Source organism: Rhinolophus sinicus, chromosome 1, assembly GCF_057876585.1.
Source record: "Rhinolophus sinicus isolate RSI-liver-muscle chromosome 1, RSI-T2T, whole genome shotgun sequence".
NCBI classification, from domain to species: Eukaryota; Metazoa; Chordata; class Mammalia; order Chiroptera; family Rhinolophidae; genus Rhinolophus; species Rhinolophus sinicus.
This window is the reverse complement of record NC_142501.1, coordinates 139,202,630-139,490,987: the sequence shown is the minus strand read 5'-3', so window position 1 is coordinate 139,490,987 and position 288,358 is coordinate 139,202,630. Positions and strand designations below refer to the sequence as shown.

The 288,358-nt window shown below is 37.0% G+C and overlaps 1 protein-coding gene across 1 annotated transcript; it reads left to right on the top strand.

The window, feature by feature from the left end:
- Positions 1–73,959: 73,959 nt before the first annotated feature.
- GRXCR1 (glutaredoxin and cysteine rich domain containing 1) lies at positions 73,960–189,451 on the top strand. Its single transcript, XM_019741005.3, has 4 exons — positions 73,960–74,474; positions 134,397–134,639; positions 178,034–178,099; positions 189,190–189,451. The coding sequence occupies exons 1-4, from the start codon at positions 74,073–74,075 to the stop codon at positions 189,367–189,369; spliced, it is 891 nt and encodes a 296-aa protein (XP_019596564.1). The 5' UTR covers positions 73,960–74,072; the 3' UTR covers positions 189,370–189,451.
- The last annotated feature ends 98,907 nt before the right edge of the window (positions 189,452–288,358 follow it).

The following is a 288,358-nucleotide window of genomic DNA, read 5'->3' as shown; positions in this document are numbered from 1 at the left end:
TGTGCCTGTAAAGAATCCCCTCTGAGTGTGTCACTTGTAGGTCAAACCCGGTAGTACTCTGGCTTGGTCTGGAGTTGGCCGCTGGGTATGTTGAATCTTGTGCCTCTTAAGCTGGGCACTGGTAGGGCAATTACAGAACAAAGCAAATCACCAAGCACAACAATAACAACAAGGAAAAAGTCAAATACATTCACATGTAAAAAAACAATCGACAACCCCCACTCGACACAGGCAAAGATGTCAGAAATATAAAGACAAATCAAAACAGAACAACAACAACAAAAAAATAGCGCCAGTTGTAGCTTAAGCCCACCAAGTAATCTCCAGGTTGTTCTCTGCTATAGCACAGAGTCCCCACTCGACACAGGCAAAGATGTCAAAAATATAAAGACAAATCAAAACAGAACAAAAACAAAACAAAAACAAACAAACAAAAAAACAAACAAAACAAAACAAAACAAAACAAAACAGCGCCAGTTGTGGCTTAAGCCCACCAAGTAATCTCCAGGTTGTTCTCTGCTGCAGCACAGAGTCCTCACTCGACACAGGCAAAGATGTCAAAAATATAAAGACAAATCAACACAGAACAAAAAAAAACAGCGCCACTTGTGGCTTAAGCCCACCAAGTAATCTCCAGGTTGTTCTCTGCTGTAGCACAGAGTCCCCTGCGTATTGTGCAGGTAGAGCCGGTCACCTGGTGCCCAGAGTGACTCTGAGGCTGCAGCTTTAGATGCGTGGGGCTGAGGGGTCTGGACAGTAGGTTTTACAAAGTCAGTGCAGTTTCTGCCCTTGCCGGCACATATGCACACTGAGAATAGCACCACCAGCCCTGTGTCCAGCTCTCCTGAGTCTTAGGGCACCTCTTCCCTGTGTGTGTGTGTGTGTGGCCGGCAGGGAATTCCTCAGCTGCTGAAAGCTGAGTGCTGTATCTGCCACTTACTGCTGATCCCTGGGAGTGCCTCCGCCGATGTAATTGCCCCGCCCTAGGCAGGCCAGAAAGGGTGGGGGCTGGGGATGGAAAGAGGGGTCTTCTCTTTCCCAGCCCAGCTGTGTCACACCCCACCCACAGGCCAGAAACGGTGGTATCTGGGGGTGGATGAGTCTCCTGTCTCCTAGTCCAGGGCAAACCACACTCTTCTCAGCCTCTTCCCTGGGCCAGAGCCAGCGGCCAGTCTTCCCATAGCCCAAACCCCAAGGCTCCTCTGTAATCTGACACTGCTTTTCAGATCAGGAGCCAGTTCAAGTCTCTGGAAGGGTGGGGGTAGGATTGGAAGAGCGGGGGGGGGGGGAGGGGCCCAGGTATGGAGTTTAATAGCCTCAAATGCTAGATATCCTCCCTCTGCGGGGGGGAGAGGTCTGCTGTGGGAAGCAAAGTAGAGTCCGCCACCTGGCTTTTGTGTTTTCTCTTTTGTCCTGGGAACCCCTGCGTCTCTGCAGCTGGGGATGTGGTTGCCCCGCACTAGGCTGGCTAGAAAGGGTGGGGGCTGGGGATGGAAGGAGGGGTCTTCTCTTTCCCAGCCCCGCTGTCTTAACACTCTTCCCACAGGCCAGAAAAGGTGGTGGCTGGGGGTGGAAGATTCCCAGCTCCTAGCCTCCTCCCTGGGCCCGCCTGTCTTCCCGGAGCCCGGGCTCCAAGGCGCCTCTGTAATCTGCCGCTGCTCCTTAGTGCAGGGGCTAGATCAAGTCTCTAGAAAGGCGGGGGTAGAGTCGGAAGAGCGGGGGAAGGTGCCCAGGCACGGAGTCTGTGTTCCTTGTCCGGCCCAAGGACCAACTGAGGTTATTAGCTGAAGTTAATGCTGGATATGCTGCCCCTGCAGCGGGAGAGGTCCACTGTGGGACGCAGGGCAAATCGCCCACCTTGTTTTCCAATTTTAATTTGCCTTTTTACATATATATATATGTAAATGCTTTTCTTATTTGAATTAATAAAATGAACTACCAAAGATATTCACTTTTTGTCTCTGTGCATTATATTTCTTAGCATTTGTCAAGTAGTTGACTTTAAAATTTTTCTTTCATAATTAAAAGAAAAGTAATCATAAAACTTACTAAAGACAATGGCAGCTCTTAGAAATATAGAAAAATATAAAAATGAGAAAAATTATGAAACTTTCTGGAAATATTTAGAAATATTGGACTGAAATGGGAAATGTGTGATGAAATAAGTGTGCATAAATTCATGACAGAATAAAAATATTACAAATCACTCTAATTTCTAGCACTGTCTTTTAGACTTCATTTTTATTGATAAATATTTAAAAATCAAGTGGTTATGTAAATTTTAATAAAAATAGTAAGAAATTATTCCATCAAATTATAATTTTTATTGACAGATTTTATTTTATTTTTTAAATTACACTTGACATTTCATATTGTATTAGTTTTAGGTATACAGCATAGTGGTTATGCATTAATATAACTTACAAAGTGATTCTCCGATAGGTCTAGTACCCATCTGGCACCATACATATTTATTACAATATTATTGACTATATTCCCTATGCTGTAATTTACATTTCCATAACTGTTTCGTAACCACCAATTTGTACTTAGTCCCTTTACCTTTTTCACCAAGATCCTCAGCCCCCATCCTATCTGGCAATCATCAGTTTGTTCTCTGTATTTTTTAGTCTGTTTCTGTTTTGTTTGTTTGTTTATTTTGTTCTTTAGATTCTACATATAAGTGAGGTCATATGGTATTTGTCTTTTTCTGTCTGACTTATTTCACTTAGCGTATCTAGGTCACAAATGGTAATATTTCATTCTTTTTTATGGCCAAGTGATATTCCATTTTACATAGGTACCACATCTTCTTTATCCAATCATCCATTGATAGGCACTTAGGTTATTTTTATATTTTGGTTATTGTAAATAATGCTGCAATGAACACAGAGATGCATATATCTTTTTGAATTAGTGTTTTGGATTTCTTTAGATAAATACCCAGAAGTGGAATTTTCTGCATTGTAAGAAGTGGAATTTTCTGGGTCGTAAGGTAGTTTTATTTTTAATTTGTTGAGGAACCTCCATACTGTTTTCCGTAATGGCTCACCAATTGACAATCCCACCAAAAGGGCATGAGAGTTCCCTTTCCTCCACATCCTTGCCAATACTTGTTTTTTGTTGATTTATTGATGATGGGGTGTGAGGTGATATCTCGTGGTATTAATTGGCATTTCTCTATGATTAGTGACATTAAGCATGTTTCATGTATCTGTTGGCCATCTGTGTTTCCTCTTTGGAGAAATGTCTATTCAGGTCTTCCGCCCATGTTTCAAATTGTACTGTTTGTTTTTTTGGTGTTAAGTTGTATGAGTTCTTTATCAATTTTGAATATTAACCCCTTATCTGCTTTATCATTGGTACATAGCTTCTCCCATTCAGTAGGATGTCTTTTCGTTTTGTTGATGGTTTCCTTTGCTGTGCAAAAACTTTTTAGTTTGATGTAGTCCCATTTGTTTATTTTTTCTTTTGTTTCCCTTACCTGAGGACATATATGCAAAAAAATATTTCACCTTAAATCTATGGTGCTTAGACAATTTCTAAGTTATCGCTTGAGAAGTATTTTTCACATTTATTTTTAGAAGGCAGAATTACCATATGAACTAATAGGTGGATCATGGATTAATACATCTGTAGGTTGGAGAAGAGAAACATTGTACATTTTAATACTTAAAGTGACCTTTTAAGAAAGTGTAATTTATTGGTTTAGAGCATGGGCTTTGAATTTGGGGCTGTTATCAGTTAACTTTGTTTGATTTCAAAGATACAAATATTGGCTAAGTTAAGAAAAAAGAAAATGTACGGGTAAACTATCAAGAAGTAACACATTTGAAGATAGGAGAACCATATCTTTAAAAAGGCAGAAACCAATAGTTTTGGGTGGGGCAAGGAAACAAACACTAAAGAAAATTATTCAAAATAGAAACAATCAGATCAGGGTACTGCTTCTGAATGAATAGGACCTCATCGTGTTTCAAATCCTTGCACCACTTCCTCAAGGGTCAAAGTCCCAGAAAAGAGTGTTAGCTAAATTTTTCTCCCTTCCAGTACTAATCTAGTGAAAAGAAGAATCTGAGCCTTCAACTTTTACAATAGAAGTCAACGACTTTGCTACGTATTAAGACTATTTTTGATGAATGATATATGATTCCCCAAGAGGAAATTGGAGGGTTGAAGAGAAAGGACAGTGGATGCTGGAGGCCAAAAATTAACGAATGTGCATCCTGCCTGTTACTTAATCTCTCTAAGCCTCAGTTTTCTTATCTGTAAAATGATAATAACAATTCCTACCTTATTGGATTACTGTGAGTATTAAATGAAATAATATATAGAAAATTCCAGGTACATGGTATTCACTCAATAAATATTGGTTATCACAATTATTATAGTATAGTTTCTATAGTTCTTTCACATACATTTGCTTCTTTAAATCCTCATAATATCCTGTTAGGTAATTGTAATAGATTTTATTATCTTTGTTTTATGGGTGAGAAACCTAGTCTTAGGAGAGATTGCCCAAAGCCTAAAATCTGGTGTACTTCTAAATCCTGTATGTTTCCTTCTATACAGTTGTAAAAGAGACAAAACTACAGGCCCAAAATGGCACCACTTGTGCGAAAGCCCACGATATAAAACCTAGATTTAATTCTTGACCTAATTGCTGTTTCAACTACTCCCAGACACATAATCTTAAATCAACCAGTCTAGAATTTTCTCTTCAAGCACCAGTAAGATAATGAGTAACCTCTCCACCCCCTACCCCGGACTTATAGAAAGAAAAGAAAATCTGCATGATAAAAACCCTTGCCATTCCCTTCCCCCGCAAAGGGATCCTAGTCTAAAAATAATCCTTTCTTTTATTTTGTTAATAGCTTCCTTGCCCCACCCTTCTTCCTATAAAAACCTTCCATTTTCTTCTCTTTTGCTACATGACATGCTGTCCAGATTCATGAGCTGCTTAATAAAGCCAGTTAGATCTTAAAATTCACTCAATTAAATTTTTTTTTTTTTTTTTTTTTTTTAACAGAGTGCAGCCTGTCACTGCAGTATCATCAGTTTGGGAAAAAAGACAAGGAGCAACACGGAGACAGAATTTTCTTTCTGAGAAATAGTCAGATCTCCATGAAACTCAGAGCACACTCCTTCAGCAAGAGGATTGTTCACTGTTTGGCTGCAGGTTGGTCAAGCTATTCTGTATGTGTCTTAGAGGCAGATGTTCTGAGAGTGAAATCCTGAAGCACACTTAGGATGGCATGCAGTTCCATCCTGTGATTTTGTGGTTTCACTGCAAAGAAATCGCGTTTGTAAAACTGTGTTTTGAAAGTACAGGTTTGATACTGCTCATCTGTTAACAAAATGTGAGTTCAGAAAAACAACCTGTCACACACCATGGAATTTTCCAAAGCAGTTCAGTTGTGTGTGTGGGCAGTTTTGCATTTGTCTTACACTTAACATTTCAACTACACACCGGGGAGTAGGAGTGGGCCAGGCTGTTTGATAACAAGCACAGTTTTTTGGCCTGATAGTTTTATTGTCTCTGCAAGGTGACATCTCTGTGGGGTGAATATTGACCCAGTCTAGGAGGCTTTTTTCAGAACCATGAGGAAGCACCATTTTCTAGTTTCCTGTCTCTGGGATCCATATTGCTTTATTGATCTCTCTGTGACAAGAAAGCAGAAATGTGCTGGTAATAAATTCTCCTGCTATGCTAAGAAAAGGAACAGGAAAGGGATGGGAAATCTGGGATAGTGTATTTAATTTCTTTGGGGACCCACTGACTGATTTCTGGTGGGACTCCTGATTTTTGTTGTTGTTGTTACTTTCTTAAAGCACTTGATGTGAGATTTTGAAAACTGCCTATGTTGCATATTTTCTGCTAGGACCTCAAGGGTGCTTAGCATTCAGCATTCTCTTCAGTGCTGATCCTTTGCTGCCTTGTATGTGAGCGATTATGGTTTAGGTTTGTACCTCCTATGAGACTGTAAACTCTGAGAGTTAGAGACTATCTCGTCCATTTTTTGCATCCTTCAGTGCTTCTCAAAGTATAATCTGTGGTGCAGGAACACCAGCACCACCTGGGAGCTTGTTAAGAAACATAGAATCTCTGACCTTGCTCCTGAGTTACAGAGTCAGAACCTTCATTTTAACATGATCCCAGGTGCTTCGCATGCACAGTAAAAACTGATCAACACTGACCTTCAGCACTTTCAGACAATACATGTTAAATAATAATAAAGATAATAAAGCAAGTCAGGCAGGTAATTATATATCATTTCTAGAACAACCTCCACTGCCATTTGTTTTTCTCCACCTCTTCAACACTCTCTAGCCACTTCAGAAACTTAAAAGCCGTGAAACATGATACTTCTGAATACAGATGAAGTTTGGCAGTTGTAGAATCTACTTGCCCACCCCACCCCCGCCCCCCAAGAAAGAAAGAATTGAAATAAGTGACTGTGATGATGGAAGAGGGTAGAGAGTTCCTCCACATCAAGTTCAGACTCCTTGTGCTCCACCTAAGGACCCTGCTTGCCACCTATAGATGGTTATCACGGTGAGCTTTAGGGAGCAGTGGGGTCCTAAGGCACGGTTTCCCTCACCACTCCATCCAACCTCAACTCACTCACTTTTATCTGTTTCATTGATTGATTTTTCTGCTCATGCTTTGTTGAGGAAAAAAAAAAAAATCATTCCTCAACATACGTACCCAAACCCAAACCAAAACAAAAAACCCAACCCGCAAAATGACCCCCACCCTAAACCCAAAAAGCAAGGTTTAAAAACCACTTTGCTAAGTCGTGCATTATAATATTATCAAGAAATGGTTTAATAATTATTAATGTGCCCCAGGCACAATATACTGATTGGCACTTAAAATTTTTTTAATTAAAGGATGATAAAGATGGATGTTAGCCAAAGTTTGCCAATGGTCCTTTTTCTGCATCTTAAATTTCCTGCATTGGAAACTGGCTATTTTGTTTACCCGCAGGGTTCATTCTGGGGGTGATTATGATTGTATAAACTCAGAGTTCTGTTCCAAAACAAATTTTAGTTGAGTTGAATTCTGTTCAATATTTATTGATTACATGCTCTGTGGCAAGGGCTGTGGTAGGAGCTGGGTATCGAAAGATGAGTATGACATAGTCTGAGCTCTCGAGGAACTGTTAGGCTGTTGAGCTGGACAGGCATGAAAATAGATCATTTCAAAACATTAATTTAAGTGTTGTGGTAGTTGTGATATAGGCATACTCATGGTGCTGTGGATCTTAGGAGAGGGGCCTTGTGGGATTAGAGAAGAATCACTTCAACTGTGTTTTGAATGAGGAGTGGGAAGTAAGTGGAGAAATGAATGCCAGAAACATATTCTATGTAGAAGTTAGAGTAGAAATAAAAATGCTGATGTATGAAACAGCATGGTCTGTTCTGGGAACTTTGCCAAGATGCAAATTATACACATGCGGGAGAGGCAGATGATGAAACTCGAGAGATAAGCTAGGGACCAAATATGGAAATCTCTGGAAGGCATCTGCCAAACTTGACCTGCTTAAACTTAGGGACATCATGAATTCTACATTAGGGGAAAAAAACCACAAAAATAATCATTGACTCAAGAGAAAAATGTACTAATGTTTAACTTTGTCACGAAAGTATTTGTTCTTTTTCATTAGGATATGTTTATCCTTCTCAGTAGGAGAATGGCTTATGAATTGATGTCTCTTTACAGTGTAGTGAGGGAAAGACCAACAGAATACAAGGAAGTGACACAAGAAATATGACTTCTGAGATAGGTTATAAGAGACAATAGGACCTCCCCCTTAGGCACTCGAATGCTTTCTCTTAGAGACTTCAGTCACCTGTAAACAGTTTGACTGCTGTGAGACCACCAAGCTGTGAGGAAGCACAAACTATCCCATGCATAGAGACTACATGGAAAGCCTCTGAGACTACATGAAGGGGGGAGAGATGTCTGGGCAGCCCCTAGATGCTCCATTCTCTTGCTGTTCCATCTTCAGACATCATCTGATTTCAATCACCTGAGAATTCTTGAACTAGAACTGGCCCATTAAGTCTTTCTCTAATTCCTGACCCAAATAAACCATGAGAGGTTAGAAAATAATTGTTTAAGCCACTAAGTTTTGGGGTGTGTTGTTATGGAGTAGTAGATAACAAGAACAGATTTTGGTGTTTGAAAATGGGGTGATGCCATGAAAATAAATGAAATGTTGGGTAGACTTGAAGAGATGTTAATAAAATCTGAAGGGGCTGTGAGGATGATGTTAGCAGTTGCTAAAAGGGCCTTGTGCAGCCTAGTGGTGAAGGATTGAAGGAGAGTGAGAAACGTTATTGGAAGCTGGAAGGAAAGAGACCCTTGTTATGTAATAGAACAAAGTCTATAAATAATGTTTCCTGTAATGACATGGATCACTGAGGAACCCAGTGACCTAGCTAAGAAGATTTCCAGGCAGAAAATTGATGGTGCCACCTTACTTCATCTCACTGTCTATTGTAAAATACAAACATAGAGAGATAAGTTGAAAAAGAAACAGTTCAGTTTTCAAGCACATTTTAAAGGAAATATAGAGGATTAAGGAATTGCTGGATTTGAAATTAAACTTTTTCATTCCTGGCCTCTCCTCATGGTAGAAGAGTCTGAAAGCAAGAAAGGTCATCAGGCCACAGATTAAATCCAGAGAACTGTCAGAAAATCATGGTCTAAAGATGAAGCCAATTGTGAGTGTTTTAAGATTGTTTCTTAAGATAAATGTTTATTTATTTTCAAAAACTTGGATTCTATTGTAGATTCTAGTGGAGCAGACAGACAAGTAAGCAAATGCAAACAATTCAGAGCCCGGATAAAAGAAACATGGGGTGCTAGGAGAGCCTGTAATAGGGACCTTTACTCTGATTTAGGAAGGAGGAAGTCATTAGGATAAAGCTTTCCAAAAAGGGGCGTGATTCAACTCAGCTTTGAAGAATGAATAGTACTTAGGAAAGATGGGGCATGGGAGAGGAGATGATTTTTCAAGCAGAGTACAGAGGGGTGTTATAGAAAGACTTCAGGAAAATCTCCCAAAGGAGGCCCGAAACCCTTGTGGTGGTTTCCTCTTTTGTAGGAACTACTGGGATCAATAGGTTAAATCTATTATTTGTTTTTAAAAAGAGTTTTTATGATTTTAAAAACTTATACAGAAGAAGAGAAAATTGTATAATTAAGTCTCATGTACTAATCACTCAGCTTAAAAATAAACTCATAGCCAATCGTGTTATATTTGTGATTACCCCCCCCACCCCACTATTACATTATTTTAAAGCAAATTTCAGACATATATAATTTCATCTGTAAACACGTTAGTGGTATCTCTGTGTGTAAAGACTCTTTTGGATTCATAAATGTAACACACAAATTAACATTAATTCCTTGATATTGATGCTTCTTTTTGAACAAGTTGGGCCAGTGTTGCTGGGCTCTTTCTGGGAAATAGATTGCTTAAATCGTACTAGTACAGAAATAAAATTATTTAGTATCTGAAGTCTTTAGTTAAAAATTTCTTTTTTGGGGGTGGTCGTCTGTGGAAATGATGTTAGCATCTTCTTTTGTGTGTATTTATTAATAGGTTAGGGAAAGTTCTCTCAATACCCCGAGGGGTTGCAAAAATGTAAGAAATGAAAGACAGTATGGGCTCTTTATTTTGTTTCTGAATAAATAATAAAAAGCACTGGGCTTTATCATCAGGGCAGTTGTCCAGTTATTTCTAAACAGTCCTAGCTGCTGGTTTCAGGCAATCCCTCTATGATCTGCCTTTGGTGCTAAGTGATCTCATAGTACATTAGCTTGCGATCTGCACTGGTCAGGGTGGATGAAACCCTCTTAACCTTTATGCAGAGGGATCACATTCCGTGCTGTTAATAACAATGTTTGAAATGAGGAGACTGGGTAAACGGAGCAAGATCTGGCACTATGGTATCTTGGGATTGTTTTAAAATATGAATTTACAACCAAATGCCATTGACCTTGGAGTAATAGCTACAGGGGTGAAAGCCCCAATTTGACTGAACTCAGAATATATGTGTGTAGACTTGAGAGCATGACAAATTCTGATATCTGCAAGGATTGTAGTCTGCTATAGGGTTGGTAAGGCAGATGCTGGCAAAGTTTATAGGTACCAAATGGAAGCAAACACATGAGGTATTATTGAAGAAACTCACTGCTTCAATAACTCACTGCTATGATCATATTTGTGTTGGAGTGGGGCATGTAGGAGGGCACAAAAGCCAAGAGGGGACTATTTCATCACTACAATAAGAGGTGATTAGTGCATGAGCAAAAGCAATGTCAATGAGGACTCTGATTGTGTGGAAAGATGTTTGCGGAGGGAGGCCAGTGAGGTAGGAAATCGAGAAGAAAAAGTTAGGGATGGCTCCTATGTTTGTGGCCTGACTGTCTTGGAGAATGGTGGTGTGGAGATTTCCAATTGCAGTGTTTCTTGGCTGATGTACAAAGTCTACCGGATTACTAATCAGCGATCATTGCTACTCTAAAATCCAGTGAGTATTTCAACAGTAGCATTTCAGAAGTCAGGGGTATAGTCAGGAAGTTAATTGAGGGGTCAGTCAGGCAATTCGTATTGAAGCAAAATGGTTATTTATTCAATGTGTCCTCCGCTCTGCACAGAGTACAAGTTCCAAGTTTCCATGCTCAGTTGAATTTTTTCATATTCCCTAATGCTTGATTTTTAGTTATTGTCACAAATTGGGTTCTGTTTGGTCTTTCCAAATTCTGGAGTCTACTTGGCCATCTATAATCATATACTCATAGACGACAAGAAAAAAAAAGAAACATACTTGGATATAAAGGCTATTGTGTTTTAAACTTCAAATTAATACTTTTATATGTTAGAGTTTCAGGTACTAGGTTTCCCTTATATCTTAATAGTTATCATTTGTGAAAATCTTTACATTGATTCTTCTGTCTTCTGGAAGATAAACATGCTCTGAGGCTGTTTCCCTTCTGGCTAAACCAGAAGAAGCAGCAGAATATTTAATAATAGATTGTTTTGAGGCCCGGGATCCCAACAGGCCTTACAAGCTGATTCTGTACTTTTCCTGTGAAGATTGGCATTCATTTTACAGAGTGTTACACAGGATCTTTTGTTCTTTCAATGAATCATTACACCAGCATAATGGACTGGAGCAGTTGGTTTTATCTACCTGTTTTCTCCATGAGCTGTTTCTTCCCTATATGATACATATTCCTGCACCTAATTTCAAAGATCAGTCACCTGGCATAGCCAGAGAAAAGCAACACAATGGCAACATTTATTATGTAGAAGAGAGGCACGTTTTCCTCTCATATCTTTGACGTCTAATCCTTTTTTCTATTTTTCAAGTTATGCAGCAGCTGTGAAGTGTGTCATATACCTGGACAAATCTGTCAGAAATGCAAAGTCCAAGAAAAAAGTTTTGGTGATTTTTCTATTAATGGAACAAATATTTAATAACATTTTAATTTATTATCTTGAACCCAGAAGTTAGTTTTACTGGTGATTTCCTACAGTCCATAACTCACTGGCTTTAGCACTGATGGTTGATTTACTGTTCTATCAGTTACTTAATTAGAATGAATTATTCATAGTTTTCTCTGATGAATGACCTAATTATTATGCTAATCATAATAATCCAAGTCTTCAATGTTTTCTAAAGTATCCTGCCTAATGGGGTTATTAAAAATGTGTATAATTATAGTCTTATAAAAATTCAGAAACATGCTTTGACAGACATTTTAATTTATATTTAGACTTTGAAAAACATCAAATGTAAAATATCTTTTGCCCTGAACTCAATTAATTTCTTAAATGTCATTTTCTTTTCCTAATATAAACCTGTGAATGAATGTAATAAATAAAATAACAACCCCTTCATCAGTAATACTAAGAGGTTGAACAGAATTTTATACCCAGTCCTGCTTTTGAGGACTTTGGTGTTAAAACGAAAACTTTCCTTCATGTTGTGGGTATTCTATTGAAGGCAAAAACAGGTATTTTTTTTACCTGATATTTACTGTTATATTGTCAAATCTTAATTGTTTGCAGGAGAAGCATCTGTACCATGAGTTAATTAACTATTAACTATTCATATCCAGGACATCTTTCCCTTACTTCTCTGTCTATTTGTTCAATGCCTCAGGCCCAAATCATAACATTTGCATGTGCTTGTGTACTTTAGGGTAAAACTTAATATTTAAAGATATTAGGGATAGTCTATTGCTTTCAATAGCAATAACTACCTTAGTAACCAATGCACAAGGGCATCTAAAACCTGAACATTTGACACAGAGTCAAGGAAATAGGAAGTGATATTTTGATATGAGGTCTCAAACCAAGAAGTTGGACAGCCCATGGAAGGTTCTATATAAGCCAAAACAAATTAGGGTTAAAACACACATTATGCTCAATTTTGTCTAGTTGTTACAACGATTTTTTAAAAACCTTGAAAACAATAACTCATGGCTTTGGTGAAACATTAAGGCTAATTCTAAAGAAATAATACTGACCCCTTTTTGGTCACAACTCATTTTGTCTTTGAGCAAATAGATATAGATGATGAATATGAACATTTTTCATTATTTGTTTGCACTCTGTGTTTTTCCTTATTATTATTATTATTATTATTATTATTATTATTTACTCCCTTATTTTCTCTATCAATTTTAAACCATCAATGTCCAATTCAAGCTTTAGGGATCAATAATTGTGTCCTCCAGGCCCTTAGCAACTCAGAATTTCACCTTTAAATTAACGAAGAGACATCATGCTAAGAGAGATAGGTCAGACAAATACTGTATGATATCATTATTTGTGAAATTTAAAAAAGCCAAACTCATAAAACAGAGTAAAATAGTGGTTACTGGGGTGGGTGGGAAATGGGGATATAGGACAGATGTTGCAACTAGTAGATAAATTAGCCCTGAAGATCTAATGAGCAGTATAGTGAATATAGACAACAATATTGTATTATAATCATCAAATGTGCTGAGAAACTAGATCTTAATTATTCCAACCCCTAAAAAGAAATAATTATGTGACATGGTAGAGGTGCTAACTATCTCTACAATGACAATCATATTATAACATATAAATGTGTCAAATAAACATGTATATCTTAAATGTACAGAATGTTATATGTCAAACATATGTCAATAAAAAACATATATTAGATCTAAAATATTTTTAAAATTAATAAAGAGGAGGATGCAGTATCTTTAGGTTGGAAGCTAGCAGTTTAACAGCTTGAGGGAAAAAGCGTTGGAAAAGTTGGTTTTCAGTTTTGTCCAGGAGCTCATATATTGTCATCTACTCTGCACCCTAGCAGAGATGTTGCAGTGCCTTCATCAGGGAAACTTGAACTCATGTGCCAGTTTCTATAGTCAAAGGCCAGGCTATGATCATACCAGACTAATGTGGGGAGAGGCAAGAACTGACCTAGAAGGTTTTTTCCCTTCTTGCTGGTTTGGCTCTTGTTGGTTCCAGGCTGCAGTCAGTCATCTATCTCCCACATCTCCTCCAGTTAGAAACAGCTTTTGCTCTCCCAGAGTTTTCACACCTGTATGTGTTTTCTGTGTGTATTATTTCCTGTAACCTTTACTCCCCTCTTTCTTCTGTGCTCTTCTAGGGTTGGGTTAAGTAACCCAGGAATCTGTATTATTTTGCCATCAGTCCTGGAAGTAGGAGACTGTGACTGTATTTCCATTTTGGCAATGTGCTTATTTGACTTCCTAGTATTGACATGCCCTAAAATCATTTACAGTCAGAAAGGAACTTGCCATATTTGGCACATTCTCAGTGCTGTGACAAAGGACATTTACAGCTGACTGCTTTGTTGGGCTTTGACTGGGGGCCTTGTTATTAACTAGCCTCAAATGAAATTTTAAAAGAAAAGGACATTTTTTTACATTGGCATTTGCGAAATTGTGCTACAGGAAGCTGTATTTACTTGTCCTTTCACATTACAAAGAACATGAAGTACTTTGGATTGTTCGTGGCTCCCTCAATGCATTTCAGCAAAAGAAAAGCTTGACATTTTAAATTTATTGCCAATCCTAGAGAAGAGCCTATTAAATTCTTCACATAACTCAAATGTATCTTTTAAACTACCATTAATTATAATATTAATTATATAAGTAGACTCTAAAGTAATCAATCTCTGAATTAAATTAAAACGTCCTTTTACATTTCTTTCATTCTGTTATACTTGGTTTAGACCTGAGGGGTATGTATAAAATATTGGTCATCATAGCCCCTGACTACGTTATCAAATGAAACCAACACATTATTTCACAAAGAATATTAGACCTTGAGTTAGGATATGTCTGGAAATGTAAAGCAGTAGGTAAAAAGTGGTTACATTTCACCTTGGCCTAGTCTCTCCAAAGTACACATATTAGAATTTTTTCTTTTATGTTATCACCATTATTTTTTATGTCAAGGACTCCATTTCCTATTTTGGGTGTTATATGATTCTCTTGGGTCATTGAGAAGGGGAGTGTGTCCACCTGAGGCAGTTGAGATTAGGTTTAGCAAGGTCTCAGCTACAGATAGACATCACTTCAGCTAGGTATTCTGTGGGTGACATGCCTGCAGTTGTTAAATGACTATCCTCACCAGTGAATACCCTCACCAGATGATAAGAAGAATAGCTAACATGGCCCTTTAACACAGATGACATCAAAATATTCTCTTAAACTTACTAATTTAATAGTGCAGTAAATATTTAGTGAGTATATACTGTGTGCCAGGCACGTTTCTAGAATTAAGGGAGATACTACAGTGAACACTATCAATCAAATTCTACTCTCATGATTAACAAGGAGACAAAAATGAACAAAGTATGAAGTAGTAATCACTTCTATAAACATACTAACAGTGTGAGATAATAGAGTGTGACTGGGGAATTACTTTAGCTTGGGTAGTTACAGAAAGTCTTGTTGTGCAGTGACATCTGAGCTGACACCAGAATGATATATAAAAATTTGGGGGCAGAACATCCCAGTTGGAAGGAAGAACAAGTATAAAGGCCCAGAGGCCTGTGTTTTCATGAGAGAACTAGGATCAGTGTGGATTGAACTAGATGATGGAGGAAAAGAGTGGTATGAAATAAGGTTGAAGAGGTATGTAGGAAAGAGTCACTTCGGGACTTGTGGACCCTGACCAAGAGCTTGGATATTATTCTAAGGGTAATGAGAAGCAAACCCAATCTAAAAGAAATCCTGTCATTTATACCTTTAAAATATGACCATTTCTCACCATCACACCAACACTTTCACTTTTTTTAAATCATGAGAATGACAGGATCAAATTGTATTTAAAAGAAAACAGAACACTTCTGTGTGCAGAATGGACTGTGAAAAGGCGAGTACAGAGTTAGGGACACCAGTTCAGAGGTTATTTTATGGTCCAGGTGGGAAATAATATTAGTTTGGACTAAGGTATCAGTAATGGAGGTGGTTAAAAGTGGACACATTGGTGTATAATTTGAAGGAGTAGTTGACAGGACCACTGTTGGATTAGAAATAGGAAATGAGTGTAAGAAAGGAAAGAAAGGCGGCTTCTACGTTTTGGAATGAGCAGCTAGGTGAATGGTAGAAAAATTTATTGTGGTGAAAAAGACTGGAGGAAGAACAAGTTTGGGATAGAGAAAGCAACAGTTTGTTCTGAGATGCATTTTAAATATTCTAATGATGTTGTCAAGAAGCAGCTGGATACATAAGTCTGGACTCCATTGAGTTGGGAGCATATGTATGGTATTTACAGCCATCTGAATGAATGGTGTAAGTAGGAAGAGAAGGTAGGTAGGTTGGAGAAGACGCCCTGAGGACCAAACCTGGGGAACGCCAGCGTTTAGAAGTCAAGCAGGAGAAACTGAGAAGGAGCATCCAGTGAGGTAAGAGAAAACCAGAAGAATGTGATGATACAGACTCTAAGCGAGGAAAGTGCTTTAAGAATGAGAGAATGGAAGTCAACTGTGCCAAATGCTACTGAGAATTCAAACAAGGGAAGACCCAGGAGTGACTATTGGATTTGATAAGATGGAGAATATTATTGACTTTGGCACCTGAAACTGAAAGAAAAAAAAAGAAAAAAGAACAGTGAGTGGAAGAGAGAATGGAAGGTGAGAAAGAGGTAATCACAACTGTAGAGAAAGCTCATGAGGAACTTGGTATAAAGGACACATAAGTTTAGGTGAGGATGTTTTTTGTCTGTGTGTTTGTTTTGTTTTTGTTTTTTTCTCCTTAAAGGAAGGGGAATACCTTTAAGTATGTTTGGAAATGATCCAGCAGAAAAAAGTAGTAATTATAGGAGCAGGGTCTTTGAGAAGGCAAGCAGGGGTGAGATTCAGAAAAGCTGGCCTTGGCCTTGGCAGGAAGAGTTTGTTTACTGTAACAAAAGAGATGCAAGGGTAATAGATTTATAGGTAGCAGGTAGGTTTGTTGGAAACTTAATGAAATTTCCCTTAGGCGGTCTGTATGTTCTCCATGAAATATGAGGTAAGCTGAAAATGAGGAGGGGGAGAATGTGTTAGAGGTTGAAGAGAGGAGAGGCGTTAGATAACCATTTTGGAAAGTGAGGGTGTGAATGTAGGAAGGGAATGTAGTAGGATTATCAGGAAGTTTTAAGTACCTGTTTGAGATCTGTGGTGTTGACTTATGAGTGAGATGATCCAACAAGTCTACAACTATGGTTAGACTGAGAGAAGAGGGGTACCTACCTTGGGTCTCACCCCTTAGAAGGCCCTGTTCTGTTCCTTTCTGGTTGTGATTCTTTGTGAAATTAAAAGTGTGTAAGCTTGAGGGGACATGGCCATCAGGAGTACGATCCTGCCCTTTCCTGTGCAGGTTATGTTCTGTGTACTTGAGACCCTGGAATCTAAATGGCCCTGATCCTGTTTCCAGGGCCCTAATGGTCGCCATTTTGTTCCCAAGCAGCTTTCTGATGCTGGAGACCAATTGGACTCAGTTCTCTCTCAATAATGACTCTGTTTCTCTATACATGGTTCACCAGGTCTGGTCAGATTTAAGATCACACCTTGTTCTATTCAATCCTGCAGTCCTTTCTTAGCCTAGAAGAACTCATTCATTTTCCTCAGAGGCTGGGTGATTTGAAGTCCTGTTCTATAATAGCAAATTGTTATGACATCAACTATACACCACTTCCCCCAGAAACTTCCCTTTTGAAGCTCAAAAGCCTGTATTTTATTTTATTTTTTTTTGTCTCAACAAAACAAATCTCTTACAAATCAACAGCCTTGATTTTCAAAACTACTGCTTCTGATGAGGATTTCAGGTCTATTTTTTGAGCTTCAAAATAAAAAAACTCCCCTGAAACACTGAACGTTGATTGTTTCTTTCTCTTTGCTTTCCTGTTATACAATTTTAACTCTTCTCAAGGTTGTAAAAATTCCTTTCACTAGCTTCACAAAGATTCACATACAATATACTTTCTGAAAAGCATAAAAATGAATACTTCATGATAAATTATTGCAAAGAGAAAGCAATAGAACTGTTTTTGTGTGCTTGGAAAAGCCACTATGCTATTGCTCTAAAGATGCCCCTCAGTGTGATAGGAGAATGAAACCAAGGCTACTCAAAATAGAGATGGAAAGATATGGAAATGCAATCACATGAGGGGGAGAATATTTGAGTGCATGTGTGTAAATATCAGGGGTTCATTTTAGATATGGTAAATCTAGAATCCCAGAAAACATCAAGGGGAGAAGTCAAGGAGATAGTTGCTTCTATGTACCAAGAGATTTTAGCTGGAGATATGAGGAATTATGGGATTAAACATGATCACTGATGGTGAGAATACAAATGAGAACCAAAGAGATCTAGGGACTGAACAGAGAGGGAATCTAATATTCACAGAAAAAGAGTAGAATATGTTACATAAAGGGAAAAAAATACCCCTGCATGTTTTAATAAATGGGTAGTAAACTATATTGAGTGTGGCTAAAAGTTCTAGTTATATGAAGATTAAAAAGTATCCATTGGAGTTGAGAAAAATGGAAGTAACTTTAGGGGTCAAAGCCATAATGGGGTGGGTTGAGATGAGAATGGAAGTAGGAAATTGAATCACATGTGAAGGCAACTATTTTAAGACTTTTTTAGGCAAGGAGGGAAAAAGCATTTATTAGAAGATGAAATCGGGTGTGGGGGGGGCGGCTTTGTAAAAGAAGGCATGTAAAATATGATTAAATGCTGCTGGAAAAATCCAGTAAATAAGGAGAGAGTTTGAAGTTAAAGGAAAGAAAAAGGAAAGAAAGGTACTAACAGATTCACTAAAGTTCTCCGATGTGTAGGGCACCATTGGCTTTTACCAGGGAGAAAGTTACTTTGTTCACTGTAACAGAGAGAATGATATTATTATTATTATTACTATTATTATTATTATTCATTGTAACAGAGAGAATATTATTATTATTATCATTGATGATGATCATGATACATGACATTTATTGAGGGTTTATTGTGAGCCAGGCCTTTCACAAGGTTTATCTTATTTAATTCTACCAGTAAACTTGTGAAGTAAATCCTGTTACTATAATATGTCCATCTGAGAGATGAGAAAACAGGGTTATACAGTAGTTAAGTAACATGTTCAAGTGACAGAGCTTAGAATGTAATGGAATTTACTCTTGAGCTCATGTTAAACCACCTAACTCTAAAGCCTAAGCTCTTAACAGAAGCAGAAAAAAGAGCCATACCAATTAACCTCCCCAAAAGTTGTTAACATCTCTGAGCTCTTGGCTATTACCGTAAAGTTTGAGGACCTGGTTGACTTCCATGAAGGTTATCTCTCACGATGAAATAGTCCATGGGTCCCTATATTTACCCCTATTCTGAAGTGGTGAGTGGTTTTGGCTCATCTTGTAGTTTTGTGTAGTATTAATTAATTAATTAAATTTGTTTATATATTTTAAAGGAAATCTTATAGACTAACAAGGGAGCTGGGCTGGGCTCAGACAGCACATACTGATCTTCGAGTGGAAAGAACTACCAGGTTCTTGAACTGGCTTTTCTCCTCAAGCATTCTTTTCTGGACCAGACACAGATGTGTTTCCTGCTCGGGCTAGGCCCTGCTTTCCAGACGAGCTATGAACACTTGTTACAGCTTCCCAGAGGCTGTCCACAGAGCCCTGAAACAAGTTGGTGATGAACCTAAAAGAAAATGCGGTTGACTTGCCTGACCGTGGGCCTTTTGTTTATAATGCTAGCCTTGTTCCTAAATTCTGGTGATGATTCTCTTCTTGCAAGCACACGATCCCTGATATGGATCATGGTCTCAACCAGGGCCTGAGCTGTCTTGAGTTTTGGTGTTCTTCTTAAGCTTTCCATGAATGGTGTGTGTGTGTGTGTGTGTAAATGTGTATGGTTGTGTTCATGGTTTAAGAGTGCCTTTCTGAGACTTGTCACAACATCTAAAACTTGTGACAAAGTATAACCTTCGGCCATTTTCTGAAGACAAGAGAAAAAAAGCACTTCAAAGTTCCATCTGAACAGGGAAATTTATAGCAGTACCTTTTTATCTTATAACACTGCTTAGATAATTGGGTTCCTTTTTTAATTTTCAGAGTGATGACACAAATAAATTAGCATTCCATTTTAAGTGCCTTTTTTGATAAGAAGAAAGGTTCTCATCAAGGTGAATAAAGAGGGAGGCGGGGACCCAAAGACAGTAGAGAAGTGGGGGCTGGACTATGTAATGTATCTAGATGTGCTTGACACTTCCATTTTCATGTTAGCAAAACAACAACAACAAAAAGCAAAGAAAGAAAAAAAAAAGAACAACATGGCTTCAAAGTGAGTGTGAAAAAACAACATTGTGTGGTTCAAATATTTAGTGTGCAGAAGTACCTGAGTCACTAGTATTCTTCCCAACTGTTCTCCTGAAAGATTCTAGCTTTTGAGCTATCCCTGACTTCATAAATGTGTGAAATGTAGCCATGCTCTTCCAGAGGTGAGACCCACCCTTTGTTTGGAGCTGCCTGGAATGAACTCTAGCGTGTAGATCAGAAGAAAAAACAAGCAAAATCAGAGAAATATTTGACACCTACAGGCAGGGAACTTGGGGAGTTTCTCAAGCCTTGTTAGCTGGAAGGCTTCAGTGTATAAATATACATGTATATGTATGTACACACACGGCCCTTCGACTTTGCAGTTACATTTCTAGATTTGTTTTTTAATATTGAAGGGAAATGATCTGATCAGACGGCTCTGCTTTCAGAGGCCGTCGCAGGGCCTAGGTCACAGCGGCTTGTCCCCCACGTGGCAGTTTATGAGAACTGCAGCTGCAAAGCTACAATCCTGCAAACGACACGTTGGCTGTTCTTAGCGCGATAGCTTCCTGTCCCAGGAAGGAAGCATTTTTCTTTTGGGTATTGAATAACTTTTGATGACGCACAAAAAGAGGTGCAGGGCGTTTAGAAATCTCAGCTCTGTCACGTCAAATGTTTGGAGATGCCCACGGTGCAATGAGTAAAGCATAGTAGCTTTTCAAATGCTACCTTCCTTTCCTTTTGAACTAGAGTGTCACACCATCCTAAACCTTTTGCTGTCTATGAAACCTACATTTGAAGTCAATTCCATCATGTGGCTCTCTGAGGCCCAGCTGAGTGACTGACAGTTTTATATATATATATAAATAAATGATTTAAGGAAACCCAGAGGACTGTTAATTAGCAGGACATGCTGACATTATTAGCTTCCTCCTGATATGTCAGGGCCGCTGGTGAATTCTAGTTTCCCCAAAGGTTCTTTCTGATCTTGGAGGCAGCAATGGATGAGCTTCTAGACTTTCAGATCTGAACTGAGTGCAACTGGCATTTCTTTTTATGACTTGAAAAGATCATAAATTGCAACAGGCTTCGTGGTCCCCAAGCAGTCTCAGCCCTCAGCTGAGGTAAATGTGCTTAGTAAATGTGTGTTTTGATGGATTAGACTTTTGTAACTAGCCCTCTAGGTTTGGAAGGAATTAAAGGGAAGCCTTATAGACATAAGGAGATAAAGAATATGCTTTATAAAATCAGCATATGATTCATAAGAAAGAAAAACATTTCACTAATTTGGGTTCAAGCTGGAACTTCTGGTTAAAACGCCTTAAACTTCATTGTGCTTTTATAAAGTTTCACATATCTGATCTTTAACATATAATACTATCCCATTTAATCTCTATTTACTCAGTGATGACATTTGATAGAAGTCATAGGTCCTGGAATTCTTATCTCAGCAGCTTCATTAACTTCAATATTCTAGTTCTTAACTCTAATGGGCAGATATCATTAACTGTTGCTACCAATTTAGCAATATTCAAACTTTGATCACATTAAAAAGTGATAGAGTAGTTAGAAAATAATATTAAAATTGGTTCTAAACAAGTTATTTAAATTCTTAGTGCTGCAGAGCACTGGCTCAATTTGACACTCATAGTGTTAAAATGTGAATTTGCTTGCTATAAGCCGGATGACCTTGGACAAAATTAAAAAAAAATCTCTTTGATTCTCTATGTCAACATCTGTACATTGAGAACAAAAATATGTACCGTTGAGAGTACCATTTATTCACTCCATAAGTACTAATTGAGTAGCTACTATGTGCCAGGCACTATTCTAAATGTTGGAAGTAAGATACACTTACTTCATTGTTGAGTAAGATACACAAAGTCTCTATCCTCATGAAGCTTACATTCTAGCTGGGAAGACAGATAGTAAATAATTAAATAAAGCAGTTCTGAGAGTCTTAAGTGTTATTTAGGATAACGTGGGAAGAACGCCTTGCGTGATAGGGACAACCCTCTATTAGACAGGGTGATCAAGGAAGGCTCGTCTGAGGACCAGAAACTGAGGGTGGCCTGAGTGATACAGTGGCTCTGGTCTTGTGAGGGATCAGGGTAAGAGGTTTCATTGTACTTGTTGCTACTGAGTGGTAAATATGAGGGTAGAGAAATGACTCAAAATGAGCATTCCCATGGGAGTGATGGGGCCGAAAGCTACGCTGGAGTGGATTGTTATGAAAATTGTAATGCACACCAAGCAAGTGTCTGGTATACAGTAAGTATGTGCTTAAACTATGGTAGATGTGACCGACTAATAATTTGGTGCCAGATTTTGTGGGTTGCTTATTGTAGCTACTCTCCTTGCCACCTTATCCCATCCCCTACTTCTTTTTCTTGAAAGACTCCCCCTCCCCAAATCATTCAAGCTTTCCACTCTCCCATATGCCTGAGGATGAGCCATTATTAGTTACGGTCACTCTGGATGGTGTCATTCCTGTGAGGGGCGAGTTTAGGTACAAGATGCAAACGAGTCCTCGCCAATGGGAACTGAGGGGCAGTCTGAGGAGGGCTCCTGGCGAAGGTTGTCTTTGCAATAAAAAGCAATTCATTGGAAGAAATACTCCTTTCCTTCACTGAATATTATTATATATGTTGGGAATATCTGGAATTGTCAAAGCTATTTGCATGGTGATTGAGAGAGGAGCTGTTTTAGACAGACTGTGGGTGGCACAGCCATCTTTGGGGGCCTAGGTCTCAGTCTTCTAGGGGTACTAAGACAGACTTTAGATCAGTACTTCTATGAATATGAATTTCACAGAGCTCTGTATGATGCTTTACAAATTACCTTGTGTTGGCCGTTGTTCTAAGCTTTATTTATTATTTACAAACTAGTAAACTGGGACCAAATGAAGGTAAGTGATTGGCTTAGGGACATATAGCTAGTAGGATGTAGACTGGGGATTCAAACTCAGGTGATCTAGTCACCATATAAATGCTGCACCTCTGTAGGTCATACTACATGGGGCACCTGCAAATAAAGATGTGTTTGCTACCCATCTGTATTTAAAATGATGGGGTGTTTTTAGATTACTTTCCAACAGTGGCAACTGATTTGGGACTGAGTTTCTCCATTTGTCAACTAATCAGCCTAGAAATGTGGAGGAAGTGTGTGTCAGCAATCCTTGGTCAGGATATACACACTGGAAATATCAGAATCCAGGTTACCAAACATTAACTTGACACAAATGAACACTCAAGCTGTATACATTACTAATTTTGAAACACATCTTAACTAAAAGGAACTATTAATTTATGAATTAAAAGTTAATTCTTGATTTAAAAATTATTGAATTAAAATTAATGCATTAATAATAAATTAATTAATTTATGAATTAAAATAGCTATTAATTTAGAGCTTAATAGGAGGTCTGACAATTAAGTTTGAAAACTCATCCTAGAAAAAGTGCTACATACCTCATTGCTGAATATCACTATGGTCACCTTCCAAGTCCTCCCCTTGGGAAGCTATGCACCGATGCCAGCACCTAGTCCACTCTTCAAAGCGATTTTGGAACTCTTTTTTCTGGAATGGCCATCAGAGCTGTCGTCATATTACCCTTGATGTCATGAATGTCATCAAAATGTCTTCCTTTTAATATTTCCTTTATCTTCGGGTAAAGAAAGAAGTCACTGGGGGCCAGATCCAGTGAGTAGGGAGGGTGTTCCAATACAGTTATTTGTTTACTGGCTAAAAACTCCCTCACAGACAGTGCCTTGTGAGCTGGTGCATTGTCATGATGCAAGAGCCATGAATTGTGGGTGAAAAGTTCAGGTCATCTAACTTTTTCACGCAGCCTCTTCAGCAGTTCCAAATAGTAAACTTGATTAACTGTTTGCCCAGTTGGTACAAATTCATAATTAATAATCCCTCTGATATCAAAAAAGATTAGCAACATCATTGCAACAAGTTCATGAACTTAGTTGTCAGACCTGGTATATGATCTATATGTAGTGCTTTAAGTACATTGTTGCACCAAATCTTCACTGAATCTTGAGGCTTGACAAGATATTATTTTCTGCATTTTATGATTGAAGGAAGTACAGAGAAAAGTAAACTATGGAGAGTTTAAGTATTTTGGTCCAAACTGCTGGATTTAAGTCCAGCCTTGTCTCATTCCAAAGGCCATATTCTTATTTATCAAATAACTACATTGAAGTTTAACAACAATTATGGCAGAAACCTGGAGAGTACCTAGTACATTGAGGTAGCATATTGTCTGTAAAAGAGTTTGTGCGTAGGAAAAGCTTTGGAAGAATTATGTCAGATCAACAATAGTTTCTCTGTGTTAGATTTACAGTTAATTTTTATTCCCATTAATATATCACTATTATTCAGAGAAAAACTTGTAAGTGATGTTTTTTAGAAAAAAATATCAATTTTAGTCCACAGATCTGGTGACCAGATGCTGAGAAGAGAGGGATTTCTCAAGTTATTATAGGACCAATTGGGCAGTTGACCCTTTGGTCTTCCATTCCAGCTTCAATTGTAGCTCTAGGTGAGGAGACATTCATTCCTCTTCTCTTTTTGTTCACTAAACCCATGCCGGGCTTCTTTTTATAAATCAGGAATGTCTTTCCATCTCTATCAGCAAGACTGAGTAACCAGAGTTTTCCTGTCTTTGCCTCTCTGCTCTTAAAAAAGTTCTGAAGACAAACAGAAACCAATTTCCCAAATATTTATTTTGTGTTGGATTGATTGGTTTGTTAAATCAGTGAAAGCAGTATTTTCTTTATTCATGATCTGTAGATAAAAAGGGGCATGTGTATTGAGTTGTTGGAGTTCCTTTTCTATGAAGTCTAACTAATACCCATACTTAACCACAGAACATCGGATGATTACTGAGTAAACAACCCCATTCACCTCTTAGATTTCTGCTTCATCTGTATTTGCATAGCAAACAAAACCTTTGCTGTGCAAATAGGTGAGACCCAGGGTGATTGCAAAATGGATTTCCTGTAAAAATTGTCAACAGCTTAGTTACATTTTGCCAGTTTATTTGCCTTTATTTTTAAAATTTTCATTTTGGAATGTAAAATTCTTTTTAATTGAAGTATAGTTGACTTACGATATCATCTTAGTTTCAGGCATACAATATAGTGATTTGACATTTGTATAACTTATGAAGTGATCACCATGAGAAGTCTAGTAACCATCTGTCACTGTACAAAGTTACTGTGATATTATTAACTGTATTCTTCATGCTGTGTATTACATCCCTGTGACTTATTTAATAACTATAAGTTTGTACCCCTTAATCCCTTTCACCTTTTTTTGCCCATTCCCCTCCCACCCAACCTTTTGGCAACTACTCTCTATCTATGAGTTTGTTCATTTGTTTAGTTTTTTAGATTTCACATATCTTTTCGTTTGTCACAAGGTATTTTTTGATTTCCTCACTGATCCATTGGTTTCTTAGTAGCATGTTGTTCAGCCTCCATATGTGTTGTTTCCAGTTTTCCTCTTATATTTGATTTCTCGTGGCATATTACTGTACTTAGAAAAGATATTTCATATGATTTCAATCTTCTTAAATTTATTGAGACTTGTTTTGTGGCCTAACATATGATCTATCCTGGAGAATGCTGAAGTGCACTTGAAAATAATGTATATTCTACTGTTTTTAGATGGAATTTTCTGAACCTATCTATTAAGTCCATCTAGTCTAATATGTCACTTAAAGCCAATTGTTTCCTTGTTGATTTTGTCTGGATGATCTATCCATTGATGTAAGTGGATGTTTAAATCTCCTACTATTATTATATTGCTGTCGATCTCTCCCTTTATGTCTGTTACTATTTCAGTATTTAGATGCTCCTATGTTGGCTGCATAGATGTTTACAAATTTTATATCCTGTAGTTGGATTGATCCCTTTATCATTATGTCATACCCTTCTCTCTTGTTAACAGTCTTTGTTTTAAAGTCTATTTTGTCTAAGTATTGCTACCATAGTTTTCTTTTTATTTCCATTTGCATGGAATATCTTTTTCCATCCTTTCACTTTTAGTCTTTAGATATGAAGTGAGTCTCTTGTAGGTAACATATGTGTGGGTCTTGTTTTTTTATCCATTCAGCCACCCTATGTCTTTTGAACGTAGCACTTAGTTAATTTACATTTAGAGTAATTATTCACAGGTATATACTTACTGCCATTTTGCCTACTACCTTTACTATGTTTGCCTTTACTAGTGAGATTTTTTTTTTCTTTCATATGTATTCTTATTTCTAGTTTTGGCCTTTTCTTTTACACTTAAAGAATTCCCTTTAACATTTCTTATAATGCTAGTTACAAGGTGATGAACTCCTTTAGCTTTTGCTTGTCTGGGAAAATAACTATCTCTCCTTTAATTCTGAATGATAACTTACCATGTAGATTATTCTTGGTTGTAGGTTTTCCATTTTATCACATTGAATATATTGTGTGCTCCCTTCTGATATGCAAAGTTTCTGCTAAAAAATCAGCTGATAGTCTTATGGGGGTTCCCATGTACATAACTAGTTCTTTTTGTCTTGCTGGCTTTAAGATTCTCTCTTTATCTTTAACGTTTGACATTTTAATTATGTTGTGTCTTGGTCTCTTTGGGTTCATCTTGTTTGGGACTCTCTGTGCTTCCTGGACTTGGATGTCTGTTTCCTTCACCAGGTGAAGGAAGTTTTCAGCATTATTTCTTCAAATAGGTTTTCTGTCCCTTTCTCTCTCTCTCTTCTTCTTCTGGGACCCCTATGATGCAAATGTTAGTATGCTTGATGTTGTCCCAGAGGTCCCTTCTCTCCTCATTCTTTTTAATTCTTTTTTCATTCTGCTCTTCCAACTGGGTGATTTCCACTATCCTGTCTTCTTGATAGCTTATCTATTCTTCTGTGTCACCGGACACAGATTCCCTCGTGTGTGTGTGTGTGTGTGTGTGTGTGTGTATTATATTTTCATCCCATTTGTTATAGTCTTCAGTTATGATAGTTTTTTTTTTTTGGTATTTTTTTGTCTCTTTGTTTAAGCTCTCACTGAGTTGATGCACTTTTATGCAGTTTGATGAGCATCTTTATGATTATTACTTTGAGCTCTTTGTCTAGTAGACAGCTTACCTCCATTTTGTTTGGTTCTTTTTCTGAGGTTTTTGTCTTATTTTTGTTTTTTGTTTGTAACATATTCTTTAGTCTCCACATATTGCCCATTTGTTTCTATATATTAGGCAGAACGGCTACATCTCCTGGTCTTGAAAAAGTTACCTTATGTAGAGAGTGTCCGTTAGGGCCCAATGGTGCAATCCCCCCTGGTCATCAGAGCCAGGTGCTCCAGGGGTGTGGACTCGTCCGGCCTCCTATTGTGGTTGGTACACAACTGCTATGGATGCACTGGCAGGCAAGACTGGTCCCTGGCCCGGTTGGCTGTGAGGCCTGGCTCCAACTGTGGTGGGTACAGGGGTGTGCAAGGCAGCTCCTCGGTGCAGCTGGCTGGTGGGTTTGACTGCAACTGCTACTGGTGAGCTAGTGTGCAGGACAGGTCCCCTGGTGTGTTTGGGGCAAAGGCCCCACCTCAACTGTTGCACTGTTGTGCACTGGTGCCAACTGAGGCTGCCCACCAGGTGTGATGAGGCAAGGGCTGCTTTTGGGGGACACCAGTGCTGGTTGAAGCCACCCACTGGGTGTGGCAGGGCAGGAGCCGGCTGGGGCATTTCCTCAGGAAATGCCAGGGTGGGGTGAATAGTGTTAACAAGGTTAATGGAGAGTGTCAGAAATGGCACCTGCCTATGTCACACCAGCTAGGTGGAAGGAGAGTAAAGAAAGATGGAAAAATGGTGCCTGCTAGCACTACTGTACCTGGAGACATTTCCAACAGATTCCTGCCCCTCCAGTGCATGCCTTAAAATTAGTCAGTGTATCATCTTCATGTATGACCCAGGTACTTTTCAAACTGCTGCCTCTGTGCTGGGACTGGTTTTGAAAACTGCTGGTTTTCAAAGCTAGATGTTATGGGGGCTCTTTTTCCCAGTGCAGGTCTCCGAGACAAGGGCTTGGAACCCTCATTCTTTGGGGGGGAGGTGGGGAGAAACTTTGCAATTGTGATATCCCTCCTGCTTGTGGGTCACCACATGGGAGTGGGGGGTAAGGAGAATCCTGACTAGATTGAGCCTCTGCCCCTCTTACCCATCTTAGTGTGGTTTTCTTTATATCCTTAGTTGTAGAAAACCTGTTCTGCTCATCTTCAGGTTGTTCTCAGGGAGAGCTGTTCCATATGTACTTGTCGTTTTGATGTCAGTGAGAGGAGGTGAGTTCAGGATCTTCCTACTCTGCCATCGTGAACCTGAAGCCAGGAGCCTGGCTCTTAAATGCCAATTTAGCTTGTCTGTGAAATGTTGTACCTTGTGATTGGTGCACTGTCCTCACAACAAACGTGTTTCCAGATCGCCATGACAATGACCCCGCTCCTGTGCGTGAGTCTCCAGTGTATACGCCTTTCAAATTTTGCATTCTGCCACCTTCATATAAAACTTTGAAAGATATTTACAGAATGCTGTTTGTAATATTGTAAAACTCAGGTGACCAGGTTGGAATTGAAATATCTCTGCAAAAGACTGAAGAGAAATTTTATAACTTAGTAAGTGGTTCAGTCAGGAAATGACCACCCTTCTCATGGTAAGAGCTGAGATACTGTCAAATCCAAGTGATTGTATTATAAGAAGACATTAATTCCATGATATATCCTGAAATCTGAGTTGTAAAGTGGTTTTTTTAGGAATGACACTGTCCTTCACTGCCATCTGTCTTTTAAATTTACTTTGTTTTATTAAATCCTCAAGCATATACATTTTTTTAAGTTAAACTCAAGATCCGCTAAGGCATTGCCTATTTCTCCCTAACAATATATTGCCAATTTTGGTCATTACACTGCTTTCTTCCCCCTTTTTAGTTTGTAGTGCAAACCAAAATTGCTTTGCGAACCACATGAGAAAAAGTGCTCTCCTTTCTCTTTGTTTCCCAGATTTTATGCCTAATTCATTCTCAACGTAAAATGGTTAACAGAGGAATCTAAAAGTTGGCTCTGTCTAAAATGCTTGATTGTCCTGTCTCACTCAAAGGTAATGAGCGGATTCTTTATCCTTTCAGGGAAGAAGAGAAATGTCTGTGCACTGTCTTACAAAGATGGCAGTATGATGATGTGTATGGTGGAAAGTCTCAGGAGTTTAGCTCACAGGTTTATGTAAATTCATTTTGTAACTTGTAGGTAGAGAAATGAGCTCTTGATTATACACATTAGTTTTGCAGTATCAAGAATATTGTTACACCTATAGAAGAAAAAATAGGCATATATCTATGTTATACCACAACGCATTTCCAATATGCAAACATTTTGATGTATTTGTTTTCAAAAATTTTGGTGCATATAAACACACAAACATCTATGTACGTAATTGAAAATTTATTCTATAACATTATTTTTGCATGTAATAATATTTTATAAACATTTTGTTATTTTATCAATAAATATTTAGAAATATCTTAAAATGGCCATTGTATAGAATATAACATTTAAAAATGAGCCAATATATTTAACTATTTATAAATTTTAGGGCATTTAGGTGCTCACAATTTTTTTCTGTTATAAATAATTCTGCAGCTTATACCTTGGTTCATAATAGCTAACATTTACATAGCACTGATTATGTGCTGGGTACTTTCCTAACCACTTTATATGTGTTAAGCACATGAAACCTTTCAGCAGACTTAGAGATGGGTACTATTATGAACTTCACTTTGTAGTTGAAGAAACTACGGCACAGAGAAGCTAGCTGACTTCCCAGGACCACACACAGAATTCAATCTAACTAGTCTAACTCCAAGGTTTACAGAATCACCACAGAATTTTCAACTCATCTCTTCAAATTTTTTTTAAGGATAGCTTTCTAGAAGCATAATGCATGGATTAAAGGGTAATAAACTTATTGAGGCTCTTAATTCGTTTATAGAACTGATGTACCAATCCGTATTTTCGCATCACTTTATGGGGACACTTGTTTTACTACATTTTTATCAAACTTCAGTAATGTCATAAGCAAAAATCTTTGGTCAAACTGATAGATAAAATTTAATATTTCATGTTGCTTTATTTGCATTTCTTCTGAAGATAGTGTTTTTAGACTATAGCATGGTCTCTAGTTTAGCTGTGTTTGAATCCCAGTGGTATCTATATATAGGATGGTTGTGAGAATTAAATGAGTCAATATATGCAAGTCTCCTAGAACAGAACTTGTATACAGCAAGCACTAGATAGGTGCTGGTTATATTATTATTTATTTGGTAGTGACAGGGTTCAGAACACTATCCCAAAATACAGTATACTGAATATTTTAAACTGAAGGAATTTGAGACAACAGCTGATTCTGGAAGGACTCTTCTGACTTCCCCCTTCTCCCCTGAGCAAGTCATAATACCCTCTTGTAAGAAGTACCCTCCCAATACCAGAGGGAAAGAACATCCTGGTCTCTAAAGGTGGGGACACTGATAAGAATCTGGAAAAATAGTCTTGCTAAGTTTCTCCCAGGTTATTACTCTTAGTTCATACCCCTTTGTCCTATCACAATATTCCCACAATTTTCTTCATCAAACCTAGTATAGAAACACTCAGGTTAACCATTTCTTTTGTCTCTATTTTTTTATGAAGTCTCTCTTGCCACATAAAATTTATGCTAAATAAATTTATGTGCTCTTCTCCAACTAATCTGTCTTTGTCAGTGCAATTATAGATCCCCAGCTAGAGAACCTAAGAGAGTACGAGGAAAAGGAATCTTTCCTTCCCTACCATAGTAAAAGTGAACATTTTTTTCTTCTGTTTTTTTCTTGCATTTTCTTTTGTAAATTTCCTATTCATGGACTTACTTTCAGAAAATTCATTGACAAAAGATTTTCTATAATATTCCCTTAAGATAGTGCTGCAATATTTTCTCTTTATTGTGGAAGGAAAAGAGACTGGGTATTGATGAAATCAGACCTAACATTTGAATGAAACTCTTAAAATCTATAGAGTGTGTTTAAGAAGTACAGCACTAGGAGAGAATGACTCCCTACGCTTCAACAATCAATGTGTAGACCAGAGCATATACTGTTTCTATAATTTAAAAAGAAAGATAATGGAAAAGTCAAGTTTTGGTGTAATAAGAAATCCAACAAACACATTTCATTACACAATTCAGAGGCCTAAGGAACCTCTGAATTACAACCTCTGTAATTCAAAGCAACCTCTTTGAATTACAGAATCAGTTGTGACTTTGACATTTTGTGATGAAAACACTGAAATGCTGCTTACTAGCTGGTTACTAGTTTGGGGGCAAAATGTGCTTAGTGTATATATAATAAAGACAAACCATTATAGAGAACAAAAAAAGATTAAATTAAATAAGCATACATATCAACTGGGGGGAAGTGGAACTAAGTGTGAATCATTTTATTTGGGATTAAAATAGCGTGCTCTGAAAATTATAGCGTGAAGCTTTATATCTGTTCTGCTGTGGTGCAAATCATCCTCACTAAGTTAAAGAAACATTAGCTGTGACATTAAAGCAATCAATAGAATTAACATGAATCTAGAGCCAAAACATTTTTAAGCAATAGAAAAAAAAAGCCTGATTTGTAGATCTGCACAATGTGCATGAAAACTAACAGGCTCAGAAAATTCTTATGCTATTTGGGTGTGTGCACAAATGAGCTGAACTCATAGTCAGTGAGGAAGAAACCCAAGGAACCGGAAAGAGTCCACCGTAACCTAGACGATTAACAACACTAACCAGTCAGTGCTGGTGTGTTTTCTCTGCACAGGTACTGTGCAGGGCACTTTACCTACAGTATGTCATTTCATCACAGCAACAATCCGTGAGGGGTCTTATGGTCTTCACAGGAGTCCACAGCTATCGAGAGACACAGCTGATATTCAAAGGCATGTTTCTTTACAAAGCCCATGCTCTTATCCACTTGGAGATGCTGCCACAACCTTTGCTAACCCCATTATTATTTTTTGCTATTATCTACCTCTGTCCCAATTATTCACTCATGCATGTATGCATTATATATCCAAACACTTATGGAATTCTTAATATGTGCTATGCCTTGTGCTAGGTGCTCTTAATATAGCAGGGAATTAATGCATGTGTTTCTATCACTCATGGAACTTACAGTTGATCAGAGGAGATTGAGAATTACAATCTCCTAATAAAAATCATCAAATAGAATTTATTAAGTACCTAGAAAGTACCAGGCCCATTTCTTGGCACTTTCTGTGCTGTCTCTAATGTTTGCAGCAATGCCTTATTGTAGTGTTAGATCCTCCATTTTGCATATGAGAAACTGGGACTTAGCTACATTTGGCAATTGGTTCAAATTCCAATCAGCTGTGAGTGTCTGATCTGGGATTCCAGCCTCAGACTGCAGGGTGTTCTACTGCCTCGTTACCACATCACACTGCCTCATTACTATGCCTCTCAATTCTTCAGTTGATTTCGCGTCATCTATATAAGTCCCAGTGCCATCACTTTTTGCATTTTTTTTTTGCCACTGCTACTTTCCATCTAAGTCACTTCTGTTGCTACAATTTCCCACAGATAGGATCATTTTTGAATAAAGTAATGTGTTCAAAGCAATGTGCTAATACCGGCTCTAACAGCCCCTACCTTCACCTCTCACTAGCAACACACACACACACACACACACACACACACACACACACATACAAACGCGCGCACGCACACAAACACACACATTGGCCATAGGGGCATGCATCAGATGAACTAATATTCATCATGTAAAATTAAACAGTTTCCAGAAAAGTCAGACTATAGTTGCTTTTTGCTTTTCAAGGCACATATATGCAAATTCAAACCAATTTTCAACTGCAACTGCATTAGCCATATTGCCTCTAAATCAGTCGTCTTTTAGGATGACTCATAATCTTTGGTGATGTGACACAGCTTAGACACATCTTTCCAAATCATTTCAATCATTCCTATAAATGTGTCATAACCATATGCTGGCTCCAGCGAAGTGATAAATCTCCCCTCTACTGTAAACTGTATGCTCTGACTTGTGGGAGTATCTGTCTCAGGAATACATGACTACAGGTAAAAGCTCTTTCTTTATATACCATGAGTTCTTTGAAGAATATTAAAATATTTCAACATATAGTATCTTAATTAAACAAACCATGAAGATACCTTAGGGTTTCTTCCTTGGAATGCAATTGGTGGACAACCTGTCCAGGCATTAATACAGTTGCCCTGATGCATGACATAAGGCAAGTTACTCAATCCTTCTGTAAGTCCAAGTTCACTTCTATTTGGAGTGGGGATAATATCTTTAGTGGGCTTAAAACCTGGCCAAAAATTCTATGACATACTTCCCATCAACAGGTGGGGTCTTGTCCTCTCACCTTAAGATGGGAGGGCTTGTGATTTCTTGACCAATAGAATACAGTGAGGTGATACTATGTGACTTCTGAGGGTTGGTCATAAAGGTCATGCATCTGCCATCTCTCTCATAGGAACACTTGCTCTTGGAGTTCTGTGCGTCCATGGAAAAAGGCTTCTTATCCTGAGGCTGTGCTTGACAGTCTTAGATTAGCAGCCCTCTAGCCATCTCCAGCAAGGTACTAGACAGGAAAGTGAGGCCATCTTGGGCCCTCCAGACCAGTCCTTCCACCTGCCAAACACCACTGAGTGACCATCCTCAACATCATGTAGAAATTTCACGCAGCCAATTCTTGCCTGACCTTCTACTCACAAAATCATGAAATATAATAAAAACTGTGGTTGCTTTAAGCCATCATGTTTGGATAAGTAAAATACGATCTTGTACATTGTGAAGGTGATTGTAAGACTTTTAGCTCAGGGCCTGACCCCTAGTAAGCACTCAATAAACGTTAGCTATTATTTTTATTTATCAAGTGTCTACTATGGTCACAAATCTGTGTACTGTGTTTCGAGGCAAAGAAAAGAGGTATAAGATATATTCTTTGCATTCTTATAATTTGGGGAGTGGCAGTAAAGACGGATACATAAGAAAAGATCATGTATGTGTTGGTAGAGTAGTAAACATTATAATTGCTGTAAGAGTTCAAAGGAAGAAGAGGTAAGGCATTTTGAAGAAGGTGGTTCTTGAGTTGCATCTGAGACCCCCATCTTTAGGGAGTAGAAGGGAATAATTGTTGACCAGAAACTGTGCAAGATATTTTATCTGATTTGGGGAAGGGGTTGTATTTTAATTCCCATTTTATAGATTAAGAGACAAGAGAAATGGTGTTTATATTTTGATCACCTTCTATTGACCCTACTGCTGAAGAAGAGATTCCTGTTCTAGGGTTATGGCAATGGCTGAACACAAGACACCTGACAGTGCATAAATGAGATCAACAGCAGTTCATTTGCCACATACATTCACAGCAGGGGGGGCGGGGGGGCGGGGGAGGAGGACACTGCACGCTCTGCAGGGCCACTCGGGTTTGCGCTCGGAACAGAGTGACCAGCCAGGGGCTACAGGCCGGCAGGCTTTATAGAATCAGGAGGGTGGGGTGACCTCTAATTTCCTTGGGAAGATGTGGTTTGGCTGGTTTGAATAATTCTGTGGGCCTTCAGGGAACTTAAACCAGCTACTTAGAGATCAGGAATTGTGCCTGATTCCTTTGATAAAGAGGGTTGTTTGGCTAGGAACTCTTATTCACAGGAGCAGAGTGGAGAGGAGAACTTGCTGTTAGGCCATTTGAAATCTTCCCGATTTTACTAGATACATAAATAAAACAAGCAGCACATGATACTGAGCCTTAATTTCGGCCTTATAGCACAGCATAACCTGCTCAAGGTGTCAAAGCCAATGAAAGTGGGGCGTAAGGTTCTAAATTGTGGACCTGGCTTTGGAGATCGTCACTGTAGAGCAACAGAACCATGGTTGATCTTGTCATCTATACTAATACTTCTCACTATTTCTCACCACCTCATGTCCTCACATCCTTCCATATCAAGCCTAATTCTAAGGTAATTAATAAAATCCCTTTCTTGTACACACTTCCAGTTCCTTGTCTGTCTCCAGTTTTTTGTTTTTTTTCCCTTTGGGGGCAATACTCATTTGCTAAACCACAACCCTGGTTAAAAACCCAACTCTGTCTCTGCTGTGTCTTTACCTGCAGACCTAGGTCTTGCTGGAGAAAAGCAAGCTCCTGCTGCAAACAAAGTTGAGATTTTTATGGTGTAATTTGAAAAAGCTAGATAACCTTACATCTGAATTAGGTTGTATTAAAATCGTTTGTATTTATGATTCAATTTGAAAATTAGGACCTGTAATTTGGACCTGACTCATTTGAGATGTATTTATTTACACCTTCATAATATCTAGGGTATATCGTTTAGTTCCTCATTTTAGAACATCTCAACAGCATCACCATTGATTAGGACGTCCTGAATTCAGCTCGTTTCACCAATCCAGACCTACTGTGCAACGTTCAAAATAACTTTATTTTATATAGACTACATGTAGCGAATAAAAAGCAAACATGATTTAATACTTTTGGTTTGGGGTAGAGAATATTTCAGAACATAAATAGGTTTTCCTAATGCTTGATTATAATGATATCATAAGATAAAGGCAGGTGTTCTAACAAATGCTAATTTTTGTTGGAGGAGGTAGCTTGTAAAGCAACATCATCAAAATACCTTATATACGTATGTGTATCCCATAATGCCACAGAGAATGTTAACTTCAGAATTGCTACATAAAAATAGTAATAGTATTATTTTGGACTCAGGTCTCACCCACTAAGTAGCAGGAAGCTCTTTCCCCGATCTTTTCAATCCGAACTGGAGGTTATGTGAGTTTTCCACATGTGCTCTGAGCACTCTCTTTCTAGACAGAGAATAGTACACGAATATCCCATTGAGGGGAAAGGGAAAGGGAGGGATATGGTCCTAGAAATGGGAGCACTTCCCGATCACAGTTGACATTCCTGTTCACTAGTAAACATGCAGTGTCTTAGGACTTCTGTTACTATTACCAACACATATATTACTTCTCTGCCTCCCCGTCACCCACAGTTCACTTTCCAATTTTCTTTTAAGAGGACATCATCTAACCTATGTTTGAGGTTAGGCAGTGGTGGGGGCAGCTGTTGAAAGGTTGAATTAGGCAGGAACTAGGAACAAGCAGCAGAGGGAGCCAGGTTGCAAGAAGCCAGGTATAAACTGGTGGAGAACAGTCAAGGTAAGTCAAGGTCATAAAGCCCAAAAGGTCCCAACCAGTAACAGGTTGTCCTGAATACACAGAGGCTGGGCCTGCCCAAGGCGACACTTGGGAGGTAGGCGGAGATTGTGATGGCCACATTCGTCCGCCCTCTCTGGGACTGTCCTCCTGCAGCTTCTCTTTCCCTATTGAACGTCTGTGACCTTTCCAGGACTGCTGAGTTCACATTGCCTCACCGAGGCTTGGGTTGTTCTGGTCCCTTCTTGCCCTACAGAACTTTTCTGCTTAGGGTTCTAAATTTGAGGGATTTGTTCTAGGTGCTCTGGGGACCAATATATACGAAGGGTTCGGTAGGTGTTATGGAGTAATATCACCCTTTTGAAATTAAGTCCATGAAACTTACATTGACTCATCTAAAAGAAGACATAGGAATTTCCGGCAGATGAGAAAGAAGACAATTTGGGGGAGTAACTTAATCTTTGATGCCTCCAAAATTCTATCTCAATAGAGGGCCTTCTGAAATATCTGGCATTCAGAGCAGAAACTTCGGATTCATAGGATTTTATAGCTAAAGAGAGATTATCTCTTATTATTTGCTAATCTCATCATGGCTTCCAGTACTTGTTCTCCACAGGGGTGCTCACATAGTGCTTGTTAATAAAGAACATTAACAGAGAAATAAAAATTTCTGTCCTATAATGACATCTGCTGTCACTATTTGTGACACGCACAAAATACCGTTGATGAAACCTGTAATTGAAATATGAATGTGCTGTTTTACAGATGTTGTGGGACTGAGTTGTTATCAGATATTGGCACTTCAATTGGTCTGTTTAATTCTATTTTTGGTTGCTGTAGGTGAAGCATTTTTAGAGCAACGTCTATCTATGAACGGCAGATGTAAGTCAACTACTAAAGGGATTTAAAAGGCTGTTGGAAAAGCTCTCTGCCATCTGGTCTCTAAAATAACTCCCTTTCTTTCTGTAGCCTAAAATTCCACAAATAGAGGTCCAGATTTTTCCTTTTGTTTCCTTTCCCCAATAAAATAAAATAACAAACTTTTTTTCACCTGGGGAGAATAGAAAAATCCCCATGTTGGGACCGAACTCCCAGAACATTTGCTTTTATTAGCCGAGGTCATTGGCCCAGGTTGGTATTCTTAAAATAGTCCCGAGATAATTTTAACGTGCAGCCAATGTTGATAAACACTGTGTTAGTGGGACAGTGAAGTGTATTTATTTGTACCTGAGATATCTGAATGTGGGCATTTTGCTTTTATTTTCTTTTAAATATCTTTCTGAAAAATAGATTTTTAGAAGGGGGAAGGATGATAAAGAAAGAGAACTCTGGACTTTAAGGGAAATCGAATGGTCAAACCAAAGAGACTCAGAGTGGAAAACATGGGGATTCCCAAACCAAGCACTGTTCATTCACATTGGACAGTCCACAGTGAAGCTAATGAATGAGTGCTCGAGGGCTAGGCTTGTGGGTATTAATGACAAACAGTGAGGAAATAACAAGCAGTAGCATCCCTTGCCTCCCTTTCCTTTCCTTGGGCATGTAAGGAGCTGTCCACCTGTAGGACAAGGGTTCAGGGAAATGGCATGCTGACTGATCTATGGGCAACACAAGGAGTCTAAAGATGCTGTCGCCACAGTTGCTGCTGCTCTGCAAACCCATTAGGGAGGTGCACTGTCTCTTCTTCGATTTGAAGTTCCAGATTAATGGGCCTGAAAATTGAATTAGCTCAGTGACTACTGCAAGATCCATGGTGAAATGAAAACAAGTCAAAATAGAAACAAACCTGTAACTGGTGGCTACAGAAACATGTTAGCTTAGATTTTTTCAGGCTTAACGTGCATGTGAAATGGTCATACAACATGGGCAAATCGACAATGGAGTTATAGCTAAAATGTTAAAAAATACGCTTCAGGGTCACAACATCATAGAATAAATAACAAATACATAGACACTTCATCTTCCCAGTTATACATTCTTTGCTCTTCTGTGCCTAGACACTCCTTAAGTTGTGATGCTTTATTATCCACTAGAAATCAGTGTCCCAGGCAAACTCATTAATCTAGCTCGAGATAAAAGTTACTTATTTTATTTTTTTCCTTGTCAAGATAGCCTCTTCTAAATTATGTTTGCTCTATCCTCGTTTTTTAATCTCTGTTTACATTCTGCTCTTTTATTGCATGTGCTCTGCTGTAAGTCATATTAAATCTTTTGTGGAAAATGATAAGGCATAAAATAAATAATATTGGCTGTTTTAATCTATATTAACTGTCTCCTTTGTTTTTGTCTTTTCCATCTGCCTCAAAGTTACCAGAATTCTGATGAGATGGTGGCCTGACATATCTCTATTGCCCTGACATTCACTCCCACTTTTCATCCAACTAGCAACTGTTTTCCCACAGGCTCACTCAGACTGCCAGGGACTGGAAGTTTAGGATGAGTCTCAATTCTGGGCCTGGCAGGTGATCTGGGCTGAAACTCTGAAATTTTGTTGAACATCTGAAGAGAGATTGTGCCTCTGGGATCTATGCATCCCCACAATGAAAAACCTGGCCAGCCCACACGTGTTGTTTTAGAAGAACCTGCTGATGGTCAAGTTTTCTGAGGGGCACCATGATCCCCAAGAGCATCAATCTAGCTGCTTCCTGATGTTTGCTGGGGGAACTGAAGAGCTTACAGTTTTCACAGTTATACAGTACTTCCTACCACCTGTGGGTTTCCATCATTCCCAGGTACCTTATTAGTTTGGTAGGAGAATAAAGTCATGAGTATGCAAAGGAAATAACCACAATCTAAAGGGACCCAGCAGTCATCATGAGATAAAACAATGAGAGAGAGACAGAGAGAGAGAGACACTATAAATAATCAGAATAGAAAAGCTTCTAGTGTAATAATAAAAATTAGAGGAGATAGATGACTATTAGAATAACTACAACAAAATGTTTTTAAAGAAGAATCAAGGAGATTCTATTATAGATTTACAAAGACTTCCTGAAACTTAAAATAAAAATCTTATGCTTTTTAAATTTAAAAACTGAGGGGATGAATTAAGGAGAGATTAGTCACTACAGAGATAAAAATTAGTAGCTTGAAGGGTCAAGTGGAAGACACATTTCAAAACAGCAAAAATATAAAGAGAATGAGATCATGAGGAAAAAGATAAGAAACATGGAGGGCAGCATCAGGCATTCTAAGATGTGAAGAATAAGGATTCCAAAAAGGAAAAAAAGGAAGAGACAGAAGGAAACATAATAATGAAAGGAATAATTGAGAAAAATAACATTGGAGTAAAAAAAGAAAGACTTGCATATTCTGATCAAAAATTCCCAAGCAGAATTGATTTCCATAGTTGAAGAATGGAGGTGAGAGGGAGAGGGAGATAAAATAGGCTGGTGGACACTGATTTTTCATTCTGCTCTTGGTCGTACCTCTTTTGGAAGTACATAGTACTTTTTGTTGTGTGATGGAGGCACCTTGATATTTCCTGATGATGCCATTATCGTCACACCTTAAACTTTTCATGTGACATGTCAGCCCTTGTTTCATTGGCTTCAGGCCATAAATCTTATTTCTTATTTATAGACTGTATCAGGAGGCAGTGGGTAAATATGTATGAGTACAGTTAGAAAATAGCAAGCAAATAACAAAAGATACTAGGAAAGGGAGCCTGGGCATAAACTGTCTATGTTTCAGTAGTGAGGCAATCTAGTACAACACGGAGAGTGGTCTATAAGAATTAACAGAGCCATTAGCCCCACTGAAGTAACTTTCACACTTCTGTCTATTACATTGTTCCATATTGTTGATGGTCTTAAGAAACTTGTTTTCGTCTTATGAAGAAAGCAAATGTAAGTGTACTGATGACGTGCTAAAAACTTTCCTATGTAGCATCATGTATGCTATGGCTTGAATTGTTTTTCCCCAAAATGTATACAAGTATGTTCTAACCCTTAGTAGCTGAGAACAAGACCACATTTAGGAAGGGGGTTATTGTAGATTTAATTAAGACAAGGTCATTAGGGTGGGCCTTAATTCTAATATGACTGGTGTCTTCAAAGAAAGGAAATATGAACACAGATACAAACACAGGGAGAATATAATGTGATGATGAAGATAGAGATTGGGTGATGCCTATACAAGTCCAAGAACACCAAAGACTACTGGGGAGCCACCAGAAGCTAAGGGAGAGGCATGGAACAGATACTCCTTCACGTCTCCAGAAAGAACTAATTCTGCTGACGCCTTGATTTTGGACTTCTAGCCTCCAGAACTATGAGGCAATACATTTCTGTTGTTTATGCCACCCAGTTTGTGGTACTCTGTTATGGCAGGCTTAGCAAACAAATACAAAGTATAAGAATTTTAAAAAGCATATAAAACCAGAGGGTAAGGGGGGAGGAGGTTGGTAGATGAGGGTAAAGGGGATCAAATATGTGGTGATGGAAATAGAACTGACTCTGGGTGGTGAACACACAATGTGATAAATAGATGATGCATTACAGAATTGTTCACCTAAAACCTATGTAACTTTACTAACCATTGTCACCCCAGTAAACTTGAATAAAAAAAGCATATCAAGAATATTGAATTGATAAACTAAAAATTAAGAAAAAGGAACATAATGACATTATATATACCATGGATGCACTCAGGGGCCAATCAGCTATCACCTTTCCAGATGGTGGAAACTTTAGCCATGAATTTCAATACGACTGAACCAGCTGTAAGAAAATTCAACGCTGTTATAAATCAATAGAAAATTTAAAAAAGTTATTCAGCCTCTTAGGAGTGATCTGAAAAGCTTTGATTAGAAATGGAACATTTGGAAGCAATCTTTACCAAAAGAACATGAGGCAGTAAAGAAAGATGAATAAGAAGTAGAAGGTTAGTGTCATTTCAAAAACTATATGTGGACATATTGTTTCATTTCTGACCTAAAATGTCCCCTGTGGTATCATCATAAAAAAGAGAATCAACTTTAGAGGAGTGTTTAGAATGAAAATTGCCTGGACTTTTGACATTTAGATTTTCATGTAAAATTGAGCCTGCTTCCAAGTAGATATCAAAAGTAGGCTGACAGATAGATCCGCTGGTACATGTGGTCCAGTGGTGTCCACCCAGAGAAGATATAAAGTGGTGTCTGCCCAGAGAAGATATAAAGAGGCCACACCACTAACTCATCCTCCAGAGGAACACATGTTCAGCCTTCTCTCTTTCCATCTATGACCAAACCTTCTACACAACACTTATAGTAGGTTGTAGCAAATCTGGGGTGTTTCATTCTCAATATATGGGAAAGCATTTTCATTAATTTATAAACCTCTAACAATATCACTGAAAAGTTTTTTGTTTAACTTTTCTTTTCCTTCTGGAGTTCCCATATTTCCAGCTCTTTCTGTGTATGCATTTTCTAGTTGTGTGCATACTTTGGAAGAAACAAGCAATTTCAGAAGTGAGAAAGAATTTTAACTTTCTTTATTGAATAGGGAATTCATGACTGTATTGCTCCCCCCATCCTTGAGAGAGTTTGTATGCTGCCCCAAATTACCATTTCAGTGTAGTCAATATAGTCTTAGATCATGGCAGGATAATTTTATTACACACAGGAAATTATGAGGATTATTTTGCTATAAGTCCAGTAAATTTTTGTTAATTTAAACTAGGATTCAAAAAATCTTTTGAATAAGGTGTTTAAGTATTTGTATGAATATAGCTAGTAATATCTATCATTTATGGAACGTTTACTATGTGCCAACCACTGTATTAATGCTTTATTCACTTATCATACATGCAAGATTTCTGCAAGGGCCAAAATCTTATATGTGAAAAACTTTGGAAACTTGAAAGTTGCTGAGCTGGATGGAGCCCAAACCCAGGGCTAGAGTCCCCTGTCCATCAAAACACAAGCCACAGGCTGTGTTCACATATTTAATGCCCTAACTCACTAATGAATGCTATTATTAAGAAACCCCAAAAGGTTTCTTAAAATAAATTAATGACGGCAAACAATGAGAATTGGAATATTCTTCTGCTTTGGAATGTCAGAGAATTTAGTATAGTTATTAGTGACATGGAGGCACATGAGGTCAACAATCATCTTACAGGTATATTTATTGAGATGTGTTGGTTCAAAACCTCAGGAACTTCCTAGGTGAAATCTGAAACTGGCGCCCATACACAGAGGGCAAGGAGAGACCAAAGAAAGAAGCAAGAAGCAGACCGCTTCAGATTGGCAGGTTGCACTTTTAATACACAAGTGAACTTACATACGAGCTTTGTCTTGGGTAACTGCAAGATGATTAGATCATTGCACCCACACATCAGAATCTTAAAAGTCTATATAGAGGCCTTAACGAGTTTCAGTCATGTTTACCATCCAGATGGTCTCAACAATATAACTTAACGTAATTATTTTGAGGTTCCTCCAAGTTGCTTATGTGAGGTAGTTCATGCCTTTGCTTTGCTGAGGAGTATTCCATTGTATGGGTGAACCACAATCTTTCTATCCATGGACCTGTTGATGGACATGTGGCTTGTTTCCAGTTTTTGGCTATTACAAATAATGCTTCTGTAAACATCCATGTACAAGTATTTTTATGTACATGTGCTTTTATTTCTTTTGGATAAATACCTAGGATTAGAATGGCTGGGTTATATACAATAGGTGTATGTTTAATTTAAGAAACTGTCAAACATAAAGTACAGATTGGTAGTCACAAAATAGTCACATGGATGTGAAATACAGTGTGGGGAATATAATCAGTAATGTATAAAGACTATGTAGAGTGTCAGAGGGGTACTGGACTTATCGGGGGTATCACTTCGTATATGAAGGCCTAACCACTGTGCTATACACCTGAAACTAATATAAAATAATGTTGAATGTCAACTATAAAAAAAGAAGAAACTGTCAGACAGTTTTTCAAAACAGTTGTGCCAGTTTAAATTCCCATCAGCAGTGTGTAAGAGTTCCAGTTACTCCCTATCCCCCCAAATACTTGGAATGGCCAGTCTTTTTAGTTTTAGACATTTTAATAGGTGAGTAGCAGTATCACATTATGGTTTTAATTTGCATTTCCCTAATGGTGGATAATGTTGAGCATCATTCGTGTGCTTACCTGCCATCAGTAAATCTTCTTTGGCGAAGTGTTTAAATTATTTAACCTTTATTATTATTTTTTCTTCTCAGGTTCTAATCGTTCTTTATGTATTTGGTTAAAAGCCTTTTATCAGATAGGAGATTTTCAAATATATTTCCTAGCCTGTGGTTTGGTCTTTTTCATTCTTTTAATAGTATTTTATGGAGAGCAGAAGTTTTTCATTTTGATGAAGTCCAATTTACTTTTTATTTTGTGGATCGTGCTCCTATCTAAGAAATTTTGGCCTAACACAAGGCACAGAGGTTTTCTCTTATGTTTTGTTTTAAAAGTTTATAGTTTTAGATTTTACACTTACATGTATGATTCATTTCTGAGTTAATGTTTGTATATGGTGCAAGGTATGGATTGAAGTTCATTATTTATATGCATATATGAATATGTGTTTGTTAAAAAGACTGTTCATTAAGTTGTGTTTGAAGCTGTGTGGTAAATCAATACAAACATGTATTGGTCTATTTCTGGACTCTATTCTATCCTATTCAATTATTTTTTTTTAAATCTTAGAGTCTATACTTGTCATGATTGCTGTCTTTTTATGATAAATTTTGAAGTAAGGTATAAGACCTTTGTTCTTTTTGATGTTATTTTTGCTATTTTAGTTCCTTTGTATTTCCAAATGAAGTTTAGAATCACTTGTCAAGTTCTCCAAAAAAGCTGATGGAATTTTGATTGCAATTGTATTGAATCTATACATCCATTTTGGAATTATGCCACCTTAACTAAATTGAGTCTAGTGATTCACAGTCATGACAATGACATATTTTTCCATTTAGTTAGATCTTTCTAAATTTTTCTTTTCAATATTTTGTAGTTTTTATTAGATCTTGCACATATTTTGACAGATTTATCCCTAAGTAGTTCATTTTTTATGGTACTATACCTTATATTTTTAATTGCAATGTCCAGTGGTTGCTAGTATATAGAAATACAGTTGATTTTCAAACATTAGTCTTTTATCCTGAAACCTTGAAAACTCACTTGTTAGTGTTGGTAGCTATATAGATTTTCTTCTTAGGTAATCAGGGCATCTGCGAATGACTAGGTATGTATATAGGTGGTGGGATTATGAGGAAAATTTGGGATGACCATCATCTTTCTGAATTGGAGTGCTAGGTTGATAGTGATATCATTGATAAGGATTAGAAATATAAAATTAATAATACTTTTGCAAGAAGAAATATGATTAAATTTATTGCTGGATATGTTGAATTCTAGGTTCCCATGAAAATTCAAATGGAATTGTTTAGCAGGCAATCATATCCATGCTTAAGGGAGTTACCAGAAATGAAACTATAAAGAATGAAATACATTTGGGAGTCATCATTATTGGTGATGGTCTGCTTTGTAAGAATAAATAATGTAAAAAGAAAAAGAATGTCAATGATAGAATTATGGGGAGCATCATATTTAATTTAGAATGGAGAGACTTGAGAATTTTCAAGGGCTGAGATAAGAGAGAAGAAATTAGAGGAAGATTCTTCAATTTTCTTTTCTTTAGTGCTTTGTTCAGAATTACTAATATCTATTTGGATCTAAGAGAGTATATTGATCCCCACAGGAGGTCATACCTCTCTATCTGGTTTCTGTATGGATTCAGGGTTCATGAAAATGAATTTGTTTCTCAGCCTGACATTGCATTTCTGAAATTGCAAGTCTGATGGACAGGTTCTATATGATTTTGGGTCCACTTATGTGTCATAATTATTTTAGAAGTTTTAATTAAGATAACTTTTTTTTTTGTTACAGAAATAATACACATGCATTATAGAAAATTAGAACACAACAAAGAAAAACAAACATCGCATTCCCACTCTCTCAGGGATCACCACTACTAATACTTTAGTACATATTAATATTGTACATCCTGTTTTGTAAGCTTCTTTTCTTAGTCAGTGATCCTCATCTTTCCTATTCAGTAAATTTTTATCTCATCTAATACCCAGATCATATTCAAATTTTCACAATTGGCTGAAAAATGTCCTTTATAGTTGGTTTGTCTGAGCCAAGACCATACATTGCATTTGATTAGTATGTCTCTTAGGTTATTTTAATTTGGCACAATTGCTTTTTCTTATGATCCTGACTTATCGAAGCGACTGTTATACATCAAAATCTTAAAGACTTAAATTCTAAAAAGCAGCCAGTATTGTTCATTGAAAAATACTATTGTAACAAAAATCAGTAATTAATCTACTTGTCTGTTTACTAGTGTCACAGTCAGTACTTTGTCAAATCAGGCATATTTATATAAGATGCAGACAGCAAGAACAATATGTATGATGGAATGATTAGTACTGCTTTTGTGGGATCACTGGGCTTGGAATGGCAAGATCTAGAATCTCATTTCATCTGTCTCAGTGATTCCAGCACCGCCTCTTTTATTCTTCCAATACTGGCCTTTGTGGCTCCAACTCTATAGTTCTTGATTCTTGTATTATAGCATCAATTCTTTCTTTCATCCTAGGCATTTGGATGGTAGCTGCTTCCTGTGTCTGGTGGTTTTTAAACATGTCTAAAAATTCTCTGACATTTCTGCTGCTAAGAGATGTAGCCTATTTCCCCTCCCTTTGTATCTAGACCAAACTTAGTAATCGACCAACAGAATATGGCAGAGGGTAGGTCATAAAAGAGATTTTTCTCTTGGATGACTTGCTTTTGAAGCCTGATTCGTCAGGTATGAAGTCTGAAACTGTTATGTTGTAAGAAAGGCCAGGCTGCATGGAGAAGCTCTGTGTGAATGTCCTTGCCAGTAGCCCCCATTAAGGTCCCAGCCAACAGCCAGCACCAACTACCACTCATAGGAGGAAGTAAGCTTTCAAGATGGCTCCAACCTCCACCACCATCTGACTTAACTGCTTAAGTGAGAGCTACCTAAACAATCCCACCCAAATCCCAGAACTGTGAAAGATAATGATTAAAAAAAAAAAAAAAAGAGAGAGAGCTTTTTGTTGTTTTGAGCCACAAAAGATTGAGGTACTTTGTTATGCAAAAATAGAGAAATGAAACACTCAGTTACTCATTTCTGAGTCACCTCATCCCCTCTGGTTTTCTCGCTTAGCTCATTTATCAGCTGTGTAATCAATTCCCTTAATTAAATTTCCTCTCTTTGAAAAACTTAGCATTGTTTCTGATTTCCTGGCTAGAGCCTTATGGATGAAAGGACATACACAAAACAGATTGAAAACAAAGAACAAAAACCAACAAAAACCCAGATCACATGTTGGTCTTTTTTAATTATATGGCTTATGATGTTTATTATCAACTTGTTTGTAAAACCAGCATGGTAAAATCTCACAGAAGCTATAAGTGTCACCTTTTAAGAATGTGTGGAAAACGGTGCTACATTTGAATAAACACAAGACACAAGAATTTCAGCATTTATTATTTAAAGTTCTTATTCCATAAACATGATTCCTTAGTGATATCCTTGTTTCTTCTCTATAGCAAACTGCCTTTTGTTTTGGTGCCTCCCGACTTACAGGGGGAAAGGTTTAAAAACGCAGCCATAATTTTATATTTCCTTTAATGTCTTTTCCTTAGGAAAGTGAAAATCTGTGCAATAGGAGGAAATATAGGGCTGTTATAATCTGTGTAATATGAGGAAATACAGTGAAGATGATTCTGGCACAAAGTGGTTCTGGCTACTTAAAAGTTGGCTTTGCCTGTGATCTGCAGCACATGTGGTAAGATGCCTGCTGCTCCCCAAAGCAGCCAGCCATTTTAGGGTACTTGAGACTAGGGGCTTAGATTTACATAGACGGAGGTAGTAATTCCAAACGGAGCTGTATGGGAATAGTTCTCTCAGGGCATCAGGTTCTGTTGGGTACTTAGGCTGGTGACATTTTATAGCCTTGTAGTGTCTGGGTCCTGAGCTAGTCAGAATCCAAGAAATTAGACTTTGGTACCTATTCCATGGAGAAGGGAAACTTCCCAGAGCACGCTTTGCCTTGGTTCAAAGCCCTGATTTTTTTATGGCCAGCAAGTCTGCTTCCATCGTTAGTACTTTGATATTCAGCTCTCATGTTTCCCTTTACCATCAATTTCTTTGCCTCCTCTGATTTCATCTGCAGGTTACACATGACCTGGGGTAGCCTCAGCCTTTTCTAGCTCAGCTTTGGGCACCGAGGTCCCACTCACTTCCTGACACAGCAGAGACAAAAGTAGGAGGCTCTAGTCCATCAGACACTAGAATACAAGTTTTTCTGCCAAAAGCCATAAAACTACTGCTAGTTCCCACAAGGCACTGAACTGGAACCTACCTAAATTTCTGTGTTGTCCGCCTCCTCCATGCAACTGGGTTTCTACCTGTCTCTAGTTCATTGCATCAGGTTCTGTTGGTATTGGAGCTTAGTCCCTCACCCTTACATATTCTGATGGGCCTCCGACAAGCCATCTAGTTCTGGCCTAGCTCCTTCTTTACCATCCATGGCTGAAAACTGTCTCCCATTTACTTGGGCATGTGATGGAGTCTGTTCCCAGAGAATAATGACTCAGAACCCTGACCCACTCTCCTCCTCTATCTCACCTTAGCCTTGCATTGAAAATGACCCCCTTTTTTAAAAAAAGAAAAGAAAAGAAAAGAAATGACCCCTACCTGGACTCTTCTGCTGCCATGCCCCACCTCCCACATCTCCTCAATGAATACTGGCACTCACCTGAATGAAAGATGGGCTTGTCACGCTCTTGTGGATACTAGTTACTCCTCTTGGTTTTGTTTTCTCCAACCCTAGTGCTGTCCATTCCTGGTTTCTTCTCTTTTCACTCCTCGCTCTCTTCTCTCCTCAATTGGTCTCACCAATTGTTTGAGCCTCCCTGAATTAAGACACTCTTCTTTGGTCTTAACCTTTACCTTGGCCTCTATAAGGCTTCACTTTCATTCTTGTTGTTCCAAATAAAAACACATAAAAAGCTTTGCATTGACATTTGAGAGGGGAGGAAGAAAAATGCTGAGGTAAATTTGTAAAGCCAGATGCTGTGGAGCCCAACAGGTGTGGAATAGAAGGGAAATAATGGAGAAGCAGGTGAGCAGGATTTATCAGGAGAAACTAATAGGGAAGAGGATCCATAACAATGCTTATAGCCTCAGGTATCTGGCTATACATTCAACAATGTACAGAGCTCAGCAATGAACAAAGGGAACTTAAAATTTAACCCAAGATGGTGAATATGATCTCTTAGGCACTATTGAGACTTGGTAGCATGGAACAGTGGTAATAGAACAGTGTCGCCACAGGATAATGTCCTTAACTATCCATGCGACCACCCTGATTCTCTCCTCTGAAATTTAATGAAACTGCGTTTCATTTCTCAGTTTCTTTCTAGTTCTGATATTCCATGAGCATTGCCCGTGGGTCAGTCTCACAACTGGACCTGTACATTATGGGTTTAGTCAACTGCTGTTTTCAGGTACTTAAAGAGGTACCCATGTCCCAGAAATGGAAGAAAAATTATAGTTGTTGGGATATGATGGTATATGAAACCAGCTACATCAATTGGGAAATATTAGTCATTATGCAGTATTCAGTTTCTGGGTTCATAAAAATAACAACATTTTGACATCAAGCTCATGAAAGATCTACCATTATCAAGTGAGTTTGTATTGCCAGCTCTCCGCTGGGGACTTTTGTTTATTTTTTCCCCACATGATACGTTCAAAAGGTGTTTAAGGGATATTTGAGTTAAACCTTTCTACTACACAGAGGTTGTGGGGAGCACAGCTTATAGAATAAGGAAGCATTAAGTACAAAGAGTCTTTTGCATTTTCTGGAGATGGCACTTACATGAGTGAGTTGGTCTTTCAGTTCTGATACCATGATGTCTATAATCTAGAATGCAAGAGACAACCAGATTTGCATTTGAATCCCAGCTCTGCCTTGATTGTGAGTGAGGTAAGGCAGTTAGTGTCTCTGAACCTCAGTTTTCTTATATGTAAAATGGGGACAATATTACATATTTCATAGGCTTATTTTAAGAACTAAAAGAGGTAACATATGGAGCATTTGTTGTCACATAGGAAATAATAAATATTACTTTTATTGTTATTATAGGCATATCTCAGAGATATTGCAGGTTTGGTTTCAGACCACCACAATAAAGTGAGTATCGCAATAAAGTGAGTCATAATCTTATTGGTAGAGGATCGTACCTTCAATTTGTAAAAAAAAAATGCAACATCTGTGACATGCAGTAAAATGAAGTGCAATAAAACACGTTATGTCTGTATTTACTATTTATGAAGCATCCAAAATGGAGACTACCCAGTAGAGAGTATACCAATAAAGGCTAAAGTGAGTTACTCACTTCAAATTTTACTTTCTAAGTATCTAAGTTCTTATCTTCAATTAGACTTCACAATTTAAAATTATAAAATTTGATTTCTGAGAAGTTAAGAAAAATGTAGTTTACAAATAAAATGAACAAACAAGAATATCTTGGCATTCAAAGAAGCAAACAGTCTAAACTATGTAAATAGGCCATGAAAATGGAATATGCTTTTATATCTTCCCAATATGAGAAGCAACTTTTCAGTTGCATGTTCTTGTTATGATAATAGTTATAAAATAGCAAAGAAAAATTTTATTTGTGGGAACATTTCTATTTAAAGAACTAATCCTTTTTATTGGGCTGAAAGTCACCACCATTGAGCTTTTTATTTGCCCTCCAATTTGTTTTTATTTGTAAACTAAATAGAAAGTCAGTAAAGTGGTAAATACATGTCTTTGGACAAATAGTGCTTTTGGATACACATGCTCTGAACTTTAGCTATAAAAGTATATATCCTTTTTATAAAGAAAGTGAGGGGAAACCAGGTAGCACCTGTTGACTATTTAGAATTCTTGAGAGTGAATACTAGGGTAGATTTTCTAATCTACAGCCTAGCTTGGGAAAAACTGACAATAGTGACTTGGAATTACATAATACTTTACAGGTACTTACAGGTGTTCAATAAACCTATATTTATAGGTGTTCTACAACCATGTTTTTGAATGAATGGACTACACTATCCAGTTTTCTTTCCACTGAGGATGAGACTCAGAAAAGGAGTAAGTTGTTTTTCTTTAAATTTGCAAGCAATATTTTGATTTCTATTTGCCTTTATCAGATAAAATCTTTTCTTCAACATTCTTGGGAATCATAACAGCAGCAATATTATTAATTCTTTCACAAAAGCTCTCTCAGACCTTCTATGTCTGAGCCTATGCATCACTTCTACCTGCTTCAGTATTCATCTGTACTTCATTTATCTCTATTATATAGCTTGTCAAACTATACTGGGAGTTATTTGCGGGCAGAAGCTGAATGAGTTTTGAATCCCTGATGTTTAACATGACATGTGCTCAATCAAATGGGTTAAATGAACAGTTGAAAAATGAATGGAATAAGTGTCTTGGGGAAGGAATAAAGATGATATGCATGCCTACATATGGAATGTGGGTTACAGCCACAAGATCAGGATTTCTATTTAGATGGGACCTACCGGGAAGGGGTGTCTGAGAATTCTAGAGTATCAGAATGGCCTGGGTTAAGATTCAGTCCCTACTGAATCTATTTTCCAAATCCTTCTAAGGCTGGTGTGGTCTGGGAGAAACAGAAGATAAATTAGTTCAGTGGTTCTTAGGAAGGAAAATATGCCCCGATGGGGCGTTCTGGACATTGCGGAAGAATGTTTTTCAGTTGTTAAATATTTGGGGAGGGTCTCCACTGTTATTTAATAAAGTTATATTTAATATAAAGTTATTTAATGAAGATCTAGGGATTCTAGATGTCTTGCAACGTGTGAGAGAGCTCTGTGCAAAAAAAGATAGATGTATATCCTCAGCAAATTAATTATTATATCAGCCTTGAAATGAACTCCATCTGACACATGAACACACGGTACTTTTTAATACAGTTTTAATGTAGTTTACTTTCCAGGAAATGTAACTGATGTTTAAATTGAGAGGAATATAGTATTTTTTGTTTGGAAATTTGTCAAAAGTTATCATTTCAGAAAATTATGTCACTCACTGTAAAAGTTATTTACCTTTGCAGAAAATTCCATCACTGTGTTGGTCATGCGATTGAGTAGTTGGCATGACACACCCTTGTCAGTTTGCATGCGTGCCTGTCAGAACCAGTGATGGGTGGTTCTATATCCTTGTGCAGGTATCAGACCACTTCAGTCATCTTCTACCATGTCAGGTTCAAGGGCTTACAAAATGAAATGTATGGTTTTTTATAAATGACTATTCTTTATTTCTTCCTCATGCTAGAGTTAGGCTGTTATATTGAGTTTTTGTGTGAAGGTAGGTTAATATAGTTCCAGAAGCCCTTTTCTGAATCTCTTCACCTGAAGCATTTTCAGTCTTTTTCAGATTTTACAAAGCTAATGAAGTATATACACCTGAGAAAATGTAACAGTCTCGGTGGAATATGGGAGCACCCCCATAGTTAAACACATTGACTTTGCTACAGCAAATATTCATAGTAAGTAGGATAAACAGAGTAAATTACTTTCATCAGTTTAGGTCAGGGGTTGTAGCCATATGAGGTTTGGAGTCAAACTTTGCTAAAAGTTTTCAGATTTTGGTTTATTGGGCTTTAGAATTGTGGAGAAAAAACCTGGAATGAATGTATTATTTCTGTATAAATGGACAATAGTGTCTTTATGCCTTTCATTTCAGGATAGAGGGGTATTAAAATATTTGGTATAAAAGAAAATTTGGAGTATGTTATAGTTAGAAACCACTGATATAGTTAAAGAAACTCAGACTTTTAAGTAACCATATGCAGTGAAATAACTGACTGAGTTATGACCTAGACTTGAAGTCTGAAATAGTTCCCAGAGGCTAGAGTCCATAAAATATAGAAATGTACGTGTCTGGTTATTTATCTCTATCTGCTTTACAATAAGGGATTGTACTTAGGGTCACTTGGGCTTTGTTGATATGAGAATGTTATTTAGTTCTCTAAAAAAATGAAACATAAAGAAAAAGTCAAAAAATCCAGATGAACTCTCCAGGTTGTTAAAAAGAGGTTTTGTCCTTTTCCATTTTCCATAAAAGCGCAGCTGTATCACCTTCTAAAATTGGAACTTATTCCTGTGCTCACCAGGCACCAGGGCATAAAAAGTGGAGAAAGCTGAAACAAGGTACTATGTTTCCCCAAAAATAAGACCTAGCCGGACCATCAGCTCTAATGCATCTTTTGGAGCAAAAATTAATATAAGACCTGGTATTATATTATATTATATTATATTATATTATAGACCGGGTCTTATATTAAAATAAGACCGGGTCTTATATTAATTTTTGCTCCAAAAGATACATTAGAGCTGATGGTCCGGCTAGGTCTTATTTTCAGGGAAACATGGTATTTCAAAAATAGGAAATAGGAATAGGGATAGAGGTAAATGAAAAGAAAGAATGGTGATGGAAAGAGAACTGACTTTGAGTGGTGAACACACAATGTGATATATAGATGATGTATTACAGAATTGTACACCTGAAATCTATGTAACTTTACTAACAATTGTCACCCCAATAAACTTTAATTAAAAAAAAGAAAAGACAGAACGGAAAGAAAAATAAATAGCCATATGGAAACACTTTGAGGGGGTAAAGTGCCCGTAGAATTTTATTAAACAGAGTGAATTTATTGGATAAGGAATGATCATTAATCTACCTAATTGTTTTAGCTGGGTTGGCTGCTCATGGTTCATCCATTCAAATTCTCTAGCTTATATTTTTACATTTAAAAACATAGGAACCAAAGCCAGTTCATAGGCAAGTTTGGAAAAAAACCCAGACCTACTAAATTCTGAGTGCAGTTTTCTTTTCACACAGAAGACTTGGGCTTAACTGGAGACTGAGAATGAGGAGAAAGGATATGCCTAAAATACGTTTAGAAGGGTGTACAAAACAGTGCTTGTGGATTTGGTAACCATGTAGAGAGGCAAAGAAAGTGGGGAGGGTTGGGGAACAGAAATTTTAAATCTGTTAAAAAGAAGAGAGATACTGGCAGAAGTGGAGATAATTAAAAAGAGCTCTGTGAGGAGTAAGGAAGCTCTATTTTAGATGTATGCTTAGGTAACAGAATCACACCTGTTGAAACAACAGGTGTGGAAACAAATGAAAGTCATGGAGTAGCTTTGAACTGTCAATACATTTTCATTCAAATGCTCCTGTTTCCTAAAGCCAATCTACGTACATGTCGGCTCCAGGGAGTTAAAAATTTTCTCTGGAATTTTGAGTCCCAGAGAGTTTATGCCTGGATGGTGGTTAGTAATAATAAGAAGGAGCAACAACTTGGCAGGGGTTGTTGGTGGTAAGCAACATAAAGCTATTCAAACCAGGTTAAGTAAACAGGTGGGCAACATGGCAGGGCATTATGCCAGGTCTTGAAGACCCAACAGCTAGGAATCCCCAGGAATCAAGGCAGCTACTTTCTCCACCTTGCTCTCATTTTGAAGCTCCTAGAATTGCTGTCCTCCGATTTCAACTAAAATGATTGGGCCTGCCAAGGGCAGGGCCATATGACCCACTGCTGAGCTTGACAGAGCTGCTGGGATACTCTGTGAAGAGGCATGGGCATGGCAAGCAGTTTGAAAATATGCCTGCTGAATGCCATTGGTGAAACACTCTCCTCAGTCTGTGGCAGGTGATGGTCCAGAGCAGGTTGGTGGAAATGGATCAGGACGCCAATTTTGTGAAAACATATTGCTTTGTGAGGATGTGGAAACGTTTTAAGAAAAGCTTGGGTATGGACTTAGTTGATTATCTATTATTATTTCACTGGATAACTAAAGTAAATATTAATATTCGGAAGGGAAATTTGTCTCTTTTCTTCATTTTAAAATTCATTCAACAAATAGTTTTGGAACACCTTATGAATGCTTTCCAGGCATTGTTCTAGAGGCTGGGATATAATATTTTTGAAAATTATTTAAATCTTTGCTCTTGAGCTGCTTCTGTGGGGGAAAACAGGCCACAAGAGACAAATAAATGTCAAATATGAAGAATAATAGAGCAGGCTGAGGGATACAGTGATAGACTTTATCTATACTTCCTGGGAATGCAGGGTGAGTATATAATTTATTGTCTAATGGGAATATTTGGGATATGAAAACAAGCATACTTAGTAATTTTGGGAAAACATACATCAATTGGGACAGTCCCAGGCAACCTGGACAGCAACCTGGTGACCCTCCTGACAGTGTGACATTTGAGCAGAGACTGGGAGAAATTGGGGAACGGGTGATATATTTAAGGGAATCTGGTCCTGGAAGAAGTAATGCTTGAACCGTTCTACACAGAGTTAGAGCACTGGACATTTATAACTTTAGAATGCTTAAAACAAGGAGAGGACCCTACTGTGGCATCACCTCTCCTAGGAATGGCACCTCGTATGGGGACTGGCTGCCCTGCCCTGTCGGACCCAGATCCCTGATATAGGGCATTGCCAGTGTAGGAGTAGAAGCGTTGCTGGTCCGCTGGCAGCCTCTTCCACACTGTGGTCACTGAAGGATGGTTGCTTTGTGAAAGGCTCAACTCAGTTTGTGGCTGTACTTTGCGAAGCCCTTTCTGTCTGGAGGCTTGGCTCAACCAAAGCCTGATGGCTGCTATAGGATTAACTGCTGCCTCTCTTGCATGGCTGTGCTCTTTACCTCACACCTGAGGTTCTGCTTTTAGGTGCCCTCTGAGAGCTTGGGCTGCTCACCCTGATGCTGTTGATTGCCACACTTCCGTTCATTGAGCACCCTGCCTCTGCTTTCCTGGTGCCACCCATTCTCCACATGTCTTGCTCATCTCCGCTCATGTTCGGTGAAGAAACTGTGCTCTGGGATGAGTAAGTGAGGAGCCTAGCAGCGTGGGGAGGTTGGACCACTCATGCTGTACTAGCTTCTCGTCTTTCTTCTCATCGTCATCAAGTACCAAGGGTGCTAAGATAATGTGCTGGATAAGAACAGCGGCAACACATTAAGGTTATAGCTAAGTCCTCACTGGGTGTACTTTTGCCAGGTACTTAAAAATATTAAGTATTCAAACACTCGAATCCTCATTCACTTGTGAGACAGGTAAAATACTAAGTTCAGGTATAATACTAAGTTCAGTCATGTGAAGTTATTTACACTCTACCATTTTTTAACCTACAGAAATGACATTTATTTCATATGGTTAGACCTAATATTTTACAGGCAACGAAAGGGAAGTTTTTTGTTTTGTTTTGTTTTGTTTAAAAAAAACTTACCCAAATCACACATGTTGACTCAGAGCTAGTATTTTAACGACTGACAGTTGGCTTCTGGGTCCATGGTCCTTCCACTGTGCCTCAATGACCGCTGGATCCTTTATCAAGTAGATTAATTTGTTCTGTCTTTGGAGAGCTTTTAAACTAGAAAACACAGGTGCAGAGTGGTTTGTAGAGCCTATTCGATCCCCTAATTCTGTAAAGCACTGAGCCAGGGCTGGGAATTTGTACCACAGGGTGAGACCCTAATACCCAAATAGGCTGGGAAACTGTGTTCTCCTGCATTCAGACCAAACCCAGTAATAGGAATGAGACCAGGAAACAAAGAATATCTCTGTCTCTCTGTCCTGCTGCTGCCCCTCCCACCCAAACCCTGCTTCTGTTTTCCTCTGGATATCCATATTTCCTCTTTCCCTCTCTTACAAACAGCTTTCTCAGTTTCTCCATGAAGGTGGGGAAAAATGATCACTCTAAGAATGCCCCTGAATCCTAGTGCCCACAAAGAATGATGAATATCATTATGTCCCATTAGAAATTCCCCAGACATGCCAATTAATCACACTTAGGTCAGAAGTCCCGAGACTAGGGGAGGGTTCCACGCACACTCTCTAAAGAGGAGACATGGTACAATAGGTAAATAGACACGTATGCTGTAGTTGGCATCACGCCACATTGAGACTCTAGAGAAGTTTGTTTTCATGCTTTTTCCTCTTCTGGCGTGTCTGTGCTCACTCAGGAATTCTCACAGCCCTTCCCAATAGTGGGGTCTGCCTTCCCTCTTCTCAAGGCAACCCTGGCTCATGCTACTGGAGGCTGTGATATCCTGTTTCCTCGTTTCCTTGGGCTTCTCTGAAAATTTCCAGCAGGAAGTAAGTCCCATAAATGGGGGTATTAGTTCTAGAACAAGGCTTGTTCTGATTTTAGGTAATGTGAGAAGGAGTAGTTAGAGCCTGTAAAATTAAAAAAAAAAAGATTATGGGCATATAAGAGTCATCCCTTAAGATTTATAAGGAAGTAAATATTTAGAAAGAGAACATAAAGTCAGCCATCCTTTTCTGTCCAGGACTGTCCCTATTTGAGCACTGAAAGTCCCTGGTCCCAGGAAACGCCCTCCCCACTGGCCTCACCCTCAGGTAAACTGGGACTATTGGTCACACTAAAAGTAAAAAACAAACAAACAAACAAAAAAGCCAACAAAGCCTTGTTTATCTCTCTGGAGTATTTATGGAGGGTAAAGGAACCCATTTTTTTTTCTTCTGTTCATAAAATGATTGGGCTAATCTACATTGTTTATCCCTGCAAATCTATACTCGCTTTAAAAAATGTGTATTTCTTTGAACTGAGGTTCAAAAAGCATTCAAGTTTAGCAGGTATGGCTTTATTCCATCGTGTGGAGGAATATGACATACAAATATTTTTAAAATTCTGTGTTACTTGTTCTAAACTAGCAAGTCTCTAACTTTGATGGGCATAGGAATCCCCTGGGAATTAAAAAAAAAACAAAAAACCGTCAGATTCTGATTTATGAACTCTGGTTGGGGTTCAAGGGTCTGCATTTCTCATACACTGTCAAGCCATGTGATGGTAATGGTCTGAACACAACACGTTCATTAGAAAGATTGTAAATCCAATCGGAATATTATTAATATTTTGGGGTATGCCTCTCTATGATCATATAAGAATTATGAGGGCTTATTTGGTGATTGGAAAATGGAAGGGTGAACTTTGCTTACAGTTTCATAAAACAGGGAGAACAAAAGAGAAATTGATATCTTCATACATTTTCCTGCAACACAAATATATCTTTCGGGTATTGATTTTTAAACTTGTTCACTTGTTTTCATTTATAAAGCTCGAATGTGCTTTGCTGTTCAGGACTCGCTGTGTTTCAGGTAATAGATGTCTGAGCTTACAAATAATTACTGATGGACTATTCGACCTATTTGGCTGCCAACATCACCATCTGATTTAAAATTAAAATTTTTCTCACTAAGAAGCTATTTGGGAGGTTATTTTGCAAAATCAGCTTCTTCAGATCCTGTTTTTACAGCTTGATGCGTAAGACACAGCATGTAACAGCCATTAGAAACTAAAGCATTAGCAAATGCAAAAACTTATTGTTATAACTTTATGAGCTGTGTCACCTGGACAATTTGGGAGAAAATGTTTCTCAAGATTTTAGACTCAACTTTCCTTGGTCATCTTCTAGATTGCAAAACATCCCTTGATGATTTTTGCATATATATATATATATATATATATTTTCCATATATATATATATTGCATATATATATATATTTGCATATATATATATATATATATATATATATATATATGGAATAAGAACCTGGTGAAGGAATACTCTTAAAGGTGCGAGTGCATTTCCCATGCCCCCTAATTGATACTCCTTTGGCACGTGTATACTATGCTGGCTGAACCCAGGCAGACTTTGATCTTTTGAACAGACGCCCATAACAAAAAGTTAGCTGGGCTTTAGGGACGGCTAATGTCTCCACAGGCTGCAGAATGTTATTAAGGCTTGATTGCAATCTCCTGACATGATAAAACTAAATGAAAGAACAGGAACTGCCTGCTTGGCAGCTCAGAGGGCAGTTGGAAAGATCAGAGAAGGCACAAGCATTACAGAAGAGAGAATGCTGACAGAAGCTGGGCAGGCAGACAGGGCTATTTAATTCAGAGGGGTGGGTGTTAATTAATTTATTTTGGGTGAAGGAGATCTGATTTCTAAGCTAGACTACAAGCTGTTGCCAGTCTATATGAGGACAATGCCCTAACAGCTGTAGGAATATCATCCGTCGCCTGGGTGGCTGACCTCATATCATATCCATCTTCCTGGGTCCAGACTCACCATGTTGTGTCACTTGGACACAGGGAGCTCATTTTTCATACCCTTCAACGTTACTCTTATTGTACATGCCTGGCTAGCTGCATCTCGCTGCTCCTAAATTCTCCTCTAACTTTTCTGGAGCATGGAAACGATTGTGGCAGGTGGAAAGAAGCAAACTGGGAGTGAGTTGGAAGTCTTTGCTTCATAGAATGGCATAATTTTAAATGTATGAAATCTTGCTTTCCTACACTTTTAAGATGGGTCTATGCTCTCCCCCCAAAAAGGCTAGTCATTAAAATTTACTAAAGCAAATGTCAAGCTCATGGTGTCCTGATCCCCTCTCTGGTGTCTGCTTTTGCACTGCCCAAAGTCATTTTCTCTCAATTCCATTATTTCACATAACAAAGGGTGTGCCTACTGATGTCCTCCCACATGCAGTTAGTTCTATGGAGGTGTTTATTATAGTAATTAATTTTTCAAGGCAAAAAAAAAAAAAAAATGGTAGGAGGTATTATGAAACACAAGAAATGAATAAAAGTTTTGGGGTAGTTTTTTAAAGTACTTTTATATAGTGGAAAGATCTCTAGGTTTTGATATAGAAGATCTAGTTTAAGCAAGTTACTTAAAAATCTAAGGAGTCCTGTGCATATTTATCAAAACTTATCAATCTGTAGCATTAAAAGGGTGAATTCTTGTATTTAAACTAAACTCATATAAATAACTCAAAAATCTGAGTAATACTATGCTTTATTTATTAAATATGAAGATCACACATACTTATCTGAAAATACAGAAAAGCACCCTCCGTTAAAAATAGAAAAAACAAACAAACAGCCATAACATTTCAATCATGAGATAATCACATGTATTTTCTGGTTGCTGTGGGGTGAATTAATCATACACTGTTCACCATGGTGCTCTGTCATCATTGGTCCACATGCAAAGAGTCTCTTTCCCCCATCACCCCCTATTCCCACGCCCATGTCCCTCCTCTATTTTGTGTCACTTATGGAGTATACTTCGATTTATATCACCCTCGTAAAATGTGTAATGCTGCATTGTGCATGCATTTGTTTTTATTCTACTTAAATGATATGTTGTCTGTAGTACCCATCCTATTTCTAAATTATGTTTACTCAGTATTAATACTATATATTAAAGATACGTCGGGGTTATGTATATATTTAGCTCATTGATCCCAATTTCTACATAGGATTTACCAGGGCTATTGTTTCCAGTTTCTCATAACACCATGCAATATTGAAATAAAGCTCCTGATACACATCCCCTCGTAGACTTGGGAGGTACCATTTCTAGGTTGCATACCCATGAGTGTGTTTGCTGGGTCATAAAATCCAGAATACTTGCATTCGTGTATACCCACCTGTAGTTTTAGGAGGCTCTCAATTTTTCACACTTCCTCCAACATTTATGTATTTAATTAGCTTTCTGTCTATATTTTTTAAAAATAGAAATTATTTTGTTACATTATTTATTTTTTAATTTTTAATTATTATTTTTTTTTATTGGGGAAGGGGAACAGGATTTTACTGGGGAACAGTGTGTACTTCCAGGACTTTTTTCCAAGTCAAGTTGTTGTCCTTTCAATCTTAGTTATGGAGAGTGCAGCTGAGCTCCAGGTCCAGTTGCCGTTGCTAGTTGCAGGACCATCCCTTCTCTTGGAGGAAGTGAACCGGCAACCTTGTGGTTGAGAGGATGCACTCCAACCAACTGAGCCATCTGGGAGCTCAGTGGAAGCTCAGCTCAAGGAGCCCTGTTCAATATTAGTTGCAGGGGGCGCTGCCCACCATCCCTTGTGGGACTCCAGGTGTTGAACCGGCAACCTTGTGGTTGAGAGCCCACTGGCCCATGTGGGAATCAAACCATCAGTCTTTGGAGTTAGGAGCACGGAGCCATTGGGCTGGCCCCACATAATTTATTTTTAAAACTGTTTTACCATGGAAATTTTTTCATGATTTGAAATAGCATTGTAATGTTTATACTTAAAGCTAGATCTTCATTATTGGACTGTCATCACTTGTTTAACTGATGTCAGGTTTTGTGATATTCAGGTAAATTATGCTTCTAAGATAGGACATAAACAAGTCTGCAGTTAAGGCAGCATAATTTTGAAATTAATAAATTGAATCACTGATATTTGGACATGGGTAGGGATCTGCTTCTTTCCAATCTTGGAGCGTTCCTAAATGTAACCATTTGGTTAAAGGAAACTAATGAAACTTTGACTGTATTAAGAGAAATGATTTAATAAGTAAAAAGATCAACTGAAAAGAAATGGAAACCTGACTTCCAGAGCAATTCTAAACGTCATTAGCACTGGTAATAGTGTTGTCAATGGAAGTGAAAACCATTATGAGGCATATCCTGATTCTTCTGTAGAAGAAATCTCATTGGCTAGATTTACCTTAGGATAGAATATAATTTAAAACAGTAAAATCTTCCAGTTCTAGTAATGTATTTACTTTTTTAAATGATAAACTTCCTGGAATATTCCTTGTGAATTTGAGAAAAATTAAACCAACATTTATATTACATTCTATAGTGATTCAATATCTTCAGATGTTGGATGTACATACTAGTTTTCCACTTCCCCATACTATCTCGGATATAAATCTGTGCATTTATATTGAGTGTTAGGATGATACTTTCAAATCATTAATGACTTGCTATAAATTGGCATTGAAGAATTCAATATTGACATATTTAGCAAGTTACCTGATATTAAAAGGATTTATTTCAGCATATAAAAGTTAAATAGGTCCATAGACTTTGAATAAGGATTCTTTTTTTAAGTCTTCAACTTTTTAAACTGAAGATTTTTCTATGTATATAGTGTAAAAGTGATATATGTAAAAGGAATTCCATAAACCCAAGTGTAAGAAAAAGAATGGCAAATATATTTCCTAATAAGGGAGCTCAAATCAGACTATACACCACGGAATGTCTCTCTTTTTTCTCATGTACTTACTGGGAACAAAGAAAATTATTTTCCATGAGGAACATTATTTTTAGAGTACTACCAAGGTAGCGTGGGTACTTTTGGCAGTTAAAATATTCATGTTCAAATTGTTCTGTGTTGGTATTTGAGCTGGATAATGACTTGAAAAGAAAAATATTCTGTTTGCAAACAGAGCAGATCAAAGCCAAATCTGTCAGATTACCTTAGATTTCTAAGTTTACATATGCAAAACCTTTGGAAGCTGCATTAACTCATTTTGCAAAAGAGGCTGCTGCAAAAGTATATCTGCAAAAGCCCTCTCTTCAATGTGTAATTGACACTTTGGGAGAGTTGACTGAGCTTTATGCCTTCTGGGGTGATGTGCTTTTTCAGCCACCGAGCTCATAATTCATATTCCATCATGCCTTCACTTCAGGAGAACTTTGGCCTCTTCTAAGCACCACTCATGTGCTCTTAAAAATCTTGTGAGTTTATTTGTTAACTCAAAACTGCAATCCCACCAGAGAAGCAAAAACATCCCTAGATCTCTAAATGAACACAGGTTTTTAATTTTTTTTTTTCTTGGCTTCCTGGCTCCCTGTTTTCCTTCTTGCCAGCTTTAACCTTTATCTCAGACAGTAGAATCAACAGTCCCCTGTTACCTTGGCAACAATGATAGGATAATAGAATTAGAATTGCCCAGGGCTCCATTCTGTCATCATGCTCTTGGAAGAAAAAAGACAGCACACTTATGAATTATAATTTGTGATACTTCAAACTGGCAGTGTCCATTCATTTTACATTTATAGCATTTATTGATAAAAGATAATGTATATTAAACTTTCAGTGATTTTAAAAAAAGTTTAACCACAAGAATAAGACAGGAAGTCTGTATCAGAATATGGATTTCTTTAACATATATTTTTCAGTCAGCTTTGTACATTTCTCTGGGCTTTCTACTTTTTCATTAATTTAAAATGACTAAGAAGATATTTATCAGCAGAGTAGTCTCCGAGAGCATTGCTATTTTATCTCAATGGATTTGAAATTCTTAAGGATCTTTTTTTACACTTTTTACATGGATATTCTCACTGTGGAAAAATAAATTGACATGCTAAGGATTTACATTTCCAAGCTACCACATTTAGTACTAACATTCTGTTGAAATCCGCTGCTGATTTGGAAAACTGCATTTAGTTTCCTAGGCTGATATTTCTAATACTGTGACTCTGTTCCCTGTTCTCTTATTTTCACCCTGATTCTGGAAAAATCTCAAGGCTAAACTATGGTCTTTTTGATATTTAGTAGGATATTTTGAGTATCTCTGGGTGTGATTGAGTATTTTTGGTGGTTTATTCATTAATCTTCATTCTTGAGTGCCATGTCCAATCATCCTGTCTGACCTTTTCTCCTTCTCACAGTAGTTGTATTTGCTTTTGGTCTGGTTCCAAACAGAATTTTGAGGAGTAAACTTCCCATGTGTAACATAAAAATATACATCATTTCATTTACTGATTATATCTTTGTTAGAAGTTAAAAGATATCAAATGCATACATCAATATCCTCAAGTAGTAATGCAGTTTACAATTCTTTTTTTTACCGTAAGACATATTTATAACTATTTGACACATAGTGACAATCTGGTTGAAGAAGTATATAAAAAAAGTTTTTCCTTTCTTTCAGTTTGAAGAACCTTAACCACACAATACATAAGAAACTCCTTATTTAAGAGGAAATAGCAAAATATTTGCTTCATGCTTGAGAAGGAAGCTTGAGCTTATAGCTATTGGTGCTAAGTAGGGTGGATGTTTGAGTCACTTGGCTTTTATAAATTGAAGGCAGCCAAGTCAAGTTTTCAACACCTAAATCGGTAAACTTGATTCGTTCCTCTCTGATTTCTTCTGGGACTTGGATTCTATAGGTAGAGTATACTATTTGCTGCCTAGCATTCAACAATTTCTAATGTAGTGTACATCGTCCCTTTCATGACACCAACAGCATTATATGACTCAGATATTTTGCCTGAAAAGTTAATAACATTATTCTTTTTACTTTGCATATGGACTGGAAGCAGGACAGAAAGAGGTGAAAGTAATTATGTTAGTGTTATTTACTTCTGTCCGAAATGTGAGGTAAGTTTGTGCCAACACTAACATTTCTCTGAGCACTGTTTATATGCAAAACGTTCTACAAGATACAGTGGAGGAATCAAAGACGATAATTGAACTGTAAAAGTCTATGTCGGGAAGCTGTCGTCTGGGGACTCTTTATCGATTCTCCTTCATCTGTGGTTTTGTTAATTTTAGAGAGTTTAGGTAACCATAAAATGGCAATGCTAGGTGTGAGCTGATTCCACAGCTGAGCAGCCCCGGGTGTCTAAGATAGCTGTGCCCACTCACTATCTGTGACAAGATGTCAGCCATCAGTGAAACCCCCTCGCCCCAGTACAGCACGTAATATATAGTAAACTCTCAGTCCTGATAGGGACAGAGTGAACAAGGCTGCTGGAAACTGGAGCCCTTCTCTCTGGAGGATCTAAGTGATAGCAATGCTGGTTCAGCCTTGGAGCCCTAGAATCAGACCAGAAACTGAATGGGTTGCCTTGATTCCCTGTCAGTTAAGTACGATTATCTAGTTCCATTCTTCTCACTGTCCTCCAAACAGTATGTATATGTAGCTAGTTTAAGTAACTGATAAAAATTTATAGCTGCCATTTGTTGAGCAGCAGGCTATGCCCTTCATATACTTCATTCTAGTTAATCTTTCCCCCCTATGAAATAGGAACTACTATTTGACAGATGAGGAAACTGAGTCTCAAGGTCACTTAGAGAATGTCTGATCCAAGATTCAAACACAGCGTTGTGTGTACCTACAACCCCCATTCTTAACCACTAATCTGCAAACTAAGAAATCATCCATCTTTCTTGTTATATAGTAAGACAGTGCTGTGTTTCCCTGAAAATAAGACCTAGCCAGACAATCAGCTCTAATACGTGTTTTGGAGCAAAAATTAACATAAGACCCAGTATTATATTATATTATATTATATTATATTAATTATATTATATTATACTATATTATATATTATATTAAAGACTGGGCCTTGTATTATAGTAAAATAACACTGGGTCTTATATTAATTTTTGCTCCAAAACATGCATTAGAGCTGATTGTCCGTATATGTCTTATTTTCGGGGAAAAAGAGTAGTCCTGTTTTCAAATAATATTATACTTTTCTTGATGCACTCAGTTTCTTTTCTGATTATAAGTTGTCTGCACTTCAAGTTAATAATTGAGCTGTGAATTTTGATTTGTGAATTCATGTTGGTTAAGAAAGGTTTAGTATTACACAAGACAAGAAATCTCAGGGATAGCTTGTTTCCCTATTTTACTAATGGTTACTAAATCTATTTTCCCCTCTAATCATTAATGTAGTCAGAAAGTAAAAATTGATAGATTCTCTCCATCCAAACAGAAGTTCTAAGAACAGTACTTGTGGAGTGAGGCATGGTTTATTGCTTTTCCAGTGACAAGTGTTGCTGGAGAGAAGACAATTACTTTGACAGAATTTCTGCTTCACTTTCAATAATCAACTTTTAGTGTTTCCAAGATAAAAAACAAAATAGTGTGTAGCGGGCCAGCCGCCACGAGTCGAACGGTTCCTGACAAGGGGAGTGGGAATGAAAGAAGGCACTCACACTTTGATGATGGCGATCGCGGACCCCAGTGTTCCTGGAGACGCTGAGTTTATTTTGTCCCCAGAATTTATACCTTCTGTGGACGTGCAGTTTAACAAGTACAAAAATGCATTACCTAGTTAACAGTAAAACTTTAACTTTAACACAGGAGACACAAAATTTACTGAAACTCCCAAATGTAATTATCTTATCAATAGCCCTGATAGGCATCAGCCTTCTGTTCTGGGAACTGGCCACTCCCACCACATTCCTGAGCAGCATGCAAGCTCTCTCCAGATGCAGGCAGAGACAATTGCTTCAGGGGGAGGAAACAGGTTAAGTATAAACTGAGCCATTCTGTTAAGGCTTTAAAGTTAACTGCAACCATGGCTCCCCACATCTCCCCCTTTTTTATTTTATATTTTTGAGATCGTGTCTGGCTTAGGTGGTCAGTACAGACATTTTCACTTACCCGTCATTGGATATCAATCATCAAAGCGATCGACTCCTGTCTTAGGTTGTAAAAACGCTTACTGATCATTACCCGTCATTGGCTACCGATCTCCTTTGAGGAAAGCCAGAGACAGCAGAGGCTTTTCCCAGGCAGGGGGAAGGGGAGGCAAGGCCTCTTCCCATATTTTTTTAAGGCAGCTCATTGGGGGTCCCCACTCGGTTTTGCCTGGCTTAGGTTGTATCTCCCTTGAGATATCTTACCCGTCTTTGGCTGCAAACCATCTTTTGGGGACCAGACAGAGAGACATGAGGTGTAAAACATAAAGATAAGCAAAGTTTCTAAAAAGGCACAGTCTTACAGGCTCTTCTTTCCTTAAGGAAAGACATGGGGGGGACAGTCGGCTAAGCTGTTGTGTGACTACATCTCCCCCTTTTTTGTTTTTTGAAGCATGAGAAACACAGAACATGTAGTTATTTCATTTACAGCCTGTCGGAGGGCTATTTGTCCACATCTGAGGACTATGTAAAACAAACAGAACAATAAACAGAATAGCAATATCCCCAGCAAACCCTCTACCCAAAGTCTTTATCCATTTAACAGGGTCTGAAGTGGAAAGTTCTTCTGCAGCTGTGGAAAGTGAGAGCTTTTTCACACCCTAGGGGCGTGAATGGGTATCTATAGATGTCTTCTCTTCTGTGGGCTGTCGCTCATGGTATGGTTTAACACCGACCAGGAATTTACAAAGGTTTTTTCTTCCAGACCTGGAGAAATACAAGCAAAGCCTCTTCCCCGTGTTATCTTGCGGAGAGAAGTAGGATCAGCTTCTTCATGTAATAATTTAAACAAAGGTTGTAATTCACCAGTTGTTAACTGCAACTGAGGTTTAATCCAGTTAATGTCTCCCAGTAGCTTTTGGAAATTATTTAATGTTTTTAAACAATCTCGCCGGATTTGTATTTTTTGAGGCACAATGGCCTGAGGCATTAAACAATATCCCAGATAAGAGTAAGGAGGCACTTGTTGAATTTTTTTTTGGGGCTAGAACTAGCCCATAATTGTGGAGCCTTTTTTTGTAAATGAGCAAAAGCAGCAAGCAACTTTGGTTTACAAGAGTGGGCAAGAAGTATGTCATCCATGTAGTGGATGATGTAAATATCTGAAAATGCCCTTCGGGTAGGTTTTATTTCAGCTGATACAAATTTTTTACATAATGTAGGGCTACTAGCCATTTTTTGAGGTAGCACTAGCCAATGATATCTCTTAAAAGGTTTTTGTAAATTAACAGAAGGAACACTGAAAGCAAATCTAGGGCAGTCATCAGGATTTAAAGGTATAGTATAAAAACAATCTTTTAAGTTCAAAACAATTTTATATGTGTTTTTTGGTATAGCTGTAGGACAGGGCAAGCCTGGCTGTAAGGCTCCCATTAATTTTATGGTTTTATTAACTTTTTGTAAATCTTGTCATAATCTCTACTTACCAGATTTTTTCTTAATAACAAAAATGGGAGAATTTCAGTGGAATTAGAGGAAGCAATGTGTCCCTTTTAAAGTTGCTCCTGTACTAGCAGTTTGTAAAATCTTTTGTAGGGGGGACCTTTGATCTTTTACGCCTGATAATTGTCTGATTGTCACAGGTGCTAAAACAGGAGCCTCAGGCTGTGGATCCAGCCCTGTAACTACACTTGGAGGAGAATTTAGTTGTAATCTAGGCTTTTATTTTGATTGAGATTTTAATAAAGGTCCAGTCTGTTGAGCCTTTCAAAGATAGGATATATTCCAAAATGCTCTGTGGACTCCCCTTGCTTGTGAGCCTCTTCACAAGCCATTTGAAGAGGGGATCGTACAACAGAGTCCGATCCTGGCTTAACATAACCTGGCGAAGGCTCAGCAGGCATTTCCCAAACCAAAGACTGCAGCGGAGGTCCCCACCTACGGGGCTCCTCAGGAGGTGGTGCAGAGGGATTAACTGTGGGGGGATCTTTACCCCGAGGATTCCATTGATCTCTAAAAGGAATCTGGGGACTCCGAGGACAATTTCCTCCGTCCACAGCAACTTTAAGCTCAATCAGCTGTCCCTGAATCTTTTTTAGCTGATCTGCAAAAGAGAGTGCAGTGCCTGCAGGCTGCTCGTCTCCTTGAGCCATAGCCACTAAAGGATGGTTTTTGTCCCTATCATATTTAGCTGCTTCATCTTTTAATTTTTCCTGATCCTGAGGGTTTAAATCTTTCCGGTGCTCGACCGGAGCTTCCTGACAAACAGGCTCTTTGTTAACTTTAAGAACTCCCTCTAACAACTTTGCGCCCCCTCCCTCCTTCTCTCTCTCTGCCGGAGAAGCGGCAGAAGCGGCAGATGGGAGAATTTCCTCGTTTTCAGCTTGTTTCACTTTCTCTAGCTTGCAGCCCTTTTGTTTAAGTCCATGGGCAGCATAATAATCTTGTAACTGTTTTTCCACCTTTCTTTTGCAATTTTTATAAAACTTGTCTAACTGTTCTCTGCTCACCCGACTGCCACGGGCGGTAAGCAACTTCTTAAGTCCTCTAACATACAGGTCCTTGCTGCTGGCGTGACCCATCCTTTTTCCCTAACTCGGCCCTTCTTTCAAACAAAGAAAAACACTCAGGTGTCCGTCTGGCCGTGTCCCTTGCGGGGCCAAATCCGTCTTAGCTAGAGGCGCGCCGGTATAATTCCCCGGCCAGGTGGGTTGTAAAGCCCAGTCGCCGTTATGCCGTATGACAGAACCGGAACCGCAGGTTAGGACCCAATCAAGCTCCGTAACACAAAGTCGTGGAGCTATCACTCACTCACACACTCATTCGACCGAGGGGACAGTGCCTTGCTCACCGTGCATCCACTGATTAGCTCCAATGAGCTGGGCCCTTGCCACACGGTGTTCCTCACTATTACCCCTATATTCAAGTCCCTGTTCGGGCGCCACTTGTAGCGGGCCAGCCACCACGAGTCCAACGGTTCCTGACAAGGGGAGTGGGAATGAAAAAAGGCACTCACACTTTGATGATGGCGATCGCGGACCCCAGTGTTCCTGGAGACGCTGAGTTTATTTTGTCCCCAGAATTTATACCTTCTGTGGACGTGCAGTTTAACAAGTACAAAAATGCATTACCTAGTTAACAGTAAAACTTTAACTTTAACACAGGAGACACAAAATTTACTGAAACTCCCAAATGTAATTATCTTATCAATAGCCCTGATAGGCATCAGCCTTCTGTTCTGGGAACTGGCCACTCCCACCACATTCCTGAGCAGCATGCAAGCTCTCTCCAGATGCAGGCAGAGACAATTGCTTCAGGGGGAGGAAACAGGTTAAGTATAAACTGAGCCATTCTGTTAAGGCTTTAAAGTTAACTGCAACCATGGCTCCACACAATAGTGACAGTGATAGCTATGAAATAACAGCAAGTGGAGACATGTTGCATATATTTACTATGACTCAAGGGATTAAAAAGAATATGCTCCAAAGCCAGGATTATGGTTAAAATTACTTCTCACCATACAGTGAAAACTACATACAGGAAGTATGTGGGGCAATATTTAGAGACAGGATGAGTAAAATAATAATTACATTTTGGTATCATGCTTTCTCTGCAAATAAACAAATAATTAAATATGTCTGATTAAAAACTGACAGAAACAAGAAATATCCAGGCCTAGGTCTAGCTGCTAGGTTACCATTTTTACTGGGAATTGAACAAAGGGTATTTTTTTTTCTTTGAATACACCAGTAATAGTATTTTTTCAAAGTAGTTCTAGTTTGGTTACCACACCATTCTACACTCTATATAGATTCTGGAATTTATAACTCACTATTTTCAATAAATGGTTGCCCTTTGGTATCAACGTAGACTATTTGAAGTATTTCTATATTGATAATATAGAAATGGTTTACAGGTTTTTTGGTTTCATGTTTTGAGGAGGATACATAAATTAAGGATTAGATTAGAAAGGAAAGCTCTTGCTACTGTGTTTCCACGAAAATAAGACTGAATCTTATATTAATTCTTGCTCCAAAAGATGCATTAGGACTTATGTTCAGAGGATGTCATCCTGAAAAATCATGCTAGGCCTTATTTTCCAGTTAGGTCTTATTTTTGGGGAAACATGGTAATCTTGCCCTTTCTAGAGAAGAGCTCTGTAGAAAGGGAGTCTTACTTGCCTTCAGCCACTCTGCCTTTTTTTAAATGCTTCTGGCTCCACTTCTGTTTTTTTTTTTTTTTTTTTTTTTTTAAGATTTTATTGGGGAAGGGGTACAGGATTTTATAGGGGAACAGTGTGTACTTCCAGGACTTTTTTCCAAGTGAAGTTGTTGTCCTTTCAATCTTAGTTGTGGAGGACACAGCTCAGCTCCAGGTCCAGTTGCCGTTGCTAGTTGCAGGGAGCATAGCCCACCATCCCTTGTGGGAGTTGAACCAGCAACCTTGTGGTTGAGAGGACTCTCTCCAACCAACTGAGCCATCTGGGAGCTCAGTGGCAGCTCAGCTCAAGGTGCAGTGTTCAATCTTAGTTGCAGGGGGCGGAGCCCACCATCCCTTGTGGGACTCGGGAAATTGAACTGGCAACCTTGTGGTTGAGAGCCCACTGGCCCATGTGGGACTCGAACCGGCAGCCTTTGGAGTTAGGAGCATGGAGCTCTAACCACTTGAGCCACCGGGCTGGCCCCAACTCTGCCTTTTTTTAGTTCTTTGAACAAACCCACTGGTTTTCTGCCTCAGGATCTTTACACATGCCACTGCAACTGAGGCGCTATCTTCGACTACTCCTGCCCACCTCAAATCTTTGCATGGTCAATGTTTTCTAATTTTCGTAGACTTCAGTTTATTCAATGTTTCAATTTCAGAGACACTTATTTCACTGTGATTATTTGGTCTAAAGTAGGCTCCCTTCATCAATTCTCATTATATCTACTTCTTTTTCTTAGTAATGCTTGTTACTATTTTTACTATATCTTTATTTGTTTATTGTATGTTATCTATCTATCTCTAAAGACAGGGACAATGCCTGTTATGTTTACCTGTACAGATCTAGCAACTCTCTGACATTTAGTAGGTGCTCAATAAATATTGTTAAGTGAATGAAGGGTTGTAAGAGTACATCTAAACGAAGAGAAGGAAATTCTTGCTGAAGGGAGGATGCTAACCTGGAAAATTGACTAGCATGTAGGGAATAATAAACTAACACTGGGAAAAGGTGACAAATGGAATAGTTAGAAGTTACTATATTGACATCAAGCAGCTGGGAGCAAATTGCAAACAGAATGAGGGTGGAGAGTGTTGAGAATAATGTTGATGTCTAATGTTGGAGATAACTAGTAAGTTGGTTATTTCAAGGAAGAGGGATTCTATGAGCTTAAAGTACAGTGCATTCAACTGTAGCTATTTTATTTGTTACCAATGCATGTGTTACCAATGCAAGGCATGGGCATAATTTTATGTATCTTTATATTTACCATAGTGTCTTGCAATGTCTTTTCCTTGGGGGGTACTCAATAGATACTTGTGGAATACTCATTGTCTGAATGAAAGAAGAATTGCATATATTTACCCACTGGAAAGAACAGCTTAATTTTTATTTTAGCTTAAGGTAAGGTTATGACTTACAATTATCAAAGGCATATAGCTTCTCAAATTAGCAGATACTTCCTTATACTTGTGACAAATTGGTTTCTAGTCTACTGAACTTTCTGTTAATCTTTGAAAGAGAGATTACTTTTAACTAGTCTCTTTATTTTAAAATATTATATAAAATATTATATATGCATATATATGCACACATATATATTTACTATATACTTTTTTAACATACAGATTTAAAATATCACAAACTTTCAAGTCATTTTTAGGGAATTCTTTCTATCCTTCAAATATATTTATTGTCTGTAAGCTTGTATAGCCCTTGTCTTGCCTTATTCAGGCTAGAATTAGTTACTTTCATCCAGAGGACACATAGTATATGTGCAACCATCACAGGCACATTGAGTGATATGTTCTAGATACTTTGCAAGCACAGCTTTGTGAGTAAGATACTATTGTCTCCATCCTACTGGAGGGAAAACTGAAGATTTGGGTGGGAAAAAGAACATTCCCACTAAGGTATGCTGGAATTTGAATCTAGGTTCCTTTGCCTCCAAAAATCTTGTTCATGCTGCACTACAGTGTCCAACTCAAAAGCCTGGAAAGGTAGAGCTGGGGTAGACTAAATGGGGAGCTCAGAACAACAACAACAACAACAAAAACAGTTGTAACAATCATAGAACTTTGATTTCTTCTTTTCTTGATTAGGCTGATACCCATGCCCTCTCCACTCACTACTTTGTATCCTAAAAGGTCTGCACATTTGGATGTAAAGCTGCATTAGTATTTTTCTTCTGCCCAAATAAGTATTTCTTCACTTAAATTCTCGTGTTATATATTTTGACTATATAGTCTTTTCCTTTGCTGAGTTAAAGCCACTTTATATTGTCACATATATAGTTGATACAGCTCTCTCTCTCTCTCCCCGCCACCTTCTTTTTTGGTATTACATAGAATTCTCTAATGTTTGATTCTCAATTTGATTATCCATGAGGTAGAGAAGCCCCAAACAAGATGAACACAAAGAGGCCCACACCAAGACACATCATAATTAAAATATCAAAGGTGAAAGACAAAAAGACAATCTTAAACAAGAGAAAACAGTTAGTTACCTGCAAGGGAGCACCCATAAGACCGTTAGTTGATTTCTCAACAGAAACTTTGTAGGTCAGACGGGATTGGCATGAAATATTCAAAGTGATGAAAAGCAAGGACCTACAACTAAGATTACTCTACCCAGTAAGGCTATCATTTAGAATCAAAGGACAGGTAAAGACCTTTTCAAACAAGAAAAAGCTAAAGGAATTCATCACCACCAAGCCAGTATTACAGGAAATGTTAAAGGGATTTCTATAAGAAGAAGAAAACGGAATATAAAAAATATGAATAATAAAATGGCAGTAACTGCATATTTATCAACAATTACTTTCAATGTAAATGGATTAAATGCTCCAATTGAAAGACACAGGGTGGCTGAATGGATAAGGAAACAGAACCCTTACATATGCTGCCTACAAGAGACTTGCTTCAGATCAAAATAAACACAGACTGAAAGTAAAGTGATGGGAAAAGGTATTTCATGAAAATGGAAACCAACAAACATAAATGAAAAGCTGGGGTGGAAATACATATACCAAACAGAATAGACTTTAAGAGAGAGTCTATAACAAAGGACAAAAAGGACCCAATAGTTCTACTTTTGGGTATTTATCCGAAGAAACTCAAAACATTACTTCAAAGACACATGTATATCCATATGTTATTGCAGCATTGTTTACAATAGCCAAGATATGGAGGCAACTTGCGTGTCCACAGCGTGGGAAATATAGCCTGTAGTGTTGTAATGACTGTATGATGTCACATGGATACTGGGTTTATTGGGGTGATCACATTGTAAGTTATATAAATGCCTAGTCACTGTGTTATATACCTGAAACTAATATAATATTGTATCTCAACTGTAATTGAAAAAAAAATTAAAAGAACCAAATAAACTCAAAATGCAGTGTAAAAGTCATCTGTATATCCTCTCTCTGAGGTGCAGACAGGTTGGGGCACTCAATATAGTGTAAGTTTCAATATGGCTCTGTATCTGAGGAGATTCTTCAGGCGCCTGCCAACATGACAGCAAATCCACTGAGCACAGCATAAGGAAGACCCTTCTCTATGCATGGGTGATTTGGATATAATATTTATCAGTGCTGATCACCTGGATTGCTTTGGCTGATCTGGCTGGCTTGGGGGAATTTTCCATTCTTCCCTCATTGTTCCATATGTTTTCTTTCCAAAACCTTTCCCTCTGTCCAAGAGAACAACACTTTCTATTAGCATAAGTGGGAAAATAACAAAGCAAAAATTCTCTCTCTTCACAGTCTGTTAAAAAGTTATTCTTCAGAAAAACAACTTGTGTATGAAGAGGTAGGTTGAAAATTCATCTTATACAATACAAATGAAGTCTCATTGATAATTTAATAAAAACTAATAATGATAGCTCTATACAGAAATATAGCATGTTCATTGCCCCTTTTAAAGATTGCTCACTCAGAGTGAAAGACAAGAAATAGGCATTGTGAGAAGACTGTGACATCTCCCATCCTATACATTTGATTCCATATTTCATCTCCGGCATCCACTCTGGACAATGCACTGTAGAGATATTTCTAACCCTAAGATTCTTTTCAACACTCACTATTTGCTTCAGAGTTCAGGTCTTTCATTTCCTTGTCCATACTTATTTTTATTTTATTTTATTATTTTTTTTATTTCATTGCATGCCACTTTCTTGCACTTGTCCTGTTAAAGAGTCCACCATGACTCTTTAATATTTAAGGGCTGGGATCATTTTTCAGGTTTTAGTTTAAAGGTAACCATAGCACACACACACATTCATTATTAATAGCAGAGATGCACTGTAGGTTCTTGGGAATCTCCTTTCAATGTTAGTTTCATAGGAGTGCTGCTGTCACGAGAACTAAGCTCTGATATCACTATGTGGCAGGTGGGACTAGTGCAATAACAAGGGATCCTGAATTATGTGAACTGTTTATGTGGCTGGATGTGACCATGCTAAAAAGGGAGACGAAACCAGAAAATGACAGGCCACGGAAAGTCCGGTTTCGGATCGCGTCATCTTACAGTGGGCGAGTTCTGAAGGAAGTGTATGAAGATGGGCAGCCGTCAGGCTCTCTGGATTCTGAATGTGCCAGCATCTGTGGCATAGATGGACTAAGTGAGTCTGACGAACAGCAAAATGGCCATATAGGATCAGAAAGCGACGAGCATGAGAACGACCAAGATAGCTTGCTGGTGTTAGCAAGAGCTGCCAGTGAGAAGGGTTTCGGTACAAGAAGAGTCAACATTTTAAGCAAAAACGGCACAGTCAGGGGCGTCAAATATAAAGTGAGTGCTGGCCAAGCTCTCTTTAACAATTTGACCAACGTATTACAGGTAAGTCGCTGAGCTTTGGTCCTAACTTACCATCTCAACACCTGTCTGTTCTCCAGGTTAAAGCAAGCCGCTCTTACTCATGGCTCCTGCATACGTCATGGGTCACTTTCTCATCTAAGATATTGTCTCAACAGCTATTGATTAAAAACAGGGTCATTACACTTTGCAAACTAGATTGGCTTCTCAAAGCCAAATTTCTAACATTTAAGGAGTCTTTTCTTCCAGTGCGTAATGACTAAAACAGTGTCTATTTCTTAGCTAAGAAGAAAGACAGATTACAGTCTTCAAAGCATCTGAGCCCAACTTAGACATTCATTTCTGGCTTATGATCTTTAAGACACAAGGTTAGCATTTATCATGACTTGTATAGACATTTAAACCAGAAAAGACTGAGTGTTGCATTCACTGGGGTTGGATTCAGTTGGAATGTTACGAAGATATAAAGGCTATCTTTGACTTTTTCCCATTCCTGAGAAGTTTGCAGGTTTCATTGAGGTGTATTTTTCCATCAATTTGTGGCACTTGAAAAAGTTACTCCTCTGTAAAAGTGAGGACTGAGATCCAGATTTTATAGTAAAAAATTGCCCTCAAAATGAAGTAGATCTGCACAGTAATTTAGGAATGTTTTATTCAGGTCCTGGGCCTTTGGCAATGATCTAATGTTAAGACAAGTTTTTGAAATTGCCTGGAAGCATTGGTAAAATTACTTTCTGTTAAAAACAGGCATCATATTTCACGAATAGAATTCATAATCACTATCATTAAGGTAGCAAACCAATATTTTTCATTGTAGTGCCATTTTATATTATTCCCAATATTTAAATAAAATGGTATCTTGTGATGAATTATTCAGTGCCTTGACATTATATAAAGTTGCTGGAGTGATAGGGAGAAAGGATTTTTAAAAAGGTACTTGACTATTTTTCATTGCAAAGGAAGTATTTGGAAAGATGACACCCTGAGGATTATGAAAAAAGCAATTAAAGGGTAAAAGCAGTTAAGATCAAAGGTTTGTTCTTTTTATTTATAAAACTTACTGGTGAAGGATTTCACAGATTAGGATGGGGGTAGGGAACCAAAAATCAGAAACTGATGACTATGTTTTATTAGGTTGAAAACAATCTTGCATAGATTTCTAGAGATTTCTAGAGATCTAGGTTGAGATTATTTTAGTGGCAATTAAGTTTTAAAATGATTGCATTCATTGTGGTTAATTTAGCTTGTTATGATTTGAGTTGCTTTGTGATTTGGAGGATTATTTACAAAACTACTGTACTAATTTTAGTACTTTGATTTGATTTGTTTGTTCAAATCTCCCCAAAAACTATCGTTTATGAGTAAATACCTTAACTTTTCAAAACCTACAAGAGAAAAACTTTTCCTCCCTGTGGCTTTATTCTGATAGTGCTATAAATTTGCAAATAGGAAATAGAGGAAATTCCAAGTTAAAATTATAGTACTAGATTAGGTTACAATATTTATGTGTATAATTCTATGTATAATTCAATTGCCCCCTTTTCTGGAGAAAAAGCGTCCAGTAAAACTGTCATGTTTTAATAATTTAACCCCATTCCATTTCTTCCGTGCTTTAAAAGGACAACAGTGGTTACTAGCAGAGGTCCCTCAAAGTCTTTGATATTTAATCAGTTTTTTTTTTCCCCAAGCTGGTTCTTCTTTCTTTAGAATGTGGGTAAAGTAATCAGCATATTGTAGGTATTCACAAATTTTGGCCCTCATCATTAATTTCATCATCATCTTTATGGAATGTTCTCTGACCTCTCCAGGACAAAGCATAAGTTAAAGGAGCTCCTGCCTTGGATCAGGGCTGCCAGTCACACTATTTCAAGGGTCTCTATTTGTGTCATTGTCTCTGTGAACAGCACCCCCTGGAGTTGTGCAATACAACCACACAGCAGTAGGTAGAGAGCTGACTTGGATGCTTGCTGCTTCCTAAGGGATGTGTATGCCACAAGCGGTGATAAATGTCTCAGGCCTATGTCTTAGGATGATTGAGTAGGTTCCCATAGGCACCCCACAATGCAGTATCAGAGAAGCCCCAAGCATGAAGAGCAAAAGTTACTATTGAATTACTCCCATACATGAGTGTGGGACAAGATGTGACTGTCCTAGATCTCTTTTCATTCCCCATATCCTTCAGAAACTAAGCAGCAAATTTAACTAGCTGTAACTGTAAGACAGTAATTTCTTTCAGGGACAAAAAAGTAAGGAATCATATCTTGGATATTTGATTAAGGTTCCAACGCACAAGCAATCTCATTGAAGCAAGGAACTGTAATTGAAGAAAGTCAGGTCTTTCTTTCTGTTTTATGTTATAAAATCTTAAAGCACTCAACTTTGAAACTTGGGAGGAAACTAAATATAAATAAAATCTTTCAAAGACCCTGTAAAAAAAGTTCCTTTCTGTTAGTTCCCCATTCCGTTATTCCTGTCTCATAAAACATTGTCATGTACCATGTAAAAATTTCAGCTGTGCAGAGCATGCTCACGGAAATTATTTGCTTAAAACATTTTTGCTTCTTAACAGCACTTATTTAGAAATTTGTCTATGAAAGGGATATTAGAACATATTTCCATTTCATTTGTTAATTAACTTACCCTATAGAATTCTGGGTAGTTGAGGTGTGCACTATTAAAGAAGGTTGTTAAGGTGAGTGATGAACCAGAAAGCAAAGAAAGAAAGGTGACCTGGATTCTCAGGGTGGGGGTGGGAGGGCTTGTAAACGATGGTATATTGCTTCCTTGGTGAATCATGGAAGGACTTCTAATTAGTCTAGATTATAGCTCCTCAGTTCCAGATGTTTGCCTTTTTTAGCTCTCACAGAGATGACAAAAATGTAATGCTCAAGAGAGGCCGATTTGTAAATCTGAAAACCTAGAACAGTGTAGTCACCTGGAAATATGCATTTATTAGAAGGTCTTTAGGCTTTATATACATTAAACTTTGACAGTCATTGACCTAGAGTGTAAAAGGGAAATTTATCCTGTTTCCTAGAGTTAATAAACACATTCCTTAATGTTCTTATGTCTTCAATATTTAATGAGGAAAACAAAGAAGATACGTATTGATCTATGATTTGTTAGATTGCCAGGAGAGTCTTTCCTGAGCCAAAGATATATAAAGATATTCTACTTTATCAGTTAGTTGGTTTAGGAACAGGCCCAGAAATATTACCAGTACACTCTAATGTAAGTGTAATATTTTAGTTGTTTTAAATAAATTCTTTTGTAAGGATATTTCTATCTAGATAAATGATTTTATTCTTTGTTATGGAAAATTTTAGAAAGAAATTGTTATTTTTTAGTTTTTAAAACAGTCACTGTTACCCCATGTAAGACAAATTACAAAACCACTGTTTAGCTCATACCTCTCATCACCCAGTTTTCATGATTGGATTTGAGACACACCTACCTTGCTCTTAGCAATAGTGTATTTCCAAAATTTCTTAGGTTGGGTCAATGATGCAGATAATTAAGGTTATTTATTGTTTCTAACTTATTCTTATGGGATTAAATTTCAGACAGTAATTAATCTTTTCTGACCTTATCCTTAAACTTGTATACTTTGTTGTATATTCTGTATAATCTTCTACTGTAATTTCCATAATTTTAATTTCCTTTTTTCTCTAAAATTTAAAATTATTGTGCACAGAAAAACAGATTAAAAGAAGGCAAATAATTACATCACACTATAATTTGGTGACTCCTTTCTAAGAACTCAAATTAAAAAACATATTCTCCATCTATGTATGGACATACACACCTTGGGTTAGTATGCTTATGCGTATTCTAACATTTCAAGACAAATAAAATAAAAATACTATTGCATTTGCAGAGTGATTTGCATTCTGCAAAAGGTTTTCACATACATTATTTTACTTCAGTGTACCCAAAAGTTTGTGAATTAAGGAGACAAATTATTACAATGACTGTTTTTAGATAAATGAGTGTCAGAGAAATCAAGTATCTGTCCCAAAGCTAGTAACATAAGAATTCTGCCTTTCTTTGTTTTAGCTCTGTTAGGTTTTAAAAATATAATGCTACATCAAAAACTCCCATCTTTACATTTTGAAGTGCTATAATTATAAATATGAAGATTTATAGCACTAAATATATCATGTTATACTATAATTTGGTCTTTTGAAAGGTCAACATTTGGTTAGCAGATTTTTTAATTCATTATTTATTGAAAGTTCAGTCTTCACCTAGGGAATGTTTTTGGCAAACTAAAATAGCTTCTATTCAGTTTTAAATTGTATTTTTAAAATTTATCCAAAGTTGTCATCTCTATAACATCATTTGATTAAATTGTCATGAGATTACAAGGGTGGCCAATGAAGAGAGGCTGACTTGATTATCTCAAGGAAGACTGCCGCTCAGCATTGTTTTCTAACTTTAAGGTAAATAATATTAACAGAAGTTTCTGGCCATACTTATTATCTGTCTCTAGTTCACTGAATCTAGCTTTAGTAATAGAATAATATTTCAGTGAAAAGAAGGCGATACTTTTGATGACTCCGTGGTCTTGGTGGATTATTTGGACCATTCTGGAAAAGCAACAGCAAAGCAGTAAACATTGATTAAGTATTTACTGAATGTCAGGAACTTTTATTATTTATGTGCATTGACGTATTTATTTCTCACAGTAAGTTATGAGACACTATCATTAATCAATGAATAATAACTAGAGCTTCTTTTCTGTGTATGAAACATTAAGTTGTAGGATTTAAAACCTCATTTATCTAGAGCGATTTTTACGTAATGTTCTATCAAAATAAGCATCTACTAATGGAAATATTGCCTTTTCAGCTATCAGAAAGTAGGCAAGAAGCTCTAGGATTTTTGATACAATTCCAAATGATACAAGAAACTACATTAAGAAATTAGATGACTTGTCAGCCAAGAAGCAGAGGTGGGAGGTGGGGGAGGAATGGGGGAAAGCACCAAAAATGAATTGGTATTACTGATACATATATATTTTTTTACTGATATATTTTTATGTACAGTTAAAGAATTGCAAAAAGGTGGATTCCTGTTACCACCTTCCACATACCATCCCTTTGCTACTCTTGGTCACAGCATTTGCCATACTAATTAGGACCTCAATAAATTACTTGTGTTAATGAATTAAGTGAAATTCTCTTAGATAGTGGTTATTTTCCTCTTTTTCATCTCTTTTGGGATTGGAGATTTCCTATACTAGACAGGAATAGAGTTTGCATGGTGAAGCCATGTTAGTAGCTTGCTCCATTCAATCTTTTCTGTTGTGGGTTATCTTCAATATTCTTTCAGTCATTCATTTAATAACCATTTGCTGCCTATCTATTATGGAACAGGCATTGTGCTAGATAATTTGAGGAGTAAACCCCAAGTCCTGCCTTCATGGAATATTTAGTAGTGTATTGTGAATAGTGTGTCAAGCAATTCCTGGAAGAATTCAGATATAAAATTTGACTTTGTTTTATATCCCCCTGCCATAGGATTCTCCTTGTTTTCTTGTTGGCCTAACAGCCTCTGCATTTTTCCAATGCTTATGTTTTTCTCCTTTTTGTCTTTCTCTTATTAGGCCTTAATTTTATGGCATCCCTTCCTTTGGCTTCTTTTGCTTTCTTTCTAATTTACTTCTGTCTCCGGGCCCAATAACTGAAGGATAATCTGTATAATTTATGACTCATTTTGATCCTACAAGTCTCAAGATTTCAGTAATGGTGACCTAGACCATGAGCATTGACTTACCCAAGTTCTATAAGTCTTATTAAAATTTTCTCTCTTTAGTTCAGTGAATATCTAGGTGGAATATCACTCATTCTCCCCTATCCATCAGAACCCTTGTATTGTCATGACATTTCAGTTTGTGGGAACTTGGTTTTAATTGCTTGAAGCGTCATCCTATGAATCTATCTGAATTCTGATATTAGAACAACATGCTGAGCAAAACCAGGTTCCACAAAATGACTTGGACATGCTTAATGAACTCTTACTGGTAGCCCATTTTTACCACATAATTAGAGAATTAGCACCTGATGTTTCCAAACTTTGTAAAAGCAGTACAACTACAGGACTAGACAAACATCGGTTGGGTGGCCTGGTCATGCTTGCAGAGTTTCTGACATTTTCTCTGAAACTCACTATTTTGAATTTGGTATAAAAGCAGTATAAATATTTAATAGTCTATAAATTGACACACTATATAAATATTTCAATGCCTCAATCATCACTGCCCGTAAGGAATTAAAAAAATTGTAAACCGAATAAAATGTCAAACAAAATTTTGGTTAAGGGAATTTTATTGACGTATACAAATCTATTCAACTAAGATTTGTGATCATTTTCTCAATTTAATTTTTCTAATAATTCATTATTTCACTTAATTGCTGACAAATTATGTCTTAGGAAGGAAGAAATAGATGTACATTTTGTTCATATAACTCCCACACAGTTAACAGAACAAATTATGAGAGTATTTATTTTATTAATTCCTAAACAACAAAACTAGGTCATAATAGAATTAAGCTGCTTTGTTGCTTTTATTTTTCTGGATCTTTTATGTAACTAATGGTATGGAATTAAAGATCTCTGTTATATGAAAACTCTGAAAGCTTGACTAGTTCACAAAGTAGTTAGAGTAGTGAAAGTCGAGGTATTGATAGACAAGAGAGTTTTTGTTAGAAGACAAGACACTGGGGAAGTCTGTTCTAACAGGTCAGTGGAAAGAGAATAGGGAGAAAGTCAGAGTACCAAACCCATGGAGACTAAATGAAGTTCATCTTAGGAAAGGGACAAGAATTGGTTGGGCTGTGATTTCAGGGGAATTTGGTGGGTCTAGGGATTGGGGGAAGGGGCTTCATGGATTAGAGCAGGGTCAGCATAGAGAAGCTGTACCTGCCCCACTCATGTGTGCCCTGGAACCACGCCCTGGTGTCAGAGCAGTTGTCCTTACCTGTACATTGCCTTTGGTGTACAGCCAGGTTTATATCCTCTCATGGCTCTCAGGAGCACCTTCCTTTCACAGCTACCAGTACATTCCTTGTGGCACGTCTGGCAGAAGTCATGCCCTTTCATGTCTCAAGATTCTGCTGAACTCCTTCCAAACTGTCCCAAGTAAATGCTCCTTTTTCAATGGCACAGGATTCATGATTTTCTGCAGAAATAAAAAGCAGGGCCTTTGGCATCCAGATAAATTATTCTGGTTATGTGAAAAATAAAGCCTACTGCATCCATATTTAGGAAGGACTGCACAGTGAAAAATACTCACCTAGTGTATTAATTTCCTATTGTTGTTGAAACAAATTGCCACAAATTTAGTGGCCTTACACAAACCAAATTAATTATTTTACAGTTTTAGAAGGTAGAAGTCTGAATAGAGTCTTATGGGGTTAAAATTAATGTTTCAGCAGGGCGATGTACCTTCTGGCAGCTTTACGGGAAAATCTATTCCCTGCTTTGTCCAGCTTTTAGAGGATACCCTCATTCCTTGGCTCATGGTCCTGCATCACTCTAACCTCTGTTTCTACTGTTATATCTCCTTTTCTAACCCTCTTGCCTCCATCTCTCTCTTTCAAAGACCTTTGTGATTTCATTGGGTCCCCTGAATAATCCAGGATAATCTTTGTATCTCAAGATCCTTAATAATCTTGAGATAGAGTGTATTATGCTAAGTGAAATAAGTCAGACAAAGACAAATACCTTATGATTTCACTTATGTGGAATCTAAAAAATAAACGGACAAGCAAAACAGAAACAAACTCATAGATAGAACATTTTGATGATTGCCAGATGGGAGGGGGTTGAGGGATGGGTGAAAAAGGGAAAGAATTCAGAAGTACAAATTGGTAGTGACAAAAGAGTCATGGGATGTAAACGATAGCATAAGGAATATATAGTAAGGTTGTAATAACTATGTACAAGGTGTGATTAAAAAGTACATTGAATGTTTAAATTAAAAAAAATTACAGTAAAAGACACATTACCATTAATGCCCCTCAGAAGACTCTCCCTCGCTTCGAACACACTTATCCCATTGTTCTTGCTGCATTTTGAAGCAGTTCTGGAAGTCCTCTTTCATGTGTCTTTTATTGTGCTGTCATGGCTGCCTCAGTGTCCTGAATTGATTCAAAAGGTAAACTTTTCATGGTCATGCTGACTTTGGGGAAGAGCCACAAGTTGCACAGTGCCAGATCTAGTGAATGAGGTGGATGAGGACACACCATAACGTTTTTATTTGACAGAAATTGCGGTACCAGAGCGATGTGTGACATGGAGAGTTGTCATGTAGGAGGATGATTTATACCACACTTTAAAACACACCTCTCAGCCATAGATCCTGCCCACCTGACTGCAATGAGCAAGTTGAAACTTGGCACACCCTGTTACTAAGGTTTGACATGCCATTTCCTGTATTGAAGATCCCTGCCTTTTCACTAGATGACACTCGGTAGCAGCATTCACTGTAGTTTTTGGTCATACCTCATGTGGTGTCAGATGGGTACTAGACTTATCAGGGTGATCACTTAGTAAGTTGTATAAATGTTTAACCACTAAGTGGTACACCTGAAATGAATATAATATTGTATGTTAACTAATTGAAAAATAAAACAGATCCTTAATGGAATTATGTCTGCAAAGTCCCTTTTGCCACGTAAGGTAGCATATTCACAGGTGTAGGGATTTGGACACGGCCATTTTTAGGCAGCCATTAATCTGCCTACCACACCGGGTAGGTATGGTGAGCTTATTTTGTCTATGAGAAAACTAGGGCTTTGAGATAAATAAATTATCAACTTCACTATTTTCACCCCCCTGTAGTAGTATCACACGTTGATACCCTTTTGCTGTGGCCATCTGAGGATAGGGGTGCACTTCTGCAGCCCTTGATTTAGTCTTGGCCACATGACTTCCTTTGAATAATGGGATGGTAATAGATGTGGCACATGCAGAGTTTTGAAATATGTTTGCATGGTTGGGTTTGCCCTCTTGTATTTCTTCTATCACCAAGAGAAGGACACACTACAGAAGGCTACCTCGTCCCAGAAGAGACACAAAGAATGAACTGGACCCAACTGACAGTTTGAAGCCAAGCTCTGCAGAGCTTAGCCTAGATTAACTGGTAGCCAGCTAACCGTCAGAGTCATGAGTAAGCAATAAATGCTTAATGTGGTGTTTCACTCCATTTGGGGTGGTTTGTTAAGCAGCAGAAGGAAACTGATGCAAGCTCACAGCTATTTATTACATTGCTCAAAGTCACATAATGGTAAGTGATATAACTACCAGAATGTTTGACTCCAAAGTTTGGGTTCATAATTACTAAGTAGTGCTCAACCACTCATATGCTGCCTGAGTTTTCTCTACAATGTCTCTGCTAAGGCCTATTCTAGCCTTTAATGGGGATTTCTCAGGACAAGAGATTCAGGGTCTTTGGCAGGACAAGGTTTCAAGTCTTCTCACCATCCTATGACTATTGAACCTACTGAAGCTGATCATACTAGCATAGATGGAAGGCCATCTCTCACTGACTTCTAAGACTGTAGCTTAAGATTGAATTAAATTTTTTGGTGACCACATCACAATGTTGTGATGTTGGTTCAATGACTCATTTAAACATCTTTTCTCAGTGAAAATTTTCATGAGTTTAAAAGTTTCAGTCCTTTAAAACATCTTTTATTTCATTTAATGTAATACTGTTAATTTCCTTTCTGCATTTATGTACGGGACTCTACATTCAATAAAATTTAATTTTATTGTGATAATCCAGGCTGTCAAAATAGTTTGGGATCCTGATTTTGTATCTAGCTACATGTGAGTACCTTGTCGAGTCAGTGGAACACAATTGGGATCATGGCAAATTATCAGTTTGGAATAATATTGAGTAAAAAGAAATGAATTGAAGGAAATTATAAATCCCTAATGAAGAGCCAAATGTATTTCATTAAGCATTAGAAACCAGTAAAGTTTAAAATAATCGTCTTATTCTAACAGAGGAGAGAGACAAATGATGTGGTTGTGACACAGAATGTCAGCCTCCAAGAACTCTAGTACCCATCTGACACCATACATAGTTATTACAGCATTGTTGACTATATTCCCTATGCTGTAGTTTATATCCCCATGACTATTTTATAACTACTGTTTGTATTTCTTAATCCCTTTTCCTTTTTCACTCATTCCTCAAATCCCCCCTTCATCTGGCAACTGTCAAAATGTTTTCTGTATCTATGTGTTTGTTTCTGTTTTTCTTGTTTGTTTATTTTGTTTTGTTTTGCTTTTAGATTCCACATACAAGTGAAAAATATATAGTATCTATCTTTCTCTGACTTATTTCGCTTAGCATAATACCTTCTAGGTCCATCCATGTTGTTGTAGACAGCAAGATTTCATTCTTTTTATGGCTGAGTAATATTCCATTATATAAAATAAATAAATGTAAATGTAAATACACACACACACACACACACACACACACACACACACACACACACTGTGTTTCCCCGAAAATAAGACCTAGTCGGACAATCAGCTCTGATGTGTCTTTTGGAACAAAAATTAATATAATACCCGGTCTTATATTGTGTAAGATCGGGTATTATATTATAGTAAAATAAGACCTGGTCTTATATTATAAAGATAGAATATATATATCGCACCTTCTTTACCCATTCATCTATTGATGCACACTTAGGTTACTGCCATTACCTGGTTGTTGAAAATGATGCTACAAGGAACATACAGATGCATATGTCTTTTTGAGTTAATGTTTTGAGTTTCTTCAGATAAATACCCAGAAGTGGAAATGCTGGGTCCTTTTTTGTCTTTTGTTATATCCTTTATTTTCAAGTTTATTTTGTCTGGTATAGGTATTTCTACCAAAGCTATTTTTTTTTCTTCTTTTTCATGAAATGTCTTTTTACATGCCTTTACCTTCTGTCTGTATTAGGCAGTTATATATAAGGGTATTGTTTTTTTATCTATTCAGCCAGCCTATGTCTTTTGATTGGAACATTTAATCCATTTACATTTGAAGTAATTGTTGATAGATATGTAGTTACTGCCATTTTATTATTCACATTTTTGATCTCCTTCTTCTTCTTCTTCTTCTTCTTCTTCTTCTTCTTCTTCTCCTTCTCCTTCTCCTTCTCCTTCTCCTTCTCCTTCGCCTTCGCCTTCGCCTTCGCCTTCGCCTTCGCCTTCGCCTTCGCCTTCGCCTTCGCCTTCGCCTTCGCCTTCGCCTTCGCCTTCGCCTTCGCCTTCTCCTTCTCCTTCTCCTTCTCCTTCTCCTTCTCCTTCTCCTTCTCCTTCTCCTTCTCCTTCTCCTTCTCCTTCTCCTTCTCCTTCTCCTTCTCCTTCTCCTTCTCCTTCTCCTTCTCCTCCATTTAACATTTCCTGTAATACTAGTTTGGTAGTGATGAACTCCTTTAGCTTTTTCTTGTACGGGAAGCTCTTTATCTGTCCTATGATTCTAAATGAAAGATTTGTTGGGTAGAGTAATCTTGGTTGTATGTCCTTGCTTTTCATTACTTTGAATATTTCATGCCAACCCCGTCTGGTCTACAAAGTATTTGTTGAGAAATCAGTTGACAGTCTTATGGGAGTTCCCTTGTAGGCAACAAACTGCTTTTCTCTTGCTGCTTCGAAGATTCTTTCTTTGTCTTTTACTTTTGGCATTTTGATTATGATGTGTCTTGGTGTAGGTCTCTTTGGGTTGATCTTGTTTGGGACTCTCTGCACTTCCTGGGCTTATAGGTCTATTTCCTTCACCAGGTTAGGGAAGTAATTATTTGTTGTCATTATTTCTTCAAATAGGTTTTCAATTCCTTGATTCCTTGCTCTCTCTCTTCTCCTTCTGGTTCCCCTGTGATGTGAATGTTCACACACTTGATGTTGTTCCAGAGACCCTTTAAACTATCCTAATTATTTTTCATTCTTTTTTCTTTTTGCTGTTTTGATTGGATTGGATGTTTTCTTCTACCTTATCTGCCAAATCACTGATTAGATCCTCTGCTTCATCTAATCTATTCCCTCTAATATATTTTTCATTTCTGATTTTTCTTTTTTATGCTTTTTTATCTCCATTTTTATGCTTCCTATCTCTTTGTTGAAGTTTTTCCTGAAATCATTGAACATCCTTATAACCAGTGTTTTGAACTCTGCATCTGTTAGATTGTTTGTTTCTATTTTGTTTATTTATTTATTTTTTTTCTGGAGATTTTGTTCTGTTCTTTTATTTGGGATATGTTTCTTTGTCTCCTCATTTTGGCTGCCTCCTTGCGTTTGTTTTTATACATTATGTAGAGCTTCTATGTCACCTGGTCTTAGTAGAGTGGCTTTATGTAGTAGGTGTCCTCTGGGGTTCAGTAGCACAGTCTCCCTGGTCACCTTAGCTGGGTGCTTCATGTGTTGTCCCTTGTATGTGCCCTCCTGTTGTAGTTGAGCTGGTGGCATGTCAGTGGGAGGGATTCACCCTCCAACTGATTGGTTGTGAGGATTGGCCATGACTACAATAGAGGAAATGTTGTTCAGTGGCTGAAACTCCAGAGCTGGATTCATTTTAGTGGGGCTCTGGTGTCTTCCCTGTCTGCCCTTTGGGTGTGTCATGTGTGGAGGTTGTTGGGTGATGCTCTGGTGTGTTCTGAAGCAGGCCACCAGGTAAGTTGCTTCTGGGGCTTATTGGAAATTTCTCTGTTTCAGGACATGTTCAGCTGCTGCCTGTTCCCTGCCCAGGGTCACATGGTATGAGTTACACAGTGACCTGCAGATGATTGTCACTTGTGTTGGTCTTGGAGGTGCTTGGGAGGGGGTAACCTGTGCACTGAGGTTGACTTCTGCTACTGCTGGGCGTGGGGCTACTCAGTCAGAGGTATGTGAAATGCTGAGGCCAATGATGCTTGTTTGTGGTTTGTGATCCTTTGATAGATTTTAGGTATATCCATGAGCCAAGGCACAACATGAGCCAAGACAGGCTACTTGTTCCTGGAAAAGCTGCTGGAAGTTGGTTGGGTGGCGTCACAAGTTGGGTGGGGTAGGGTCTTGGGGAATCACCAGGGCAGGGCAAACAGTGTTAGCCAGGTTGATGGAGGCTCAGATATGGTGCCTGCCTTGGTAGGTACAGAGGGAGGACTCAACAAAAGAACAATGACTTCTGCCAGCACTTCTGTCTGGGAGTAAGCTGCCCCTGCAACCCTTGCCCTAAGGCCAGACACATCAGTTCCTCCCCATTGTCCTTGGTGCCTTTTGAGCTGCTACCCCAGTGCTGGAACTCAGAGTGAGTTATTCCATCAGTTAACAAGTCCTTGCTCAGGCTCTTTAAAAGGAATGCTTGGGACTTGTCATGCAGGGTGGCCTGCGGGGTCTCTGCTCCCGCTCCCCACATAAGAATGCAGGATGTGACTAGGCCAAAAAGGAACACCCACGGAGTCATATGTAGGGGAGTCATACCACTATTGTCTCAGTGGAGGCTGGATTCACACGACATGCGACCTGCTGTCCGCTTTTCTGCCAAACGACCGACTCTCCTAGACTCCCCTCGACTCCCCAAGGTAGCTGCGGCAGTTATATTAGTGGCCAATGGCTCACTGGTTACAGCTGACGGCCAACTAGCCACAACTGATGGCCATCCAATCACAGTTGATGGCCATTAACTACCTGAGCCAGCACCTTTCCACGTGAGACCGAGAACCTGGAAACTGCTTTCTGGGGCTCTGTCCCCACAGGACTCCAGACGCTCTCCCTGTTTCACTCATCTATTCATAATCTTCACTGGTTTTCACAGCCAGAAGTTGTGGGGACTTCTCTTCCCTGCATTGGAACTCTGGACTGGAAAGCCTGGTATGGGACAGGGACCCCTTGCTCCTCAGTGAGGGCCTCCATAGCTTAGATATCCCTCCCGATTTCTAACTGCCACATACAGATGTGGGGCCAGCCCTTTCAAGCATCTCCCCACCTCCTACCAGTCTCAAGATTGCTTCTTCTGTGTATCCTTAGTTGTAGGACTTCTGTTCAGCTAGACTTCAGGTAATTCTCAATGATGGTAGTTCTATTGTTCAGTTATAATTTTGATGTGGTTGTGGGAGGAGGCAGGCATAGCATTTACCTACTCTGCCATCTTGACTGGAAACTATACATTACTCTTATCCTGCCAGAAAGATTTTTCAGGAAGGGAGTCATTTGTTCCCAGGGTCATAAATTCTAATTCCTACAGTGTGAGGGCAATAACTATCATCTCTGGGAAGCAGATAGCTTTTAGTCATAGCAAAAACTTTGTACGTTGATTCAAATGAATCAATACTCAGCATTGTTTGGCTTTTAGGGTCATGAAGCTTCATTCACAATTCAAAGGCAGGAGCTTGATGGCTGAAGATTTGCCTCTCTGAGTGCCTGATATTTTTAACTGTAGGTCTAGTACATAGAGCTACGTGCATTTTTGTTTTTATTTTTTTATTTTTTGTAAAGGAAAGACTGAGGAAATCTATTATAAGGATAACACAAATAAACAAAACATTCTTTACTGAGGATACTACCTCTCTTTCTAACCACACAGGAAACTAAATAATAGAATTTTGGGAAATAGCTTCACTATTCTCTTAATTAATCAGAGCTGCCCGGGCTCCTCCTTTAATTGTGGAATTTCTCTGTTCATATATATATATATATATATATATATATATATACATATATATGTATATATACACACACGCATAGATAGATAGATAGATAGATAGATAGATAGATATAATATATTTTTCTAGTTTAAGGCCAGTGTTGCCTGTCTCAGTTGTTCAGTTACAGGTTGGCTTTGTTTCAGGAACAGTTCTTATAATCCTATGAAGGATTTCTGGAAATGAAACTCTCCCCCCCATAGAAGTGACTTGGTGGTGGGAGCTCGTGAGAACTTAAATAAACCCAAAGCCTGTGTTGGAAATGAGGTAGCCATCTACTCGACTTGCACAGAGTCCCTTTCTCTCTCCTTCCCTCCCTTCCTTCTGTTGAATGTGTAAATGTGAGGTACTGACCGCTGCAGGAAAAAACATTTTACTTGGTTTTTCCATATCAGATTAAAAGTGACTCATGGCTTCTATTTGTAAGGGTGGATGGGAAGTTCTATATTAGTCACCATTGGGGCTCTTTGCTCATTCATTGTGGTCTGAAGTATATACAGGCTTGCAAGGGACCAGAAAACCTAAGAATAGTCCTGGTCCATGGATCCTAGGGGATTCATCTTTATTGCAGCACCTTTTGCCCCACGACGCTGTATTGATGCTATAGGCCATCCATGAGGTCTTCACATAAGTCCTTCCCCAGGAGGCCCAACTTTTACTTCTTCCAACTCTTCGGACTACTCAACATCATCATCTTTATGTCCAGGCTCTTGAAAACACAGCTCTATCAATTATTCCCAGGGGCAAAAGAAGACCTAAGTTTATAGTAATCAAAGCCCCACTTTTCTGAGAGGATGAAGAAACATATATCGTAATTCTCTAGAAGTATCTTAAATGATGTTTGTGCTCACTTCCTCCCCATTAATGGATAAGAGTACTGTTCTCTGGAGGGAGATGGCCTGGTTTCAGATACAGAGTATGCCATTTCCTTGTTGGGTATTCTGCGGAAAAATACTTAACTTTCTGTAAACCTCCGTTTTTTCATTCGTAGGGTAAAGATAATGATAGTAACTATTTCCTATGAAATAAATGAACTATTGTCTATAAAGCATTTTGCACAATGCCTGGCACATTGTAAAGGCTCAACAAATACTATTAATATTTTTTGTTATCTACCCCCCAATTGTAAATTAATTTTTGCTAAGAACTCTGATCGGCAATGAGTGTGCAAAGATGAAAAAAAAACATGATTTCTGTCCTCAGAAACTAAATTCCTTCTTATGAGGGAGACAAGCTCATAGTTACTATAAAATATAAGTACTCAGGAGCTTACTGGGGGACAGAGGCAAAACATCTTATAGAGATTCTGTTCCTCCTTATATAACACCTTTTAAAGCCAGGGCCTCATGGAGAGACCTGAGCCACTCCTTAAAAGGCCTCATGGTACTTACTGTAAGCTTATTGATGCAATTCACTTCCCTTCGGGAATACTCAGCTGCTGCTTCTAAATTTGGCTTAGCCCTGGCCACACAAACCTGTTTTTCCAAGGCTAATTCCTCTGTTAGAGATCCTGTCTTGGCTCCCGCTCAGACCTGGGCCTTTGTCTTGGATTCTGTAGTTTTACCCTCCTGTGGCTACTTGGCCATGTGCTTGGCAGTCTGGCTCTGCTGCATTTGGCTCCATACCTGTACCCTCAGCCAGCCACCCACGTGCCTTGTGTCTGAGCATTCCTCTACAGCACCTGTCATCGTGAAAGCCTGGCCTGCTCTTTCTGGATAGGTATAGACCCAATTTCTTCTTTAGCAATAGCCTAGATTGATTTGTAATACTCTTCAACACTAATCCAGGTAATTATTTGTACGTATCCAGCATGTGCTCTGCTATGAGCCTCAGAGTAGACTACTAGACGTAACTTAAAATACACAGACATTTATTATACCATTTAAGAAATTCAGAATAGTCTGTTGCTGAGGTTGTTTAGTGGCTCGCTAATGTGATAAACAACCCAGTTCTGGTTTTCTGGTCTGTCATCCTTAGCTTGTTTGTGATGTTCAATCGTGGATTCAAGATGGCTGCCATAGCTTAAAGCCAGGCCAGAATCAAAAACAGATAGGGAGGGGTGGCAAAAGAGAACATTCTTTTAGGTGTGCCTCTTCTATCAGAAAGGAAAAAAAACATTATGAAACTTCCCGGAAGTATTTTTGTACATTTCAGTGGCCAGAATAGGACCTAATGGCCATTCTTTGTTATAATAAGTGGCTGGGAAAGTGAGTTTATGGTATTGCCTGTGTGGTCAAAGAGAGCATGGAGCATGGGGTTGGAAGCAGCTTTTGGATAAGTAAGCAACGGTGCCTGCCACACCATTATCCAAGAACTTTGATAATACTTGATTTTTATTTTATGCTTTTAACTCATATTGGATTATGCTACATGAATTACAAAACCATTTTTATAGTGATTTTATTTCATAACCTGTGCACATTTATTTGGCCTGTCCTTGTTTTATTTGTTTGTTTGTTTTCTGTCTTTCCAGGTTTTTTTTTTTTTTTTCTTAATTTGTCTTCAGTAGTCATTCCTTTTGTTTTCTGGCTGCTATCTATGTTTTCTCAGGCTTAGAGCCTTTTACTTGGTAGATTGAATTATTCTAACACTAGAACTTCAGAAACCTCAAGTGACATTAGGGATGCTAAGCAATTGATTATTAACTAGCAGCAGTAGAAGTGTAAGTATATTAGTTTCCATGATAGCTGTAGCAGGGTGCTAATTGTGTAATTTGAAAAAGGTGCATGCCACATTTGACCTAAGCAGAGCAATCTGACACAGAAAGCAACTTCCACAAACTGCATATCACTTTATTTTTCTCCCTCATGCTTGCTTACATTAAATCAAAAACAAAGTAAAATACAAAACACAGTGACTACAGAGTCACAGCAATCATTCCCACAGCTCCCTCCTTCACTCCTCGCCTTGGAAGCCAATCTTCAGGCAGGGACTTGGCAATCAGTGGGGTGGAACTCATTTCACATTTGAAGAGAACAATGATAGAAAAGCTCTCTGCATGCAGAGCAGGGCAGACCCTCTCTCAATAAGCCTTTCAGCAATGTTACTCCAGTGTTCTGACTCCACTAGTCATAAACTAGCTTTAAAAAAATATATATTTAAAAGAATACAATTACTATTAGTAATAAAAGCAGCTCTTTATTGACTGCATATATGTGACAGAAATTATTTTAGGTGCCTTTCTTGCCACTGTTACTTTAATCCTCACAGCAAATTTGCAAGATGAATATTAACTTGTTTTACATTATATGAGCTGACAATATCCTAATGTGATTTAAAGGACCATGTATAAATATTTGTCTCCAAATATTTTGGCCATCATTTTGACTTGCCATCTGAAATGTTTTCTATTATTTTTCCTCCTCTCTTCCTCTAGAGATCTTCTTTGTCTTAAGTGGAGTCTCCTAAAAACAGAACCTGAGGTTGGATTCTTGTGTAAAGTTATTTATTAAGAGAACAGTCTCAGAAGAAAAGGGGGAGAAGGAAGCAGATTAGGGCAGGGGAAGAAAGCTAAGCGAGGAGTGATTTTGGCTAGGGACCAGCTTCAGCCTGGACATTCACAATGCAAATCGCACTATGGATTTGGTCTCACCTTGCAGCAAGGAGCTGGCATTTTGTATTCCCATTGGCCATTGGCTTTGTGTGTGTGTGTAGGCATCAACCATTCTGCTGAGACATTTATCCAGAGAAGGGGGAAGTGTGACCTTTCAGCAGCCAATATTTACAGTAGCTGGGGGGTGGATCAACCAGCATTATGAAAGAAGTCTGGGAGCACCCACTACAATCCTCCTCTTGCACTATTCAGAATTAGTTGCTTCTTCCATTAAGTTTATTCATCCACACACAGCCTTGCCACAGTTAGTAGGAGAATTAGTAGGATAAATTATAGCTCCCACACTGCAGTGTGAGATTCTGTGTAATGTCAGAAATTGAGTGCCCTTTCTCCCTCCGATCTCCTGGACGAAGTGGCTCCCATTCATCTGGGGGAGCAAAGAGTAGCCACCACTCACAACAGCCAAAGACAGTGTACCAGACTGGTAAAGGAAGGGAGGGGAAAGTGCACACACCACAGTAACCACTAAACCTTGGAAACATAAAATGACATTACCTAGAGACAAGGGAGGAATGGTGGTGAGTGCGGAAGGGATCAAAATTCAGGATATTAGGATCTTTCATTAAAGCATTGCATTGAAAAAGCAGTGAAAGGCAGTTCCATTGGTTGCCAGAATTCTGAGTAGCCAGGGGCCTTTCCTGTGGGAAGTGGCAGTGGTGTGATGCAGAGAGGATTATTAAATATTCAGAAAATTTGTGAGACAGTTTTAAAATCCTAGGCAGTTTGAAGTTGGCCATGGTGGGAGTATTCCCACCATTTCTGCTGAGCACAGAAATCAGTAAATCCTACAAATTAGTATTTGTGCTTTTTTCCTTCCCTTGAGAGTAGTTTACCAGCTAAAAAACTGAAAAGGATATCGAAACAAGAAAAGATGAAGATTCCTTAATCATTTATCCTGGAACCAGAGCTAGTTCTTTCATATTTTCCTTTTCCTAAAAATGCAGTTAGAATGTGCCACTTGGTTAGCCATTTTTTAAGGGCATTATTGTTATTTTCTCACTAAAACATTCATTTACTTTTTAGGTTTGGTTAGTAACTGTATGTTGCCACAGACATGAAGAAACTCTTCTGATTTCATTTTCGAGCCTCCAGGCTTGCCTTTGGCTATCCTTTCCTCCTATAATTGAAAAAGCTAAAGATATTACTCCCCTGTTAAAAACAGACCAACGGTTCTTGATAGCATTTACATATAAAGTCAAACTTGTTTCAGTCTGGTGTTCCTTTCAAAAGCAGAATATGAAATAAGAATGTGAGTATAGGTGGTTTATTGGAGAGGTAATCTCTGGGCAGGAGGAGAGATGGAGGAATGTAGAAGAGGGAAGGAAATAAACCTGATACAAAGGTGCATTGGTTACTGCCATGGGCAGCTAAGGTGCCTTCCATCCTGAATCCTGCTGGGGCTTTCTGATGAGTGCCTAGAATACCTTCCAGAATCCACACCACCCAGCAACAACATGGAGAAACATTTATGGACTCTCTTCCCTTGCTTAAGGGTTGTCCCAAGAGCTCTGTAGTCCCCACCCTTCCCATGCTCCTGAGCTGCATATACCTATGTGGTAAGTGAGTTGTCTTCTTCCAGTGCCCCACACAGAGATGCTGGAGAAAATCCAGGGCAGAGAGCAAAAGATGGCACAAGCTCATGGTGAATTTCTATCACTACAAAATGACTTGAAGCTCAGATGGAATTATTTCTTGAAGCCTTGGTTGTGAGGCAGAACAAAAGAGGCAGCTAATCCACGTGGCATCTAAAACTCCATGATTTTCCGTGTCATTCTTCCAGTCTCAACCCTGGATGTGTTCTCCATTCCTACCTATTCATACTGATACAGGTATCTTAAACCATACTTTGCCATTTTATATCATGAAAATGATAAATAAATAATAATGAAGGTATGGCTTCTGCCTTCAAAAATTAGATAAGACAAACACGTAATTTAATGAATAATGATAAAAGAGGGGGAAAACACACTGTGATATGAAATATTATAAGGTGAATAGGGAAACATAGCCAAAAATGTATTTGCTATGATATTAGAAGATTCTGAGATCTTCTGGGAATAGGAGGACAAAGAGATTTCGAGGCAGCAGATAAGATTTGAATGAGGCAGTATGTGTCGTGATTTATAGCGGGGACTCTGGAGAACGCTGAGGTTCAAACTCCTGGGTCACATATCACCCATTAGCAAAATCTTGGGCAAATTTTAGTTGCCTCATATATAATGGAGCTAATAATTATACTTAATTCATGTGGCTATTGTAAGGATTAAATAATTAATACATTTATAGAGATTAGAACAATGCCTGGCATATAACACTTCTATTAAATATGATATACTTACCTTAAAAAATGGGGAGGTTAGTCTCTTAGCAGAGACATAAATATGTTTGGGAGCCAGTAAAGCAACTAGTTTACTTGGAGCAGAGAATGTATGTGGGGAAGTGGTGGGAAATAAAACTGGAAAGCTGTTTTGGATTCTTAGTAAGGACCTCAAAACTCAGCTATAGCCAGCAATGACAGCAAATGAAAAAGACGGCTGAGTGTCTTGATTTCTCCTGGAAATTGTGGTTTAATTATTGTCTTGGTATAATTATTTGTGTGACCTTTGCTTTCAAAAGAGTCTTGTTTGGATAAATGACACCTAAAAAGTGATATTTATTGATTTGTGGAGATTATTTGGCATAAAGGTAAGGTACACTGGAGCAGAGCAATTTATAGGTTGGTAACAAACAATTGCACGTTTATTTAAAATCATGTTTGTTTTCATAGAATCATAAAAGCTCAGTACTGAAAGTGATCTGGCAATACTCTCGTAGAATCCCTTCTTCATTTTTTGTATTGGCACATTGTGATTTGATGTTTCCTCATGATTAGATTCAGGTTGTACATTTTTGACTGGGATATTATATAAGTGATGTGTCTTTCTGGGGGTATTATATCTGAAGTCATGTGATGTTCTTTTGCTCCCTATTAGTGAAACTAATTTTGATCACTTTATCATGGTGTTATCTCATTTCTCCACTGTATAGTCATCTTTCCCAGAACAATTAAGAAATAGCGTGTTGGGCTATACTTGGAGGCTATGTGAATATCTTGTTACTCTCAAACTTCTACACCCAAGATTAAGCACCCACTGATTTTTGCCCAAATCAGTTTTTAGACTTATGTTTGCAAAATGATGATTTTTTTTCTATAGTTATTGGTCAACATTTTTTCTGTAAGGAAGGTTTTTTGTTTTTTTTTAAGATTTATTTATCCATCTATTATCAGTATGTAGACTCATAGATGTATTCTTATTCACTGGGTTTTAATCCATCACTGTCCTTATTTATTTTAATGCTCTAAATCTTCTAGTTTGGGCCAGTGAGAGCTCCTTGGAACTGGCACTGGTGTTTTTTTGACAAACCACATCAGTTTTTTGAGCACTTCTTTACTTTTTTGCACAAGGTGTTCCAGGCTCATCTTGTACCTCTCCTGCCCATTCCAGGCAGGAAGCAACCATTTCTTCAAAAAGCCTGGGTACCTTTTGGTGCAGAATGTTATTTAGGAAACCAAAATCTGCGTGGTAGATTTGCTTGCTGCTGCTACTCTGTCATGACTTGGCCCTTTCAGTTGGACAAAGCTACTGGTGATAGTGAAAGGAGTTCTATTGTAACTTGGCATTTATTTCTTTAGGTTAACTTGAAGCTCATACTATTTGAACCTGCCTAGAAATGCTGACGACATGGGTCATGTGTGGTTTCTTGTTGCTCCTTATTGATTTTATTTTTTGTGGGGAGGATGTGTGGAGTGATTCGGATTCCGGAAGTCACCATTTCTGAGGGCTGACCCAGAACCTCTGAGATCCATGGTCTTTTTGTAACTTCTTTATCCAGGGCACTCTCAGTCTCCAGGGATATTAACTTTCAAATGGGGATTTTCAATGAACTAATGTATATACTGATAAAAACTTTGAAAATAGAAATTTATGCTCCATCTCCTTACAGTCTTTCACTTTAATAGTGTGTGGTTGCTTTAAGGTCAAAGAAGGCAGTTTAAGAGGAAATAAAGCCAAGAATTATCCCCTTAAATTGAAAATGGATAGGTGGATGGCTTCTGTAATTTGTTTTTACACATAGCCTTCAGAGGCTGCTGCTTTCCCAATACATTTGGCATCATATATATACATACATATATATATATATCTATATCTCTATATATATAGATATATATATATATGTATGTATATATATGTATATATGTATATATGTATATATGTATATATATATATCTACAGACACACGAATTTTGTGTGTGTGTGATATATATGGAGAGAGAGACAAAAAATGTATGCACATTTTAAGAAAGGAAAAAATCTGTATTAAAATTGTAATACTCAATATATACCAGTAACAAAAGATGAATACAAGTCACGTTTGACTTCTGCAATTACAAGAGATGCTCAAAATGGTTACCATCAGCATAAATTTAAGACAGTTTTTTCCTTTCTTAAAATGTGTATCCATCATTTTGGTGCTCTCTCTCTCTATACATATATCTCCAAAAGTGCAATCCTGGCATTATGAAAGTCTAATCTAATTTCATTGCTGAAAGCAGAATTTATGGAGGAGAAAAAAAGTGTCCCATTTCCTCCAGTACTGATAGCACAAATGAGAGTTTAGTGCTTTATTCCAATGAGATTGCGGCTTTCATTAATTTCGCACTCAGAGCTGATTAATGAAAATTGTTTTTGTCGTGCTAGGCAGACGGCTCCCACAGAGTAATTAATCCCCAATGAAGGGCTGGCAGAACTGCCAATGAAAATGATGTATATCTGCAGCTCAACTGGGGCTCACCAGTGAGGGCTTTACTGGCCGCAACTCATGACTATGATTCCTCTCACTTACACAGGGAGAGTAACAAATGGAGCCACTGACACTCATTTTAATTAGTCTCTGAAACAGGTGGCCAGTCAGGGTAACGAGGTACAGAGAGCTTCTCCAATAAGAGCTTTGTAGGGTGAATGTATTTCACTGGAAAAGAAGCTGCCCCGGCAGAAATTCTACATTGGTGCTTCTGGGTGGAACAGAGAAAACTGTGATTATGAAGCACAAACCATAGTCCTCTAATAGGGAAATTAGACAAAACGATAAGAAAAAGGAATTAGACAAAACAATAAGAAAAAGGAGGTCCCTGAAATATTCCCCTTCATATTTTTAGTTTTCAATATTATGAAATCTGTTATAGAACTTAACTGGTGAATATGCATTGTAAGATTCCAGCATAGCCAGCATTTACTGATATCTGAGTACAGAGTGGCTAGAAATCAGTTTTATATGCACGTAATATTTCTCCAGAACTCACCTTGGTGAGTGTCTCCCTCGCCACACCAGCTCCATCTTTGTGTAGGGGGAAACCTAGGGTTACAATCATGTATATCCTATGCAACTTTTCTAACCAAATTGTGTGTTTTTGCCTTGGCATACTAAAATTCCCATAAAGAGTCAAGGCCTTGTTGCTTCTCGGCATGTCAACTAAGTACCAACACGGTCATTATCACCTGGGAATTTGTTAGAAACAGAATTTTGGTCCCACCCAGCTCTGCTGAATCAGTTGCATTTTAACAAGATGTCCAGGTGATTCCTTTGCAAATCAAAGTTTGAGAAGCACTGCTTGAGAGAAACAGACCTTCCCGTTCACTTGATGATATCCTTCCATTTTCTCCTCTACATGTCTGCTCCACTTTCTGCCTCCTGCTATTGCAAGTCTTAGGGATGGCCTCAAGCGGGGTCTCATGCAGGGTCTCTGGTCCCGCTCCCCACATAAGAGTGCAGGATGGGGTGAGGCCAAAACGGAACACCCACGGAGCCATGGATGGGAGGTTCATACCGCTATAGTCTCGGTGGCAGTTGGGTTGGAAACACAGGAAGCAGGATCCACAGGATCCGCAGCCATCCACTTCTCTGCCAACCAACCTCACTTGCTAACTACAATTCACTGCTTGCCAGCCACCATTCGCTGCTAGGTAGCCACAGCAGTTATATTAGTGGCCAATGGCTCACTGGTTATAGCTGACGGTGGACTAGCCACAGCTGATAGCCATCCAATCACAGTTGATGGCCATTTACTACCCGATGGAGCACCCCTCCACGTGAGGCTGAGAGCCTGGAAACTGCTCTCTGGGACTCTGCCCCACAGCCCCTTAAGGTTTCAAGTTTGTCTGTTTCCCTACTAGATTACAGGTTCTTCAAGAGCATGTTCTATCTGTCTACAATCTGCCAGAGCACCGTTTACTTGACTTTCAGTAACTATTGGCTGTAATTAGTTAACTGATGGATTTGAATGATTAAAATGCAAAAATTGAAAACAAAATAAAAACCTGAACACCCAGCTTCTGCCCCTGGAGATGCCCATGTGGTCTGTGTGTTGTGCTTTGTGTTGAGGGAATGGATGACAGCACAAAGGATGTTTGTTCCTCCTGCTGCCTCCCATTAATTCTGTAACAATTTATTGTACTTTGACCATCTCTCTTCTGATACATATTTTCCCCCCAGAGGCACCTTAGTTTACTCACATCAACAAAGCACAAGAAGACTCCCCATTTTATATCTTTCATACACTCTGAACCCTAGGGTGAATTTATCTCAGTCTCAACCTAGGAGCTCCACTAACTGCCATTTTAATAACTATCTAATAATTTAATAATACTACAGATTAAAAAACCCATATTAGTTGCAAATATTTTAAAATTAGGAGATTTTATGTAAATCTAGATAGTGGCATCTCTTGACAAATCTGGACCTACATTTCCTCAAGTGATATCAGCTAGAGCTATGTAGTGACAGGCTTGTCAGATAGGGTTGCACCTTCCAGTAGGCCACTGACCCTATTCCTTTTTTATTTCCGTATCTCCAACTCCAGGCATCCTTGGTATTTATTCTCAAATCTACTCTGTTGCTTTTTTATACCTGGCACGAATCTCTCATGTTTACATTGCCTGCTTTATCTCCTGTGGGCATTTGAATTTGAGGCCACGGCCAGCTTCTTAGTCTACCCTCTTGCACATGATATTGTAAAAGTGTGCCATTTGCTTTTGTTTTCCATTTTATAAATATGCACTATGAAATTTCATTCCTTTGGGGGCAAATCTGAGATACTGTGATTCCAAGCATAAAAAAATTCAGGCCTTTCACAACAGTGCCGGTGGGGACAGAGCCCCAGAAAGCAGTTTCCAGGCTCTCGGCCTCACATAGAAAGGTGTTGGCTCAGGTAGTAAATGGCCATCAACTGTGATTGGATGGCCATCAGCTGTGGCTAGTTGGCCGTCAGCTGTAACCAGTGAGCCATTGGGCACTAATATAACTGCTGTGGCTATGCTAGCAGAAAAAATGGGGGCTAGCAAGAGGATGGTGGCTGAGCCTGCAAGCGGCGCAGTGAGGTTGAGAACAGTGTGGCTCCTGCTTCCTGTGTCTCGCCCAGCCGCCAGTGAGACTACAGTGGTGTAACTCCCCATCTATGGCTCCGTGGGTGTTCCTTTTTGGCCTCACCATATCCTGCATTCTTATGTGGGGAGCGGGAGCAGAGACCCTGCCGGACGCCCCCTATGACAGTGCCATTGGATTGGGAACCTGACAGAATTTGAAAGGAATACATTTGGATAATATAGAGACCCACTTAGCCCTGTTTTCTTGGTTGTTCTCATTGGATCCTTTAAAATACACTGAACCAGTGGTCACAAGGCCAGGTTAAACAACATGTCACTTACTGGGAGTAAATAATTTCCAGAACTTATCCCTTATTTTCTAAATGGAGATTACAATTTTAATTTCTAGAGATGTAAATCTCCATAATAGTTATTCTCCATTTATGTTACTGATTTGGAAATCTATCAGTGGATGTTTACATCTCTCAGGGATCCTGATGCATCCTACTATGTGGTTTGCCTTGGAGACACGGAATGTGCAGAATGACCATGTGTACCTCCAGCATGCCTGTGGAGTCTGCTCTGTGCAAAGCATGGCCTTTGTGGCACAATGGCATGGATTCTAGACCTCCAAGAGGGAAGCGACACCTCTGGCCCATGTCTGAGGAGGAGGCAGGGAGTGTGGCATTGATGACCATCCATTAGCAGAGATTCTCCACAGTGTACTTCTGCGTCACTGGCAGAGAGTTTATTGGAGGACAGTGGACACACTGACAAATGACTTGTAGAACAGGCTGCCTTGCTCGGAGTCGGCAACTGGAAATGTGAAGGAGGAAGTGGGGGGATGAGCATTGCGCACAGACAGTGAGTATATTCCTTGGCAATGATCTCAACTGCAGGGAACTTTTTAATATTTCTAATCATATGCTTGCCCATTCAGCCAAAAAGGCTTCTATTTTACAGCTTATGATTAATTAATGTAGAACTAATTTGCATCCCCTGCCATGTTAAATTATGATATGGATGTTGGGACAAGGTGTCACATAGAAGTAGCAAATAGTATTGCGATGTGTGGTAATCATGCCTAGAGAAGCTGGAAGCTTAGAGAATATGTTGACATGGTATGTGCAGAGCACACATTACAAGGACTCAGAGGTTCTGCTTCAGATCCCAGCTCTGTGCAGCATGTGAGAGTGAATTCTTCTCTCTGTCAAACTGGATGACTCCTATAAGGTTTAAGTTTCCCTTCCTCTCCATCCCCACCCCCCTTTCCGCCCTTCCTTCCTCTCTCCCTCCCTCCCTCTGTCCTTTCCTCCTTTCCTTTTCTTCCTTTCCTTTTGCTATTTCTTATAGCATTTCTTAAATATAATATTTGGAAAAACAAATGTTTCGTCCTTCTCTCATTTCCCACACTGGACAGTTACACTAATCCTGATCAAATCCTTATTACAGTGACCTTAATAGCTCTGTCTGCTTTTTCTGCTTCAATCTTCTTTAGTAAGCAGAGGCCAATAAATTATTCTCAGTAGCCTTCGTTATGGGGTTATCATTTAGACCTACAATGATTTCCGTTAAAATCCCAGAAAATAAATGCCAATGAGCTTTCCCCATAGTAAAATTTATACCCACATCCCCACTTTTACCCATTTTTAGATTTTTCTAAAGAACTTCTAAATTTGGGAATTCAGAACTGTATCATGCTTCTGGTTACTGAAGACCCACTCAATGAATACTATGCTAGAGAAGAGTAGGTAATTTTCTAGTTAGAATACAAGGGTGAGGCATCTTGTACATAGGGAATACTGTAATTGCACACACATATACACACTCAGTCCATCTCTAAATAGTTTAGTAAGTAGTCTGAATCTAGTGAGATTCAAACAATAAGTGGTTTTATTTTTTCAAATCACTGTCTTTAAGCATGTTTCGTCTCTTTGAATTTCATCAGTATCTCAGACAAATCCCGTAATGATTCTTAATTTTTCTACTCCTAAAACACTCATTCTCTTATCCCATTCAAGGGATATTCTTTCCCATTGCTGATTTGACTTAGGGCTGGTAAAACTTAGAGAGCTGAGGGGGTCTGGTCTGCTCCTAGAATATACCATCTGCCTTCCTTTCCTCCACACCCCTTCCTTTCCTAGGTCCCCATGTCTGTGTTGTAGGAAGGAGAAAGTGATTGAAAGTCACAAGTGTTTCTCGTTTATCTTTTGGCTAACACTGATTGGCTGCCCCAGATGCCTCTCCGTTGGCTACCCCTAACATCTGTTGAGCCTGGTGCATGAGTACAAGTGGAGACCCTGACACCCTATGTCTAAATATTAAGAAGTTATATATCAAGCTGTTAAAGTGCTAAATAAATATATTCCATATACTTATCTTGATAGATATATTAGGTTGGTCCAAAGGTAATTGCTGTTTAAAAGGTTAAAAATAATTGCAAAAACCACAATCGCTTTTTCACCAACCTAATTCAAACATAATGATCTTCAAGATCAGGTTGGAATTTAGAATTGTAGAACTCCTTGTAATGTTGTATGTTAACATGGTGGCACAGAATGGACTGTCCCGGCCCACCTCAGCATCCATGGCCCAAGGCCTACCATTTTTATTTTTGCAGTCCTGGATCTGTCTCACACTGAGAGTGGCCTTATACACCTGCGTGTAATCACTTCTGCCAACATGTTCACACTCTGATTTACATCCTGCCACCTGCTACAAACGCTTCCCCTTGACCGCTTGCTCATTAGGTATAAGGGTTGTGCTCTTCAGGGGAATTAAACAAGGGAAGAAGTCTGTATAAGCTGTGAGAGCAGAGTTAAGACCATCTGGTGAGAGAATTCTGGAGTACGTAGAGCATGATCTAGAAGATAGTGCATTTCAGAGAGGTCTGTGTCTTTGTCCCTCACCTTGTAGGGTGGGGCATGGCTACAGGAGGGTAAGAATGGGGTTCTCTAGAGAGCTGGCCAACAACTACCTACTCTAATGATCCTCTGCTCCCTTTTCTCTTCTCCTGCTATGGGGGGTGTTGGAGTGGGGTGGGGAGGTGTTTGGAGCATAGCAGAGCTCATTTATTTTTTTCTTAATAAACCCACGAGGGACTGTTGGTCCTCAATTATTAGGTAATTATGCTTTTGTGTTTTCAGCTTACAGTCTCAGTAGTCCATTCCAGGGTGAATAAGAAAATCTCTTAATATCCTAATATGCATGCCGACAAAATCATCCCTCTATTAGAGTAGGTAACTTTGCCAATTAAAAAGAAAAAGGACTATTTAGCTAAATATTTACCTTGATCTTTGCTTTTTGTTTATAGACATTTTCTTTTACTTCACAGTTAAGCAAATAGCATAATTGTAATTTGGCTTAAAAATGTTTTCTAGGCAACATGCAAATTACCAACTTAATCTTTTCTCTTAGCCTCACCCCATGCTTTTACGCCTCCATCTGTCAGCAGGCTAGGCTATGCACATACACATTAGTCCCACAACCACTAATTCCTTAAAAATCTCCAAAAATGCTCCAACATTTTTTTCTTCAGAGATATACATAGTAGTTTTTATTGCTCACTAACCAGACCTTATTCCATGGGCAACGCTGAAGTGACACAGCTTATTATATAGTAATAATTCAATATTTATATTGAAGTTCTTGCTCATTTAGTTCCAGAAGTGTCCCACTGATCTTTGGAGGTGGTGAAACTTGTTGGTGGGATTAATTGAATCAGCTATCTTTCTGTACAACCGTCCTCCTCCATGTTTTGCCTCTATCAACACAAGCACTTTCTCTCCATCTTGCATTCTCTCTCCTTCATTTCATTCTCTCTTACTGAGGGGAACATTTCAGAACACTACTGAGTGAGCAGGAAGTTACTGTGGGATAACCTTGAATTTACTCTGTTCTGTATTAAAAGGTAAATCACTTACAAATATCACTGCTATCATCAGTAATAAATTACCTGTCACTAAAGTTGACAAGCAGTTCCCTAGATTATGTAAAGTAGAAAAAGCAATAGAGAGCAGGATGTTACAACACAGAAAGAGGATCTGATTCCTGAGAGGGACTCTCATTTATGGAAGGACCTAAATACATGGACCAGATCCTATAATTCACTTTCAAATTTGACAAGCACTCGTTAGCTACTGATGTGCTTTTAATAGTAGTAATTGTACTTTAAGAAATACTTATGTAAGACAGGGTAAAAATTGTATAATAAATGTGTGCATGTATGTGTGTGTGTGTGTGTGTGTGTGTGTGTAGTGTGTGTGTAATGTACCAGGAATAATGATTGATTGATGATTTTATCTATATTATCACATTTAATCCTTAAAACAACTCTGTGGGAAAGATAAAGTTAATTCTGTTTTTAGCTAAGGAAACAGAGGTTCAGAAAACTTACATAATCTTCCCAAATTCATATATTTAAGAAAAGCAATGAACTGGTTCAGTCAGTATGGAAAACAGTATGGAGTTTCCTCAAGAAATTAAAAATAGAACTACTTTATGACTCAGCAATCCCACTTACAGGTTTATGTCCAAGGGAAACAAAAACATTATCTTGAAGAGGTATGTGCACTCCCTTGTTCATAGCAGCATTATTCACAATAGCCAAGGTATGGAAACCACTGAAATGTCCATTGATGAATGGATAAAGAAAATGTGGTTTATATATACAATGGAATGTTATTCAGCCTCAAAAAAATAGGGAAGCCTCAAAAAAAATAGGGAAATCCTGTTATTTGTGACAACATGGATGAATCTGAAAAGTATTATGCTATGTGAAATAAGTCAGACAGAGAAAGACAAACACTGCATAGTATCTTAAAAAATAAACATAAAAACAGCAAATTTATAGAAACAAAGTAGAAAAGTGGTTGTCTGGGGCTGAGACAAGGGACGTAGGGAGAGGTTGGTAAAAAGGTACAAAATTTCAGTCTTAAATAAATAAGATCAGAGGACATAATGTATAACATGGTGATATAGTTGGTAATACCGTACTGTAGAATTAAAATTTGCTGAGAGTAGAACGCAAATGTTCTCACAAAAATGAAAAAAAAATCAATAGTTGAGATGATGGACTGTCTTAACTCGGTGGGGAAATACTTTCACTTGTATACGTATATCAAATCATCCCATTGTACACATATAATATCTTACAATTTTATTTGTCAGTTATACCTCTGTACAGCTGGAAACAACAACAACATCAGCAACGATAAAAGAAGCAATAAACTGTGTTGCAATTCAGGAACTTCTGACTCCAAAACAAATTTTTCCAACCAGTTTTATTTCCTTCTCTCCTTTTCTTTCCTTTGCATAACAGAAATATACGGAGTAACTTTTATGTGCCAGGTATGTTTCTAGGTGCTGTGTATACAACAGGGACAATCCAAAATTCCTGCCTTCCTGGAGCTTACAATATATTTGGAAAGGTGGATAATAAGCAAATATATAACTAGGTACATGTATAATGTACCTGCAGTTAGTGATAAATGCTATGAAGGAAATCTACAAAAGAGATTGAGAAAGAAAAGTGGGGTAACAAGTGGGGGCAGGAGTAGGATTTCAGATATGAAAGTCAGAGAAGTCTGAAAATTGCATGCTTTGCAAGCCATTAGCTGCTTTATTGGAGTACCTGTTCCACCTTGGCCCTATAAACAATATGCATTTGTTAGCAGAAACTCTTAGTTGCAATCTGCAATTTGTTTGTCATTCAAAATGGTTTATGTAGCAATGCATGCATTTGTTTTCATCATCCCCCATGAAAGAGGAAAGTTTGTGAGATGTTCCTATACTCAGATGTCTGAGTATATTTAGGAACATTTTAAGTTCTTACATGGCAAGTAGGTATAGCTCCTGTCTTTCGGTTGGGTGCCCCTTTAATTAAGACTGATTTACATGTTTTGGAGGGAGAAAGAAAATTAGATGGAAGGGAGAGGGTCAGTGAAGAATTTGGAAGGGCATTAGTAAGGGCAACTTGCTAATGAAAGCAGAATGCGAAAACTATAGATCCCAAAATGGCAGCCTCTAGTTTGTTTATAAACCTTGGAATAATTCAATTCCAGAAGCAAATAAAGAGTAAGTTATTTTTCAAAGTGCATCAGCACCTTAATTAGAGGTTCATTTGAAGAATAAATCGCAGCAGTCCAATTAGCTGAATTTTTCTAATTTCAATTGTCATTATTTCTTTCCAGCAATTTGATTATCATTGTAATTTATGTAAGCAGTTTCCTTAATAACCTCAGAGTGACATTTTCAGATATAATTGTCTTAAAAATATGCTAAATTTGTGCATATAAAAACTTTAGGCTATTTCCTTTTTTTCACTATTATAATTGAAATGGAATCATTTGAACTTCTGCTCTTCCACCATCTTCACAGGGGATTTAATGAGGTGGAGAGAGAATGCAAGATGGAGAGAAAGTGCTTGTGTTGATAGAGGCAAAACATGGAGGAGGAGGGGTTGTACAGAAAGATAGCTGATTCAATTAATCCCACCAACAATTTTCACCACCTCCAGAGATCAGTGGGACACTTCTGGAACTAAATAAGCAAGAACTTCAATATAAAATACCTTTGGGTGGGAGAAGTTCAGATTACTTTGACTCATTAATTATTCCCTTAAATACTGCCATGGAATAAACTGCTTTGACTGCACACTTCAAATATCCTTGAGAGAATAGGTTTCTTTCAGATGTGTTCTAATCTTCTATCTCTGTCCACCTGAAGTTGCTCAGTTGATATTTTTTTAGTTCTTCTAGCTGCCATGTTGCTGTTCGTGAATAAAGATGATTCAGCATGACAGCGCTCTATTCTAGGTTTTCATAAACTGAAAAAAAAAAAGGAAAGAAAAGTACAATTAGTTCTAGCGAGCTAAACTTATTTAATGTTCCCTTCATTCTGAGTTTCTTTGAGCCCAACTCTGGGTGAATATGGGTAAAAATGCTCAAAGTGTCCACTTAGAATGCTAGCTCCATAGGGACAGAAATTATTTTTTGGTTTGTTTTATTCACTGCTGTATCACAAGTTTACAGAACAGTGCCTGGCATATAGCAGATATACAATAAATATTTTTAAAATAAATGGACAATTGAGGTGAAATCACCTAATTCATGCTTTTGAAACTCTTCATTCCCAGATGTTGTAATTCTGGTTTTTTATTTTTTTTTGGAAAGCAATCCACTGACTGAAAATTAATATAGGTTTTCCTGTGAGATTCTATCGCTTCAGTGTATTATGCTCTGTAACTTTGGTATTCAAAACTGATGTTACACATATTTCACATTGGGTTGTTTTGCCAAATTGTAAATAATTCATAATGCTTTGTTGAAGATCTCTTTGACACTGCAACTTCTAGCTGATTATTCTCTAATATGGGTTAATAGTTAAGCTTGTGGTTGAACATTTTTTTTTTCTAAGTTTGACTACATGATATTAATTTATTTTTTAAAATATTTTTTTATTTTGCAATTACAGTTGACATACAATATTATTTTAGTTTCAGGTGTACAACACAGTGATTGGACATTTACATAACTTACCAAGTGAGCAACCCAAGAAAACCAATGCCTATCTGACATCATACGTAGTTATAATACTACTAACTATATAGCTCATTCTACACTCTGTATTCCCATGAGTATTTTGTAAATAGCAATTTGTACCTCTTAATTCCCTCCCTGCTTTACTCTTCCCTGCAACTCCCGAATCCAACAACCACAAATGTACTCTCTGTATCTATGAGCTTATTTCTGTTTTGTTTGCTCCTTTATCTTGTTCTCTAGATTCCACATATAAGGGAAATCATATGGCATTTGTCTTTCTCTGTCTGATTTATTTTACTTGGTAAATACCATCTAGGTCCATCAATGTTGTTGCAGATGACAAAATTTTATTTTATGGCTAATATTCTGTTGTATATATGTATCATCTCTGCTCTAGCCACTCATCCATTGATGGCCATCCAGGTTGCCTTCATGTCTTGGCTGTTGTAAATGACACTGTAATAAATATATGGATGTACATATCCCTTCTAAGTAGTGTTATGGGTTTGTTTGGATAAATACAGAAGTGGGATTACTGTGTCTTTCTTTGTATCTTGTTACAACTTTTGTTTTAAACTCTGTGTTGTATGGTATGAGGTTTTCTTTCTTTCTTTCTTTCTTTCTTTTTCATTTCCATTTCCATCCATCACTTTATTTTCAGTCTGTGTGTATCTTTCAATCTGAAGTGAATCTCTTGTAGACAACAAATGTAAAGGTCCTGTTTTCTTATCTTTTCAGCCACACTATGTCTTTTTCCTCCTGAGTATATTGAGGTATAATTGACAAAATTGTACATATTTAAAGTACAACATGATGATTGTATATTTATATACATTGTGAAATGATTAGTACAGTCAAGTTAATTAACTCACCCATCAGCTCACGAAGTTATTTTTCTTGTTTTGTTTTTTAGTATTGACAACTATAGTCACCATGCTGTACATCAGAGACTCAGAAATTATTCATCTTATAATTGAAAGTTGTGCTCTTTGACCAACATCTTCCAATTGCCCCTGGCAACCACCATTCTATAATCTGTTTCTATGAATGATATTTTTAGATTCCAGATATGAGTGATACCATATAGTATTTGTCTTTCTCTGTCTAACTTATTTTACTTAGCATAACACTCTTCAGTTTCATACATTTTCACAAATGACAGAATTTCCTTCTTTTTATATGAGTAATATTTCATTGTGTAAATACATACCACATTTTCTTTATCCATTTATCTGTCAAAGGACACTTAGATTGTTTCTGTAACTTGTCTATTGTGAATAATGCTGCAATAAACATTGGTGTATATATATCTCCTTGAGACAGTGATTTCATTTCCTTTGGATATGTACCCAGAACTGGGAGAGCTGCATCATATGGTAGCTTTATTTTTAATTTCTTGAGGAACCTCGACATATTTTCCATAATGATTGTACCTTTAGACATTCCCACCAACAGTGTACAAGGGTTCTCTTTTTGCACATTCTTGCCAATATGTGTTATCACTTGTATTTTTGATAATTGACGTGCTAATAGAATTCACATAATTTATTGAGAATGCTAATCTCCCATAGAAAGGATTTTGAGGTTACTCCCAGAGGAACACAGTTTTCTTCCATTCTAGCTAACAGCATACTACACATTTTCCTAGTCACTCACTGTATCATGCGACAGAGTTATTTTTTTACTTGACTTTTATTTTGTTTTTCACAAAATATTTTCACTTATCTGTTCTCCATGTTTTTATTATACCTGCTGTTTCAATAAACTTGCAAGAATAACAGCTACATATATAACAGCTAAAACTAGTGATTTGTGCAGATCCATGTATAAATACGGACTTACATAAGAGCTGGTGATGACAAGACCCCATCATCAATTAGCTCAGAGAAAGTTTAGGAGCCTGACCAAAGCTTATTCTTATGGTTAATAGCACTTATCTTTGAGACAGAATAAATTTAGTTAAGAATATTTCCTCTCCTGGATCTGAGTCTGGGATTAGGATTTTGGTTGGAGATTGTAGACTCCATACTCTTGGCTTCTTGTTGGAGGAAGAAAAGTTTTTAAACAAGTTTTGTTAAATAAGAAGATTATTTTGAAATGCCCGATACCATGAGTGCTCAGGAACATGTCAAGACAACAAGTATGTATTGTGCAGCACATTTTAAAATTGCATGTGGTAGGTTACCAACAAATGAAAGACTTATTTTCTGCTTCCAAAGAATTATAGACTCTTAAAAAAAAGACATACACATGCATTCAGAAGCATACCAAAAAGTAGCAAACTTAACATTTCCCCCATTGTGATGTGTTGATTTCTACTACTAAGAGATGATCAGGAAAAACAAAACCAAATACATTCTGAATGGTCCATGGAATAGTGAGTGAAGTAATTGAACATTGTGCAATAAGGGGCAAAGTCAGCATCATCTACAGTATGAACTATAGGAAGAAAGAGAAGACAGAACTGATTTGGGCCAGGAGAGTTAAAGATGGCTTTGTGCAAGAATGTGATTTAAGCTAGGCTTTGAAAGATGAGTAAGAATTTAGGGAGAAGAGAAGGAAGGAGCATTTCAGGTAGCCCAATAAGAAAAAAAGTCTTAAGTGAGTCTCACAAATAAAACTAATCTTCAGCTGAAGAAGGCGGAGCTTTGTAAGAGCAACGGTTCATGGTAAAGGAGTCTGAGATGTGGACCGAACATGCAATGAGATAAATAGACTGAATAGTAGAAGTTTGTGAATGCCAGACAGAAGCATCTGACACGACTAAGAAAGGCATGTTAAATTATTTAGAGTTCTTCTTCCTGAAAGATCTGAATGTACTGTATTATTTGGAAGTTTTGTGTCCCTTTGATTAATATGTACTTTGTGGAAAACTGTACAATGGCCTTACAAAATTTCTTAACACTAGGTCTTCTCAATCTTTTGTGCTAAAGTGTACTGTGGTTCTCCAAGAGGCGACTGTGATATTTCACTTAAAGAACTCCCATGATATATTTTTTTTCTTTTTCACTGTGAAAAAATTTTGGGGATTTGTAATCCTGACTTATGTTAATTTGGATGAGGAGAGGAACAGGGTGAGAAGTATCCTTCTTTGGAGCTACTGTGTTTCTTTGTCAAATGATATATATATTAGAAAACAGCATTATCATATTGTCATTTTACTTTTTAATATCATTTCAATAAAAGTTACAGTAGACCAGAATTTTCTGTATTTTGAGACCACATACCGAGCTGAAAACTGGTCTTTAATGAGGGAACAATATTCAATTCTCTAATTTTAATGAATATTTATCTGAGGTATAGCAAACTATTAATATTTTATATGAATTTGTAAGCTTTTTATGACTAGTATTAGATTTTTTTCATGTTTATTAGTCTTTTCTTTTAAAAAATTCAATGTTTTATTTCAGAATAGTTTTTGATTTACAAAAAACTGTGAAGATAATAGACACTTGCTATATATCCCACACCCAATTTCCCCTATTATTGATGTCTTAAAATTAGTACATTAATGAACAAATATTGATACATTATTATTAATTTAGTTTATTCAGATTTCCTCAGTGTTTCCTCAATGTCCTTTTTCTGTTCCAGAATCGTACGCAAGTTAGCACATTACATTTAGCTTCTCAGGTAATCCCTTGATTTTGATCTCCTTGATAGTTTGGGGGAGTGTTGCTCAGGTATGCCTCAATTGGGATTTGTTCAGTGTTTTTCTCATGACTAGCCTGGGGTTATGTGTTTTGGGGAGGAAAATCACAGAGGCGAAGCACCATTTTCATCACATCACATTCAGGGTATATACTACCAACCTGACTTACCACTATTGAAGCTTAACTTGATCACCTGGCTGTGGCAATGCTTGTCAGGTTTCTCCACTGTACCATCCTTACTCTTTTCCTCCACTTTCCATACAGTGCTCTTTGGAAAATCACTACATGCAACCCACGCTTAAGGAGAGGAGAATTAGCCCTGAGTGCTTTCACCGGGGTTACTTTTCCCCTCCTGTGAGAGCCTGGGGGGAGCTTTCTTTGTTCTTCGCTGTGGAACCTGTTGGGATTCCTGGAAGGAAAACTCATGAAACTGTGAAAGCTTCCCTAAAACAGCAGCCCCTTTGGACTTTCACATCGTCATGCTAGTCCACACTTAGGCATCAACAGTTTATCAAAATTATCACTTGGGTGTCCTCCCAGCTTATGGCTTCAGGTAAGCAGAGCTCAGCTATGTTTCTCTGAATGCATCTCTGTCTCTCCAGATTTTAGGATGGCAGTTTCACCTGCAACTTGAGTTTTTTGAAGACCCAAAAGAAGTCAGTGATTTTTGTTGTGTCTGGCTTTTCTTGTAAGCACAGAAATGACAACTTCTAAGGTCTCTATATGTTGGAGCTAAAACCAGAAATCCAAACTACTAAATTTTAATGGTTATCTTAATTGGTATTTCAGATTAAAATAAATTGTTAATTTCTATGATCAGATGCAACTCTAATATAGCCCAATAAATGGGTCAAGGAACAGTACCCACTGGTTTCTATAAACTTCTAGTTTTATTATTCTGAATCTATGACTATATTAACTTTCAAATGAAATTGATAAAATGCTTTTTCTTTAATTTTAAAAATTATAAACATTTTAGACAATTCACTTTTTATAAAAAATTATTCCTATTCTTACTCTTTAACTTATAATACCAATTAGTCCTCTTAGCACACAATGCTATTTCAGTAATATAGAGACACCAAAAATAACTATATTACTTTTAATGGAGTAGAACATTAAATAATGTTGGCACATAAATTATTTCCTAACTTTCAAATATTTTATCTTTCATTAAGTTTCTTGATTAAAATTTATAAAGTGAATATTTAGTCAGTTATGAAATTGATTAAGCCTGGTTTGCTCTATTGTATGATGCTTTTATAATTCTTTTTATTCTTTGTATACTAAGAAATTATAAGGGATATATACAGAGTTTAAAATTAATATATGTGATGTTAATGATCAAGCAGAGACCTGTGATTTCACAGTGACCTCTTATATGAAGATCAATAAGATTCCCATCAATGTGTACGATTATCAAACAAATGAACAACAGTTCTTTACATAATGGTAAAAGTGATAAAGACCTTAATGAAAAAACATAAAACTACCACAAGGAAGATTCTATACATTTCTAAATTTTTCAGGAGAAGTCACTGAAAGAAATGGTAAATATATGGCAAAATATTTAATCTGTTTGGTAGACAGCTTATTTATTTGAGCTATGCATACAGAAATTTAAGTGGATTAGTGTGGACAAGTTGTTTAAACTCTCTATGCCTCAATTTTCTCCTCTGGAAAAGAAGGATTATGATAATATGCCTACTTCATTGAATAGTTATGAGGATTAAAATGAGTTGCTATAGGTAAAGTATTTAGCTAAGAGTCTGGTATAGAATAAGCACCCGATAAATGTTAACAATTATTACTATCTTTGCTACAAGGCGTTTTCAATTACCATTACTGGCAATCTTAGAATACATGATTAAAGCTGGAAGATACTTAGGAAACTATCTAGTTCAGGGATTGTGTGTAGCCTATGGGCTGAATTTGACTTCCAGAGGTTTGGTTAATACAGTGTTTGAAAATTATTTTTAATTTGAATGCTTCTTGAGAGTGCATAAAAATCCAGTTCCTCTTAACCTCCACCACTCACGGTTGTCTAACGTGATCACTGTACTCCCCACATTTGCTTACCTGCTTAATTCCTACAAAACCTTTGAATTTGTGGCCCTTGATCTCGTCCACTCCTCTCATTTAATAAACAGGCAAATGAGTTCCAAAAGGATTATATAAAGGCCCCAAAGTTGTGCCCAAACTGGAAATGAGATCCTGGACGTCTGATGCATAGCCGATGTTATCCCCATTACACACCGCGGTGTCTGCTATAGTGTGAATTGCTTAGATCAAGTCTGTCTTTAATGACAATAGACTGAAGGGACTAAAATCAACCCATCATCTTCTAATACATGTCAGCCGGGAGAGTGTGTAAACTGTTGAGGACAAAATTATCCTCACTATTGAAAAGCGAAAGAAATCACAGCAAACAGACTTAAAGTATGTGACAACATCCCTTAGATGTTGATCCCATCCCCTTGTTAGAACCACATAGACGGGTCAAATTAGGGCACCATCAAGAGGATTTTTCTCCCCCTCATTAATTTGGTGTATCCCCAAAGTGAAATAGAAACTTGAACACATCATTTCAAAAATCTGCTCACCAGGCGTTCGATTGACAGCATGTTCTTGTGCTGTTTTTAAGAAGGAATAGAGGTGACATGATTTGTGTGGGGCTACAGCATCATCATAGGGAATTCTTCTGCTCATGTAGAATCTGGTGTCAGGGATGTGTGTCTGGTGACATGAAATCATTTCTACAAAATATAAGAGAAAGAAAAATGATATCATTTATTTTGAATATGCTAGATCTTGTCAACTGGATGCAGCGTGAAGCATATACAAGTAGAAAAAAAGGTCAAGTTGAGATTTATGTAAAATGAGATGACTGTTTTAATGATGAATTGGATTTTTGTGTAAGATTTCACCCTATCTTCCATTACATTTCCTTCACAAAATCAAGAAAGGAAGTAAGACAGTGTAGGTACCTGGATCTGGCCCACTGTCAGCTCAGTGGAAGGTTTTAACTATAACTCTTCCTTTAGTAAGAGTGAAAAACTGAGAAAAAGGTGATCGTCTCATCCATTGATAGTCATAGGAATTAGGTAAACATCCTATAAAATGTTTGTTTATTCTCTATGGGGTACAAATAGAATACGCTGTTTAAAAATTTTGCCTTTTGGCAAGAACATTGAGAGACTTCAGGTTTCAGTGATTTGCAGTCTGTGGTATACATAAGAATTACCTGGGGGTTCTTATTGCAGTGGCAGAGCTACAGCACCAGAATCAATGGTGGGGGGTGGGGGTGGGGCTAGAATCTGCATCTCAGGACCTTTGATGTAGGCGATCTATTGACCACACTTTGAGAAATGATGTCTCCTATAAAAATTTTAGAAAATTTCTTATCTTCCTCTGTCCTCTCGCTCTCTACCTCCCTCCCTCCTTTCATCCCTTCCTCCCTCCCTATGCTCAGCTTTATTTTAGGAATAGAAAATAATAAAAAGATGAAAGACTTGAAGATCTGAACCTTACCTTCACAACCTGCTTGGAAGACAGAATGCAATTGGTAAATGACATAAGAAAGCATAGATTGAAAAGTAAGGGGCAAATAGAAATATGCTTGAGAGCAAAAGGAAGCCATACATCCCTTGATGGAAGGACTGGGATGTGGTAAGTTAGTGGAAAGCATCACATTATTAGTTTGGGAGGTAGAGGTACTAGGGTTCAATTCTATTTTCCACATCATAGCTGTGTGATCTAGGGCAAGCTATATATATGTATGTATATTTATTTATTTATATAAATTGATATTTATATTTTTATCAGTTTGTTACTGGAAGGTTCGAAGATTATTTTGACATTCATAGTGGAGAGAAAATAGAATTAGATTAGACAGGTGAGTTATGATATAGTAATCTAGGCAATAGGTAATGAGAGTTTAGTATTGCAGGGGGGCATTAAGAAGAGAGCAATACAGATATGAGAGAAATTTTATAAGGACACCACTCCAATAGAAACTGGTTTATGATTAGGTTTGATCAATAGAGAGGACTGGATGGGAGGTAACTCCAGTAAAAGATGGAGAGAACAAATCCAGAGAGAAAGATCAGAGATAATATGAATTTGGGGGAAAGTATGATTTTAGACTTACTGGGTTTGAATTATGTCAGGATTTTATTTTATTTATTTATTTATTTATTTTATTTTATTTTTTTAATTAAATTTATTGAGGTGACAATTGTTAGTAAAATTACATAGATTTCAGGTGTACGTAAGAAAAGATGATATAGGACCATTTGTGACAACATGGATGGATCTTGAGAGTGTAATGCTGAGTGAAATAAGTCAGACAGAAAAAGCAGAGAACCATGTGATTTCACTGATATGTGGTATATAAACCAAAAGCAACAAAAGAACAAGACAAACAAATGAGAAACAGAAACTCATAGACACAGACAATAGTTTAGTGGTTGCCAGAGGGTAAGGGGGGTGGGGGGTGGGGGGTGGGAGATGAGGGTAAGGGGGATCGAATATATGGTGATGGAAGGAGAACTGACTCTGGGTGATGAACACACAATGGGATTTATAGATGATGTAATACAGAATGTCAGGATTTTAAAAAAGAAATGTAGCTTAGGTGAGAAGAAAGGAAAATAAATATTAACCTAGGAGCACAGAGCACTCCAAATTCAGAATTCTTAGTACTACGAAGTCAAGCGAAAGGAGATCAGCCAGGCATACCTGAAGTCTTCAGTGACTTATTTTATTCAAGCCTACACGATAAATAAGCATAGAAATGGGCTATGTCTCAAGCATGTGAAAACTGATAAAAAGGCTGATTTCTCTCCAAAATGTTACTTCTGGAAAGGTTATTTTTGAAAAGCAAAGTGTAATCAATAAAGTTAATTGAATCTGCTGAAATCTGAGTATTATAATAGTATATTTTGTTGGTCATGACGGGAAAGACCAACTCAAACAAAAAACACAATAAGGAATTTATTTATTGACTCATGTAAATACACCATGATCATGGGGGGGGGGGGGATGGAGATGGAAATGAAAGTGAAAAAACTATCAAGACCCTTTCTTTCATTTCTGCTTCTCTCCTCTCCTCCTTCTACACATTTTGGGGTGGTGGGAACACAATATCTGGCATCTTCTGTACTTATATTCTCATAGTTTAGGAACCAGAAAGACAGATGCTTTCTCTTTCCCAGAGCCAGTTGAAAATGTGACTGTGGCATGCAGTTTAGACAGTGATTGTTTTCTAATAGATTTTATGTACCATTCAGTAGGTGCTACCAGGTAAACCATGGATGATGATAAAGGCCAACAGGCTTTCTTCAGGCATGGCTAACATCTGCATAAGCATTTAACGACATCTTGAAGGAGAGTGATGGAGAATGATGATACTCTCCATTCCTTTTTAGAGGTGGTTAGCCAGTTTTAATCTCACCTCCCACTTCACAAATATTTTACAGTATCACTTTGTAGTCTTATACTCCAGTGTTTGTAAAATTATTATTAACTTGAATAGAAGCACATTATTTCACATTAATTGCAAACACAACACTTTTTCTTTTTCATGTGCTACTGAAAATGATAAAATGAGGACAAGTAAGAGTCCTTTAGGTTATTAGTTTGAATGCATAATATTGGCTGCTATACAACACTCAGCCTGCAGCTTTTGGCCTGCCAAGGTGGATTCAGAGACAACCATTATAAAATTATTCTATCCAGAATTATATACACCTCCTGGAATGGCTGAGCAGTGGTAACAAACTGTGTTTTCACCTTCGGTATTTTCACCTTTGGGTCATTGTTGTGATGCCAAAAATTTGTTAATGCAATAGAAAAAATATCCACTGTAGACTTTTCCTTAAGTGACAATCAGTTTGATGATATACTCGAGACATTTTGTTGGTTTGTTTATTTTGGATTAAAAACATCACTCTGGGCTTCCGGTCAAGATGCCAAGTAGGCAAATGCTGTGGTAGCCTCCCCATCAGGACCACATCAAAATTGCAACTAAACTACAGAACAACCTTTGTTGAAAATTGCCTGAAGTCTAGCTGAACAGAAGTCGTATAGCTAAGGATTAAAAGAAGAAATCACAGAGACTGATAGGATGGGTGGAGACACGGAATGGGCTGGTCCCATACCCATGTGTGACAGTTAATAATTGGAAGGAGTATCTCAGCTGTAGAGGCTGCCCCTGAGGATTGTGGGATCTCAGGCCCATAGCAGGCTTCCCAGTCCATGATTCCAGTGCGAGGAAGAGAAGACCCCATTAATTCTGGCTGTGAAAACCAGTAAAGATGGTGGCTGAGTGAGACAAAGGGAACTGGAGTCCTAGGCATTTCTCTTAAAGGGTATGGGAATGGACTAACTCACTCTGAGCTCCAATGCTGGGGCAACAGCTCAAAAAGCACCAAAGACATATGGGGAGGAACTGAATTGTCTGGCTTCAGGGTACAGACTAGAGGGATAGCTTTCTGGCAGAAGCTATTGTTCCTTTGTTGATCCCCCCCAACCCCCCACCAGCCTGCACACCAAGGCTGACACCATATCTGAGTCTTCATCAACCTGGCTAACAATGTTCCACCCACCTTGGTGATTCCCTCCCCCTGCCCCTACCCAACTAGAGGGCCCATCCAGCCACTTCCAGTGACTTTTCCGTACAAATGACCTGTCTTGGCTTATGCTGTGGACTTTCCTAAAATCTCTCAAAGGTTCACAAACCCCAAATAAGCAGCATCTGGCCTTGGCATGCCCCATACCTCTGGCTGAGCAACACCATGCCCAGCAGTAGCAGCCAGCTTCAGTTCACACATTAACCTCTCCCATATACCTTCAAGCCCAGCACAAGTGGCAACCACCTGCAGATCACTATGTGGCTCGTACCAAGAGGCTCTGGGCAGAGCACAGGCAACACCTGAACTTGGGAAGGCAAAAGAGTCCTTCCCAAGAGGCACCAGAACCAACACACCTGGTGGCCAGCTTCAGACCACAACAGTGTACCACCCACCACCTTCACAAAAGACACAACCAAAGAGCAGACTGAGCAGGCACCAGAGCCCTGTTAAAGCAAATCCTGCTCCACAGGGTCAGCCCCTGCCCAACAACTCCTCCACTGGTAGTCATGACCAATCCTCACAACCAATCATCTTGAGTTAATCCCTTTAATAATGTGAAAATAACAACCAAGACTCATCTATAACAGGAAGGCACACACAATCCACACAAGAGACATACCTAAAGCACCCGACTCAGGTGAGGAGGGAGACTGTACCACTGGGCTCCACAAGACACCTATTAAACAAGGCCACTCTTCTGAGACCCAGGAGACATAGCTGCCCTACCTAATACATAGAAATAAGCACAGGGAGCAGCCAAGATAGAGAGACAAGGAAACATGTCCCAAATGAAAGAATAGAACAAAGCTCTAGAAAAAGAACTAAACAAAATGGACATAAGTAATCTACTAGATGCAGAGTTTAAAATACTGGTTATAAGGATGCTCAATATGATTTCAGGGAGAACTTTAGCAGAGACAAGAAACATAAAAATGGAGATAGAAAACATAAAAAAGAAATAGTCATAAATGAAGAGTACAATAACTGAAACGAAGAAAGAATACATTAGAGGGAATCAACAGTACATTAGAGGAAGCAGAGGATCTGATCAGCAATTTGGAAGATAAGGTAGCAGAAAATATCAAATCAGAACAGCAAAAAGAAAAAGGAATCCAAAAAGTTGAGGAGAGTTCAAGGGGCCTCTGGGACAACATCTAGTGTACCAACATTCACATCATAGGAGTACCAGAAGGAGAAGTGAGAGTACAAGGGATTGAAAACCTATTTGAAGAAATAATGACAGAAAACTTCCCTAACCTGGTAAAGGAAATAGATATATAAGCCCAAGAAGTGCAGAGATTCTCAAATAAGAGACATCATAATTAAAATGCCAAAGGTTAAAGACAAACAGGGCCTCTTTAAAGCAGCAAGAGAAAACCAGTTAGTTACCTGCAAGGGAGCCCCCATAAGACTGTCAGCTGATTTCTCAACAGAAACTTTGCAGACCAAAAGGGATTGGCACAAAATATGCAAAGTGATGAAAAGCAAGGAACTACAACCAAGATTACTCTACCCAGCAAAGCTATCATTTAGAATTGAAGGGCAGATAAAGAGCTTCCCAGACAAGAAAAAGCTGAAGGAGTTCACCACCACCAAACCAGAATTACAGGAAATGTTAAAGGCATTTCTTGAACAAGAAGAAGAAGAAGAAGGAGAAGAAGAGGAAGAAGGAGAAAACATCAAAATACATGTAATAAAATGGCAAAGACTATGTATCTATCAATAATTAAATGTAAATGGATTAAATGCTCTTATCAAAAGACATAGGGTGGCTGAAATGGATAAGAAAGTAAGACCCTTACATATACTGCCTACAAGAGACTCACTTCAGATTGAAAGACACTCAGATGGAAAGTAAAGGGATGGAAAAAGATATTTCATGAAAATGGAAATGAAAAAAACAAAACAAAAAAATCTGGGGTTGAAATACTTATACCAGACAAAATAGACTGTAAAACAAAGACTATAACAAGCGACAAAGAAGGACCCAGTCCTACTTCAAGGTATTGATCCAAAGAAACCCAAAATGCTACTTTGAAGAAACATAAGTGCATCCATATGTTCATTGCAGCATCGTTCATAATAGCCAGACTATGGAGTCAACCTGGGTGTCCATCAATGGATGAAGAAGAAGTGGTACATATTTATAAGGGAATATTACTCAGCCATAAAATAGAATGGAATCTTGCTATCTGCAACAACATGGGTATTGTGCCTGGCGGAGTGAGTCAAACAGAGGATGACAAATGTCATATGATTTCACTTATATGTGGAATCTAGAGAACACAGTAAATAAATAAACAAAACAGAAACAAACTCATAAATATAGATAACATTGTGATGGTTGACAGATGGGGGTGGTTGGAAGGAATGGATGAAAAAGGGGAAAGGATTAAGAAGTACAAATTATTAGTTACAAAATAGCCATGGGGATGTAAAATATGGCATAAGGAATATACCATATTTTGCCATTTATAAGGCATATATTTTTCCCAAATTTGTGAGAGATGCATGTTATACATGGGTAGTACTAATTCCATATCTATATAAATGTTTAAAATTTTTTCATTATGCTTATGAGTTAAAAGTGTAACTCTGGAAATCAATAACAATATCCTATGCAAAATAATACCCTGGAATATGATAACTGGTTTTGTTGAACTTACAACAGACTTGAAACAATGAAGAGTTCCTGGCCTCCTGTGATGTATAATTATTGTAAGTTTGTTACCGGTACATAAAATTTCTTGTACCTTGTACCTGTTCTTGTCTTTTGTAATTATTTGTTACATAAAATTTTTTACACCATAATATGTTAAAAAACAAATGCTAAAATTCCTTTAAAATACGAAAAACAAATAAAAATTTGAATTAAATAATTAAAACGAAAGATTTTGTTCCCCTTAAAGTTTGGGCCAAAAATGTGGATGCGCATTATACAAGGCAAAATACAGTAGCCAATAATATTCAAATAACTATGTATGATGTCATGTAGGTATTAGATTTATCTTGGTAAGTTATATAAATGTTTAACGACTATATTGCATGCCTGAAACTAATATAATATTGTATATCAACTGTAATTAAAAAGTAAAAAATTATTTAACAAAAAGTGTAAGAGAGGCTGCCATCTGAAGTAGTGGCATCAAAAAGCTGTATAGATGACCACCCAAAGGAGCATAATAAAAAAAAAAAATCAAATTAAAAAAATTAGAAACATCATTTTTGCAATTTTCCTTTTATCTTTATCTCTCCCTAAATCATGCCATATTGTGTTATTATATCACTGTGGTAAGTGCATAAACTTTAGGATCATATAGTCTTAAGTTCAAATTTTGGTTTATTCTTCATTCAACAAACACGTACTTAGTGGCTCTGATCTTGCTCTAGACATTCTGTTGAGTGTAGATGACACAAAATTAATAACACAAAACCTTTGACCTCTGAAGTTCATAGTCTTGCGGTAGAAGAGGAGAGGGTGGTGCAGAGTGAGTGCTGGGGGTGCTGAAGATAGGCAGCACACATCCCGTTAGAAAGAGGGGGGGGAGACTTCCTAAGAGATGCTGCTTGACCTGAATTGTGTCGGTTGAGAAGGAAGAATGAACAATGGAGGAAAGTATATTCCAGGTACAGGGACTACATAAAAGCAAGTCAGAGGCATGAAAGGACAGGGCATATTTGGCGACTGAGAAGTTGCCACATGGTGAGAACTTGGCAATATTTGTCAAATAACCATTGCATGACAAAGAATGCTATGGGAAACAAGGTTAGGGGAAAAAAGCAAGAGTCACATCACAGAGGGCTTTATGGGTAATCATTTTGACATTTATCCTGAAAGCTATGGGAATTGATTGTTTATTATTATTATATGTCAGGAAATGACATAATCAGATTCTTACATGCACTCTGGAGAATGGATAGAAAAGGCCTACTTTACAGGCATGGAGCCCAGTTAAGAAGCTGTTGTAATCCAGGTGAGAAATTGTGGGTATCTGAGTTAAAACTGTAGTAGAAGTGGAGTCAGAGGGAGGGGGACAGGTTTGAAACATAAAAAGAAAGAATGGATAGGCTACCTGATTTATAGAAAATGGGAGGTGGTGAGGGAAAGCTCTGGAAGAATCAGGACCGTTCCCAGATTTCAGGCAATTGATTGAGTAGGTTTAGTAGCAATGACGAGGATAGCTTCAGGCTTTCTGAATCCAAGATGCAGAGAGTAAGTACGAGGTTGGACAATTAAGTTCATGAACTTTCCCCTGTGTAAGTGCATATATCCAAGTGGAGATGTTACATAGATAGCTGGACATCCAATCTGGATTGCTGGGGTGGAGTCTTAGCTGCCGATATACACTTGAGAGTTCATCAGTCTTCAATTAGCTATCGGAAGTTTGGATAAGGTCATCCAGAGAGAAGAAGGTGGCCAGTGAACCAAGCTGCGAGTCCATGGGAACCAGAATGCTTTGGGGAAGGGTGACCCTAGCTGAAAATGGAGAAGGACTAGCCAGGCATGAAAGAGAAAATATAAGAAAGGGAAATGTTATATCCACTGATAAGAAAAGATTTTTATGATTTTATGACCTTGAGCAAGTTTGTGGTTTCCCTGTGATTCATTTACTTTAGCAATGAACATGGAATAATAGTATCTATTGATTATATGTTGTGAGGATTATAGTGGCAATAAATGCATTCATCTGACATGATGCCTGTAACATAAAATTTGTTAGTGAATATTCTTTCTGTTTCCAGTGTTGATTGGGCTACTAGTAATAAAATCCTTCATGATAAGAATGTTTCACTTAATGGGACTTATAATTTAGGTAGATTTCTTTCCTAATGGCTGACTTTCCAAAACCTAATAATCAGCTCTAGTGAGAAGCTCTGGTATCAAACCAGGCAGTGTCTGATGAAGTACATTTCCAGAAATATAAAAAGTGTTTTCTTCTGATAATACTGTGATTATTCTTGTTTTTTGAAAAACAATCTGCATTTATTTCTTATTTAGATATACAATCAATATCAAATGTTAAACTTCCTTTACAAAATTACATTGGTCATCCCATAGTATATACTTGAAAAAGATGACTTTTAAGGTTTCAAGCATTAATCTTCACATCTGCTTCTGTAGGCTTCCTGTGTCTCACAATTTAGTTGCTTTTATTAAAGCAACCTAATTTGAGGGAATTTCAGAGAAGATAGAAAGGCAACATTTTCTTGCTTTTGAAATCTTGTGGTTATTTTCTTTGAAGATGAACTGAAAAATGAGCTTGATTCCTTTGTGGGGCACACAGACAAATACAATCTCTGGCTTTATCTAGAAATTTCAAACATTGTCATTTGTATTTTCCTTTTCATGTAACACAAAGTACCTGCCTCATTTAGTTATGCTTAGTATTTGGTTTTCAGGGCAATTTCTAAGGCTTGTTTGACAATCGGAGGCAAAGCATAGTGCAAAGTAAGATGCTGTGTGTTTTTTTTTTAATATTAAATTTGTTGGGGTGATATTGGTTAGTGAAATTATATAGGTTTCCAGTGTACAATTCTGTAATACATCACCTATATATTGATTGTGTGTTTACCACCCAGAGTAAGTAGAAAAGGGAGATGGGACACATGAGATTGATAAAAATCAGGTAAATCTTTCTTTAACATGGTTGCTTCTTTTTTATATATACCCTTTCAATTCTGCAACTTGGAGAAGTCCTACTCACAAGTAATTGTGTCAAAGGTCTTGGAAGAATAATGTGCCTCACACCTCCCTGACTAGAATTACTCTCATTTTATGTTTATAAAGCAAGCTCAGGGGCACAAAGAAGAAAATGTAGTCTGATAATCAGAGGTTTGAGTGTGATCTTGACATTGGCATACATTTGTTCAAGTAGGGCTAGATGAGCAGTAAGTTTCCTTTCTGTTTTAAGATTTTGTATCTTTTACTCCTATACTTATGACTCAGTATCTTAAAAATCTATCGTCTATCATCTATCTATCTATCTATCTATCTATCTATCTATCTATCTATCTATCTGCCTACCTATCATCTATCTATCTATCATCTATGTATCAATGGTAGGCTGAATAATGGAGTCCCTGCCCTGCCCTCTGACGAATGTGTCCATGTCCTAATTCCTGGAACCTGTGCATATGTTACTTTACAGCAAAAGGGACTATGACGATGTTATTAGGTTAAGGATATTGAGAAGGAAAAAATATCCTGTATTCTTGAATGGGACCCATGTAATCATAAGGATTCTGATAAGGAGGTCAGAGTCTAATAGCAAGAAGGTCAGAGTCAGAAAGGAGATGTGACGATGGAAGCAGGGGTTGTTACAGTATCTTTCGAAGGCAGAAGAAGGGACCACCCTCCAAGGAATGCAAGAGACCTCTAGAAGCTGGGAAAGGAAAAGTAATGGATTTTCTCCTTGAGCCTTTGAAGGGAGCGTGGCCTTGCCGATGCCTTGATTTCTGCTCAGTGAAACCCATTTGGGACTTCTGACCTCCATAATTGCAAGATAAAAAAATGTTTTAAGCCACTAAGTTTGTGGTAATTTGTTATAGCAGCCCCAGGAAACTAATACACTATCTAAAATCCCTATATAATTATGAAACGTGAAGATTCATAAATCCTATATCTATCCCCTCTAACTTCTTATTCTCTGCCAAAAGAGGTGGGGTACAAATAGACTCAAACAGAGTCAGTATGTGGCCAATAGAGCAATATAAGTAGTTGAATTCTATGACCTACTTGGACCAAATACTAGCTCTATCATTTGCTAGTCTTCTGACTTTACGCGTGGCACATACTTTTCTGTGTCTTAGTTTCCTCACCTTGAAAAAGTTAAGATAATGATAGTGCCTACTTTCCTTACAGAATTAAGAGACTCAGTGCTCATAAAATGTATGTATTAACTTCATGTGCCAACTGCCAAGCTCCCCTAAATGCTCTCTAGCAGTTTATTGCCCTGAATATAGCATTTAGAATCTGGAGAAGAACATATTTGGGTGAGATTGAGACCATGACAATTGGTATAGTCAGAGGGACAGAAAAGTTAAACCTGGAAGCCTGAAACCTATGTATGTAACTTTACTGACAAGGGTCACCCCATAAAGTTTAATTAACAAAACAAAACAAAAAACCTGGAAGCTTGAAGAGGAGGCAGAAATGCGGGATTTGACTGAGGCTGGGTGAAATTTTCACAACTTCTGAGTTTTCACTGGCTCTGTTGCTCTCAGTCCTCAGTCTATTCTGGGAATTCCACAGAGACTGAGGTCACCTTTCTTTATCACACTGGCATTTATGAAAGCACCAAGCTGAGATAAGATGCCAGTATTTCAGCCTCCAAAATATGTTCTTATCATATCTAAACCCACTAAAAGGGATTGACCACATTTAACGGACTATTCAGGCGTTTTCTTTGATGTAGATAATCAAGTAAGATTTAAATCATATATATATTTATATAGATATTTATATATAAATATACATACATATATATAAATATACATACATATATATATATGAAAACACCTCTCCCTTTAAGAAAGAGCACCATGGTTTTTGTAAAGTAAGATGAAAGGTAGTATGACAATGGTTAAGGCAGGACAGTCTAAGCACTGATTCTGATGTTATAGTTCAATGTTTTAGTCCCCTATTCCTCTGGTTTTGCAACTTGAATCTTTCATAGGATGAGAGGGAAAATATATTTTTTCAATGTGACCATTTGCAGGATGTTCTTGATTGATTTGCTGCCTGGATTTTCACTGTTGTAAGCACATCCCTTTGGGATTGGATGCTCCTAAATATGGTGATTTGGGCATTCATTACAGTATCACTTTTATCTGCAGAGGTGAGCAGAATCTTAAATGCTAATAAATAATGCCTGTGAAAATTATTTATAATTTCTGCAGAAACCAAAGTATTCATATTGGAAAACAGATACTTTTGTTTGGTAGGAAGGTGGTTTCCATTAGCTCCTATTGTGTTTCTCCCAAAATAAGACCGGGTCTTACATTAATTTTTGCTCCAAAAGACGTATGAGGGCTTATGTTCAGGGGTTGTCATCCTGAAAAATCATGCTAGGGCTTGTTTTCTGGTTAAGTCTTATTTTTGGGAAAACACGGTTGTTCCTCTTCTCCCAGTTGTGTGACTTTGGGTGATGATGATAGCTGGTGTGCTTGTAAAGTTTTATAATTTGCAATGTGTCTTCAGGTGGATTTTACATATGACCTTACAATTCCCTTAGGGACCAGATTATAGCTACACTGTATTAGAGAAGAGAAAACCTAGTCCCAGAAAAGTAAACTGATTTCCCCAAGTTCATGCAGCTAAGTGCCAGAGCAATGGTTCGAGATGGGCTCTCTTTCAATTGCAACATGTAGCTTCCAAAAAACAATTTGATTCAAATAACTAAACTGTGAGTCTCCATTTCTTGTTATGTAAAGTGTGTGTGCTGACACATTAGACTAGATATGATGTCATAAATTCAGCTGCAAAGAAATAATGCAAGCAATGTTAATGCAAAAAATTGTCTAGATTTAAGGGAACGGTATGGAATATGGCATCAGAAGACATGTGCTACTAACTGGAGTAGATACTGCCAAGATCTAGTTATTGTTTTTATGCAGGAATGCAACAATACTAGTGTTGTCAGAATTTCTGCCTTTTCAACAGAAGACAAAAATCTAGATTTTTCAAGTGAAACCTGTCTGTGTTTGATTAATGCTAAATTGGCAGAACTATAACCCCTTTTCAAGTTCTCCATGGTAGGGGATGGAGGCACTTTCATTTTCATTAACTCTGATGTGCTATAAAATCAGCATTGTCTCAGTTTAACTTTCTGGAACTTTTTTTTTTTTTTGTATGGAGGATTCATTAGATTTATTGACTTTTCAATTCACGTCTATGCCAATTCAGTAATTGATTTGGACAAATAGATAGTTCCGAAGGAAATAACTGAAATTCATTTATTTATATGATCTTGGCGCATTAAGAAAACAGAAAACCCTCTATAGAAATCCTTGCATGCATTGCTCATACATTTCTTTCATGCCTCTTAAGGGAGCAGGTGAACCTAGAAAAGGAGGGATTTTTATGACATCTGCTCTGTTTGCTCCACTCTGTTGCTTTCACTCAGAATTGACAGCACATTCAAACAAATGAAAGCAGTGATTTAATTCATAAACAGATTTGTTTTTTGATCACTGTGTAATTATGAGGTTACACTTTGACATTTAAGCTTATGAGGTTGATGACATATGTGAACTTGTTGGTTATAGTGATGTTAATGGTGAGAGTGCTGGTTTGTGTCAGTGACATTTTATAATAATAATAATGATATTAATAATAAAAAGATAACACTTACTGAGTGTTTATTATGCCAAGGGTTTTCCTATTCATGAAATTATTTAATCCCCACAAATCCCTATGGAGTAGGCATTAATGTCCCTATTTTACAGATGGGAAAACTGAGACTTCAGGAGGCTAAGTAACTGGTCCACTATTATCCAGTTACTAAGAGGCAGATTCAAACCAAGTTCTAATTATGTGTGGAACAGAAGCCAGAAGAAATTTATTGTGCGTGTACTGTGTACCAGGTTATATTCCAGGTTCTTAGTTCTAATGACCAAAACAATGTTCCTGTTTCATAGGGTTGTATTTTATTTGTGGGTATACACAGTAAACCAATAAACATACACAATACAGTGTCCAGCATTACTAGATACTCTAAGGGACAGAACTGGGTCAGAGAATAGAAGACCTCGTTTACGTAGACTGATGGTGAAAGGTGTATCTGAGGAGTGACAGCTAGGCAGAGGTATTAGAATTAAATGGAGAGAGGAGCCATGGGAATTTCAAGGGCTGTTCCTGTGACAGTCCCTCTATGGTACAATTCACCACTCGGTTCTAGAATAGTATGGCCATTGGTTGGTTGTATTTAATAGGGTATGTAGTATCATCCCACAGCAAAAGCAAGGACTTAAGAGGCAGACCCAGGTCGCAATCCTGGTTCTGTTCCCTTTTCCTCTGAGGTATTTGGGTACCTTAAATTTATTTCCAAGCTTTAGTTTCTTCAACTGTAAAATTTGGATAATAATCCTTATCTCTTACGATGAATGAGAACTGCACATGTAAAGTCCCTTTTGCAGTGTCCAGAACTGCATATAAATATGCAGGAATCATGCCATAAATAACAATTATTAGAATTATTTTTGTAATCTGTGCCTTACAGAGAGACACAGAGAAGTTCCTCAGGGTTTTTTTGTGGTCAAAGTGTAACGAGTGGATGTGGCATAGATCAATCCCTCGTCACCTTCAGAACTGGATAAGGAATATTGATCGAATGGAAGCAGATCCAGGAAATAAGCTTAAGAGAGGAACCTGGTGTGGATAAAGTGGGTTTTCAAATCACATTAGTTAAGAGCAAAAATGAGAATTCAAGAGGTAATTTGAGAGCAAGGTGGGCAGGGAGTTATTTGTTTATTTTAATTCAATATCAAGAAGCATCCCGTAACATACATATACATAGCTGCAGGAGCTTACAGAGTAGCATGGGGGAGGGGGGGGAGAAAGAGAGAGAGAGACAGAGAGAGAGAGATATTTATAAAATTCCCTGCCCTCTGCAAAGGCCCTCCACAGGCATGTGTCACATGTGTCACAATTTTAAATGTTGGTTCCTGGAGCCAGGTTGGCCCATTCCCTGATAATTGAGAAATCTGGATCCAGTCCCAGTTTGCCTTCTGACGCGCTGACGCTGAGCTAATCCCTTAGCCTCTTTGCTTTCCGGTAGAAGAGAAAAGTTCCCTACACTTTGCCCATCTTGAAGAAATCTGTTTCAACTGAAAAAAAAAAAAGTTTGCAATGTCTCTCCTATGATATTATTTACTGTTGAATGTAGGAGCCTAATTTAGTAAAAAGGCGAACATCTTTAAATCACAGGCATTATCTCCCGGGCCATGAATTAGGTCTACAGCCTTCTGTGGTTTGTCAACCACGTTATCCTGGGGAGAGCAGCATGACGCCCTGTTTGGCCTGGTTCCGGGGAAAGCTCCCCGACCTTGGGAGCGTGTGATTCTGGGTCCAGTTCTCTAACTGATGAATTTTAACTGTCACACTTACCTCCTCTCAGCCCAGGTTTCTAGATCGATAAATAAAGACTGCAACATCATGTAAGTTATTGTGAGGGTTAAATGAATGTAAAGTTCTCAGCATTATGTTTGCCACTGACATTTAAAAATATTACTTTTTATTTTTTCATTCTTGTTTACGGCCTGAATTCCTGAGGTTGTCTGGAGGCCTCTAGCTTTTTGATGATTTGGGGACATACAGGGATAGGCTACGAGGCCTATTTCAGGAGGCTTTTTCAAACCATTGCCAGGCTGGACAGGCAAAGGGTCAAGTGGAAGTAACCCATTGGACTTGCTCCAGCTGGAGAAGCTTCGTCTGCTCGCGGGTGCTCCTCAGACATGGAGAGGTGGGAACTAATTCTTGGCCTGAATTCCAGTGGCGGTTCTGGATGTGGGGGGTTCCAGCATTGTCCCAAGATGATGAGGTGACTAAAGTACTTACTGTTTCACAGTGGCTAGTGCAGAACAAGGTGCAGGCTGAGGAGAGACATTGGCTGTTTGGTACCTTCTTAGTCTCATTCATAGCAATTTCCATCCTTTGCCAACACATCTACGCTTGCTGCACATTGTTGTGAGGCTTCCCGGCATCCCTAAGATGCCTCTGCACAATCAATGGAAAGGAAGAAATGGGATGCCTTTTTCATCACCTAGGTCGGCTCTCAGAACAAGCAGGCTGCGAATCTCAGTGGCTTCTCAGTGCTGTCTCAGATGCTTCCGTCCTTCATTACGCTATCCCCATGGTAACCCTCAGGAAAGGAGAAGAGGGACAGCTAATCATTGAGAGGCTATTTTTAGATTTCTGGCCAGATGCTTTGACAAATCTGTTGAGGGAAAGAAAATGAAGCAAATGTAGAAGAGGGATTTTTTTCCCCCCAAAGACAAATATCATGTAAAATTCATATTATAAAACTGGAAAAGACCTTGAAAAATCATTCAACCTGCCTCTATCTCTAGGAAAATCTACTTCCAAATCATACCAAAAAATTATTCAATGAGATCTTTTTTAATAATGTTTTACTTAATAGCCTATTCTAATAGATACCCATATTTCCTACCCCAGATTTACCCTGTATTCAGTCTCAGTTCCCAGACCAAGGGAGTTATGACTGAGACTGAGTATGATTGCTCAAGTTATGGACTACACAACCCTGAAGGCATCATTCGTTTAGACTCTGCTGCTAATGACATTCCCTGTGTTTGTGCAGTGCACCTCATGTGCAACTATCTGCACTGGCCTTGCTTCACTTATCTTTTTAAAATGTAAATCTCTCCCATCCTCCTTAAAAATCTTCAGGAATTTCTCATTGCTCGTAGGTTAAAGGCCCTAGATCTTTATAATGGCTGTAAAGTATAACATGTTATGAATCCTGCATACCTGTCCAGAATCATTTAGTAGAAATAATTCTCCCTCTTTGTGTTTCAACAAAAGACCTTCTTTCAGAGTCTCAAACATGCCACATTCTTCCCATCAAGAAATTGCATTTACCTGTAATAATTACCCCCATGCTGTCTACTTAGTTAATTTCTCTGTTAACACCTTATACTTCCAGTGAGAATTCAAATATCAGAAAATACTTTCTCAACCTCTAAGATAAGAGAAGACACTCCTGAAATAGCATCTCCTAACGTCTTGTGTATTTTCTTCACACCACTTAACAGATTTTAATTCTATATTTATTTATGTAACTTTTATTTTTTCTTTACTTAACAGTGTGCTGAATGTTGTTAGGGAATTATATTGTTTTGTCACCTTTATGTGTCTAGTGCTTAGCACCATGTTTGACAAATCAATGACCAACAGTTATTTTAAAGGGAGCTAACCCCAGATTCTTTGTCAAGTCAAGCAGCCTATGTGATTGCACTGGGGTTCCTTAAAATGCAATGTGTACCCAGACTCCCCAGAAAGCTTGTTAAAATGCAGATTCTGATTCCGTGGATCTGGAGTGAGTGAGTCCTATGATTCTGCATTTCCAACCAGCTTCTAACCAACTCTAGAACTTGGTTGCCCTTTAGAATCACTATGGGAGCTTCAAAAAAAAAAAAAAAAAAAAAAAAAAAAATCTCAATTCTATACCACCCCTGGTGCTTCTGGCTTAATTGGTGTGTACTTGGCCTGGGTTTTGGGGATTTCTTAAAGCTCCCAGTTTATTCTAATATGCATCACTCTTGGAGATCCACTGATTCTAGGCAAAGCTCATCCTCAACAGTAAATAAAGAGATACTTTTATTACTCTTTGCTTTAGACAGCATCCAATATGGCCAGGTGATGGGGTATATCTTATCACTGTTTTTTAAATGCGCAACTGTTAGCGACACACAGAAAAATAGTACGCAGCATTTGTTGTATAAGTAGAGAGAATTCTGTGTGAGTTGGTTGACGTGACAGCAGAAAGGTCCAATCTTAAATTTTTCCGTTTCTACACATGGGGCAAATGTATTTCTTATGAAATATTTTAAAAGTAAGTGTGACTATTGAAAAAAGAGGAACATTTTTTGGCAGGACCAAATGCAGTTAAATGCAGTCTTTGCAGCCAGAAGAACAATACATAATTAGTCAGATAAAATCAGGAAAAAGAGAACTTGGGTGCTCTTCCAAAAACTGCCCATTTACAGCAAGTTCCCTGATTCCAGGCTTGCCCATAACCGTGAATATGAAGAGGAGATATGGGCTCTTGGGCATTTGGTCATTCTCTTTGAATCAATGCTTCTGAATCTAAAGCATAGTAATAATCACCCTTTCCTGTCCTTAATTACCCTAATTTTTTCCACTGACTTATTTTTGTTGTGTTTTTAATCTTAAAAATTCCACCAACATGGAACATAATAATTTTGCACTAACTTAACACAGTACTACATTTCAAGCCCCATATGAGTTGTTTTCATATTCTTGCTTACCTTACCTTCTCAGCAAAACTGTTAGGTAGCTGTTGCTATTGTCGCATCTTATAGATGAGAAAACTTAGGCTTAATAATTCATTAGCTTTTTCAAAAAAATATTTATTTATTTATTTTCACTTTTTTTATTAGTTTCAGGTGCACAAAACAATGTAATAGTTAGACATTTATCATTTATATCCCTCACACAGTGACAACCCTCCTCCCCCATCCACTACCTCTGACATCGCACACAGTGATTACATTTCCACTGTCTCTATTCCTAATGCTGTACTCTGCTTCTTGTAAATATATATATATATATATATATACATATATATAAAATTATAGTTGACATTCATTATTCAAATTTATAAAAAGCTTACTCAACTCAACTCCAAAAAAAACAAATAACCCAATTAAAAAATGGGCAGAAGACATGAAGAGACAGTTTTCTAAAAAGGACATACAGATGGCAAACAGACATATGACAAAATGCTCAACCTCACTAATTAGAGAAATGCAAATAAAAACCACAATGAGATACCACCTCACCCCAGTCAAAATGGCTATCATCAATAAATCAACAAACAACAAGTGCTGGCGAGGATGTGGAGAAAAGGGAACCCTTGTGCACTGTTGGTGGGATTGCAGATTGGTGCAGCCACTATGGAAAACAGTATGGAGGTATCTCAAAAATCTGAAAATGGAATGACCTTATGACCCAGCAATTCCATTAGTTTCTAAAAAACACAATTATAGCCAGTTGCAGAGTCCAGAAATATCTGATGCTGTTTCTAACCAATGTTAATAAATTAGCAGCCTCTAGGCCAAGTTCAGACTTCCGACATATGGGTCTGTGTGGTCTCAATACATTTTAATGAGGTGTCAAAATTTAGAAAGCAGAAAATTTTCCATAAAAATCCAGATTTGAAGCATATATTTAAAATAATTATGTCTGGCAACACTGAGTGGCATGCCTGAAAGCCTGAAGCTTGCCTGAAGCTCAGGAACATTTTCCCTTTCATATAACACTATCCCTGCCTCTCACTAGTATCTCTCTTAGTCTTGACCTGTCCCAGGATTTATGACACCTACTTGGCCCCTCCAGGTCTCTGGATTTTCAACTCAGCCTCTAAACACTATTAAAGGAAGAAATGATTCTCACATCGCTTACAAATTTTATCACCAGAAAAAAACAACAACAATGTCCCCTCTCTCGGTGAGGTAGAGAATACAACATTGCCATCTTCGTGACTTTGGACCTTTTTAGGATCATCAGTAGATACGCATCCGGCAGAATGATCTGGTTTCTTTGAACATAAAGTGGTAGAGCTTAGTATCCTACCACTGACTCTAGTATTTAGCTGTGTGGAGCGGTTTCCAATCAAAGTTTTGACTTCACAAGTGTTTACAAATTGTGTGGTTGTGTTGCAACAACTGTAGCCCCATGACGACTTATGTATGCTTTGTCTCATGGTATAGCTGTGTCCTGTTCAGTCTCTGGCAGGCAAGACTGATAAAGAGGAAGAGGGTCTTTCCTGATGACATCAGGGCCTCCCTGTATGGTCCTTGCAGTGCTGGGCAGGGTTTCCCAGGAATGCAGTCACTGATTTCTGATGTAGCAGGAAATGGAGACAAAAAGATTCTCACATTGGGAGTCTTCACCTTGGTCTTGACAGTTTTTGCCTCTGTTGCAGTGTACCTCTTTCTTCATTTCCTTTTCATGCCTGGCTTTCACCCTCTGCACACTTTGGTGTTGGTCTCTGTGCACTCCCTCTGAGTCATTCAATCCTTTATCCCTCATGACAGAGCCTTCTCACTGCATTTGGGGGCCTTGTTACTCAACAGAGCTCATGCACAGATGTTGTGCTACTTAAACCTCAGAACAATCCTATGATATAAGTCTTGTTATTCCCAGGAAATTGTGGCTCAAAAGACTATGAAATTTGGTAATTTGACAAGTAGAAGAATTTTCAAAGAGTTAAATGCTAACTTTACTACTTTGTTACATATTTTACTTTGGGTTTAAGAGGTAGATACAATAATTGAACAATGTCTACAAAACATGAGAAAAATAATTCAACCATTCTTATTTCACCATATTGGCATACCAAGTGAGACATCACCAATTTTAAGTTACACCATTATTTGATGTGCCACTGAGAACAGAAAAAAAAATACTGTCAATTAAATTATGTCATTTAAATTATGTTGATTGTTATCCCTATTCCATTTATGGATATTGTAACTTAAAACGTCCTAGCTGAGATTTAACACACACAGAGCTCCTTCAACTTTTATTGCATGCCTTTAATGTGTGAGATGCTTATTAACACTTGTCAATTATCTTAAATAAGATGTAAAAAATAAGATGTAAGAAAGTATATGCAAATGTATTTACACTACAATGTTTTCCCTCCAGCAACAATCAACCGAACTAGAATTTGACCGTGTGGTGATTTATACCACTTGTCTTCGTGTGGTACGGACAACCTTTGAAAGATGTGAACTAGTTAGAAAGATCTTCCAAAATCACCGAGTGAAATTTGAAGAGAAAAACATAGCTCTGAATGGTGACTATGGAAAAGAGTTAGATGAACGATGCCGACGAGTTTCTGAAGCTCCTTCTCTCCCTGTTGTGTTCATCGATGGCCATTATCTTGGGGTAAGGAAAGTCTTCTTTTTGTTGAACCCAACCAGTGTTGATAGAAATCTATAAGCCTATGCATGACAAGGTAATTTGCAACATAACTACTAGGGCACTTGCCAACCAAATCATAGGAATTGAAGCACTTATTTCTATCCCAAATGAGTGTTGCAACAGTGTTCATCCCTGCAGAAGCACGGTAAGATAAAATCAGCATGAAATGGCCTTTTTGAACAGGGTACATTTTAAAAATGTTCGGTTGACTTGAGTTTTGCATTGTAAAACTTGATATGGGGGATAAAAATTAATTTTTTAGTACAGGCAAGAAAAATGGAATGTTTGTACAATACATATTTGTGAATTCTCTTATACTCCATTATCCAACATTCAATTTACTACTTCATGAACCATGAATCTAAGATGATAGTCCTGAAATAAAATCAGTAAGCAATGTGGGCTGGAGCTGGAATTTTATCTGCTTGTTGTTTCAAATTATTCTTGATTGTGGTAATGCAGTCATTTAAGACATAAATGCAGGCTTATAGTAAGCAGAGAGAACTCCCAGAGCCGCAAGAAAACATGCCTGCTTCATTTCTCTTCGAATAATACTGTTGGTGGAATAACCCTATTGATCTGTGAACAACATGCTCAATTGGTAAGAAGCCCTGGAGAGTCCTCTAGAGAGTGTACTTTGGAAAGAGTGGGAACGAAGAGCCAAGGGATACCAGTTGAGAGGGTGGGACTGACAATAGGATCACTTATCAGAGAACAAAGGACTGTCAAGCTGCAGATGGATATTTGGATCTAGGTTTTGTTTTGCAACTGTCTTAACCTTCAGGGAGGTTGGAAAAATCCAGAGCAGGAAATACTCATGTTTTGTTACAGGGAACTTCATAATCTCTTTGCATTCTTACAGGGAAGCTGTGTTCTGGTATCCTGTCAGGAGTCAGAGCTGTTAGAGGCAGCCTGTCAGCTTATGGAAAGATAAATGCCGAGGAGCCATGATTCAATAGCAATGGCATTATGCAGTCTTACTTTTGAACAGAGCTGGGCAGACTACATTCTGAAGCAGAGGAATTTTGATTTGAAGTATTGAACCTCTTTTATTGTATTTCAACGTATACCCTTAGATCCCAGAAACTATCACAATGGCAGTGATAATAATGATAAATAACAGTAACGCTACTAATGATACTATACTGCGCTGTCGACTTTACGTGTGTCATCACATCTCATCCTCAGGACAGCCTTAGAAATCACCTCTCTAGCATACTGGTTAAGAGGCAGGACAGCCTTGGAATCAGACAGCCTTGTTTCAAATTCCTGCCCTGAAGCTTCCATACAATTCTGGGTGATTTATAAATCACTCTGTCCCTTGGTTTCCTCATTTGAAAAATGACGATGATAATACAACTTTTCTTATAGGCTAATTGTGAGGATTTTATGATATATATGCTTAGTTCCTGTTTCTGGAAATAAGTTATTTTTTCAACAAATATTAACAATTATTATTCCTGTTCTGCAAAAGAGAACATTAATACCTTTGCCCCAAGTCACATAGCTGCTAAGTGGCAGGGCCAGGTCTGTCCAATTCCGCCAAACACTTGCTTTTTGGTACATCACCTCAAGCAAAGGGATCTTTGACAGTTTGTTTGCAGATACATTCTTAACACCTACAGCAGGGCTTGGTACAAAGTGCTCAAAAACACACCGAATGGGTATATGAATGATGTTCTCATCTCCTCATAATTTTTTCCTCTCTCACTAAGGAAATGATCTGATAAATTGATACATACCAGGGAGAATATCATTGATAAGGTTTGTGGACATTTGCCTTTTAACCCAGGAAAAATTCTTCTGACGCTGTAAGATATTTCTCATTGTGGAATTTAAATTCCTGTGAAACTGCACAATTAAACTTAGTGGGTGACGGCCTGCTTACACAGGTACAAGGTTGGTCTCTCCTATTACACTGCTGTTGACCATGCTTATCTTCTTCCTTTTTCTGAGACACTCTAACCGTCTGTGGTGACTTTTTTGCTCTTTGTCTTTCAGTCTGAGGAGAGTACACATTGCTTTCTCAATTGCGTTTCCTCTGTGATCACTTTATTTTCACACACAGTAGCCTAGAGGAGGAAAACTCACACAGGTGCTACCTTATTGCTTCTAAAATTTGCAGCTAATACGCCAAACTTGGAGAGAGGCGAGAGACAGATTTTTTCCTCTTTTTTCCCCTGAGCATTAATTCTACATCTCTAATTCAAAATAGAGGTCAACACTACAGAATAACTTATATAACAAATTCTTCTCCTAATACAATAGCCTCTTCGTTTAAATTCTAGTGCACAGTTGTAAATAGATGTTTTTGGAATTGTAGAGCCTTTTTGCTGCAGTATCCGTGCATCTGAAATGGAAGGATGCCCTCTGCTGGGTTTGGGTACAAGGAGAAACATAATTTTTAGGGAGAAAAAGAAGCTGATGCTGGTAATTTCTTTCTATCTGTGATATTTTAAACAGTTACATGAAACCATTTGATTTAGTTTAAATTTAGATGAGTGAGAAAAATCAAGATGTGTACATCATCTGCATAATATGCCTTTCTTTAAGGAGAAAGAGAGAGAAATAGAGTGCCAGAGAGGGCCAGAGAATGAGTTAGACAGAAACAGAAGCAGGCATATGGGGCAGACTGCAGGAGAAAATGAGATGGCATGTGGAGGGCATGAGAACACTTTGTAGCTTTCTTATTTTACTGCCATCATTGCCACTCACCCCAGGGTGGATGGTGCCAAAAAGGAATGCAGTTATCTTCATTGAAGGGAAGATAACAGAGTTCAATGGGCAAGAACAGAAAGATGGACGAGGATACTAAGCTCTTTTTTTCCTGAGGACTCTCTTCCTCAGGCAAACTGAAAACTAAAGAGGAAAGCAATGCAACAGTCAAGGGAAAGAATTTACTTTAGAAAACAAATTTACACTGCCCTGGGATGCTCTGTTGCTGGGGGGGGGGGGGGGGGAGAAAGGGGGAGGAGGCGGCGGGGCGGTGAGAAGCCAGTTCAGCTTGGAACTTAGGGCAGTTGTCCTGTTGTTTTGGCATCAGAACATCTTTACACAAAAAGATTTTGTTTCAATAGTTTAGATATAAATTATCTTAGAAATTTCAGTAAGAAGTAGATAAGAAATAATGTTTTCATTCTGGACCAACCATAAAACTCTCCAGTGGAAATCCACAAAATGCACACTAGAAATGAGCTATAAAACACACAGAATTAACCTAAGTGGGGACTCTGGTCATAGAAAGAAGAATAGAATGGCTATTGATATAGGTAGATCTCTTAAAATAGCTAATACTGTGGTGTGACTGCTTGATAATTCTATGTCTATATAAAGTACTGTTTTACTCAATTTAATAATTAAGGAATTATTATTAAGCATAGCTAGTTTACAGAATAGAAATACAGACTCAGTAATGAAGCAGTAAGAAATGGGAAATGGTCAACCTTAGAATCCTGATGTTTTTGCTATGGTCCACACCAGCAAAATGGATGATTTTTTTCCTCTGCCCTTCTTTCTACATACATCTATTCCTGAGTAAATTATCAAGAAATGGCTCTGTGGTTATTAATGTTACACATGAAAACTGTGAGGGAAAATGGGAAATGTACTTCTTTTGTTTTCTAGCCTCTGCAGTACACGAAGACATTCTAGGAGATTGAAATGGTTACTGAATGAGCCCAACCTCAGTATCTTCCAGATACTGTTTTCATTTATTTTGTTTCGCTTTATTCAGCTTTATTGAGGTATAATTTACATGTAATAAATTAAGCCCATTTAAAGTACACAATTTGATGAATTTTGACAGATGTGTACACCCATGAATGTACCAAAACATTCAAGATGTAGAGCATTTCCATAACTCCCCCAAATATTCCCCGTACCATTTGGTAGTCAATCTCTTTCTTCAACCCCTGTTCCCTGGCAACCACTGATCTTTCTGTCAATTTAGTTTTCTATTCTAATGTCTCTGTCTGGTTTTGGTATCAGGGTGATGATGGAAGTACCCTACCCTCAGCAATTTTAACTTCTGCTGCTCTTTATGCCTTAGTGCAAACGCTTATGTCCATTTGACAGCATTTTCCTTTTATCAGAAGTACTTCTTATACACTACTATTGTACCGGTGTGGGTCTGATGTAGATGAGTTCTTTCAGCTTTTCTATGTCTGAAAAATGTTTATGTCCCCTTTGTTTCTAAATGATATTTTTGCTGAGTATGGAATTCTAGGTTGAATTTGCTTTCCCTTTCTGTACTTTACAGAAGTTGCTCCTCTACTTGTACTACTTCTGATGAAAAAAATCTGCTGTCATCCTGTCTTTGTTCCTGTGTGTGTAGTGTGTCTTTTCTCCTTCTGGCTGCTTTTAAGATTTTCCTTCATTATTAGATTTGAGAAACTTGACTATGATATCTCTTGGTGTAGTTTTCCTCATGTTTCTTTTGCTTAAGGTACATTGAGACTCTTGGATCTGTAGGTCTATAGTTTTGTGTTTTGTTTTTTTAAATAAAATTTGGAAATTTTTTAGCCATTAATTTTTAAAATATCACTTACATCTCCCTTTATTTCTCTTCTTTTTCAGAGGCTCCCATTACGTGCCTATTAGGCTGCTTGAAGTTGTTCCATAGTTCACTTCATTTTATTTTGGGTAGTTTCTATTGCTATGTCTCTAGGTCTCTGATTGTTTTTGTGTAATGTCTAATCTTCTGTTAATCCCATTAAGTATATATTTTTATCACAGATGTTATAATTTTATCTTTACACATTCAATTTAAAAATATATCTTTCATATCTCTTTAACCTGTTCAATATTTTTTCTGGCTTTTTGAACAAATGAGATATAGGTATAATGACTGTTTTTATCTCCTTGTCTAACATCTCTAATATTTGTCTCTGTTCTGGGTTGGTTTCAATTGATTGGTTTTTCTCCTCATTTTGAGTAAGATTTTTTTTTTTTTTTTTTTTTTTTAAGATTTTTGAAGGCAGGACCAGAGCAGCATTTATTCCAAAGCTAATTATTCCCCAGTATGGAGGCATGCTCTTGTGAGCATTTTTCCCAGTTACTGATGAATTACAAGGTTTTTCAGTCTGGCTGGTTGGAATAGGCACTATTCGTGGCCCTGTCCCCAGATACTATCTCTTAATTTTTTCAGGTGGTTCTTTTGCTGGCCTTGAGTAGTTTCCTCAAATGCATGTAATGAACACTAGTCTGCTGAACACCCAAGCTGGGCCCTCTGCACGTCTCTAGAGTTCTCCGTGAATCTCTTTACTCTCTAGTACCCTGTCCTGTAAACTCCAGCCTCTTAGTTTCCTAGACTCTCAGGTATATTTCCTCTACTCAGGGAGTCCACGAGGCTCTGCTTGGATTTCCTCTTCCTGTACACTGCTTGGTAAAGCTGTCATGATAGTAAGCTTGGGAAACCACAAATCTTACCTCATTTATTTTCTGCCACTCTGAGATCATAATTCATTGTTGCCTAAATCAAATATTATGAAAATAATCCACTTAAAATCATTATTACTTATTAAAATGAATCATCAGTTTGGTCCACTTTCAGGCAATATAACAAAGTAAAATGAAATAAATGAAATTTTCAAGTTGGATGTCTATGGCAGTTATGAGTTACGTTCTTTTCTGAAAAACACACACAATGATTCCTTTCTACAAAAACAAACAAACAACAACAACACCTTAAAAAATAGTTTTATTATTTTTTTCTCACATGGAAGGTGTTCCAGGGAGGGTATAAGGTTCCATGAAGTTATCACCCAGGAAAACTTTCTATTTTATAGTTCTGCCATACTTAGCACATGTCTTCTGTCTTAAAGGTCTCCTAATAGTTTGCTATAGTTACGGAAACTCTTGACATCATGCCTGCATTCTAGGCAGGTATGGAAAGAGAAAGAAAAGAAAAAAAGAGAAGTGCATCCTAGCTAAAGGAGCTGCCTTTCAAAGAGTTTTTTCAGAAATTCCATCCAACTTCCATTTGCATTTTATTGTTCACTTTTAGTTGCAAAGTAGTCTGGGAATTGTGATCTTCCAGAGGGACACACTGATATGTTGGGGGTAAAAAAAAAAATCATTTTTTTTTTTTTTTTTTTTAGAAGAAAAGAGGGATCATGGATATTAGGTAGGCAGTCAGTTAGTCTTGATATTTTAGCACTTAATTATGGAAACAATGAATTTAGATATTTGTCTTCTCTTTGTTTTTCTTTAGAAGTCATCTTCATCCCTTTTTGGTCATTTTCTTAATCATTTATAATTTCATTAGAGGTCTAGATGGGAGGAGAATCCCTTGAACATTCAAATATACCCCTATTGTCTTGCATCTTATTTGTAGTAGACACAGGGAGTATTTAATCTTAAAGTCTCCTTGTTCAAAGTCATGAAATATTTGTTCCTGGCTTGTTCATTCTACTTCAAAAAGTGCAAGGGTACAGAAGTTTGATATTTAAGACTTAAGTCAGGCACTTCGAATTTAAATTAAGCAATACTTTCTTGTATGACTGTTTTTTTGTGCTTTCCCCCCAAATAACTGAGGAGAGTTTTTAACAGCAACAACAATAACAATGATAATGAAAGCTAATTTGAATGCTAAGTTTTTTAATGCATTGTCTTTTACATTTTAAAATCATACTGTGAATAGTACTATTGTCATTTCTCCCACTGCAAATTTTATACCTGAAGAAAAGTAAGGTTTAGTTAGCCAAGTTGAGAAACTGTTCAAATATCTCAGATCACAAGTGGCATGGCCAGAATTCAAGTTTAGGTGTGTCTGACTCTAGAGCTTGAACTATTTAAAATCAAGGCCACAATGTTCCTTAACCCTGGACTCCAGTGGCTTTCAATTCCACTCTTTAGCAGTATATTCACATCCTGAATAGCTTCATCACTTGAAACCACTCCACATTTAAGATTTAGAACTTAGAAATGTCTTGTTCTGGCCACAATTTTCTGTCCTTCAGTCTCTTTTCTTTGTCTCTCTATTTAACTTACTTTGTCATCATTGGTATTGTTTATCTTGTTCCCCTTTCCATTTATGTCAACTTATAGTCACAATTTTGGTTTCTCTTGTTTCCCTACCTTAGTGTATTTAAGAATATAATAATATCTAATCTGTTATCACTTGCTAGACAAACTCTCTTGACTTTCCAAGGTTGTTAGTTCCCAGTGCCATGTAACCACCCCCATCTGTGTTTTCCTCTCTTCCTCCAGCATACCAAGATCATTATTAGAGGAAATAAAAAAAATCATGGCAAAGATGTCTACAACAAAGCTATAATATCAAGGTCCATTATCTCATATTCCCATTAATATCTTGTTGGTTTTCTACTGTAAGCCACTTAACCAATGCTCTTAATGTTTTCTAATTTCCCCAAATAGAAGTCCCATTGCCATGTCCTGCCATCTCCCCTCTTTTCATATCCATATTACCTTTCTCTTTTTTTCAGCCTTCAAATCTATTTACAGCTCCTATCTTATAGGGTGTCTTAATGTTTCTGAAGATATTTTACCATTAAAAAATACCACAGAATTATTCTTCATTATTAGTTTCTTATTCTAATTATCTGGTTTTGATTAATGCCCACCTTCCTCCCCTGCCAATTCTCCTAGTCACTCAGACTCAAAATCTGTGTTCTTTGACTCCATCTTTCTTTTCCTCATACGTAGCCACTTGCCAAGATTTACATTGTATCCTATGGGATCTCACATTTTGTGAGCTTCTCCCAGAAAGTAGAAGTAGCAAAGCAAAGTGGAAGCAGACATCTGGAGGCGAGAGTAAGTTCTTTGTCTTACTGGATGTTGAACAAGTTATTTAACCGCTCCAAGATGAAGATAATAAAATACCTATGACTGGGTATTTTCAAAATTAAATGAGATCAAGCATAAAAACTCACAGTGCCTAGGAGATGGTACACATTAAATAACCCCTTGCTAATATTATTAAGGCAAGAGCTTTGGAGAAAGCTTACATTTAGGGTCTATAAGTGGAAAGAGATAATGAGAAAAAAGAATTAGAATAGTGCTGGATCAATAAGTCATGAGAGCAGAAAGGTGTAGAGTATTATTCTGAGTGTATAATTAGACATTAACATCCAAGTGGTCTAAACTATGGGGCAGGATGATGCACAGTATCTGAGTATCTGGATAGCAGTAGTGTTCTTAGCATGAAGCAGGTATCAAGGTCAAATACCATTCAGTTTAATGTGAGCTGATATGTGGGATATTAGAGACTCCATCTCCATGCATGGTACTTTTCCATCAATATTAAACATAATTATTTAAATAGTGTTATATTTGTTAATTTTATACCGTGTAAATTATTAATATTTTAATTAACAATGTTATCTAAATCATATTAATTAGAGTTTACAGCATAAGAGATTTGAAAATTATTGTAATATAGTTTTCCCTTCAGCAGAACAGAAGACTTATGTATAAGAGACTCTATATCTTGATCATTTTTTTCCTTACAGTATGAAACTTTAATGTCTTTTAAATTTCTCTGTGTTTTGAATAATAAATCAATTTTTACCTTTATTTAACTCAGAAAGCATTTCATTATGCCAATAAATGACATCTGATTTGCTACTTATTACTAGAAAAAAGCTAATAAATTTAACAGGTGTGCTCAAGTAAGAGGGAGAAGGGTGTATTAGTTAATTTCTTATATCCTTCTGTTAGCACCTCCCCTCACTCTTAGATCGTCACTCATATCCTCTTAGATCAAGACCAAGTTGGCAGGCTGGTGGGAAAACTATTACGATGAGGTTGCAGAAGACTTACTTTATTAGGTTTTGTAAGACAAATGTAGATAGATATACACAATTTCACACAGAAGCATAGACTGTTGGGTTTGGAAGGAACCTTAGATAGCATCTCGTCTAATGTTTCGCTCAGTGCAAGGATCCTTTCTACCACATCCCTCGGCAAAGATGAAGAAGCTTTGAACACAACCAGTGAGAGCAACCTCACTACTGTTCAAGCTAAGCTATTTTATCGTTGTACCCCTTCAAATATTAGAGAGCTCTTTCTCATATCGAGAACAAACCTTCTTCTTTCTTCACCCATTGGTCTTAGTACTTCTACCTAGAGCAGCACAAATTAAAACTTTTCCCTCATCTCCATAACTAAAATTTCACATACGAAAATGATGACAAGTTTCTCCATGGTTTCCTTAGCTTTTACTCTTACCTCATAGTTTTCTGAACTTCCACATCCTAATTATTCTTCTTAGGTCATATGCTAGTCTTTAAGTACAGCACCCAAAACTATAGCCAAGCTTCTAGATGGTTATCTCCCTGAACAGGATCTCTAAGCCTCTGATAATGGAGCCTACATTTACTTTAAGCATCTACACCATACAATTGATCATATTGAGTCTGAAACCACTTAAAATACTCATACAACTTTCATACAAACTATTTCCCACAATAAATCCTCATACCCTTGGTTTTAAGATCCATTTTTCTCCGTCCCAACATCTCTTTCCCACAGATGTGTGGTTACTAGGCAATAATTAAGACCATAGGGAAACAAATTTTTCTTGTGAAATATTGCCCATGATTTTGGATGACTGGCATGCCCTTTTTGCAAAGAAAGATATGGTGTGAGAATCACTCTTTAAATTAGAAAAAAAGTAATTCTTCAAATGTCTCAAATATCCGACTCCAAAGAAATGTGGCCATGGTCTAGAATAAACCATAGTCAAAGTTCAGGCTCTATGATGGAAGTAGTTGTATCAATTAGCTTTTGCTATATAGCAAACCACCTGAAAACCTAGTGGCTTATAATGATTATTTTATAGATTGCAATGTTGGCTGGGTTTGGCTGCTTTTTGTGGTCTGCTGGTGGCTTGGCTAGAGCTGGGTGGTCTAGGATGGCCTGAGTTACAAGGCTCATATCTGGAAACTGACTCCTCAGATTTCCTCTGCATGGCTTCTCTAACAGATTAAATAATGGCAAAGGAGTTCTCAGCAGTAGAAGAGGGCAAGCCCCGACGCTCATGCACATTTTAAGCCTCTGCTTGTGTCACATTTGTTTTTCTCCCACTGATGAGAGCAGGTCACACGGTCAGGTCCAGATTCAAGATGGAGAGAACAAACTCTAGCTCTTGATGGGAGGACGACCAATGTCACGTTGTAGGGAGTGTCCGTGTGATGAGGCATGAACAACTTGGGGGCAATTGGCACAGCAATCTCCCAAAGTGCAGAACTTGGGCGTCGTCTAATCCTGGCTTTTCGCCTGAGACCAGTGTGCTCACTGACATTTTCATGCTGGAGGATGGCATATTTTTACTAAACCCACTTAATTATACTTTACCATTTCATGTGCTCATGAAATTTGTTTGTGGAACAGTTTGGCATTCAAAGTACAGCTGTGTGGAACTAAATCAAAGGACCAAATCACTGTCAAATTTCCAGAGTAATACACCATCCTCTTGTTCCTTTAGTAATACTGTAGCAATGCCGGGAGCATTTTATGACATCCATGGTTCAGTGACTAAATCTTTGCCTTCAGCTTTGCAGATTTGTTCAGCTGTCACCTTATTCTCACAGAAGAGATGCAGCAGCACTGTGAATGTAGTTTCTTCCTCTCATAGTTTGGGTACTGCAGTTAATTCAATGACATGAAAAATCATTAGTAGTCAGTACCTTGAAACCTATTTATGTACAATTTAACTTTCACTCCAAAATCTTAAAAGTCTGTTAAGAGTCCGTTAAAGAGAGAGAACTTTTGAGGCATGCAGACATTAAGTATTTCTAAATTACAGGCCCAAGGAACAACTTCCCCCTACAGGCTTTCCTTGATATATATATTGGCTTTATCGTTTCACAAATTTAAATCTATTGTCCCATCTCCCCAAGACTTTGCCACTTTGTTTTGTGTGGTGTAATTCTCTGTATGGCAGGATAGTTGTAAAGTGTCTGGTAGGTCCATTGTTTAATGATTTGCATAATATGACAAAACCCAAGTCTTAAATTTGGTACTTTGGACCTGGGCACTCACTATAAAGTATAAATCATTTGTATCTATTTATGACTTGGCCACAAGTTAAAAGAGGCTATGGAACATACCATCTAATAAATGGCTCCAGGAGCCAATTTTCCTATATCTCAATTTAGATGTAAATTTCTAACTGTTCTCAACATGATTGAAAAGAAAATGTATTTGTGCATAATCAGTGTTTTCTTATTAAGATTTAAAGACGTAATGTAAGCATTTAAGATCGTTTTACAACCCTAGAAAATGCATAAAAGTAGATTGATTTACCATTCTAGGAATAGGTGAAAATTAATAGAAATTTTAATAAGCATCCTTTCTAATAGAACTTGATATTAGTATCTCAGTAAAGAAAAGCTTTGGTTGATAATGAACTCTATTTCTGTTCTTCTGAGAATAGAAGTTTAGTATCCTTTCAACCACCAGAGGGCTCTCACAATATAAGAAAATATATTCAATAGAATAAATGAAAATGAAAGGTATATCACTTGTGATATACCTTTGTTTAGAGCTCTATTACAGTTAAATGTCTTAAATGTATGGATTTTAAACAAAGTTTCCAATCCAGATTTCCTTTTAGGAAAAATATGAGAAACAATTTTAAATTGACTGTTCAAAAATAAAACACACATAATAAATATTTTGCTATTTGGAGGTCTAATCCTTATCAAACATTTATACCATTCACTTATAGTTTGACTGGAAAAAATGGAACGTGCATGTATTTTATGTGAGAGTTTCTTAAGATATATTTTTCTATAAACATCTTCTTTGTTACCATATTATATATAATTACAACTGAGCAAACATCTCAAGTGGGGATTCCACAAAGTAAATAGCTCCTGAGCCAAGTGGCAGGCTTCCTTCTGCTAAGGAAGGATTATGATACATTGTGTTGTTGTTCTGTTTTGTTTTTAATCATTCCTTGGACTCCCAATTTGGTTGAGCTCAGCCCAAGACAGCTTCTCTCTCCAAAAACAAAAATTAAGGTAAAGACCTGACCATATGTTTGGTCCTGATGGTGTTTATTCTCTGGATTAGATTCAAAGACTGAATAGAATAAATAAAATAAAGCAAACCACCTGTCTAGCAATGAGCCCTGAAATGCTGGCGTGCTGACATGCAGGGCCCATCCTGGGCATCCTCTCTGGGTGTGTCCTAGATCAGCCTTGCAGGAAATCAACAAGGTTCAGTTCCCAGGGGCCAGAGCTCATCCTCTTTTGTGAATTTCAGCACTGTTCTGACGTATATGGCCCACCTGAGGGACCTAGGAGGCTGAATCAAATTTAGTGATTTGCAAATTGTTCTCTCTGGCACCCTAGAGGTTCCTTTGACCTTTCCTTAGGGAGCACCCGATAGGTAGTGTGAGTGGGACAAATTTCCATCTCTTCTCTGAATGCCAAACTATACCCTCCGATACACATACTTTATTGTATGCCACATACGGTTTTCTTTGAAAGATGTGACATAAACCAAACAGTTCAGTTAAAAGCCTTTGGAAAACACAGAAACAAACGTTTAAGTTCTTTTCAACAATGTTATATTATTTGAATTTCTCTGGAACTTGGCCCATATGGCTAAAATATAGGGAGGGAGTGGTGATCTATAATCAAATGGAGCAGGTTTGGATATTTCTCTTTGCATATAGCCTTCAGGCTATTATGAAAGTAGTCACCCTGAAAAGCCCAGAAAGAATAAGGGGAATAGTCTTTGGGTAAACATTAAGCACCCTGTGTGTACAGAGCACCATGCAATGTTCTAGGGATTCAAAGCTTTTAAACATACAGTCCCTGCCACTTAGGCTCAAAATTTAAGAGGTGTATGGAGTGAGGATATGGGGGTAAGGATGGACTTATATCTCTCTATTGTGCTATGTGTTGTTAACGGTAAAACAGAGTTTATTTAGTAGGAGGATAAAAGACACATATTTCAATCAGGGCAATGATGGAAGATTCCAAGAAGGAGCGGCATTTGAGCTGTGATTTGTGAATGAGTAAGATTTCCATAAGAAGTTGAAGGAATGTGCTTTTAATTTTATGTCACATGTGTTCCTGTTGCTGGAAAACAACTTATTGGGAAAACGGCTTCTTGGTCGCAGGAAAGAATTTAAAGACTCACCGAATGTGCCATACAAGTGGTGGATTTATTAAAGAAGGACAGTACACGCTCAAGAAAGTAAGAGCCCGCTAGCCAGGAGAAGAACAGCTGCCCCGAAGAACAGTGAGACTTGGGGATTTATTTCACTAAAAATGAAGGCGTGACATATTCAAGATTTAGGGGTGGTGTTAATAGGTGTTCCTAGGTGGGTCCTCACTGACCACTCTGTCCTGTTGGCTAGAGGGATTTTTGTCCACCTTTGACTCAGTTGGAACTGTCATGATGACGTAGGGGGTGGAGATTTTCCTTAACTGCAATGTTAATAATTTTATGATCCATTATAATAAAATTCACCTTGAGGGGCAAGATAGCATCCTGGATCTGCTCTTGGCCACCAAAATCTAGTCCTGGCTGGTCTGGTAACTGTACTTTTTCTTAAGGATGACCTTTGTCTCCCCTTACCGTTTATGTCCCTTCCTCCCTCTCTCTCCCTGTAGCCCTATTCTTTCTGCCTAAGAGATTTCTAGAGGGAAATCTAGTTCTATGCCAAACATTTAAATATCTTGGATTCTTTCTAATGAGGTGTGATGCAGTTCAGTCCTTGGAGAGATCTAGGTGATGAAAGCAGGGTAAAAGAACTCTATGGAATCACTGAGTTTTTCTGAAGGAATAAGAGGTCAACTTAGGTCACTAAAAATATTAGTACCTAAGGAAAAGTAACGAGCCTTCTCTGACCTATGGCTTAGCTCCACACTGATTGTATCCAGTGTCCTTGCTATCTCCCTTTCATGTGGTTGCCAAATCAGAAGCCTCAAAGGCTTTAGCATCCACTGAGGGCAGGAGAGTTACTCCTTGTTCTTCTCATTGGAGCCCTCAGAGGTCACACATTTTTTGGAGTGTGCTGCGCTCTGGAGCTTGAAATTACTTGAGTCTGAGCTTCAGTCTTTTGTTTTTCCCTTGAGAGAGTCAGGAGAGTTTAAATGTGTAGTAAAGGGTGTGAGGAGGTGGTTTGAAGGACCCCGGTGTTGGAAAGTGCCATTTTGGCTGTGGGAATGCTTGCTGAGAATCCTGGCTCCACTCTGTCTTCTGTGTTTTGTCCCTCGGATAAAAAGGGCAAGATCTACATTTTCAAATTTTTATAAGTCAGAATGAAAAATAAATCAATTCCATTTTCTCTCTGACTGAGAGCACTGGTGCAGAATGACACCAAATCTAACTTATTTCTCAAGCAGAGGGTACAACAAAAATAACAATATAGTTTTTCCTGAAGACACTAAGTCCAGTCTACGCTCTCACTTTGGTAGTGCAGAACTCAGGTAAAGGGAGATTATTCACAATCAATATTCTTTCCAAGTTACTTTTTCCCTAAATTCAAAATAATATATTTGAAAATGTATCCATTCATAGTAAACAAATTATTAGAAAATTGGGATTGAAAATGTATTTGACTATGTATACAGAAGGTGCCAAAATATAATTGATTATGTATAGAGAAGGTGCCAAAAATGTATACATGTTTTAAGAAGGGAAAACACTATTAAAATTGTGATACTCAATATATACCGATAACAAAAGATGAATGCAAGTCACGTTTGACTTCTGCAATTACAAGAGACGCTCAAAGTGGTTACCATCAGTGTCCAGACACTTCTGATTACAGCGAACTACTGCTTGAGCAAGGTTGACCAGAGTGTCCACTTGTATACATTTTTTTGGCACCCCTGGTATATATACACATGTAGATATAGATATAGATGTAGATGATATACATGTAGATAGGTAGATAGATAGAGATAGATATATGGTAGAAAAAGACTTGGTCCATTTTCCTGAACATCTCCTCATCATTGACTAGTTGACTATTTTTGAAACAACCGATAAATGAATTAATAATTGAATGAGAACATATTATGTGCTGTGCTGGGCTTTTTGGAGGATTTAGTGACAACACAAGCTGTAGGTTTGCCAGAAACTTTAAGTAAAACTGAAAAGACAAGAGTAGATGTGGAATATTGTGTGCTTTGTAGGTTTTTTTTTTTTTTCAGATTATAAATGCTATAGGACATCAGAGGAGCAAAAAGATTAATGAAATAAAATAAAACAATAAAATAAAAAAAACAAAGACCAATGAAAGATGGAGTTATCCTAAAAGACTTCTTGAGCTCGTAGAATTCATTCTTTCATAATGCATCTCTCCATACATTGAACTTAACTTTCTGACTGAGTGACCTTTAGCCCATTAACTAAGCATTTTGCAGTAGTTTTCACATCTATAAAAGAGGGACAATCATATCTGCTTCGTAGGATTTTTTAAAGCTACTATTTTAAGCAACAGAAATACGAAAATAATAACATCACAATTCTGTCTACAAGGAACTTGCAGTCAATGTGAAGACAGACATGGTTACGTACTTGTATGTCTCACAGTGTGAAGGTACTGTAAAATGAGTATGTACTATGTGAATATATTATGACATCTAGAGGGCATCACGAGGAACTCTGCCTGAGATAGTCGAAAGATGTCACTGAGGAAGAAACGCTTAGGTGGGTGTTGCAAGTTGACTTGAAGTTCATAAAGTACGCAAAGGCAGTAGCAGGAAAAAAAAGAATGTACGAACTCATGGAGATAGCAGTTTAGTATGACTAGAGTATCAAATGTGTTTCAATTATCAAATTCTTTATAACAAATCACCCCAAAACTTAATGAGTTAAAACAACAGTTTACTATGTTTTATAATTTCTTGGGTTGACTGCACACAGGTGGGGGAGTTTTCTGTTCCATGTGGGATCTGCTGGTGCCACTCAGAAGTTCTAGAACATCATTCCCCACACTTCCTATTGGTCAAGACAAGTCACAAGCCCAGGCTCAAGGTGAAAGGATAGATCCCACCTCTTGATCGATGAAGTGACATATGTGTACAGAGAGGGAAGGAAGTTATGGTGGCCATTACTGGGTATTTTCTATCAAAGTGTATATAGGGAGCTGTGGGAAATGAGATTGGAGAGGTTTCTGGATCTAATTAGTGGAGGAATTCATAAGACTGTGCTCTATTGCGTGGAGCTGATTGGCTTTGCTTGTGGAACCAGATTAAAAGGATTTTAGTGTCTCCATAATAATAAAATATTTCTTAGTGGTTTTATAAATGTTTTTGACATGTACTACATTTTTATTTTCATCTTTTCCCTGCTGCTGAGCATTTAGGCTCACTGTTATAGAAAATACTGCAATAAACATCTTTGTGAATGTAATTTTTATTTTTTTAGGCTACCTTTTTAGAGAAGTTTCCAAAACTGAGAAAATTGAGGCCAAGGGCGCAAACATTTTAATGTAATTCAGATTTGGAGCAAAGAGCAAGAACATTTTGATAAAATCAAGACTTGAACTGTTGCTAGTCTGTGCGTGCCATCTTGACTAGTTAAATTTGATTCTAAATTTACAACTTTATATGGCTTATAACAATGCCAATCCCTCCATATTATTTCCATGAATTTACTTTTACCTCTGTGCTGTTAGGCTCATGTGGACTATCTCTATTTTATCTTGTAATATCCTAGGTGTAGAACGCTATTGCCTTTTACTATAAATCCATTATACTATAATCCATTTACTATAAATCAAGTCATATCAGGAGTTTGTTATATGTAGAAAGGTCACTATGCACCATAGCTTTATTTCTCCTTGAAGATATAATCCCCCTTCCTTTCTCATGTTCCCACTTTTTCTAGAACAATAAGTAAGCTTTTCCTCTTGTCACTTAAGAGTTCCACGTGTACCTTGGTCTCTTAGGGTATTATCTTTTATCTGCAAGTACTTATCAATTTATTTTTCCTCCTAAGTATAGTTTCTTTTCTAAAAGAAATGCTGGTGCCAGGTTTGCCATCTTTTTATATTTGTGGTCTAAATGTTTTCAGGATGATGCAAAGTTTTTATTTAATAATCAGAGAAAATATTGCTTGAAAAACTTCACTGACTCCAAATGGAGCTTATTATATTACTAGTTCTAAGATTTTTCTGCTTTTTAATTAATCAATTTCTGTTTCAATCTTTATTATTTTTTGCCTTTTGCTTTGATAGGATAATTTTGATGTTCATTGCGAAATTTCTTGAATTATTGGTACTTTTATTTTTTCTTAAATAATAAACAACCGTAGATATGAATTTACCTCATAAAACTATTTTATTATGTATATAAATTTGACTTGTAACATTTTAATTTCTATTATAGTTAAAATAGTTGCTAATCCAAGGTTTTTTTCTCTTTAACCTAATTGTTCTTTAGAGTATTTATTCACTTCCAAGAAAAATTGTTTTTGGCTTTACATTAAACTATTTCTAATTTTATTTCATTGTGTTCAGATGATGTGACCTATGACATGCGTACTGTTTGTAATTTATTGTTATTTTTCTTTGTAGCCTAATATATAACAAATTTTTGTAAGATTTTTTATAGCTCCTTAGGAACATTAAGTAATCTCTACTTGTACATCTACAAATATGTTATTATGTATAAATAAATACCCCACACTGTTTTAATTACATGATTATATCATTCAAATACTCTGATTCATTTTTTTATCAAATATTTATGGTGAGCTATTATATTTTATTTTTTGTCAATTTAGCTTCATACATTTAAATACTTAGGGATATACTCATTGCTTTTCTAATAATCATTTTTGATAAATTAGTGCTTTTTGGCTTGAAACTTTCCTTGTCTTATATTACTACTCACACAGCCCACTCCATATCTCCTGTGTTTCATTTATGTATATTTTTTTAGTTTGCGTATAGTTCTTTGCTTAGTAATTTTGATCTATGTGTCTCTTTTGTAAACACAAACATAATTGGATTTTGACAAAAGCTGTGAGTCTTTGTTTAAGAGAATTTAACCCATTTACATTTATTGTCTTCACTAGAACATTGTTCCTTAGTGTTGTCATTCTATTTTATGTTTGTGTGTCTTTTCTCTTATATGTTTCCTGTAAAAAAAAAAAGAAACTTAATAAAATAAAATTAAAAAAAAGAAAAAAAGAAAAAAAAAACAAAACAAAACACAAAAAGTACTCAACTCTCATTAAATGTACTGCACTTTCTTTGCACTCTAAGGAGAATAAGGAAGGAGATTGCACGTGAGGTATGTGCAACAGTAAGCTGCCGCATTCAATGAAGCAGCTAATAGATACTTAGACCACTGTTAGCTAAATATAAATGCCATCATCATTGTTCAGTGTTTCTTGTGTCAGAAGTCCTTTACCTGTGTAGCTGATGCTGTACAACAGTGTTTTTCAATCTTTTTATTTTTTGTTATTGCCCTCTCTCTGCTTAAGTACTGTATGTTTTTCTGTAATTTATATATATGTAAGATTTTTTTCACTCTGTCCCACCCCTATGAATCAAATTTCACCCCCTTGGAGACATTATTTTCCTTATTGAGAATATATGCCCTGCAGAGAGGTCTCCTACACAACCACTTACCTCTGAATGAACAGGCATTGGTAATGTGTTTGAAAGTACTTCCCACATTTTTCTCAGGCATGTGACTCCTTATATGGTAGAGTTTATGGAACATTCAGTCCTGTCTGCCTTTCCTTTTGCAACATGTCATTTAAGCACCTGACATGTGGATGTTACCTTGTTCTAGTTTTTAATCTCTAGATCAAATTTTCCCCAACCCTTATATTACTTCTTTTCAGGGGAAATTTTTTTTTTTTTAATTAAATTTATTGGGGTGACAATTGTTAGTAAAATTACATAGATTTCAGGTGTACAATTCTGTATTACATCATCTATAAATCCCATTGTGTGTTCTTCAGGGGAAATTTGATATTGAAGGATAGAAGAGTTAGACACATGGGCTTATGTTACCATCTTATTCAGAAAACCATATGGCTGTTTCTCAAGAAAATTCTAGACTACAACCATAGGCATGCCATTAAAGGGAAACTGACCAAATGCCCTTCTTCAGAGAGCTAAATACTTTAATGTGATTGATAATTAATAGTCAGGAAAAAGAAGAATACTATAAGTCAAGCCTGGAATAATCATTCTATTGGAATGTCAATTTCTTTGTACACCAAAAATCACTCTTAAAATTAGAATACAGATGACTAACTTAATGGGATTTTGTACTTTATATATTATAACATAAGATACATTATGCTACCTACTATTTTTTGCCTTTGAAGATTGCCAACACTTTATTATTCAGATACATAATTTTCATTCTTTTCCCTTGTCACAATTTTCCTGCTTAGAACTCCAATTTGGTGTGGAAAAGAGTTGAAAATCAGATTTGTGTACATTACATTTAATACATTCATAGTGGATCATACTATTGCCTCAGTAACCTCAAAACACTTGTTTTTGTTTTCATATTGGGTCTCAGAAGCCCATAATGTTTAGTAGCTTGATTCAGGCAAGTAACATGCTGAGAAAATGATTTCACATTGTTCATAACTGTCAGTTCATTCAGAATATCAAAGTGAGATGATTGTGGGTGGATAAAGTTCACATGGTTCAGTATAATTACTTAACTATAAAATATAATTAAAATGGGTTATCTTAAAAATGATTTAAAATATTTTTATAAATATATTAAAAATTTTGTAGTTTTTTTGGTTTATGTATATTTAAATGTCCTCACATTTGTTTATTACGATCTCAATTTGGGGAGAAGAATAATAAAAATGTAGTTTTCCTTGAAAGCTCCTTTTCCCCCCTCTTTTCCCCATGTTAGCAAACATCACACACTCTACACTTCATTTCAGCTTTGAAAATGGTAAATGCTGTTTTAATAAATAGTGGGATTTTCTTCTCTCTCTCCTGCCTTCCCTCCCTGCCACCTTCTTTCCTTCCTTTCTTTCTTACAACTGAAGTATGTTTTATCTTTCACAGGCAAAATATACGGGAAATTAAAGGGACAGCTGAAAATGTGCCCCTGGCCAGATTGGAGCAATTCACCTCAGTAACATCTCAGAAACACTCCCTTTATCTTGTTATCTGTCTCTCTCTTGCTTTTCCTGGACTCTGGGTTATTAATTCCTTGATACATCTCTGCTTAAGCTGAAAATGTCTATTATATTAGGTTGGTGCAAAAGTAATTGTGGATTTTGCAATTATTTTCAACCTTTTAAACCAACTACTTTTGCACCAACCTAATATCAACTTATGAACCATAAGCTGTAGTTTTTCAATTATTTACTTTCAACTAAGAAACATCATTAGGTTCCAAGTAGGTATCAGCAGTTGTGCTGGGTGCTGTGTATATTCTGAAGAGTGGAACAGACATATTGTCTCTTCTCTCTTTCATAAGTAATCAAGTGTGGAAGAAAATCAACCAGAGCTGTGTGAGCATAAGCCTTTATTTAACAATGCCTTGGAAGGAGTTTCTTATTTGGGAAAGGACAATGAAATGTTTTATAGGGTTGTAGCAAGAGCAGGTCAGTGGGAGTTCACGAGGTCTAAGGAATAATTGGCCAAAGATGGTTCTTGGAAAAGGCAGCATTATTCTGATAGATTAGCAGCAACTAATGATCAAGTTGGATTGTATCCAGAAGGATGGAGAGAACTAGTTAAGGGCTGAAGTCATGCACAAGAGATGGGAGAATCAGCTGCAGGAGACAAGGACAAGGGGTGCCCAAATTTCAAACTCCTTAGTCCTTCAGCCTCTCTTACACAAGATAACATGAGTAGCATATAAACAGGAGGAAATGAAGAGACAGATTCCTGTTAACTTTACCACAGAGTACTAGATGATTCTATGATTATCAAAATTCTTATGTAGATTTGGTGAAAATTGCCAAAATTAGTGACCACATACAAGGACCATATACACTCCTTGCTCTGCCACAGCTCCTGTTGTCCTGTGTAGTGGGGACAATGTGGTACAACTTAGATACCTCATAAAGTATGCGCTGCTATTCAACTCTTTCCACCAATTTTTTGAGTGCTTCCTATGTACAGAGTCTTTTTCTCACGATCTAGTGGAACAAACAAACGTTAGCAATCACCTTAGTGAGTACATAATCACTAAGTGAGCGATGTTCTGAAGGAAAGGAATAGGGTCTTTGAGAATACCCAGGAAGGTAGCTTTGCCCAAACTAGGGGGCTAGGGAAGACCTTCCTGAGGAAGCGAGAGAAGATGAGCTGTGAAGGTGAATAGAAGTTGGGAAGAAAAGAGCTGATTAGATTTGAGTTTTGAAAAGTTTATTGTTAGCTTATCCTTCCATACATGTTACTCTGAAATAATTTGCAATCTATTTTCTATTCTGTAACTTTTTTATTGGAAAGATGGAGGATATTTTTTTTTTCTTTTAAGGAGGGCACAGCTCACAGTGGCCCATGTGGAGATTGAACCAGCAACCTTGGTGTTATTAGCACCACGCTCTAACCAACTGTGCTAACCGGCCACCCCATGAAGGATTTTTTAAACATTAAAAATACATAATACACAGACAATTTTAAGAGCAACTACTGTACATGATACATTTGTCCAAATTCATAGAAGGTACAACACCAAAAGTGAAACTTCACGTAAAATATGGACTTTGGGTTATAATGATGTATCAGTGTACGTTCAACAATTGTAACAAACATTATCAATCTGGTGGGATGTTGATAATGAGGGAGGCTATACATGTGTAAATAGGGGTATATGAGAAATCTCTGTGCTTTCCTCTTATTTTTACTCTGAATCTAATATTGCTCTAGAAAATAAAGTCTTTAATAAAATATATATTACTGCCTTACTATAATCATCTTCATTTTTCCATTAGCCTTTGTATATACACATACAGAGGGTGACAAAAATGTATACACATTTTAAGAAAGGAAAAAACTATATTAAAATTGTAATACTCAATATATACTGATTTAAAAAAGATGAATACAAGTCATGTTTGACTTCTGCAATTAGAAGACATGCTCAAAATAGTTACCATCAGCATAATTTTGATAGTTTTTTCTTTTTAAAAATGTGTATATATTTTTTTGGCACCCTCTGTGTGTGTGTGTGTGTGTGTGTGTGTGTGTGTGTGTGTACACATTCACAAGAAACGGAACATTTTTACTCTGCTTGTTAAGCCTAATATTTTATCAAAAAATTCAAAACAAATTTCCATATAATTATAATTCGACTTGAAAATGATTTTATTATATACCATTATGGTGACACATTTGAATTGTTAAAACATTTTCCTCTTGTTGGTTTGCTTTATAGATAATACTAGAAATAAATTTTTTCTTTCTGTTGAATTCTGTTTTAGGACAAAACCCCAGAGATGGAAGTATTGAGCTATGGTTGTATTTTAGCAATATATATACATAAATGTTAGTTTTTATGCTTTGGATACTTTACAATGTGCATAGTATTATAAATAGTTTTAAAAGTATTTATTTATACATGTATTTTTTTTGCATGCGCAGAAATGATCCATTACACATTTTTCTGTTGGCAATCTTTTTTTGTTTGTTTGTTTGGAGGGAATGAAGCAGCATATGCATTATTTTTCTCATTCTTTTTGAGTTTGCTGGAAATAGATATTTGCACAATAGTATACCAGCCACTGGGAGTCACTAGTTTACCACATCCTCACTGTAAGGAGTTCACACCTACAATCCTCTGCACATAGCTGAATTGGGTGGTGTTGAGGAAAGCCACATATGGTGCAAATGTTACTAAAATGTCAACACATTTGCTGCCTTGAAAAGAACATAAAATATATGTATGCCACACTTTAGGTCAATACAATGAATTAGTAAATTAGGGAATGACATTTTAAATTTTTAATGGTTCTTCCCTTCTAAGGTAACGTGCAGCATAAATAGTTTTATCTCTGAAGAATTGGAGGTTCCACTCAGCCAGTTCAGGACAGATCTCATTGAGTTGAGGGCTTAGGAGTTCTTTAGAGCAAAACTATGGTATACTTGTTCAGAACTGGTGTTAGGAAAAACCAGGCTTTAGCTACTGCTTTTTAGTTTTACTGGAGAATACCTCAATAAACATCCTGAAGCTTTCAGATCTTTGTTATTATACTATTTTGTCATAGGCAGCATTTAATCAATAAAGAGTAGGAATTATTTTTTTTTCCAGACTATTGTTACTTTAGAAATCTGCTTAAAAATGTATATATTTTTTTCAAGTATATTTTTAAAGATGAAATTTAGAATCAAAATAGTATCATTAAAAGGAAAATTATTATGGAAGTGAAGTGAAAATTTAATTTGATTTATAAATCCTGCTTTATATGCAATGTCACAGAAACCTATCTCTAACATAAATAAAGTTATAGTCATCTGTCCCCGTGACTTGTGGTTTGCTCTGCTGTGGCTAGTACTGTCTGATTAAAACTACACATTATGGCAGGGCAGAAATAGCTTTGGTTACAAAATGACAGGGAACAAAGCAAAGACATAAATTTACTACAGTCAGTGCTATTTTATGACCCTAATAACTCATCTTTAACTTTTACCTAAAGTTACTTGGAGAATAAATCATCCTGGTTTTTCTAAGTTGTGCTTTGTGATATGTGAGCCCTTTGGTTTGCACAATGAAGAAATCTTGACTAATAATCTATATATTTGGAATATGTACTTTATAATTCTAGGAAAAAAATATTGTGATTCCCCCAAAATAAGACCTAGCTGGACAATCAGCTCTAATCCGTCTTTTGGAGCTAAAATTAATACAAGATCCGATATTCTATTCTATTATATTATACCGGGTCTTATATTATATTATATGAGACCCGGTCTTACAGTAAAATAAGACCAGGTCTTATAATAATTTTTGCTCCAAAAGACTCATTAGAGCTGATTGTCTGGCTAGGTCTTATTTTTGGAGAAACATGGTAACAGATTTGCCTGTGACTGATTTTTATGTTTGCTTTAAAAGTTGTCAAGTATTCCTTTTCTTGTGAATTTATACAGCAAAACCAAAAATCCTACAAGTGTAGATTTATTTTGGAGAACTGTCATCCTTAATTATAGTGTGTAAAGATGCTCTGTAATGTACCCTCCAAATTGTAATTATAAAAGATGGTAAAATAACATACTGATTGTATAATAATATAAACTCTAGTAAACACTATAAATTTTATAAGTTAATATTTTATATGAACAAAACAGGCATATCAACAAAATATGAGTATCTTATAATATGCGTGTATTTTCCACTCTTTATCTCTTTACTTACAACGGGATGGTCATCCTTGGTTACAATCCCTTGGCCACCAAGTATTCTGGATTCTACTTCCTAAATATTGTTTACTTCTATTCCTGTTCCTTAATTCCCACTACATTAGTTCAACCTCTTATCATGTTTCATCTGTAGCCACTTTGACAATTTATGAGTGATTGAACGACATACATACTTTTTTGTATATAATTTAGGAATGTTTTAATTAATGAATATATACATATATTCTACATTAATAGGAGACTATTACCCATAGGAATGATACACTTGGGGTTCACAATATCTTAAAATAAATCACTGAAAGTTGAAATTTGGATTACCTATATGCTATTTTTTCCTTAAAATTTTTTTTTTTTGCCATCTGTGGGAAACTTCAAATATTCGGTGGTTATTATTTTTAAACCATTTTTCATAGAAATATTGCTATATAACATTGTGATTGTGTAAATTTAATGTGTACAACATGTTTTGATACATTCATGGTGAAGGTTATTACTGATCACAGAATAGTAGGCAAATTGCAATTTTTATGAGCAGAAACACTGTATACCTATTTACATTGGCAGTGTCCTGGCTACCGTTCAAACTCCAGCTGAAATTTATGGCTGAAGAGAGTCATGAAGACGTATTGAAAGTGTCTTTTATTGTCTGTATTTTCAGATGCTTTGACATTCTGTGGGGGCCTTGCTGACGCTGGGAGGGCGTGTTCTCTCCCAGGATTATCTAATTTCTAGAGATGACGTGCCCTAAACTGTGCCTTTGATAGGCAAATCAACCAATCTAGAGCCCACACCCTCAACTATCTTCTCTACCACACTCAGGGCCACTACTGTGTTTCCCAGAAAATAAGACCGGGTTTTATATTAATTTTTGCTCCAAAAGACGCATTAGGGCTTATGTTCAGGGGATGTCATCCTGAAAAATCATGCTAGGGCTTATTTTCCAGTTAGGTATTATATCGGGGAAGCACAGTATCTACTTGGCCACTAGAGACAATCCCTATACCCTAGAGCCCACTGAAATTATTCAAACTAGCCAATCATAAGCCCACTTACCCTGCCTTTCCTTGTCCTTCCTGTGGAAACCACAATAAAGGCTTTTGCCTATGTTCCCTCCCCCAACCCCTGCCTCCTGACCCAAACTGGTACTTCTCCATTTGGCTCCTGCATGGCCTGGCATGCCCCCTCTTCTTGAGGACAGAGTATGACAACTATCTTTTCAATGGCAATCGTCTCCTGATCTGTTGGCCTCATCATATCTGAATAATAATAAAATCTACATTTTAAAATAGGAGGGAATGTAATACTTTTTAAAAAGTGTACATTTATTGAATAGTTTGTGACAAGCCCAGTGGTAAATGCTTTACAGGCAGAATCTCCCTAAATCCTCCCAGCTTTATGAGGTAGATGCTATTACCCTACCATTTTACAAATAAAAGGACTGAAGCTGAGAAGTTAAGAAACCTACCCAAAGTTCCACAGCCAGGAAGTGGTAGAGAAAAGTCTAGAACAAGGCTTTTGAAAGTAGAATCTATACTCTCAGCCATCAAGCTCAAATATACTTTCTATCACTTGGCTGCACTCTGTCTAAAAAAATCTGAATTAGCAAATTCATCCCCTTCACTTAGTTTATACTTTTCCTCAATTAGCTGATTCTTTTCTTTGCTTAATATAGAAATAAACGTGAAAGGAATATATTGAAACTTCTACCTCATAGAGCAGGGGTGTCCAAACTTTTTTCAACGTTTTTTACCAATGGCCATATGTGATAAAATATACAAACAGCCGGGCCACTCACTCGAGGTAAAGTATGTAGTCACACAACAGCCTAGCCAACTGTCCCCCCATGTCTTTCCTTAAGGAAAGAAGAGTCTGTGAGACTGTGCCTTTCTGGGTCTTTGTTCCATCCTTATGTTTACACGTTATGTCTCTCTGTCTGGTCCCCAAAAGATGGTTTGCAGCCAAAGACGGGTAAGATATCTCATGGGAGATACAACCTAAGCCAGGCGGAACCGAGTGGGGACCCCAATGAGCTGCCTTAGAAGGATATGGGAAGGGGCCTTGCCTCCCCTTCCCCCTGCCTGGGAAAAGCTGTTGCCAGCTCTGCCTTTTCCCTGGCACCTGTTTGTGAGAGAAGTTACAAAAACAATAAAGATCAGTTCTCTCCACTTAGCTCAACGGAACTTATAAAATAAGAGACTTGACCCTTCTGACCCTGAGAAGGTACATACCTTGATTAGGACATTGTGGGACCTTGTGCTTCAGCTGTTGACTGACAAAGGGTGATTGAGATAAATATTTTTCTGTTATGATGTGTGAGTTTCAGAGACCGTGTATGAAACAATGTTGCTTTCTCTTGTTTTTGCATACCTATTCAATAAAAACCCCAGTCGGCCATATTCTGGGCTCCAGTCCTCTGAGACTGAGAGACCCCTGACCTTTGGAGAGATTTAACTGCATTAAGTCTCTGTTTGTTCCTTTCTAAAAAACTTAACCCAAACCGCCCCTTCTCGCACCCTCACTGCCCATGTTGCCCTGGACGCGACAAAAGTATGTATTGCCTCATTTGGTTTATTTAAGTAAACTAAATGTATTTTTGGAATTTGCTGCGGGCTAATTAACAATGGATTGCGGACCACAGTTGGCCCACAGGCTGCAGTTTTGACACCCCTGCCATAGAGAGTTCCATATTTTTATTTATCCAATGGATATGCCCCACATGTAATTAAGTTACAGCACAAACTACTTCAACATATCTCAAAAAATGGAAAGTATAGAAATTACAATTTGTGAAGACAATATCACAAAACTACAAGTTAATGATAAATTGTAAAAATGTAAATGAGTGATGGAAAGTCATCAAAGTGGGCAGGTTTTATAAGGAAAAAAATGTCTGCTCATGGCCTTTCTAAAACAAACAAAGGAAAAAAAAAGAAAAGAAAAAAACAAGAGAAAATGCAGCAGGATTTAGATTTGGGCAGGCATACTGGAATTTCACATTTTCAGCATTTCCAAACAGGGAATTATCTCTCGTGAACATTTTATGTGTATCTTGACTTCTCCATTAGGCAGAGAGTCTTGTTCCAAGGAATAATCATCCCTGAAAATAAAAATTTAAACAGAAGAAATGTTTTCTCCTTTCTGATCATTCTTCTTGACTGTAGTCAGTTGTTCATTCTTTTTTTTAAACAATTCTGTTGAAATATAATTAACGTACCATAAAATTCACCCTTTTAAAGTGTACAATTCAGAGTTTTTAGTATATTCAGAGTTGTGCAAGCATCACTACCATCTAATTGTAGAACATTTCCATCACTCCAAAAAGAAACCCCTTACCCATCAGGCATCATTCTCCATTGCACCCTCCCTTCAGCCCCTAACAACCATTGTCTGCTTTTTGTCTTTGTGGATTTGATTTTTCTGGATGTTTTATATAAATAGAATTATACAATATGTGCTTTTTTTTTTTGTCTGGCTTCTTTCACTTAGCCTAATGTTTTCAAGATTCATCCATGTTGTAGCATGTTTCAGCACCTTTTTTATGACTAATTTTGCATTTTCTCTTAAGATTTTTATTAAATAATCTAGCTAACATAAAGCATTGTATCAGTTTCAGGTGTACACCATAGTTTAACATTTATATACCTAAAATGCTGATCACCATAAGTCCAGCAACCATCTGACACCATACAATGCTATCACAGTATTATCATTTGTTCAATGTTGTATGTCACAGATGAATTTTGAAAACTGACTTAAAAAGATGATTAGCAAATTAGTAGTTTTGGCTTTTCTGGCAATGACATACAACTCATGTTTTGTTTTGTTTTCTAACCTGTCCTGTATTTAAAAAAAATTTTTTTTAATTAAAGTTTATTGGGGGTGACAATTATTATTAAAATTGCATAGGTTTTCGGTTTCGATGTTTACAATTTTGTAAAACATCATCTATATATCACGTTGTGTGTTTACTACCCAGAGTCAGGTCTCCTTCCATATATTTGATCCTGTTTACCCTCATCTACCAACTCCCTCCCCTCTTACCCTCTGCTATTGTCTATGTCTATGAGTTTTGTTTCTTTGTTTGTCTTCCTTTGTTGCTTTCAGTTTTATATCCCACATATCAGAGAAATCACATGGTTCTTGACTATTTCTGACTTATTTCGCTTAGCATAATAATCTCAAAATCCATCCATGTTGTCACAAATGGCACTATTTCATCTTTTCTTATGGCAGAATAGTATTCAATTGTGTATATATACTACATCTTCTTTATCTAATCATATATCAAAGGATGCTTTTGTTGTTTTCATACCTTGGCCACTGTAAATAAAGCCACAATGAACATTGGAACGCAAATATCTTTACGGATAAATGTTTTCAGATTTTTTGGGTAGATACCCAGGAGAGGGATTGTTGGGTCATATGGTAATTCTGTTTTTAATTTTTTGAGGCACCTCCACACTGCCTTCCATAGCAGCTGCACCAATCTGCATTCCCACCAATGGTGTATGAAGGTTCCTTTTTCTCCATAGCCTCTCCAACACTTGTTATTATTTGTCTTGTTGATGAGAGCCATTCTAACTGGTGTGAGGTGATATCCAATTGTGGTTTTTACTTGCATTTCTCTTATGATTAGTGATGTTGAGCATTTTTTCATATTTCTATTGGCCATCTGTATGTCCTCTTTGGAGAAATGTCTCTTCAGGTCCTCTGCCCATTTCTTAATTGGGTTGTTTGTTTTTTGTTGTTGTTGAGTTGTATGTACAGTGCATGTTCTTAATTTGATATCTGGTACCTATGTTCAACATTACTGGGCTATCAAAAAGTATTTTAAAGTCAACAGACAATTTAGGAATAAATGGCTTAACAGAAGCACATCCCAGATGACATCTGGGACCTCTAACCACTTAGGATTTGGGTGACACAAAACTGCATTTTTGGTGCATGTCCAAAATTTTCACCAAGATTTTCATGAAGTCTTGAGGGTGAAAGGGGAATGAGGGTTGAGAGGCTTGCATTCTTATGATCATTTTTGCCTCTGGTGTTTTCTTCTTTGTGTACTTTCTCTCCTGTACCATAGTCAGCTCATGAAAATTCAGACCTTTTTTCTTTTTTCTTTTCTCTGTACATTATACCAGCAAAGCATGTGGGAGCAGAATTTACTGAAGATTCAGAGCGGAGAGTTAGAGGAGGGACTTTTTTGCACTAAACAAACTTGCTTGAGTGGAGACAATTTCTAATTAAATGCGAGCTTCTTCAAAGTCCTTTGGCTGCGTGGCCCCTTCGGGTTTCTTCACTGTATAGCCTTAGATTGCCCTAATTTATCACTGCACAACCTCTCCCTCTGGCCCCCAGTCTCTTCTGCCCTCTTCTCTTCCTGTGACAGTGAAAACCAAGAATCTTTGTCTCCTACAGAGCAGTGAGGCTATTCTTTGCTGCTTCTGGGCTCCTACCCCTCTCCCATTCTCAAGGCCACTTTTCCCCTCCAGATGCCCTCAAATTGGGGCATTTCCCCCAAGCAGCTTTCTCCCTTAAAGATACCTTGCTTGGGAAACTATTAGGATTTTTTTAAAAAGTCATATAAAGTTCATCATACACTGAATTAAGAAAACAGCTTTAATTCACTAAGAGCTCCCTAGAAATAGACAAACTATGAAACCACCCCAAAGCATGTAGTTGGCTCAATAATTTGTCAACATCAGTAAGTGGACAACAAGCACACTGAATTCCTGAGACAGTTTGATATGAGAAGGTTGCTGGAGTTTAACTTCTACTCAATGTACCTTTTGTGACCTATTGTGATATATGAGTCCACACTGTTTGTGTTATTACCAAAACATGTGGGAAGGAGGTAGTTAGGACTATATTATCAAGTCATATTTTTTTCAGCCACATACTAGGAACAATGTGTATAGGTATGGGTATTTCCCTCCTTCAATTCAACTCTTCCTCTTTCTTAGAGATTTTTGGATGCCTTTGTGCTACAGTCAAACAGTTCTTCCTTAGTCACCATAACTATGTTTGCAATGAGTCTCTACTTTATTTCTTTTGCTTGTCCTAAATACAGTTGTCTTATTTCTTTAGTGTCTGAATTCACCTTGAGCTGGGGCTAGGGCTCAGTGGGGGATAGCTTGGCGTGGGGCTTGATGCTAGACTTTACAAAGGGTGAAGCTTACTCTCTTAATTGAGTTTTTGACTCTTGGAAAGTATCCATTTAAAAACAGTGAAGTCAAGAATCAGTGGCAGTTATTTGTTTTGCACTGTGAGGAAAAGCATTTGGATTTATGTGGAGTTTTTCTGGAGGAAAATCTATTTATATGTATTCTTCAAAATTTAAGTCCTCAGCAGTATACGTACCTCCCTGGAAGCTTCTGAATGACTTACTTATAATTGGTCATCTGTGTGCTAGTCTTGTAATATTTTAGTTGATTTGTCCCCAAATGATGAGCAAAATGAACCACTGCTATGCTTTTTCCTGCTTTCTGTCCTCTTTTGTCCTGCTTAAAAATCCCAGGGTCAAAGAGTTGATAGTTTATTTTGGTCTCATAGAAAAAAGAGGTGCTGATACTTATGGTCTGACATAGACAAGACCTGTATCGAACCAGGGTTTAGTTTCTGAGGTGTTTTCTTCACATCTTTAACTAAAGACTATACCTGTATGTTGCAGTAGCCTTTGAGAGACTGGTTGAATGCATTTTATGACCTGTAGCACCTTCTTTATCTTTAACTCTGTGCTTCCTTTTTGGTATACTGATGTGTATTTATTAAGTTGAACCATAACAATTTGCCAATGTTTGATGATTTTTGGCAATGATGGCCATGTGGTATTGTTGAACCTTATATTCAAGAACAAAGAACCACCACAGGAAGGGATCTGTGACCAGACTACAAACTATAGACATCAGGGAGCCAGGGCACAGAATTCCATCTTGCTATACTGAGGTATTCTAACTCTAATTCCTAAGGTGGGCAGCAAACCTGGGGAGTGAGATGCCAGACATGGGTGAAGGGCATGGAGACCAAGGATTCTGCTTTCTTCTATTCCTTCATTCTGAATCTTGAGGATTCTTGTCCATTAGGAAGGCCAAAACTTTGGAAAGAATCTCAACATGGTCTTTCATTCAGCAATTATTTATGGAAAACTAATGAGAATCCAGTCCCATGCTAGGTGACAGTTATACACCGTGTTGTATTAAATAGTTCTTGTCTCTGTTCTCATGTAGCTTACATTCTACTAGGGGGGATGAACAGGTAAGTAAATACAAGTATGTACTAAATTAGAGATGGAAAACTGTTACGAAGTTAACAGGATCTGGGATTGAGAGTAAATGGGCAAAGAGGTTAATTAACTAGGTGATCGGAGAAGATCTGTTTAAGACTCTGAGACTTGAAGCTCAGACTTGGGACATTACAATGAGGCCACCATAAAGAGATCCCAGGAACTGGGCATTCTGACTGTAGAGATTTTTGTATATTCAAGCATGTCCTGATGCTGTAATGCAAGAAAGAGCTGACGTATTCTAGGATCTAAAAGAAAATGGAATGAAAGTCCACAGGGAAGTTCATGAGCTTGAGACAGAAGTGAGGTGGAGGTAGTTTAGAGATGTAGGCAGGGCCATGCTGCACAGAAACCTGTAGATCATGGTAAGAGGTCTGGCTTCTGATATAAATGGAAGGCAAAGGTGTTCAGTGTTTTAATTAGGGGAAGGGCAAGTGAAGCGACCATTTTGACTTTGTAGAAGATCATTCTGGTCCCTGCATAGAGACTAGTGGCAAGCAAGAATAAAACCATGGAAATGGTGGACCCTTGGAATAGCATGTTAACAGTAGAGGTGATAAGAAATGGATGGATTCAAAATAGACATTGTAGAATCAACAGGACTTGCTGATGGATTGGCTGTGGGATGATGAAAAGTTAGGAGTCAAGTTCAACTGCCAGAATGTTGATTAAAGTAGCTGGCTATTTGGTGGTACCATTAATATTTTACAAACTAAGGTCTTTGGCTTTAAGAACTTGGGTAGTTTCTATATGAGGGTTTATGCTTTGGGTCTTAGAGGCTGCTTCATTTATACATTCTAATAAAATTCTTTGGCTTTTATTCTCATACCTCATAATATGTTAATGACTTAGTTTTATATTTTCAAATATATATATTTTTTTCCATTTTGGTTTATTGCTAAAATGTTTCTAGGGCTCTCTTTATCTTAATTTTTTTAGTCTGCTGTGGCTTTGTTTATACTATTTTATTTCACTAGTATCTTTTCCCTAGTTTTTATTTGCTTAGTTTCATCAAGTTTTCATTGATTATAGTAAACTTTTTACTTTTGGAATCTAGTTTTTTATTTTACTTTTTACTGCTTCTAGTGTGCTTTCATTTCTCGTAGTTTATTTCATTGTTTCAGTATTTAGTACATTATCATTCATCTATGGCCTTCTGATTAAGTGGTTGGTATGACAAATGGTCATTTCCTGGAGAGCTTTTGTACTAGCTCATCCTCTGAATAAGGGGACTATGTATTTACTCTCTGGATGGGTGAAACACACCTGCCTATGTCCTTTAACAAATGACCTATATTTCCATCATTTGCTTCTTTGCTTCACAGGAAGTAAAATAGGAGACACACAGGTCAGAACTTCACAGCATAAGTTTGCCTGTCCTGATGGCATAAATGAAGTGCTGAAATAGTCTATGAGGTATAAGAAATTACAAGTTCTAAAATCTATGTTATTTATCACCTACCATCACTGAACATTAGACAAAATTTATAATATGTTACTATCATGTATTTGAATATAATAATAAAAGTAATAGCAGTAACATATTATTTATTAAGCACTTACTATGTTCTATATTAAACTGTGGCTTACTATATTATATATTAAACTCATGCATTATTCTCAGACTATCTCTTCCAGGTTTATGTTATTTCAATATGTATGTATGTATGTATAATATGTATGTACTCATATGTATGTATGTATTTATAAATGGAAAAACTGAAGTTCAATGAAGAAAAGCATATACTTTGGAGCCAGGTAGATCTAGATTTGAATCTTGACTCTGCCAAATGTCATCTGTATGATGATCTTGAATAAGTACTCTTATAACACTGTACTTTTATAATCTCTTTGAGTCTCAGTTTCCCTATTTTTAAATCTGAAGGTTTTAAAAGACAACATTCAGGGATGCATGAAGATTCAATGAGTGATGCTTGTAGAGCACGTGGCTAATGGTAGCTGCTCAGTAAACTTCCCCTTAGCAAAAAGGCTTCTTCTTTCAGTCTGCTACGGTCTCATTGCTCAGAACCCCTCCTCTCACACCCTATAAGAACTGTCCTCTTTACGTCAGAAAGTGTACAACATTCCATTTTCAACTAGAACTAGTATATTTATTCCTTTCCTTCTCCCAGAATTACCGCTTATATTATATAAGCTTGCATTTGAAAATTACCTATTGATTACTCTAAAATACTTTTCTGTAACAATAAAAAATGTGTATATATAATTAAAAAAAAAAAGTACAGTCCTTCTGGCATTGTCCTACCCACTGAAACAGCCAATGTCCTTAGGAGGTGAATCATGGAAGCCTTGTAACTTGGAGCAAATCCCAAGCTTGCATTCTTTGGAGGACACAGAGGCCAGGACAGAGGGAGAGGACACAGGAGCCAGGCTTTGTTCTCATTCCATGTTTAGAGACCTGAGGTTTTGCATCCTCCCTGAGCTCACCTACACATTCAGTTCCTCAATTTTCTTCTCCAAACAGGAGACAGTCTGATAGGAAGAGATCCTGGAGGAAAGGAGGAAAATAATCTTAAAATTTCTACAAGAAATCTCTCTGTGCAAGGTTATTATTGCCACCCCTGTTTTACTTCTTTTCCGAAATCTTGTAGCTAAGAAAAAAATATCTTAAATTTTGGGTGGTACCCAAGTTTGTGCTCCATCTCTCTAATGTCATCCTCATCCTATCTCTAGCTCTTTGTCTTTCTCTATCTCTATCTCTATCTCTATCTCTTTCTCTATCTCTATCTTTCCCTTATCTATCTATCTATCTATCTATCTATCTATCTATCTATCTATCTATCTATCTATCTATCTATCTATCATCTATCATCTCTCTCTCTCTGTCTCTCTCTGTCTCTCTCTCTGTCTCTCTGTCTCTCTCTCTCTCTCTCTCTCTCTCCATCTATCATCTATATAAATTATAGGTTACTTGTTCAAGCAAGGTGGGCATTTGTCTCTCAGATAAGCCTGAGTTGTTGGTGGTAGAGGGGTACAGATCTCTCTGCTCCATGAGTGATTCTTCTATTTGTTGCACCACCCCTTCAGTCCTCACCTCATGGTTAAAAATGGCTCAACTTCATCATATTTTTTTCTAGCTTGTTAAGAGGCAAAAAGAGTAAGTATAGGATGATCAGCTTGTTTTTAAGAGTATGGTCTGGTCGCTGTACACATCACTTCTGCTCCCATCTCTTTGGCAAGAACTTAGTCACAGAGATTTATCTGACCATGTAGGAGACTGGGAAGAACAGTCTTTCACTATATGCTATGCCCAAGTCAGTTTCAGAGGATTTTGTAATTAAAAAGGAGAATGGAGAATCGATAGTGACAGAGGGATAGAGGTAGTTAGGATTCTTTCCACATGATAAATAGAAGTAGGATAGTCCCAATAAGAGAAGGTCACTACAGTTGATTTTTTAAAAAGAAAACAATTGACAATGAGTCTTTCCAAAAGGATCGTTGGAATTAAGCTCAATGGAAAGTCCATTACTTCTACTAGTCTGTTGAAAATAACAAGAATAAACAAATATTATTCTTGTTACCAAGGCTCTTTGTGTGCCTGGCACTATGCTAAGCACATAACATGCATTATCTTATTTATTTCTTATAACTCTACACACTAGAGATATTTTTTTCTCTACATTTTATAGCTGAGAAATAGGTTTTAAGGGGTGAAGTAACTTGCTCAAGCTCATATACTAAATAAGTAGCAGAGACAGAATTTAATGCATGGCTGAGTCCACAATTTTAACCCCAATGCTACAACCTTCCCAACATATCTTGTTAGTTGCATGATTCATTTTCCTTCACCTTAGGAAGAAGATGAAGGAATCTACAGGAGAATTCTCATCCTTATTCTCTTGTTCTGAGGACACATAATAAATGGACTCAAACAGGGATCGACCCCAATAGAATGAAAAATATCATCTGATTCATTGCTGGCTGTGCTGGTTACTCTCTGTTTTCCCTTCTAGATTGCTCTCCGCCTTTCTCTGGCCTGTTCTGTGACTCAGAAAGGCAAACTTTAGGACTGTATCACAGATACCTTTGCCCTCTGATTTCTAGTTCTTTCCCCATAACTTCAGTCATAGGAAGGCTAGAATGGGAAATCTGAGTAAGACAGGACAGAGAGGTTGAGGTATTTATTTCCTCTGCTCCCGTAACGCTGAGGTGCGGTTTGGGCAGTCTCTGAGTTCCTCTCAGCCCTATTCTCATGGCTATATATTTTCTTAAATTCTGTGGCAACAATACCTTCTCAATGAACTTGAGACCTACGGGTAGTAATAGCTTCCTGTTGTTGCCAGCCCCTGGATGCTTCACTGACACTATTGGTTTAGTTAATATGGTCCACACTTCTGTAGATGGGGTCTTCATTGGCATATCTAATAAATAATACTAAACCAATAATAATAAATGCCTTAATAATAAATAAATGTCATCTCTTTCCTTCTGGGATCCTATAAAATGCATTGGGTTATTCTCATTAGTTTAAAAAACAAAAACAAACAAACATTGTTAGACAACTCGTGACTATAGCATTGTAGTGCCTTATAAAAATGGGATGTCTGTTTCATTTCATGATCACGAACTTCAGCACATTGCAGAGAAATCTTTCCCGGTGGAAACTGGGGGAGGCATCTTTAATCTTTTGGCAATTTTACTAAGGTAGTAATATGAAAGATAAAGTAATTTTTATTGAATGTATAAGCTTCAGTGATGGATCCTTAGTAACCTATCCATGTCTAAACATCATTGGAGCCCATCTGGGATTAAGGCCCATTCAAGTTGGAGCTGCCTCCTAGTAATGAAATTTTAATTGACATTTTGATCAACTAATTATATTTCTCAATTACTCTCACTATTTGATTCTTACTCAAATATTTCTCCTGCTGAGTGATTAAATATCCATATTGTCCCAGAAAAAAAATCAACTCAATTTTTTTCAGCAATATTGGTCACTAACTATCCTCAGTTTTTCACTCTTCAGAGGGTCCTAGCTGAAAGCTCATTAAGTCTCCCATAATAACGAATATTTTAGCCATTCTTCAATGTAGCTGAGAAATTTTATGGTCTGAAAAATCCTCAAATTTTGTACCAACTTTTCTTTTTTAATAAATCACAAAATTGAGTCTTTTTCCAAGTATTTTGCATGAGACCTCCCTTTTTTTTATTACATTCTTTTCCACTTTATGGTAATATCATCCAACAACAATGTAAAACTTTTGTAGACCTCCATTTATCTTTTATTAATTATTGACTCTAGAGAGAAAATGTTTGTGGACCAATGCTCAATATTGATTCTAAGTTATAAATGCTGTCAGGGAGTTCAATAATAATAATAATAATAATAATACAATTACTATTTATTGAATTCCTACTATGTGTCATGAAGTGTTCTAGACTCATATATCATTTCATGTAACCCTTATAGCACTGTAAACATTATTATACCCAATTTATAAATGAGGAAGCTGAGCCTTAAAGAATTTATGTTAGATGTTCAAGTTAAATTAATTTGTAAGTAGAGGCATTAGAATTTAATCCAGAGTCTTATTCACAAAGTTTTTGCTGAGCTTAACCACTGCATTCTAAAAATTAGTTTATGCAAAGAGAATTTGATGGCACAGTAGACAGCCATCTTAAATCTATTAAATAGAACAGTCTTCTGGCTTCTAGCTCAACCCACAATCTTATTCTTTTTTTTTAACATGGATATCACTTTTATATAATTTGATATTAATTTTAAAGAAACAAGAGAGATGGCCTTCTGCGATAAAGAAGAGAATAATATATCCCCATGATCACCTATTTTGATGATATGGCTTTTTAATTTCATTATAAACAGTATCAAGGCTGGCCTCCACAGGAGATTGTTCTTTACAGCTACATTGAAAAAAGTGGTTCAGTATTAATTACATACAACTAAAATCACGTTTTTTGAACGGCATTTTCTAACAGCCAAAGGCCTGTGTTACATAATTGCACAAAATAAGTCACCTAATTTAGTTAATTTTGCCCTTAATTCTTTCTGCCAGGGAGACATGAAAGCTAAGCTATGAGATTGTCCATGGAGCCTTCACCATGCTTTTTAAGACACTGGTTGGATATTGCTACACCTGCTTTGATCATTTTCCATGCCTAAGTGTTTTGTGGAAAACTTTAGCGCCTCCGTGGAGATGGAGTTTGTTCATGCCTTGGAGAAGATTCAGAACTGACTGCTGAAGTAAATTTTGACTTTGTCAGCAGGACTCAGGTGGCCGGTCTCCAGGGTGGGTGTAACCTCCCATTCTAGTGGGCAAGGCAGCCACAGCAACAAACATTTATGGAGCACATCCTTTGGCAGGCATCTTGCTAAGTGCTGGTTGAGCTCCTTGAACGCCAACCCTGCCATCTGCTCTCCTGATTACACAGCAGAAGGCTTCTGTAGCAGCCAGCACTGGGCAATCCTAGCCTCCTGGTCTGCAGTAGAAAGTACAACCTCCGGGGGCTAGCTCTTCATTTCCCATCAAGTGCCCAGGTGAGAGAAGTGATGGTTAAGGGAGATCATTTACACAGTGTTCATCCCTTTCACTCCTCTAAGAATCTGGCATTCTATCAAATCATCAGCTTGGTCCTTTGCAGATTTACCTCCACCAAAGTACATTTGATTCATGACCTTGCTTGGTTTTCCTTTTTAAATCAGCAGTCATTATAAGCAATAGCCATTTGGAATTTCATGCTGCATTTACTACAAAAAGGCTGAAGGTATAAACACAGCAATTACTTACTGAGTACCTATGATGCACCACACACAGTGCTGGGTCCTTGAAGTTGTAGCCTCTGTAATTGCCCCCGGGCTTGCTGTGCAGTGGGGTAAAATGTGGTCTGTGAGGCGGGAATTTTTGTCTGGGAAAATCAAAGAAGTTTCATTGAGAAGCTAACATTTCAGCTGGGTTTGGAAGCATGTCTCAGGGTTTTCCAGGAGAGGATGGTGGGAAAGATAGAAGAAACTGTGAGCTAAGGATGGAGCATGTGTACAGGCATATTATCTCATGGAAGGACCAAGAGAAGGGGTGAAATTTGGGAGCATATAGTGTTAAAGGAAAAAGCTGGAAACGTTGAAGCAGCCAGATAGTGAAGGCCTTTGTAGATCATGCTAAGGAGTGTGGGTTTCATCCCAGTCACTGGAAGATGTTCCAGAGAGAAATAAACGGTAGAAAGGCAGTTATGTGAGAGGGAAAAGGAGTCTTCTTTAAGCCAGCAGGAGGGATGAAAGCTTGTGCTGTTTAATTCAAGAGGCAGTTCTGTGATGGCATTTATGTAGAGACTATATTTTTATGGTTAATTAATTAAAAAGCAAGATTATTATTTATTATATCTGCCAGTTCATCTAAACTCTTATGTACGGCATTGCATTACATTGAACTGCACTGTGCTAAGAAAAACTGTGTTTCCACTGAGGAGCTGAGGAGAATTAAATTTAAGGCTCAATCATAGCTATCATTTTGGGATTTATTTAGGGCATTTATTATGTCCTGAATTCCTATTCAAATTTTATTGTATTTTATCATTGTGTGGATCTTTTATTATAAATTGCTTTCTTAGTAAGATAAAGTAGTGTGTGAATAAATGCAACTAAAATTATATATATATATATATATATATATATATATATATATATATATGTATTATGTATATACACAATTACATTTTGCGTTTGCTTTTGGTTAGAGAGAACATTTTTCTAGTTCTTCTGGACCTCTCAGAAACGTCAGGTCAATAGTTTTCAAACACTGGTGTTCCATGTGGAAACCAGAGTCTGGATGTCAACATGGAAATATTTCAGCATGGAGATAGCTAAAATCTTCATGTGTGATTTTAAACAATTTTTGAGGAAAAAATATTTAAATGTTGGTATTTATTTTATTTGTTTATTTGTTTATTTATTCATTTTTTGATAGTGGTGTTTGGAAATCCTTGATCTAGCAACTCTTCCCAGACATCTAGAAGTGTGTGCTAAATATAAGTTGCTTTATACCAATGTATGGTTTTTTTCAGCTTATTTTTAAAATAGGTTGCTTAAAATATAGGCTGGTATCTTACCCTTCAGTGCACTGATCCAAAATACTATGCAGAATATGATAGGAAGATTCATTTTCTTATTTTAAATGAATGGAAAGTGACCATAAAGGGTCATGTACACATAATGTTTGGTAACCTTATTGCCCTAATTAATTCCTTCTCTCATTCTATGTATTTGCTCAGTTAACTGTTATTCTTTCTAAAGATTATTTAATCATTACTTAATGGAGATAGCTTTCCCTAAACTTCATGATTCAGTTACATAGGTTAAATTCACCTTATTATATGCTTTCATAGCATTTTGTACCAATGCCCTTTCTGTAGTTATAAGTTTACATTTATTTATGTTATCTTTTGCTTCACATCTATCTCCTCCAAAAGATTCCCTCAGGAATAGGGAGACTTTTTCTTTCTTATTGTTATATCTCTTACACTTAGCACAGTGCCTAATGGGGGCTCAAAAGAGTGTTGACTGTGGAAATGAGTGAGTAGACATATGCATAAAGGTATATAGTGGCACACTTTGCACTTACACAGATCAGAAATGGTAGGCAAGTGTTCTGGAATCCTAGTAAGCAGGGGAGTGATTTCTTTTCTCACCTGTTTCTTGTTCTTGAAAAAGAACAAGGTCTGAATCTCTCCTTTGGTGATCCATGTATGAGAAAAGATTATGTAGACTGTCTGATCTTTGTCTGAGATGCTGGTTACATGTAAAAAAAGAGTGACTGTTCACATGTCACAGCCCACTGCTCAGAATTTTAAGGTGGGAAGTATTGACTGAGAAGAGAGCTAATTTCACGTATGGAAGGGTAATGAAATAGGTCCTTTCCTGGCATATACAGCATATTAGAAATAACTGAATGAGGCGTAGTGCTGAGATTTTAAAAAAAGAACTGGGATGTTTTGTAGCTTCCCTGGCACATCTATTCTGTTTGGAATCATTGTGATGAAAGCTTTCAGGCATTTGATCTTCTTGGGCACCTACTCGACAGTGAGTCCTAACCACACACTCTCATGTGCCTCACAGTGGGAGTTACCTGTACCACTTTTTCACAGATACAATTATGTTATATCAGAGCAGGCAGTGTGCATGGCACAGCGGAAAGAGTATAGGTTTTTGAGTCAGTGCAAACTGAATTCTAGATCTGGCAGGCTTTATACTGATTAACTGAAAGGCTCTGGGCGGGTTCCTTATTCTCTTCAAGCTTTAGTTTCTTCATTTTAAAAATTACAATAATAATGCTTACTTTGTACCAATTATTAAAAGAGCCATGTCTGTAAAACACTTAACATATCACTATTATCATTATTTTCAGGATTGAATTAATATTTTAGAAAAAAATGATTATGAATCAATTGAGAAATATACTAGAAATTTTTCATAGGTATCCTGGAAATCTTAGTAAACTGTGCCAGATAATAGAATGATTAATTGAATGTAGAGTTATATTTAAAAACTAACAAACACGTATCTGACATTCTTCGCTAAATACCATTCAGGAAAATATTATTTCCTAAGGCTATCAGTACTTAAGGAAATACACTCTCTTTTGTGGACCCAAGGGTTTCTTTAAAGGCCAAGTAATAATAAAAAAGCAATGGAAAATGTAGAATATGCGGCTTTTGGAATATGTAAATGCAGGGCAGAGCAGGGCAGATTGAGAGCTACCCTGATAAATGTCCCTGGCCTCAGGAGGAGAGGAATTTAATTGTTCACAGAAACTTGCCGACTAGGCTGAGGTCCCCATCCTGTTGGGGCTGCTCAGGAGCAGGGAGGGCGCCCTCTGATTTCTTTGTCCTACACGCAGTATCTTGCACTGAAGTTTGGCAAGGACAGGGTCAAGTGGAGCACACGGAAGTGGAAACCTGTGAGGAATTGGGGGGTTTGGGCTACAATTTCTATTCAGTATGTGGCATAGGGTCAGAGGAGCCCTCCTAAGGAAAGGACCTGAGGGCTGGCCAGGTAGAGTTGTGGGTGGTGGCCACGTTGAGTAGCAGTATTTGAGAGAGGGACCCGGGAGAGTAGCTCCAGGTCTCTGTTTTTCCACCTTGAGCACTTGGTACACCACCTGGGCACTAGACACCTGGGCATTGTCTTGAAGAGCAATGACCATCACGCCTTTAGGTAAATTGCTTGAAGTGGGTAAAGCCTGAATTTCTCCTGAAACGTGGAATCTACTTCCATAGTGGTGATGATGCTGGGATTATTTGACTGAGGCCCAGTAAACTTCATGTATGTATGGATAATGAGATAGTCATTTGCGGGCCTTTGCATTGTATTCTAAACAATTGACTAAAGCATACTGACTGTTGAGATAAGAGCTGGGAAGGAGATGCGTAGTAGCTTCTCTGGTACATTCGTTTTGTTTGGAGTCTTTGCAATGCATTTTCTTTTGTTGAAGAAAAATGACTCATATTTTCTCCTTAGTGCTTGAGTTCATGGACCAAATTCCCCAGGGGCTTTTCCCATTAAAAGAAATAGAATGTAGCAAAAGTAAAATATTACCAGATATTACTACGTTTTAGACTTTAATGTTTTATTTTGGTGCTTTTGTTACCTTTGTTCTCAGTTTAGGTGTTTCACGTTTGTATTCCTGGCAAAAGTACCCACAAATAAAAGAATATAACCTGCCTCATGGAGCTATATATATTCTCTATAGCCCTGTGTATTCATTCCTAGTGCTTTTTAATATATCAAGTTGACATTTCTGATGGTGATTAAAATGACATGAATTATATAAGATAAACCAAAGTAAAATGAAACCCAGAGCTAAAGGCTCCAATACATCATAACAGTAATTGGCTAACCTATTTTAGAAACCATCCAATCTTCAAGGTCCAGATCAAATGCCACCAGCTTCAGAAATCCTTCTCTTCCCTCAGTAAGCCAATCACCCTCACCCCAACCCATTGTGATTTCCTAGCTTGCCCTTTTTCCTTCTTCCCTCGCCTGTGACTATACGTTGGGAAGTAGAGTGAGAGAATGTAAGAAGAGGCGCGAAAAGAAAGAAAAATATGGTAGTTAGAAGAAACGTAAGTTTGTTGGAAAGTGCGTACATCGCCCCCATTCTTGTTTTCATGGTAAAGTTTTAGAAGTTAAAAACATTGGTTCTGGAGTAAGTCCCCTGCCTATGTTCAAATTCCCACTCTGCTTCCTTTCTTGGTGACCTTGAAATGATTTAATCTCTACTATTAACAGAGTCTACCACATCAAATTAAGTGACGTTGGGTTCCTAGCTCAGAGGACATGTGCTTAATTAGTATTTGTGGTTATTAATATTATTATTGCTAGTAGCTGCTGTTTGCTTTGCATGCATCATTCTATGGAAGGCCATGTCCAAACTGCTTGGAATAGGGCGGAGACAGCCCAGCCTGGGAATTGGTCAAAGGCTTCATTTTCCAGATGGTAGAACCAGCTTCAGGCTCCCCAAACAACTCGGGAGGGTGTGCTGGAACCTGTCATATCTGGACTTCACCTGACAGTTGTGCGCTTTCCTGTTGGCAGTCCTCCTCTTGCCCACACTAGGCCTTACTAGGGGGGAGAATATGTGAAAGGGGGAAGAGAATTTCTTCTCTTCTTTGGCCTCCTAGTTGTTAAGTTTGCTTAGATCTGAAGAGAAGAATCGTGTTAAGTGTTTTTGGGGTTTAACTTTCCTGATTAGAACTTTGTTTTCTCCAATACTAACAAAATGGATTTTCTTTCCCCCTGCCCTCTCTTGTTAATAGGGTGCTGAGAAAATTTTGTCAATGAATGAATCAGGAGAACTGCAAGACCTCTTAACCAAAATTGAGGTAATTGTGTTTTTAGCAACTTATTTTTAGTAATCAAAATGTTAAACGCGTTCTGATTGTAATTGAGTTTTCCTAATTGCATTTCCCCATGTTCTTACAAATATGTAACAGGATACATGTGGTAGTTTTAATTTGATGTCACCTGCCATTAAGTTTGTTCTGGCTAGAGTGACTAGCTAGAGTGTGAGCGTCAACTACTTCATAGCATTAGGTGAAAATTTCAGTCAGCTTTTATTAGAGCTTAATTCTCTGTGATAGAGATGACGTTGATGAGGTGTTTCAACTCACTTCTCTTAAAACACATTTAAATTTTTTTATTTAAATTATTGTAGTTTTCTCACGGACCAGCTCATCCAGCATTTCTAAAGCTCTCACAAAAAGTTATTTGTCCAAAAGTGCACATTTTAATTTTGTTCCTATACTGATTAGTACTGCATCAGAGAAATACTTATTTGAATATAGAATGTACATAATCAATATGTAACTTGAAAGCCCTTAATGCCTCTCTGTTAAACTATTTTGTCAGCCTATTTCTCTCTCTGTATGGAGGAAGATCATATATTTTATCATCCAAACTGGGACACTTTGTGAGTGAAAGGGGTGCATTAATAATTATTCTGGGACAGCAAACATGATCAGGGCTTTCCCAAGCGCACCAGGCAATCTGGTTACCTGGTATCTATATGCCCCTACCAGATCGTCAGGATCTAGTCTCCTTTGATGACCTTGTTTCCCATTCTCTACCATGCCTTGTGCAAGCTTTTCTGTCTGCTGGAATGCTGTTGTTCCAGTTCTTCATTTCCCTCCACCATCTTTTAGGCCTATGTGCGGTATCACTTTCCCAAATCATTCCCGATCTCTCCCAGCTTTGAATTCTGGTTACCTTTCTTTTTGTTGGGTGCTTGCTTATTGAAGTCTTTTGATTTTTGTGTTACTCTTCTTTGCCATGTCTCAAATGAACTATATGCTCCTTGGTTTTAGGCATCATGTTTTATTCAATTGTGACCTTGTCCAGAAGGACAAACATAATGCGGGTGTGTACTTGATATTCTGAAACTTCTTTCAGCTCAAAAATCTGTATGGATAGAGTTACTTCTTTTCTTATGTACCTATACTCTACTCCAACTCCATTAATTTGGGTTAATGTGTATCTTTTTATTTAAGTGATTTAACTTGGTTAATGTGTAGTATTATTTTCTGCACACTTTTATAATTTATGTAAATGATGTTATTGAATATATTTAATGTTGTTGCAAATTAATTTGTCTAAGCACTATGCTTTTAGGTACCATTTATATTGCTGTGAGAACAGTGAATCTATTTCTTCTAACGGCTGCATAATTCTTTATGACAGCACTGTTCAATAGAATGTTCTTTGCTGATGAAACCATTTTCTATCTGTACTATCCAAAATAGTAGCCACTGGCTGCATGTAGCTATTGAACTCTTAGAGTGTGGTTGGTGTGACTGAGGATGTAAATTTTTAATTTTATTTAATCTTCCTTGAATTAAACTTAAATTCAAATAGCCACATGTAACTAGTGGCTCCTGTTTTAGACAGTGCAACTCCATGAAGTCCACCATTTTTTATCTACCCACTTTTCCGCTGATGGACAGACACTCAGATGTCCTCTAACTCCTTCCGTCAAACAAACAGTGCTGTAAGGAACAACCTTGAATATGTTCCCTGTGGATTTCTCTGGGAGTAGAAATTGCTGGATCAGAGCTTATGCACATACTAGGTTTTCCAGGTAGTGCCAGATGGCTCTCCGGAATGGTTGCACCATTCAACACTCCCTCCTATAGACAAAGAGGTTTTATATGTTCCCACATTCCTGATAATTATCTTACATTTTTCTCTGATTTACAGTTGTCTAATTTTTGCCAGGGTAGTAAGTATTGTTTTAATTTACATTTTTCTGATTGCCACAGAATTTGGACATTTCATTGTATGCATGTTAGATTTTTACCAATTCTTCTATACATTGTGTATTTTTATACCTTGCTCATTACATGCCTTGGGATTGCCTTTTTGTTGTTGTTGATTTTTAGAAGGTCCTTCTATATTCCAGATATTAATTTTCTGTTGGTTTTAGTTATTACAATATTTCCTTCCCTTTTTTCAGCTTTTTTCACAGTGTCATTCATCCAACAGAAATCCTCTAAATCCAAGCCATCATTTTTTCTTATGTTTTATGCTTTTGAACTTTTATTTATGGAATGCCCTTCCATCTTAAGGTTGAAAATATATTGTCCCATGCTTTCTTTTATTAACTTTGTAATTTTTCACACCTAGGTCATATAAAATCCAATTCCATTTTTTACATATGGTGGGCTAACTTCCCAACATTACCTACTAAAGAATCTATTATTTCTTTATTGTTTTGTTGCACCAATTTTATATTATAGTAAACCCCTTTATTTACTTGGGTCATTGTCTAAGCTCTTTAGTAAGTTCCACTGATTTATTTGTTTCATATTGTACAAATATCATACTGTATTTATTTCTGTGGTTTGATAACAACCTTTAGATTCTTATAGGGTGAATCTCCCTCATTAATCTTTTTAAAGATTGATGATTGACTTAGCTATTCTTAGGCTCTTATTCCTTTGAGTCTGTAATACTTTAATTCTGCAGCTTGATTAACACCACTATGCTGTATTAACATAACCTTTATCTGTCAGCTCAAAGAATTTTAGAAAGAAGATTTTTTTCTCTCATTAAACCTGTCTTCATTCTACCAATGATGTAAATAAGGCACAGATATGAGTATTTAAGACTATTCTTAATGTGGTAAAGAATGGCATGGTATTGGCTTCTAATGCTACAGGAGTTGTTAAGTGCTATAACTCTGTTGGGCTGCTTTACTCATATAACAAAATTGTTGGAGAATTTGAAGCCATCTAAGAAAGGACTGAACTCTGCCTGTGAAGAGGGCTGGGGTTTAAGGCAAACTAACCCAAGTATTCTCCCTCCCGGGAGAAGTACCATTCAGGGTGATGGCCCCTCTCAGTGGGGGGATGGCCATGGCATATTCGGAGACTACAGCCTCAAAGCACCACCTGCTCACAGGGGAAATCAGTCCATGTGCTCAGTCTGCCTTCCTCTGAGATCTGAACATCTTTTTAAGTAGGTTTATGGCAGTATATCCCATTGGTTCAAGAATCAGACTCATACATTCAGGCTTGTACATTTCATATAAGCTACAAATTTCTTCTGTGTCTGCATTTTATTCATTGGCTTCTTTCCCAGCTCTGCAAATTGAGGATGCTAGACACTGTAATTATCAAGTAAGAGTCTGTTTATTGGCAGCTTGGTCAAACAGAGGTGTTTATTAGGCTCTTAACAAGCATTTGGTGAATTAAATTTTTGAATATAGTTTAAAGCAATATACATAGACAAAGCCGAACCACCCAAAGATGATTATATGTTTTGTGTACTCTTTCACAATTTGTTACATGGATTAAGTCTGCTTCAGATACAATGTGGGTGGTGAGGTTTATGCTCACAGAGACTCAGATAAGTATTTCCTCTGTGGTAGAATACTTAAAAGACTTTCAAGCTCTTCTGGAATAGGATCGGAGGATCTGAGGTTAAGCATAAGAAGTGCATCATTTCCTGGTGTTGAAGAAGACACTGAAGACTCTTGATCTTAGCATCCTATTTCTATATTAGATAACAGAAAAAACTCTTTATATTTCCGAAATATGGGTTTTTGCTACAAAAGAAATCAATCTATCATTTATGAACTTTACCCTTTTATCCTTGTCTTTTGAACCTTTGTTAGACATTTGGGACTTCCTGTGTACTTCAACTCACATGACTGCAGTATGGAGTGGGCCTATTCAATGATCTGGGGGTGGGGCTAAGAGCAACCATTAAGAGAACAGAGAAGTACCTGGTTCACTGCCCCACTGTCATATCCCCGATGTGTTGCACAGTTCCTGGCAAGTGGATACCCAGTAGACTTTTGTGGGATGGATGAATAAGTCTCAACCATTGAGTATCTATTTTTTAATTAATTAATTAATTAATTAATTAATTGAAGTTTATTGGGGTGACAATTGTTAGTAAAGTTACATAGATTTCAGGTGTACAATTCTGTATTACCTTATCTATATCTCACATTGTGTGTTCACCACCCAGAGTCAGTTCTCTTTCTATCACCATATATTAGACCCCGTTTACCCTCTTCTAGAGTTTCCCTTCTCCCTTACCCTTTGGTAACCCCTAAACTATTGTCTATGTCTATGAGTTTTTGTTCTTTCAGTAGTTTGTCTTGTTCTTCTGTTGTTTTCAGTTTTATATACCACATGTCAGTGAAATCATATGGTTTTCTACTTTTTCTGACTTATTTCGCTTAGCATTATAATCTCAAGATCCATCCATGTTGTCAGAATGGTACTATTTCATCTTCTTTTATCGCCAAATAGTATTCCACTGAGTATATATACCACAACTTCTTTATCTATTTATCTATTGAAGGACGTTTTGGTTATTTCCATGTCTTGGCCACCATAAATAAAGCTGAAATTAGCATTGGGGCACACTTGTCTTTATGGATAAATGTTTTAAGATTTTTTGGGTAGATACCCAGGAAAGGGATTGCTGGGTAATATGGTAATTCTGTTCTTAATTTTTTGAGGCACCTCCACACTGCCTTCCATAACGGCTGCGCCAGTCTGCATTCCCACAAACAGTGTATGAGGGTTCTTTTTTCTCCACAGCCTTTCCAACACTTGTTACTATTTGTCTTGTTGATGATAGCCATTCTAACTGGGGTGAGGTAATATCTCATTGTGGTTTTTATTTTCATTTCTCTGATGAGTAGTAATGTTGAGCATTTTCTCATAGGTCTATTTGCCATTTGTTTGTCCTCTTTGGAGAAATGTCTCTTCAGGTCCTCTGCCCACTTTTCAATTGGATTGTTTGTTTTTTTGTTGTTGAGTTGTATGAGTTTCTTGTATATTTTGGGTATTAGCTCCTTATCAGAGGCACTGTTTGCAAAATTCTCCCATTCAGTTGGTTGCCTCTTTATTTTGTCGATGGTTTCTTTTGTTGTGCTGAAGCTTTTAAGTTTGATATAGTCCCATTCATTTATTTTAGCTTTTACTTCCCTTTCCTTTGGAGTCAAATTCATAAAATGCTCTTTGAACCCAAGGTCCATAAGTTTAGTACCTATGTTTTCTTCTATGCAGTTTATTGTGTCAGGTCTTATGCTTAGGTCTTTGATCCATTTTGAATTAATTTTGTTACATGGTGACAAATAGTAGTTCAGTTTCATTCTTTTGCACGCGGCTTTCCAATTCTCCCAGCACCATTTATTGAAGAGGCTGTCTTTTCTCCATTGCATGTTTTTGGCTTCTTTGTCAAAAATTATTTGTCCATATTTATGTGGGTTTATTTCTAGGTTCTCAATTCGATTCCATTGGTCTGTCTGTCTGTTTTTCTGCGAAAACCATGCTGTTTTGATTATTGTTGCCCTGTAGTACAAGCTAAAGTCAGGGAGTGTGATACCTCCAGCACTGCTCTTTTTTCTTAGGATGTCTTTGGCTATTCGGCGTCTTTTGTGGTTCCATACAAATCTGATGACTTTTTGGTTCGATTTCTTTAAAAATGCCATTGGGATTTTGATGGGCATTGCATTAAATCTGTATATTGCTTTGGATAATACGATCATTTTAACTATGTTGATTCTTCCAATCTATGAACACGGAATGTCTTTCCGTTTCTTTGTGTCTTCTTCAATTTCTTTTACCAAGTGGGGTTCATCCCAGGGGCACAAGGATGGTTCAACACATGCAAATCCATCAATGTGATACATCACGTAAACAAAATAAAGGACAAAAATCATATGATTATGTCAATTGATGCAGAAAAAGCATTTGACAAGATACAACATCCATTTATGATTAAAACACTTAATAAAATAGGTATAGAAGGAAAATACCTTAACATAATAAAGGCCATATATGACAAACCCTCAGCTAATATCATAATTAACGGTGAAACACTGAAGCCCTTTGCTCTATGTTCAGGAACATGACAGGGCTGTTCCCTATCACCTCTGCTTTTCAACATAGTGTTGGAAGTCCTCGCCAGAGCAATCAGGCAAGAGAAAGAAATAAAAAGCATCCAAATTGGGAATGAAGAAGTTAAATTGTCACTCTCTGCAGATGACTTGATGCTATATATAGAAGACTCTAAAGACTCCACCAAAAAGCTATTATTAACAATACACAAATAACAGTACAGTTGCCGGCTACAAAATCAATGTACAAAAGTCCATTGCATTCCTATATACTAATAATGAAATCTCAGAAAAATAAATAAAAAAACAATTATTTTGCAATTGCAACAAAAAGGATAAAATATCTAGGAATAAACTTAACCAAGAATGTGAAAGACCTATGTGCTGAAAACTATAAGACATTTTTAAGTGTATCTATTTTTAAAAGCCCTTTACCAAGAATATGTGAACAGAAAGAGATGAAAAGGAAGATGATTTTTCACTCCTTTTTTTCTTGAATTCCACTCCAAATGGGCATGCCTCTACTCAAACCACTATTCAGAGGAGTGGCATTCTGTAGATTCAGTATTCTGTATGCTATTCTCAATCAAGTCTGCATTGTTTCTCACTTTGCTGGACACTGGAACACTAAAGGGCGACCCGTAGATTCCTTAGTTGCTTGAAGGTCAAAGCTCTTTAGTTGACCTTTTCAATGAAAGTAGAAGTCTGTTTTGTTGCTAATAATAATGACTGTGGTTAATTTGTTATTCCTCCTTCCTCCAAGCTGGACCACTGTCTAAGTTTGGGGGCATTTCTTCACTCATTTTCCATTTTACCATAAGGACAAAACTATTATATCTATGAACGTGCTGTATTTAGGACATAGCAGCATTGAATATAAGACAGCTCTTTTCTTCATAAGGAATTCTTTAAGCTGGTACCAGAGTTCCAATGTAACAAAAGTACCAAGGAGATGGCTAGGAATGACTGAATTGTTTATTTTTATTAGAAGAACAAATGGAGTAGATTGTACTGGCTGATGCAACGGGAATGGGGTTCCTGGAGGCTAATGGAGCACTGTTGGAGCTTTAGTGGGAGGCTTCAAGGCCCACTCTTACCCCACCCCCCACTTCCGCTTTAGTCATAGCATTTACACCTTAACTCTTTTACATTTGGGAATCCTACGTAATATATTATTTGGGAAAAAATGGATGTAAATAAAGGTTGAAACTACTGTTGAAGAGAAAAGACCACGGATTTTGCTCTTGAAGAATTCTCCGTTTTCCAGTTTTCTAATTCTCCTGTGGCCTGAACATTTTTTTACTGATTAAAAGGCTTTGTTTCCTCATTTGTAAAATGATATAGTCTCTATTACATCAGGTTGGTGTGAGAATTGGATATAGACTCTACAGACTATGTAAGCCATCCTTTTCCTTTTCCAAATTTATGGCTGAAACAGCTCATTCTTCTTGAGAATGGAAGTGGCCTCATGATCTTTCTAACACTGTGCTTTAAGACATCAGAATTCACCCATTAATTGAAACACATTTACTCTCCCTTTCTCACAGTGGCAAGACCTTAAACCAGAAGACTAAGTATAGAAGAGATGTTTAAATAAAATGACTATAAGAATGATAGAAAATGGTTGTGTCATGTGACCACAAGCAATTTAGCTTGAGGTAGCAGTTAATAAAAATCCATTCAAATAAGGATTTATTAATGAAATAATAGCTAACAATGACTAACGTTACTGAGTGATTACTATGTGCCAGGCAATATTCTATTCACTTTACGTGAATTAACTCATTGATTTCTATCAACAATCTTTTGAGTAAAAGACAGATCTCACAATAGCATTGCATGGATTCTGACGACATTATTTTAGGATGGTCTTGGTCCATTTGTGATTCCCTTTAAAAATGACAGTTTAGCTTTTAGTAGTTATATATTAGTTTCATTTTAAGAAATTTATTTGTTCTGACTTGTGGATAAACTGTTAAGAAACAGCAGACTCATGATACTAGTTAATTTAACGTTTCATATTTTGGCCTTTTGAGAGTAATCTTTGTCGGTCCTGTTGCAGGCCTATGATGTAAAATAATGTTTAATTTTGTTGAGTTACCAGTTTGAATTCTGTGTGTTATGAAGCTGGTTTTTGGAGTGAGTGACATAGCTAGTGAACGAGGCTTGGGACTGCCTAACACTCACTATTGATTCCATTTTGTTGTTTGTCATCACAAACATATTTTCTGGGACAACCATATGCTATTCAAGAATTTGGTTATTCACAAATGTCTTGCATTATAGCAGGAGTTAATATTTGGCTAGTGTGCACTGATGCAGCTGTACTAGTTATTGAAAATATTAAAAGATAGATGTTTGTCCTGGTTGTTAAGATAATTTATGCTGGCTGGTAAATAGCTGCTGTCTCAAGATACCCAAACATCTCTCCTCTTCTCTGTCAACAACTCCCCTATAAGGGTTGCCAGATAAAATGTAGGATGCCAACTTGCATTTAAACCTCAGATAAATTATGTTTAAGTATATCCTATGAAATATTTAGCACATACTTATTTATACAAACGATTATTTGTGGCCTATCTGAAATTCAAATATAACTGGGCATCCCATATTTTTATTTGCAAAATTTGACAACCTATTTCACTTGGAACCCAGACCTATTCACAGGTCAGCACTAATGGATGAAGTCCTGGACTTTGTGGTCCTGCAGGTCTTTTCTCCATCTGTTTTGACTGGTTGGTGTTCTGCTGTAAAAGTCATTCAATATTTTTAATATAACATTATAGCATAGCTCTAATAAATGTCAAGGGTCTATATTCTTTCCAAAATTTGATGAGAATACCATTTTTTACTAATTTCCTTATATTCTCTTTCAAACTACATTCTGTTTCTATCACTGGATTTATGTTTACTCAAAGTTTTTTTTTTTTCCTAAAGACATTTTAATATTATGCAAAATTATAAGTCCAGTATACCATTTTTCTGTCAATTCTTGCACAAAGAAATGATAAAAACTCACCTATAACTGAGTTGCTACATACACACAAACTTTTTGGAAGAGTTTTGAGCCTCTGCAAACTTGATAAAGTTCCTTGTTTGTGTCATTCAGATTGGAAGTCATTACTTTCATTGTTATTATTATTATTATTTATATGTGACCCAAAGAAGAACAAAATGCACAATTTTTTTAAATTAAAATTTATTGGGGTGACAATGGTCAACAAAACTATGTAGGTTTCAAGTGTACAATTCTATAATACATCATCTATATATTGCATTATGTGTTCACCACCCAAAGTCAGTTCTACTTCCATTACCATATATTTAACCCCCTTAACCTCTTCTACCATCTCCCCTCCCTCTCTATCCTCTGGTAACCACCATTACTTTCCATCAAAGTAATTCTGTGCCACTGAAAATGAACTATTACATTGATTTTGCCATCTCCATATAATAGCTAAGTCAAACTCTAATTACAAGTAAATCTTGCTATCTACAGAAAATGCATATCTGAAAAGTGGTCTGAGAATATATAAAATTTAAGGCAATCATGTCCTTACTGTTTGTTTCCCAAAGTACACCCCACGAGGTAGTAATTATGATAGAATTATAGAATTGTGGTTGTTTCCTGGGGAAAGGGTTTATAGTGGCAGGTGCAGGGGAAATGATGGGTTAAACCAGTTAATCAGGTTCCTTTTCAGTGGGATTTTTTTGAGACTTAGTATGTGCAGTTGTGAATCTCCAGAGAAAAGCTATATGCTAGTGTAAGTATGTAAAGCATGTTTGTCTGAGTGTGTGTGTGTGTGTGTGTGTGTGTGTGTGTGTGTATGGAGCCACATTTCCCAGCCTTATTTTAACCATTATTCTTGTTACAAAGCCACACTTTCAACCAGCAAATTCCTATTTTGCAAGTTAGAAGCTTGGTATTCACTCACTTTTCTTTTTGTATGCATCTTATAATGGCTCCTAATCTCCCCCAGATGGATGCCACTAGTGGGCTCCAGCAAAGATTATGTAAACAAAAAAGCAAATAGAAATGTGTATGGGTAATTTTTGAAATATTATCCTCAACACACTGCCTCTTATTTTCATTCTACTATTAGGATACTTTATCTTTATTTGAGGCAGAGAGGCTGATAGCTACTGTGTGAAGTTTTATGGACTTAGGTAAATGTCTTAAGGTTTTAATGCTTTTCTTTAAATACAAAATGAGCAAAAAGTTGCTTGACTTATCTGCTTTACAAAAGGGATCTGTGCGTGTGAAGAGTTGGGTGAATTTGAAAGTGTTTTTTTTGTTTGTTTTTTGTTTTTTAAACAAAGCACTATTAAATGGTGCAGTGTAATGATGGATCTCCAGTTTATAGTGGCTCCTTCACATTTCAGCCTTTAGTTTTCTGATTTCCCAGACTCACTGGTAGTGATACTATTCTATAAACAAAGACATAAAACTGTTAAAAGAAACTAGAAAGTTACAATATTTTCCTTTAAGGCAAATCACCATTTCCTGAATTGTTTGGTTTGAAAGCATGTGTTTTCACATAAGATTTCTTGAAGTGTATGCCCTTTCATATAAAATGCACCAGGCTTTACAAACTAAACTCATGCTATTGACAGCCATCTATGAGGAAATGAAAGGAACTTCAGCTAGTTTTTCCTGAGTCTAACATATACAGAGGGTGCCAAAAAAATGTATACACATTTTAAGAATGAAAAACTGGATTAAAATTGTAATACTCAATGTATACCCATAACAGAAGATGAATAAAAGTCATGCTTGACGTCTGCAATTACAAGAGACGCTAAGAATGGTTACCATCATTGTCCAGACACTTCTGATTACGGTGAACTACTGCTTGAGCAACGCTGACCAAAGTGTCCATTTGTATACATTTTTTGGCACCACCCCTGGTATTAATGGTACGTGATTCCAGTCCCTAGCCATACAGTGCCAATATTATTTTCATGTTCCTCTACAGTACAGAAAGACAGGAAGATTGACTGGGTTGTTCATGCTGGCACATGTTCTTTTCTCTCTTTTCCCCCTGCCACCCTTTATAGAGAGTGCAGCATCCACACGAGTGTCCCTCCTGTGGAGGCTTTGGCTTTCTTCCGTGCTCCGTGTGCCATGGGAGCAAGATGTCAGTGTTTCGAAACTGCTTTACAGACTCTTTCAAAGCCCTGAAGTGTACGGCTTGCAACGAGAATGGTCTTCAGCGCTGTAAGAACTGTGTTGGGTAGGGGGGCTGCTACCCAGGGAAAGCCTCATTTTATTAACTGAAGGTAATAATTTGGTTTATACTTTTTTAAAAAAATTGTCATGTTTGTGGATTAATCAATAAACTTTGTTTATTATACTTGTCTTTGTTTCGATTTTTGCTGTAACCATTTCATTGACTTATTAAATAAAAATGTCTATTTAACAACTACTATGTGCCAAGCCCTGTTGTAGACCTTGGTTTCTAATTGCAGTTATCCAGTTCCATTCCAGGATATCCAAAGTCTGACTCCTTAAATGTGTTTGGTTTTCTAAAGAAAAGACAAAGTATATCTAAATTGTGCCTATGGCAATGTTACCCTATTGTCTAGATGAGTTAATTAAACTCTCTAGATATATAAACACATTTCTATGTGTGTTCCAGCTGTAGGGAAGAAGAGAGCTCTTGATAGGGGGAAGGAATATGATCATATTTATTCTTGGACAGTAGAATTTTTTTAAGCTGTAAGATAATCTTGGAGCTGATAATGTTAATGATAATTATCGGATGGATTTCTTGGTGATGATACAAAAACTGTCTGAAGACTTATCTGGATTTATTTATTTATTTATTTATTTTAAGTATCTGATTTGTGCTATTGTCACAGAAAGCTCTCAGAAAGGCTGCTATTTCTGTCCCCTTGTGCTGGACACAGAGAACTACACAGTTTGAACCCATAGTAGGCAACGAGAGCAAAGTGGACAAAAAGAAATTTTGCTGTAATTATTGGCTGATGCCTACCTGTGCACACGTCTGTACACTGAGGAATTCCTTTAACAGTGATTTTCAATTACCTTCACAATATTTGTGATAAGGACATCAGACTATTTTATGCCTTGGTTTTATGAAAAGCTACAAATATTTACCAAGTACTTTCTTACTAGCCAGGCACAGTGTAAATTATAATTTCTGCTTTTATAGTCCTTACCCTCTAAGAAGGAAGTAGGTATGAAACAAATAACCATAAGCAGAATGAGATTTTAAATACTGATTGGTACAGTGTGCTATGGGAATGCATGGCAGGAGGACAACCTAAATGAATTAAGAAATTGTAAGAAAAGACTTTGTTGAGCAACTGATATTTAAAATGAGACATGAAGGGTAATTGGAAACTAGTTAGTCAAAGAGCAAGAGGAGTAGTGCTTCGGGTAAAAGAATAGCATATGTGGAGACTCCAAAGTCAGAGAAAAGTTGTGTGTTTGAGGAACTGTAAGAAATCCAATATGGGGAGTTATCGTCTGGTAATAGTGGAACAGTTTATAGTAGACTCAGCCTACTGCTAATACCACATTTATCTTGACCAAAATAGTGAAAATTAAACAACTGTTCAATGCATTGGAAATCAACTGAAAAAATAGAAAGGGGCAGGACCAGATTCAATCACTAGATGACGGGAAACAAAATGAACCCCGCCTTTATCAAGCGAGAACATTTCCTAGTTGTACTGAATATAGCTCATAAAGAAAGTGCAAACTTACTGATTTGAAAAAATAAACATTGGAATTTGGGGCTGCAGTATGCCTGGAATTAAATGGAAAATTCTAAGGAAAAAAAGGACCAAAGACAGCGGAGTCGCCATATCTTCTCATTAATTCCACTCAAACCTTTGGCTGATTCCTAACCTATGCAGAGTAATAACCTGGGACCAATTCCAATGTGCAGGAGTTTTCTCCATAACACCAAACAATTCTCCAACACCAGCTGGGTGTCCTATAATTCAACTCAGTTCTGAAACTATTCACCTGAAGATAGTGTCAAATCCCACAGGATAAGGACTCAGTTTAATCATGTGCCCTCCTTCCCCATATACTTCTGCTGCCCAGGTTGCTACCTGTACTTCTGACCACGTGGCTATAGATCATAACCCCTCCTTGGTTCGGATAATTTGCTAGAGCAGCTCACAAAACTCAGGAAACATTTTACTTACGAGATCACCGGTTTATTACAAAACAAGATAATTCAGGAAGAGCCAGATGGAAGAGATGCCTAGGGAGAAGTATGGGGAAAGGTAACAGAGCTTCCATGCCCTCTTCAGGATTGCCACTCTCAAATTTCCAGGTGTTCACCAACCAAAGCTCTCAGAACCCTGTTCCTTTGGGTTTTTGTGGAGGCTTCCTTACATAGGTATGATTGATCAAATTGTTGCCCATTGGCTGTTGATTCAACCTCTAGTACCTTTCCCCTTCCCAGACATCAGAGTGGTACTGAAATTCCAACCCTGGAATCACTTCGCGGTTGGTTCTCCTGGCAACCAGCCCCCATCCTCAAGTGAGTTCCAAAACCACCTCATTAACAACAAAAGACACCTTTATGTTTTCATCACTTAGGAAATTCTGAGCATGTTAAGAATTCTATGCTTGAAAAGGGATGAAGACCAAATATATATTTCTTTTTATAAGTCACAATTGCACAGAGAAAAGATGTAGCTGAGAAACCAAAGAGTTGAGCAGAGATTTCAGTAGCTGCCCATGTTGCAAAGTCAGTGTTTGGAGTTCAAGTGGTAAACACATGAATGTTTCCTTGAAATCTCAAAAGGGGCCTATCTTTAGAGTAAAGCCAAGAGTTAAGGGCTATGTTGTAGAGCTAAGGGAAAAAGAAAAAAAAAAGAAAAAAAGCATACTTTTCCTTAGAAGGCCTAAAATCTAACTTCCATGGTATCATGACTACTTAGAACAAAACTCAACACTTGAATGAGGAATAGAAAGGAACTTGTTGAATATGAAAATCTACAGCTAATATAATACTTAATGGCAAAGTATTAAATACTTTCCCTTAAGATCAGGGAGAGTGCATATATGTTCACTTTCATCACTTCTATTCAACATTGTGGTGGAGTTCCTAGCAATGAAAAAAGGCAAGAATAAAACTCATAAAGATTAGGGGGGAAAAAGCTCATTCTTTGTAAATAACATGATTGGGATTTAGAAAATCCAAAGGAATCTACAAAGTACTGAACCTCAAAGTGAAGTTAACAAAATTGTTGTCTTCAAGTCATTATACAAAAATTAGAAATGCAACACACAAGCAACAGTTAGCATATAAAACTATATAATATATAATACAATTTATGATGCTATCAGAAAACATCAAGTACATAGAATATATTTTACAAAAGATGTATAAGACTTTTACATCTAAAACTACAGTGCAGATTTTGCTGAGAAATTATAGAAGATCCAGATACATGGAGAAACATACTATGTTTATGGATTGGAAGACAACATTTTAAAGTCTATAGGTTCAATGCAATCTCAATTAAAATCCCACCAGAAGTTTTGTAGAATTGACCAATAATTCTAAATTTATATAAAAATGCAAACAATCTAGAGTATACAAGGAAATGTTAAACAAGTAGAGTAAAATAAGTATAGAGAAACACATCAATGGAATCAAATAGAGAATGTAGAGATAGAAGCACACAATCAGGTCAATAGCATTTTCAAGAAAGATGCCAATTCAAAGTGATGGGCAATAGAAAGTCCTTTTAACAAACAATACTGGAAACTAGTAGATTCCCATATGGAAAAAAAAATGACTTTCGAAACAACGACTGCTACTACTTCTACTACTACAACTACGACTACGCTACCACTGCTGCTGCTACTAGTACTACTGTTAGGTTGGTGCAAAGGTAATTGTGGCTTTTGCAATTATTTCTAACCTTTTAAACTGCAATTACTTTTGCACTGACCTAATACTATAACTGCTATCACTACTGCTACTGGCATCTAATGTTAAATATCCTACAAAACACAGGATAACTCCTCTCCTTGAAAAAGGATTATCCAGTCCCAAATGTCAATAGTATCAAGATTGAGAAACTCTGATCTAAATGTTAAAGCTAAACAAGGAGAATATCTTCACAATATTGATGTGGGTGAAGATGTTTGAACAACTCACAAGACACTTAACTATAAAAAATAAATTGGATGTAATCAAAGTTAAAATCTCATTAAAAGATGTTGTCAAAAAATGAAAAGGGAAGCCACAACTGGGAAAAAGTGTTTACAGTACAAATATTTGCCAAAGGACTTATATGTAGGATATGTAAAGAACTCTGAAAAATCAGTAATGAAGACAATCTAGTGAAAAAGGAGGCAACAGACACTTCACAAAAGAAGACGGATGGCTGAAAACATAGGGAAAATATGCATTATTGGTTATTGGGAATGTAAATTAAAGCCACAGTGTGATATTACTAAATCATTTTTAGAATGGCTAAAATTTGAAAAGACTCAAAATGTAAAATGTTGGTGTGCGTATGAGGCAACTGGAACTCTTACACATTGCTCACGAGAACGTTAAGTGGTAAAACCACTTAGGGAAACCATTCTGATAGTTTCTAATGAAGGTAAACATATACTAATTGTGTGCTCAACAATTTTACTCCTAGTTATTTATTCAAGAGAAATAAAAACATATATCCACATTGTAAAAGAGTTTCATGGAAGCTATATTCTTAATAGCCAAAGAATAAACAGATCTCAAATGCCCACTGACAGGAGACTCGATAATAGAAATTGTGGTATATCAATGCAGGGGCACATAACCTAGTAATAAAAAGGAACAAGCTATTGATTCTAGCAATAACATTTTGTGAATAAATTAAGTCAGACACAAAGGCTATGTACTGTATGATTTCATTTATATGAAGCTATAGAATAGGCCAAAATTAATCTATAGAAAAGTTGCCTCACAGTGGGGAGGGCCCAGGAGGAGGAAATTAAATGAGGAGAACTAAGACAGTGGTACGAGTTACAGCTAGTTGGCAGAAGATGCCCCCTCTGTCAAGAAAGGGGGGAAGAGTTTCTTGCATCAGTGGAGAGTTTCTGATCACAGTTCCAACATGATTCTGAGATTCTATTAGTTAGTAGGTTCCATCCAGGAATTTCCTCGTTACTCAGGCCCTGGCTGTGTCTCTGCAAATCCAGCCATAGTCCCAGGGTCCTTGTCTGGGGTAGAATCTCGATGAAGAATTAGGCCAGTACAAGGGATTCTAATTTTCAGACCCCCATCTTGGACTATGGGCTCAGAGGATAAAAGCTCGCTGACTTACAATTATGTTCACAAGGAATTTGATTTTGTTTCTATCCTGTATTTTTCTTTTTTAAATGCACTGGCATGGAATTAAAGCATTATGTTTTCTGTTGATTATTTGTGAGCCTCTAAAGAAGAACATTATGGAAGAATAAGGAGATTAAAAAAACAAAAAGAAAAACAAACTCAGACATCCTACAGAATTGTAGAAGTTAATGAGAGTAGTAGGCCCAGAAAATAAGCTTACAATAGGTTTATTTAAGCATAATTTTAGGTTAACTTTCTGAGAGAACTTGGTTTAGACACTGTTTCAGTTTTATAAAATGTAAATGGGAGATATTTATACCTGCTATATTTATCCTACATGGTTGTTGTGTGGGATTAATGAGAATGTATAGGAAAGTACTTTAAAAATACAAAGCACTATACAGAGGCATAGAATAATTTCATAATTACCGTAAAAATTATGTATCAGCAATATATCTTTTTATTGAGTGCATAAGGAAATGAACTAACATTTATTGCACTCCTTTCATATGTTTGATTTTTTAAAAGGTATCTCATTTATTCTTTGCTATACTGTGAAGAAACTGTGATGCAGAATGCTAATAAATTTTCCTCCAGTCTTGAAATTTATGTTAGTTTGTTGTATCTTAAATGTCCATGGGAGCTGCCTTTATTTCTTGCATGAAGTGGAAAATCAGTCAAGCTCACAACAAACTTGCTCAGAGCTAAACACCTACACAAACCATAGAGTTGGAATGGAAAGCAAGGCATTTCCTGTGCTCCTGTGTTCTTACAACTTCAGACATTCTTCTCTGCAACTCTTCATTTATTTCAAAAGCCAGGCAATGTGGGTTGCTGGCAAAGAATATAGAGTAATGTAACCAGCGATAGGGTTGGTCCATGAATAAATTTATAAAAAATACTAAAAGAGGGGGACCTTAAAAAATGACACTCACCTAATAAATATAAATCATATTTATTTTAATCTTGTCATCTTAAGATCTTTTAAAAAAGATAAGTTATTAATATATTGATTAGAGTTATGTCTGGTCTTTCGTGTGTGAATCTCACACCTAGTAAAGAAGCCAGTCTTGGATTTTTTGAAGTGGAGTGAAAATTTAAAAAATGTTTTGGCAAGCAATCTGAATGTACTATCCTTTTTAATTTGGGGGATTATTTCTCCTGATCTTTTGTAGTTTCCTCACCCACAATAACTTGATGTAATATTTTTTTTTCAGTCCTTAACTTTAGGAAATTATTTCTAAAGCATTAAACCTAGTTTTCATAGAATAAATATCTTCCTCTTTGCAGTCATGTTTTATCAGTCTATGTAATATTTAGTTACACCAAATTATTTCACATAATTAAAATTAGTATGGTATTTAGTTATATAATTATATATATAACTATAAACACGTTTGTTAGGCTATCAATTTAGGAAGAAAAAACTGACTCTTGGGAGACATATCTGTCAGCTGGAAACAGAAGTAAGCAGGCAGATGAGTATTTCTCCTGGTTGCAAGCATTCAGCAGGCAGATGGCATCTGCAGGAATGTACGAGTATTACGGAAGGAATGGGGAGCGTCTGCCAATCCTGAAACAATGTGAAGTAGAAATTGGCTAAGAAAGCTTTAGCTAATTGATGTGACCATATCAGTAACCAGGGGCATTGTTGATAACATGCTCAAGGTTATTCATCATCACCTTCCTCTCTGCCCTTCAGATTCATCAGCAGCTGGTATTACTCACCTACCAGCATTTCTAATGCAGGCTCTGTTTCCCCTATAGTGTTTGACTGAAGACTTAATTACTTTGGGAGATACGTTGCTCTCTGCAAGGTTGAAACACTTCCACACCTGCCTCACTTAGAAAGAGACAGTCTCGTTCTGTGTCTGGCTTGTTTCACTTAGCGTAATGTCCTTTGCATGATCTCACTTATATGTGGAATCTAAAGAAGTCGAACACAGAGGCAGAGAGTGGAACAGTGGTCACCAGGGGTGGGGAGGCAGGGAAAACAGGGAGATGATAGTCAAAGGGCACACAATTGTAGGATAATTTAAGTCTTAGAGATCAAACGTACAGCTTGATGACCATATTTAATAATAATACTGTATTGAACACTGGAAATTTGCTATGACACTAGATACCCTCACCACATACACAAATAAAGTAACTATGTGAGGAGATAATATGTTAATGAGCTTGACTGTAGTAATCATTTCACTATGTATATATATATATACAAAATCATCATGTGTATACCTTAAATATATATACAATTTATGTTAAAAAATAAACTAAAATAAATTTAAAAGAAGAAAGTGACAGTCTCATTGAGCATGCTGCCGCAGCTGACTTTTACTTTGCTGGAAGCCGTTTGAGTGGTTTCCTATCGAGCCCCATGCTCCTTCAGAGAACCACTGGTCTCTTTGGAAATTCTATGATGACAGAAAAGGGTTTTTTCACCTATGGAGAAGTACCCATGCCTCAAACAATTCCTCTAGGAAAATAAAGTGCACCGATTTGATGAAAGTTTTTTGTTCTGGCTCTATTCCAAATGTTTTGAACTCTTTTATTATACCTAACACAGAACACATTGCAAATCTCAAAATAAATGATTTGGTGGCAAGGTGATTTAAATAGTAATATAGCTTTTATAGAAGAACACAAGATGTCCTAAAAGCACTGTTTTATGTAGCTAATCCTTTCTTCCTTGCCACCTTGTTTGAGGAATATCAATAAAAATGTTATCTGAGTACCCAAAAATAGAAAGCAAAGTGTTTGCATAGTCTGGAAAACAGTGTTAGCTGTAGTGCTTATTTATTACAGTAAAGGAAAAATGTTAAGACTGGTGGAAAATAGTGACCTTTTAACTGTTTTTCTAATAAACTTCTCATTGGTTTGGTCTATATGTTGTGTACTATTTTGTGTTTGACAGATGAATACACTGTGAAGCCTGTTTTCCCCCTGAAGGAGTGCTGTTATAAAATCTCAGATGCTGTTTTCTGGAAGACCATATGCCAATCATTGCTCTGAAGTTTACATATTTGACCTTTAGAGGTCTGTTCTGAGTGGTTTCTTGTCTGCTGTAGATTTCACCTAGAGACAAAATTGTCAATATATTTTCCATCACATTTTTGTTTTCTGGCTAAGAAATATTATAGCATGCTTTATTCTTAGGAAAGAAAAATATATCTGTTTTTCAGAACATTCTTCCCTAAGATAAACGTGTGTACTTTTGGAATTTTTTTCAGTAGTTGCTATGACTCCTTTGCTGCTATAAGTATGTGCACAGCTACCAGTAGCTGTGTTCCGTTTTCCTAAAATGTTCTCTTCCCATTTTCCTCTCCTCCCATGTTTGCAGAAATAGGATTGGGGAAGATTTTTTTTTAGCCTATTTATGAAGTATAACCCCTTCAGTCTCTGAATAAAATATTTAAGTTTGTTAATGTTATTGGGATAAGTAATTGTGGAAAATTCCCTGGGTTTCTGGAATCAAGAATAACCATGTGACAGTCAAGAAATGTACCAGGCATTGTGAGGGATACCAAGATGAATGTAAAGTGGCTTTGTCCCTATGATTACTGGGGAGATAAGACATGTTCTAAATAAATAGAACACGAACTCCATCATGCAGATTATTGGTTATCAGATGCCTGGTAAACGTGCTAAGTGTTATAAGATGCTTGAAAGAGCAGAATATATGAACAGGGAGGCTTCTTCAGAGACCTAGCTTGAAGCAGTGCCTATGAAAATAGTTATAATTTTTATAGTAAAAAAATATGGGTGGAAAGTCAAGGCCTGGCTATAGAATCAGGCCGGTGGAAAGCAAAGTGCTTAGCACAGAGTCTCGAAGATGGCAAACATTCATTACACGTCCCAAATGATCCCAAAGATAATGGTGACAGCCTGTGTGTTACTGCGGTTTGGAGCCCTGGCTGTGGATTCTATCTGGTTTTCAATCCGGGTTCTGTCATTTATCCCCTGTGTGACTGTAGGCAAGTTTCTTACATTATCCGCAAAATGGGAACAATACTAATACCTAACTTGGAGGGTTGTTGGGAGGATTAAATTAATACACATAAAATATTCATTTCAGTACTTGTCACATAGGATTAGAGATAGTTCAGGAAAAGATTGTGAAAAGCTTTCTTTGAAAGCACAGGATTTTTGTATTCGTTCTGTAAGCAGTGAATGCCTTTTCAGTCAAGTTTTTTATTCCACAAAACACTATTTTGGAAAAAGAAAGTAAATTATATATTAAAAGAAGTAAGGAGGTTGACAAATCATAAGGTAAGAGTTTAGGGTGCAGTATATGCTCTTAACCAATGACAGCGTATGGTGCTTTTTTTCTTTTTTCTTTTTGCATAATCAGAATATATGAATCTGGGAACCAAGAGGTAGAAGCAAGAATGAATCCTCTAAATATTACTTATATTTTGGCTAAAATATTTTTGTTTCCTTCCTATCCCCATGACTTTGGGTTATTGACACCTTAGTATTCACAGGTGGAGCGCTTCCATCAGGAGCCAAAACAGTGGTCTGTCGAACTGAAAGTTGTGACTTCCGTCGGCCATTTTCAGCTTCTGATGACACCAGACCCACAGAAAAAATGTTACTGCTTGGCTGACTGATCCTGTTTATCAATGGAAAACAGCATTGCCGCTACCCAATGTGTTCAGGAAGGAGGATAGTGATAATAATGCTTCGGAAGACCCACTACCAAGTGTGTGCAAAGTATGAGAGGAATCTTTTAACCACCCAAATTATGCTCATGGAATCATTTGACATAAGCAAGAGATTGGATCAAGTGGTATTTTTCTAAGCCTCATAAAGCCTGTGGCTAAATTCCATGTTTTTTTGCTTCATCATAGAAGAGATGAAATCCTTGCCAATAATATTTGGTATGTATTACCTCCCTCAAAATAATATAAATATGTTATAGACTTGTATACAGCTACAACAACATAAATTAAAATGTATATGTGCAGAAGTGGTGATTTACTCCTAAATTTACTTCATAATTTGCAAAAATTATTACTTCTCTAAGTAGAGGGAAGACAATCACAATTCAGATTATAAATGAAAGTTTTTATTACTTAGAATTTATTTAGACATTACTTGTAATTACGCCACATGGGTATCAGTCTACATGTAAATTTTTTTTACTCCTCAGAGAGAATTAATTCTCCCTCTTGTTGGCCAACTCATCCTTGATGTCTTGTTTTGAAAAATGCAATGTGAATTCTATTAATAAATGTCACAGAGATACTGAAAGGGAGCAAATGGATGAAACTAATTTCCATACTCACCTTGGGAGAGTATTGAAAAAGATGAGGACAGAATTAGAGAAATTTAGACTACAAAACAAAAGAAACAAACTACTTCCAAAACTTTTGCATATGTGTTTTAAGTAGTACCAAATGTGCACTTGTGACCTATGTATTTTGCAATTTCTGTATTTTGCAATATCTTCATTACTAAAGCACAATTACCAATATCCCAGCTCCTCCATTTTTCTCTCCAGGCACTGGGAAAGTTCAGCGTTGCTCAGCAGAAGTTTTACCTTCTGGCATACTCAAAATCGACATGCCATAAACATATAATGAACGTAAAGTTGAATGATAGAATATCTGATTGATCTTTGAAATGTTTTGTTGCATAAATGTGCTAATATTTTTCTTACTGGTTCAAAGTACACTTTGCTGCTTGTCTTATACCAGTAATCATTTAATCTAAAATCCAGGGTAATGCTGTGAAATATATTCAACACTACTCAAATAAAATCAACAACTCTTAAAAACAAAGAACTGGAATGCTTTTTCTAATCTAGTTGTGTTTATTAAAGGAAAGTGACGTAGCATTTCGGTATTAATTGGTAGATTGTACTAGTGTTGACATTTCATCTGACAACTTTAAAAGAGGTTTTAAACTGAATTATTTAGGGATTTTTATGGGCTAAAATAATGATCCAATGAACAAATATGAACAAAAATTCACAGCATATGTAATTCCCTGTGAATTATATAATGTAATTCCCTAGTAAAATATATAATTTCACTGACTGCATTTGTATGATATTGTTCCAAATAATTCTATTAATTCTTCCTGGCATAGGAAGTCAATACAAAGCCTACAAGTCTTTCTAGATTTTCCTTCCTTCCTTCCTTCCTTCCTTCCTTCCTTCCTTCCTTCCTTCCTTCCTTCTTTCCTTCCTTCCTTCCTTCTTTCCTTTTTTCCTTCCTTCCTTCCTTCTTTCTTTATTTCTTATGGGTGGCAATGTAGATTATGAGCTTAAACATAGAATGGAAGACTTGACATTCTGAGATCTGAACAAAACTCACATGATTAGATGATTTGACAAGAGAATTGATGGTAAGTTTTTAGTAACATGCCTTCTTCTGAGGTCTAATGTAGACATAGGCTTTTGTAACCCTGCAAAAACTTCACTCTTCACTTCATCAAAATAATTTTTTCTCTTTTCTTTCTCCTTGATTCAAACTGGCCTTGTTAGTCTAATAGCACCATGACTCACTTGCTTCTTTCCTCATCCTTCCACCGGTGCACACACTGCAGGACCACTCCCTTAATTAAGCCCTTAGGACATCAGATATTGGTCAGCATTAAACAGTCTTACGACCAAAGCCTCGGGACTGTTGACCAGAGAGTTTCAGTCAAACTAAAGATAACATCTTGACCTTAGTTGTGTCTCAGCTCTAGACCCATGAAGGTGGGATGAGCCTCCTTCGAGACCAGACAGAACAACACCATGACTGATATCAGGACTTCATGCAATGATCAAATGCCTCCTACCCTATCCCCGATCAACCAGTAGAGCCCACAACCCCAACTCCCTTAGATCCCATGACTAACCATCTTTCCCCTACATAACCTATCCCCTAGAGGCCATGGGGACCCAGGTCTTTGAGGACTAGCTCACCTGTGTCTCCAGGTCATTTCCTTAAATCTTTACTTTGCTGCAGCCCCGTTCCTATCTCATTTGGCTTTGATACATGCAGGCCATCAAGTCCCTTTTATTTTGGTTACACTTTCTTTTGAAATTCTTACCTCTTATGTTTAGAGCTTGTACATAGCTTTAGGGTGATGGTACTCTAACTCTGCTCTAAAGGACTCTCAGTTTTATTAACTTTTTGGAACAGATGACAGCCTCTTGCCATCACCCTCCATTGCTCTTTTTTTCCCCTCTTTCCTCTCCTATGAAGATTAGTTTAGCAAATGAGAATAAAAACCTTTTATTTTTTTTTCAGGCTTTCTTCCTCTTCAAACTGTTGCCTTAAGAAAAGCCAAACAATGAACTAGAAGAATGTTTGCTAAAAATGTGCTGCTTAATGATATTTAGAAAATATACTAAACACTTCTCTAGTTATTTGAAAAGTTAAGTCTCTAAAAAGTCACAATCTGGATTTTTGATTAGTGATCATGCCTTAGAATTTGTGGCATAATATCTGAATAAGTTAAAGGAAAAAAATGATCAAAAATCGAAATGTGTAACTAGGTTCATAACTTCTTTTTTTTTCAAAATAGTGAACGGTGAAGTTAAGCAACACATTGAAAATTAAATGTAATTGAAATAAAATGGTCAGTTTTTGTTTTTCATTCTTAACAGACATTTTTCAAACTCTTGCTGACATAGCGGATCTGGGCGAAACGCAGTGACATTATCATGGTCTGAAAGAGGTTATAGATGTTGGTGAAATATGTGTTACTACTTTTCATTGCTTGACATACCACATCCTGGAAGTCTGTTTTGCTTTAATGTATACATTGTCCTATAATAATAAAAACAAGTGAAGGAAATTACTGCCATTTGCAAAACAAATTTTCACTTGAAATTACAGAAGGGCTATAACAACATAACACAACCACCTGCTGGGTGTCAAATTCTGCTGCAAGACTTTCACAGAGAAAGACTTTGATAATTATGATCCTCACCAACAACTTCCAATTAACTATAAACTTTATCTCATCACATTCATAAATTGTAGCCAGGAGAATAATAAACTCAATAGACATGTTTATTTTAATGTGTGAAATTCATGGTAGAATCCAGTGCCTTTGGTTTCAAAGTGAAAAAGAGGGTTTCCACAGCTGGGTTTCAAAGACATGCAAATTAAAAGTTAGATGGACCACTGAAATGTGAATGAAAGACTTATTGCCTCTGGCCCGCTCATTTGAAGCCCTTTCCTAGCTTTGCATTCGTTTTCCAAAACCATTCATCTCCTATTGAATTTCCTGCAAACATACAGACACTTCTGCCCCATCACATCCCACCTAATGCTTTATTCATTTTATTTGATTTATTTATACTGTGTCTTTTTTCCCAGTGCTCTGATGTAAACTTAATATGAATTCAATATTCACAGCAAATCTAGCAGCCAAAACTAGTTTTAATGAAAGCAAACACTTACTAGGAAAGTATGAAAAGATGAGTCATGTGTAATACGCAAAGGATCTTAAAAATAGGGGGCAAAAATGGGGTTCCCAAAATACAGATATTTTTGCCTTTGAAAACTTTTAGAGGACACAGCTGGGTTGGCAGTCACATCCAAAATGGTATATAAGAAAAGTAGAGGTTTTGAAAGCAGCTGTTTAATGATGACCGGATTGTCAATCTTTATGACTAACAATAATCATTGCCAAGTTTTATTCTCACAGGTCTCTGAATATTTTAAGGGAGAAATGATATATAAAAACATAATGATATTATATCTTTCTAAAGAGAAACGCAAGCAATATTTCGCGGAACCTCTGGGTTTGTAAACTTTTGAAAAGTTTGGTCACCCTGGGTGAAAGTGATCATATTCCAGATCATAGAAGCAGATGTGTTATTTAAGGTGAAAGTAATGCAACTGGGTGCCTTGAATTTGATTTTAGAGTGACTAAGACCATAGACTTTGGAGAACTGTATATTTTGCAGCATATGAGAAGCAGTTAAAGCTGATAGCAGGTTTCAATAATCGTTTTATCAAACATCATTAATCAAGAACATAGAAGCCACTCATATATTCTCGGTATAAAAGATTTAAAATAAATGGATTAAAGAGGTACATAATTGTTGGAAGAGCTAAGGCCAAAGAAGCTGACATTGAAGATCCCTGCCTGAAACATCAGATAGATAATTCTGTAAGGGTGAAACTCAAGAAATCAATAACTTAGTTTATAGCTTGAGTCACCTCACAGTTTGCTATGCAGTTAGTTGTTTGCTCTTTGTTTCTCTCCCTCACTGCCTTATCTAATTGCTCTGCTTTCCCAAGGTTACATGCATACCTCGTTAATCTAGTTAATCAGCAGAACACTAACTGGCCAGAAACCGAGTCAGCCCTCAGCCATCCAGACACCAGTGACCAGGCTGTCATTCTGGACTGCGATTTTCCTTCAGATGACATATGAATCACCAATGAGGCCGGGTTCGAAATAACCATCACAGAACAAATGGGACCCCAGGAGATGTTCTCCCAGATGAGTCACATGACTAACTCCCCCTTTTCTCAGTCCTGCTTCCTCTTGTGTACCTACAAAACCTGACCATCATAGGAATGGGGAGATGGCCTTTGGACAGGAATGTGCCATCCTCCTGGAATGCCGGCCTTCTGAGTAAAACTGCTTTTCTTTCCACCAACCTTGTCTCTTGATTTTTGACTTTTTCAAGCAGCAGGCAGCTGGACTTAGCACAGTAACAGCTCTCGAGTCCTTACCGAGAAGCTGCTGCAGTTCTTAAACATCTCCAGGAGGCTCCCATCGACATGCTCAGTCTTCAGTGGTGAAGTTGAACTCCTGAGGAAGATTTGGGTCTCATGTTTTTCCATACATCTGGAAAATAATGGCTCCTTACAAATTTCATACAAATGCCTCTCATGCGTAAGCTCTAACCCAGAAACATACAAAGAAGAGGACTGTGGGAAATTGAATGTAGTCTTTACCTTTACAGTCCTTACTTGTAATCCTGGATTAGACCTCAGAAGTGGGTAGAGGTCATGGTTAATTGACAGGAAACTCTCCAGCCCAGTTTTTTGAAGGCAACTTCATGGAGTACAGGAAATTGTGTTTCAGATACAAAAACCTGAAAAATACTGGCAAACTAGATACTGGAGGCAGAAAATTAAACAGTTAATTTATAGAGTATCTTATTTTATACTTGTGTAGGCAAAATATAGATTTCTGGAAGTCTAACTTCTACATGTTTGGTAAATTACTTTAAGAATGCCAGTTGTTGAAGGACATAACCTAAAATGACAATGTGCTTTAAAATGGTTTAGCTGCAGCTTTCTGTGGTGGGCATATATTGACTATCTGCCCACCTCATGAACCGATAAATTCTCCTTTGCTATGGAAAGTTATGATAACCCTAGTCCCCAAAGCCATATAATGATTCCTTGTTTATAGTTGACTTGGTCATAGGAAGGCATTTGGCTCAAGTGAGGCTGATAAGATTCTTCCTCCAGAGAATTGTAGGTGAGTCTGGGCTTCTTTTGAGCATACCGGATCTAACCTTGGGAGCTGGGTTAGTCATGTTCTGCACTCATGGACCGGAAAGCCAGTCTATGAGCGAAGAAAATAAAGAGAAAATCCAGAGAGAAGCAGGCTGAGGGGTATAGTGAGAGCTCCACAACTTTCCAATTCCTTCTTGCAGTCTCTTTTGAAGTCCTGGAATTGTGACCCTTGGTGTCCATATAGTAAATCTTATCTCTGGAGTCTGTCTCAACTATATTTTTCTTTTTACTTAAAATATCTTGATTTGAATTCTGTTACTTGCAATCATAAACCACAAACAAAAGATGTTCATTACATTTAAAATACTATTCAATTCAGATACTATCTCAGTTTAAGAGGCTACCTAATGAAAAAAATAATAATGCCATTACTGCTTATTCCCCTCTCTGATTCATTTAGTCATTTCCACATTCTTATTTTTCCTACTGTTCTGTGAGTTTGGAACTTTTATCTGGACTTCCTCTACCTATCTTCCACCTCCCTAAGTGGGAAGAAGATGAGAAGAGAAAATCTAAAACTCAAACCATGTGTTTTTGGACTGTTAAATGTGCAATAAATGAGAGAATTAAATTTAATGATAAAAATGAGGTTCCAGCAAGGCTTCAGGGTAGTCTTTTCCTAAGCCTGTGGGGCAAATAAAGCACAATATTATTTCTTAACAATATAATCAAAGCTATACTACAGAGAATCCTCTGGATTCTACATCAAAGGACAGATTGCCAACTTCTCTTCAATAAGGTAATTGGTCACACTGGTCAGTGTATTGTTGTTAATATAAAATATTGTAATAGGTAACAGGAAACCTGAACAAGCAATGGCAGATTTAGAAGTGCGTTAAAAATTTGGCACAGGAACACTTATTGCAATTGACTTTCATATAAGATGGGGATAAGGGGCGGGGAGAGAAGGGAGCAATTTCTTGTGGGCACAAAGCTTTACTGATATAAATAAGAAATGTATATTATTGCCAATATCTACTTCACCATTTTCATAAGAAAAAAACAATTACAATCACTTCATGTATTATTTCTAATCATTGTTTTTGTATTATTGCATTAAAGCTAATTTTATTCACTTAGGCCAAGGCACAAATTGTGACCGCAAAAGCATTCAACAGGAAACATTTATGCCCTAAATAATTTAGGCAGCAGAAGAATTTGGATAACTTAGTTTCCTTTAAATAATTTAGGGGTGGCACTTAAAGACACTAAATAATCCACCCATGAATTGAGGAGCAAAATTATGGTGCATAATATTAGATATTTGAGTCTTAGCCTTTCTTTTTTTATTCTAGCATAATGAATCTAAAAATAATTGTTTTAAAAGGAATGGGTTATGAGTAGAATCTTAAATATCAGCTCTTAGCAGCTTAACAGTACTCCTCTGAATGAGTGTCTACAAGGAGCTAAAAGATTACAGCCTAATGTAAGGACCAATGAACGTCAGCCTTGTTATACTTTTCCTGCAAGACTTACTTCACATAAACCATTTTCCCTTTCCTGACACCACATATTTCCTTTATAAAAAAGAGCCACCATCCTTTCGATTGTTTGGTATATTGTTCATAGGAGATATTACATTCTCATGACATATTTGTTTTATACCTGGAAATTTGGACCACCTTTTTATTCCCCTTTACCTTCCCCATCCCACTTTTTAATTTTTCAATTACAGTTGACATTCAATATTGTTTAATATTAATATCAGGTGTACAGCATAGTGGTTAGACATTTATATAATTTTAGAAGTGATCCCCCAACTAGTCTAGTACCCACCTAACACTATACATGGTTATTACCATGTCATTGACTATTTCCCTATGTTTTACTCTTCATCCCCATAACTATTTTGTAACGACCAATTTGTACTTTTTAATGCCTACCTTTGTCACTCTGCCCCCCCAACTCCCTCCCATCTATCATCCCAACAAATTTAGTACTCATCTGACACCATACATAGTTATTACAATATTATTCACTACATTTCTTATGCTATATATACCCTACTTTCCCATGACTACTGTGTAACAACCAATTTGTACTTCTTAATCCCTTCCCTTTATTCTTCTTCTGAAAATACCCACACCCCCAATCTTGCTCCCATCTGACAATCTTCGAAATGTTTTCTGTATCTATGAGTTTGTTTCTGTTTTGTTTGTTAATTTTGTACTTTAGATTCTGCATATAAATGAAATCACATTGCATCTGTCTTTCTTTGTCTGACATTCTTCACTGGGCACAACACCCTCCAGGTCCATCCATGTCACCGCAGATGGCAAGAACCCATACTCTTCTATGGCCGAGCAATATTCCATTGTATATATGTATCACCTCTTTATCCATTCATCCATTGACAGACACCCAGGCTGCCTCCACATCTTGGCCATTGCAAACAATGCTGCAATGAACTTATGGATGCACATGTCCCTTCAAAGTAAGATTTTATTTTTCTTCAGATAAATACCCAGAAGTGGGGTTACTGGGTCCTTCATTGGCTCTTCTTACATCCTTTGTTTTAAAGTCTTATTTTGTCTGGTATAAGTATTGCTACCCCAGCATTTATTTTTTTCCTATTTTCATGAAATACCTTTTTCCACCCCTTTGCTTTCTGTCTGTGTGTATCTTTCAATCTGAAGTCTCTTGTAGGCAGCATATGTAAGGGTCTTGTTTTCTTATCCATTCAGCCACTCCATGTCTTTTGATTGGAGCATTTAATTATTTACATAGAAAGTAATTGTTGAAAGATATGTAGCTATTGCCATTTTATTATTCATAATTTTGATTATTTTTTCTGTCTTAAAGAAGTCCCTCTAACTTTCCTTGTAATGCTGTTTTGGTGGTAATGAACTCCTTTAATTTTTTCTTGCCTGGGAAGCTCTTCATCTGTCCTTTGATTTTAAATTATAGCTCCACATATAGCCAGGACACCTGAGGCCTGTTGCCACCTGCTGGGTCAGCCACTGATAACACCTCATGCGGTACACACATTGGGTGAGGCAGGGTCTCACGGAGTCCTAGAGTAGGAAGAATTATGGTCTCCAGGTTAATGTAAATTTTGGTGTGGTGCCAGTGCTGAGCCTGGAGCAACTCACAAAAAATCTCAGAGCACACCGAAGCCCAGTTGCCACCCGGGCCAGGCCCTGCTGGACTCCAATAGTTTTCCAAGATAGAGTGCAATGAGGGGCTGGCTGCTCACAGAGAAAGTGCCTCCAGCAGTGGGGAAATTAGGTGGAATGGGGTGCTACTGAGTCAGCAGGGTTCAACAGCTGAGTTCACTAGGCCAATCAGATTTAGATTTGGCTGGAAGGGGCGGGCTCAACACAGGAAAGAGGGCGTCTTCCTGCAGGCTGCTAGTAAGATGGACCCCTCACCAGGAAAATGCTGACTCTCCTCCAGTCCTCCCTTCAAAGCCACACACCTCCGTCTGCCCCCCCCTCCCCCCATGTCTCTGAGGCCCTCTGAGTCATCATCCCGCCGCTGGAGCCCAAGGTGAGTGCCTCCAAGTGAGTGAGTCTGTTTACAGGGCATTTAAGAGGACGTCTGGGTTTTCTGCAGTCTTCCTTCCCACCTCAATGGTTGAACTCCCCACTGTTTTTCACCGCCAGATGTTATGGGAGCTCCTCTTCTTGGCATCAGTGCTCGGGTTGGGGAGACTGGTATGGGGGACTGAGGTCCCTTTCTCCTCTGGGGGGAACTTCTGAGGCTGAGATATCCCTCCTGATTCTCAACCACCACACACAGGTGTGAGGCCTGTTCCACATCTCTACCTCTCATATCTGTCTCAACGTTGCTTCTTTATATTTTCAGTTATAGTACTTCTGTTTGGCTAGACTTCAGATGGTTCTCCAGGTTGACTGTTCTATAATTTAGTTGTAATTTTAATGTGGTCACAGAAGGACACAGGCACAGTGTTTCTCTACTCTGCCATCTTGGATTGTACATTCTTCTTTCTGATACAAGGTTTTCCAGGCTCATTTCTTATTTTCTCTGCCCCCACTTTAAAATTACCCATTTCACCAAGGAGCCTGTCGTGCGGGGTGGCCTCCGTGGCCTCTGGTCCTGCTCCTTTGTCGTGTGGGGAGGCCTGCGGGGCCTATGGTCCCGCTCCACACATAAGAACTCAGGATATGGCTAGGCCAAAAAGGAACACCCACGGACACATAGGTAGGGGAGTCATACCGCTATAGTCTCACTGGAGGCTGGATTCACACAACATGCGACCTGCTGTCCGCTTTCTGCCAACCGACTGACTCTCTCCTCGACTTTGACTCGACTCTATTCTTGACTCACCAACCAGCACAGCTGCGGCAGCTATATCAGGGTCCCACTGTCTAACTGGCCACAGCTGATGGCCAACTAACCACAACCGATGGCCATCTACTACCCGAGTCAGCACACCCCCACATGAGTCCAAGAGCCTGGAAGCTGCTTTCTGGGGCTCTGTCCCCACAGAGCCCTAGTGCCTTTTAGAGGGAAGATGTATTTAGAAACCAAGATACGGACACTCAGTTATGTTTATTGCTATTGGGGTGTCACTGCTCCAGACCTTCTCAGTGGACAGAGTTAGGAGATATATGTAGGCATATACATGCATGTTCAAATGTAAATGTATATATATCCCCATGAGTTCATATTGATACTTTCAATTCTAGTTTAGCAATAAGTATTCATTCAAATTCTCTCTCTTTCTGTATTTCTAACTCTCTTCACTGGAGAAACATATCTTACTTAGTGAGTTCATTCTCCTAGTATGTTTCCAGTCTTCCATTTCCACTGTTACCACCCCCTTAGTCCTCATGTGGATGATCTCCTTACCCTGCTGAGGCTCTGTTAATGACCTGTGGTGAGCAGGCACACTTTTCATCTTGTTCTGGCTCCAGCATCTTATGCCACTTGGCTGCCATTATCCCCAGTCCCTTACTGATGCCTACTTTACTTGCTCTCTCCCGGCTAAGTTATTTAGGGAGAAGGAAAGGAAGGAAATAATGGAAACAGACAGCAGTTATATTTAAAGATTTTATAATCTCAAAGAGGATTTTTAAAAAGTTATTTACTCAAATCACTGCTTCAGGGTAACTAGCCAAACAGAGAAAATGAACTATGGCATTTTCATTTTTATGGAAGGAGCATGTTGATGAATATATTGTTCACTTGTAACAACGTGTACTGAGCTTAAGAACCATAGAATCAGAGGTTTAGAATTAAAAGAGGAATTGGAATTCAGCATCCAAACAAGTCATTTTAGAGCTAAGGTGGGATGATAGAGGTGGATTTAGAATGCTTGAGTTTAGTTAACAAAACCAGAAAAAAAAGTTTCATCTTTTTTTTTCCCCCCACAATTTATATTTAGTTTTTCATTACTGTAGTATCAGTAAAGACCTTTCAGAACGGTTTATTATTTCAGTTGTACAGGTGAAAACAACAATAACCACCATTTTTTGGGTGCCTACTGTGTAGCATACACTGTATTAGAAGCTATCTATAAATTTTTTTTCATTGACCATTTAGATTTAATGGTTTGTATATTATAAGGAAACTGGACTGCAGAGAGGTTAATTCACTTACCCAGACTAATACCTTTGGTAGTGGTAGAATTAGGATTTAAATATAGATGTGTGTGATTCTGAGTCTCTTCTGCTATGCTGGAGAAACTTTCTATATTTTGAGCCGAGGTCCATTCATCGGTTAGTAGTAATGAAATTGGCTTCATAAAAACAATGATTTCTTTGTTCATATACCTGAAAAGTCCTGGACTGAGTCTGGTTTCAGCTGCAGGTTGATTAAGCCAAACCATCTATCTAAGGCCTCGTCCCATGTTACTTTTTCTGTTTCTCAGGTCAGCAATGATCCCTTCTATGTGTTATCTTCATGCTCAGTCTCCACGAGGGGCAAGTTGGTTAGGAAGTTACTGTCTACATTCAACCAGGTTTAAAGTCAGGAGAAAAAGAGTCTTTTTCCCTCAGGGATCCTAGCAAAAGCTCCATTGTGTTTCACTGTCTGAGTATGCCATGTGTTCATTTCTCAGCTAAATACTGTAGCTAATTAAAGCCATCTGTTAAAGCCAGGTCTCCCAAATTCTATGGTATGTTGTTAAAGTAGGTGTAAATTAGCTTTCCATAGGAAACTGGAGTTCTGTTTTTATAAGAAAACTGAAGGAATATTAGGTGACAAAAGCAACAGATATTTACTGCATCTCATCATGAAGAATTATTGTCAAGTACAGCTTTGGATTCTGTTGTACTTAACAGCCATCTATACTGCCCCAAAGGGCCAAAATGCCTCCCACAGCACTGTCTTGAATGTGCCTGTGGCTTTATGGTTACATCATGGTCAAACACATGGGTGTCCTTAGTTTTAAAGAGGCAAGAGCATTTGACTATACGTTCACCAGCATCTCTAAAGACTTCACGTCTGTCAATGTCTGACCTGCACATTTTAGTCATTTTCCCCGCCTGATCTTTCTTCATTGTTACAATTCACCTTTAGCTCACTTCTTGCCTTCGGTATTTGCCTTCACGTAGTTCCAGATTCTTACCACCTTTCTAATCTTTCCTCTCTAGAGCAGAGAATGAAGTTTCAAAAGTGAACAAAAGTCAAGTCCTAAATTTCTCATTTCCTTTTGACAGGTCCATTAAGGACAACTTCATACATTAAACTTTACATTTCACATTTCTTCTCTTTTGGACCTTTCAGTAGGTACAAGGCTTACTATCCAGGAGTAATCAGATGTATTTGTCTTCTCAATAAGTAAAAAAATTGACACATTCTCCAGAAGCAGTTTTTGTTCTGTGAACTTGTTCTCAAGTTGGGTAATTTTGTCCTAATCCAAAGTACAAAAGATAGAAAATGTGTAAGTGTAAAAATTTTTTAAATGCAATAATTAACATCAAAGAAAAGAATTAGATCAAAGATAAGTTTAAAAAGACTAAATGTAATTATTTGTTAATTTACTTCATGCCAGATGTTGGGACCAGTTTCTTTGGCATATTGCTATTTTCTCAATAAATTCTTAGCTCAGTGTAATTCAATCTTAGCATGTATAGCTTTCAGTTAAAACATTTTTTTCTTAACTGGTTATATCTCTAATGGTTAAAATTTGACTGTACAGATGAAACCGACATGGGCTAATTAGTTGATCGCAGAAGTGTAGTGTATTTTTGAGAAATGGGGAGTAACCTATAGGTCTTCATTGCCCACCTGATGACCAGAGTGGGCCATCTGAATCTTAGCCAAATTTTCTTTTACTTATTTTGAACATGCAAGCTAATAGTCTAGGAGTTCCTGACCACCTACTTGTGAGTACCTTTTTGTCTTACTAACAGTAGTTCAATAAGTTACTTTAACTGAAAAAGAATATATAATTACATATTTATGCTATTTACTTGGTTTTCTCAAGTAAGAAAAATCTCTAAGATCTATACCACGATCTTAGAGCATTAGGAGAAATTATAATGTCTACAACATCCATCAGCACTTGACTCAGAATTTGTTTGAATTTAATATACCCAGAGTGAACCTTCAACTTACCAATAATAATAATAAAAAATTATATACTATGACAATTAAGGATTCACAATCTTGTGTTCTGAGAGTTAGTTAGAAAGAATAGAACTATTCTTTAAGGGGAGCATTGCTTAAGCCTCAAATTTTGAAATCGATGCCACATGGTAACTGAAAGGGATATGAACGTGACAAACTAAAATGACCTAAAGACTTCTTTGGAGAATGCATTGAAAAAGCAGTGCATGTTTTCCTCATAGGGCCTGCTAACTGGGGCCAAACTATGCCTGCCATTTCCCATTCTGAAGTATAGTAATGCAGATGCTCCTTTCAGAAACAAATAAGCAAGCAAACAAGAGAAAACAAACTTTATGCAGCCGTCCAAGTCAGTAAATGTCATAAGCCTTAAGCAGCAACAGTTCTTTCAAATTATGACCATGTTAGTAAACCAAATTGAATTTGTATTTAGTCATGATATAAAATAAGGCACCTTAAGAAGGCATTGAAAATAATTATTGAAGAAAAATCCTTCATGACACGCAAACAACACAAAGATAACCTGTCATTCACTGCACTGTGTTTGAAGAGCAGCTGGTGTTACCTGTGACTACAGATCCAAGAGCCGAATCTCATGTGTCTGTCTACACCCTATAGCATAGGTTGAATTGTGAATAAACAGGGCCATATATTGGCACTAGATGATGTCTTGCTTAAGAGAACAGCAACATGCTGGTTTATTTTGTATCCTCATCACTGTTTCACATATTGCTTGGAACACAGAAGGTTTGCTGAGCTGGATCAGTAATCACCCCATATCGAAGTTCTTACTGCACTGTATTGGGATGGCTTGTTTACTTATTTTTGCTGGCTACAATTTATTTTATTTTATTAATTTATTTTATTTCTGTTTTAAAAATTACTATTCAATTACAGTTGACATTAAATATATTAGTTTGAGCTATGCAGTGTAATTGTTAGACATTTAAATACTTTACGAAGTGATCCCTCTGATAAATCAAGTACCCATCTGACACCATACATTGTTATTACAATATTATTGACTATATTCCTTATGCTGTGTCTATTTTATATGTAGCTACCAATTCGTAGTTCTTAATCCCTTCACCTTTTTCATCCAGTCCCCCAACCTCCTTCCCAGCTGGCAACCATCAATTTGTTCTCTGTATCTTAGTTTGTGTCTGTTTTGTGTGTTCATTTATTTTGTATTTTAGATGCTTCATACAAGTGAAGTCATAGGGCATTTGGTCTTTCTCTGTCTGTCTTTTTTCATTAACATAATATCCTGTAGGTCCATCCATGTTTTCGCAAATAGTAACATTTCATTCTTTTTTATAGCCGAGTAATGTTCTATGGCTTGTTTACTTTTAATTATTTATTTGATTATTTAACTCATTGAGGGAAGGTCCCTGTCATTTCAAAACTGAATCCCCAGAGTGAAGCATCAGGCTTGGTGTCTATTACAAGTCCAGTAATATTTCCTCCACAACAAATAAAAGTTGAATTAATTATGATGCCCTTGAAAAGTATTAGGTGAGAAATGCCCCAATTGTGAAAGATGAAGTCATTGAAACCAAAAGTCTATGATGGGTTTCCCAAATACAGGAAACAAATAATAGGAAACTCTAATTTAGGTATGTGTTTGGCTTTCTATTAGATCTATTATGCGTATTACTGTAAAATCAGAAGTGCTTAATCCTTCACCATTAACTATTGCTGAACAATAAATAATTCATTTCCACTGATTGCAACAGACTGTTTTCTACTTGGAGTGTACACAAACCAATTCTCCCTACCCCATAATATCTCCCAATAAAATAAGGAAGGCTTAAAAGAGATTTCAGTACCAAGATAGTTTGTCTTACTATTTACATCCATATTGTTTTTTCTTGCTTGAACTAGCTGTCCTTTTGAGATTTTGGTTGTTCTTGTCACAAAAAAATCTCTCTAGTCTGTAAAATATCCTCCATAGCTTCCTGGGTGTGAATAAACAGTCACAGCTTATAACCCTTCACGTATAAATGGTCTATTTAGTGTGGAGCTGATGCAGCATAAGCAGTTTTGCTTGTTAGTATATTGCTCCTTATCTGAACTACTAACCTTTTCCTGCTCTCTGAAGATTCCCAATATCTCAAAGGTAGGCTTGCAACGTCCCATGGCCTGTGATGGTGACACTCACGACACAGGTGAGAGAGAGCAAGGTTTAGTTTTTATATCATGTACAGGATTATATGTAGGTAGATGATACAAGAGACAATAGAAATGAAAGTATTCACAATTGATAAAATGCTTTTCAATACATTATGTAATGATTGGGAGATACAATTCCAAATTTTCCTAAGTATTAAGTATAATAAATGCTCTAAGAAAAAGAAGAGGGGAATCTTTTCCCTTATTTTCAATAGAGATAATTTTTGAGGTTGATTTGTCCTTATAATAGCATTTATCACTTTCTATTTCATATTATTCTCATGTTTTACATATTTATGGTCGCAGATACTGCCAGACGCCTTCCATAGCCCTTCGGCCCAATTCTGGCTTCCACACTCAGAAGGTTGTTAACAGTGAACAACTCTGATTCTTGGTCTGAGGGCTTTTTGTTTAGCTGTGCAAGTGCTTTGAGCTCAAGAGGAAAGGGAGCTGAGTGCTAGAGAATTAATGCCCCCAGAGCAGCCTACAACCAATGATGGACGGGAGGTTGAGGAATGGCTACCCCTTCCTTTGTAAGGATAACTGGAGTTCTTGTCTTTGTGACTGCTAGTGGAGTAAAGCTCTATTGCCCATAGGTAATTGGCTCAATAATGCACCTTTCTGGCTCCTTCACTTCCCTGTTTTGCTCCTCACACCCTGTGGGTATTTCCTGGGATTGTCTTCTAAATAAACTACTTATATTTGTATTCTTGCCTCAGGGCTTACTTCTCATGGAACCTATAGACCCAGTTATATGCAATGAAGTGAGAGCAGAGGTTTTGGCTGTTCTGTCCATCTGGTATTCAATGAGGCTGAATGACTTTCTGAGTTTGCACAGTAATGAATTTTGTTATTAATATAGAATGGCGCATAGTATTAGACATGTTCCCGAGTCATCAAGATACAATATTAAGAATTAGGTGTCGTACTCAAATGATAATAGTTATCATGTATTGAATATCTATAGTGGTTGCTAAATTCTGAGTGGATATTTAGAATGTACCTTTCATTTGATCCTCCCGTACTCCACACTGTACTTCTTCGGCCAAACTCAGACTTGCTTTTCTTGTCAGCAGAAATTGTATGCCCTCCCTAAGCCCCTCTGGACCCCACAAGCCTGAGTTAGGTGCTGAGGTGCTGTAGTGGAATGTAGATGACCACAAAATGTTTGACACTGCTCCCTTTCATGGTATGTGCTAGGCATTTAACATGTGCGTCTCATTCAGGCCCACCTTGAACAAAGGCTCTGGTTTTAGGAGACTAGCAGTGTCCATGTCCTGTGTTTTGAAATACTCTCCCTTAAAGTGCTGAAGCTCCATGTAGAAGCCTTACTATAGTTGCCATGTTAAGAAGAAGTCCAAACTAGCAATGTGGAGAAGGTGGAGAAGGTCTTAGACACAGACAGACAGACACACAGAAAAATATATTTGGCCATCCTCTAGCTTTCCAACCTTCAGCAATTCCAATAATTCTAGCTGAGGCCCCTGGCATCACGGAGCAGGGATGAGCCTTTCTCTCTGTGCTCTCCAATTGCTGACCCACAGAATAATGAGACATAAAAATAACAAATTGTTTTAGTCACTATGGTTTGGGACAATGTGTGTAACATAGCAATAGATATCTGGACTTACTACTTCTTCTACATACTTTCATAGCCCTCTGTCCTTCCCCTGCTATGATGCTTGTAGCAGTGTCTCATAATTGTTTCTTATTGTATGTTTCACCCAATAAATACCTTAAGAGCAGAGACGGTATCTGGTTCACCATCATTTAACACATTTCCTGGCATAGAGCTGGTGCTCCATAAATATGTGTTGAATGAATAAGTTAAATTTTGTTTATTGATACAAAATTATGGGAAATAACAGTTTTGTGTAATTGTTTTATTAATAATAACCTTTTTGATATATTTTTCTCACAAGATTCCTGTTATCGCTCTCATTTTCTCGTCAAATATCTATGGTACATATACTGTATTCCAGACATTGTGGTGAGTGTTGGGAACGCAGTAGGGAACAAGGGAAACACAACTCTTGCCTTCATGGAGTAGACATTTCGATTTTGTAAGGGAGACAAACAAAAATCTGTAAAACTAATGATGTAATTATAAACGATAGAAATGTATGGTTATAGCAAAGAATTTACCAGAGAGGCATAAAATAACTTGAGAAATTTTGTAGGCTTGCCTGACTTGAAGAATAAGTAGAAATTCAGCAGTTAAAAAATTGGGGGGTGGCTTGGGGTGGGATGAGAATTCTAGGGGTTGGGGTGAGAATTCTAGGGAGAAGTAGCAGTTTATGGGAAGTCTCTGAAGTTGCTGAAGTTTCTGTGTTTTTAAGAAACTGGAAGACGATCAGTGGAGCAAGATCTTAGTTTCCTTTCTCAACATTCTCGAAAGCCTTACTTTCATTGCTTTAGCAAAAGGTTTTCTCTGTACCATCCTGTAGTGTGTGTGTTTTTTTTCTTTCTTTCAAATCAGAGACCTCCTATTGACCTTTGGGAATCAAAGGTTTTTTAAAAATTAAAATCTTAATAAACTAAAGCTAGTTCTAGCTGACTCACTTAGAGGTAATTTTTCAAAAGTTCTTAACTTTAAATATTCTTTTGTCAGCTTTACTTTAAGGGTTTTTAGAAAAAGAATAATTTATGCTGATTCTGATCTCAAAATGTCACTGAGAATAATTAACCAGAAAAGAGAGGGCTATTGTATTTAAATATTTTGTGCCAGAATAAAATGAGAAAGAATGGGTGCTATTTTGGATTTTGAGCATTATCTCTGAATGCCTCTGTTCATATTTTTAATATTTCTAAATATTTAAATAGAAATCTAAGGAGATTCAGGTTTTAATAGCTACGTGTGCAATAAAATAGTAATTTTATTGACATGGTATATTATTGAAATATTTATTAATTCACAATGTACATATTTACAAAACAATAAGCTTGGCATAAGTTGAATGTTACCCATAAATAAAAAGGATGAGCTTAAATTTTTCTTGATTTTGATTTGTAATTTCTTGCTCACATTTTGATCAGCTAAATTAAATAATGCATATTATAAAATACTTAGAAGAGCACATGGTCACATTACTATTTTATTGTTGCTATTTTGCCACAAATCTTCCCTGTGTTTCTCTCCAAATACTTTACACCTACTCACCTTCAAGAATCTTAAAAGACTATGATATGCAAATAACAAGCTTTTGTTTACTATCAGTCATAACCTTGGACTGATATAAAATACAGTCTCTCATGGTAAGCAGAGCTTAGCATCAACTATGACAAAATAGAAATCACTCAACCCTTATTTCTAAGTATTTCAGTTCCCCCAATACTCCACTTATGTCTTTTCCTTGCTAAAAATAAGCCCATCTTATTATTATGAACACTTTAGTGGAAAAATCTATGGGAAAATAAATAGACAACTTACCAACTCTGTAGCACAAGGTGTTCCTCACCTCCACGCGTGGAGAGAGAAGTGCATTTTCCTTTCTTTGGTGCAGTCTGGGTTCTCAGTGCCTACGATGGCTACGATGCCTTCCTGGGCATGGGTAGAGGGGTGGGAGCTGTACATTTAATATGACTGAACTACTTCAGTTCAAGTTTCAAAGTTATCATCTTGAACAGGTCATGGTTGAACCCACAATCCAGGAAGGTCATTAGTGACCTTATTGTAGAAAGAGCAGATTCAAGAAAGTGTTACTGATAGATACCAGAAAATAAAGGTACAATTTAGTTTGATTCCTTCACTGGGAGTGGGAAAAGCGTTAGGAGCTGTACTTATAATAATTCTTAAGAGGTAGTGTTTGCAGGGAACTTACTGCTAACAGTAATTCATAGAGAAAAGAGCTAGAGCCAGGTAAGAATCTTTGCTCATAAACTATCATGCAGTAGCACATCTTTAGGGTTTTTTGAATCAGCTCACTTTTGGACCTCCCTTTATCTTTTGCTGGGGGAGAGCATGGGCCGAAAATTCAATCTAATCAGCATGGCGGAATTCATACGGCTGATGTACAAGTCCTGAGAATGCCCCCTTGTTAACTGTTACTATCAGGCACACAAATCATTGATGAGACATTGAGCAATGCCACTGGTCTGCTGCTTCTATGTCATAGCTAAAACATGAGAGAGGCTTTGTTGAGGCTGGGCACCTCCTGGCTAAAATCCTTAAACACACTGCGCAACAATTCCTTTTTACGATCTGGCGCCTTCTTCCTGTCTGGTGCCCTTTGAGGTCTGGTGTCCTCCTGAAGTATCGTCTGAAGTAGGGCACAGGCTTTAGCTGCTAACAGAACCAACAGACATCTGTCTCCCATCTGTCTTCAGAAAGATTTTCCTCTCTTTATGTGTTCCTCAGTTGGACTTCTCTAAGTCCATAAGTATTTTCTCTGGGAGACATTATCTCAATTTCTTCAGTGGATTTGGTTTTGGGAGACAAATGCTAGGAAGAGAGATGTCTTTCAGGTAACTTTCGTTTTCAGGGTTGCTACAGAATTTCCATTAAGCAAAGATGTATAGAGCAAAGATGTATACAGCTTAAATGAAGAGATAGCAGAATATATAAGAACAAACAAATACTTCAGAATTCTATCTTGAAACACGGAAACAAATAAGCTGTACTCAAGTGAAAGCTTTTATGGTTGCTATGATCATATTTAATAATAGAAGGGAAATTAAAATGCATAAGGAATTAAAACAGTTACAATGTGTTCAACACACACACACACATTTTAAAGGCCTCTAAGTTTTTGAAGTGGAATTAACTTTTGAGGACAAATTTTAACTGTAGCTCCCATCATCTGAAAAATGGACTTAAGATCCCCCAGGAGAGTGACCTCAATTACTTCTGAGTTCCCCAAAGAACTATATCATGTATGCTCACAAAGTACTGAGCATAACTGCTCCAGACATCTTTTCCCCCCATATTTTGACTCACCTGGCAAAGTTCATTGCCTTTGAAGTTTCCTGAAAGGGGCTTACTAATGCCCTGTGAGATTGCCAGAACCCAAATGAAGACAGTTGTCTTTCAGATTCCCAGAGTTATACCAGAGCAAATCCTTTTGCCTAGAGACTTACAAAGGCTTTCATAAAAACAGTTATTTCAGCTTCTCTCTCCTGACTTGTCTCTTTTACAAATTACTAACATTTTACTGCCATCTCCACCTCTTTCAACCCACTTTCACAAGAATACACAAAAATTTAAGCCAGTGCCTTACAGGTCGCAATTCATATATAACCAAAATCCACCTCTTCATTTCAATACCTCTATTGAAACACTACAGGCATACCTCGTAGATACTGCGTGTTTGGTTCCATACCACTGCAATAAAGCGAATATTGCAATAAAGTGAGTGGTAATCTTTTTGCTGGTAGAGTGTCTTGACTTCAATTTCTAAAAAAACACAACCTCTGTAAAGCACAATGAAGTGAAGTGTAACAAAACAAGGTATGTCTGTAATTGTGATATGCAGACTAACGGTCCTCAAAGATGTCTGTCCTAATCCCTAGAACCTGTAAATAAATTGCCTTATGTAGCAAATGGGAATTAAAGTTGCTGATTAGCTGACCTTAAGACAGAGCTATTATCCTGGATTATCCATTGGGCCCAATACAATCATGCAAGAAGGAGGTAGAAGAAGCAGATCAGAGGGAGATGTGACTACAGAAGAAAGTAATTTAACTGAGTTTGAAGATGGAGAGAAGGAGCCACAACCAAGGAATGTGGGTAGCATCTGTCCAGAAGATGAAAAGGGCAAAAAAATGGATACACTCCTAGAGCTGCCAGAAAGGAATGCAACCTTATTAATATCTTTATTTTATCCCAGTGAGACTTATGTCAGGCTTCTAAACTATAGAACGAAATGACGATAAATTTGTGTTAAGTCACTAAGTTTATGATAACTTGTTCAACAGAAAAAAGAGACACTAGAAAACTAATATGATAATCAAACAAACAAATAAAAAACCAAGAAAGTCAGAAATATCATTCTTGCTTCAACAATATATCAAGTCATATTATCAATGTAAAACATGTGCATATGTATGTAAGTTAATGTTTACATCACATTTTAACTTCTGGACAAACAATTACATAATTGAAGAGCCTACTTAGAGCAGTTTTCCTTGGGGGAAAATTGCATCAAAGAGGAATGAAAATCTTTAATCTTGGGAACTAGAAAACTAACTTTCATACTGTAGCTTTATTTTAGTCAATGTCTCAAAAACGTTGGGTTTACTCTTAGCTGGGACACAGGAATAGAGAAAAACAGGGTAAATATTGCAATAGGACCTGATAGGGAGTGAGAAGAGAGGAGTATTGTGGTTGACTTTATATAAGGGGACACATTTATTGGCAAAACTGGTAAAATGAAAACAATGACAGATAAGGAAGCGTACATGGAATGACTTGGATCTTTTCAGAGATAGAGGAGGTAAATGCTGAAAGTATTGAGTGAATGGAAGGGGGAAATCATTAGATTGTAAAACAATAGACATGTGTCTCATTTCAGCCTCTTCTAACACCGTATGACTGGATTTATTTGTTACAAATTTCTAAGTGGCTTTTTAAAGTAAAATATTTAAGACAACTTATAAATCAGGCAAGGCATGCAATACTTAAACAAGAAAAAGAAAAAAAAGAAAAGCGTCACCATATTGGTCAGCGTCCCTTTTTGTTCGCTGTGCCCATGTGATTGAGTTTTGGTCAGTTAAATGTGAGCAGGCATGATGCACACCTAACGCAGGCCCATGGAGACCTCCTGCTGCACTCTCCATGTGCTTACTCTTTCTCCATCTACCAGTTCAAAATAGAGGAGTCTAAGGACCCAGATAGAAGACCTGGGTCCCTCATCTATGCATCTAGCACCCTAAATTGAATTATAATTTGAATGAGAAATACACTAGTACTGTGCTAAGCCACTGCAATTTTGGTGTCGTGGCTTTCAATAATTAGCCTCCCATGACTAGTAGAGGTCATCTGTATTGCTCTGGAGCTCAGTTGAATCATCAGTCAGGTTCCTTTTAGCTCTATGCAGCTGTAATTTAGGCTTAGGAATACTTCAGGGCTATGTTCCCCTAAGGAGTGAGAAAAGGTTTAATGTTGAATCTGGAGCCAAGATAGACAATGGTTAGAACTGGGTGTGTAAGTCTCTCCCTTTATTCTGTGTATTGAGCATATAGGTGAAGTATTATATATGTTCTGATTTTTTATGGTACTTTAAAAAGAAGGCTATCAGCTTTTAAAAATGGTCGGCTAGGAGTTCTTACCTTCTGTGACCAGGTTACTGTTCTGCAGGTTCGTTTAGGCGGTTTAGGGAGGGTGGAATTGACTGAAGGTTTCAGGGAAGGCAGAGAAGCTGTCTGAGAATCTGAGTGTCAAGAAGAAAATTGATGGTGGTCATATTCACTTCAAAATCCCCAAATTGGATCAGGGCTTTGAAATGCTGAAGTCCATCAACAAGGCAGTATATAAAAAGTGAGACAGAAGTCAATGACAACAAAGAAGGCCACTGAACATGAGTGGAAACATCAACAGGGCAAACAATAAAGACATCAGTGAGGCTGTCTGGGAATGGGTCTGCTAAGGATTGCGAGCTTGGGGCTGGACATATCTAAGGATGTAGAAATGGGCCATATTTCATAGATGAGATGCAAGAAGCATACAGAATTCACGCCAGAAAACCATAAAAAGTGGCATGGTACAGTGGAAAGAATGTTTAATAAACAATCTAAGGGCCTACTTTCCAGTCATGGTTTGCCTCCTTCCCAACGGTGGTGACTTGGACAAGACATAACCTATCTGAGTCTCGGATTTTTCATCTTCACAGATGGAATTTTACGGCCTGCCAGCCTCAAAGATCTGTCGGGGGCATCAAATACAATAATGTATGGAAGCACATTCAATAATATGTAAACTTTTAGTTCAAAGTAATTATTTGTGGCTATACCACTTTGACCCCAGTTTAAGTAAATCAAGGCCTAACTTGGCAGACAGAGTGAAGAAACCCAGGGGCGAAGTACAGAAAATAAACCTTGAGATCTTATATAGGCATAGGTGTTGTAAGGAGTAATTAGATTATTTTAAAATGGGGTTTTTGATTATCAGTTTGTTGCACTACAGCACGGTGTACGAAAGTAAAATAGACTTATTATGCTCACAGATCCTAGAAGAGTGAGGTACGCCACACAGGGGCCCATATCGGAGGAGCTCCAAGGGAGCAGACTCACCCTGGCAGGTGGGGGAGGGAGAGAAAATGAGGGCCGGTGGACAAGTGCCTTTATAGAGGGTCATGGGAGAGTGTGCAGTCAAAAGGAATGATGGGATCTTGCTGAGGAATCTGAACACCACTAGGTCACAGCCAGGGCAGGCCAAGAAGGGGAACTTGTAGCAGGGATCAGCCTTATCACACTGTGAGACCTAGTCACCTGGATGTGCTCACAGCCTCTTTGTGGAGACAGTGAGGCATCAGGAAAACATGAAGTTGTAAAAATTTATAGTGCAATATATCTGCTGCAACTAGATTGCCAGTTTTTCCAAAGCCTCCTTGTCTCATCGCTCTGTGGTGAGTTAGAATATGCAGTGAAAAAGCAAAGCAGGCAAGGAGACACTTTTTATTGACAAACAGATGGATAATGGGCTGAGGCTGTTCTTCTATGTGTCATAGTTATTGCTTACTAGAAACTAGCATTTACCCAACCACTGGACCCATGTAGCCCAGAGAGCAATCCAGGTTTCGAAAAATAAGTGTGCTTCATAGTAAAAGGCACTGGCTTTGTGGCTAGGGTAGGTTCCAATCCTAGCTCCTCCCTTTGCAAGGTATGGATATTGGGTGAAGTTATTTAATTGCTCTGAGCCTTGGTTCATTCATCAGTAAAATGTGGATAATTCCACATTTTAATTCATAGGGCGGTTGTAAGGATTAGTATTAATATATGTCAAGCACTTGGGGAGTGGTTGGCATATACAAAGTAAATAATAAGCTATCATAACTTTACAGTTATTTATTATTACCAAGAGAGGAATTCTAACGAAGTGAGAAACACTAGGCTCTGGGTCCAAAGATCTGATTTACGTCTGTATTAGTTAGGTGAAAGCGACAGAAACAAAATGTACACTAGATTAAACAAAATAAAGAGGAATTTATTGGGTTATGTAAGTTTTAAATTCCAAGAGTAGGTTTGGTGTTTTGGACATAGCTAGATGCTACATTCAAGGGTTCAAATGATGAACCCACATATGCATATTCTCTCTCTCTCTCTCTCTCTCTCTCTCTCTCTCTCTCTCTCTCTCTCTCGGCGTCATTAGTTAGACATCTTCCATATCACATGTAGTGACTTTTGGTAGATGTGATCTGTATTTCCAGCTAACCAAATTGTACAGCCCTAGAAGAAAAAGAGATTCCCCTTTTCTTGACAAATCTAGCAGGAGTTCCAAAACATACCCTGAATGTATGAGTGGTATTAGCCACATTAAAATAACATGATCAAAGAGAGGGGGAGAGGTGGCTCCCCAAAACAAAAGGAGGACATTATTTTCAGAATAGATAACAGACATGGAGCCGACAAAATTATATCAGATACTCACTATAGACCCAGCCTTGAGATTTACTAGCTGTATGACCTTGGACCAGTGACCCAATTTTGAATTTCTGAATTTTGGTTCTTCAACTATATAATGGGGATTAATACCAACTTTTCCCAATTCGCTTGTCAATAGGAGGGTTAAACGAAAGAATGTGAGAGCCCTTTGTAAACAGCCTTTAAGAGTATAAGGAAGCAATATTATCTTCTGCTTGACTTCTCTTGGGTTTAAAACGTCTCTCACCTCCACTGTTTCCTATTCTTTTAAATTGATGTGTCTTAAAAACTCTTTTTGAATCAATTCAGGAAAATATTAAGCCAAATAAAATGCAGCCTGGATTTCTATAGATTCTCTTAATCACATCACCCCAACTCAGCACATTGTCATTTATCATCACTCTTTGTTGATTACATGTCAGCCTGTCTTCAATCCATTTCAATGGGAGCGCTACCAATACTGATTCAGTCTAATTAGTGAGACTCTGCATCTCTGTGTCAGAGCAATAGACATTTTGCTTGAGAACATTTTTCCCCATAGTATAACAACAGCATTCCTTCTTTTTGTCTATTCTGCTGGTTATATTTAAAACGGCTCTTGAGTTGACATATTGCTCTGTTCTTTACTTTTTGCAGCATTCTTTCAGGTAAACATGACTTATTTATTTTTTCTTTAAAAGGTATTCCATTATTTTGTTAGAAATGGAAATATGAGCACATATAATTCTCAGGACTGTTCTCTTTGACACGTAAGGGATGGACTACATTCCAAGTTCCACCAGTCTCTTTGGACCATTGAATCTTATTATTGTGACTATAATTATAGGTGAATAGTGCTTTTCGTGAAAAATTGATTCTGCGTACATCACTGACTGAATACTCATCTAACAATCTTCATGGAATAAGTATTATGTCCCCGCTCTACAGATAAGGAAAACGAGGTTCTGAGAACAAAAGTGTTTGTCATGGTGCAATGCTGTTTGGAAGCAGTGGTACCAGGACTCGGACACAAATCTAATGGCAGAGGTCCATGGCAGCACCCTGCATCCCAGCACCCTGCATCCCAGCTAAGAAGGGCTAGTGAGAGAAGCCGTGCTGTATACAGACCAACTACCACTGACTGCATTTTTGCTCATGGCAGGTTGTTTTGCTCAATGACTTGAGCTAGATTGAGGTTTCAGTGGTAAGTGTAGAAAAGGCCATTCACTGTGCTCTGGAAACTATGAATCAGGCCATGGTTAACCCAGCTGGGCCACTCTACACTAGAAATCTTGCTTCTGACACACAAACTGTATGTCCTAGGACGGGGTGGTTTTTTGTCATTTCTATAATGTGCCCTAAGAATGTTTTAACAGTTTGATTGAGATACAATTGACATAATAAACTGCAACATTTATATTTTACAATGTGATGTCTTGCCATACTTAGACATCCATGAAACCCTCACCAGAATCAAGATAATGAAAATATTCTTTACTCCCAAAGTGTCTTTTTGTCCTTTGATGGTCCCTTCCCCTCTCCCCTCATGCGCCACTTACCCCACCTCCAGGCAACCACTGATCCACTTTCTGTCACTATAGCTTAGTTTTCAGTTTTGAGATAACAATTTTGAGATACATCTATGTTGTTGCATGCACTCCATTTCTTTTTATTGATAAATAGCATTTTGATATATGGATATATCAGAATTTTTCCATTCACTTGTTAATGGACATTTGGCTTGCTTCCAGTTTTTGGCTATTACAAGTAAAACTGCTATGGATATTCATAGACAAGTCTTTGCATGGACTTAAACTTCAATTCTTTTGAGTAAACACCTGGGAGTACAATGGTTGGGTCATAGTGTCGGTACGTATTTAATTTTTTAGAAATTCCAAACAGTTTTCAAGAGATTATACCATTTATGTTCCCACCCACGTTTATTAAAACTTTAGTTGCTTGCTCTCCTTGTTAAGTCAATTAAAAATAATTTTTTTTTAGCCAATCTAGCAGGTATGTAGTGTTGTCTTGTGGTTCTAATTTGCATTTTCCTAAAGGCTAATGATGTTGAGCATCTTTTCATGTTCATATTTGCCATCTATATGTCTTCATTTGTAAAGTGTCTGACCAAACCCTTTGTTTATTTTCTAATTTGGTTGTTTGTTGTCTTATTATTGACTTTTGAGAGTTCTGCCTATGTTCTAGATAGAAGTTTTTTTCAGATAAGCCATTTGCAAATATTTCTCCCAGGCTTTGACTTGTCTTTCTGTTATCTTAACAGTGTCTTTCAAGAGCAGAAGTTCTGGATTCAATGAAATCCAACTTACTAATGTTTTCTTTAATGGATTAATCTTTGGCATTATAGCTAAAGAGTTATTGTCTAATCCAAAGACACAAAGATCTTGTCTTTTGTTTTCTTCTAGAAGTTTTATAATGTTAAGTTTCATATTTGCATAGAGAATTCATTTTGAGTTAATTTTCGTATATGATTCAAGCTGTTAATTAAAGTTAAACCTTTTTTTTGCATATAGATATCTAATGTTCAAGCATAATTTATTGAAAAGATCACCTTTTCCTTACTAAATTGCCTTCGTACTCTTTTAAAAATTAAATGTCCTTTTATGTATAGATCTACTTCTGGGCCCTCTGTTCTGTTCCAATGACGTATTTCTCTCTTTGTATGACAACACTACATGTCTTGAATACTGTAGCTTTACGATCAATCTTGAAGTCAGTTCACATTAGTCCTCCAACTTTATTCTTTTTCAAATAGATTTTTTGACTGTTTCAGGTTCTTATGAATCTCCTTGTAAATTTGAGTCATCTAGTCAATTCTAAACAAAACAAAATAAAGCAAAACAAAAAAACGATAAGATTTTGATTAGGATTTCATTGAATCTTTAGATAAATTTTGGGTATAGTCGACATCTTAGCAATATTGAGTCTTTTATTCCATAAATTTTGTCTCTCATTTATTCAGGTCTTTCATTCTCTCATCAGGGAGTTTAACACCCATGTCAGAGATCTGCAGTGTCACATTTCAGCAACTGCAAGTGATATGAGCAGGATGTCTGGAGAAAACCCACAAATTTCCTTAAAAGGAAAAACATCAGTTTTGAACTGTTAACATATCCAGAGAAACCACATTATCCCAATATTATCACACAAGATCTTAGTCTATTTTTTCCTGGGTCAGACCTTGGGGGAGACAGAAATCTTAGCTAGTGAGAGACAATTTGGTGGTGGGAGAGGGAATCAAAGAAGCCAGTCACATAACATTTGCCTCTTCAGGTGCCAACCTTCAGCAAGCCTGAGCTGGCGGGGAGAGAGAGGTGTAGAAAGCTTCAACTTTGACTGCAGTTTGGAATTTTGATTACTATCTGAAAATGGAAATTTCCCGTATTAAAAAGACTATTTTTGGTGACTAAATATGGCTAGAGAAACTTTTATTACTTGAGAGTGATAAAAAATAGTTTGGATATGCTGTTATTGGATATACTCTTATAAGAAAAATCCAGGAATGTAATTGCAGTACCATGTGGGAGATATATGTTTAACATTTTAAGGAACTGTCAAACCGCTTTCCAAAATGGTTATAACCATGTTAAATTTCCTCTGACAGTATATGAGCGTCTCTGTTTTTGTATGATCTCTCCAATATTTGGTATAGTCAGTCTTTTAAATTTAAGTCATTTCAATAAATGTATAGTGATATCTCTGTATGGTTTTAATTTGAATTTCCCTAATAATGAATGATGTTGAGCCTCTTTTCATTCACTTATTTGCCATCCATATATCGTATTTAGTGCAGTATTTGTTCACATCTTTTCGCAATTTTTAAATTGGCTGTTTTCTTATTATTGAGTTTTGAAATTAAAAAAAATATTCTGTATATAAGTCCTTTATTGTTTGTCTGATTTGCAGATATTTTCTTCTGGCCTTTAGCTTGTCTTTACATTCTATTAACAGTGTTTTTCAAAGAGCAGAGCTCTTTAATTCATTCTTTTATGGATTGTGCTTTTAATTTTGTATGTAAGAAATCTTTGCCTAACCTATAGTCACAAAAGATATTTGCATAAAATTCTCATACATGAATGTTCCCAATAGCTTTATTAGTTATAGTGAAAAATTAGAAACAACACAAAAGTTCATCAGCAGGTGATTGGATTTGAGAGCCATACAGTGAAATAATATTCAGCGATAAAAAAATGAACTATTAATACACACTGCAAATAGATGAATCTCAAAATAATTATGCTGAGTGAAATACATGTGACAAAAGATTACATGCTGTATGATTCTGTTTATATAATAGTCTAGAAAATTCAAATTAATGAAACTAGTATCATGCTCTCAGAATTGCCCATTCTGGAATGAGTAAGAAGTCAAGGGGACTTTATCATCCAAAAGGAAGTTCCATGTGATTTCTCTTTCCAGCCAGGAAAAGCCCTCACATTCCTCAGTCTATTTCTGCCACTGGTATGTATCTTTGATTCTAGCAGCCCTATGACCAGCTTATTGGATAATCCCAGTATGTCTAGCACTGGGGCTCCAGGATGTAGTCTCCTTCCTGGAATCCATGTCCAAAGAGGGAGACATCACAGATTAAAATGTTCCCTCAGGATTTTCTGGCTTTGGCCCTCGTGGCTGCCATTCTAAGAGTCTGTCATTGTCAGGCACCTCCAGAGCCCTTTCCCTTCAAATCCTCATTCCTTAGAGGCACTAGCCTCAGAGTAGGTTCAGATACTGAGACCTTTCTTGATCATGGGGCATAGGAAGTGGGTCAGTTTTATGCCAGGGGTTTAGATAATTTGCTTTCAATTTCCTGAAACTTTTGTGTTTATCCCTTCTCCCACTGACACCAAATTTTATTTGATTAAAAAAATTGTTGTTGTTGTTGTTTTTATAACAAAGTTAAATGGACTATGAGGAAAAACATATATTATAAAAACATCAAGGCCTGTTACCTTTCCTGGGAGTAAGGTTACCTTCCCTAACTCTTTCCCCACTTCGTCAGGCCCCCCGCTCCTGTTCTCCAGCCCTGCTTTTTCTTGACTTAGCATAAAAAAAGTATAATTAAAACAGTGCTTTATTTGATAGCAATGAAATTATGTAATAGAAAAGTTAAAATATTTATTAAAAAACATACTACTACTTCTAAGTGATGGGGAAAGTAGGACTCTAAATGACACCTCTGCAACAAAAATAAGAGATGTACAACAATTGTACAGGCAGAAAATGCTAAATCTTCCTCTTCTGAGCTGCTTTGGGTTAGTGCAGTCATGTCAAATGGTATCCTGCTTGTCATTCATTGAAGTGTAGTGACTTCCATGAATAATCAACCTAAGTAGGATTTTTCTGTCACAACTGAAAAAAAAACACAGTAAAGTGAAAATATATCTTTTAAATATTGGCTTTCACTCCTGAGGAATAAATATGCTTTCTCTTCACAGCTGAACATTCACACTTTATCTTTTGTTTTTATGCTTTGCTAGCTCCTGGGTTTAGCTGTCTATAATTGACAGCAGACATCTTATTTTAATAGAATCACTTGGATATCTGTCACCCTTGACAATCTGTTACTTGCTCTGGGTAAATGGCCTTTCGAGCCAGTGGGCCATCTTACAAGTCTTCAGGAGCGGAAGCCATCAGGACTGTCCGGGGCCATGTTTGCAATTCCCTTCCCTGTATCTCTTCCTTTCTTTCTCCACATCTGGCCATGCATTCTCTCTTATGTTGTATGGTGGAGGTGGAGGTGAGAGAGTTTACCATGAACTGGAGGAGAGAAAAGTAAAAGAGGGAGCGTCCCACAGCCCTTCTGAATAGTTTTAAAATTAGCTGGAAGTAGACACATAGCTATTTCCAGAATAAACTCAAATCAGACAGAAATGAAAATTTGCATATTGCATTGTATTTTCCTCTAATTCTTCACATAGATATGTTTAGATAGAGGCAATCCAAGCTTAAAAGAGGAAACGTTGATACAGATAATGATCTATATTGCATTTATTGGCTGTTATGTAAAAGTACTGAAGTTAGCAGGGAGTGGAGGGTAGGAGGAAAGTGAGGAGAACTAAGATATCCTGAGTGCTCATTGGTTGGAGGAACTTAACATATTTTTAAAATTATTTTGTCCTTACAAAATCCCGTGGAAGGGATAGTATTACACACATTTTGCATATGAGGAAGTGGAGACTCAGAGGAGTAAGTAATGTTCCCAGGTCAGAAGTGGGAACCTGGGATTTACTCTTGGATGGTTCTGACTCTAAAACCCTTTCCATGTCATTACAAAACATACCTGGAATGAGAATAAAGAGAAGTTGGAAAAATGAGAGTAGAGGAAGGAAAGAATAAGAAATTCAGTGAATCTCAGCCAACTGAAAACATCATTAATGCCATTCTACTTTATGCATGAAAAGAAATCAAAATATAAGGGGAGGTTTCCATGTGCTGTAATATATTTTATCTCATTTTTTTTAAATTAAAAAATGCAGAAAACATTACATTTTATGCAGAATGTAAAAAACTGTCATGTATTTTTAAAAAAGATAATTTGTTTCTGGTGCCAAGCAAAAAAAAAAAAAAAAAAAAAAGGAAGAAGAAGAAGAAAGAAAGAAGCACCAGCTGCCTCCTATGGCTATTGAAAGAATTAATTGTGAAATACAACTTTTAATACAGCATGTGGTCAAAACAAGGTACACAATAAATGTTATTATTTTACTGTTTTTTATGATTTAGTTTTTTAAATTCTCATTCTTTTGAAGCTAATGGCATTATCTAGAGGCTACAAATAAGTGTCTTGGATATAAAGCAAAAATAACTTTTTCCAGTTATGACTACAAATTGAGTCAATATTAGGTTAGGGATCCCTTAACCTCTGTTCAGAGATTTGGCACAGTCTACTGTAAAACTGTAAAAAACCTCAGAAATCTTAGCACTGAGAAAAACCCACTGAATCATCTTAATCTATCACTTACTTAGGAAGCATTTCTCCCTAAAACATTGCTTACAACAAGTGTGACTGTTTAGTTTTAAATGGAATTTCATACTCATTTCTAGGTAAGTCTCCATGGTTCTTGTTCCCTGCCTGTCTCTAGAGCTTTACGCTGACGAGGAGCCATATTTCAACACATTAAATAAAGAATCATCTAATGCAAACTGTGCTACTATAATTCCCATTGAAACTCCATTAAGCAAAGAAAAGCTGTCAAGTGTAAAATCTGCTGATCCTTAGGGATGACTTGGAGGACATTTTTCCTTTAACGGCTTCATGCTTTGCCAAGCCATAATTCACTTACTTTCTGTCAACAGCTTTATCAGTGTGTGTGTTTGACTTTCCTGAAAATGACATTATGGCGGCTTTCCTTACTATGCAAAGTTATTGCCTAGAAACCTCCATGTGGGAAAACAAAAGCTTTTAGTCAACTCTGCTGTGAAGGAAGACATTAGAGAACTTGGCTCTTGTGTCACAATAAACATTCTAGCTTCATAAGAAACCTCAGAAATGAACTAGACAGTACAAACTGAATGATTTTATTCACCAGAAACTAGTAATTTCCCTAACGTGCTTTTCTTGGATTGCTTTTGTAGCATTGAGGAAATGAATTTGGTAATGTAAATCTAGTAAATTTTCAGTTAATCCAGTAATGAAATTATTGATATAGGAAGAGAATGAAAGGGACTAGATTGTTCTTTTTTATTTTTCACCTTGTAAAATAACGCAGGAAACATTGAAGTTGTGTTTTAGATGTTGTCTGCAAACGAAGGTAAAATAAATATATCCTTTTACTTCACCAGACAGTGGATTTGAGTAAATTAACATTGGAATGAAACTTTGATCTTTTTTATATAAAAAACTTTACAGAATGAACATATATATGTTTATATATATGTTTTGATATATAAAACAAGAAGACATACACACACACACACACACACACACACAAACACACACACACGTTTATCTGAGAGGAAAAGCCAGCTACCAGAACTGCTGCTGAGATGAGTTACCAAGAGTCTAGGATTTATGCCAAAATTTAGTTTCCTGTATCAGGGAAGGAACACTGGCCAAGTTGGAATCTGGAAATCTGTGCCATGAATCTCCTACTTAGATCTGAATATCTAGGAGTAAAACACTTTATGCTTCTTGCTGCCCGTTTCAGATTTTTTTTTTTTTACCCTGTAGAGTTATTCCCAGAAAGAGCTCAATGCCTGCATTAAAAGACTATAAGGGTGGGGTTGAAACACTATTTGGACTAAAAGGAAGCAGAGGGCAGTGAGGAGCAGATGTTGAAGAGAGAGAATGCTTGATTGTCAATAATTTATAGGACTAGCAATGAACCTGTAAGACCCAAGGCAGAAACGACATATCTAGGGCATGAGAAGCTGCTACTACCCAATTGTACTACAGTCAAGAGACTATGAGGCAACCCAGATAGGGCATTTTTCTATGAAAGGTAGCCTCTGTGGTCCTCTTATGCCTATAAGAGTGTAATTTTTCCACAGACACAAAGGGGTATCTCACCTTTGTGCTACATTGTGTTCCGAAGCCACAGAGCCTGAGTCAGGGATTCAGGTGTAGGAGTTTTATTGAGGAAGAAATGAGGGACCCAGGACAGGGCAGGGGAAGCAGTTTAGGGGGGACGTGGTCTCAGCACGAGTCTAACTTCTGCCTGATTCCATAGAAAGCTCTAAAGCATGAATTACAGAGATGGTCCAGCTTTTAGCAAGGGACAGTCTTTTGTATCCCTGTGTCATGGCTGCACACTGCTCTGGCTGGGGTGCAGGAGGGATCAGTGAGGAAGGAGTCTTACTCTCTCCAGCAAGGCGGCTTCCATCTGCTGAGCAAAATTCTCCAGAGAAGAGTGAAGCTATGAACTACCAGCAACCAACACTCTAAAGGGGGCTGGGGCAGGGTTCCAAAAGCATCTATTACAGTTCATGCACCCTGGTATCTCTGGTTGAGTGAAAGGTCATTGTTAGTTTTTTTCCGCTCTAATTCTTCCTACAAAATTATGAAATAGTGTCAGGAAATGTTATATCTTATCTCACACTTTCAAATTCTCTCTTCAAGCTTTTTTTCTTTTTTTTTAAATTTCCTTTTTTTTAAATCATCACAACTGTTTTTTCACAGTGTAGTAAATTTCAAGCCGTGGGGAAAAAAATATTAAAACTTTTTCTAGCATGTTTCTTTTATTATGGAGGTATGCTGGTCTTAGCTGAATAAATTTTTTTTTTTCTTACTGAGTTTTGGTGTTGTCCTGTGCCATTATAAGTTTTAGAAAGTGAAGATCAGAGGATTTCCCAAACAAGCATGAAGCATCTGGACACTTACTGATTTGTCTGAGAATGGATTAGGGGAATCTGATTGTCATCCCACTTGGGATCTAATATTTTTACAGAATTTAATTTAGAAGGCCCTGAATAAAGACTGGAATTTTATATTCAAGATCATAGTTTCTTCCGAATTTATTTAAACATAGGGCTTCTAAAGAGATAATTAAAGTTAATGAGGTCATAAGGGACATTCCCTTATCCAATAGGACCAGTGTCCTTATAAGAAAAGGAAGAGACACCAGGCACAGAAGAAAGGCCATATGAGAACATAGTGACAAGGTGGCCATCTGCAAGCCAAGGACAAGGCCTAAGGAGAAACAAAACCTACTGACACCTTGATCTTGGACTTTTAGCCTCCCGAATTATGAGAAAATGTATTTCTGCCTTTTAAGCTATCCATTCTGTTGTATTTCATTATGTAACCCTAGCAAACTAATACACACATACATATGTGGTATATTGGGCCACTTGTAAAGTACTTTTCATGGAAGTAGGTTGTGGTCAAAGATATTTAAAAAAATCTCTGAACTAGGCTTGGGTCTTGTCAGCCACAAAGTTGTATTTAACTCTAAAGTTAGTAAAGATAATGACTTAGTAACTGTCAAATTCCCTTTCTTATTTCTTCCCTTAACTAAGATTGTACTTACAGGATGTACCCATATGTTGGCTTTAATATGTTAGCTTTTCTCATGGATTTTATATCTCATAATACTGTATATCTGAAAGGCAAAAAGCCCCGAGGGGTAGGGTGAGTGTTGAAGGCATATTATATGGCTATCTTGTATTTTATATCTTCATCTATTTAGAAATTATCCTTTGCTTATGAATATAAAGCAATTCATGCTCATCGAGGTAAGGTCTTATCAATGTCACCTGCCTAAGTGGGTCGTTGTGGGGTTCTGCAAGTGCCTCCTCTAACATATAAGGGAGCTTCTTAGATTTGAGGAGCATAGTTGGTGATAGAAATTCTGACCCTTCCTGGATACTGTGCAGAAAGAAGACTACTCCATCAGAGGTCTCTTACGTGGAGAGAGAGATGTGATAATTTAAACAAAAATAAAACCTCTCCCAATGTATTTATGAGCAAAATCTGGCATTGTTAATGGGCAGGTAAAGCAAATATCTCTTGGAGATTTCACTTGCATTTCTACCTGTAATCAAGTCATAGGGAGGGTATTTTGCTTCTAGAACTTTAAACAGTTCTGCTCTGTCAGGTGGGCTCCATTCTCTACCAAACATCTCCTTTAATGAACTCCACTGGTAGGACTCCCTCCTGGATGGGCCCTGAGTCATGTGCTCTCTTTTCCAAGAGCGTGAGCTTTCTCTCCCCTCAAATTTGTGGTCAGTCATTTTCCTAGTCCTTTTGGAGTGCTATAACAGAATAACTTAGACTGGGTGGTTTTCCAACAACAGAAATTTATTTCTTATCATTCTGGAAGCTGGGAAGTCCAAGATCATGGCACTGGCAATTTCAGCCCACGGGTGAGAGCCCACTTGCTGGTTTATAGGTGACCAGTCTTCTTGCCACGTCTTTACAGAAGGAGAGGGAACTCTCCAGTCTCTTTTATAAAGGCACCAATCCCATTCATGAGGGTTCCAATCACTACCCAAAGGCCCCACCTTCAAATACCATCACATTAGGGTTGGGTTTCAGCATACGAATTTTGGGGGTGGAGGGACAGGAACACTCGGTCTATAGCAGTCAGTTTGTTAAACAGCCTAACTCATCCTCAGGCCTGTTTCCTCCTTAACCCTTTCCAGGTTTGAATTTCTCAGGCAAATACTTAAATAAGGGAACAGTGGGTTTTAGGCATGGCTGTTCTACTAAGTAACCACTCTATCAATGTATTGACATATTTTTTTAAAGAATAATATGATTGCTTGTAACTTGTTTTGAGTTTTTCTCAAACTTTGAACTCTGGACAGGAATAATGTGAGTTAATATGCATGAGCTAAAAATTCACTCTTGGTATTTTTACGTGAAAAAAACCCATGTATTTCAATACCACTGTGAAGAGGTGGGTGGGCAAAGATGTTCTCTTGACAGATTATGTAATAATACTGAATGACATATTATAAAATTGTAGCCTTCCCTGGCCCCAGCTCTTTTTCTTTTAAAACACTTACCTCGTTGGATGATTTGGATGTATTTCTTCTCATATAGAGAAAATGCAGAAAAATGGTTAAGATATAGCTTTGTTTTTAACAAACTAGAAGTAAAAATTATTGATAGCAAACTAGTATCAGGAAGAATGACATTATAAATACTATAAAATTATTTTGTAGTATTATTATTTTGATGTGTGTCCTGGTAGCTGCATAAAAAGATCAATAGAGTGTGTCATTTAAAGTTTCATTATTCAATCTATTTTGTCTGTCAAGCAACATTGTTTAAAAGTGGAAGTGCACTGAGTTACATTTGAAATTTATGTTCTTAAGCTTTAATTGAAGATCTCTGAATAAAAACACCATATTCTAGGATGTTGTTGATCATATTATCTATGACCTTTCAAAGTTCTATTTATTATTTGGGCATCGTGATGAAAAATATTTTTAGAAATGAATTCTGGGAAGAGCTTTGTTTTCCCCAAGAAACAGAATACTTTCTTTATGGAAGGGACATGAAAACCATGTGGCATATATCTAGACTTATTTCTCTTTTTCCCTCTCATTGTTGGGAAGCCAAGAACCTAATTTTTAGCCCTAGTTTTTACATTGTAGATCTTATGATATATTTATATATATAAACATAAATAAATGATATATTTATAAATAAATGATATATTTATAAATATCATATATAATGATATATTTATGTGTCATTGTATATATTTAATGCTATATTTATATATCGTTATATATAATGACATATAAATAAATATATATTTATGTCATATATATTTAACATTTTCCTTCTATTTTGCTTTTCTAATTTATATTTTTTTGGCTTGATTTTAAAAATATATATTTTATGTACATTTTACTGTTTACTGTATGTGCTTTCTGGAGACACTTAAAATATGTTAATTAAGGTGTGGTATAAATAATAATAATAATATAACCTAGTGCTAATTTATTTGGTAATTACCTATTGATCCACTCTATACTCATAGCACAGCTTTAGGTTAAAAATACCTGCAATAAATAATTCCTACTTCCAAAATGTTATCATTTAGTAAGTGGAAATGGATAGGGAAAAGATAAGTAACTATACAACCTGAATAAATATAAAAAAATAATGTGTAGGCAGTAAGTTATACAGGCGATCGGAGGAAGGGAAAATAAGAGACATCTCTCTGATTATCTCCAAAATATGAAATTGAATTTAACACTCCTTCCTGCCAATAGCAGTAAACATTTATGCTTTCTTAACTTTTAACCTTGTTTAGTTTTCAGCTTTATTGCATGTAGCTTTTATTTTTAAATGCTGCAAGTAATTTTTGATGTGACTGAGTAATAAAAATAACATTAGATTTTTAAAGCATATACTGAGTATTCTTTAATAATTATTAGTCATTCACAAACCAATGCCATGGTTTCTGTTGTGTGCATGTCCCCTTATTATTATTTATTAAATGCCGATTTTTAAAATCAATTTATTTTTTACTCAAATAAATTTGTTTAGAAAGTTATTATAGTACTGTTGAGGGAAATAGCATAATTGTAAAAAGTAGAATGTCACTGTTAAAAATATAAAAGTTTTTAAAAATAAAAAAACCCTGAAATATAAGTAACACTGAGTCTAACTTATTATAAAAAAATTTCCTCTGAAAATATTGCTTAGTGAGGGCTCTTTATGTTTTGTTATAATGAAGGACTACTCAGGTTGATTAGTTTAAGATGAAGATAAGATTTTAAAGCAAAAAATGATTTGTGTGTTAGTTTTGATGGAATCCCAACACAATGGAACAGGTAATTGAAAAGAACTGAAGATATTTAACTGCCTTGTCCATTAAGATTTAATACTGACAATTATTTTCCAAAGAAAATCAGGTAAATGACTTTCTAAAATAAATTTTTGTGTGATGAAATCATTCGCTGTAACTCTTTTATCTGTTTAATTTCTGAATAGCTCAAATTTTGGAAAACAAATGAGAGTAATGGCAAATGTTTCCTTATTCATGAATTACTATCATCTGGTTTGGAAAATATTAATAGAGACCATATATAACATCTCTCAAATGCCTCTGCATAATGTTCATAACATATGTAGGGCATTCTTCAGATGAAATCATTAACTAGCCATCTAGACACCAAAGATCCAAGCCAATACCATGGTGCATTCCAGAGCTCAGTTTCTTGGTCATTCCATCCACTTGCTCTTGCACACAGAACGCTGCTGGAAGCCTCTCTGTGAGAATAACTGCCAGTTGTACAAATGGGCAAATGTATCTGCACTACATGTGCATTAGTAAAGCCAGTGCCAGTCACACACAGCACCTACAGGTGATAATTTTCTTCAGAAAGACTTAATATTCTTACAATTGAAACGGGCGAATGAAATGCCTCATATAAAAGCCAGGGAGCCTCAGTTGAAATTGTAGTTTGTGTTGACCGTCTTTCTCTTCATAAAGCTGAGAAATAAGTTAGGGACTTAATGCTCCCTCCTTAACACGGCTGACGATTTTAGTAGATCTATTCAACCTAGCCTGGAACCTATATGAGTTTGAGTCCTGGCTCTATTTTCTCTTATTAACAGGATAAACTTGGAGAACTTTACATTTCTGTGTCTAAGTTACTTCATCTTGAAAAAAGTGATAATAATAGTATCTAGTCCCAAAAAGTTACTGGGAAAATTAAATATATTGGTAAACATTAGCTCTTAGGATACTATTTGGCATATAATAAGTGTTATATCAGTGTTTTTAGTTGTTTTTTAAATTTGTTTTTAAAATGCCGTGTTATGGACTGAAATATGTTTCCCTCTCCCTGTGTCATGTGTTGAGGCCCCAACTCCCAATGTACTGCATCCAGTACATTGATTTTCCGTTTTGAATCATAAATTGGGACACTTGTCCTGGTAATTATAAACCTATGCAAAATAAGTTAAGTTTTATATTCAGTGAAACTGGTCTTAAATCTTCTTGTATGATTGTAGTGAGCTAAGGTTTAGCTACTCTATCAGGGCATCATAAACAGAGAAAGAATGCTGGATGGAGTGGTCATCGAGTTGGAGAGAAATCAGGGATTGGTAAAATGTAAATACCAAACAGTAAAATTATAATGAAATTATCATGATAGAAGAAAACAAAACTGTTAAACAATTTGTTAGCTTTTCTATGGCAGTGTCAGCAGGTGGCGATAATGTGCTTCTATTATAACACGAAGGTGATGGCAGGAGCTGTAAAAGTTGAAGTTTGATGGGTTATGCAGATGTGCTGCTCTCCTCTGTAGGGTTTCTAGGGATGAAGAAATGTGCAGTCTAATAAAAATCTGAGGCACATACTTCTTTGATATGTATTAAACACATGCATATACAAATAATTTGTATTTCTAATTACAAACATAATCATGGATTATTTCTAAAGAAAGTGCCTAATAATAAAAAGATGTATTTGAAATTAATCAACATAAGTTTTAAAAAATTTCTAGCCCTCAGTTTTCCTAAATCCATTTTAAGTTCTAGACTAACCCATCTGCCAAAGGCCACAATATTTTGTAGGTAGCTAATTAGGAAAATTGGCAGTGTGCTATAGAGAGATGCTTTTCAAACTTTAATGTGATGCAGGTCACTTAAGGATCCTGTAAAATGTGAATTGAACTCAGTACATGGGGGGGGGGGGGACGGTAGGGACTGAGATTCTGGATTCCTAGCAAGCCCCTTGGTGATGCTGGTGCTGCATATTACACTTGGAATAACAAAGCTATTGAGGCATTCCTGTCAGACCCATGTCCAGTGCTGGTAATCCTAACTAACTCTGTGACCTTGATGAGGTTGTTTCATCACTTTGAGTCTCTAGTAATGAAATAAACAAGAAAATAAAGTAATGCCGCTTTTGTTTTTTGTTGATAACAACTATCTTAGAATCCTGTAAAATCCTGAATCTACCAAAGAAAACACTCAGTTATACTTTATATGTATTCATACAATCAATTAAACATATCAACTTGAAAATTTTAGACAATGCTTGATACATAAAAATAGTATTAGTGGATAAATATGAAAAGTTTATTTAATTCAGGTTTTAGTTTTCTGGACTGACTTTTAACCCAAAAAAGATCATTAAAATATGTAGTGAGAGAAATGAAAGATACCTAAAATGAAGGCGTTGACAGCAAATCTAAAAACTGGGAGGGAATACTTCACTGAAAGAAAGAATAACAAAATAATTTCAAATAATTTAACTATGTGATGATCATTTTAAAATAGTACCCCAAGAAGGAAGAAGAAAACAACTGTTAGTCATCTAACTATGTGATGATAATAATAATAAATTTCGATTCCATTGGAGAGACCGAGATGAGTAAGGACAGCTTACTTAGTGCCATGCGAGTCAGTAAGGCAGAGCTCGCCTGGGCCCCGACAAAGCCACTGCTCCTTAAATCAAGTCTTCCTGCCAGTTGGATACCTGGTTTCTTGTTTGACCTGAGTGAAAGTTTCTTGACACATACTGCTTGTCCATATGTGTCAGCAGTAGGACACCAACTAACAGCAGTTTTATTTGACTGGGCATTCGTTAACTTCCTAATTAATGCTTGAATGTTCAGCAACTGAGTAGTTTCAATAAATGGCTTCTCAGAGTGGCAGGCAAAATAAAGCAGGATGCATAGTAGGCCATGTAGACAAAAGTTATATCCAGTCATTCAAGTCTTGTTTTCTCTTTTCTTAGTGGTAACTTTGGCAGTTCACTGCCTAAGGTCTTACTCTAACTCCAAATTTAACAATTGGGGTTTGGGCAAGTTACTCAACTTCTCCAAGCCTGTTTCTGCATCTATAAAATGCAAATATTGACAGAGCCTAACTTCATAGGATTGTTGAGGAAATTAAATGTGACATAATGCCTGGAAACACAGATCTGGTATAGTAAGCCGTCAGTGCATGTTGCTATAATTATTACATTTGTCATTATTATCAGCAGTTATTGTTGAATTGCAGAATTAATGCAAGCTTATTTCTGAATTCTTAGATTGTGGCTACTTTGAGGCCACCTAGAAACTCAGAATTCAACTTTAAACCATGGACTATTCATGCAGTTTTACTGTTTTAGCATAATATGTTTCCTGTTGCTATCATTTAAATTTTTGCCAAAGATTTCATCCTTGCTTCACATGGGTCATGTTAACTGAGTAATTACTCTAATGCCTCAGATAATTCTATAATGTTTTTAATCTTTTGGATTATTGTCATTACAAATACTTTCCGTGCTTTTTCTTACAAAAGTATTAATCATCTCTTGTATTTTTTATGTTGACCTTAAATAAAATAACAAGCTAAATTTTTCTAAATGTGAATTCTCTTAAAAGTGAATCTGAATATTCAAGTACTGAGGACTTTTATATATGCTATATGTTTGGTAGAGATGTCTCCTTTAAGACTCATAGCAATTCCGTAAAGTATGTAGGTAGATGTTGTCGTCTGATTTCCACAGATGAGGAATTAGATTTAAAATGTTAGTTCAGTTCTTTTTTGACAGTCACGCAATTTGTAAGTAGCAGAGGAAGATTCCAAGTTCAGGCCTGATTATTCCACATCAAGTACTTCTTTCAAAACCACAAGGAGTCTTTGAACTTCACTATGAGATCGGGGTGTGTGCTGCAAGGGGATGTTGAGTTCAACTCTGCAAGTAGGTGTATTCATCTGCTCAATTAAACAATTGCAAGATGTGAAAATTATAACTATGGGAAGTGCTATCAGTGGGAGGAACCCACTGTTGGTACAGATGGTGAATTGGAGGTGGAGACAGAGTGGTCAGAGAAGAACTATCAATTTCCTTCTTTTACGTGCTAGAAAACTGGGGTCCTCATAGAAAAGAACTGGCTAAGATCACTTAGGTAGGTAGTGGACAGGCCAACACTGGGACCTGTATCTCCCCACCGTAAGATTCAGGCTTTTTCACTTGATGTCTCTTATAAATTAGTATTTTCAGATAGCACAGTAGGTTTTAAAATTCAGTAACAATTTTTTTTTCTCAGATACACGTGGCATTATGAACATGTGTATTAAAAAAATCATTTTCTCTAAGGAAAAGTCTTTAAGAGTAAATAAAATATTTAAGAATCTTATGCAAAAGTGAATTTCTGTTGTGTATTAGTGTATATATTTATACCACTATATAGATCTAGATATAGAGATAGAAAAATAAGATGTTAACCATATAAAATTGAAGCCTCTTACTCGATGCCTATTATTAAAGTTCTGCCTGGCATCAAGGTTGATCTCAAGGTAGAAATCACTAGTCATGCTCAAGACACCTAAGAGATGACCTTCCAGGAAAAATGGCCTTGGAAAAGAATAAACAGAATAATGCAGGATTTTTCAGAGACTCTATATTTTACTGACACAAACAACAGCATGCATTGGACCCCGCAGGAGACTGTGAGTAAAATCTTATCTTTAACACTCCTGGAAACCATGAACTAAAACATGGAGTCAACCATGAAAGGCTAGTTGCAGAAAATGAGAACTATTAAGGAAGTGAACCCAATTCTACAACTGGGGCATAAAATGGAGACTTTCACGAGGATTCAGTCACATTAAGTTCTGGCTGGTAGAATGTTGGTGTGGGGAGAGCAAAACAGAGAATTAGGTATATCGAGGCACTCAGCAGTCAAGCTTAGGGCTGGTCTATGAACATGATCCTCTAATTTAGGGTTGATAAATATGAAATTTGGCCCAACTCTGTCATCCCATAGATCTCTCTAATTCATGAGACGGAAGCAAGCACCGGTGTGCGTACACAATGCAAGGCTATTCTGGCTGATTTCTTGGGCCCTCCAAGGACTAAATGTTTGTGGGTAGGTGGCCACTCTGCATTCTGAAGTGTCCTTGAGGGGTGTAGCAGAGTCTGCAGAAAGAGGTCCCAGAGTTAAAGAGAGCCTCCTTTATTGATGTTATGGTACTAAGCCAGTCACTGCCAAACTTTTAACCACAAGAACTCCTTTTTATTGATTTTCCTATATGGACTTTAGATTTCTATTTATTTATTTATTTATTTATTTATTTGTTTGTTTATTTATTTTCAGTGTACTTACTAAGTGTAGATAATTAGCTGTCACATGTTATTATTTAGATGCATAACATCACTAATTAGACCTTCTGATTATCCTAAGATAACTAGTGGCACCTCACCGAGTTGTCGCCATTTCAGTCAAAGTAAAATAAAACCAAACTAAAACAAAACTTACTGTTTTGATTAACTTGTGGGGTTTATTCTAAGAATAGCTTCAGTGCTTTGTGAAATGTTGACTTGAGTACCTCACTGTTAATGGGAACCTCTTTGGTTGGAAACTACTGGGTTAAGTTTTATGAAGTTCTCCCTCTCTCTTTTTTCCCTTTTAGGCCTTAAAAGTTGACACAAAAGCATTTAATGACATCTATTTGCTTAATATATATTAACTGTAGCAATCAGAGTCCTAGCAGAAAATATTACTCCGATTAATCTGGTAAAGAAATCTTAAAGGGACACCTTACAGAGATGTGGGCATGGTTAATGGAATTAGCAAGGGAAGCTGAGGAGCCCAGAACTAACAATAGTAGGAAGCCATTATCGCTCTTAAGCATGAAGGTAGAAGCAGAAATAGTAACATGGTGCTCTGAAAAGCTTGGAACCTTACAGGAGGACCACTTGGCAGGAACTTTAATCCTGGAGAGGTACTGAGACTTCAAGAAATGTTGTGCCAAAGCAGGGAAGGAGTGAAGAAAAGATTCCTGAACTCTTTTCTTCTTTAGCCCTTCCATTTCATTTATTTTAGATGGTTTTATATACCCTAACTTAAAGGTGGCAGAGTTCTGAAAAAAATCTTGCTTAGTTTTTGAATAATTTAATTTAGTATATAGGGGTGGCATGGTAAAACATTACCAAGCATATACAAAAGTTTAGTTCCTGACTCGGTCATGGGTAATAAAATCTACTCAGTTCTGAAGGCTGTGCAATCATGCATGCAAATTTGATGTTGTTATTAAAATCAGCAGGGAAATATTTTCCTGCATTTACAATTTCACTGGAATCAAATCAAATAACTGTTTACTAGAATAACAAGATTTACTTATACTACTTTTGTTTTAGAGGAAAACAGCAGGGTGATTCCCAAAAATATTTCCACAGAGGTTATCAGCTCTAGACTTGTATCCTTCTTCCCTAGAAATATGAAAGATGCAGTTATGTGTAAGTAATCACGGGTCATTTACATTCAAAATCTATCCAGTATGTCCTGTGAGAATTGAGAAACGATTTTTATAATCCTCAGAGTAATAATCACCTTCAGTTCTGCCTAATCAATGGTCCTTAGAGTCTGATTCATGTGTCACACACGAGGTGGTAATTCAAGAGCTAAAGAAATATCTACTTGTTATTATAGAATATATTATTCTGATCAACTCTTGTCAGCCCACCTAACATATGTGTATTATTTGCAGTTTCTCATTAAATTAGCTTCACTCCACTTAATTTTAGAGGTACCCACACAATGTAAAATAACACAGCTCTCTAATTATTCCACTAAGGAGCTAACTCTGAACTTCACAGTTCTTGGGTTTAAGGGCAAAGGTTTCTTCTTCAAAGTTAGCATAGAATTAATCATTTCTTTGTTTTCACTTTACTGTCAGAGTGGGGAGCTGAGTGGAGTAGGGGCATGAAAGGGCTTGATAAGGAGAAGGATTTAGCAAAAAGGACCCAAGGACACAATTTTTTTTTTTTTTTTTTGGGTTAAATTATACTTTTTTTCATCTTCATGTATTCTCTAAATTTTTTCATAAAAATATATAAAAACAAAACTTCATAGACTCACTGTTTGAACATGGCTCTATTGGATTCTCTACTGGGCTATCCACTGGAATGGGAAAATATTTTTACTATCTTTATGTTGAGTGATTAGTTCAACTTCACCAGTCACCTAGCTCCACTCTAACCTGAAGCCTATATATTATAATCATGAATAATTACTTAACATTTTCTTGGGTACATGGTTAGTTTTAAAGATTAAAAGAAAGCACAAAATGGCCTGAAAAGGCAAAAAATCAACTTATTAATTAATTTATCTTATTAATTACTACTTCTGTGACAAGCTGCTTAATCTCCATGTCCTCATATGTAAATGGGGGATAAAATAATTATCTGTTGTGAGAATTAAACAAGGCAGCAAGTGTAAACTGCCTAGCACAGGACTGGCACATAATGGGTACTTAATTACAATTAGTTCCTATTACTTTATTTTTCTTGTTCACCTGATGTAGTAGCCAATAGCTCTGTAATCTAAAAAGCAATATTTTAATGCAGGTGTATATATAAGAAGCTATCAAGAAAAATAATCTGTAAGATCTTGAAATTAGAATATATTCAACAATAGTTCATCCTAGACTGGTGATAGAAGCAGGTAACTAGGAGACAATAGTGCCCAGATCACCAAGAAAGAGAAAAGTCTGGGCAAATGTTTCTAATAAAGCACTAGAACTAGAAATTGCAGATAGTACAATGTGTCATGGCAACAAGCCTGCTACATGTGGATAGAGAGATGTGTTCTGAAGTGAGAAGATTCAGGATAACAAAACTGGAAACTTTTTTACCTTTGTATATTTGATAAGAACCCTATAAATATTCTTGTCTACATTAATTCCCACTCCTTGACCTTCACAAAGTTATTTTGTGGTATCCAAGAATATTGACTTTAAAATGTGCTGTTATTGCAACTGGAGACTAGCCAAAGGCATTTAATAAAGGATTCTCTGTTGTGAGAGAACTGCTGAGTTATTATTTCTTACACACTTATACTTCTATAACAATAGTGAATATTCATCATTTTTATACATTTATTCAACAAATATTTATTGGAGATCTACTAAATGCTAGGCACAACATTAGGTTTTGTAGATACAGATATTTAGAACAGTATTAAGTCTCTTTCCTCAAAGATCTCACAATCCAGTAGTGAAGACAGATTAGTACAACAAAAGTGATGATAATTTGCTCCCTACATGATTTTTTGCATATACATGATACCTAAAATTTATTGAGCACTTACACTTTGTCAGATATTCATAACTGCTTTACAACTACTGTCCCCATTTTGCAGGTGGGGAAAATGAGGAAAAGAGAAGCTAAGTGACTTACCCAAGACCATATATTCACAAAGAGGCCAAACCCAGATTTGAATCTTACTGTTTCATGTTGTTTGACTCTAACAGTGATTAATTTTTCTGGGATAATTGAAATTAGACACTTTGGAGGGAGAATTATTGATTTGGCATTTAAAAAAATAAATAGATGGTTTTCAGGTTAGTAATGTATGCACAATCCAGTGCTTTCAACCAAAATTGGAAATATGCAAGAAAGAGCAACAGACCTATTTTGAGGGGTGAAGAGGGAGGAGGTAAGACGATAAGAAAGGGAATGAGACTTTAATTTTGAATATATCTGGGAAGCCTTTGTCAGATATATAGGTGCAACATGCAGTCACATATTTAAGCTAAAGTTCAGCAGAGAGTTATGTGATAGAGTCACATTTGCCAATCACCAAACAACTTGACACAAACAGTTGAAAATTATCTGAGATGAAACAATAACTATAATTTTTTGAGTTTGTCCTATATGCCAAACATGGTATTAGACATTTGATGTACTTATCATGTTTAATCTTCACGATGAATCTATGTAGTAAGTATTCCACACTGAAGGAAACTTCTTTGGTGCAGTTACAGATAAAATTTAAGTGTTTAAGAGTAGATGTGCTTGACTAGAGAGAGATACCATGGTGAAAGGAATAGAGATAAATAAACAAACCCTGGGGAACTCTAAAGATCTGGGATCAAGGAAAAGAGACTGAGATGGAGTGATGAGAGAGAGGAAACACCCGGAGAGCAGCTGTTACGGAAGCAGAAGAGTAGAGGGCACAGTTTACAATACCAAATACTACAGAAAGACGAAGTAATGTAAGCAGCAAGGAAGCTATTTGCATTCGACAATTGGCAGGTGAGTAGGGACTCTGGCAGCGTGAGGGGGCAAACCTCAGGCAACAGTAGCTCAAGGAGTGAACAAAAGTAGAGACAGTGTACTCAACTTGTTGAAGAAGTTTGGTTGAGAAAATGAGAATAAGAAGAGTCCATGGGACTGACTATAAGGTCAAGACGGAGGGTTTTTTTTTTTTTTTTTTTTTTTTAAAGTATGGAGAAGATTGAGCCTATTTATAGTGTGTGAGAGACAGGAGCCAATGGAGGAAGGGAAAGTGATAATTGGTGAAGAAACGTCAGAGGGGAGATGAGAAAGTGGAAGATTGCAGGGATTCACGGTGAAGAGGCCATGAAAAGGGCAGTGATCTAAAATTAAAGCGTGGGATTTTGGCTGAAGGTGGAAATGTCATGTCTCTGAAGGGCAATTGGGTATCATAACATTTTGACAGTGTCTCTGAAATCTGTGTGATGAAAGAGAGAAAGTGGCCTGTTTTGGAGAGAGTTCCAAGGAAATGGGGTCTTAGGAGAGGGGTACCGGTTTTGGGGGTGGGGGCAAGGAAGCGGTTGAAGTATCAGTGAAGACCTAGGGCTGTGAGGGCCATGAGTTTCTAAAGGAGTTGGGGTCCCAGAGGTAACAGTTTGAAGGAAAATGGGGGAGGAATTTATAAGGTGATGATAATGATTGCGCAATGCTGCACTGCACAGAGCTGAGATGAGCAGTGTGCTGAAGGGTTTGCTGGAATCTCACGTTTGAACAAATTTATAGAGCTTTTTACGTTGCTATGGACCAAGGGGACATCTGGCCCCAGGGTCTCACTGTATAGATGAGGTAACTGCAGCCTTGGGAAGACAAGGCCTCTATATCTTCCTTCCTTCCTTCCTTCCTTCCTGCCTTCCTGCCTTCCTGCCTTCCTGCCTTCCTGCCTTCCTGCCTTCCTGCCTTCCTCTCTTCCTCCCTTCCCTCTTTCCTTCCTTTAATTCTTCCCCATTATTCTTTATTTATTTCTTTATAATTTAGTGTATTAATGAACATTTTTGAGGTGCTCATTTAAAACCTTCCTTTATTCTTCTATTTTAGCAATACATTAAACAATGTGATTTCTACTGAAAGTATGGTGAACATATTTCCTCTAGGGTAAATAAAGGAGAACATGACTTCAAACCCTATGTTACTTTGATTGTTTTTTTAACAATGAACTTGACTCAGGCCATGTCTCTCAGCAGAGACTGGAAAAAGAAATGGAGCATATTTGAATTTGAACTCAGAATATTTTACAGCTACCTTGACTTTTTAAAATTGAGTATTGGGGAAAAAACCCCCCCAAAAAACAAACACCTTACTTTAATTGAAAGAATAGTAAGAAATCTATGTGACAATAGTACCTGGGAAGACTTGGTGAATTGGTCTCAGCTATAGCATGTGCCATTTAACTTTCCCTTTCATCGTAAAGACTTTCTAATGCATATATTATCAATTACATTTTCATTCTGATTCCTCCTCCCCTGCCCACCCCCACCCCCATTTCACAAAGAGCCTTTTGATCTTTGGGTAACACCACCATCCAGTGAAATAATAGAATATGTGGAATCGAGATATTTTATTTTTTTGTTTGCAAAATCAGCAGTACCTTGGTTGATATGATCCAGCTACCTTATTCTCCATAGACTTTTCAAGGAGAAACATCACTTTACTTTCCAACTAAAATGGCCAACAATTTGTTCTTTTATTTTGTTCCTCGAATTGATTAGTTTTATTGAACAGACTGGCTTACCCATCAGCCGAGATTCTGTTTATAAAACAAGAATCAGCTATACACAAACTAATTTATTTAGGGTACAAAGTAACTTCTTTGAGAGAGAGACAAATATTCTTGTTGCACAGCAGTTTCAAAAACCTCTTCCAAAACAGAAAGACCTCTTTAGGGAAAAAAAATCGCTAGAATAGAATTTTTATCTCTGTGTGTTGGTTATAAAAATGAAAACAAAAAAAGTTCATATAGTGTGTGTTGCATAACAAAAGAGGCATATGTAACCCAAATGTTCTCTGGCTGGGCCAGCTTATGACTACCACATATCATTATGAGTAACTCTGTCCAAATTACCAAAGCATTATCCTTATGTGCTTGAATGACAGAAATTAGCATCTTTCAACATGTCCTCTAGCTATTCCTGAAAGCTCCACAGATAGCTGTGACATGAGTGCTCAGAAATAAGTCTCTCATATAGTCTGCTTAAGACCCATCCAGTGCTGGTTCTGCTGCTGATGGCTGTTGTGGTGTTGCCACTCCCCTGGCACAGCTGTCCTTTCTCATGACTGCACTTATCACTACCATTCTGACCTTAGAAAAGGGACCCAGATCTCCCTTTTTGCTGAAAATCAGAAACCTGGGAGAGATGGATTTCTAACTCTACACAGAAACACAAAGTCCAACCTCTAACTTTCAACTTGACTTCCCTGAATATTTAGAATAATAGAAATGGTATAAAATTTACAATGTACATTACTGTACGGTCATATGATGATGGACTATGAGCACATTCCTTTTTCTAAGGAAACCTTACTCAATTCATTGATACCTGGTTTTGTTCTTAGGCACTCCTATGCACTTTAGATTAAATATATTATGATTCTTCAAGTCTGGGTTATGCATTCTTTCTCAATATAGCATGTGAAAGCCATTGAAAGTCCAGATTAAATCATGTGGTGCCAAACTCAAGCCCCTTGGTTGGCAGAGTCTCTCCTACACTACAAAGTGAAGGAAAGACCTATACCTGCCTGTGGCACCTTCCCTATTTCTATGTTCCATTTATCTTGAACAACTCCTTAAACAGACAATATTTAATTCTGCAAGAACCTGCATTAATAGACAGATATAGAGAATTCAAACCATATGTAATAAAGAAGCATTTATACATAAGAGAAATGATCAACAGATAATCAGATCTGCCTACCTATTACAGAGCGTTACACAAATGTTAGAATGAAATTGTCTCAAGTATTTCTATTTCTGAAAAGAGCTTTTGCTTGTGTTTGATTAAACAGACCAATCAAAAGATTTTTGCCCCCCAGAAAAAGTAATTTTCTGAGGATGTAATAAACAATTCACAGTGTTGCAATTTTAGATGCATTCTCAGGTAGGACACTCCACTAAACTTATTTTGAAATTATATCGAATTTTACCAATGCCACTGGATACTTTATAAAGTCTGACAATAATATAAGGGATAAATCAAATAATTAAGGTGCCAATACAATTAAAATAGTGGAGCTTTCTTAAAATATAAAATTACATACCTAATGTATTTTAATAAAAGTTTAATAAAAAAACATATACAAAAATTAATTTAAAATATAATGTCAACATAACTGTTCAGTTTTTACAAACTGAAGTCTATACTTCTAAATATTTAATGTAATCTAACATAATAAAACAAAATATTACTCTATTATTATGTAGATAACTATATTGTTAGAGGGCAATATACGAGGACAATTTTAAGTTCGCGAACTCACCCTACATACCTCATTGCTGAATATCACTATGGTCACCTTCGAAGTACTCCCCTTGGGAAGCTATGCACTGATGCCAGGGCCTAGTCCAACCTTCAAAGCATTTTTGGAACTCTTTTTCTGGAATGGCCACCAGAGCTGTCCTTGTATTAACTTTGATGTACTGAATGTCATCAAAATGTCTTCCTTTCAATATTTCCCTCATTTTCAGGTAAAGAAGGGAGTCATTGGGGGCCAGATCAGGTGAGCAGGGAGGATGTTCTCATACAGTTATTTGTTTACTGGCTAAAAACTCCCTCACAGATAGTGTTGTGTGAACTGGTGCATTGTCGTGATGCAAGAGCCATGAATTGTTGGTGAAAAGTTCATTCAGGTCATCTAACTTTTTCATGCAGCCTTTTCAGTACTTCCAAATAGTAAACTCAGTTAACTGTTTGTCCAGTTGGTACAAATTTATAATGAATAATCAAAAAAAAAAAAAAAAAAGCTTAACAACATCGTTGTAACAAGTTCATTAACTTAATCTTCATACATGTTTTTCTGTTCTTGATTCAATAAGAAGCGATTTTCTTTAAGTGTCTCTTACTTTTTTTCTTTTCTTTTTTTTTTTTTTACTTACTACATCTCCATAATATCATATACAAGGTCTAAAATTTTTAGCCATGTTAAATGTGAGGTCATATTGTTGAGACGATAATGAATAACCAGGGTGGGATGGTTGGAGTGCTAAAGATCTGACTTCACATTTCAAATCAGTACAAATCCTGAATACATTTGACACCACCTGTTGATTGTTGTTGATCCAAGTTAAATATTGATGGGGATTATTCTGGGTCCTAATGTTGGCAGGGACTTCTGGAACAGAGGCAGCAATTCCAGAAATCTCCTGGTTTGTTGGTACCAATTTCAACAATCTGATGATACAGGCAGATTTGGTTGGGAGAATGAATACTGATGACAGAGGATACACACTTCACCGGCCAGCTTCCTAAGATGGGGTTGGTTACTATTTCACTGCCATACCTCACCTTTTCCTCTACAACTTCCTTTCCTCTTCTGAAGTTCAGGAGTTTCCTCTATTCCCAATGATAGCTGGAAATCTGAGTCAGGAGAAAGGCCAATCATGATACATGTTGTACATAAATTTGCATTACTATAAGGGTGTATTATCACAGTATTTACTACTTCTGATCTGTAAATCTGAGAACAACCAGACGTTCTTGCTCAATGCCATCCTTTCTCTTGTAGCCAATTTGCCTAATGGGAGCATGGATTCTGCTGCACCACTAGTACACCATAGAGGACTGTCCCAGTTTAGATGGTCATGAATAGATGAGTAAGTCTCTCAGACTTAACACTCAGTATTTGCAATCTTACTTGGAAGATAGATTTAAAGTCATGTCCTTTAATCTGGCTTCTCCCATCAAGAAAATCGACAGTTTGATTTTCCAGTTTTCTTACTATTTCTCAAGTGTTCAGACCCTGGGAAAGAAGGAGGGATAATATAGTTATTTGTGGAGCTATCCCTCAAGATGGCATTATATTTTACACATAGTGTTATTGTACACATAATGTTAGTTGTCCCTCTTTGTCCCTTTAGATCTACTCCCCATCCTTCTCCATGTCAATCATCATTGGAACACCAATACACATGGGTTACATCTAGAGGCTCTGAGGCCTCTAGGCTTCCAGTTGAAATGTGCCAGTTAGGACTACCAGTAGGAGACTAGAGGGAAGCAATGAAATAGAGTCAAGGTGTTTATTCCATAGTTGACTTCTTTGAAGTGGTCTCCAACAGTCTGTGCTCCTTGATTGAAAGTCACTGTTTCTTTCAAGGTCTTAAGCTCTACATGACTCTCTGTCCTTTTTGTTTCTTGTAACTATTCCCTTTCCTTATCCTATTGAGTTTAGGATTGGTAAGAACTTGGTTGTTAACTAGGATTATTCCATTATGCCTGTGGTTGTCCAACAATCACATCTTAGTAAAATGTTATCTTTGTTAATAAACCCCCGTTGGATTATTTTGTTTTGCATAGATCATATTTATACACACACACACACACACACACACACACACACACAGTCTAAATTATCATTCATTCATTCATGTATTTACTTAAGAAACACTTTCTAAGTATCTTCCATGTGTTTGGCACTAAACGTGCAAAGAAGTATGATTTTTGTCTTTGAGGCGATCACAGTCTAAAAATAAAAGAAACCAGTAATTACAGTACAAGAAGATAAGTGGTCTAGTAGTTGAAAAAAGTGGTGTGCGAACATAGCAAAATGGTACTGATCTGCCTGGAAATGTTGCTAAGTGCTTCACAAAGGAGCCATTATTTGAGATACGTCTTTCTTTTTGGAGAAGAAGATGAAGACTAAATAAATAATCTTCGTAAGAATAAACTATAATGGAAAAAGGCCAAGAAAATTCAATGTGTGGGAGCCACAGCAATCTTATTAGAGAGTGAAATGGGACAGGAATTTGGTTGGAAAAGATAAGCTTGAGATGTATTTGAAGATCCTTATGTCCATGATAAGGGATTTTAGTTTTGTTCTATTGGCAATAGAAATCCATCAAAGATTTTTGAACAGGGAGGATGTGGTAAGAATTGTTTTTTAGTTGTTTTTAGTGGTGATATCTAATTCAGGGCTGGCTTTAGGAAATTGGAGAATCCTATTATAATGGCCCAGGCATGAGATGAGCAAAGACTTAAGAAAAGCAAAGTGAACTGGCTGTGTGTAGTTTAAGATTGCACTTAACACATCATCAGATAAGGCTTCCAATCTCTTTACAATTGTTTTCTTTGGGATAAACCTCATTTCTCTTTCATTTCTATACTGGTTACAAATCTGTTCAAAAAGTTACAATGCATTTAAAAAAAAACAAATGTTGAAAAGTATGGTAGTAGTTTGCTACTACTACTACTAATACAATTATTAATTGTAAAATAATAATACAATCATTAGGTAACTATTTAAAAAGACTTGTTCACTTTGATCATTCAAGTAAAGGTCATACTCATTTTGTATATAGGTGAAATATATATTTCCATGTGCATACTGATGGCAATTTTATATGATATACTTAGATATGTTATTTTCTTATTCTCATAAAATTCTCCATGTTTGTATTTTTGCTCTAGTTCATTATACTGTTTACATTCTATACATAATTTTAGCATCACCAAAGACAACTGTTACCCAGAGCATATGTCTTGAAAATAAGTCATGTGGAGCTGAATATCATTGATAAATGAGAGTTACTTATCAACATTTACCATATAGTGAAATATGAAATTGACATGTAATTTTTCAAAAGCAATTAGTTGTCTAAGTTGAAAAGAAAGGATTAAGTATAAAATATTTCTAATGCAAATTAAGGTAAATTAAACATTACACATTTAAAAGTTTAAACACGACACTTTTAAAGTAACAATACTGTGCAACGCGGTGATGAATGTCACTCTGCTTCTACTGGGTAAACAGGAAGTTCAGCATTATAGTGATAGTTACAGGTCTTAAATAATTACCTTGAAATATTAAATAATAAGGTCTGCCAGTTGTTCAGCATTTCTTTGCAAAGAAAGTATGGTTAACCATGTCTTTGAAGGTCTATTTAAACTACACCAAAGTAACTAGAAATGTCAAACAATCAGGAGAATGTGAGTTTTCTACTCTGAAATCATGGATTTTTTTCAACTAAAATGAAATCGTGTTTTTATCATGACAAACCAATTGGATAGTTAAATATATTCGGTATGAAGTGATTACTTTGATTCATCATGCCTTTTAATTAACTCAAATTATCACTTTCATAGATTTGACTGTCAATCAGATTTTATAGCACCATAAAGAAACATCTTCTTCTGCCTCATATTTGCTAAAATTGATGAGATTTCAGTGCAGTTCAAAAAACGTTTGTTGAACATCACTATGTACTGTATACATGGTACTATGTACTGATGTCTTATGAAGTAAGTGAAAGGCATGGAAATATAAATATTCGAGTCTGAAGAAGAGTGTAATTGTTGAGAACTCTTACATTGAAAGAGTGGGAGAAGAAAGAGAACATAATCAAGGATCCAGTCATCCCACGTCTGGGTATTTACCTGAAGAAACCCAAAATGCTACTTAAACGGATGTGTGCATTGCAGCATTGTTAACAATGGCCAAGATGTGGAGGTAGTCTGGGTGTCCATTGATGGGTGAATGGATAAAGAGGAGGTGGGTCATATATACAATAAAATATTGCTCAGACATGGAAGGGAATGGGTTCTAGCCATCTCCAGCAGCAGGGATGGACTTGGCGGGGGTTGTGCTGAGTACAGTATTTCAGACAGAGAAAGACAGATGCAATGTGATTTTGCTTACATGTGGAATCTAAAAAACAAAATAAACAAGAGAACATTTTGATGGTGGCCAGACAGGAGGAGGGTTAGGGAATGGCTGAAAAAGGGGAAAGGGATTAAGAAGTACATATTGGTTATTACAAAGTAATCATGGGGATGTAGGGTATAGCATAAGGAATACAGTCAATGATATTGTAATAACTATATATGGTGTCAGATGCTTATAGACTTGTTGGGGTGATAGATGGAAAGGAGTTCGGGGTACAGAATGAAAAAGGTAAGGGCATTAACAAATACAAATTGGTAGTTACAAAATAGTCATGGGGATGTAAAGCACAGGGAACGAAGTCAATAATATGTAATAACTATGTGTAGTGCCAGGTGAGTACAAGACTAGTCAGGGGGAGCACTTAAATTATGTAAATGTCTAACCACTGTGATGTATACCTGAAATTAATATAAACTAATATTGAATGTCAAAATAAATAAAGTGTAAAAAAATTCAATTAATAGAAAAATGGGGGAAAAAAACAATATAAACAATGCCCAATAATAGAATAAAAATAGGGATAGAATAGACTAGAAACTCTCTAATAGGACATAGAATAGAGGTCAGGATTTACAACATAATACGAGGCCAGACAATTAAGTTCGCGAACTCATCCTAGAAAAAGTGCTACACACTTCATTGCTGAATGTCACTACGGTCACCTTCAAATTACTCCACTTAGAAAGCTATGCACCAATGCCAATGCCTAGTCCACCCTTCAAAGCATTTTTGGCACTGTTTTTCTGGAATGGCCATCAGGGCTGTTGTCATATTACCCTTGATGTCCTGAATGTCATCAAAACGTCTTCCTTTTAATATTTCCTTTATCTTCAGGGAACCAAAAAAGTCATTGGGAGCCAGATCAGCTAGGGAGGGTGTTTCAGTACAGTGATTTGTTTACTGGCTAAAAACTCCCTCACAGACAGTGCCATGTGAGCTGGTGCATTGTCGTGATGCAAGAGCCATGAATTGTTGGCAAAAAGTTCAGGTCATCTATCTTTTTCATGCACTCTTTTAAGCACTTCCAAATAGTAAACTTGGCACAAATTCATAATGAATAAAGCCTCTGATATCAGAAAGGTTAGCAACATCATTGCAATAAATTCATGAACTTAATTGTCAGAACTTTTATGTAAAGCCTTGTATAAAGTAAAAAATGTGAAGCCTATTGATAAATTCTTAAAAATGATTGGATAAATAAGTTGTGGTATATATACACAATGGAATACTATTCTGTCATAAGAAAAGATGAAATAGTGCCATTTGCGACAACATGGATGGATCTTGAGATTATAATGCTAAGCGAAATAAGTCAAGACAGAAAAAGTTGAGAACCATATGATTTCACTGACATGTGAAATATAAAACCGAAAACAACAAAGGAGCAAGACAAACAAATGAAGAAACAAAAACTTATAGACAAAGACAATAGTTTAGTGGTTACCAGAGGGTAAGGGATAGATGAGGGTAAAAGGGATCAAATATATGGTCATGGAAGAACTGACTCTGGGTGGTGAACACACAATGTGATATATAGATGATGTAATACAGAAATGGACACCTGAAACCTATGTAACTTTACTAACAATTGTCACCCCAGTAAATTTTAATTAGAAAAAAATTCAAATCAGTGGCAGCAGAACATTAAACCAAGCAAATGACCCTTGTAAGAATAAAAGCCCACGTGACTGCACAGGTTGCATGATCATGAAGCCTGCCCTAGGGTCATATTTCAAGCATTGAATAAGGAGTTGGATGGTGTGACTTTTAACTTCTCTTTCTGATCTCGTTGAAATGCTATACATGTTTAAGCTAAAAGGAGCCTTAGAACACACATCATCAAATTTACCAAGTATTTATATGGAGACCAACAGTTCATGGCTGTACCTCTAGGATTTAGCAAAGAATTTACTAAAGAAGGGCAATGCCAAAACAGGAATTTGGGTCCCCAGCGTCCCACTTAGGTATTCTTTCTGCTAACTACATCAAGCTGACTTTATAAAGGAGGAAAAATTTACTCAGTTTTAGTCCTTAAGCAAAAATCACAAATGAGGGAGAGAAGGGGAGAGGAGGGAGTACACAGGTTAAATAAGGGGCACAGATATGCTTTGCTTACCAGGAACATAATTTTACATTTGTTGAAGTAAGTATGTAATAGTCAGAATATTTTATATTAAAAATGTGTATTTCCATTTTCTTTTGAAATATCAAGGTACATTCCTTCTCACATGTGTGGTGTTGATACCTGACCCTGGGCAGCTCTCAACTCCCCCACCTGTCACCAACCACAGGGCTAATGTTCTCCATTGTATCACAGTCCATTCTCCCCCACTGTTTGTCTCAAGCCTATTTTCTCCTTTATATTATCTGCCTTGTCCCTGTGTCAATTAGAGCTGTTCATCTTCCTTAAAGATTAAATCTTCAGTGGTCCCTTATCTGAGATTGTATCTCTTCTTCAGAAATAGGACGTGAACAGTTGCATAGGGGCGTAAGACTGGAGAATAAAATGTTGCTTCTGATGGAATAGTTACATATAATTAGATGCAGGTATATTAAGGTAATTTTGCAATGTTTTGATTAATATACTTTTATAAAATCAGGATGCCAAATCTCCTGACCATTTCAATTGAACTTTGCATGGTAGGCATGTTTTTTTTAATGTATAAAATAACTCACCTGATTTTCCTTTGAGTAGGATTACCTGAGTAGCTGTTCTCTGGTTAATGACTGTCACTGGAAACTTAGACCTAAATAATTTAAAAATTCTTACAATCCCTTTGGCCTTTCTCTCTATGCCCATTCCCTGTTGAGAATGAAAATGTGGAAATACCTAATTGAATGTCTGAGCACATTCTTGTTTATACTGATGCACACGTCCCTAGGGTTTGTCGCTAACATTGTCCTGCAAGCAACACATATTTAGCAGAAGTATATCATGACTCCTAGCTGTAATCAACCCTCCAGAGAAACTTAATTTTTGAGTAAGTGAAACAGAGTATTTCCTCTTCATCCAGAGATGATGAATCAGAATTTAGTTATTTGTGTTGCAAAAGGGGTATAAATTAAAGCTATGTTTAATTACACAAGGGGGAATTTACTTTCACTGTCTCACATGTAGCCGAAACAAAAACAGATGCCTCAAAACCAAAGTATAGGGTGCTTGAAATATTCCATAGCAAGTGGTAGAAGGTTTAAGCCTATGGAAAATAAACATGTTGACTGTGTTCTCACTGAAGTCTTTATCTCTTCATTTTCCCCCTTCAGTTTGCTGCTGCTGAGCTTTGGGGATGAAATTCAAGTCAAATACTTTTGTCATTGTATTAATTAGAGAGGGCTGACATAACAAAGCACCACGGACTGGGTGGCTTAAATAAGAGAAATTTATTTTCTCAGTTCTGGAGGCTAGTAGTCCAAGGTCCAGCTCCAGAAGGGTAGGTTTCTAGTAAGGGCCCTCTGTGTGGCGTGCAGATAGCTACCTTCTGGTGGTGTCCTCACATGAGAAAGAAAAGTGAGCTCTGTGGTGTCTCTTCTTTTAAGGGCACTAATTCCACAGGATAAGGGCTCCAACCTTACTGAACTCGTTGAACCTTAATTACCTCCTAAAAGCCATATCTCCAGATGCAGTTACATTGGGGTTAGGGCTTCAACATATGAATTTGGGGGACACAACTCAATCCATAGCGTTTACGTAAGGCTTCCTACTCCCTCTCAACCATTATCTTTCTCTTCTTTTAAATGGAGACCAATGGGAGTTTCCAGGTTAATATCCTTTGCTCTTGGCTGCACAAAACGTTCATTTATAGGAGCAGGGAAACAGGGCTTCTTCCTTCCTCATCCAGATATCACATTTTTTTTTTCCATCTACTCCTCTTTATGCATGTTTTCCTTCAGCTTTTCTTATCCCAAAAGCAGGGCTGTCAAAATTTCAATAAATATGCCATATCTGATAATATAGGGAAGCTGTGAATACTGAGTAATAAACTGAAAGTGTGGCCACCCTATGGCTCTTCCTCTGGCCAGAGCTGTTTAAATCCTAAATGTGAAGCTTGAAACAAAAGGTTGTCTTAAATATATATATATATATGCCCTTCTAAAATACCTTTCAAATCCCCTTTCTCTGTCATAAAATACATCTGTTCAGGCAGCTTTTTTTTTTTTTTTTTTTTTTTTTTTTTTAGAAATAAAGCTTTTAAAGGAAGGAAAAAGGCAGAAACACTATCCACAGGCACACATGGAGCCCTCTGCACTAAGTGTGCATGCATGAGCTCTTTGAATCCTCACAAAACCCTTGATAGTCAGTGATTTTTAATCATTCTATTTTAGCGGAGAAGTTCATATGTAAGTGATTTCCCCACATTTACAAACTTTTAAGTCAAATCCAGCTTTGCTGGACACCATGCTGGAGGAAGACTCTTAAAAAGACCTGGAGTCATAGTTGCTTCACCGTGCTTTCATAAACAAGCTAACTCCACAGTGCCAGGAATAACAAAAGACAGACCTGTCTAAATCAATGAGATGATTCCTTCTCTGTGTGGATGGAGTTTCCCCTTTGCCTCTGCTGCCTTGAAGCTCTAAACCGAATGAGAATTCTAATCACAGCAAGGATGTTGATCTTTTATTGATGCACTTATACTTTATTTTTCTGATGTTCTATGTTTACTTATATATTTTATGTATTTTACTTATATTCTATTTGAAAACACCTGTTTTTGAAGTAATCTACTAAAATTCCCTTGGAAGAGAATTAAGATATTAAGTATAAGCTGCCAATATTCTGCCTTAATTATTTCAGAGAAACATTTGTTTTATGAAACTCCAAAAATATAATGTGAGACTCAGAAAAGAAGTTTTTAGTAAAAGGAGCCAAAGAAGTTCATATCTTTAAATTATACCTCTATTTGGTAAAATTTAAAAATTATATATATTTTCTTTTATGTATCGATTTTAGAAAAGCGTATTTCAATTTTTTGGAAGAGTCATGTATAGGTACTTTCATATATGGCTTATTTATTTCATTTATTCAACAAATATTTATTGAGTGCCATACTTTGGACTAAATGATGGAAATACAATGTTGATGGAGTTTATAGTGCAGTGAGAATGACAAGCACTAATCAAATAGCCAACAAACATGTACAATTATAACTGACAGATGCTAAAAAGGACAGCACCATGTGTTATGATGAATATGATACAGGTATTTGACCAAGTCAAGAAGGTTGGAAAGGCTTCAGCTGGTGTGTAGAAAATTAGTAGTGTTAATAAAGCCAAGAAAAGACAAGGAAGCACGTGATGGGAAGAGTAACTATCATTGGAAATACTCTCTTACTGGAGGGTATATGGCATTTTACCCGTAGAGAATCTTGAAGTCATGGGAGGCAGGTGACATGGTCATATTTCGGTTTTGAGAAGACCATTCTGGCTACAGTACAAAGAGTGGGCTGGGGATTGGTAGGAGACCATTGCAGTAGTCCAAGTGAGAGTTCAAGTTAGATAATGTAGCTGGAAATTCCTGTGTATTACAAAGTTGCCTAAGGATGGCTTTCATGAATAGGGGTCAGAAATTTGTTTTATGACTTTCTAATATTTTTCCAGTTTATACTTTTGCCTAAGGATGGCTTTCATGAATAGGGGTCAGAAATTTGTTTTATGACTTTCTAATATTTTTCCAGTTTATACTTTTGAACAGTTTCTGACTTGCAAAGAAAAAAGAATTTCCACAAACTCTCCTCTTATGTTTTTCACATAGATTTCCCACATTCTCATCCTGCATAACCACAGCATAATTATCAAACCTAGGAAATTTATATTAATACAATACTATTAACTAATTGGTATGTCTTACTCAGCTTGGGTCAGTTGTCTCACTAGTGTCCTTTATCTGACTCTGAAATGGATCCAGAGTCACAGGTTACATTTTGTTGCCATGTCGCTTTAGTCTCATTTAATCTGAAACAGTTTCTCAGCTTTCTTTATCTTTCATGACTTGTCCACTTTTGAAGAGTACTGGACAGTTATTTTGCAGAATGGCCCTCAATTTGAGATTGTCTGATGTTTCCTCTAGATTAAATAAATTCAAGTTATATATTTCTGGAAAAAATACACAGAAGTGATATTGTGCCCTTTTTGGAGCCTCATTTCAGTAGGTACATGGTGTCAATTTTCCAGTGCTGGTGATGTTATGTTTTGATCACTTGGGTAAGGTGGTAACTGCCAGGTTTCTCCACCGTAGAGTTACTGTTATTTTTTTTCTCTTGGTAATTAATAATTATCATGAGGGGATATTCTTAGAGACTATGTAAATATTCTGTGTCTCATCATGCTTTTCTCCACTCATTTTAGCATCTATTGATTAGTCTTGACTAAAACAATTATTAATGTGTTTGCTAAATAGTGAATTTTCTATCTTATTATTTCTTCAAAATTTATTAATTGGAATTTTCTTGTAAGGCAGTACTTTTCCTCATTACTCATTTATATTTATATTCAGTTATTTCTTCACACAAGCATAAACTTATAGATATTTGACTTATTCTATGGGTTCTTCTCTATTGCTATCATTTTATTTTGTTCTCAGATTGTTCCAGATTTGGCCATCGAAAACCCCTTCAGTTTGACTCTTTTTCTTTTAGATGTGTCTCTATCATTATAATGTATATATTTCCACAAGATTATCTGGGTCTACCTTGTACTTTCTCTGTCCTTGTCCTGTAATGCCATTTATCCAAGGAATAGGTCCAAAGGATTTCTAATATGTTGATCCTCAAAAGGGGATCTGAATAAAAGATAAACTTAAATTTGCACACTAGTCATACACTGACCTAAATAAACATAGGAGTCATTCTTCGTGGGCATGCCATCCTAGATTAATTACAGGAAAGCTAAGTTCTCAAGAAGGCCAATTTTATCACCAATATGTAAAATAAATACCTGTGATGAGGGACTAGTTAAAATTCAATTCAGTTTAGGCAGTAGGGATGAGATGGGGAGCCAGGCAGAACACATGTGAGGGTAGCTCATGCCTGGAGCCCAATGCCTCGAACTCAAATATCTATGTGTCTAGAGAAATTCCCCATAGAGGAATCCCCCCCAGAATAACCTGCCAAGACTGTAGGGTCTATCTCACCCTGGAAGTGTCCGATCTGAAAATTAGTTGCAAAGCATTACATAGCAGGAGAACTAACGGAGTCAGTCTGTGAAATCCCAATTCTCTGAATGGAGGGGTGAGGCTGTGGAGTTCAGGGAGTGGTTGTTAGCTGTACCATTGCACTGGCATTGCAGCATTTGAACAAATTAAATATTTGATTTAGCACACACTAGAAGGTTCCTGTGATAACACAATTCCTCTCTGGAAGTTGGCATGCAGTTAAGTACTTGGGACAGTATGGACTAGGAGAAAATTGCTGAAATGTACAGCAGCAAGAGCAGGAGGAGAACAGGACCACTGAGCTTCAGGATATAACATATATATCATATATAACATATATATGTTAGGATATAACATATATATATATATGTTAATAACACACACACACACACACACACACACACACACACACACAGGAGAGTTTGAACAATTAAGTTCACGAACTCATCCTAGAAAAAGCGCTACATACCTCATTGCTGAATATCACTACGGTCACCTTCCAAGTACTCCCCTTGGGAAGCTATGCACTGACGCCAGAGCCCAGTCTACCCTTCAAAGCAATTTTGGAACTCGTTTTCTGGAATGGCCATCAGAGCTGTCGTCGTATTACCCCTGATGTACTGGATGTCATCAAAATGTCTTCTTTTCAGTATTTCCTTTATCTTTGGGTAAAGAAAGTAGTCATTGGGGGCCAGATCAGGTGAGTAGGGAGGGTGTTCCAACACAGTTATTTGTTTACTGGCTAAAAACTCCCTCACAGACAGTGCCGTGTGAGCTGGTGCATTGTCGTGATGCAAGAGCCATGAATTGTTGGCGAAAAGTTCAGGTCGTCTAATTTTTTCATTCAGCCTTTTCAGCACTTCCAAATAGTAAACTTGGTTAACTGTTTGTCCAGTTGGTACAAATTCATAATGAATAATCCCTCTGATATCAAAAAAGCTTAGCAACATCATGGCAATGTGTTCACATACTTAATTGTCAGAGCTCGTATGTATGCACACACACACAAACACACACACATACACACACACTCTGACAATACATCCATATGACATGCATATCAATTAATTTTCAACAAATGTGAGTTAGGGGAGAGTTAATAAGGAAAGTGATGGTTATCAGTTTTTTTTTTTATAGGAAGTGATTTTCTCACCTGTTTTAAGACATAATGACTTTGTACAGAACATAATAAAAGAATCAAGAAGAGCTGTGATATAGCATACAGCTGGTTCCAGTTTTCTTTAGATGCTATAAGCTCACCTCCTATTCATCACACACCAGCGTGTAGACTTTAGAAGACTCAACAAAATTGTTAATGTGAAGCCTCCAGTCTCCTACACAAAAAAGCTGATCTGTTAGTTTTTAGAGGCAATTTATGAAATAACTTGTTCAGTTAACAACATATCAAGACTTAAGACATAGCTATGATTCTCTGTGTGTTCAATATGTTGCTTCAGATTTTAGAGATATTCAACTAAATCAACAATAGCAGGTATATTTCCTAAAATAGGAAAAATGATAATTACAACTATGTTTGAAACCATTTTCATAAGAGTACTGGGGAGGGGCAAGGAGGACAAGATTTGCCATTGAAAACATTATTTAAATGATAAAAGAACTGTTTATATACATAATGAGTTATGAGATGATGGTACAAGGTATTTGAATTTATCTTAGAAAATAGTTATTTGAATGTTTGGCTTATTTTCCTATTATTTATATCCAAGTCTCTGTTATCTTCAAGTCTCCATCATTTATGTGCGAGTTATAAAACCTGCTCTATCTTATAGCTGCCATTTTCTTTCAATGTCTACCTTATTATTCAGTTAACGAATGGCTGGAGAATAAAACAAAAACCTTAAAAATAATCCCAAGTAAAAGATAATAAGGAACAGAAACTGTAGAAATTATATATAAAGCTGATTTTAAAAGACTATAGTAGGCCTCTACTGTTTTGATGATTCTCACCTTTGCTTTTTGATTATTAGCATTGTGAGGTGAGTATAAGTCATGGTTTTATGCTTTACTTTTATAGCATTTTACCCATTTATAGAAATTAACATTGGCATTGAATTTATGTGGTATCATTTGCATATGATAATTGCATGATGGGATGGAAGAGGAAATACTTTATTTGTTGACAGTATGAAATGTGTAGGGATAAAAAGTTAGGTTGAAATTTAAAAATTGCAAAAATCTGTTTTTCCTTTCTTATTTTTCTTTCACTTTTTCTCCTTTATTCACAGTATAACATGAGTTTTAGTGAAAATAATATTAATAATTCATTTTGAATGTTAGTCAAGGAATAAGTTACATCAACTTCCATTTGAGGACTTTGAATGACATATGTAGTTCAGTTGCCTGAACATCTAAATTGATTCTGTAATATAATTGCGGGGAGATCACAAATGAGGGAACTGATTTATGTTTCTATATGCATTTTTTTTCTAGTCCACGTCCATCATTTCAATGAGATGGAAACATCTGAAAAGTTGTCATCTGTAGACCAAGCACTGAATAGATGTTGACACTTTTCTGTTGTATATGACTTAAGTGCCTTTGGTAGGCATATTTTGTTTTGTGTTGTACCTCTTCTTTCTAGTAAAGTAGGGAGAGCCAACTTTCTTGACTACTCATACTACTGGGAAAATAGAGATATTGATAAATGCATGATCATAAATTAGAATGACTGAACATTTCCAGTCATAGTCCACTACAAGCAGGAATATTTATTTCCCTAGGTAATAAATATCCTCCCTATAAATTCATAAGTTGACATCTGATTTAGAAATCAATATTTATTAATTTTTTTTTTTTGTCTTGAGCCAGTTCTCTGGGTGAACTAACTAAAACAGATTTACAGATCTGCAAAATTGAGAGTCAGCTTGGAATAGCTTCCCGTGGTGACATATGGGAGAAATGGGTCGATAATACCTTTATACATCACTCAAGAAAAGCTAATACAGATATAAGGTAACCAGAAGCCAGGATATTCAAAGTGAATCCACATGCTTACTTCTCAGTATTATAATGTATTCTGGAGAAATTCTCAAGGGTACTGGTTGATGAAAACAGATTGTCTCCAAGTGTTCTTTATTGGCACAGAAGAACTTTGTAGTTTCAGAACGTAAGAGCTACCACCCCTCCCCCTCTAAACAAATACTCATGCTATTTTAACAGCTGCCAAAAAGAAATGTATTAGTGAATGCACATGATAAGATACCTTCTGGAGGCTGCCAGAACTAAGTGGTCACATAGATGGCTAAGGGTTAGAGTCCAGAAAAATGTAGAGACCTATGGGAACAAGGTTATTGTTGACTAATAATCTTAGGCTGGACTAACTACGTCCATTCACAAATAGCGCTATTCCCTCTATGCATACCTTCTCTGAATATTTCTCCTATGTCTTCCAACGGAAGAAAGGCCTTTGCCCCATCACACGATGTGAGAAATAAATGTAATGTCTTATGTGACCATGCTGGCATTTTATATTGCTGAGTAAATGCTAGTTTTTCCTCTTAATATTGTCCTTGCTTCTGTTTGAAGGATCCGTACACAGTTAGGATTATGCTTTGGGGGTTGTGCCTTTCTCATTTCTTTGGAAAGGAAACAAACTAAAATATATTAGAATCAATGACACACTAAGGCATATACTGTGACAGTGTGTGATGCCTGACAGTATATGACAATGCGTTCATATCTGTAACTAGAATGCCTTTTTGTCTTCTGACAACCTCCCAAGGAGAGTTATGAAATAATTCTGCCTGAGAGATGCCTTTTTGCCTTTACTCTTGACTTTTCCTTTCACCCAGGAAAGTACATGAGTGAGAATCATCTCTTTTACACTGTGTAGCTATTTTTCCATCAGATATGAAGGAAAATGTGGGGAAAATGCCGTTATCCGGGTTTGATGAAAATATGATTCAGAGTAGCCTTATTGTTATGACTAGTTGTAAAGTAACCACATATAGTTATTTTTATATATATTTGAAACTAGCAGAGATGTTTATTGAAAAATGTTCATAATCTTGTCAAAGTGTGGAAAAAGTAAAAAGAACTCCAGAATCATTCCTGTGTGGAATCCATGGCTCATATATTCCACGTAGCTATGTCACATTGTTTTGTGATCTTAGCTTTGCTGTATTTGGAAGGTCAATACACCTCAGTGAACAATTATTGTTTTATCTGTAAAATGGGAGTAATAACCACTTTACTGATGTGGGAAGTAAATGTGATATCTCATGTGACTATCTGCTGTGTGATATTGTGTATAATAGTAGCTGTTAATATTGGTTATTGTAGCAAGTAATCTATGGCTACAAACTCAGAAAATGTGTAGCAGGTAGCCAGATATATCAAACTGAGTTTTATTCTTTGTTATGAGAAAGAAAAAACACAGAATTTTCCCCCCAGTGTAAAAGATTTACATGCCTCTATACCATGTGTCATTTCAGAAAGAGAATAAAAGATTGGAAGTATTAATACACATTGTGTGAAATAACTCTATGATATGACCTCATAAAGCTTTTTCAGACAATATATATTAATACCTCAAAGCTTTAAGATGGCATACTATTTGTCTTTAAATATCGCCCAAGTTTGGGTTTCTGAAAGGAGTGTTTAAAATCCCATTTTTAGTGATAGAAAAACGAATGCATGCAGAAACTCTGCAACAAATGTATCAGTTCCATAAATAATTATTTGTAGATTTATATTGTGATTTAGGAAAATATGCATATGGTTATGGTTTACTTAGAAAGAGAATGCAGTAAAATACTTTGTAGTTCTATTTTGCAAAATATCATAAATTGTTGGAGAACATGATTATTAGTCATATACCAACACTTTTCAGAATATTAGCATCCAAATGAAAGTGCTCAGTTCTTATTAAAATATTTCAATTTTAAGACCTAAACCTTTATATGAAAATTCATCATGTGTACCATTCACTCATTCCACATAAATATTTATTGGGTTCCTGAACTCTTTACAGTGGAGAGAAAATGAGTTTCCAAGTTCACAGTTGTGTTTTACATAGATTCCAAATCATCTCACCACTAAAAACAGTCAGAATGGAGGATTGTTAGACAGGGTTATTTAAAGGACAACATGTGTTGAGGTCCTTCATGATGGGAACATGTCCATCTTTCCAAGTTCATCTTATGTCACTTTTGCCCTTGTTCTCTGTGATCCAAATACAGTGTGTCTTCAACATAACCCTATTATATCTCTATCTAGACCTGAGAATAGCCTTACTCTATTATACAGTAATAGTTCTTCTTTTAGTTCTTTACACAGTAACTTGGGGAAGTAACTTCCCCAAGGCCTTTGTGTCCTCTCCTAATGCATCTGTCATATTGAGGCTGTCTTTCAGCATTTATGGGATCCCCGTATACCATGAGTTTCACCTGCCCAATATTATAAACATTGTAACTCAGAATCCCTTGCACTAAGAAGCAGATGACCAGGACCCACTAAGCAGACACACTCTCAATAAGCTTCAAAAGCTCTGAGTGGTGCCTCCCTTTATGCCGTCAGGGAAGGCAATAGAGGTGTCTTCCATAGTAGAAGTGGTGGTAGTTTTCCAGTGGTTAAAATTCAAGTTCTTCATACCAAACTGACATTGGTGGGCAGCAGAAATAATTTGCCTTAGCCATGGTGGGTCAGCAGAAGTATCAGCCTCTGTTTCTTCATCAGGACTGTTCTGTTGTGTGGTTTGGGGTTTGGTTCTGGAATGCTCTGTCTGAGCGCCTGATCTGCCATTCCTCCCAACAATTTTGTAAACTCTCTGACATATTTTCAATATTTTCTGGCAATCAGCTGGAGTCAGCTTCTGTTGCTTGCATCTAAGAATTCTGTCTGATAAACATCCCCAAATGCAGCCCTATCTAAAAGAGGCTCTGTTAGCTGTTTTCTTTCTTAGAATGCTGCTTCCCACCCCTTCTTATCACTTAACACAACTTCTAATTACTTTGTTCATTGACTTGATTGTTATGTTCCTTCAGAGCGAATGTAAGCTTTCTGAGGGCAGACTTAGTTTCTTCCTATGCACCACTATATCCACAATCGCAAGTACAATTCTTGGTACTTAACAATCAGTGTTTTTGAGGCACTATGTAAAGTATATGAAAGCTTTCATTTTCTCAGCTTCTATTCAGCTTGATGAGTCAATAAATTAAAGTGCCTCCTTCTGACTTAGTCTGATTTCTCAGAGCAAGCAGAGCCAAGGCAAATGGTTTTTACTTGTTCAGGACTTGTCCCAGGGAGCAGAAGAGAGAGTCAAGGAGAGTTAAGGTGGTCTGGAGAGAGAGTCAATGTGAGCTGACTACCACTCTATGAATCTGACTATTTCATATCATCAGACCATTTCATGAGAAGCCATATATTTATGTCGCCTCAGGACAGTCCACTGGGAGGGTGAAAGGGGGAAAATTCTCCATTAACTTTTTACTTCCCCTAGGAAAGGTGTATTTTATCAAGTGTTAAATTCCCCTTTGTTCTTGGTTCATCTATAAGTGTTCAGAAGAATCCTAAGCCCTCAACTGGGGAGAACTGTTTGCTCAGGGCATGAGCAAACAGAAATCGTTCTCAGGTAATGCCTGAGGGAAGGGGACCGCAGCTCACACAGAACACCTGGCTGTAGTGACAGCTCAAATGAGGGAAAGATAAAATCTGGGAGGATTTCCTAAGAGGTGCCTACTACACGTTTTACTTCTCAAACTGTATATTAAGGAGTGATTGGATTGAAACCTTGTTCTGAGGTTGTGCGAAGGACATCCATTATGTTTTCTTATATCCTTTTATTATTATTATTATTTTTTTTTTGGTGAGAAAAATTTTTTGGTGAGAAAGTTGACTCCCCATCCAAAAGTCCATGGAAATGGCTTCCAACAATTTGTACAATAGACCTTGCCCCCAGCCCTTTAGGATTAATTCAGGAGTGAGAACCTGAACTTTCAATCTAGGGCAATTAGAGTCTCATTTTTGCGGTTTGGAATTGGGAATGGAAGAGCGTTGAGGAGAGTTTGTTTAGGAGTTTATTCCTAAATGCCACATCCGTAACATTTAAAGACAAAAGCTCACAAATAAAGTATGCTTATTAAACAAAATTCTAGGCCGGAACATTTTATTCTGCAAAGTTAAAATAACAGCTTAGAGGAAGCACCTGTGATTAGAAAAACAGAAAGCAAATGCAGTGAGAGCAACAATAAACATCGTAGCATTCCACTAAGTTAGTAATATTCTTGCACCTTTTTTTCTCTGGAGACTTAAAGGCTTCAGAGCTTAAATGGTTTTCATAGCCTTCCTTATAGCCTCCTTCCTGAGGCTGTTAGTTATCTCTAGAGGTGCTCTCCTTTTAAGTGCTCCTACTTTTAGCATCATTCATACTCTACCACACATTTTTGTTGACCTGGGATAAGGCTGACCCAATGCCTTGCCCTTCTGGGCTGGCACAAACTATTACTAGTATCTGCATACTTTCTTTTTGGACTAAGAAGCATGATGGGATGTATGAGAGGGTCTCATGAAAAAGATTTCACCTAGTTCACAGGTTTTCCTATTGTCACAAAATTTACCTTAAACTGTGATTGTTAAATACAGTTTGTGGGTAGAGATATTTTTTTGCCCTGAAATTCAAAATCATAGGCATCTTAGTTGGAGTGCTTCTGATTTTGTAAGTTCATTTTATTAAGCCTGAATTCAGCTATTCAAATATTCTAATTTGTTTCAGAAAATATAATTCAATATTTTTGACACTTTTCTGAAGAACTCTTTAAGTGCTTGTGAAAGATTCTTTCTCAGGTGGGATGGAAAAAATATATGTTAGTTGTGGTAATCGTTATACCTACTGCTTCCAAAATATTTCACCAATTACTAGGGTGATGCTAGTCTGAATGAGAATATACATAGAATAAAGCAGAGTTTTGTGTGTTTTTTTCCAGGCAGGTATGACAATTTGACAGTATGACTTGCAGATTATAGACATGATTTTGGATTCGGACAATCCTAAATTTAGATCCTGATTTTAATTTACTTACTTTGTCACCTTGAGCTCTATTTTCTCACCTTAAAATGGGTAGATATCTACCCCTGCATAGTAGTTGTACAGAGTATATGAGATAATGGAAGTCTTAACATATAAAGTTCTCACATCGGCTGCCAAGGAGAGGCATTGTAGCTTAGTGATTAAGATCAGGGGCTTTGGATTTCAATAGGTCTACCACCTCCTACTCATGTGACTTTGGGCAAGTCCATGCTTTCTCTGAGATTTAGTTCCTCAGTTGTGAAATGGTGCCTAGGATATGTGTTTCACAGTTTTTTCATGAGTAAAACTTCTATGATGTATGTAAATTACTTAGCACAGTACCTGACACATGGCAAGTACTTATATGCTAGCTACAAGAGACTCAGCTTCACCAGAAAGGATGACATTAGTTATATTGAGGCTTCTTGAAAATTTATTTTCCTATTCAGATCTTATAATTCAATTTCATTGTCTAAATGTAATTAAGAGGCATTTTCGATGTATATCCCCAGATATAATTGATAAAATATATTTTAATTATAGTACCCAGATTTTAATAACTGACATATTTGGTAATGGTACCTACAAGACTGCATATTTTCCCCCCATTGGACTATTCACATGTACACACTATGATATAACTTCCTTTTGAAAAGTCTTTTTTTAAAAAGCAAAAAAAAAAAAAAAAAAAAAAAAATCATAGCACTTCTTTTATAAATTTTTTATTTCACACCATGTGCACAGCCATAATTAATAGTAGTCTTTCTTTTTAAATTTTTATCTCATTTTTCACATATCTGCCATTGTATTTTATATAACAAAAGAGAAATCTTTTAAAAAACCAACATAAAGCTAGTGGTGACTATGTTTTGGAAAGTGCAATATCTAGTATTATTCTCTTTTAGAATTTAATGTAGTTCAATATTTTATCTGGATGATTTATCTTGGCAACTTCTTTTTCCCTATACTATCGAAACAATTTTCTGGGAGAAAAGCACTGATTGAATCATTATAGCCCCTACTTGTAGACAAGTATACTTTTTCACTACTTTGGGGACCTAGAGTAGCATATATTCATTCTTAATCGCAAAATGCCTGTTTTCATACATGGGCAGGAAATATGGAGTCTATAAAAAATATGTCTACTTCTCAAATGACCCCAGGCAGGCCATGATATTACTTTTCTTTAGAAGTTGCAATTTCAAATACTTAAGCAGCAGTGTATAACTATGTAAAAATACTAAGACTATGAATGCCTGTTCTTGTTTTAAATGACTACCTAATATCAAAGATATATGCTTTTGTCTTTGTATTCCTAGAATCCAGCACAGATTAAGAGTTTAGAAAATTAATAGATGAGAGAATATTTGTGTGGGTAAATTGAGGGAAGTTTGTGACTAATAATGGATATTTGTCCTATAGGATGAGTTCATTTTTTACTGTTTTCACAAATATTTTCACTAAAAGTAAGGAAATTCTACAGTAAGCAGTTTGTTTTATGTGAGAAAAGTGTGTGTGTGTGTGTGTGTGTGTGTGTGTGTGTGTGTGTCTTATCTTGTGTACATATTATTGAGGACTTATTGTACCACAGGAGCGCTGATAAATTCCTTATGCACATTTTGTCTTTGAGCCTTCACAGTAACCCTCGGAAATAAATGCTCTTCTTTTCATCATTTTATGGGTAAGGCAACTGTGTCACAAAGAGATTAACTCAACCAAAGTCACACAATTTGTAAATGGAAGAGTTAACATTTTAATTCAGTGAACCCAGCTTCAGAACTCCTGTTCTTAACGACAGTGCTAGAATATTCAGAGATATGTTTTCTGTAGTAGTGCTAGTTCAAGTCTGTGGGTATTTGACTGTCAGCTAAGTCGTCCCTGTTCTTTAGATTTTCTCTTAGTCACTCAAACTGTGCTTAAATCATCTTCATAAAAGTATAATAAAATAAAGTTAAATAAAATACAAATATATTAAGCAACTAAACATGAAAGCCTCATATTACTAGAGCAAGGGTAATATTTGATAGAGTTTCATAGAGAATATCATGGAATCGTAATCATAACCATTCCATTAGTGAAGCTTTCCCGGTAGTTTCTGAATCCTGGAAGTTGTTTTCAAACTAGAAGTCACTTTTTTCCTAACAAAAGTTGGGTGATATAAAGTCCATTTTTTTCCTACCATAGGGAAATTCTGCCAGATGTTGCACTGAACAGAGAGAGAAAGACAGGGCAGTGAGTAGGTAGGTGGGATCAAGCGATCAATTGTGACAGGCTTAACTCAGAACAAATGTTGGGTATTTCAACATTGCAAAATAGGAACACATAAGACCAAGTTTTAGAACTATAGTGAATGAAGATGACACATTTGATGATTGAACTTTAGCACAATTTAGAGGCTGACACTTTTGTTCCTAGAATTACAACCTTTGACACAGAAAAATGCCCACTGTTGTAGTGATGGGATAGAACAAAGTAAGCATCGGTTACAGAGAAGATCAGTTTTAAACACAGTCTGGATGACAACAAAGGATGAACCAGGGTGAACTGGGACAGACAGAGTGTCACTCATCCCATAATGAGGAGGGATTGATTATAAGGTGAGACCACATTTTACTTATAATGAGAAAGAGAAAAGCAATACTTGACGTCATCAGCTGGGCCTTAGTGTTCTTCTGTTGAACATAAACAAACAGTTTATTAAAGATCAAGATCAGGCAAGGTTACTCCATGATCATAATAAATCAAGATGGAAGCAAGACCACTCAATAATCATGTCTGAACCTGTAAAAAACATGGACATTGTTCACACCACAAAAATGACACAAACTGGCTAAGATGAGCGACTGCGGTTTCTTTATCAATTACTTCTTTAGCCTTAACCTAGTCTTCTCTCCTTCAAGATAAGATGTATTAAGATTCCCAGTCACAGCACTGCCCCCACTTTCTGATAGTATTCAATTCAGAGCAACACACAGCTTCCTTAAGGGCTCCCCACCAAATCCCAAGTCCAAATCCTATGAGTCTGTTCTAATACCCTCTACTGCTCCCCAGTTCTGTGGTGGGTGTTGTCCTGTGCTGTAATGTGAAATTAAATTCAACTTGTTCAACCACAAGTGTTTTCCTGGTGGTCTTTGACTCGAAAATATTGGCAATAGCTTGCTCTCTAGACAATTATTCTGAAGTTATCTTTATGGATGTGTTGTTTAAAACTTTACTATGGCAAACAACATTATCTAATTTGAACTAGCTTAAGCAAAAGGAAGTTTAAAAAAAATCACAACACATGAGTGGCTCAAAATACACAAAAACCAAAATGGAGATTGGCCTGAAGAAATACCTGGAAAGATAACTCTGAAGTCATCAGGACTTAGGAAGTGTTCTCTCTCTCTCTCCCTCTGTATATTTTTCTCTCTGTCCCCTATTTCTGAGTATTTATTTTACTTCACCTCACTGTTTCCTTTTTCCTGCAGAAGACTTTTTCTGGAATAATATGGCTTCTCTCAGCTTCTAAAAGTACATTTTACATTTCGGTCACACAGAGAGGCTAATTCCAAGGTTTACATGGCACATAGGCACACACAGATACTTAATGGCTATCAGTCTCCTGTCCCTGTTCCAAGTAAAAAGAGTAGGACTGGTGCAATTTGGGTCACATATTTTATGGTTGAATCAGCATAAAAACATGACTCAACTCTGAATCCTACTAATGATAGCTCATGGGCTAGGAAGATACAGTCAAATGTATTCATTACATGTCATTTTTATTCCATAATATTGTTTTAGTCTCAAATAATTATTTTGTTCTTTTTGATGCCCAAACAATAAACCAAATAAATGTATACTTTTAGAGATTAATTTGATGATTGAGATAATAGCAAATAATTATGGCCAATGTTTTCTAGTGCCTCCAATGAGCAGAACATGTTAAGATATTCTAGACTAATTTAGCTTTTCCTCAGAGTGTACTTTACATTAAACATGCACAAGATGTCCCATCATTTTATAGGAAACAACAGTAAGACAATGTTTAAATCACTATTATGATGAAATCAAACAATTTTCGTATTTTTTTTCAATTAGTATTTGAACTACTGGCAATTAGCTGTGTCTCTAATCGCTAATTCTTACCCAAGAATCTCATGCTCACCATATGACTGACTTTAGGATGTAACTTATTCACCAAAATAAAAATATTATGCATACTCTACCAATTTAGATATTTATAAAAAGACGAGTTTATATACGTATGTAAAGCAAGGGATTTTTATTGGGTGGAAATTAAATGCTTAAAAATTAAGTGACTTCAGGTTGTTCAACAACTTCCTCATTTACCACATTCTATGCTCCATGAAATTTAAAATGTTATGCACCAAACTCATAGGAGTATGAAACTTGTTTTGCACTGAAAAGTATATGTGTGCTATTTTAGTCAAGCATTTAACGATTTTGACCTGTATAGATACAACCTCATTGATATTATTAGGAATTGTTAACATGGCATACATTAATAAATACCATTTTGACTGAATCCTTAATTTTTCAGAAAGGTATTTTGATGTGCTTACATGTTATTATGTTATACACTATATGTTATTAAGTAATCTCTTGCAAAAATGATGTAGTCTCTACGGTAGATTCATAATCATGTTAAAATAGATTATCACCCATGAATAATGTTTCCCCAAATACTCCACTAAACACCATCCATCAATATGCAATATGCTCTGGGAAAAAGGGTTTCTGTCCAACAACTGGCTTGGGGAATTCTCTATATTTTTTCTCTCTGTTTGATATTTACAATGCATTAAAAATGTATTAAAACCTGTAGCTAAGGAATTGGTTCAACTTTGTTTAACTTGGTGTTTCAAAAACTCCTATATCCATGGAACTCTTTATTTATGAAATATCTTTTCTTAGAAAATATTTGAAAAATATTGCAGGGAAAATCAGTTTGTTACTTGCTGATTTTTGTTCTAATAATCACAATATTGCTTGTATTAGGGTATATAATGTCTATAATTCAAATTTGAAGGAAGAAATTAAGGTGGTTAATTATATAATGCATAGAAACAACATTTATTGACTTTTAGCTCCATATTAGGTGGACATAGCTGATTGGAAATTTTCTTTCCTGACCTTAAAGTCCCAGAGGGTTTCCTTCTTTCAACTCAGGGAAAAAATCCAATTCAATAGCATTTACTGATTACTCACTTTGGGGAAAGCATAATTCTGAGTACTATTAGGGGTAGAAAGATAATCAGACATTAATATTTTTCAAATAGAATTTCACCATCTAGCAGAGAATCACACACACACACACACACACACACACACACACACTCATTACTCTAAGACAAATTGTGAAAATGCTAGAATGAGGAATAGACAAAATATTTAGTAGTTAGAAAGCAGAGGGAACAGGAGATGTAGTGTTCCTGAAGTGAATACAAGAAAGCTTTACAGATTTGAGATCTGAACTGGTTTTAGAATGATGGGGATATAACTTGAGAGGTCAGCTCATGGACAAACATTTTGAATAGAGAGAACTTGAATGTGGTCAGAGAAATAGGAAATATTATTTGTCTTTCGGAGAGTTGTGAATCCAGCTTGCACAGTGTTTAAGGGATGTGATGAGATATGCAATATGATTGGAAAAATAGTTATTGAAATATTGAAAGGATCTACAATTAAAGGCAAAAGAATTTGGACATCGACTTTATACTATAAGCAATTGGATACTGAGTAACCAACAGAATATTTAGATCAAGAGATTATCTCTTTGAGTAAAAAATAAACTATTTTATGTAGGTCATTCAAGTGAAGAGTTAGGATAAATTAAAGAAGATTAAACCTAGAGACGGAGAGACCCACTTACTGGCCACTTCAATAATTCAGAAAGGAATCGATGAAGGCCTGACTTAGAGCAGTGCAAGAGAACATGGAACCGGAGCACACGTAGGAATGAGTCAGAGACAGAACAGTGCAAATTATTGAAGGATAGGGTGGAAGAGTGAAAGGGTTTGAGAAAACACTGAGGTGGATATGAAACCCTGGATCATCAGGGAGAATATAATGGATTTGGTGCTGCAGGCAAGTGAACCTTTCTCCCCAACTTCTAAATCTGTGCTCTTTGACAATAAAACTACCTTCAGACATATAGCGCTCATGTTAACTACAATGTCCCTGAGCATCCGAATTTATCTATGGAAACTCTGAAGTTTTGAGTCTAAATGACTGAAGGGATGAGAATACTATCAACTAAAACAGGCAGGAGAACAAGAATGAAGAGAAAAAAAGACTTCTATTTATCTTCAACTAAGTTCCTACTGTCAGCAGAAAATTGTATTAGGGCTAAGAGAACAAAAAGGTATATGACATCTCCCTTAATGCTTAAAGTTCTACAGGCTAGGGAAACAGGAAATAATGTAAAGAATTAGTAATCAAGGCATATCAGTTCAATTCAAAATGAATGTCTTAGAGAATAAATTTTCCAAAAGGTCAGAGAAAATATCAAAGAAAGCTAGGTTTTAAAAAAAAATAAGTTAATGAGATAAAAGCTGGTCTTCTAAAGATGGGCAGAACTTAGATAAATGAAGAGTGGGGAGAAATTCTAGGTAAGGAAGACAATGTGAGTAACGATAAGGACCTCTTGTGTATATGTACGTTCATTTATTTATTGACCTGTCCATTCATTTAATAAGTGTTGAGTGCCTACATATGCCAGGCAAAATCTACAGAGAATGGTCAGTAATAGTAAAGTCACACAAATTTGATTGCAACAATAATTTATATCCAACTAACACCTGCTGGACACTGCAGGAGATATTTTCCCCTACTTTATTGATTTAATCTTTATACTATTCCTTTTCAGATAGGGAGCTTGTAGTTCAGAGAGACTGAGGAACTTGGTCAAGATTACATATTGTGACTTTTCAGGAAAGAAAACCACATTAATCATGTATTGTGGCACTGAACAGTTCTCTTACAGGTCCTTCATACAGTACATTTTGATGTGTGGACCCCATTATTTTTAAATTTGGAGATTAAGAACTGAGCAAAATTGAGGAAGATCTTGAGGTTAATTAAGGGATTTGTTTTAGTCTAAGACAGACAGGGGGCAGACTTGTTCTATGTTTACCAATCCCAAACAGGGCCACATATGACTTTCACAGGCTCTAGGCACTTTTGCACTTGTGGGTCCTTTCTTCCATTAAAGAAAAATTAAATGTATTTTATGACTGTATTGGTATAAAGATATATATATGTGTTGCTAAGACATAAAAAGTTCAATATTATATGTTGCTTTGATATCTGGCTAAACCCAGAGGACCTTGAATAGTTTCCTGTGGTTCTCACCTGTACTTTGCTCTCACAGATAAAGTCTGCTAGCTCTGAGTAGTGGATGTCAGTTCCCAGCCAGCCTGTAGAATTATTTAAACCAACCAATGACAGATCCAATTTGATCTTTCCTCCTCCTCCTCCTCCTCCTCCTCCTCCTCCTCCTCCTCCTCCTCCTCCTCCTCCTCCTCCTTCTTTCTTCTTCTTATAGAAGTCCCTTTAATATTTGCTATAATACTGGTTTGGTGGTGATGACGTTTCTTAGTTTTTTCTTGTGTAGGAAGCTCTTTATCTGTCCTTTGGATATAAACGATAGCTTTTCTCGATAATTTTGGTTGTAGGTCCTTACTTTTCATCACTTTGAATATTTCGTGCCAATCCCTTCTGGCCTGCAACATCTCTGTTGAGAAATCAACTGACAGTCTTATGGGATCTCCCTTGTAGGTAACTAACTGTATCTCTCTTGCTGCTTTTAAGATTTTCTTTTTGTCTTTAAAGTTTGGCATTTTAATTATGATGTGTCTTGGTGTGGGCCTGTTTGGGTTCATTTTGTTTGGGACTCTTACATTTCCTGGATTTGTTTGTCTATTTCCTTCACCAGATTAGGGAAGTTTTCTGTCAGTATTTCTTCAAATAATGCTTTCTCTCTTCTTCTTCTGGTACCCCTCTGATGCAGATGTTGGTATGTTTGATGCTATCCCAGAGGCCATTTAAACTCTCCTAATTTTTTGGATTCTTTTTAAAATTTTATTATTATTGTTATTATTATTATTATTACTTTTACTGTTCTGATTGGGTGCTTTCTGATACCTTATCTTCTAAATTGCTGATTTGATCCTCTGTTCATCTAATCTACTGTTGATTCTCTCTAATGTATTCTTCATTTCAGTTATTTTAGTCTTTATTTCTGACTGGTTCTTTTTTATGTTGTCTACCTTCATTTTTATGTTTCCTATCACTTTGTTGAAGTTCTCACTGATATCATTGAGCATCCTTATAACCAGTGTTTTGAACTCTGCATCTGGTAGATTGCTTGTCTCCATTTTATTTAGATCTTTTTCTGGAGCTTTGTTCTGTTCCTTCTTTTGGAACATGTTTCTTTGTCTTCCTATTTTGATTGTCTCCCTGTGTTTTTTCTATGTATTAGGTATAGCTGCTATGTCTCCCAGTTTAAGAAGGGTGGCTTTATGTAGTAGGTGTCTTGTGGGGCCTAGTGGTGCAGACTCTCTGGTCACCTGAGCTGGGTGCTCCAGGCGTGTCCTTTGTGAGCATTGTATGTGCCCTCCTATTGTAGTTGAGTCTTGGTTGCTGTTTGCATGTCATTGTGAGAGATCGATTCTCTGGCTGATTAGTTGTGAGGACTGGCCATGACTACAGTACAGGAGCTGTTGCGCAGGGGCTGACCATATGGAGCAGGATTCACTTTAGTGGGCTCTAGCTCCTGCCTAGTCTACCCTTTGGGTGTGTTGTCCTCGGAGGTAGCCAGGTGGTGCTCCACTCAGTTCATAGCTGGTCACCAGGTGTGCAGTCCCTGAGCCCTCCTGGGAGTGGCCCCACCATAGGCCAAGTTCAGCTGCAGCCTGTGCCCTGCTCAGGGCCATCTCCAATTAGCTACACAGCAATCTGCAGATGCCCACCACCCACACTGAGCCTGGAGTTGCCTCAAGAGGCCAAGCCTCACACTGAGGCAGGCTGCCACTAATGCTGGGGTTTAGACTGCTCAGTAAGAGGTACAGGGCATGCTGAGGTTCGATGCTGTTTGTTTGGGGTTTGTGAAACTTTGAGAGATTTTAGGAAAGTCCACAGCACAGGTCATTTGTATGGAAAAGCCTTTGGAAGTGGCTTGGGTGGGCCCACAAGTTGGGTGGTGTGGAGTCTCAGGGAATTACCATGGTGGGGCAAGTGCTGTTAGCCATGTTGATGGAGACTCAGATATGATGCCCACCTGAGTCTTCACGCCTGGTCAGAGGAGGGCTCAACAAAGGAATGGTGGTTTCTGCTGGCCTTATGTCTGGAAGAAAGCTGTCCTTCCAGCCCTTGCCTTGAAGCCAGACAATTCAGTTTCTCCTGTAGGCCCTGGCATCTTTCAAGCTGCTGTCCCAGTGCTGGAGCTGAGAGTGAGTGATTCTGTCAGTGAGTAAGTCTGTATGTGGGCCCTTTAAGAGGAGTGCCTGGGATTGAAGCTGCCCTCTATCTCACTCAGCCATAATTTTTGGTGGTTTTCACAGCCTAAATTTGTGGGGATTTCTCTACCTGGCACTGGAACCCTGGGCTGGGGAGCCTGGTGTGGGATTCGGGTCCCTTGTTCCTCTGAAGAGACCTCTGCAGCTGAGATATCCCTCCTGATTTTTATCCACCACATGCAGGTGTGAGACCAGTCTGTTCTATGTCTCTGCCCCTCCTACCAGCCTTGAGGTGGATTCTTTTGTATGTCCTTAGTTGTAGGACTTCTGTTCAACTAGGCTTTAGGTGATTTTCAATGATGGTTGTTTTATAGTTTAGTTGTAATTTTGATATGGTCATGAAGGGAAGCAAGCGCAGCATTTACCTACTCTATCATCTTGACCAGAAATCTCCCCATTTCTTTTCTGATTAAATTTAATATATAATTAGAATTATGATTACCCTTAAAATGTTATTACCAGATGCATTTAAATTATGTACTTAAATAGAATCTGAATTCTTAGGCATGAAAGAAACAGATAATATACTTTAAATCGTTTTGTGAGTGATAAAACAATACCAGAGTGCAATATATCATTCTAACCTGGGCCAGCGATTTTTAAACTATGCTCAAAAAACTATTGGCATTCTTCTAGGATGTCTTAGAGCTTTTTGGAATGCAGGTCATGAGACTAGATATAAAGGGTAAGATCAAAAGGATTCTGCCCCACCCTTTGCATTTAGTTTTCTCTCACTTTGAAATAACCAGAGCATCTCTGCTTATCCATATTGACCAATCATAAAAGATTTTGTTAGAAGCAAGGATTGTACTGCACAAAATATTTTAAAATCATTAACCTTATTCATCTCCCACTTTCTACATCTAGCAAGCATTTTCCACAATGATAAACTGAAAATTAAGCTCAGTTGAAATTCAATAAAAACAAATCCATGTGAAAAAAAAAAGTTAATAACAACTAGATAATAATGACATACTATTAAAATAAAAGGATAATGTGGTAGAAATTCTAATTTTTGTTTAACTTGTTTGAAGACAACCATAGCGATTTTGAGAAATCTCAACAACATTTTGAATTTTAAATTTTGCAGCCCATTATTTACTTCAAATACACACAGGCATATGTTCAACTATGTCTGTCAGCAATATGTTCCAGGGTTACCATCCCTTGTTAACAATAAATCCTTTGTAACAGCTAGCCTAACTCCCCTATGCTCTCCCTTCAATCTCTTTCCTCTTATTTCACTCTAAAGGGAGATAGAAAACAACATGTTGTCATTCTGCTTATAATAGCTCTTCTTATTATGAAAGAATAATTCCCCTTATAGTTATCGGCTTTCCAAAATGAAATCCAAGTTTTCTGAGCTTTTCTATATAGTTATTTACTAATTCTTTCAGCATCTTTTAGATTCCTCTGAACCCTATTCTAAAAGCTAATACCATGAAGGTTCTACTTGCTACAAACTTTTTCTGAATGTTAGAATTGCATCCTAAATAAAGATATTCACCAAAACCCCTTCCACGATTAAATGCTGTAATCAAAATGATGCAAAATTAATAAAGTTACAATGACAAAATGCTCAGAGCCAATGTGGAACAAAAGAAGAGAGCAGAACCAACAAAACTAAGCTGACCTTTTTCTAGAGGCACTGTTCATGGAATAATTGGTATTCCCAATTATGCAAATAATCTGATGTGGTTTGTGGCTTTAAATGGCGCATTACAATACTGTGACTCCTATGGACTGATACAGGTGCTTCAAAAAATTGTGGGCCAGTTGATCGTTTAAAAATTCAAATTAAGTTTTCAATGCACTTATGAGATTATACTTTGCTAGTGATTCTTAACTATGACTTTGCTGAACTTTAAAATGTCTGAAAATTCCAGAACGGCTCTTATAAATTCTACTGCAAACTGGGTTTCTCCAGGAAACATAGAGAGTCACACAGCAATTGCTGAAAACATTATTTTATGTTCCCTCTCCTCAAATTGTATAAACTGAACGATATCCTTCTCAAGTATACTTCTAAATTATTTTATAACTTCATAAGACTTGCCTTTAGTATGATCTACAGTAAGACTGTATTTTATATAGTGATATTTGACATTTTCTTTCTCTACTCTTCCCATTTCCAGAAGCAATTCTTGTGTTCAAAGTAGCTTATGCTTCCAATGACTGCAGCAAAGCAGCTATGGACAATCAAGTTTATGTCTGCTGATGCAGCTATAAATTCACTGCAAATTCACCCAGACTGACTTCAGCCAATGCCAAAGATGCCATTGTCTAAAACAACTGGTACCAATAGAACCAAACTAGACATTATTTTTTTCTTTCTTTTATTATGCAGTCAGCATCCATTTGGGAGTTTACTGGGTCATTTCTTTTCAGTTTTACTCATTCCTGTATTGTAGACTTCTTTTGCTAGGGCTCAGTATAACACCTATGGGAGTTGGACCAGCAGATAATCTGGTTGACAGATATTTGCCTGTATTACAGACAAACAGTTATATATCTTGATACCTTTCTCCTGGGTGAGTTCTACCCGACAAGCATAGAGAACTACTTTAAACAAATAGAGACCCGGTGGCCCAATTCCTCCAGTTCTCTAGACAATTACAGACATTTCTCAATCCTAGGGTGATACAGTTTAAACTCAAGTTGGAATTTCTACTCTAGTATTCTGATTAAATAACAATGCTATTAGTCCCTGCAAAAATGTACTCCAATTCCAAAGAATCCTTTCCTGAGTGGCATTCCAATACTTTTAGGCTTGGGTTCCAGGGGAAACAGTTACCTAAAATTCCTGGCATGAAAGGAGCCACATGTGTCAGGCTTAACATTCAGTTATACTATTTAGCCTTTTCTGTGGGAACAAAAGTACTAAACCCACCATTTCCTACAAATACGGGGATCTTCCAACACTGTATCTATTCCCACTAGCACTCTGCAGCAGATGCTGCTGGTCTCCTGTCTTATTCCCTTGGATCCCCTGAGTTCACCTGAGGCTATGGTTCGCAATTCCAGGCCCAATGAGAGCTACTACCTGAAATGCACTGAGAGAGCTTGCTCCATCACATTTATTTACTACTCAGAAATGGGGGTGGGGTGGGAGTTAACACCACTCAACTCTCAACTAAGAGGGGATTGAAGTTGGTAGATAAATGTCCCAGGCTGCATGTGCTGTGGTGGGACAGTTCTGAGCCACATTTCGTATGGCTTCCCAGAGGGTCCCCACTGGGATGCAGCACTGGTTTTCCAAAGCAATCAAACTATTTATTAACGGGCATTTTATTGGATTTACTCTCTTGTTTCACTTGCCCAACTTCCTTATTTGTGTTTTCTTCTAGGCAAGGTCTAGAAGGTCTGCTTTTGCAAGAACACAAACTAACTTGTTGTCACTTTCAAGCATTATGTGGTCAGATGGTTGGTAATTTTTATTTTTATTTTATTTTATTTTATTCTATTTTATTTTATTTATTTCAACATCAATGTGACACTAATAACACATTAAAGCAAAATTACTTGTACTTCCCTTTAATTTGAAAGATACATCTATCTATCTATCTATCTATCTATCTATCTATCTATCTATCTATCATGGATCATCTATTTGATATGTCTTTCTTCTAGTATCTATCTAATCCATTCACCATACTAATCTATTCTTAGTATTATCTTAACATCCATTCAATGCCAAGTACCAGTTTTGGCATTGGGAGTACTGGAAGACACTAGTGGTCCCTGACCTCATACCTTTATAGTATAAATGGTGAGAAGAATATTTCACGTGTACTTATACAAGTTACTCATGATCATACTATGTTTCCCTGAAAATAAGACCTAACTGGAAAATAAGCCCCAGCATGAGTTTTCAGGATGACATTCCCCGAACATAAGCCCTAATGCACCTTTTGAATTAAAAATTAATACAAGACCTGGTCTTATTTTCTGGGAATCATGGTAAAAAGTACTACAAAGGAACAGTACAGATCACATTGAAAACATAAAAATATCAAGGCACCTAAACATGTCTTGGGTGGCAATAGGTGGAGGTTAGGAAAGTTTTTCCAGGAAGTCATGCTTAAGTTACTTTCTGAAGCAAGAGCAGCCTGAAGCAGAGGGCGGTGTGGATCACAAACTCTCTCTTACTTTGTTAGCATCTTAGATGGTAGCTGAATTAGATGAAATATAGTGATTATCTCCTCTGTTTTGCTTCAAAATAATTTTAGATTTTTTTCTAGTGCAACATTTAAATGACCTAACTGAGCCATGGTGCAGAGACAATTTCAATTACATTAATTCTAATTACTTACAGTACATTTAAATTGCACAGTATGAAATTTGAGTTGCTCCTCGCTCTAATTCTTTGTGCAGCAGTTCCACAATGAGTTTCTATTTCTGCGTGTAAATGTTCCAGTTCTTGTGTCTCAAGTGTAATTCCATTTTCATTTGTTTCTAAGGCAAATAAATTGACTTAAAATTATTTTCCCTTTCTTGAAATTTCATTTGCTCATTAAAGTTAAGCCAGTGCATAAAAATTTTCAAAATGATACTATGCTATGTCTGAATATGAGGGGTCCAAACAAGGGACAGTTTCCAAGAAGAAACAAAGAATAAAAAGAGAGCTGAAAAGTTGTAATAACTACCTATATGTTAAATGTTTCAAGAACTTTTTTTTGTGCAAAGATTTGTTAATAATTAGTGGCAGTTTACTAGTGAAAAAATGTAAAGAAGGGTAATTTTAAGTCCAAGTTTTGTTTTCTTTTCCCCATCATTTATTAAGAAACTTACAGAGTCAGTAGAAAAGAAAAAGCGTTTTCAAATAATATCTTTCGAGGGAGGACATAATCATATATTTGATGAAATAATTCTTTTTTTATTTTTTATTTTTTTATTTTATTGGGGAAGGAGAACAGGACTTTATTGGGGAACAGTGTGTACTTCCAGGACTTTTTTTTTCCCAAGTCAAGTTGTTGTCCTTTCAGTCTTAGTCGTGGAGGGCGCAGCTCAGCTCCAGGTCCAGTTGCCATTTTCTAGTTGCAGGGGGTGCTGCCCACCATCCCTTGCAGGAGTCGAGGAATTGAACTGGCAACCTTGTGGTTGAGAGCCGGTGCTCCAACCAACTGAGCCATCTGGGAGCTCAGCGGCAGCTCAGCTCAAGGTGCCGTGTTCAATCTTAGTTGCAGGGGGCGCTGCCCACCATCCCTTATGTGACTCAAGGAATTGAATTGGCAACCTTGTGGTTGAGAGCCCACTGGCCCATGTGGGAATCGAACCGGCAGGCTTTGGAGTTAGGAACGCAGAGCTCTAACCACCTGAGCCACCGGGCCGGCCCCTGATGAAATAATTCTTGATTGTTGGTTGTACTTTTAGGTCTTTCACAGGACTCTTCATTATTAATTTTCTCCTTAACTAGACAACAGGCCACAGATTCCCTACAATATTACATTTCTCTGCCTATCACTTCTAAGACCATTTCTCATATTAATTTATCCAAAGTTGTGTACTTTTATTTAATTTATACCTAATGCCCTTTGCCTACCTTCTTTGGACCTCATATTTCATACTCAGCCTTTGCTTTCCTTTCTTTCCTTGGGACTTTCAAATTGGTCTCCCTTTTTTTCACACCCATATTTGGCCACTTTTTTTTCCCTAGAAATCTAGCTCTGGTCAGAGCCCTAGCTACATGCTAACTTAAAAGGACATTTTGGATAGTTATTGCCTTAGAATAAAAATCTACCAAGAGTACTGGGTAAATCTTTTATCTATGTTGCGAGAAAGGCAAAGTCATAATAAATGGTACAAGATAAAAATAATAAGGATGAAAAAGCACAGAAAGTTTTATCAAGCATACTTCTGTAAATAAGGTTGGTGAAGGGCCTTTACACACTTATTTATACTCACACAAAAGATAATGAAGTGTGACATTTCCTGGTGAGCCACTGGAATGGAATAAACACTTCTATACAGAATTTCCAAACCATCACTGAATCTATCATTTTAGCAGTGTGACAGTAATTTCTAATTCTTCTTAGATAGTCTTTAAATGCTATTCAAACATAGTTTTTGTTTTTGGTCAAGTGAAAGATACGGTTCTGGAATTGCCCTACTTTCTTTTTGTTCCAATTTGATTTTGAATATTTATTCCCAGCTAGCTATTGGCTTTGCATGCATTGGAAATTATAAGTTAAAATTCAGGGCAAGATGATCTCTCATTTTATGATTTGGAGAGTTTTAAGAGTAATTTTAATATTTGCTTAAAACATGTCTAAGAATGATAACCTAGATTAGCGATCATTATTTAAAAAAATATAATGGAATCTTTAATAATCAAATAATAAGAATTATGGTAAATATTTTGACAATCTAAGAATATACCACAATCTTTCAAAAATATCAGATAATAGATTAAAATGTTAAATTTTGAAGTGAGGATTAGATAGCTGACCATATTGACCAGCAGACAGAAACAGATCTTAAAAAAGAAGTGAGGATGAAGACATATGAGAAGACAAGACACAGACTGGGAAAAAAATACTTGCAAAAGATACATCTGATAAAGGAAAGTTATCCAAAATAAATAAAGAACTCTTAAAAGTCAACAATAAGAAAACAAACAACCCAATTTAAAAATGGCAAAAGATCAGAACAGATACCTTATTCAAGAAGATGGCAAATAAGCATATGAAAAGATGCTCAACACCATATGTTATTACGGAATTTGGCCCAAATCCAAAACACTGATAACGCCAAATTTTTGATGTGCGGCAACTCTTATTTATTGGTGATGGGGATGCAAAATCATACAGCCACTTTGGAAGACGGTTTGGCAGTTTGTTATACCACTGCACATAAAAATACTCTTACCATATGATCCAGCAACACACTCCTTGGTATTTACCCAAATTAATTGAATACTTATGTTTATGCTAAATCTTGTCCCTGGATGTTTATAGCAGTTTTATTCGTAATTGTCAAAATTTGGAAGCAACCAAGATGTCCTTCAGTAGGTGAATAAATAAATAAACTGTGGTATATCCACACAATTGAATATTATTCAGCACTAAAAAGAAATGGGCTATCAAGACATGGAGCAACCTTAAATGTGTGTTATTGCATAAAGGAAGCCAAACTGAAAAAGGCGCATACTGTGTAATTCCAACAATATGACATTCTGGGAAAGGCAACAGTATGGAGACAGTTAAGATCAGTGGTTGTCTGGGGTTAATGAGGAAAGAGGGATGAGTAAACTGAGCACAGAGGAATTTTGGGGCAGTGACACTATCCTGAATGGTACTACATTGGTGGCTATATGTCATTATGCATTTATCCAAACCCATAGAATGACGCCACCAACGGTGAATCCTCATGTGAACTTTGGACTTTAGGTGACAATGCTGTGTCAGTGTAGGTTCATCAATTGTAACAAATTACCACGCTGGTGGGGGATGTTAACAGTGTGGGGAGGCTGTGCATGCTTGGGGCCAGGGTACATGGAAACTGTGTACTATTTAATTTTGTTGTAAACCTAAAACTGCTTTGAAAAATAAAGACTGCCAAGAGAAAAAGGATAGACATTGATAAAAAGAAAGGTACAAATAAAAGATATTATTTTCTATTTTGAAGCTCTCTAAAAGATAATTAACTATCTAGAGAATTATCTTGTAGCTTATAATATATATGTATATAATGTAATATTATAAATTATGTTATATTTTTGATATGATAATATTATATGAATATACATATATATGTACCGTGTTTCCTCAAAAATAATTTTTTATAATTTGTTTTTTTTAATATATTGGGGTGACAATTGTTAGTAAAATTACATAGATTTCAGGTGTACAATTCTGTATTACATCATCTATAAATCCCATTGTGTGTTCACCACCCAGAGTCAGTTCTCCTTCCATCACCATAAATTTGATACCCCTTACTCTCTTCTCCCACCCCCCACCCCCCTTACCCTCTGGTAACCACTAAACTGTTGTCTGTGTTAAAAAAATGAAAAAATGAAAAAAATAAAAAAATAAAACCTAGCTGGACTATCAGTTCTAATGCCTCTTTTGGAGCAAAAATTAGTATAAGACCCAGTCTATTATATTATATTATATTCTGTTATATATATTAAAGACTGGGTCTTATATTAAAATAAGACCGGGTCTTATATTAATTTTTGCTCCAAAAGACGCATTAGAGACGATGGTCCAAGTAGGTCTTATTTTCGGGGAAACATGATATATATATATATATATATATATATATATATATATATATATATATATATATATATATATATATATATATATGTGTGTATATCTCTGGTAATAACCCAAAAGGTGTGAGGAGAGAATTGAAAGTACAGACTCTCAAAACTCCCTTCCATTAACTTGCACAGACAATACAACCCACGAGTCAATGGTCCACAAACCACAATCAATGGATGGTCAATAATAGAACTGGTTCTGCAATTGTGTTTAACTGATCTGTCTGATATTGCTTCACACAGTATTTTAAAAATTGAGTCAGTTGCCAATATCAATTTAAAATTGATATCAAGATAAATATCTGGTATTTTGCATAAATTCCTCTCTCTTGATTTTCCTTGAAAAAGATCTGGCTATACCTGGCCTGAATTTCTGCATGGCAACAATCAGCTTGAGCTGAGTAAACCACTGCTTCCTTGGGCTGGTTCAGGGATTCTCCAGTTTTCCTTTACCTTCGCCATTTCCTATTTTATCCCTGACACTGAACATCAGTTCCCATTTATCATCATATTCCAATACTACTTGCTTTTTTGAGGTATCTGAGGTCAGCAGCCATTTGTTTTGTGATCAATGATGTAAATGCTTAAGGAGAAAGAAAATATAATAGCTATTCTAGAAATGTATATCCCCCCTTGAGTCAAATATTATGTAATAATTGTTGCTGTACTTGGACAAATATCCAGCAGATGCAGTCCAATTACCTTTGGTATTTTTTTTTCCAGTGTAGGATTTCTTTTTCCTTCCTATAGTTATGGAACTTGATTTTCCTTGGGAAACCCTGCCCATCTCTCCTGCTTTGCCCAATTGCTTGTTTTCTTAGTGCATCTATTAATAAAATTAC

What these genes read in the sequence shown, in the direction of transcription:
- GRXCR1 (XM_019741005.3), top strand. Translation starts at nt 74,073, where the DNA reads ATGTGGCTGGATGTGACCATGCTAAAAAGGGAGACGAAACCAGAAAAT. An exon ending in ATTTGACCAACGTATTACAG is followed by an intron (nt 74,475 to 134,396) that starts GTAAGTCGCTGA and finishes TTTTCCCTCCAG; the next exon opens with CAACAATCAACCGAACTAGA. An exon ending in TCGATGGCCATTATCTTGGG is followed by an intron (nt 134,640 to 178,033) that starts GTAAGGAAAGTC and finishes TCTTGTTAATAG; the next exon opens with GGTGCTGAGAAAATTTTGTC.